The 244,962-nt window shown below is 39.2% G+C and overlaps 1 protein-coding gene, 2 non-coding genes and 2 pseudogenes across 8 annotated transcripts; 3 read left to right on the forward strand and 2 right to left on the reverse strand.

Annotated features, from left to right (window-relative positions):
- The first annotated feature begins 1,845 nt into the window (after window positions 1–1,845).
- Window positions 1,846–237,132, forward strand: SULF1 (sulfatase 1). Of its 6 annotated transcripts, none has more exons than XM_037803038.1 (22): window positions 1,846–2,129; window positions 9,854–9,932; window positions 41,159–41,253; window positions 103,524–103,596; window positions 103,885–104,108; window positions 112,941–113,180; window positions 122,725–122,876; window positions 125,266–125,435; window positions 137,837–137,987; window positions 138,886–139,061; window positions 140,321–140,449; window positions 140,718–140,774; window positions 141,566–141,695; window positions 159,309–159,525; window positions 172,038–172,290; window positions 174,169–174,265; window positions 174,729–174,823; window positions 175,129–175,194; window positions 176,128–176,300; window positions 179,337–179,479; window positions 179,572–179,695; window positions 234,930–237,132. In XM_037803038.1, the coding sequence occupies exons 5-22, from the start codon at window positions 103,937–103,939 to the stop codon at window positions 235,751–235,753; spliced, it is 3,369 nt and encodes a 1,122-aa protein (XP_037658966.1). In that variant the 5' UTR covers window positions 1,846–2,129; window positions 9,854–9,932; window positions 41,159–41,253; window positions 103,524–103,596; window positions 103,885–103,936; the 3' UTR covers window positions 235,754–237,132. The 6 variants fall into 6 exon arrangements, with proteins under 6 accessions (XP_037658966.1, XP_037658967.1, XP_037658970.1 ...); XM_037803039.1 differs by lacking the exon at window positions 9,854–9,932 and adding an exon at window positions 29,165–29,227; XM_037803042.1 differs by lacking the exon at window positions 9,854–9,932 and adding an exon at window positions 181,349–181,382 and having other exon boundaries at window positions 234,930–235,101.
- Window positions 2,725–11,138, forward strand: LOC119508800 (annotated as a pseudogene).
- On the forward strand, window positions 34,388–34,491 carry LOC119509704. Its single transcript, XR_005211765.1, has one exon. It is a non-coding gene; the product is annotated as a U6 spliceosomal RNA (small nuclear RNA).
- Window positions 191,135–193,486, reverse strand: LOC119509506 (annotated as a pseudogene).
- LOC119509688 lies at window positions 191,851–191,957 on the reverse strand. Its single transcript, XR_005211753.1, has one exon. It is a non-coding gene; the product is annotated as a U6 spliceosomal RNA (small nuclear RNA).
- Window positions 237,133–244,962: the final 7,830 nt, after the last annotated feature.

The following is a 244,962-nucleotide window of genomic DNA, read 5'->3' on the forward strand; positions in this document are numbered from 1 at the left end:
AAAGCACTTTAAACAACAAAATAGGTCGGAGCCAGAATCATTTGGGAAGAATAGAAGGTGTGTTAGAAGCACGGGGTTGATAAAACATATTGATTACACACCTTTGCAGTTTCTTAGGTTTTACTTTTGTAACTCAATTTACAGTTTAAGAGAATGCAAACTACCTTAATAATGTCTTCAGGGTCTTCAAAATCTGTGCAGTTAAGGTAATCCAGATGTCCAGACATGGGTCTGGCTGTATTAAGAAAAAAAAGGGGGGAGGAGGGGAATTGCCCTGCAATAATTGGCACTATTAAAAATTTTATGTTTACATTGCCCAAGGGAAGTTTTAGCTGTGCCACTTGCCATTGTTACGAATGTTTCTGTTATAGTTATTTATTTGGATTTAACTGATTGCAAGTAGTGGTTTAGTGAATAGACTATATATTCTGAAACAGACACCTCATAATCACTTCTGGGGAGAAATGAGCAAATGAGTCAGGATTCCAATCTCTGATTCTTCTTTTTTCCTCCTTCCCTACAGCCCAGTTCAAGGAAAAATTTACTCTACAAAAATTACAGTTTTCTCATCCTGTGCTTCAGAAAATTGCACCAGGAGTAATTTTTAAGTATTTTGATGTAATAGCACACACAAATTACTGAAAAAAACAAGTAAGTCAAGTCAGTATTGCTAGACATTGAAATAATTCTTTTAAGATACTGGTACTCCAAGTATTAGACATCTATTTATAGTCTGGATTTTAATACTTTAGGCAAGATAAAAAAAAAATTTTTTTTTCAGTGATCCCACTTCCATTTCAAAGAAATTCAAAAGGTTCAATATTTAAAATGTAGGCTTCTCATAGATGCTGTAAGGGGTTTGGATAATATTTTAAATTCCTATTTTCTCTAACAGATTATAAAAATTCTTTAGAAGTTTGATGGAATTTTTAAACAGTGGGATTTGTAGCAATTAATTTCTGTCCAGATATCTTCTTAAAGTACTGTAACAAGTATAGCCATTTTATGGTTCAAACTGCTATCAAAGTAATTAGTTCTATAAAACAGTTCAGAGAACTTAAAAAAAGAAGCATGTAAGAAAGAAGTATTGAAATGACCAAAAATTGAAGACATTTCAAAGCAAAATTGTTAATGAGCTGTTTGAGCTATATGGACAGTATAAGTGCAGTTAACTAGAAGCCAATAAAAATAATCAATGACAGAGTGCAGCCCTCTGGTACCAAGTGCTTTTACAAAGAGATGTCTGTGAAAGCAGCAAGTGATTAAAAAAGCCACCTTTATCTATGGGAGCATGTGCTATTTTACAGGAATAGAAACAAAAACAATTTTCACTATTTCTGACGTTCAGCCTATGGTAAACAGTCTGTGGGAATAAAGAAGTTGATGCCCTTAGCTGTGCCCCCACCCCTTCCTCCCAGGAATGTTGAAGGCAGCCACAATTTAATCAAAGGAAGGTAGGAGTTGAGATTTCAAAATGTAGATGTTACATTTCAGTGCAAAGGACTCCTACATTAACACTTTATCAGCATGTCAAGTTGAATCTTTTATGTCCTAAGGCAGGGTGGAGGGGGTGGGGTTGCCCCACGCTGAGAGGATTGCCCTCAATAGATTGGCAGTAAAGATTTTTAGTGTTTCTGTTGTGCCTCTGTGCATCTTACTGAGGGTCCCAAACGCCCCCGGGGAACACAAGGAGTTGTGAAAAGTAACGCACAAGTGGCCGCTAGAATAATTCATTCCCTCCACCTTCCCTGTAGCACCTCCCACTTCTCCTCTTTTTATAGCCGTCCTTTCTCTGTGAAAATCTCAGGTTACTTGACTGGGAGTTCTCAGACCTCTAGTTTCTATCCTGCCCTCAGCCTCCGATCTTTAGGAGACACCCAGCCCCAGCAATTGGATTGGGCAGCCTGTCTTGACACACCACTGTGCTGAGTGCTTGAGGACGTGTTTCAACAGATGGTTGGGGTTAGTGTGTGTCATCACGTTCGAGTGGGGATTAAGAGAAGGAAGGCTGCCTTGCTGGAGCTGTGTGGTCTTCTCCAAGTGAGGGTTGCAGGCAACAGAACTACTTCACTTTTGGAAGAAGAGGAGAGATTCATTTCCAGCAGCCACAAGAAAAGCAGTTTTTTCAGGTAAAGGAAAAGACATTCAATGCTTCTCTCTCTCCCTCTCTTTACCATAGTTTTGAATGGAATGCTAGCACAGCACACTTGTCAAAGCCAGTTGTTGCTGTTCTATCAATGCTTCTATTGTACGGCTGACAGATAACAGCGAACATTGCTTGCTGCTTGGCTGTCTTTATCGAACGAACACTCCTCTTGTCCGGCTTTTGAAGGTGTAGCTAAGAAAATGTCTTTCGGAGCGGTGTTTGTGCTCTTTAATAACCCTGTTACATACTCAAAACAGGAGCTATAAACGGCTCATAAAGGATGAATAAGGCTGAGAAAACATTATTTATTTTAGCTTTTAAAATTGGAATTCACTTTCAAACTGTTGCATTTCACTATTTAATTTATAAAGATTCTTGTAAGAGTCTATTACCAGTTGCTGGCAGAGATGAAAACGCTTTCTTAACTGGTTTTTGCAATGTAAATTATGTCTGACTTAGGGTAGAGCAAAGTGCTTTTAAAATTTTTTGGAGATTGACTCTAAAGTTGAAAAACTCCTTCAGAGAAGGGGCTACCCTCTGAGCTGGCTGGGAGTGGAGAGATCGGCTTTAAAACAAAAATGCTTAGAGCTACAAGAAAAGCAGAAAAGGAGGAAGTAGGAAAAAAGCTCTTTAACATAGCCCTGTTGCAGCTGCAGGGGGAGCAGATGGAGGTAATTCATTTGCAGGGCTGTTTGTGAAAGTTTTACAAGTCATTGAAAACTAAAGTAGCATCCCTGAAATGGATCATTAAAGTCACTACATTTATAGGTTTTAAACAGACTATCTGAAGTGTTAATTAAATGTAAATAGATTTTTCAGGCTTGGTTATAAACAAAAAAAGGGTTTTAAATGTAAATTAGTCATTGGAAATTAATGGTCATCCGGTACTTAAACAATATAAAATGAGTTGTCAGCATATATGTTTGTAGCCATTAACTTAACCATTCTGCTAGAAGGACCCACAGAAATAAAATGAAACTGAATATAGCAATAATGTTTATATATTTCATGTATGGTACAAAACAGGATTTTAAATTGATGCCATATTTTCACAGGGATCAAAAAATAGAATTTTCATTTTTCACAATTTTGATCAAGCTATAGGTGGGTCAGTGAGTTCTTTCTTTTGCAACTCAAGCAGACTTGTGATCCTGCGGCAGGGTTTATGTACCTGTGGCGCTCAGGAATTCTAGATCTTACTGCACTTTTTCATTTTATAGAGAAACCCAACACTGTCTTCACCCTCTGCAGGTGAGAGAGATTGGATGATTAATACTGTGTATAAGCTATTCTGAAATAAGATCTCTTTAATAGGTTGAATAACAGGATTTATGGCTAGTGCTCTGTGATTTTAGTATTCAACTGCATAAAGATGCCTATAAATTTAATGTTTCAAGTTGCAGGTTGCATTATATATATATATATATAATGCAGCCAGACAGTTGTATTTTTTATCTTCTTTTTAAAAAAGTTATGATAAAACAATTTTTTAGTATGGCATGCAGTTGTTCGGAATGTTCTCAAAAATCTTCAATGGGGAAATAGCCTCATAAATACACAGGCACTTATTCCGATTACGTATTATCCCATATTACATAACCAAAATAGGAGTAAGGTCATAAGCTGAAGTCTTTTGGAATTCCAGTCATTCCATTTTGGCTTTACAATGGAACTGGGGTTTAAAAAGGCGGAAAGACAAACTACCATCTCATGCTGCCTCCGGATTAGAACTGCACGGACAGTGTTAGCAGATATGGTGCTTAACTGCCAATGTCATCTTTCACTATCACAGAAATATTTCAGGAGAAAGTCAAGTTCCTTCTCACAAATTTTCCTTTATGAGATGTGGCTGGATGACATTCTAACCAAAACAAGGTGCTTTTTAAGAAACAGGAGCCATGCAAGTATATGTTGCTAATGTTATAGACTCATCACCAATTTGCCTCTACAGGACTCTGAAAACATGGGAGAATTCACAGAAAAAATCAATAGTGGACAGGATTAGGCAGGATGGATAGAAGGAAGGAAGTGCTGAGAAATCATAAATGCACACTTTGAATAGACAATGCTGCCTCCCCCCCCCACACACACACACACAAGACCAAGATAATGTGAAGTTATTAGTGGAAGAAAAGTGCCTGTTTAAAAAGAGAGGGCCCACCGGGCAATCCCCGTTTCTTGTCAAAATCTAAATCTACTGTCCCAGATGGTAAACATTCAGAGACATATTTATGGTGACTTTTACATATCTCCTTTTGACATCTGGTTTCTTCCTGACAGTACTTGTGCTGGTAACACACATGAAGTTCCCATCAGGATTGGAACAGCTATAAAAGTGAGCACATAGGATATCCCCCCCCAGTGAAGTTAAAAATAATTGGGGTTGGGGGTTGGGGGGAAGAGATCTCAATTTGCACTGTTGATACATGCTGCTATCTAGGCACCCATTTAGGTGACACATCTTGGAGGCAAAAAAAAGTCGTCTGAAAGCTTGATCCATGAAAGTTACAATATTCGTTTTTTAAGTTTTTCTTTATTAGAGATGTGGATTAACAGAACAATCATGTATAAAATACAGGTTTCCCATATAACACCCTATTATTAACACCATGCATTGGTGTGGAACATTTGTTATGATTGATGATAGCACACTTTTATAATTGTATTATTAACTATAATCCATATTTGAACTTGCTGTTCACTGTGTAATGTATTTCCATGGATTTATTAAAAAATTTTTATTGTTACCATATATACCAACCTAACATCCCCCCTTTTAACCACATTCAGATATTTATTTCAGTGGTGTTAATTACATTCACAGTGTTGTGCTACCATCACGACCATCAATTACCAAAACATTTCAATCACCCCAAATAGAAATTCTGTACATTTTAAGCCTAAACTTCCCATTCCCTATCCCCTGGTAACTTTATCTATCTATCTGTCTATCTATCTATCTATCTATCTATCTGTCTATCTATCTATTTATTTTTAACCTATTTATTTTTATGGTGGAGTGGAATATTAAAATACACTGATCCTGGTATTGTTTATTTGTCCACTGAACTTGTGGTGGATTATGAGTGAGGACCTTCATCAAGTAACTAAAAAGTAAAAAGGATTTACCCTGATTCCTTCAAAGGAAAATGTGTGATTTCAGGCAGATCATCATGGGCATTTCCGTTACAGAGACAAGTGGGAAGTGTGCAGAAACCTGAGATATTTTCTATTTCTTTCCTTGATTATGTATCCATACAGGAATGAATAGGGGCGTGGTTCTTCTGTGTTTTGGAATTACTTTAAAAAAATCCATAAAGCAGAATTTCTGATAGTGAGCCTATAGTATTGAGATTTCCCCAACCGTTGCCATGTGGATGAGGGAAACCAATGGATCAGTTCAGGACATCTGGTTCTTTTTTCCCTGGGCAATATTTTTGTGGGGAAAGCATGGAGTAGATATAAGGGGATTAAAATTTTTAAGGAATTGACTCGAAATAGATTTTCATTATTTTTATCATCATTGACTTTGGGGAAAAAGAAGCTCTTGCGTGAAATTAATTCTATGGTCATATAGTAATTCACCTTTACTTTTGGTTAGATTTGTGAAGGAAAATAATTGATATTTTAAAGATATAGACAATATTGTTGGAGAAAGTTTGTTCTGAAATATGTTTCCTATTTAGAATATTTTCAATTCTCTCTCAGTATGCTGGGGAGGAGAGGATTTAGCCTGTTAATGTTTTTTCTCTCTTATATCCTTCTCTCCCCCATAGCCAATCTGTCATCAAATTCTGTCAGTCTTTCCTTTAAAACGTCTCCCACATCTGGCTTTCAACTACCACCCCAATACAATTATCCCCTCCACACTTAGGTCATTACAACAGCCTTCTCTCTTCTCCACTTGCCTTCATTCCCCTCTCTGCCCACTACTTGCAAATTGAGCTTCTTAAAGTACTGCTTCCATCACAGCATTCCTAAACTGATAACTACCAAATGAACCCTCATTATCCACAGGATGAAGTTGGGGTTTCTCAGTCTGACTTGCTGGCCCTCTGTTATCTGCTCCAAACTTACTTTTCCAACTACATTTCCCACAACATGAGAAGTCCACCCTTCCATTCAGCCACAGTAGCCAGCTCAATGTCCCCTCCTCCTGGTCTCTTCTCTTACCCCTCACCACTTTAGTTTTCCATCTTGTTGTCTGTAATATGAAAGTAGTAATCATGCATGAGGTTCCTTCTGGTGCTACACTTACAAGCCTGTGTGTATCAATCCTTATCACCTCCATTCCTCATTCTCCAAGTTTCAGCCTAAGTTCCCCCTCCTTCATGAAGACTTCCCTGCCTACCACATCTCCAGTGATGTTTTTCTTCCCTTGCTGCTGACCGTTGGTCATCAGTAGATTGCGTTTGGCACAACTGCCGTATCTTTTATCCTGTTCTATGATTTGCCTTTTTACCCCTTGACTCCTCAGGCAGGCAAAGTGCTTTAAGGCAGAAGATACGCTTGTTGAATAAATCATTGGTACATTCAACCATCCAAGGCACTTTTCTCTCTATCAATACCCCAACTCTAAAGCCAATAAAGGCTCTAGCAGTGTCCCCATTCCCCATTCATGGGAAGGAAGGAAGAAATGATGATATTCAATTGGTTTTATTTTGAGGAATTTTAGGAAAAATGCCGGTTACACAGACTGTGAAATTATTGCCCCAAATTAGGTTTAAGTATTGCATAAAAATCCCCATCTATTTCAGCTTTCTATAACTATATAGAAATTACATCTATTGGCTGTCCCTCTATCATATAAGATTCTATATATGATTTGGGAAGCAGGAGAGTATGGTCTTTGGATTCACATAGACCTGTATTCTCATCCAGAAGCTACCTCTTAATAGCTGTGTTGCCTTGGACATATACAGATACAGATCTAGAATATGTGATTGGGTGAATCTCAATTATGTCAGTTAATAATTCTATCTACTTGTAGTGTAACTTCTTTTAGTCTTTTCCTCTGCCACTAAAGAAAGCAGGGAGAAGGGAGAGGCAGAGATGGGGTAGGGGTGAGGTGGGGTGGGAGGGATGAGAGAACAAGCTGCTGGTTGGAATTTAGGGATTTGGAGCAACTGAGTTAATGGATCTGTAGGGACAATGGTGACGCATATAAGTTCCAGGAGGAGCTAAGTCCAGGCTCCTGCATTTAAGGTTAATAAAGAGCAATGCTGGGGAGGAACAAAGGGCACTATCCATGGCCCCTGCAGCAGGGAGCTGAATTCACCAAAGGGTCATGTGTTTCTCTTCCTTCCTCACAGCACACTATTTAGAAAGAAATAATAACTTGGCAAAACATTGGGGAGAGTTAGGTCAAGCTTCCAAAAGTAATTGGTAAAGCAAGATACCATTTAGACAAAACAAGGGGCTGGACCTTTGCCATTCACCTCCAAACCCAATTTAACGAAGAGCTAAAAACAATCAGCTTGAATTCTTGCCTGTTCTCAAACTGTGCACCCACCATCAAACATTGAGCCTACTATGTGTGCCGTTTTCCCAGAAGGACAGCTGACTGAGAGACTTGTCTAACAAAGCAGTGAATGCCGCTTAGCAAATATGTCCTTGGACACTGGTCACTCCATTCCAGATTTTAAGATCTGGGGAGAGATCAAAGGATATTCTATCCAACTCTGCTCATCTGGTGTGCACCTGCCCCAGGCCAACAACAGAACAGAAACTGGAACTGCCTCTAGGATGAGGAGCAAGGCAATATTTCTGGCAATCCTTCCCTCCCTCTGGCAAACATGTTTATGGAACTTTCAAAGGGAAGCATGACAGTTATGTTGCTTGACCTCGTTTTCAGCTGTAACAGCTAAGCTAGTCCTCTTTGCCCTCAAAATATATGGTCCATGTATCACTGTATGATAGTGTATTAAAACTTTGTTAATTTAGAAAAATGCAGCTCTCCACAACACCATTGAAGACAAAACCTTTTTTTATACCATATACCTTTTTACTGTACAGGTGCAAACCTGTAGGAAACTATTTCTACATTTTCTAAATATGAAACTAAAGGATTGGACTTGACACTTTTTAGTGCTGATATTTGAGGTTGATATTAAATTGCTATTGTGAATAAATGAAGAGACACATTGTGTTTCTGGATGAAAAGTCTTATTTGTAAAAAGTAGATTCTCCCAAAGTTAACCTACACATTTTAGGTAATATTAATCAAATTCTGACAGAAGGTTGAATGGCCAATGGGAAATGGCAAGAGACCAAATGGCACTTGTTGAACATAAAATAAAAAAAAAATTCTAAAGTTCATCTGGACAGTACACTCATGAGCAAGCTTAAACATTTTTGTAAGAGAAGAATGTCATAGTAAGATAGGGGCTTATGTTATCACGTAGTCAAACACATTATAAAACTACAAAATTGCATATTCTGTTCCTAAGCAATTGACTCTGATGTAGATTTTCATGTACTGTGTTTTTGCTTTTGTTTTATTTCTCCTCAGTTTTAATCTTTATTCTTTTGTTGGCATTTCCCATATCATCAAGTGTGCTAGAAATTGCTGTTGGTAAGTACTGGTTCTGTTGCTTCAGTTAACTGAGACCCTGAACTAGTTTTTATTCCTTAGTTCTATGGTTTTTCGCATCTCAAAATAGGGCTACAATATATGTAACTTTTCCAAATCATAGAATAAATACATATAAGAAGGCCTGAAACAAGTTAGTTTTGTGGACTCATGAAAATCCCTCCCCCACCACTTCCATGTTCCCATGATTATGAGGCAGTGGAAAGAGGTCCAGATATTATCCAGTCTAAACAACTTTCTAAGCAATAATATCACATTCCTCACAACCAAAATAGAAATCTGAATCACAGTGAGATTGCTCACTTTTGTAGTTTGATGTTATAACTCACAGGCACCACTGCCATATTTATGTAAAATAAAACTGAAGGTTCAACTAATGCAAGATATTAATTTTACTAGAGTCATGATGAGAAAAGGTTAATTGCACTCAGAGTGTGCATTTATTGATAAATTCATTTAGAAGGGTGTACCTGTGAATATTAATCTTTAAATTTCTATCCTTAATAAGGCTTAGCACCAAAATCACCTTTCCCAATAAAACATGTCCTCCGAAGAGACTTCCTGCCAGTTGAAAGCCTCCCCCTTAACCTTCACCTGCCAATAATCAATCTTCCCCTGAATAGAATGTCCTAATAAACAGATGTGCTTTGCATTGCATCCAGAAATTCTTGAAACATCAGCTTTTAACTTTTATGTTATGAGAAGGGAGTCCAGGATGTATGAGGCCCCTACAAATCAAGTTCTCCTTTCTTGTAAGTGCTTCCTGCTAGTAAGAGAAAGGACAGTGTTCTGAATATAGCTGATAAATAAAAGTATAGGATATATAATATTCTTTATTTGAGGTACCTAGAGGCTTTACACATGTTATTACATACATTTTTATGTAACAATAATCAGTAAAAGATTTGCTGGATATACTCAATTACAAATAGGTTACTTAATTTTTTTTGTTTACTTTTTAGCAGTTGAGTTGATCTTGTATAGATAAAATGCCTTCTAAATAGAATCTGAGCCAAAAGAAACAGGCATAATAAAGCTCTTGTTATCCCCATCAGTTTGTTAATTCATCTGTTCCACATGTTTTTGAGTACTTCCTGTGTATGTTTCTGTCCTAGATGCTGAGGAGAATATAAAATAAGTATAAGATACCATCCTTGCCCTAAAGAAATATCTAGTGTCGCTGCAAGAAAAGACGTGCGTACAAAAATTTTTTCAGTAGTTATGCAAAGAATTTTGTGGTTAAGTATCAATTATTAGTACTAATTAAATACAAGGGATGTCAACAGGTCCCCACATGGGAGGAGTTGGCACCTGAACTGGGCAGGACTTTGCTCAATGTTAGAATACTGATTCATTTCCATCATTCACAAGCTTTGTTGTCTTGGAAAATTTACATTCTCTTTCACTCAGTTTCCTTGCTGTGTGGTTTTGGAGAATTTACTTACTTTCTTTCACTCAGTTTCCTTGTCTGTAAAATGGGGATATAATTAGAAAGAGTTGTTATAAGGATTAAATGAGAAAATAAAAGTAAGATGCTTAACACAGAACCTAGAACATAGTAAGTTCTGGAACAGCTGGATGCCCCCCCCCCCAAGATGGGGAAAGGAATTGTGTATTAGTTAGGGTTCTCTAGGGAAACAGAACCAACAAGAGATATCTGTAAACATGAGATTTTATAAAAGTGTCTCACACAACTGTGGGGATACACGAGTCCAAATTCCATAGGGCAGGATGCATGTGTCCAAAATCCATAGGGCAGGCAGCAAGCTGGGAACACCGATGAAGGTCTGGGATGAACTCCCCAGCAGAGGCTGGCTGGATGAAGAAGTAGTTCTCTGTCTTCTCCCTTAAAAGTCTTCAACTCACTGCAACCCTCTGCACCCCTGCAAACTTGGCTCTGCGCTGCAGGGAGCTTGCAGATAGTCCTCTGCAGCCTGCGCATGGCCTCGGCACCCGCACTGTCCTGCCCACCGCTGCCCTAGGGCCTGGGGGAGGCCATGGTTCGGTCGCTGCACACCAGCCTGCTCTGTTCTCAGTGTGCAAATTCGCAGACAAACATGAATGGATAACAGAAAATAGTACTGTAACAGTGGGAATCAGCAATTTTGCCCAGAAAACTATGGGAGATGTCGTTCACTTCAGTCTTCCTGAGGTTGGGACAAAATTGAATAAACTAGGAGTTTGGGGCTTTGGAAAGTGTGAAAGCTGCTAGTGAACTTTATTCTTCTCTATCAGGAGAAGTAACAGAAATTAATGGAGCTCTTGCAGAAAATCCAGTACTTGTCAGCAGATCTTATGAAGATGATTGGCTGATCAAGATGACAGAGTAATCCTTCAGCGCTTGATGAACTAATGAGTGAAGAAGTATATGAGAAATATATAAAATCTATTAAAGAGTGAAAATAGAACCCCTAAACTAGTCTGAAACAGTATAATGCAGCAATATTTTAAATTACTGGTGGATAAAAATTTATAATAGCAACTTTTAGCAATACCATAGGAAAACAAAAACTACTTGTTCCAACTATGCTATTGAAAGAAAATACCCCTTAACTTTCTAATGATAGCAGATAAACACAGTTTGCATCTTTTTCATATCACCCAGTGATTTAGACCAGGATCTAGTTATTATATTCAGAATCCATGAAGTTGTCAGAAGTAAAAACTACCTGTAAAACTTATGTAATTCATGGGTAAGATTGTTATCTTAAGCCTTACATAACTTGCTTACTTCAATCCCTGGATTTGGGTCAAAATACTTAATGTTATTTTCACTGGAAATAACTGGGGAGTGGATATAAGTTTTTGTTAATTGTACAGTGTCAGGTAAAAAACAGTACTATCTTAATTTTGCAATATACCACATTTGCCGGTACTATTTTCATACAATGAAGCAACAGCCTTGCAACAAAATAAGAAACCCTTTAATAACAATAAAACATTCTTCTTCTCCATTAAAAACAAAAGGTCTTCAACTGATTGGATTAAATCCAGCTGATTGAATTCTCTCACTGTGGAAGACATGCCCTTCATTGATGTGATAAGCCAAAGATGCAGTCAACTGACTAATGATTTAATAAACCAGCCTTCCAGTTTATTAACCAGCCACAAATGTCCTTGCAGTAATGATTAGGCCAGTGCTTTTTGGTCAGACACCTGCACACCATCACCTGGCCAAGCTGACACATGAAACTGACCATCACAGAACTGCTTGAGCCAAGGCTTAGAATCAAAACTGAGTGGGTCATTTTGAAATAGACACAACATTTTTTAATCAAAGGAGGATTTACATAGATGCCTTTTGGGAATACAATGAAAAGGTCACAAGGCAAAGAGGAGAGGAAGGGCTGAAGGAGAAAAAAGTGATAGAGAAAGAAGAGAAGACAAGGGAAGGAGAGAGGAAGAGGAGGAGAAAGTATGCCGTTTCTGCTCCCTTTACTGTTTTAAGCTTGTCATGTCAAACTAAATTAGGCCAGATTCTAGAGAGATTTGGACTTTTAAATTTTTAAGTTTTCAGGAAATGGGGGGGGGGGGTGCAGTGGAGAGAGAGATACAAAAGCAGTGAAGACTTTTGGGAGGGTACCAAAAGTCGGAAAAAGAAATAAAATAGTGGTCTACTCCCAATGGTGACAGTGAGAATGATGAGGAGGAAATAATGGGTTTAAGAAACACTCTGAAGAAATAAATAACAGGACTTGGTATTGGTCGAATAAGGGACAAAGAGAAATGTGAAAAAAGAGAGAAAAACAACACTGAGGTATGAAGCCCCTGGGATGGGTGAATGGTGGTACCACCCAAGGAAAATGGGGATGCTGGAAATTACTTTCATTTTGCAATGCCATACATTTCTAAAAAGACAAAGGTCATTATGGAATGTGTGTTTATCTGTTATCTGTAAATTAATAGACTATAATTGAGAAAATATGCAAACACGGGTAAATATATGTGTGTTGGTATATATATAATACTATAATGTAAACATAGGTAAAATCTAATTTTCTGATATACTGTGTCATACTTCTCCCTAGATTAAAGGCTCTTTTCTTAGATTAAGAAAATCGTTAGCCAAGTAACGATTCCAGTGTTTTTAAACTTTGTGGGAAAGTAACGAATTTTCTGATACAGAGCAACAAACTACTTGTGCAAAACACCTATAATTCTCTTCTTTCGACTAAGAAAATGTTAGTGGAGAGAGACATAAAATTTAGAGAGTCTGGAGGACAGAAGAAATGAAATATTTAAGTTGCTTCTGCTCATAAACCTGATTCTACGTTGGAGGGGGCTGACAATCTTTTGTAGAATGTATGAATGACTTATTTTACAAATGATACGGACACTTCCTTCTTTACTCACTACAAAGACAAATCGTTCTTAATTTTAAGTTTGAGAATTATTTTCCCCATTCCCCTGCTTTTCTCTCTGTCCCCTTTTGCTTTGCCCTTTTATTCATTATTCATTCATTCATTCATTCATTCATTCATTCATTTTTGGTCACACTTCATTTTAGGATCCCTTTCACAATGATTCTCAATAGGAGAGCCATTCTTTAGTTATGACCTTATAGTAAACTCAATGTACAGTTTTCAGGATTAGGTATAATTTTTACTAGAAGTAGAAGATTGTGTTTGCCATTTCAAACTCTTGCACTAGATATGGGGGGGCAACATGATTGGTTGAAGGAATACAGAGCTTAGTCAGCAAAATTTGGAATTAAAATATAGTCCTGTTAAAAGAAATTTGTGGGAATAGCATTGACCAATGGAGACTTGATGACATTTCAGTTCCTCAAAAGAGACTTGGGTTCTGTTCAAGTTTTAATGAATACTCTGGCTTGTTTTTATTTTACCCAACTAAGCTTTCTGAACCAAGATCTCTGGTTCCTTTGTGGGAAATGCCAGCCTAAGTATCAGCACCTGTAATCTATTTCTCACTCAGGGTTGCCAGGCATGAGTGTCTAATTGGCATGAACTAGTTTATATTTGGAAAGCATTAATAGCTGGAGACTGAATTGTAATTCTTGAGACACCCAGTGCAATGAACCAAGGAAGTTGGGGGGGGAGATATAATATGCAAGTGCCTTAGTTAGATCAAGCAAAGTCGTCTGCAGCAAGCCCCCAAGGGTAGGCTTAGCTGTCAAGCTTAACACTAGGTCTCTTCATCTGATACCCACTTGGGTCAATCAGGTAGTGTCCTTATATGAAGATTAGAGCATGAAACAGAAATTGTTCTTGCTAAGTTTCCTAATTTCAGACTGTCTAAATTCAGATTGCAATTCAGGATTCTCCTCCTACATGTTCAGCTTCTAGATCTGTTTTACAGGTACAAAGATGCCTTGCATTGAAAAGCATGGCCCTTGTAAGAAAAGAAAAATGAATAAGTGGAGAGGAAGGGGAAAGTTAAGAGTGTAAGTTGAGTCAAATGTGATCTGTCATACGGATTCAAGTTTTTGGACATTAATATAAGGACAGAAAACAGAGGGAAAATAAGCCTTATGAACAACTTCATGTATAGCAATTGTTATTCTCATTAGTCTTTTTGATTCAAAATTAGCTGTCTACTGATCTACCCATACTTTAGTCTCAGAAGTAGAATTGGATGCATTCCTACAATTGCTTATGTCATTGATATAAACCCTTTGGAAACTTAGGCTATCCCATTTGACTGCTTCATTGCTTTGGGTAAATCATTTTATGCTGAGTAAATAATAACGTTAAAATGTATATTCTTTTACCCTTGAAAATTTTTCAAGACTTAAAATCACTTAACTAAGTACATATAACTAGCAATGAAATAGAATTTGCTGAATATGGCAGTAGAGGTATAGCTAGAGAAAAGGGACAGGGTGGTACAGTGGGATAAACACTGAAAACCTGGATTCTAGAACTTGGCTACCACTAATAAGTTTGACTTTAATGAAATTAGTTAACTTTTTGGAATATGTCACCAAGTATTCCATTCCTTGCCTTTATATTGTTGTTCCCTCCATCTGGGCTACCATTACTCTTCCTTAGCTGGCAAACTGGGGGCACAGGGTATTTTAATCCAGTTCTGCATCACCTCATGCTTCTAAACTGAGCTCTATACACAATCTCTTTTTCTTAATCCCATTCATTTTCCCTACTGTTAAATTAATCTTCCTTGGCAGTTTTCAACATGTCATTGCACTGCTCTAAAAAAGCTGTCTCCTAATTTTCTGCAGCATCTTGTCCACCATCTTGAAGAACCTCTGGTATAACAATCTTACTTTCCCCTACACTTCCTGCCCTTTACTAGCTGCTCTAACATCTCCCGGATTTACATCATTTACTAGTACCACCAAGCATTTACTCATACTGTCTTCTGGGCTGGAACTGCCACCCCATCATGATGCTGCATGTGCAAATCCAACTCATCCTTGAAAAAAAGAGACTCCAATCCCATTATCTCTGTGGAGCTTTTGTTTACTGACTTTCAAAAATCAATAGTTTTCTTCTCATGTGCTCCCTTCCCACTTATTATCTTGTCATCCAATTTTTGCTGTTAATTATGTCCAATTTTGCATTTATGGCTATTTGTTTTAGTTTGCTAAAGCTTACAAAATGCAATATACCAGAAATGGGTTAGCTTTTACGATGGGATTTATTAGTTTACAAGCTTAACAATTCTCAGGCTGTGAAGATGTCCGAGTCAAGGCATCAACAGGCAAACTGGTGATCCTGGACTCCTCTGTCACATGGCGAGGCACATGGTGGTGTCTACTGGTCCTTCCCTTCTGGGTTGCGTTGCTTTCAACTTCTGGCTGCTCTGTCTATGGCTTCCTTTCTGAGCTTCTGTATGTGTCCTTTCTCAGCTTCTGTATGTCTGTTGCTCATCCAATAAGAGGATTAAGACCCACCTGGGGCATGCCTCAACTGAAGTAACCGAATACACCCACAGGAACAGATTAGCTTTAAGAACATGATCTTTTCTGGAGTCCATAAAACCTCCAAACCATCACATTATTCTTCATAGATTTTTTTTTTTTTTACTTAAGTAAAATTTAACCTTTATTTTTATAATCCATGATACTTGAAAAGTTTTCTTAGTCCTTCATTTTTAATGCAATTTGATTGAGATATATTCACATATCATACAGTCCATCGAAAGTATACAATCATTGGCTCACAGTACTAGCACACAGTTGTGTATTCATCACCATGATCAATTTTTGAACATGTTCATTATGCCAAAAAAATAAAAATATTAAAGAAAACCTAAAACATCCCATACCCCTTTCCCCCGCTATTGTTGACCCCCAGTATTGGTGTGGTACATTTGTTACTGTTGATGAAAGAATATTAAGATATTACTATAAACTTCTTCAGATTTTTAATATTGCTTCCTCCTATATTGTTAGAAACTTTGAGGTAGAAGTTGACTTTTAAACCTCTGCATTTATTAAGCATAATTTATAGGTGTGTTTCCAGCACACGGTACAGGTCTTCATTATACAGTCACAGTTAGAATGGCCAAAGACAGCTGGGGATGGAAAATTACATTTTAGTAATTGAGAAATTTTATGAAATAAGTCAACAGCAAATCCGCAGCTACACACGGTGCTTATTTCATAACATGGGAAGGTGCTATCTCATGCACCAGTTCTCTGGTTCAAAATTTTTTTCCATCTTCTGCGCACATCCCTCTCCAGCACTGCATTTGGGTCAGTTGGATTTCTTCCAGAAACAGATTCAAATAGACAATAGGACAACTAGAATTCCCATCTTACTTGATTAGATGTGAAATTGTGTAGCTGGGTGTCACTCACATGCCAATCACACAGGGTTCTATGTTGTTAATTAATTTCTCTTATGAGCTGCTGAACTCAGGACCTGTAAAATTGTGACCTGTCCAGGATTTCAGGGGTAGGGTCAGTTATATAGACCTGTCCCATATGAATCAATATCTTCAATATCTGCTGCATAGCATAAATTAAAACACATTATAAACTCCACAGTAAACCCAATTGTTATTTTGTAGTGGGATTTTTTTTTTTAAATTCATTTTTATTGAGATGTATTCACATACCATACAAAACAAAGTCATACAAAACAAAGTGTACATTCAATTGTTTACAGTAGCATTATATTTATAGTGGGATTTGATTGTAAAAATTCTTTGGCCAGGAATCATATTCTCATTGGTAGAACAATTAGCAAGTGAGGTGAGAGGAAATTATCTCACATTCTATCAAAGCTACTGGATCTTATTTGTTGTTGTTTTGATAAATAATTTAGAATTTGGGATGGATTTTCTAGGAGGGGCATATACGATATCATAGAAACACAGTGTTAGTGGTAGGTCTTAAGAGATTATCTAAGCAAAATCCCTCATTTTCCATCTGAGGAACCTGACGCCTGTGGAAGTCAAGAGAACTGCCTGAAAACTATCAAACTCATTCCTAGTCAAGAGTTCTATTATAAAGGTTTTATCAAAAAAGTATAAGTCTGTGAAATTCTACAGGACTAAAGTGAGTTCATGCATCAGTTTTACATTAGGACCTGACAAGAACATGATGGTATTCAGCCCAAGTGTCTTTTTGACCATGGACCCTCATGCTTGGTTCTACAGCAAGTAATCAGGTGCTGTAAAGAATGATTGCAGCTGGAACAAATACAAGAGAAAGCATTTATTTTCAGATGTATTCCTTATGGAAAACGCTAATGGAAATAACTAAACACTACTGCCATAGATGAACTGAAAGTATGTAGCTTTATTATAAGAACCTTCTTTTAAAGACATTTTTTAATATATCCCAAAAGAATACTGAACAAATGATGACGATGTTAACCGTTACTCCTTCAAAGTGTTTTCACTTGAGTTATCTCATCGAAACTTGCAATATTTGGTAAGCAAAGCAGACAGGCCATTTCTGCACCCCAGAAACCTGAATCTGGGAGAGGACAAGCCACTGATTACTAGTAAGCCAAGTAATCAGTGTTAGAACTGTGTTTTCTATCTCCTGCATCATGGCTCTGTGCTTCAAGTGATTTGAATTTGAAATATATCCATTTTATCAATATTAGGGAAATCTACTGAGTTAGAATATTTGAGCTCTGTCCCTCAGTAATGTCAAAACTTGTTGAGAAATACATCTTAAGTTATTGGAATTTTCCCAAGAGAAGTATAAGAGCAACAGTATTAGTAGTTTAATAAATTATGTGAATGGGTAAGCAATTATATATATTTATTTGTAAAGGAAGTAAAATGAATCATTACTGGATTATAAATATACGTCATAGTCATTAACTTCCATTTTTCATTTTGCACTATAAGGAATAGCAATTTAGTAATTCAACATAAAAGATTATTTTAGAATACTGAAGTGTGGTTCTGAGTTTTTGAAAACAGCTTTGCTTTAAAACTTGCTCTAGAGCCTCTCTCTCTCTCTCTTTTTTTTTTTTTAGCCTAAAAGAAGCCATTATAGTTTTTCAGAGCAATGAAAGAAATATATCATAAGAAAAAGGATTTTCATTCATATTTTTAGGTCATTGGTCATGTTTCAGAACACTGGAAAATGTGATTGAAAATCTGGTTAGAATTATAAAGAAATCAGGCTTAACAGTATTACAACTTCTGATGAAAGGGAGAATTCTATTGAGAATGTGGAGATAATGTGGCAGAATAATTATCTATTTTCCTCATTGTCCAACCCTTATCACAGTTGATGCTGACAAAAGAGTCTATGAAAAGTTGTTTCCTTGGGCCATAAGAATCCTTTTTTCATACTATTTTCAACTGAGCCTGTACATTAAACATATGTCTAAAACAATGCTTTGCTATTTCTTATTTGTATCTCAGTTGTCTAATGAAAATAAAGTGTGCCATTTTCACTACTCAAAGGAACAACCAGATGAAATAAAACTGAATTCCTACTAAACTCTTCACAGCTCTATTGTTCTGCTATTGAGCAGCAACTGCCCTTCAATTTCTATGACCTTTTCTCAAACACAGCTCATAATCTCCACCAAAAAGACAAATAAAATGGCACATAAAAAAAGATTCCAATCTTTGCAGGAGGAGTAGAACTAAAAAAGCATGACACTGAGCTAGAGGGCATCTTTCCATTTTCTCTAGCTCCCCACGGAGATGCGTACGTGGCTCTAATTGTCTGCTTGTTATACAGTTAGACCATGGACTTTCTTAGTTTGTACTCTAAAATAGTTTTAAGTCATTTGAAGTTTTATGTAATTTGTTTTTTCTCAAAGTTTATGAAATGTATGTCCCTTAATTTTGTGACACAATTTATACTTTTCAAAGTGCTTTTAAAATATTTCATTTGATTTTGACAACCCTGCAGACCAAGTCACAACTAAGTACCTATGCCCATTTTAAATACTGAGAAACTGAGGCACATTCTTAGGCAATGCACACTTAAGTATTTAGGGGTAAAAGGCCATGATGTTTGCAAGTTACTGTCAGTGGGTTCAAGAAAAAAACAATGGGGGCGTTGCAGGGAGAGAGACAGACAGAGAGGAAGGGAGGACAGAGGGAAGGCAAGTGAGCCTAATTGGGGCAAACTGTTAACAACAAATGAATCAAGGTGAATGGCATACAGTGTTCTTTCTACTGTTCTTGCAACTTTTCGGTAAGTTTGAAATTACTTTCAAATTCATTTTTTTTTTTAAAGGCAAAAGACACAGGGTAGTTAAATAATTTGCATATATTAACAAAGCTGATTAGAGGTACAGTGAAGAACTAGAATCCGGGTCTTCTATTTCTCTACAAATCCTCCAAACCTGTAACAAACCTATGTCTGTATAAATTAAAATGTAATCTCCGCTTTTGCCAATCATTTACCAATAATCAGTACCATAGATCAGGGAAAAGTCACAATTATGATTTAATAATAACCTTTATTTATATATCATATTACACATTGCCAATCATTTTTACCAGCATTTTATTTGATCCTTATAACTCTTTACATGGGGTAGACAGGACAGGCTTTATCAGACGCATTTTACAGATTAAGAAACAGGCTGTGGGAGAACCTAAGATGGCAGCTAGGAGAGACAGGGCAAAAAACACCTCCATGAAAAATACTAGATAAAAGTCAGAGAGTGATCCAGAACACAGTTCCAGCAATGCAACAGCTGGACAAGGTCTGCTAAATCCACAGGGACCGTGCACTTGGTGAAACTGGGAGTCTGCATTCGGAAACGAGTGAATGAACCTGCTGAATGTCCGGCAGCCACACTGTGGTGTGGGGAAACAGTGGGTTGGCGTTTGGAGGCGCGCTAGTTCTTTCTTTAAAAAAAAAACAAAAGCGGCTGCAGATATGGCAGTGAGAACCACACAGTGAGGCGCAGCAGGAACAGGCTGTGCGAACTCCTCGTTATCTGGTGTGGAAGATAGCCTTTCTTGGACCCACTACTAATTGTCTAGGAGCAAGAAGGGCAGAGGAGAGCCAAAAGGAAAAAAAACCCACACCCCTTGCAGCCATCCCCCGGCAGGCTGGGAACACTCCTGCCCGGTGCTGGAGCCAGGGACCAAAGCCACACCAAGGGACCTGGTGTGACGGGAAGTGTTTCCTGCAACACCACGCACATGCCACAATATCGGGCATGGACAGTGGCCTTTCTCGCGCACCCACAGCTGGTTCCCGAGCTGGGAAGGCAGAGCTGTGCAAAAAGGGGGAGGTTAACACGCCCCATTCAGCCATCTTTACGGCAAGCTGAGACTGCCCCTGCACGGCCCGGCGGCCCAGGGCTTCCCTTAAGGGATGTCGCGCACTTGTGACATAGCACAGCCTTTTTTTAAAGGCAAAAGACACAGGCCTGGGCACAGCTGGGAAGAGGGACCCACTCGGAAATCCCAAGGACCCTACGCCAATACCAAGGACTTGTGGGTCAGCAGGAGAGACGATCTGTGGTGAGACTGAGATGAAGATTTAGACTCTTGCAACAGCCTTAAATCTACAAGAACACCTGGGAGATTTGATTATTAAAGCGGCCCTGCCTCCCTAACCGTTCAGACCCACACCCCCCATTCAGGGCAGACAGCACCAACAACACACCCAAACTTGGTGCACCAATTGGACCTCACAAGAACCAGACCCCCACACACCACAAAGACAAAGTTGGGGAGAACTGACTTGAGGGGAATAGGTGACTTGCAGACGCCATCTGCTGGTTAGTTAGAGAAAGTGTACGCCACCAAGCTGTAGATTTGACAAATTAGAGATCGGGTCTGAATAATCCTTCATATCCTAAAAGAACACTATCAAGTAAAGCAAATACCAAGAGCCTGAAAACAACAGAAAACTTAAAAGCATATGAAAAAAACCAGATGATATGGATAACCCAAACCCAAACACCCAAATCAGAAGATCAGAGGAGACACAGTAGTTGGAGCAATTAATCAAAGAACTAAAGACAAACAATGAGAGCATGGCACAGGATATAAAGGACATGAAGAAGACTCTAGAAGAGCATTAAGAAGAAATTGCAAAAGTGAATAAAAAAAAGATGATCTTATGGAAATAAAAGAAACTGTTGACCAAATTAAAAAGATTCTGGATACTCATAGTACAAGACTAGAGGAAGCTGAACAACGACTCAGTGACCTCGAGAACCACACAACGGAAAATGAAAGAACAAAAGAAAGAATGGGGGAAAAATAAAAAAAAAATGAAATGGATCTCAGGGATATGACAGATAAAATGAAACGTCCAAATATAAGACTCATTGGTGTCCCAGAAGGGGAAGAGAAGGGTAAAGGTCTAGAAAGAGTTTTCAAAGAAATTGTTGGGGAAAACTTCCCAAACCTTCTACACAATATAAATACACAAAGCATAAATGCCCAGCGAACTCCAAATAGAATAAATCCAAATAAACCCACTCCAAAACATATTCTGATCAGACTGTCAAATACTGAAGAGAAGGAGCAAGTTCTGAAAGCAGCAAGAGAAAAGCAATTCACCACATACAAAGGAAACAACATAACACTAAGTAGTGACTACTCAGCGGCCACCATGGAGGCGAGAAGGCAGTGTCATGACATTTAAAATTCTGAGAGAGACAAATTTCCAACCAAGAATATTTTATCCAGCAAAACTCTCCTTCAGATTTTAGGGAGAGCTTAAATTTTTCACAAATGCTGAGAGATTTTGCCAATAAAAGACCTGCCCTACTTCAGATACTAAAGGGAGCCCTACCAACAGAGAAACAAAGAAAGGAGAGAGAGATATAGAGAAATTTAACGGGCATATATAGAACATTACATCCCAAATCACCAGGACACACATTCTTCTCTAGTGATCATGGAACTTTCTCCAGAATAGACCATAGGCTGGGACATAAAACAAGCCTCAATAAATTTAAAAAAATTGGAATTATTCAAAGCACATTCTCTGATCACAATGGAATACAAATAGAGGTCAATAACCATCAGAGACTTAGAAAATTCACAAACACCTGGAGGTTAAAAATGAGGGGGAGATGAAAACATTCCCGGATAATCAAAAGCTGAAGGACTTCATCACCAGTAGATCAGTCCTATAAGAAATGCTGAAGGGAAATGAGCAGGCTGAAAGGAATGGACACTAAACAATTGACTGAAACCACATGAAGAAATAAAGATTTCCAGTAAAGATCACATGGTAAATACACCAATACTACTGTATTTTTGATTTGTAACTCCACTCTTTCCTTCCTACAGGATCTAAAATACATAAAGTGTCATGGTAAATCAGTGGTTTTGGACTCAATGTAAAATATGTAATTTTTGACAAGAACTACATAAAAGTGGGGGAATGGAGGAGTATAGGGACATAGTTTACATGTCCTATTGAAGTTAAGTTGGTATCAAAGAAAACAAGATTGTTATAGACTTAAGATGTTAAATTTAATCCCCACGGTAAACACAAGGAACGTATCATAGAATATGATCATAGAGATGAAAAGTGGAGTATGGGTTATGAGAAGTGAGGGCAGGGGCAATGGGGAGTTATTAAGAAATGAGTGTAGGGTTTCTGTTTGTGGTGAAGGGAAATTTCTAGTAATGGATGGTGGGAAGGTGATAGCATTGCAACATTGTGAATGTGATTAATCCCACTAAATGGAATGCTAGGGAGGGGTTGGAATGGGAAGATTTATGCTGTAGATATGTTTCCACAATTGAAAAAAAAGACTGTCTAAATAGATAATGACAATTAAATGCCATAGATGATCCTGGATGTGATCTAAGAATAGAGGAGAAAAGGCTCAAAAAGACACAATTGGGACATAAGGGAAGAAATATAGAATGTAAGCTTTATATCAATGTTAAATTTCTTGAACTTCTTAACTACACTTAATGTGATTCCATAAATGAATATTCTTGTTCATAGGAAATGTATATATGAATTATATTATTTGTTCAAGGATGTGTGCAGCTTGCTCTCATATGTTCAGCAACACATGAGATAAATAGGGAGGGAGAGAAAGAAAGAAATGGTAAAGTGACAAAATATTAAAGTTGGTAGATCGGGGTATTGGTGGAGGGGGTTGGGGTATGCTGGAGTTCTGTGTATGGGGTTTGTCTTCTTTTTGCAACTGTTCCTGTAAGTTTGAATTTATTTCAAAATAAAAAAAAAAAAGAAAGAAACAGGCTGTGAAGGTTACTTGTACCATTCATGTTCACAGCTACCAAGTGGCACAGTCTAGACAGATACCAAAGTCCTAAAATTCCAGAACCAGTGCTCTTCCTAAACATCTTGTTGACATTCCAATGCCTTTCAGTCTCCTAATGACCCAAAGAGTTCCAGGGCTCATGTTGCACTTGGCAATAGAAAAATAACATTCTTTTAAAGAGCAGAACAAAATGGCTGAGAAAGATGCCTATGTTTTACTTACAACATCATTTGTAATAACAGCTAAGAGTTATTTTAACAGCTAAGAGTTTAGTGCCTACCTCCTATGTGCAAGCAAGTGCTTTACCTAAGGTATCTAACTTAATCTTTCCAACATCCCTATGACATAGAACTCTTTCAGACCTCATGTTACAAAGAAACAAACAAAAATATAGGCTCTGAGGATTTCATTAACCTCGTGATTTATAGATCTGAAGAGGCCAAGCAGGGACTGAGTACCCAAGGCACTATGACCCCAGACACCATGCCCTTAACTAAAGAGTCCTTCCAGAGTTTCCCTGTTTCCCTTTAAGCTCAGTTGATATTCTAACCAATTTCTTTTCCATATATTCAGCAATTTTTATAGTTCTGCAGCCAGAGAAATCACTCCAGGAATGTAGTTTTTGTGAAAAAAATGATGCTGTGTAAGTAAGCTTCTTAAAAGCAGTTACTACATCTTATTTGCATCAACAGCAGCCCCTGGCATACATTAAGCATTCAATATGTGCTGTTCAATGAATGAATGAAAGATGTTTGGAGTTATATATTAAAACTCCTTTGACATGTCATGATTTACATATTTAAACTCAAGACCTAAAAAAAGTAAATTCACCAAATCTCAGCTTTATAGCTAAAGCACCCAGTTTCAAAGCCAGAGAAGAAGAAAGGGAAAAAATAAATTGTACTTTTCAGTTGATTTTAAATCAGTATTTGCAAAGTCAAACGGCTTTGTCCATAATCTGACAGATGTGGCCTTTGGCTTTCTAGATGACATCTTTTAGATTATAAATGCTCGTATGACAAAAAATGATGCCCTGTCTCATTGCTGGTTGGATTTCACGATTTTCCCCTTTGCTGTATCCTCTTAGTATAAAAAGAGGTGCTTGCTCTGGCAAAGACCATGGTCCCAGGTCAGGAGCAGAACCACTTGTAGGACACCCAGCTGGCTTTCTAGGGTGCCCCTCATAGCTGCCCACTGAGCAACAACTCAGGAGGGAACCAGAGATGAGCCAAGAAAAATGGCAGGAAATAAACTCTCCACTTCTCTTCTTCCAAGCCACCCTTCTGGCCAACCCTTTTGTGATTTATCCCCACTCCAAAGTTTCCCATAATGTTCACTTTGTACATTTTCCTAAAACAAGAATGATTAGGTGAGCTGAGAGGACCTCATTTGCTTACCTCCTCTCTATCTTCAGTAATACCGCTTTTGTCCTAGCCTGTCCATCTCAGTTCAGCTCACAGACACTGTAAGGACACAGCTTCCCTTGACTGCAACGTAAAGGAATTTCAGGGTAAAAACTGCATTCATTGAAGTAAATCACACATCAGGTCTCATGTTACTCAGTCTGGCACCAGTTTAAAGCATTAAAGCAATTCCTTTCAAGCACTCTCCCTTATCACTCCTTTTGCAGTCCATCACCCTGCTCTTAAGCTCTGACCCTTAGCCCTCTGGTTCTCACTAATCTACCTTCCAGTTCCAGACATGGGTCTCTTTGCAGATTCAGCTTTTTCCGTGTCTAGGTCTCAGGCACCTCCTCTGTCAGCATCTCCACCAGACAACAACTTCTGGAGTCAGCTCTGGTCCAGGGTTGTGTTCTCTATATCTCCTGCTTTCGTCTTACTGTCTCTGTTTTGTCTGTGCTCCTATGCCCTTCCCCATCCCCAGATCGTGCTTGCTGGTATATGTTTTTACATCTGCAATTTATTCCTCCACCTGCTGACCAAAAGATTGGAGGTGATAAACTGGATCCAGCACATACAAAATTTTGGATGATGTTCCCTCTGTTCATTTTTTCTGTCTCTAATCCACTGTTTTCTATCAAAAGCTTTCTTAGGACTTCTGATACCAATCCCAACACTTTGAGTTTACCTCATCCCCCTGAACAACTGAAGTCACAACAATAATCACTCGGATTATTATTGGTGGATTATTATTGGTGATGATCAGTCACCATTTTTCTTTAAGAGACCCCTATTGCTTTTCCATTATATCATTTAAATATTTATAGTTAAACACAGAAGCCTAGGCAACTGTTGTCAGGGTTATCCCTCAACTAGTGCTCACTGAAAAGGAAATAGATTTTTTGCTCACTCAGGCAAATGGCATTACGTGAGTGAGTGCCTTAGGACATGAACGTACTGAAAGAGTCTCAGAAAAGAAATGAATACCTACCACATGCCGGGCCCTGCTAGTCACTTTCAGACTTTGTTGTTCCTATACCAGTCATCCATACATGTAAAGAAACCTAGGATGAAAAAAAAAGTCATGCACCTGTAGAGCTTGGATTGGACCCAAGTCAGTTTGTCTCCCAAAATCCATGCTGTCTCTCAAAAGAAAGTTCTATATAAATGCTAAACAGTAAAACCCAGTCATTAATTTCATGAAGGCAGTTTACATTTTGCTGCCATTTACACCTTTTTTCCAGACTAATTAAATTTCCAACATGGGTAAAGTGCCTCTTCCCATAATTTACTAGGCCTTTTGGAAAAGAGCTAAATGTAGGTTTGCTGTGAAGCTGGTGGTGAAGAGAAGACTGAGATTCCAATAAAAACTTGTTAACTGGTGTGCAACACCCGGCCTATTAAGAGTGGAACAACTCCCCTACAGAATACAGAGACTGGTCTATACATTGTGTACTAAGTGCTGCCTAAGTGTTCACATAGTTTAGACTTGTCCTTTGGGCTGGTGTCCAAGGCAGCCCAAGGAGGTTGGAGCAATTTCCCTATGGAAAACGCTATTGGTTATTTAGATTATAGGTATTACAATGAATATGCTACATAGTGTTTTCAGTAGGTACGATTACTGTTATTGTTCTGAATAATAGATTTTCCCTTGATTTACACATCCTTTTTTCTTAAATCATTTCCAGAAATTCTTAATAAATAAACATGAAAGGAATTTTTCAGTCCATGCATTATCTTTTTGTTCCCAATTAAATCATATTGGTTTTTTTTTTTTTAATTTTAAATTCAGTTTTATTGAGATATATTTACATACCATACAATCATCCTTGGTGTACAATCAACTATTCACAGTACCATCTTATAGTTGTGCATTCATCACCCCAATCTGTTTTTGGACATTTTCCTATACCAGAGAGAATCAGAATAAGAATAAAAAATAAAAGTAAAAAAGAACACCCAAATCATCCCCCCCATCCCACCCTATTTTTCATTTAGTGTTTGTCCCCATTTATTTACTCATCCATCTACACACTGGATAAAGGGAGTGCAATCCACAAAGTTTTCACAATCACACTGTCACCCCTTGTAAGCTACATTTTATACAGTCGTCTTCAAGAGTCAAGGCTACTGGGTTGGAGTTTGGTAGTTTCAGGTATTTATTTTTAGCTATTCCAATACAATAAAACCTAAAAAGTGTTATCTATATAGTGCATAAGAATGTCTACCAGAGTGACCTCTCGACTCCATTTGAAATCTCTCAGCCACTGAAGCTTTATTTCGTTTCTCATTTTGCATCCCCCTTTTGGTCAAGAAGATGTTCTCAATCCCACAGTGCTGGATCCAGATTCATCCCCAGGCGTTGCCAGGGAGATCTACACCCTGGGAGTCAGGTCCCACATAGTGGGGAGGGCAGTGAGATCACCTGCCAAGGTGGCTGAGTTAGAGAGAGAGGGCCACATCCGAGCAACAAAGAGGCACTCGGGGAGACTCTCAGGGCAGTGATTTCACCTTTCAAGTTGGCTTAGCCAGAGAGAGAGGGCCACATCTGAGCAACAAAGAGGCATTCAGGAGGAGACTCTTAGGCACAAATACAGGGAGGCCTAGCCTCTCCTTTGCAGCAACCGTCTTCCCAAGGGTAAAACTTATGGTAGAGGGCTCAACCCATCAAACCACCAGTCCCCTATGTCTGTGGTCATGTTAGCAACCATGGAGGTGGGGTAGGCGAATACCCCTGCATTCTCCACAGGCTCCTCAAGGGGGCACTACATCGTTTTTTTTTTTTTTTTTTTTTTCCTTGTTTGTCTTTTTTCTTTTTTTTTTTTTTTTTAACTTTCCCTTCTTTTTTCAAATCAACTGTATGAAAAAAAAAATTAAAAAGAAAACAAAAAAAAAACAAACATACAATAAAAGAACATTTCAAAGAGACCATAGCAAGGGAGTAAGAAAAAGACAACTAACCTAAGATAACTGCTTAACTTCCAACATGTTCCTACTTTACCCCAAGAAAGTTACATACTATAGCAACATTTCAGTGAACTTGTTCCTACTACATCCATCAGTAGGTTTAGCCTCTCCTTTCATGCATTATCCTTTCCTCCAACAGAATGTCAGATTACTTTTTGGAAGATCCTTTCCAAATTCTTCTGTTCAAACTGATTTTAACAAACTTGAATCCACAAACCATAATTAGGAAGCTACAGTAAACCAATTTATTCAGTTAATTTGCATCAGTCTAAATAATTTTTCCTGATAGATTACTTCCGTTTTGAGTACCAAGTACTTTTTTATCCTGGTCAGCTTATTGCTGAGGATAAATGATTTCACATTTCTCATAAAGATGCTAGTCGTTAAGAATATTAACACAAATTCCTTCCCCTTGAAGAGAATGGAGCTGTCATTTTAGCAGTGTTGCTGTGTCAGCCATTCTATTGTCAAGCAAAACAATTGATGAGAAAATCAATTTACTCTTTAGAATTAGTCAAGTGAGGAATCCTTTGAAGTGGGGTGCGGAGTTTTGCCTGGGTTCTATAATCACATAAAAACAGGTACTATATATGTATGTTTGTAAGATGTGAAATTTAATGAGAGCTATTTGTTGCCATAAAAACTTACAGACAAAATCTATCTCCAAAAAGGAATTCCTCACTCCTAAAATAGAGGTTTGATGAGCAACAGATGTGGTTTAAATGAGTTCAACTGAGCTGATAATATATTTTGATCTGTTCAAGGCACAACACAGAAGAGAGAGGAGATTATAGAATAGCCTCTGTCTTCAGATTGGTTGTGGGGTTTACATATATTTATTTAATTCATACATCTCATAAGGCAGAATGTACATGAGCTTTTAATTAATACTTTTTAATGATGTCACATGCTGCTTATGAAATAATTTACATTTTTACTTTGTAGCCTGGAGACATGTAAAGGGAAGCATTTCAATAGGTAGCTACAGCCTTTAAAATGATCTGTGTGCTGGCAACCGTTTTCAAATTCCTCAATTCAGTTTCCCCACCCCAAAAGGGAAGATATGATCATTGTTCAAGAATGGCAAGTATTTAATATTTGGAAATGACTAAGTAATGAATTGCCTGGATTCCATAGAAATGCTGAAGAGAAAAGATTAATTTTAAACCAAAGTCTAGTACAAACATGACCTTCCTATTGCAAATCTCATGAATAGGAAAAGAAATTACATCTAAACTTTTGTTTCTAGGGTTGAGAATTCAAAACTATATTAATATTAGGAGTTTCAGATGGAAAAAAATCTGTTTATTATAATCTCTTATCTGCAGAGATGACAAAAATTCTTTCTGCTGCATTTTACTGAAAGAATGTACTTAGTAAAGCAAGTGACAAGGATAGAAGGGTCATCTTTCTGTTCTTTTGCCTTTAGGCAGGATTGCATTTAAGCCATCCCAGAAAAGAGGAAAATGCTGTTGCTCCGAAAAATCCCCAGGTGAGAAGGATAAAATTTAAAAAGCCAAGATGGGAAAGCTTAGGGGTCTTGAAATTAACAAAGGTTGGTTCCAGCTGATGTAAATCCAGTTAAAATTTGTATTTGCAGATAGCCTGACACTTAAGAAAATGCTGAAGAGAGGGATATTTTGCACTTGTTCTCTGTGAAAATTCCATTTTAGTGTTAGCATTAATGTTTGGTTGACCTGCACATACGCAGACCAGCTGCCACTCGTTTTCCCTCAGCCATACCTGACGTCTCTGACAGTAACGTCCTCCCCACACTTATTGGGTCTCATGGGGAAAAGAGAGTCACTTTTGGCTGGATTGACAAACACGGGGTTTAAGCAGTTTTCCTAGCCAGAAGACTTCCAGGTGAAGGCCATAGAATTAGCTAGATGATTCATGCAAAAACGTTCTTCATTGCTCACTTTGACTTAAATGAAAAGAGTAGGGCAGCCCTAAAGCATCCAGCCGGGTTACATATTCAACCCTCCACTTGATTTTGATTTGTCATGAGGTAAATGTTGACCAACTTTATACTTAATACTCAGAGGGCCAAAAGATGGTCCAACTTATCCAAGTGAAGGCATGATCACCTTCTGTTTTTCAAGAATACTCTTAGGAAATACCATCAGGTCAGAAAGCTCAATCTTGCTGCAGACTCTCTTGCTAACTTTGCCTGAGAATTAGCAAGAAAGGAGATAAAGAACATGAGGATCCCAGTGGTTTCAGGCAGAGCCTGGATATCTGGAATTAATCCTAGGTCTGCCATTGATGGTTATAAATTCTTGAGCAAGGCATTTAATCTCTCTGGACCCCAAGTTCTGTACTACTGTAATTAGAGAGTTAAAGCAGATCAGGAGTTTTAAAGTATTTTTTGTGAAACCCCGTTTCACAAAAAATCTAATGTCACTCTGTAAAACTGATAAAATGAAGTTTTTTCTTTCTAATCTAGCGAGTGAGTGGGACTGAAGCCCTGTTGGCCTGGTCTCCCCTTCACGTTTGCCCCTCCCCATGCCTCCAAAGGCTCCTGAAGCACTGCCTTGAAAGCCTAGGAATCCAGTTTGAAAAACAGGAGATGAGATAATATCTAAGGTTCTTTCTCACTTTGGGCAAAATGGGAAAATCATAGACTATGGAGTCAGACAGACTTAGGTTCATTCACTTCCTATGCTGTGTGACCAGACTCTTTTTCCCCTTCTGTAAAGTGGAGAAAAATGTAGCTCTATTTTAGGATGGTTGCTAGGTTAAGAATGCATGTAAAGCATGTAGCCCAGTGCCTAAGATGCAGTCGGTACTCATAAATGGTAGCTGTAATTAAAGTTATGGCCTGGACTTGAGCAGAAAAAAAAAAAAAAAAAAAAATGATGGAAGGTCTTAATACTTGCTGAAGCCAAAACCTCAAGAACTTGAGGCTAAAATCCTGCTTTGGAACCTGAATTGTTTTTTATTGTTCCAAATTTGTGGAGGTGGGAAAATTCTAATTTGCTGAACATTCTGCATGCACTGGGGAGCATGTCCCGTGCAGACGCACCCCAAGCCTGTTAAATGACACCACGGTTGATCCAACCACCACAGATGGAATTTAAAGTACGTTGCTTTTACCAAAGAATAACAGGAGAGATGTCATTAAGAACACTCTAATACAAAGCCGCAAGAAATTCAGCACCTGACAGCATCTGTGTTATAATTCACCCCATATCATAAAACAATGCACCAGAGAGCAGCTGTTGTGATAGCCTGCATTAATTCAATAGTGGGGGAGTTTCCTCATAAAATGCATGCCAGAACTGTGATTTCTAAAAATCTCACCTTTGGAGAATTTTCCTGGCATTCTGAAAAGTAAGCTCAACTTTCTGTGTCCTTTAATATGCAGTAGCAGAGGTTCCACAGGTGCACCAGCTTTGCTTTTTCCACAAACCATAAAGGAAACAGTCTTAAGTGAAGTTTAGATGCTCCTCTCCATGTTTCGTAAAAACTTTTCTTTTTTTTTTTTTTTTAAAGTTAGGAAAATTTCCAAACATGCACAAAAGCAGGAAGTACTACAAACCCTCATGAACCTACTGCACTGCTTCAACAACCGTCAGTCCGTCACCACACTTGTGGCCCCTTTTAGTTTATCACACCTTTTGCTCATCACTGATGCATCACGTAAGGTCAGGGCTGTGTCAGTTAAATTCAATAAATTCTAAGCACCTGTTTCATGCAGGGCCCACGTGGAGAACAAGCCAGACAGCACAACAAAGAGTTGCAAGAGAGAAGCAGAGTCAAGAGGGGAGGAAAGGAGAGATTGGGGAGGACTTGAGAGAGACAGAATTTGAGCAGGGCCTTGAGGGAAATGTGCATGAGGACATTCCTTGCTGAGGAGGGGATACATGATTAAGGATAGGAAATGAAGGGACTGAAAGGCCATCTTGAGTGATTCATATTCTAATGTGCTGGGGGTAGGTGAGGAGGGAGGATGGGAAGTGGGAAATTAGTCTGGAGACAAATACAAGCATACCTCCTTGTATTGTGCTTTGCTTTATTGCACTTCCTGGATACTGAATTTCTGACAAATTGAAGGGTCACCACAAACCTTCAATTGTGCCAATTTCCCTACAGCATGCACTCACTTCGTGTTTCTGCATCATCTTTTAATTAAGGTAGGTACATTGATGTGGTTTTTTTTTTTTTTTGACATAATACTATTGCAGACTTTCATAGACCACAGTATAGCGTGAACCTAACTTTTATATGCATTGAGAAACCAAAAAATTGTGACTCTCTTTATTGCGGCAGTTTGGAACCGAGCCCACAGGCTCTCGCAGGTATGCCTGTAGAGGGCTTTGCATGCCAGGATAGGGAAATTTCTTCACCTGTTGAGAGAGCAGAGCTGAGTACAGGGCAGGATAGGCAGAATCTAAAGAAAATTTGAGGCAAGTTGATGAGAGGCTTCTGGTGCCGGCGTTAAACCATAACTTTCTTGACTGACCCAAGCTCTAGTGCCAAGAACCCTCGAGCTAGCTGTATTGCTCCCACAAAGAGCGAAGACAAATAGAGGTTGAAAATAACAGGATTCAAAGAAGAGTACTTGGCCCTGGCACAGGGAACTCGCTGCAATCCAACAGGAAGAAAATGAGAGACCAGGAATGAAGAGCAGCAGCCGGCGCACCTGGTACGAATCTAAGAAGCAGCAGTGTTGACTAAGCACTCGGTGGCTGGCACGCCTGCTTCCCAAATACCACACCTCCCTCCTGCGCTCCATCCCGCCGCTGGCAGCCACCGTGCCGGCTGCGCCCTGGAGCGGGAGCGGGAAGCGCACGCCTGGAAACCCTGCCTCGCCTTCGCCCCAGCCTCTGCGGCCTGGCCTGGCCGCCCGCCGGCTCCGCCAGCGGCAGCGCGCTCACTGTTTGCCGAGGGCTACTTGCACATATTGAGTTGCCTTTTTTTTTTCCCCTGTCAGTTCAGCAGTGTCCCGAAATTCACCCCCAGTGTAACTTCTGCTTCTGCTCCTCCTCTGCTTGGAACTGCCTTTTGTTTGTCTGGCAGCGTTGGTTCTGTGGGGGTGTGCGATGATAATAAAAACGCGGGCTTATATAACCCTCCGCATCTCGCAAGCTCTTCACACGGTCCCTAATGAGTCTTCCGTCCCTGGTGTTGGGCCCGGAGGCTCCATTCGCAAATAGGAAGCCCGGGGCCGAGAGGCCAGAGGGCGGGCAGCGAGGATCAGAGGCGCCCCTCGGAGGTCAGAGGAGATAAGAAACAATGATTCGACCCCCTGGGAGGAGGAAGGAAATCCAGCTGCCACCTTATCTCTGCTCCTCTGCATATTCCTTGTTCCCAGAGCTTTTTCTCTAGAGAAGATTTTGAAGGCGGATTTTGTAAGTGTGATGCTCTGCTTTTTTCTTTATTAAAAAAAAAAAAAAAAAGGTGGGGTGGGCTCTCCTTACCAGCTTGGTACATTTTATATGAGTTATTTATCAGAATCGGTTTCCTCATTCAGAGTCTTAGATGATGAGAAGGGTGTTTCTGGCCCAGTCGGGTGTCTCCTGACAATCACAGGAGGGGAAAGAGGTTTCCGTTAGTGATTTCCCTCAGCCAGGTGGCACCCTGCTGCGATTGGCCACTTTCAAGAATCCCGGTCGTGTCTGCAGTGTTTTGTACTGTTTACACAAGCCAGTGCAAGTTTCAAAGCTACTCTGAAAGATGGGATTTGTTTCATAGTGTGAAAAGAAACTTTCTACAACATATCTGACTGAAATGGTGAGCACTGAAGGCAGCAAAACTAAAGAGCGAAGGTTTTGCATTGTTTCTGGTTGCCTAACCACTCAGGTGAATAACTAGGGGCTCCTCTCCAGGGTGAGGAGTGTGTGTCTGTGTGTGTGTGTGTGGTGTGTGTGTGTGTGTGTGTGTGTGGTGTGTGTGTGTGTGTGTGCGCGCGCGCCAGTTACCCTGAACTCTCACATTTGTTGAATCTCTTTACTACTTAGTATTTTCCAGGACCGAAAATGGACCAAAAGGAGAAATTGCATATCAAATTTCAGAATGCTATACACCTGTTTCTTCATTTATTCAAACACAGGAAACATAAAATCATGTCTATTTTTATGATTCTCCTTAAATGACATTTCCACTTAGAATTCTCTGTGGCCTCCAAGAAATTCTAAGGCACAATTACGGTGGAAAATGAGGCTGCATTCTAGTTGCCTTTACCCCTACATTTAAAAATGATCTGTCAATACTAGATTCTATACCCTCGTTAAATAGATTATAAAGACCAGCCAGAGTATCTCAACATTAGTCTCAAAGGCATATCCAGCCATAGTAGGAAGAACACAAACTTTGATAAGTTCTGGGTTTGAGGCTCGCCTTTACCATTACTTAGCTATGTGAGCAAGGGTAAGATCTTTAAGATTTTGAGCCTCAGGCTTCACATCAAACAAGACTGATGCTACTTACCCCAGGGAGAATTGTTGAAAAGCTAAAAGGAAGTAAGATATGCACAATATCTGCAAGCTTCTGGAAAATAGTAGTGCTTTGATCAGTTTTAGGGCCTTTCTACTTAATCTTTTCATCTTTCATTCAACTCATTCATTTATTGAGCATCTACTATGAATTGCATACTTTGCCAAGCCCTAGTAATACAAAGATTAATAAGATCAATATCCTGCCCTGGGTGCTTGCTTCGGCAGCACATATACTAAAATTGGAACTGTATAGAGATTAGCACAGCACCTGCGTAAGGATGACATGCAAGTTTGTGAACTGTTCCTTGTTTTTGTGAATGCAGTTTATCAGCATTTAATTATGTATCTGAATGTGGTTAGAAAGGGAAATGTTTGAGTGTACTTATGGTAACAGAATAAATTTTTTAAAAATCCATGGAACTATACTAAACAGTGAACCCTAAGTTAAATCATGGACTTCAATACTGCAATTATAAAAATGTGCTATCATCAACTGTAACAAATTTTGAACGCAAGGTGTTGATAGTGGGGTGGAATATGGGAAACCTCTATTTTATCCATGATTGTTCTGTAAACCCACAGTTTCTCTAATAATCAATGTGTGTATGCCCTGGAAGGGTTTATAGTTTGAGGAGACAGCCAAAACAACAGATAATTTTCATAACAGTATAATACATTAAAAAATAGAAGTGTGTTCAAAAGTAAGTGGCAGAACTGAGGCCAAAGTGATTGCCTGGTGAAAGTCAAAGGAGGTTTCACAAAGATGGTTACTGTCTGAGTTTTAAAGGATAAGCAGGAGGTTGCTCTTGGAAGAAGTGTAGGACAGTCCAGGTGAAGATGAGAAGCATTGGAGAGTGGGTGGGGTGAGGGAGCATGGGTGGCTTCAAATGGTGCTGGAGTGCTGAGTGTAGGGGGCCCAGTCATGAATATTCAGATGCCTCATGCTGAGATAATTGGACCTGTTACTCTAGTGGCACTCGGACTGCTGTCCAGGGACTGCCCATGGTCTACAAATCAGTTCTACCGGTTTACATCGAGATAAGGGGTTTGTGCCCAAATGTGAACAACTACATCACTAAGACGATGTTTGGGTCAGGGGTCTTTTATTTGTTTGTAGCAGGCCCCTGTCAATGATGGAAGCCTTTGGACCAGCTCTGTGACTCGCCCAGGTTAGACCCTTTCAGGAGCTTTCTTTCATCAATGGGGAGTCACAGGTATATTTTGAGTGGGGAGAGTAGATGTGATTAGATTTGTGTGCTTCCAGGGTGGCGAGACTGTCAACTAGGAGACCAGTTAAGAGACCAGGTAAGAGTGTTTAAGTGAGAAATGACTAGAGCCTGATCCCTGGAGGTGGGCATTAGGGGGCAGAGTCTAGAGATGTTTAGGAGGTAGAAGATGCTTGGGATCTGGATGAAGGGAAAGAAGGAAAAGGAAATGTCTGTAATATTAATCTTGGGCAAGTGGTTAGCTATAATGGAGTATAATAAAGTAAGAGGTAGTACAGGTTTATAGAAGAAAATTGAGTTAGTTGGGGTAATGTTGGAAGTTGAGGTGTCGGTAAGAGATTAGATTGTAACATTGAGTAAAAATAAAAAGTAGTTGTAAATATATATATAAAACTGCCAGATTTTTCCCATTGAATTTTGAGGAGAAAATTTCAAAGGGAAAAATAATAGCCCCCCCCCCCAAGAAGCTCCAGTTATCTGGGCTTACCGGACCCTGAGTTTTAATTGTCTTGTATAGTTGCTGTTGAATAGATTGTTTTCCCATTAACTTTTCAACAGGAAGGCCGTGTCTAGGGCAGTCTTGTCCATAGCTGTGTAGACCCTGAAATAGAATAATTTTTACTTCTTCTGAGCCTTCAGAAATGAGCAAAGACTAGAAAAAATATCTGTGGGCTAGTAGAATACTTATTCATAAAGTACACATGTCCATAAAGACTGAACACTTAGTCATCAAGAAGCAGCCCTTTCCTTAGCACGGATTTTTCACTTCCCTTGTGTTAAGGGACCCACTCAGAGACCAAAGTAAAGGATGGAACTGGCCATTACTTACCCTGTGACCAGTTCATCCTTCATTAGTAGGATCAGTAAGTTTTTCCCCTACCTTTGAATGGTGGTGCTTCCTGGGAAAGGAATAGCATTTGCTAATTTTTAATGTTTAGAATGAATAGAAAACAATCTGAGTAGTAGACAGGAAGCCGAGACTTTGTAAATATTTGAGGTCTGATTACTTGATAACCTTAGTTTTCTCACACCCTTTTTAAGCTTAGCACTTAATCTCTATGAGATTTCCTGGATTTCAGAGCTCTTACTCCACCTGAACACTATGGAGCAAATGCCATTTATTATGAAAGGGGCTTAGCTCCAGACTCTTGCTGGTCTTGCAAAGTCATATAGTATTTCATTCTGGTAGGTGAACTGTATCAACACATTTAATGAAGCTATTTCCACCTCTGAATATAAAGAGTATTTACTGCTCATTAGAAAGATAGTTTTTGGTTGTAATCAGGATTGCATCTAGCTTCTGATGGCTCACCTCAAGATTCAGCAAACTTCATAAATTATGTTTTGCTTTTGAAATAGTAAAAAGGGTTTCTAGTTTTGCTAAAATGCTTTTGCCATAAAATAATGAAGAGTCCCAAAAAGGAACTGTTAACATCTCAGCTATGTGCAATAATCACCAAATATATACTTTAGACTAAGATGAGTTTGCATTATGGGAAAACTTGTTATTTAAAAAAGGAGTAAGATATATTTGGGGAAATTCCCATTAGCACAACTGAAAATATGAGGCATAGATTGAGTGCCCATATATAGTGTTTGCCATTCTGCATTTGGATTACTCAAACCACTTAAAGTCCTGGCCCCATAAGTGCTACAGTACTCAGTCTTTTTGGGTTTGCTGACACAATGATTTACTCCAGGCTGGGTGCTGCCTGTTTGAAGAGCAGATAGTTCATAGCTGTGCAGTCCACCAGACACCTGAGTCCAGAATATTGCTGGATTTGGGTTCGTTTCTGTGCTCCACAGAAAGCTGGAAGCTTCCCAACCCTCTCTTGGGTTTGGCTTCCTGTTCCCATGTTTTCTGGTCTCATGTCATTGTGCATGAAGTAATAATCCCACATGCATGCACCATCCACAATGGCAAGATTTGTGTGGTTCAGCGCAAGTTTTCTAATGAGGACATTTTTGACCTTCCAACAACTCCTTGGGGAAAGCAGTTTGGCACGAATTATTACTTTCCGAGGTGAAGGGAGCACAGACAGAATACACTTCATCAACATGGCAAAGCCACTTTTGGGGTGCAATTAAGGGACAACTGGGTAAGAAAAATAAACATTAACTTACACATCTATTTAAAGGTGTGTATGTGTACAGTATAGAAAAGTGCCTTCAGTCCACAGTTTTAAAATATCAGTTACTGTTTCAGCATTTCACCAACTATGAATGGTGCTAGTGTTTTCCACCTAGGACTGTTATTTTAATGACATTTCTCTGCAGCAACATCTGATGAGTTTACGAAGTTTGAGAGCCAGGAAATGCAGCTCAGTTTTTGAACAACTGAGAAACCGAGAGAGTTAAGTTCAAATATCTACTTGCTTCATAGCGTGAATTTATAAGCACTAAGTGCAATAATACAGGAATAGAGAGAGACGCCAAACCAAACTTTTAAAGTGCAGCTCTTAAAAACTATCAAGCTTAGCTTCCCGACGTAGTATCAGCAGGTGAAATTCTGGCACATGCACCTATTTATGGATGTTAATGTGAAATTAATGGGTGTACATTCTGACATTTTGTAGAACTTTAGAGCAGGAAGGGATTTGGGAGATTTTCTGATCTTACCCTTTCATTTTGCAAAGGAAGAATCTGAGACTTAATGATCTCTCCTTCTCTCTATACATGTATGTGTATGTATGTGCATGTCATGTGCTGACTCATTGCTTACAGAAAATATCATAGGTCTGGCTTAAAAATGACCCAGATCCAAGCCAGTGATTTCCCTCCCCATGCAAGTTTGTGTGGCCCAGCTTCAAGGGTGTTGTCCGACAATTCCTTCTTGCTTGAGGAAGGATCTGGAGTCTTGGATTAGGTAATTTGGAACAAGATGTGAATAAACTCCAAAACAAACAAGGGAATGACACATGATTCAGCTCCTGACAGTATATTATAGCGATGTTTAATCAGTGAATGGTAGTTACTGGGGCCACTTCGTGCTGTTTAGAGGATAGGATGTAGACAAAAGCCAAGGTAGAACCCTTGCTCTTGGGAAACTTAAAACCTGGCTGGAGAGACGAGACCACCAACCGAGCAGGCAACAACCACAATAGAGGATAGTCTTTAACTAAGTGCCACATTGTGTGGCACCGGTTTGAAGTGTTGTAGGATTTCTGGGGAGAGAGATTAATGAGAATGGAGGTTGTCGGGGAAATGGGATTTCTGCTGATCCTAGAGGGGTGCTTAGAATTTTAATAAGTGGAAGGGAGAAAGGCAGAGTTTCCAAGTAAGAATGAACAGCAAAAATGAAAGCATGGAGTGTCTTTGTCTGTAGGACCCTAAGGAAGCCGGGCTAACGGGAGATTTTCAGCCTCATTTCTCAAACCTGAGCAGTTGACAGTGGCCCAGCATTGACTTACATTATTATCTATTACAATGTTACATAAGTACAAACAAAACTAGGTAAAATTTCTTTAATATTTCTAGAACTATAAATACAATTAATATAATTAAATCTACACAATTGAAACCCCCCCAATTGCTAATTACATTTCAGCAAAACCATGAACCAAAAATATTCTAATTGATAATTTTATTTGCCAGGTGATGCTGTTTTGTTGAAAATAAAGAATAAACTTGTTTTAACTAAACATTCATTAATGGAATTAGAAAAAAATTTTAATAAAAATTTTTACTGTATATTTGCTATTAATCCTATTTATAGTGAACCGTTACAAGTTGGCACATATAAAGAAGGAAAGGATCCATGCAATACACCTGCTTGGATTCAGATTATGGGGCAGGAAAGTTTTTTGTATTCTTGCAAATAAACCTTCATACAGCACAGTGGGAAATGACTCTCAAGTGTATACACTTATCAGGCAGGTATTTAGGCTGCCTCTGTTCTTTCTTCAATAGCCTATAACGATTACAATGTTACATTATTCTACCCCACATTATCATGACAAATTACAATGTTACATTATTCTACCCCACATTATCATGATGACAAATCAGTCTCCATTTATAAAATTTATGAAAACTGGCATCATTCTATGAAAATGTCTTCTGATTGCAAATTAGCACTTCAAGGAAAGTTCTGTCTGGTTAAAAAAATAATTTCAATTCAAGTAATAATGCTCACCAATGTTTATTCTTATTAGAATGCTTCCAGTATTTTCACATGGATTTTCTTATGTAATCTTCATATCAATGCTAAGAGATAGATACCAGTTTTAATCCCCATTTGTCAGAGGAGGATACAGGTTTGGAGAAATCAAGTAACCAGGTCAAGGTCCGCGTTCATTGGCTACCAGGTCAAGGTAGCCAATGAATGCTGTAACTGGGAATTCCAGAGTCTGCTGCCCCTGGTAACATACTCAGAACAACTCAGAACAGTTGCAGAGAGGATGCTGTAGTTTTGACATTCGGTTATGCCAGCATGACCATTGCCAGATACTTCTAGTATCACATTCACATTTAAACTTTTACTTCATAAGATCTTGGGCTGCCATGCGTAATTATAAACATAAACGTTAATATGTCTTCCCAGACCGTATTTAGAAAGTGGGCATTGACATGTCGCTTATTATAATTAATCAGAGGCATGGAAATAGAGCATGTGAAAGTTCTGGTAGCCTCACCACTTCCTGGGATGAGACATACAGAGGTGGGGTCAGAGGTTTAATGTTTTGGGTGTGCGAGATTACAGAGGATGATATAAAAAGGGCAGAGAGGTTTAGCTGCTGTCCAGAATGGAAAGAGGCACGATAGGGGTGTCCTTGGAGGAAGATGAGTATTTTAGCAATAAGCCTGCTCTAGGAAGGCACTGCTGCAGCAGTCTCACTGTGAGAGTGAAGCTTCCAGAACAGAGAAGGACCTGGGACAGGCCAAATTTAACCTGAACCAGCAGGGCTGGTTCAGAACAAGAAGAAATTCCAAGTCTATTGGGGAAATGTTCTGACCCCCTTAGCTCTGAGATTTTCCTCTATGTATACCAGCATTCAATTGTATTCTCTAGTGAAGAGGTAAGAAAACTAATGAAATGCTTTATTAGACACTAATACTTATATGGGTAAGAGAAATATTTTTTAAAACATACAGGAGATTATGAGTTTTAAGTAGGATGTGTTATTCTCCTATCTTATGCTACATATGTATGTTAAAATATGTTATTCATGGCAGCAAGATCTCTTCATTACTCGATGCATTAAAATGGATGTTTCTCCCTACTCAGAATATCTACATTTATTTTAGTAGCTTATTTTGTAACTAACTTAAAGGCAGAATAGGAACAAATTTAACCATTTGTAAATGCTTGGTTTGCTATTCATCACATAATGGCTTGCGGCGATTTTAGAAGATTTTATGATTCAATGCCTTTTCTTTTTAAAATATCTCTCCTAACCTGAAATTAGACATACTTGACCTTTATACTTGAAATACTTTGTAAACTTTTAAAAAGAAATTTTTCTTTATTGGTTCTATGAAATCCAGGCAAAGAATAATATGAAATGAATCTAATAGAAAAGTGTATCCCTTGATGAAGAGAGGGTCAAATGAGAACTTCTACAAAAGGACTGAATCACCCACAATGCTTCAGAGACTCTTGAGAGTAATTGTAAGGAACTCAGTCTGGATGGAATTTGGAGACTATTGTTCTTAATGATGTCCCGTTTGAAGCTCTGCAAGGACAGCATCTGAAAGATGGGAGAAATGGCCGATAAATGCAACTGATAGCACTTCTGCTTCCCTTCCCTGTAGGTGCTGACAGACCTCCACCATCTTCTGAAGAAGGTGAATTTGGTAAATGACATGCAGATTCCCCAGGGCAGAATAATTGCAGAAAATCTTCAAAGGTACTCCTATCAAATATTTATTATCTTCTGATTACGTGAAGCGAGGACCACCTGAGCACTCTATGTAACTTGAAGAGGGAACGTTTCACTGTGAGGAGTTGTAAGAACTAGCAGAAATGGAGGAATGGATGTCTTGCACCTTCCTGTGGCATTCTCCTGCTTGACTGAGAAAACCAAAAAGGACACTACACGTGGCAGTCATTTCATGAAGTTAGTCGTTAGGAATGGCAGAAAAAACATCTAAAAAGTGGGACTTGAGAGAATCGTGTGCCTTTATTAACCTGAACAGGTCTAGGAGGTGCAATGAATAGCAGGCAGCCGTGCCCAGGGTTAGGAGTGAAAACTTATAGATGTCACCCATTTTGTTCATAGCTTTTCTTCACAGTTTTTCTGCTCCAGCCAGATAAACACGAGTGTGTATGTTGAGGGGCCAGGGAGAGTTATGGAGGTCCAAACACCTCAACAATGTGAACTTGGTTGCAAAAACACTCTTAAGGGTGTCCATTCATACGAGTTTACACCTTCTTGAATCTCTTTTCAAATTTCAACATTGGAAGTTGTTCCCCTCCAACTCCAAGCAAAAGTAATGAAATGGAGGCTGTTGAGTTGTTCCTGGTTTCAAATTACAATCTTTGAAAATCATTGCTGATTTTCATTCCGGGCCTTGTGACGGCCTAGGTTGGTTTGATATAAGTCCTCTAATCACCAAAAAGTCCATGAACCTCTTTGTGTGTGTTTCTATCTCCCTCTCCCACACTCGCACACTCGCACACTCAGACATACGCACATCCCAAAGAAAACAAGGTCTTCAACAAGTCTGGCCTGAATTTCAGGTTTGTCTTTTGAGAGCTGTTTTATCCAACTTCTTTTTTACTTCTTATGGAATTAAACTTTTTTTCTTCATACTGGGGCCAGTTCCTTGACATAAAATTATGAGCATCAGTGGTTTTTCTATAATTCTCAGCAAATACTGTAGTACCACCAGTAATGGCTGACTAACACTGTGTATTGGATGCTTGTTATACACAAGCAAAATCAGTAGTAAGAGAAGACAAGTTGAAATTTAGGTCTCCTTAATTCAAAATTCCACAGAGGAGAGGATGTGAGAAAATATACCAAAACAGAAACTTAAAAAACAGATAATCTGTTTGGGAAATAGCTCAATAAGCAGAACTGTGACTTCTTAAGAGTTCTTTATCTTCTTGAGTCAGTTTGCCAGACCTTTTCTTTGTGAACTTGCATTCTTTTCCTGTGGAAAAGAATGAGTTTGATCTTCAACATCGTAACCTTCAAAATTAACTGTAGAAGAGGATGGTAAAGCCGGTAATCTTTCATTTCATGCTTTTCTCTCTTTAATGGGCAATTTCACAACTTGAAGCATTATGTTTTTTTCATTTCTCAGCATGGCCTTATTATGGGAAAATAGAAATGAGTGTGTCTTAAATACTGGATCAAGTTAGAATCACTTGCTCAAATTTAACACATAGGACACTTCTTTAAAATCTGTGGACCCCTTGTGAGAGCTGGCTCCAGTCCACTCTTTCCTTCTTTGGCCTGAAAACGCACAAGTAGTATCTGACCAGCTGCCAGCTTCAGAGAGTCCTGTCCCTCATCTTCCTACTCCCTCATTAGAGCTGAGTTACATAAGCAGCTGAGTCACTTCCCACTGCCACATCTGTATTCACACATCCACAATCCTCCCATCTCTAGTAAATTCTGTAGAAAGAGATGGGTCCTCTTTTTGTATACATGGACGGTCAGGTTTATAAAATGCAGGCCCACTTTATTGGGCCTTAGAGTTTCAAAATTCCTCTCCTGCCTTTTACATTTTTGACTGCCTCTTTGCTCAGTGTCATCTGAGTATAAACTTTCATTTAATATTTTTCCAGCTTTAAGGACTGTTCATGGAACTTGGCAACTCCTCCAAAATACATAACCCAAGAAATAGAGACTGGAGATGTTATTAGCAAATATCACAAGTTGCTCACGAATCTTCCTCTTTGTCAGATAGTCAAAAGATTCTCTTTTGCCAAAGAGAGAAAGGTTGTATTCTCATATAAGACACCCAAAGGATAGTTAAATTTCACAGAGGGGGCGGGCAGTAAGGGTTCTCATCAGAAATGTTCACACCTATGGAATAACTGTTATTTTTATGAAGCCTAGTTGTCAGCTTGAAATACACCTGCCAGATTATGAATGGCCACTATTGTACCTTCTGGACTTGAATATTGCACTCTCAGACAAGGCTTGATGCACACAGATTGGGTAACAGAACAGTGGCTATGTTGTGTGTAAGGAAATTAAGACCTTTCTTAGTTCTGTTGATGCCTATTTGGGATGGAAAATTTTAACTTAAGTGAGCCTTAGTTGCGCCTCCGTGGCATTTTCTAAAACATTATTTAAATTAAGTTTAAGTGATTTTTAAAAAAAATTGACCAGAGACTATAATAGTAAACTACATCTTTTCCAGGAATCAGTATAGACCCCAAAACCCACAAAAATTATCCTTGTCTTGGTATCCTATAAACATTTAAAGCTTGCTGCAGTGTATAAAGAGCTGAAGTTAGGGTGTTCAGAAGCAGATTGTTTTCCTTTATGATCACCCTTACCTTTAAATAGTTATTCTCTCATTACTTAAAGAAGGCAATTTTTTTTTGCATAAAACACCAATATCCATTAAAATTATACCTTTATTATAAAAACAATATAATCGTTATCTTATATGACATTTTGTAAAGAGTTAAAAAAAAAAACAAAACACACACACTTGGACCCAAGCCCATCAGTCTTTTTGGAAAAAGTATATTTGGTGGAATCATAGGAAATTGCTGTCTTTGACTATTATTGATGTACAAATGCAGCAATTTCATGTATGATGTAACCTAATATTTTACATAAGTGGAAACATGTAGAATGTAAAATTTTATTCTGATTTTTCACTTACCCTTATATAAAAACAGTTTACAGTTTGTGCATTGTCAGAATTCCTTTTAATTCCCTGCATCACCTTGCATTACATGGATGTGAAACACATAAGCTTTTGCTATTTCCCTATAAGATACAATACTCCAGTAGTACAATCCAATCCTTACCTTCCTTCAGGTAGCCATTCTATTCAGTTGCATTCTAATGCCAGTTTTTAAACTAGTGTCTTCTGTGTCATCCTTTTATGCCTTCGAAATGAAAGACTTGTACATGTGGGTCTTCAAGACAAACTCAACTGATAAGCAAGCATTAGTCTTTACAAGAACGTAGATTTGCACACGTGTATGCACATAGGTAAATGGATCTATTTGTACAAAGCCAATGATTTTGTGTTTAAAGAAAATACCAAACTCCGATGGGATGGGAAACATCATGCACAGCAGGCTGGCTTCTCTATATTGTCATCTGACTGAGACCTGTCCCAGCAGATGGCCCTCACAGTATGCTTTGGGGACCAGCACCTACACCAGTAGTGCTTTGTCTGATGTGATGAGGAAGCAAACTCCAGAGATGTCGATTGACCAGAGGAAAACCTGCTTGGCTCTTCCCCTAGAGAGCTGGCTACTATAGTGATAGTTTCAGGCAGGACGTTAAAAGGAAAATAGCTATTCTGGTGAGGGTACGGGGAGGAGGCAGTTTAATTATGATGGGGGTGGGGGCTGGGGAATATTCATAAGAGATCAAGAAGAAAGAATGGGATGATGTCATTCTTTACTGGGACAGTCACTGGGATGAAATCAGGCCACACAACAATGGTCGTCTTCTATGCCCAGAACTGCAGCACATTACGAGGGATTGCTTTGCAGTGATGCTTCTCAGGAAGGGTTTCTGGGCATCTGCTCACATTAAAATAGTCTGTCAGGATACCTTTAGGACAGGTAAAAGGTGCAGGGATCGTTCCATTCAGTGTCGAAATGGTCTACCCTAGGTTCACAGTATTCTTTTAAAATCATTATGCCACAGCTTAGGATAGAAAAAGTGTCTAGATTGATACAGCACAGCTAACTTAAAGAAGCAGAATGCAACTGTCCAACTTGTTGTCAGGCAGGATTTTTAAATTGGTGCTCTTTTTTATGGGATAATTTTGAGTAGTGTACTGAAGTTAAGACTGAATATACTGCTCAGTAGAAAGTTGACACTTCCTGAAAAGAAATACTGCCTTGAATCATGTTAGAGCACTTGTAGGGCTGATTAATTCTGCTCACTGAGGAAGCGTTTGATCTGTGTCAATCTTGAGTTCCTAGCTCCAGTGGCACTTCTATTCAATTTTAGGTTCCGTCTCTCAGTGGGATTCTAATTTGACCTCATTCATCTGCTTGGATTTCACAAGAGCGCATCACAATTATAAATGAAGGTTAGAATTTCTAAGAAGTCATCCCTGGAATAATTAGGTTGGAGGGTCAAAGCCTGTTGTTATTGCATTAATCGGGCTTAAAACAAAGAAACCATTGACTGAGGCCTAGAAATATTTTTGCTGCAGGAATCTTTGTAATAATGCAATTGAAACATTATGGGCTTTTTACCTTGGTGTCTGACATTTAGAGAATTTGCAAACCTTAATGTTCATTTTGGTCAGCTATTGTCTAGAGATGTATATATGTGCATGTATGTTTTATGGGACAAGATCCTTCCCTCTCTCATAGGCCATAAGGGAATTAAAAAATACATATTACAAATGAGAAGTCATAACTTGTTCTTTGGTTTTGCTCTCAAACTACTAGGGAGTCTTGTAACATAATTTAGGGTGTAGGGGAAGTGGTGATGTGTATGTGAGAAATATGTTTGAAAACAACTTTGGATTGTGATTATAAAATGGAAAAAGGCACATTTTGAGGAGTCCTTTTTTTGGCAGATTCTAAAGTGAATTTCAGTATTGCTGATTTTATTTTTAAATGGAAGATACTTAGACTGAGTCTTTGAGAAAGGATAATTTTTAAAAATATACATATAGTTTAAAATATATTTCTAACAAAGGTCCGCAGCCAAATGGTCCTCAACAAAAAGGTCGCAGGGTTTCAATACTATGCTTAATTTCTTTTCTATTGTTTAGTAGCCTTTAAAAAGATCTAACTTCATTATCCATAGTCAATTGATAGTGGCACCCGAAGTACAGGTATTACTTTTAAGCAAATCAATTATCTGGAAATCAAATAAGTTAAGCATTGCTTCCTACCAGGAGAATCACCATAAAATTAATTTTTAAATGATTTGCTTTTACATTTTTACCCCCAAAAAAGATTTAATGCATTTTATGCATAAACAGAGTATTTATTTATTACAGAAATTAAGGATACCCAGCAGATCAAATCCATCCTACAACAGTGGGAGACTGACCCAGCCAGGGTTATGAGCATAATGATGCTCAGCAGTCCACACTGGCTGCGGGAAAAGGGCCAGTAGCTTTGCAGTTATGTCAGTGCCCAAGCTGTAAGGGTTATAGATACTTTGCATAGCTCTCCTAATGAAAGTGATGATCTAACTAGGCGCAAGATTCTGCTATCTAAAGAACACTGGGCTGAGAGTCAGGAGATGTGAGTTCTTGTTTTAGGCATTTTGATTACTGTGTAACTTTCTACAAAATTAGGAGGTACTTACTCCCACTTCCCTACTGGGATGTAAATATAAGATAAAGAATGTGCAAGCACTTTAGAGGGTAGTGGATGTTACAGAGCTTCTCCAACACAACCCATTGTTATTGTTGTAATATTAAAAGGGTAAGGTATTGTATGATGATCATAAGCTACCATCTTTCTGGGCTATTCCCAGCACCTAATGTCTCCCTCATTATTCTTTTTAGTTTTATGTCTCTGCCGGTAAACTAATCCCAATGTGTATTTTTGATTGTTGGCAAAGATTCAAGAATGCTTTGTAAAAGGAGGGCTATAGACTCACTAGGATTATAACCATGTACTTAGTCTATTTAAAAAAAAAAACAACAACTCCATAATGAAATGCCTTTACTGGCTTCTAAGCACTGAAAATCAAGTGAAAAAAAAAAATCAACATGTATTATATTATACACTTGTAGTTGTTGGAATTTGGCTAACAATTCATTCCAAATAATCTTTACTGTTAGGGAAAAAGATGTATAAGATTAATTTACCAGACATATATGCTACTACTTTTAATATTTTGTTAATTGGCTCCAATCATGCACTTAAACAGATTGAAAAACTGCCATCATCTTGATCCCCCAGATGGAGGCCAGAGGCAAAAAGTGACGTTCCTCTCCTTGTTGTCAGTGCATGTCATGAGACTGTCTTTCTCTTAGGGAAATACTCGATTTTCTTGTTGATTTTTCCACCCCAACCATTGACTTAATAGAGGAATTTCTTCAAATGTCAGATACAGTATCGCCTTACTAATTTGTAAGTACTGATACGTGCCTTCTGGGTGAGAGGAGAGGAATTTAATTTACATTTCTCCTGTGGAAGTCTACCTTAGCTTAAAGAGCATTCTCTCTGGCTGTGGAAATATTAAAACAGAATTTGTATGATAGGACTTGTGTATATATGTGTGAACAACTGTGCTAGCGACAGCCAAGCCCCAAATGTGACAGCCAATAATTCTGACTATGAAAACATCAACTTTTTTCCCCCCAACTCATGCAGGCAGCAGGACCATGCATCTACCTGGTAATAAGGAGGCTGGGCTATTGGCCTTTGTGAGTGTCTGAAAACATGCACAGCGATGTGTGTTATGGTGACATAAACAAAGAGCCTTTCCTGCCATACGGAGCCTTTGGGAGGAGTTCAGAAGTTATCAGCAACAAAGGGCAATGTTGTCTTCTTAAATTGGAAATCTCTTTCTTTCTAATTTACAGTGCTGCATAAGAAGTGTAGTGTAGTGGTTAGGAGCTCGGATTTGGGAATCAGACTGCCTGGGTTTGAATCCTTGCTGTGCCATTTGCTAACTGTGTACTTGTTTTCTTTGTGTCTCAGTCTCCTCATCTGAAAATTGGGGAAGTAATAGTACCAACTTTATTTGGTTGTTTTGAGGATTAGATGAGTTTACCTGTATGAAGGGCTTGAAACAATGCCTAGTAATTACTAAGTGCTATTAAATGTGTTTGCTATTTATTATTACTTGAGGAAATTCAAAAAAACCCCAAATGCACAAAAGAGATAATAAGGAAGTTCCCAAACGATAGTCTGTCCATAATTCCATACACTTAAACCCACACGTGCTCACTCACACACACACCCACACTTCATCGATGTCCCAGGCAGGAATTTCCCCTCCACCTTGTGGGTACTGCTGCTGGATAGCTGTAGGATTTAAGCATGCTCTTCATAAGATAAGGGCAATGACAATACCTGGCACTTGCACACTTAAAATATACATTTGCACAATTGTAACAGTTGTTGAGAGAGTCAGATGACACATATGGGAGTGTACTTGGGGTGTATATTATCAGCATACATACACTTGGAAAACTTTCTTAAAGCCAGTTTTAAATTTTCTACTTTCTGATCTCTCTTTAGATTTGTTTGGCATTAGGTTCAGCTTTTTCCCCCCATCCAAAAATGATTTGGCATATGTTAACAAATAAAGCTAATAATTACTAAAATCCAGTAAAAAGAGTTCTCCCTATGGAGGTTTATGATTCAGTGTCCTGATTCTAGTCCCCAAATAGGCTGGATATTTATTCTCTAGTCTATTCTCTCCCTTTTTGCAGCTTCACAGAGCTGGGTGCTGATTCATAAAAGTATGAATGGGTTTGCATTGTCAGAACAATTTTTAATCCTTAGTTTGCAAATTATATACAGTTGACAATGTTTTTACAGCTAGAACTAATTGCCATGCTATTTATATGATGAGGTAATCTCAAAGCTACAGGTTGATGACATACAGCATCCTGCTCTCCTATTTGTATCAAGATGAAAATAGAGGAAAAAATATTGTCAGAAAAGAATGAAAAGAGAAGTCTCATGAAGTGATGTTTCCTAAATAGTTTGGAAATTTTTCACATCATGGAGAGCACTAGTTCTGCCTGTATTGTATATTTCTGGAAAAGGCGTTTTATATATAAAGTTCAAACTTGTGATTCCATGTCAAATACTGCCGTAGGATTTTTTAAAAATATTTTTTTTTATTGTAGGATATAACATATATACATAGAAGTGATAACTTTCCAAGTGCAGTTTAACGAGTAGTTAACAAATTTCAAAGAATATTATAGGTTACAGTTCCACAGTTTCACTTATTCCTTATTGTGAAATAACATATATTCAAAAAGGTAGTATATATATATTTTTAAATTTATATGTATATATATTTTTTGAGATTGTTCACATACCATGCAACTATCCAAAGTTCCAAAGTATACAATCAATTGCCCATGGTACCATCATGCAGCTGTGCATCCATCAACAAAGTTAATTTTTTTTTCAATTTTTTAGAACATTTTCATTACTCCAGAAAAGAAAAACAAAAAAAAAGGAAACCCAGATCCTCCCATACCCCTAACCATGCCCCCCTCCATTATTGATTCATGGTTTTGATATAGTACATTTGTTACTGTTGATGAAAGGATGTTAAAATACTACTAACTGTAGTATATAGTTTGCAATAGGTATATATTTTCTCCCTGTATGTCTCTCTATTATTAACTTCTAGTTATAGTGTCATACATTTGTTCTAGTTCATGGGCGAGATTTGTAATATTTGTATAGTTAATCACGGACATTGTCCACCACAAGATTCACTGTTTTATACATTCCCATCTTTTAACCTCCAACTTTCCTTCTGGTGACATGCATAACTGTGAGCTTACCCTTTCCACCACCTTCACACACCTTTCAGCACTGTTGTTATTCTCACAACATGCTACCATCACCCCTGTCCATTTCCAAACATTTATTAAGTTCACCCTAGTTGAACATTCTGCTCATAATAAGCAACTGCTCCCCATTCTTTAACCTCATTCTATATCCTGGTAACTTACATTTCATGTCTTTGAGTTTACATATTATAACTAGTTCATATCAGTGAGACCCTGCCATATTTGCCTTTATGTGTCTATCTTATTTCACTCAATATAATGCCCTCAAGGTTTCTTCATCAACCCATTTCTTTTAAGATGGTTTTGTTCACACGCCGTACATTCTGTCCTAAGTAAGCAATTGTTGGTTCCCTGTATAGTTACATATTTATGTATTCAGCACCATCGCCACTATCTATACAAGGACATCTCCATTTCTTCCACAAATATGGAGGAATAGTCAAAGAAGGCAGAGGCGAAAGAAAAGAGAGAAAAACAAACAACACACACACACACACACACACACACACACACACACACACACACACAGAACTTGATAGCTAGAAAGTGACAAAAGGAAAGATAGCATTAACCTAAAGTAGAATGAAGAGTCAGACAACATACCAATGCCAGGAGTCCCATACCCTTCGCCTATTCCCCACCATCCATATGTATTTAGCTTTGGTATTTTGCCTTTGTTATACTAAAGGAAGCATACTACAATGTTTCTGTTAATTATAGTCTCTAGTTTTCATTGATTGTATTTCCCCCCCGTCCCACCCTATTTTTTAACATCTTGCAATGTTGACATTCGTTTGTTCTACCTCATGTAGAAACATTTGTACCTTTTATTACAATTGCTGAGCACCCAAGGTTTCACTGAGTTACACAGTCCTAGTTTTTATCATTCGTCTTTCGTTCTGGTGTCCCACATGGTTCCAGCCGCCTTCTTTCAACCATATTCACAGTCATCTTTGTTCAGTGTACTTATATTGCTGTGCTACTATCTCCCAAAATTGTTTTCCATACCTCTCACTCCTGTCTTTTCCTTTCTGTCTGCAGTGCTTCCTTTAGTGTTTCCTGTAGAGCAAGTGTCTTGTTCACAAACTCTATCATTGTCTGTTTGTCAGACAATACTTTAAGATCTCCCTCATATTTGAAGGATAGTTTTGCTGGATATAGGATTCTTGGTTGGTGGTTTTTCTCTTTCAGTATCTTAAATATATCACTCCACTTCCTTCTTGCCTCCACGATTTCTATTGAGAAATCTGTACATAGTTTTATGACGCTTCCTTTGTATGTGATAGATTGCTTTTCTCTTGCTGCTTTCAGAATTCTCTATCTTTGATGTCTGATAATCTGATTATTAAATGTCTTGGCATAGGCCTATTCAGATCTATTCTGTTTGGGGTACGCTGCGCTTCTTGGATCCGTAATTTTATGTCTTTCATAAGAGAAGGGAAATTTTCATTGATTATTTCCTCTGTTATTGTTTCTGTCCCTTTTCCCTTCTCTCCTTCTGGGACACCAATGATATGTACATTCTTTTCATTTTGTCCTTAAGTTCCTAGAGACATTGCTCGTATTTTTCCATTCTTTTCTCTATCCATTCTTTTGTGTGTAGGCTTTCAGGTGTCTTGTTCTCCAGTTCCTGAGTGTTTTCTTCTGCCTCTTGAGATCTGCTGTTCTATGTTTCCATTGTGTCTTTCATCTCTTGTGTTGTGCCTTTCATTTCCATAGATTCTGCCAGTTGTTTTTTCAAACTTTCAATTTCTGCCTTATGTACGCCCAGTGTTTTCATTATACGGTTCATCTCTTTTACCATATCTTCCCTAAACTTTTTGAATTGACTTATTATTAGTTGTTTAAATTCCTGTATCTCAGTTGAAGTGTACGTTTGTTCCATTGACTGGGCCATAACTTCATTTTTCTTAGTGTAGGTGGTAGTTTTCTGTTGTCTAGGCATGCTTTCCTTGGTTACCCCAATCGAGTTTTCCCAGACAAGAATGGGCTCAGGTCCCAGAAGGAAGAAATACTCAGTATCTGATTTCCCTGAGGGTGTGTCTTAGAAAATTGGTACACCCTGTGATGCCTCAGGACACTTTTCTGCCCAGCAGTTGATGCCTGTCAGCCTGTAATTCCACACTAGTGTAAGGAGGTGTGGCCTGTGGCTGTTTTCCCTCAGGCTCTGGGGTCTGGTTCTGAATGGAAGGCAGGTAGTAGAGCTGGACCCTACCCCTTTCCTCTTAGAGAAGATAGATCCCCTAGGGAAAGGTCATTAGCATTTTAATGGTCTCTCTGCCTATGCTATCTCCACCCTTGTCTGGTTCAGAGCACTGGGAACTGAAAATGGCTGAGTCTTTCTCCACTGAGCTGAAACAGGGACCGAAAGCCCCCTTCAGGGCCAGTCCACGGCCACCCTCCAGCTCTCCAAGTTCAGTCATCACCCAAAGCCTCTGTCTGCTTGTTGGGGATTTGTAGCTCATAGTGAGCAGTCCACGCTTGTTAATTAAAACCCCAGTTGGAGCTCAGCTTAGCTCTGTTTACCTGCTGGGAGAGAGCTGCTGTCTTGTACCATGAGGCTTTGCAGCTCAGGCCGCGGGAAGAGGGGTCTCCCAGCTTGGATCTGCGGTTTTTACTTATAGATTTTATGCTGTGATCTCAGGCATTCCTCCCAATTCAGGCTGCTGTATGATGAATGAATGGTCTGTTTGTCCCCCCACAGTTATTCTGGGTTATTTACTAGTTGTTCCTGGTTTTTTATTGGTTGTTCCAGGAGGACTAACTAGCTTCCACTCCTCTCTATGCTGCCATCTTAGATGATAATCTCCATAGGATTTTTAAGCTGACGAACTTGAGGTTCTCTTTCTTCATCTTTAAGAATGGAGAAGTGCCAAGAGCTGACAAGTCCCTGCTACCCTGAATAAAAAGTAGAAAAAGTGTTTCAGTGAGCAAGTATTGTACATCCCATGGCTCCTCCCTGCCCCCGTATCTCCCCAGTGAAAATTAAAGGTGATCATTAGCATGGTGTGCCAGTTTGGATATACTGTGTTCCCCAGAAAAGCCATATTCTTTAATGCAATCTTGTGGGGGCAGACGGTTTAGTCTGTTGATTAGGGTGGTATCTTTGACTGAAATATTTCCATTCAATGGAAGTGTGAACCCCGCCAGTTCAGGGTGGGTCTTGATTAGTTCACTGGGCTACGTAGAGCTCCAGAGTCAACCCTGATGTTTGCTGATGCTTGGAGACATTTGGAGATGCTAGCCCAGAGTTTGCTGTAGAGAAGCTAAGAGAAGATCCCCAGATGCTTAGAGAAAAATGCCCTGGAATAACAAGCAAGAATGTACAGGAGCTGAGAGAGAGAGAAGCTAAAAGAAGACCCCCAGAGGCTTCGATGCATGGGAGCTAAAGAAGCTAAGAGAGACAAGCCCAGAGACATTTTGGAGAACACCATTTTGAAACCAGAACCCAGGAACAAAAGACTAGCAGAGGCCAGCCAAGTGCCTTCCCAGCTGACAGACGTGTTCTAGTTGTCTTCTTCAGTGAAGGTATCTACTTGTTGATGCCTTACTTTGGACATTTCTATGGCCTTAGAACTGTAAATTTGTAACCTAATATTCCATTTTTGTAAAAGCCAATCCATTTCTGGTATTTTGCATAATGCAGCATTAGCAAACAGGAACACGTGGCAAACATGAGCCACAATCAGTGCCACCCATTGTGTAAAAAATCAAGTCTGAACCTTTTTAATGTCATCCAAGGACCATCTGTATGATGGAAGAAATATGGTGTTGTGAAAAGACAGTGAAGATACTCCATCATTAACTAGTTTGTGGATTTGGGCAAGCTACATAGGCTTTTGAGCTTCAGATGACCTGAAATGCAAAATGTGGATAATAGTATTTATCTAATAATATTCTTATGAGGGGCTCAGTGAGAAGGTGTTTGCCAAGCACCAAACCCAGGTTCGGGCACATAGCATGTGTGTGATAAGCCTTCGTTTCTGTCCTCCCCTTGTCTTGGCACAGAGCAGTCCCCTTCCACCCTCCCCACTCAGGACCTGGCCCCACCTACTCGCAGCCTTATCTCTGCTAGCATCTCTGTGCTCCCCGCCCTCCACTCCAGACTCCTCACTCTTCCTCAACTGCCCCTTTCATTCATGGGCACATTTGGCCAGAATGCCCTTGCACCACTTTCTGTCAGAAGCTAAGATCCCATAGTCCTTGTAAAATATCCCTTGCTTTCCTGTCAACCAGAATTGGATTGTTTCTTGCTTGGATTGTTTCTTTCCACTTTACAGAAATCTCTTTAGTACCATACTGAGTAATTTACATGTCTCTGCCTTGTTTTAGGTTGAGTGCTTTTCCAGGTTAGGGTGTCATCTTTCTGTCTCTTGCTGCATTTAGCACAGTGCGGTGCAGATAGTTGAGTTCATAATAAATGATCAGTTTTAACTTACCACAGTTGCCAACTTCTACTTTAACAGTAATGAGCTTTGTGAATTTCCAAAAAAAAAGACATTCTTCTTTAGCTCTGGCCAGTTTCCCAGTGATAATTTTTGAAACTCACTTTTACAGTTTTTCTGTTTGTTTAAGTGTTTGAAAGGCTCAGGTGGAAATAAAACCAGAGTTAAAAATTGAAGAGGACCTGTGGTCTGGCATCTGCCTTGTAGAATTGATCCAGAGAAGTGTGGGTACATAGAGAGTTGTTATAAAAGGCAAGCGCCCAAGGGAATAATGAATGCATAATCCCAGAAGCTCTTGGCTGGATGTCAGTGTCTCTGAAAGGTAGCCTCTTACAAAGAATCACTTGAGAGACCAGCACCCTTTGGACAGAGGGACACTACAAAGACAACTTGAAGCCTCATGGTGCAACCATTCATTCATGACTGAGAAATAAGACTGAGGGAACAAAAAAGCGACGGTGGTGGTGAGGTGCTTGAAATGAGGTGATTTAACTCAAATATAGCTGTCATGAATCCCATGAGGCAAAAAAGCAGACCCAAAGAAAACACTAATGGTGTTTTACCACAGCTAAAGGTGGACCAGAAGACAGCCTCCCCTTGCATTTGGTGTGGCAGGGGCTTTCTACTTGACTCCATCATTTCAGCCATATTTACAATAAAAGAAGGAAAGGATGCTAGCAAATGCTTCTCTCCAGACCAAAACAAACAGAAACATATACTCCTAATAAATCTTCTAGAGAGGAGCTCCAAAAACTATTTTTGTTGTTGTGTATAAGGATGATGAAAGGATGATGGTAAAAGAAGTTTCAGGAGGCCTGGCAGTTGTCCCTGCTGCATTACTAAGAGTCTGTGTGACATTGGGTAAGTCTCTAATCTTTCTGAACCTCCATTTTCTCACCTGTGATATGAGGTGTTCAGTGGCCTTTGGAACACTTCCAGCTTAGTGCATAACCAAATTCTATAAGGTTATGCTCTTACTGTATTGTAGCGGAAATGAGAATTGTACCTCTCATCTGAGTTTCATCGTGGAATGGTGCAATGAGAACAAAGGATGAAAACACAGGCGATTTTTACTTTATTTTCCCAAACCCAAACTGACCCTAGATCTTCTCAACAACTGAGACAAAATGTTTGTTGGTGTGGAAGTATGTAAATATAGGCAGATCCCTAGTTACAAATAGGCAGTGTTGAAGATCATAATTTATAAACCAGTCTACTGGTAGTTAGATCTAAGTTATATTATATCGTAATATCATACTATTAAGGCTACATTTTTTACAGACACATTAAAGGATAAACACCTTAGCTGGCCTTTTAAGTATGGGTTTCAAGTTGTGGTGGGGAAGGCATTTCATGTGACTGCATACAATATCAGAAACCTGTCTTCTCATCTTGCTTCCCCATCCCTTGTAAGAGCCAATGTTCATGGTTCCCTCGTAAGCCAACGGCTGATGACATACTCAGGACTGAAATTCTAATGAGAAATAAATTAAGGAACTAGGGGAAAATAATTTTACAAAAGATGAAAAGACTTGAGGGTAGGAAAGGAGTAGGGATTTTACCAGGAGGCTTTTAAAAGGCAGGCAAAATCATCACATTCTGTTTAACCATTAAGAGGCACTTATAACAAAATGCCTTGCAGTAGGAGATGTGTCATAACTATCTACGAAGTGAAATGAATATATGGCAAAAAGTGCTTTTAAATCTCTTCTTAAAATACCCACATATATGCGCTCCCCTCCCCCTGCCAACTAACCCAGTCTGTACAACCTCACCCTGCTTCCTTGTAGATATAGACTGTAGGCAGAGCCCATTAGATATATGAAAGAATTGGGAGGGAAGGGGGGGACAATCAGAAACATCAGGATAAACTCCAAACTAAAGAGGAAGGGGAGTAAAACCATAATGTATAACCTAGTTTTGCAAAACTAAACAATATAAATTCATGATAATCACTATGTCTTGATTCAGCTAAAAATAACAGTATAGTAGGAGAATGGAGATGAGGGTGATATATAAAAGCTAAGCCCTTATCTATTAAAATGGGAAGTTCAATAGATAATGCCTAAAACTAATACATCAAAAAATAAAATTATGAATTTATTATGCAGAAATATGGAGGAAAATAACAGGTAAAAAAAATTAGAGAATTAAAGTGGTGACCTCCTGGGAATAGGGATGGGAAATGAGAAGATAGGGTGAAAGAGTTTTTTTTTCCTATAAGCCCTTCAGTACTATCTAACTTTTTCAGCACTGTAGGTGATGAAAAAATTTAGCTGAATTTAAGAAAAAGAAAAATTAAACCAATTAACTAAAAAAAAACAGGCAAAATCAGCCTGAGGATCTTTGCTGGAAGAGAGAGTTGAGGATATGAAAGTTGAGACTATGGGGGCCGGTGGCTTCTCCCTCTTGCCCTTCTCAACAACGCAGACCCCAAGCATGCTGACACTGGTGAGAAAGGAAGGTGAGAAGCTGATGGGTATTCCAGGTGGTGTGAATAAGTGTTTTGGTTTCCTGTCTGCTAAAACAAATTCCACATAATGGGCTGGCTTAAACAAAAAGAATTTATTGGCTCTCAGTTTCAGAAGCTAGAAGGCTTCTTGAGGTTAGTATCTTCCGGCTGGCTGGCAGTCTTGTGTTCCTTGGTTTTGTGTCACATGGGAATGCACATAGCAGTGTCTTCTTTTTCTTCCAGGTTCCATTGACTTCCAGCTTCTGGCTAGTCCCCATGGTTTCCTTTGCTGTTTCCAATTTCCTTTGCTCATAAGGACCTCAGCCATATTGGATTACGGCCCACCCTCATTCAGTTTGGGCACACCCTAACTAATAACATCTTCAGAGGTCTTATTTACAGATCAGTTCACACCCACAGGACCAGGGGTTGGGACCTGACATGACTTATGTAGGGAATATGATTCAGTCTCCAACATAAAGAAGGAGAAAAACAAATGCTCAAATTATAGTCAAGCAAAATGAGTAATTTAAATTTATCATAGCTACTCAGGGTGTATATTTCTGTTGCAACATTCATTACATTGTATTTCTCATGCTTTTGATTGGTTGAGTTTCTTGGATCTGTGTTTTTGGTTTTTTTTTTTAACACATTTGGAAATTTTCAGCCATCATTTTCTTCAAATATTTCTGTTACCAGCACTCCTTCTCAGGATTCCTGTTACATGTATTTTGGACCACACTTTACATTGAAATTGTTCTACAGGCCACTGAGACCTCATTCACTATTTTGAAACCTTTCATTTCAGATATTGTAATTTCAGCCTTAGAAATTCTATTTGTGTTTTTTTGTAATCATTTTCCATTTATCTCTTCATATGTTCACGTTTTCCTTTAAAGCCTTGCACATATTTATAATAGCTCTTTTAAAGTCCTCAGCTGCTGATTCCATCATCTCTGTAATTTCTGCGTCTCTTTAATTTGACTGATTTTTCTCCCGTTAAGGGTCACACTTTCTGGCTTCTTCACCTGTCTAGTAATTGATTGGCTGATGGATATTGTGGCTATGACATTGTTGTATATCTGGAGTCTGCTCTCTTCTAAATAATATTGGATGTTATTCTGGAAGCCAGTTAATTGAGGATCAATTGGATCTTGTAAGGCTTATTTTTAAGTTGTGTAGGTCAGGTCTAGAGTAATTGAAACTCTAGGGCTAGATATGACCTACTCCTAAAGTTTGGACTCTCTGAGGTCACTACTGAATGCCCCATTTATGTTCAGTGTGTTCCTTTTGCCCTGGCTGGTGGGAGCCTGAATGTCTCCCAGCTCTGTGGGCACTGTTAAGCTTACAGCCCCCTTGCTAATTGTTCTGTGCCTGGTAGTTGTTCTTTTCCCAACCTTGTGGAATTTTACCCTACACGTCTATGGTATAGTATTCAGCCAAAGACTCAAGGGGACCCCTATGCAGATTTTTGAAATTCTTTCTCCGTGTTGCTCTCTCATCTCATACTCTACCCCACAAATCCATCTCATTTCCCCAAACTGCACTTTCTGACTCATCATCTCAGAGAGACTGCTGGGCCCTCCTTGGCTTCCTCTCTTTGTGCTGTAGTCCAGGAAGCATGTCTAGTGGGACCTACCTCACTTATGACCCTTTCCTCAGGAATCACAGCCTATTGTCTTAGATCAATTGCTTGAAATACTCTGTCCAGTTTTCTGGTTGTTTATGGCAGATGAACTAACTAGTCTGGTATTAGTTCCTCCTTCACAACTGGAAATAGAAGTCTACCACACTGTATTCCATCTTTGTTTCTATTTTTTTGTTTGTTTGTTTGTTTTTCCTTACTAGCCAGTGAGATGCTTCAAAGCAGTGCAGGGTCCCCTCGTCTCTGTATTCTTAATGCCTAACACGGAGTTTAGCACATAACAAGCATAATAAATATCGTTGAATGAAAGAATGAATGACTGTTATTAAACTGATCCACAATATTTAGGGCATCTATAGCTAGTTGAGACATTGGTGTAAATATCTAAAGACTTCTGTAATGTGCTTTTTTAAGCAAAAAACAGTGATCTATTAATCCATAGAATCCAGATAAACTGGAGATCAATGCTAGTTCTATGCCAGGCTTAACATTCCTCATAGCTATAAGATGCCAGTATCCAGAAGCAAAGAGCATATGCTTTCAAGTCACTAAATGACAGGTGATGACAAGTTCCAAATTTTAAAGTTTTGGGGGATGTTTTTAGCATTCAGCCCATGAAACTGGCAAACGCAATATCTGCCTTCAAGGATCTCTGCCTCTAGGCATATAGCAAGATTATATGCTTCCAGACTGTACTTTTAAACCTTAGTCTTTTGAAGGAACCATAGTGGCTTTTCATTTAAATAGAAAGATGCATTAAGTTGGTCTTTTAAAAGCGTATGTAGCTGTTTTCCTATGATCAAAAACTAGACTTGCAAAAGAGCAGAAATGGGAAGGAAAGAGGTCCTGCATTTCCATGTTGAAGGTTTCTCTCTGAAACCTGTATGTAACACATCTTTAGGAGGTGCTGTATAAGAAATATTTGTTTTGAAAGAATGTCGAATTTGTGGAAGTTTCTTAGATATCTATAATGCTTAAAATCCCTGGATATGAGTAAACATCTCTTATAAATAGAATATCTTCACTCATTATTTAAAGGATTCTAAAAGTCAGAAATATTCTAGGCCTACACACACATATCACATTACTGATAAATCATTCCAACTCTAGGTCAATCAGGGTTCATATAATATCATTATTATCAATAATAGCCCTTTCAGATCCCATTTGCATTGTAAGAGTCTTAAAATTCCCTTTTGTTCTTTTTTGACTGTGTTTCTGGTTTCTTTTGAAGAAAAGCAGAGATTTTTTAGGTTGAGGAACTCAGCTGTGAATTAGATGTCAACTCTGTTGGTTCCTTCTCCTAGTTACCTTTGGCAAATCACCTTTTCATCTTTCTTCTTTGATTACACAACCCACCGAGTGGAAAGCTCTCCACATGGGTGTTAAGGGCCCCTGAAATTCTAATTTAGGATTAACAATATATCAATTCATTATTGAGGGCAGTTTTTTCAAAGTAGTGATTGTAATTGTTTAAAGTCTGAATGAAATGATGTTAAAAGAACGGTGATTTAGGTTTGTGTTTCAGAACTGTTCACAGCTAAGGGTTTTATTTCCTTTTGTTTTTTCCTAACATTTCCCTCCCTTGGTTTACATTCCCCAGTTAAGAATTTAAGGTGAAGCTTGCCAAAGCCTCAGGTTCCACCTGGTGTGGGGTTGAAACCACAAGAAGCCACTGCATTTTGCATAGTTTCCATTTGAAATGATATATCAGCTTAGGCTCTCTTTCAGTGTGAGCCAGTTTTACATGAAACTTGGCCAAGCTTTAGGTGAACCTGCTCTGAGTTTTTATTTTATGTGAGACCTAAAAGAAGGCCCCTCACCTAGTTCTATCTTTCAAAAAGTTCTCGTTACAATGACCCCAGAATGTGCGTAATAGTTACTTGAGGGTGAGGCATGACAACACCTTGCTTGAGTGTAATGTGGGAGAGAAAGTCTCTGTGAGTTGGAACCCATTCTAATTGGGAAACCAGATGGACTCAATAATAGAGGCTCTAGTGTGTTAGGCATACCACTCTGGGGAAAGAATTTCTTTTGCGATTTCAACAAAAGAGTTTTTAAGGAAATGGTTCAGAGAGACCAGGTAAATTCATTCATTCCTTTGTTCTTTCCCTCACCTATGCATTAATTATTTCAACAAATATTCATTGAACACCTACTAGATCCCAAGCCCTTTTCTAGATACACTGGTGAACAAAATATTCAGAGGTGCTGGTCTTTTTGAGTCTTTCGTTCTAGCAGCAGGAGATAGATAATAAAAAGTAGGCATAATATATAGATGAATTATATATAGTATATCAGAAGGTAGTAAGTACCATGAAATTTTTAAATGTAGAGCACGCTTAGGGATTAGGGTAAGTTTCATTGTTAAAGGGGATTCACAAGGGATATCTCATTGAGAAGGTGAGATTTGAACAAAGGCTTGGAAGAAGTGAGGAATTTGCAAACAGATCTTGAGGAAGAAGATTCCAGACAGAAAGAATAGCCAGAACAAAAAGTCTGCTCACATATTAGAGGAACCACAGAGAGACCATTATGACAGACATGGAGTGAGCAAACAGGAGAGTGGTAGGAAACAAGGCCAAGCAAGTAACAGTTGGCTAGAAAAACACCTTTAGGCCATGGTAACTATTTTGGCTTTTAGTCTGGATGAAAAGGGCAGCCATTGCTGGATTTTGTACAGAGGAATGGCACATTCTGATTTATATTTTAAGACGTTCTGTCTGCCACGTTGAGAGTAGACTGTAGATGGGCAGGGATAAAATGAGGAGACTTATTACAAGGCTTATTGAAAGAGATGACTGCTTCCACTTTGGCAGTAATAGAGAAAGGTAGTAAAAAAGTAGTCAGATGCTTACTATTTTTGAAGGTGAGCCAGCCATATTTGCTGATTGATTGGTTGTGGTGTATGAGAAGAATGGAAAGAATTGTTTGGGTTTGGTAAAGCTGATGAAATGCAATATACCAGAAATGGGTTGGCTTTTATGATGGGGATTTATTAAATTACAATTTACAGTTCCTAGGCTGTGAAAAATATCCAAATTAAGACATCAGTTGGACGATACCTTCTCTGAAGACTGACTGGTGAGCTTGGGCTCCTCTGTTAGATAAGAGGCACATGGTGTCATCTGCTGGTTCTTTTCTCCCAGGTTTTGTTGCTTCCAGCTTTTGGCACCAGTGGCTTCCTCTCAGCTTCTCTGGGGCTTTTTCTGTGAGTTCCTTTTAATTTCATCTGTATCTGTTGTATCTTCTTATAAAGGATTCCAGTAAAAGGATTAAGACCCACTTTGAATGGGGTAGGTCACATCTCAGTTGAAATAACCTAATCAGAAGGTCCCACCCAAAATAGGTCTGTACCGACAGAAATGGATTAACTTAACACACTTTGCTGGGGTAAAATACAGCTTCGAACTACCACAAGAATCAAGGACGATTCCAAGGCTTTGGCCTAAGCCACTGGAAGGATGGAGTTGCCTTCAACTGAGATAGCATAGGCCATGGAATAGAAGAGTTCTGGGAAGGAAGATCAGGAGTCCAGCTTTGGAAATTGAGTTTGAGATGTGTATTACATCTCTAAGTGGAGATATCATTGAGTAAGCAGTTAATTTATGAATCTGGATTTGGGATTAAAGCTTTACATTTGGAAATTATTAGCATGAGTTCACCAACGGTGTAAGTATAGACAGAGAAAAAACTGAAGAGTAACTGAGGTACTCCAACATTATGAAGTCAACGAGAAGAGGATAGTCCAGCAGAAGATACTGAGAAAGAGCTCCAGTGAAGTAGGAAGAAAACAAAGTGGGAGGTGGTCCTGGTTGCCTGGCAGCTAATGAAGACGGTGTTTAAAGAAGGAGGGGGAATGATCAACTGTGTCTGCTAGGTCTAATTTAATAAGGTTGAGAATTGGCCACTGGTTTTGTTTTATTTTGTTTTGTTTTGGCCATTGGCTTTATCTACTTGGAGGTCACTGGTGACATGTATGAGAGCAACTTTGATGAAGTGGAAGGAGAGAAGGCCTGATCATAGTGGGCAGAAGAGAGAATGGAAGAAGAGAAAGTAAGATAGAAATTTGGCAAGTCGTTCAAGGAGATTATTGCAAAGGAAGCAGAGAAATGGGCAGTGGCTTTTGAGAGACGTAGGGTCAAGAATGTTTTTAAAAGATGAGTGAAATAATAGTATGTTTATAAATTGATGGGCATTATAAAATTTTGATGTGGCAAATGAGGATCTAGGCAAAAGAAGAATTGCTGGAGTTATATTTTTGAGTGGGTGAAAAGAGATGGAATCTAGTACACAGTGGAAGAAAGAACATGGATAATTCATCTACTCAAATAGATGAGGAGGCAGAATATGGGGGAGAAGAGGGTGGTATAGGCAAACCAATGTGAGGGATCCTGGGAAAGTTCTCCTCTGATTGACAAAGTTTCCTCAGTGATGCCTGAACCAAGGTTATTTGGTAAGAGTGAGAGGCAGGCAGGGCTGTGAGGGTGTGAGCAGAGAAGAGGTGGTATGAAATGGACGTAATTGGAAGAGTAATTGGACTTGGAAAATAAAGTATGATTGCCTGGGTAGTATTAAGGGACTACTTTAGGTTCATGTTACTAATTGCAATGTGAGACCATTCAGGGTGATTTTGTGGTTTTCTCCAGCCATGTTCAGCTGCACAGATGCAGATGCAGCAGGCAGGGAGCTGGATTTAACCAGGGTTGTGGAGTTCCAAGCAAGGATGACAGTGCAAAGGAGGAGCAGATTGCGTGTTTCCCAGGGACTGATAATAGACTATGTTTTTTTAGGTAAGCATTTATACCCTTTCATCTTCCTGAAAATATATGAAGGAATGAATCTTCTTGTGGCCGACTTGCTCAAACACAAGTGGGTAATACCTGAAAAGAATGCACTGAATGGTCAAATTTAGCCCTTCTCTATGTGTTTGTCTTAGTTTGTGAGGCAGCTAAAACAAATGCCAACCAAGTGGCTGGTGTAAACAACGGGAATTTCTCATCTCCTGGTTTCAGAGAATGGAGAGGCCAGAAGAGGCTGCCATGTGCATTGAGGAGCCAAGGACCAAGGATTGCTGGCAGCCAGCACCAGAAAGCCAGTCTTCTGGAAGAATGCATTGCCTCAGTAACACCTTGATTTGAATTTCCTTTTAGCCTCAAAACCACGAGCTAATAAATTCCTGTTGTTTAAGCCAGCACATCGCATGGTATTTGCATGAGCAGCAAGGAAATTAAAACAACACCCTAATTTTCTTTCATTTTACTGGAGTTATATAATTCAAAATTAGTATAGCTATGCACAAACCTGGATAAATCATTACAGTTTATATAAAGCAACATTTTGCCAAAACTAGATTCTGAATTAGATTCGTTCTTCTTTCCCCATCAGAAAGTATCAAGGTGCCCAATAATTTGCTGCTTGTTTTACACTGAAATAAACAGGAAAATCCTTAGAAAATTGTGGAACAATAAGATAGAAGAAGGAGTCCAATTTAAACAGAGTGGCCTAGGCTTGCTTTCTGGCAATACTAAACCAATATCTTCACATAGAAATCTCTGAAGGATGGTAGATAATGCTGCTGCTTCTTTTTAACTTTTTATTTTGTAATTATTTCAAACTTACAGGACAGTTGCAAAAATAATACAAACCCCATACAGAGAACTCCAACATACCCCAATCCAGATCCACCAGTTTAAACATCATCCCCCCTTTGTCATATCGTTTTATTTATCAATCATCCATCTTTCCATCCATCTATAGACAGAAAGAAAGATAGGTAGATAGTGTTTTCTATATAGCAGTGGATTTATTGCTCCTTTTTATGGCTTTGCACTTCTCCTTACTGTGACAGATGACCATTAAGAAGTGAACTTATTTTAATGACACCTATACAGATTTAGAGCCTGCAAAAGCAATTCATAGTAATTAAACTGGTGGCAGCTTAGAGAAGATGACCAAATTTTTATATGTTCATAATTAGGCCATATTTATTCTTGATGCCAGATAAATATGTGAAGAAATTTCCTGGAAGTCAGGGATGGCACCTTGGACAGGTTCTATAGCAATTTTCAGACCACAAATACTAAGAAAGTGCTCAGTGGGACTAAGGCATTTGACTGTGAATCATGTTGTAAGTTCAGTTTGTAGTAGAAATTAATCCTATTTTCTTTGGGGGTGAAATGGAGAAATGTGGCCAGGTAGAATCTCCCTGGAGTAATTTTCCTCTCTGGTTTATGAGTTATGTCTGCCTGTGGTGAGGGGGTGGTGATATGACAGCAGGTGGCTTGTTTTAAAAATCAGTAAATCAAAGGAAACCTTCTTCCTTGTATTTTTCTAGGAAGTGAGATAGGGAGAAAGAAATATTCAGATGGGAAAAGAACATTAAATAGTGGATCTTAATAAATCTGGCTCTCACTTATACTTTACTAGAAGTAGCAACAGTATTATAAGTTACAGTAAGCTTCTCGTGCAGCCAACACTATGTAAAGTGGCTTTTATGGACTTAATCTGAAACAGCATATCTCAATCATTCATTCATTTAGCAAATAGCAATGCCAGCTGTATATGTGCAGGGTTTTGTTCTAAACACTGAAATGTAGGTTGTGACAGACAAAACTCTGGTCCCATGGGCTTACATCCTATGATAACCACATTGTATTCATGACATGAGCTGAATTTATCACAAGTATCACCCACTGAAGCTTCCCTAGCAGAACGATTACTAGAGACTATGTATCTTTAAAGGAGGCAATAAATAGTCTTCAGCAGCTTGGTACAGATTTCTTCAAACTCTCGATAATCTTATGTTTGATTTACGTGTATGATAATTCTTTTTGTTAAAATATATTTCTGAAAAGTGATGAATAATGAAAAATAATAAACGGTAAAGTCTGTGTACAAATTGCTACGTGAACAGATGCCTGGCTTTTGCCTGCCCTTGACAGCTTGGGGATGCGTAGGACTGTGGCAATAAGTGTTTCCCACGATCTTCCTCATAACAAGGTCCCTCTTCATGGCCATATTCAGAAGTGCAAATGATATCCAGACAGGGAGCTCTCCTTCAAGTCCCTCCAAACATAAAGGGCTTATTTCCAAGTCTGTTGGCCATGTTAAGTGCAAAAGAGAATTTAAATTTATGAAACATTTTTCGCAAAGATCAATCTAGTTTTCTGAAATTTTATATTAGTAGATAATCTGTTAAAAGGATTGGCTTTTAAATTTTATTAGTCAATCTTTAAACATATTTCTATTTTTAAATATATTATTTCCTGAAGCTCGTTGAGAAAGACTACCTGAGTTCCACTCAAGTCAGGGGAAAGGTAGCAAGTAAATAAGTTAGTCAGTCAGTAAATAAATAAATAAATCAGTCTCTTGTATCTAAAAAAGAGGAGTAATCCAAAATTTCTTTAAACACTCTAGAAACACAAATAATAAAATGTTGATGCAAGTATTTCTTGTTTAGCATCAACTGAGAACCTGATGTTCTTGTAAATGCACTAGGATTTACTAACTTGTTCTGTTTCCCAAGGATGGCATCTCACGCAAGCAGGATGATAAGCGCTCTTTGATACAGATGCCGCAAATGCAAACAGAGCTTGTGTTCAAAGCCTTTTTTTTTAAACAGTTGACAACCATATTATGAATCTGTAAATTGTCTATAATCAGAAAATATGTAAAGAGAAAATAAGCAAAAAACTCTAACTAGCAGATTGTTCTTTCGAAAGCCTTGAAGTAGAAAACAAAATAATACAAAAACCCTACAATAGCCATGTCATTGGGGGCAAGTGAAAAGATAAGGTGAATGAGCATGAGAGCAAGGGGAAAGAACTGGAGGTCAGAAAGGACAAAGGGCTCTGCAGAGAGGACGAAAGACTTCATTCCAGATGCCCCAAGACAGGATGGCTGGTGTCAGTGGGGGAGGGGGGTGGGGTGGGGATCTTTGGATCATGGGACTAAGCAGCCACATGGCTTTGGTTTACTTAAAATACCAGCTACACAAGACCAAAATTGTAGGTATCTCTAACAGATACGTTTCTTCACATGTTCCTAAGTAAATAAGAGATGGATAGAAGGATAAATAGGTTACATAAAAAACACAGCCATTATCTATATAGACTTAAAGGCTTAAAAATGAATGAGAGTCTCATTGTGTGGCTTCTATGCATTTGGTATGGGAGCACTTGTGTGTGTGTGTGTGTGTGTGTGTGTGTGATTCTTTAGAGTTGCAGGGAAAATGCATGACTAAAAATAATGCTTGAATAACAAAACCCATATGTGTATCACTGGGGTGGGGGTGGGGTGGGGAGCAAGCAGAGACAAGGATGGGGAAAATGAGAAAGAAGGAGTTTGAACATCATTTGATAATCCACCCCCCCTCCCCAGTATAATGCAGGCTACTTTTAAGAGGATGAAATTTTTATGTTAAATAATAAAAATGTGCTATATCCAGCTAGTTTCTTACTTTCTCAGTAGTTCTTTTATGTTCATCTGCATGGTCTCTATCTTCCTCTAATCCTTTCAGTCTGCTTGCACTTTGCCCCCACATGACCTTTGGCACATTGCCTCCTGACCTTAAAAATGATCAGTCCAGAGTCTCAGGGTTATTTTGATGGAGCTACCTACAGTTCTGTTCAACCCTTTCTCTCATTCCTGAATGGCAGAGCATATAAATATGCTAATAGTTTGAACCCTACTAAATCCCCAACCCAGCAGTTCCTGGACTGGTTTGATGTGCCAGACTCCTCTACCACTGTCCAAATAAGAACAGAAATGGAAGAGCTTGTAGACAGTAGTGGATTCTGATTCTCTCTCTATAAGGAAAAAAAGTGAAAAAGTCAGACCAAATTCTCAAGATTAGCCATTGTGCTTTAAAATTGAGATGAATCTTGATTTTATCGTATAATGCTTGGTTTTCTTTCCTTACCACACTAGTGGACTCTGACTAGAAAACTGGAATTTTTGGTTATCTGAAATTTTGCTTTTAAAATCTGACTTTCTGACATACAACTGTTAGAAAACAGGGTCATATCAATGGATCCTGAGATTGGATGCCATTTAATTATGGGAATGAAATAAGGCAACCACAGCACAGCTTTTTGAGCTATCTGTAGTAAAAAGACTTAATTCACAGTTGGTTTACAGAGGAAAGAAAGCAGGCATGATATCTGAAGAACTACAGCAGTACTCTTAGCACTTCATTTGTTTCAGGTTCAGAATTCAATTTGGAAAAATGTTTTAATTGACTAAATGAAGGGCACATGAATTCATGGATCATGGGAAAAAGAAAAAGCAGCCGTGACAGGGTTAAAATGTTTAGGTAATGAAAATAAGTTAGTAATAAAAATAATAATATTTATTGGGAGCTTTCTATGTACCAGCTACTCTCCTGAGCACTTTATATATATTAGGTTATTTAAACCTCACAAAATCCATGATGTGGATACTGTTATCCCAACTTTACTAATGAGGAAACAAGTACAGGAAGTTTAACTTGTCCCTGGTTTCAAAGCTAGCAAGTAGCTGAGCCCAAAGAGGACCCCAGTTTGGCCCCAAAGCCCACAGTTACTCTAAAACACTATGCTAGGTGCTAAAAGAGTGCTTGTATATACAAAAGGGAAAAGAGATGAAACCCTTCTGAAAAAGCTGTTAGAATATTCCATTGGACTGTTGCTAACATAGCTGCTAAAGTTTTAAGACACCTCTTCTCTGTTCTTATGAAATATCAGCAGTTACCACCATAACTCTAATTACAAAACTGAAAGGTGACTTTAAGTCATTCATGATACCAGTCTTTTTTAGAAGCTTATTATATTTGTTACCCACTGCTACATACAAAATTACCCCCAAGTGTAAGTGGTTTAAAATAATCATAAACATTTATTATCTTACCCAGTTTCTGTGTGTCAGGAATTTGGGAGTGGTTTAGCTAGGTAATTCTGGTTCAGAGTCTTTCATGAGGCTGGGTCCAAGATGTTGACCAGGCTTGCCGTCATCCAGTGGTCATCTAAGGGACTGACTGAGGCTGAGGATCCTCTTTCAAAAGGGCTCACTCACATGGCTGCAGGTTGGTGCTGCCTATTAATAAGAGGCCTCGGTTTCTTGACATGCTGACCTTTCCATTGATCTGATTGAGTGCCCTCAGAACACGGCAGCTGCCTTCTCCCAGAGCAGGTGATCGACGAGAGCAATGCAGAAGCCACAATGTTTTTTATGACTTAACCTCAGATGTCCCACTCTGTCATTTCTGCAATATCCCATTGGTTACTCAGGTCAGCCCTATTCAATGTAGCAGAGCTACATGAAAGCCTGAATACAAGGACATGAGAATTATTTTTGGCAGCTATCTTAGAGGCTGGGTACCACACTTACAATACTGACTGTTAATTTGGGCCATTTTTCTGCTTCCAGGCAAGCCCAGTAGGCAAATGAAATGTAATAAATAAATTCAAGCAATTGTAATTGCAGCAGGAAATCTGCCCCTGCATGGCCCAGGAGAGCTAGTATGACTACACATCTAGTCTTTCCCTTGCCCTACTGTGGACATCAGGTGAATACTCGTCCCTGAGTGTCAGGCTCATGAAGATGCCCAGCCATCAGCTACTTTGAGGAAACAGAAAAGTTAGGCATATTTAGGACTACTCTGCATATTTTTTCATTTATTTGACAAGTATTTAAATCCCTATTCATGCTCAGAACCCCTGTGTAGAATGTTGGATAAAATGGACCATTGGGTGGGTTCAGTCTGTTATTCTTACAGATTTTATTGCTAAAATGAGCCTTAGAGATAGTTAAATATCACCAACCCCCAGTAGCCATCACCCCTTATTACATATGAGAAAATCAAAGTCCCCAGAAGGCTAAAACCTGCTTATTATCACACGCTTATGCCTGTCCTGCTTTAACATCTCAGTAATAAAATTGAAATAAAAGAACAACCACTTAAAATATCTCCAGAGATAGATATCATTGGTTTTCCCTTCCAGAAGTAACCAGATATACCATTTGAGTTCCAGAGTTCAGTCCAGAGTCACAGATTGTGTTTGAACCAATCAGTTGGTCCCCTTGTCTTAGAAAGAGGACATGCTAGCCAACTCGCAACACCGGCATTGACCCTCAACTAAGTTATCACTTTCTGTCCATTTAACCAAGACATTGAAGTAAATAACTGGACTTTCCAAGGGGGTTGGGGGCTGTTGGCATCCTGCACAAGAAGGTTCTAAGAGGGGTGAAGTGGGATTAGAAAAGGAGAAGGTACTTACTGAGGTCCTATTATGTGCCAGGAAGATTGCTGTGCTTTCACACCCGTGCCAACACATGTAATTCCTGCAAGAGTGCTATGAAGAAGTAGGCACGATTAGTACCACTACTTTACAAGAGAGGAAACCGAGAAGGTGGCTTGCTCAAGGATGCTCAGGCTCATCTGCCCGATCTTGGTTCTTAGTCACCAAGCTTCAAAATACCACTCAAAACTGACTCCTGCCTGTACTCTGTCTCCTCAGATTGCCCCAGGTTGCTTTGTAAGTGTCGAGCTTTAAAAGTTATCTTGTGTTTATGTTTTTATATATATGTATTAATGATGAGTTTCCAAATCTATTATCTTCTTAATAACAGTATTCTTTAACTTTTCTTTTCCCACCAATAGTGTGGGGTACCATGTTCTGGCAAATATTTGCTTTGTTCCTATGGCAAAGATTTACCCATGCCACCACCTGCCTCTCCTCCACCTCCACCCTGCCCCTAACCTTTCATTGCAGAGAAAAATGATTCCCCATTTTTAAAGATCATATTATTTTTCCTCCAAACTTGAACATACTGTGCCTAAAACAAGTCCTTCTTAGCCAATACATTTGTGTACTTCAGGGTATGATTGCAGCAGCTAATATGGAAGGTGAAAAGTCAGTTTTTATTGTGACTGACAGAATTTGTCTACCAGGACCTTACATTCTTAATTTATTTTAAAAGTATTTCTTGTTCTAGAATCATATTTTAAATGGAGGCACATTATAAGCAATAACTTTTCTTTTTCTTTCTCTGTAATCACCAAGACCTTTTCCTCTTCTGTTTCTGTTTGTGTGATAGCTCCACAGCTGGGTTGCACCATGGAAAGTTCTTAGTTCTCCTAACCTGATAAATGCACCACCACCCCTCTAAGGAAGCAAAGCTTTGTTGATGAGCTTGGTAATTCACATCCTTAGCAACGGGTGCAGCTCTTCAGCTGAAAATCTAAGACTTATTTGCCATCTGGTGATCTTGGATGGGATGATTTCTAGCTTTGGTAAGATTCCCAAGAGGAAAAAGTTACAGGTTAGGAAGCAAGAATGTTAATGAATTCAGCACTTCTCCATTCAAGAACATGGCAAAACCCTTAATGCTGTGCTTCATTAAAGTAGCTTATCCATTTAAATTACAATAGTGCCCTTCAAGTCACTCATATAACCTCAAACTTTGAATCCTTTCAGTTAAAAAGTCATTTTTTTAAAACAAGGGGTTTGTAAAGAAATGAGTCATTCTATGCCTGAAAATGATTGCTTCAAAACAAACAAGATATGTGAGCGCTTCACTGAACCTTAAAATTTTTTTTTCAATATTTAGGGAAAAAAAAAAACCCTTCAATTCTTAAAAGCAAAACAAAAAAACTGGCCAGCAATATGAATACAATAAATCCATTAGCATTGTGGACAACAGGTTGCTCACTCTTTTCTTTCTAAAACAGCAAAACATACTTTGCTGCTTTCGATAACTGAAGAGTCTGCTCATAAGCAGAGAGGAGTTAGTGCTTTCATTACTTCTTTTTTTTTTTTTTTTTTTTTTTACTATTTTTAAACGTTTTTAGTGTTTTTTACTATTATTTATCATTATTCCTCAGAGATTGAAAGGTTATTTTCTGTTTTGTATAAAAATGTCTATTAAAAAACACTAAGCCTTTTGAGGGTAGAGTTCAGGGTCTTATATCTTATTTATCTCTGTCCACACGGTATCTTGTTGTCATGTATAACATGAACTAAGTTGTAAAGAGAAGTTCTATCATGGTGTCAGAATTAGGGAACTTTATATCTTCCATGCTGACTTAGATCTCATTGTTGAGTGACTCATTACTTAATAATTGAAGTCATATTTCATAGAAGTCTAAGAGGGGAAGCTGTTAAATAAGTTTTAAAAAATTCAAAATTGATGGAGTGTCTTCCGCCTTCTGCTCATTCATTTGAATTAAACCCAGCTTGGTAGTGACAGGCAGGGCATAACTGTCTAGCCGTGTGACCAGAACTTGTAAGTCTAGCCCACTTAATACTGAGCAGGAGCAGGCAGTAAATCTCAGGATGCAAGTTTGGAAAAATATCTGCTCTTGTTTGGTGTTTCACTGCTCTAATTTTCATTTTATTTTTATCAACTCATATAATGATTTTTTTTTATCATCATTTTATTGAGATATATTCACATACCACGCAGTCATACAAAACAAATTGTACTTTCGATTGTTTACAGTACCATTACATAGTTGTACATTCATCACCTAAATCAATCCCTGACACCTTCATTAGCACACACACAAAAATAACAAGAATAATAATTAGAGTGAAAAAGAGCAATTGAAGTAAAAAAGAACACTGGGTACCTTTGTCTGTTTGTTTGCTTCCCCTACTTTTCTACACATCCATCCATAAACTAGACAAAGTGGAGTATGGTCCTTATGGCATTTCCAATCCCACTGTCACCCCTCATAAGCTACATTTTTATACAACTGTCTTCGAGATTCATGGGTTCTGGGTTGTAGTTTAATAGTTTCAGGTATCCACCACCAGCTACCCCAATTCTTTAGAACCTAAAAAGGGTTGTCTAAAGTGTGCGTAAGAGTGCCCACCAGAGTGATCTCTCAGCTCGTTTTGGAATCTCTCTGCCACTGAAGCTTATTTCATTTCCTTTCACATCCCCCTTTTGGTCAAGAAGATGTTCTCCATCCCACGATGCCGGGTCTACATTCCTCCCCGGGAGTCATATTCCACGTTGCCAGGGAGATTCACTTCCCTGGGTGTCTGATCCCACGTCGGGGGGAGGGCAGTGATTTCACCTTTCAAGTTGGCTTAGCCAGAGAGAGAGGGCTCATTACTTCTTAGAAGGGAATACATTGTATGATCTTTAAGTGTAAAACTACCCATTTGACCTATGGGTATCATAGTTTTACTACTACTTAGAAGAATTTTTAGTGCAAATAGTTTTAAATTGGTAAATTGATTCATCTGGAGATGCTAATATTAAGGAAATCACAATTTAGAACCAAGTTGCCAAGTGACTTAGAAACTTAAGGACTTTTTTTTTGACACTTTGTGTTTCTAACACGGTCTTCTCTATGCTTGGTTTTGTGCAAAAGCTGCTGAAAAACCTGATCACTGAAACATTTAATCCCTGCAAGGTGGGGGTTGGGTTAGGCTGAGGAGAGGAGTGAAATCTAGCTAAGAAGGGCCTAGGGTCATTTATTCCCAAACCAAACAAATTGGAAAGAATGTGGTTATTTTTTTACCTCTGTCCCTATTGTGATATTGAAATCAAAGGCTTTTTTTTGTTGTTGTTCTGAATAGCCTAAAACACCATAAACAAAGTTAAAAGGCAAACAACAAACTAGGAGAAAATATTTGCAAGGTTCAGTTGTGGAGTCAACTATTTTTCCTGGCTTAAGGGAGTTTTATTCTCAGCAGTGATGGTAATGACCCAAACCGTGGCATGGAAAGGAAATGAGAAGAAATCAATGCTTTAGGAAAATCTTCTGTTAATGACTTTAGTAAGAGCTACATGATCGAAGTTAATGTTGCCGGCTGAGTATACTTGGTAATGTAGATTTCACATTATGGAACTCTTAGGTGTTCTTACTTGCAGTTCTTACAGAAAGTAGCTCCTAATTAAATGGGCAGTCTCCAAGGACCAAATGAAAATTGAAAAGTTCAGGAAGCATTTACAAATGATTTTTTAAAATGTCTTTAATATGATATTAGTTCTTGAGGGTCAAAGAATTCTTCAAGAAACTCCCTAATTCAAAGGCATATAATAGTTATTTTCACCAAATCGTCCATGGTCAATTTTGGGGTGATTTAATTTCAATGCAGTCTTTAATGGAGTTACTTGTATGCCATAGGAAGCACAAATTTAGTGCACTTGAAGATGCCAACTCGGAATAGAGAAGTATATCTAGTAACATCACCAGGCATTTGAAATGATACGCTATTTACAAACAAGACCCAGGAAAACAGGAATATTACATTCCCTTGTATCTTTTTAATCACCAATTCAGACTTCAACATTGGTGAAGTCAGCTTGATCTTCCTTATGTCATGGAGTGCATTTCCTTGACAAATGAATGAACTGTCAGACTTTATTCCATTACTCCTTTGAGATTAAGAGAAATGAGCCAAGAGAGCAGTATCCTTAAGACAATTGTAAGAGTTTGAGAAGATGACAAGATTACAAATTTCCCAGGCCTATGAAATGAATGTGTTACATTTGATACAATTGAGGTCATACATTTTTAACAACTGTATTTTTAGGTTGTCCTAAACATAAAAGTCATCATTCATAATTAATTATTACTTAAGTGAAAATTTTTAAATAATTTAGATGGTGTGGGGATAGGAAATGAAAAAACATTAGACTTCATAAGGATTGTTTCTATCAAAAAAAAATTGTTGTTTTAGAAATTAAAGTTTTACCTGGTACATTTTTCGATTAGAAAGCTTTGCATTGAAATGGAAAGGCCAAAATTGGCTTAGACGAAAAGGGAAGGTTTGGGCTCATGCCCTAGATAATTCCAGGGAGTAGGGCTTGCTGCAGCTGTGGCTGCCTAAAGCTCAATTAAAGTCACTCGCTCAGTTTCCTTTCCTACATCTCTTGGCTCTGCCTGCTGTGAGGGCTTCACATGTAGGCAGGCTCTCCCTTCGCCTTTGCAAAGTGGCTGCTGCAGCTCCAGCTTCACATCCTCACCATCTTAAATCAGTGAGAAACACAGCCCTGGCTTCCTTCACAGCTTGAACAACAAAACCTTCTGCAGTGAGTCCCAGCACCTCTGATTACCTGATGTTGGTCATTTATCAGTCTCTGAAACAATCAGTGTTTGTGGATTATATGGATAATGTGCTCCATGGGGAGAGGGAGTTGTTAATATTCCTGGAAATACATGGGATACCAGAGAGGGAGAAGTGATTCCCCCAAAGCAAAATCAGGGACAGTTATAAGAATATGATGTGGCTCCTTAATAGGAAAAAAGGCAAATATCTAGTGCTATGATATATAATAAGACTGTAGCCTTACTTACCTATGAATATAAAACTTGTGAAATTGGCTTAGGTAAGATGAGGGTCCCTTTTAAAGAGAGCCGATGGGGAGAAGGTGCTAGAAAATGCATGCCTCCTCTCGGGGAACACCACAGCCACACTCAGTTCACCCCAGGGGAAACCACGAGATCCCTGCAGAAGATCCCAGCACCTCCTTCTTCTTGATGATGAAAATGACTTAAAGTCTAGAAACCTTGGTCAATTTGATTTCATTTCATTTCCTATTTTTTTAATGGTATTTTGCCCAAGTGTTTTACAAGCATCATCTCACTAGTCCTGTTTGTTGCCTATTTGTTGTAAAGAGTAGAAGAAGCTGTCCATGTGTGCCATACATACAGGCAAAAATTTATCTTGCAATTCATAGGAAGTGACCACCTAGTTCTTATTCTAACAATGTTTAGAGGAACAGGAAGGGAATTTCCCATCAAGTATGCCACAGGAATTATTTATTTATACTTTATATAAACCAACTGATACTGAGCATCATCTGCAGTTTAAAAATAGCTGATGTTTTACCATTCATACTACACATCAGAGGACATTCAGATGCATGGTATAAGTTATTTTCCTAATGCACACACTGTTTTCAGCCTCCTGGCCATATTTATTAAGCACCTATTATTAGCAAGACACATTGCTACTAGGTACTTGGTAGTAGTCAGGGGCAGGGGATGGGGGAAATGGCAGAGTGTCATCCATTAGACACATTTCCCAGGCTAAAGTGGTTTGTACTTTAATTCAATCATTTGACAAGCATAAAATTTTGGAGCCCTAGAACACAGACACCTGAGGATATTTTCTTTTTCTGGGGCTATTTGGTATTTTAATAGACTCATTTTGCATTCATTTAGAGCAGTGTGCCAGATGTATCTTCCGTCTTCTTAATGGAGACCAGAAACTGTATCAAAAAATATCAAACATGTTAGTGTATCATGTTCCTAAGCCACAGAAGCAAAAACATCGAGTTGTAACTGCCAGGAAGTCTGGCAAAATAATAGGAAGCCGTGTTTCTGTCTGGTGTGGCGCCCAGGGAGGCAGTGTCGTGAACTGGTGAAGGGTCCAGGTGCTTGACTGCCTGCATTTAAAGTTAGTCTGGCCACCTAGTAGCATCGTAAAGGTGTTTAACCTTTGGAAAATGTGTTTAACCCCTTTGAGCCTTAGCTTCTTCAGCTGACAAATTGGGAAAACTAGTTTCTGCCTCCTCAGGTTTTGTAGTGAGTTAATGTACTATTCCCAGCACCTACTATGTGCTCATTGAAGCCTTCATAATTAGCAGTTCTGACTCTCACTATGTACATCTTTACCAGCATCCGAGCCCTTGGAAGATGGCAAAGATAATATGGGATGGGCCCTCTGTTTCTCTCTATAGGCTGAGGGAGATTAGCTAGTGAACTGGGTGCAAATACCCAGATTGCTGGGCTGCCCTGATAGCACCTGGTTAGCACCCAGTAGGGCTTCTTAAAAGTTTATTGAATGAATGCCAGTTCCCTGGCTGAAAACTGCTTTGCCTACACCAGATAATCAGGAGTTTGATGTTTCATTCGTTTCTTCTTAATAGCTTCAACCCAGGGTCCTAGAAAATAGATGTCTGTTGCACGCAATTATCATTAAATACATATAATTCACTTAAAATGTTGTTGGGTTTTTTTGAAATAGCTTCTGTTCTCCAAGAGTATACTATATTAAATAGATATAAAAATCCGTAGCTTTACTGCCAGGTTGGATGTCTGCATTTTAGGGGTACATCAAGAATGTGAATCATTCAAGAAGATTCTCCCTCATGACAGAGTTATTATATTAAAATTCTGGTGCTTCCCATTTTTACGATGAAGGGTGACACGGTCTGCAGAAGTATTTAATATCCTTCCAGAATATCAGGGGACATTGAGGCTAATGCTTGCACGTTTGAGATGAGGTCCTGACAAGTCGCACTTTATACACTACAAGATGACAATTTTGACTTTAGACTTCCTGCTTCCTTGTCTGATTTTCAGATTCCTCAAGCTGTGTCTTTTCAGAGACCTTTTAATTGTACATCTGGAATTGAAATGTTATACCACCTGAGAAAATGATGTTTTTTCTTCAGGTTAAAAGTAATCATCTCGTTCTTTGTTTTGTTTGTTTGTTCATTTTTTTGGCCTGTTCTGCCTTTTTCAAGCCAGTGAGCTCTTTTCCAGGAACGGGCTTCTTACCACTGGTCTCCTGGACAATTCCACGTAGGCTAAACCGTCTGGCAGCCAAGTTCATTTGCCTCTAGTTGGCTACTGTAAATTTGGTTTGAGGTGTCTAGGTTAAGTGTGGTGATGCACAAAGGCCAGAACCCCTTCCTAGAAGAAGTCACATTCAGGAGTTCTGTCCCCTATAGACAGTAAGTTTAGTGAGTTCTGCAAGCACTTCTCTAGAAGGTGGTGGAGGGGCAGTTAGTCATGGTTTCCATGGAGAGGAGCTTGGGAACAAAGATACTGAGCAAAGATGAGACAAAGAGAGAAAGCAGCAAATCCTGTTGTGACTAAACCTTCCAGCATTATAGTCTTCCTTCTTTCTACAAGCTTTAATTTATTTCCAAAACAAAGCGTGATAAGCCTGGATCGTGCCCTGCAGCTGGACACCTTCTAGCTTCTGGGACTGTTTTTTAAAAGACAATGAGCACATCTGTCAGTGAATTCTTTCTGCCACCCACTCACTCACCTCTCTGTCCTCCAGACTTGCTGGAAGGCTTAAGGGGGCTGCATCAGAACCTAAATACCTCAGCCTTTGATCTGGAAAAGGATAACTTAAGAGCTAAGAAATGGCTTTCAAACTGAGTGGGAATAAAGTCAGACTTTCACAACTCTTCGTTTTGGGGGGAGTCTACTCTGAAAATGATCTTCTAGAGAAATTGAGGCTCAGAATAAATAGGAAAAGCTTTTAAAGAAGAACGATCTCATTATGTGATAACAATATTAAATGTCATAGTTTTCTCATATTCTAGGATAGGCAAGTATGAAAAGATCTTGTCCTTGGCAATTGCTAATTGTAAATTTAGATATAGATGAAAATACCAAAGGGTGACGTAGCCAATCAATTTTTCAAAATAGTTTATATTTATATGGAATGAATACCCCTAGTAGAGTTTATTACTATCTAGATATCCCTCACTTATTCCACAAACATTTGTTAAGCTCTGTGGTGTGCCAAACTCCAGCAGGCTCTCGTACAAAGGTGGAAATATGTATAAGGAATCACTGGAGTCCAGAGGAAGAGAGAACATGGAATACTTGGATAAGGGAAGTAGGTGTGTGAGTGGCAGTGGGGAGGCCAAAGGAAGGAAGACTTCTTTGATGATGTGCTTTCTTGGGAAATAAAGAGGATCAGCCATTTTGTTGGGAGCAGAAATGGGGCAGAAAGGAGGATAACAAAAGAGCAGCAGGAGCAAAGCATAGAGATTAAGGGAAACATCCTGGCTGTGAAGGGAGAGGAAAGCTGCTCTGTGTCGTCAAAGGATAAAGTCCTAGGAAGTTGGGTAGGTCTCATGCTAGACAAGCAGCAGGTGCTTGAACCTCACAGTTGGTTCTTCTTGTTTTGATGTGTTTTGCTTTTTCGTATTGCCTATTGAACAGCCGACTACCATATACTTAGAATCATTAAGTCCAGGTAGCAATGAAAATTTCAATGCATTAATCTGATGGCATCCTGTGCACATGTTCATGTAACACCACTCATAATTATCCCGAAACGTAGGCAAAGGTAGATGGAGGAATCTCCCTACAGAGCAAGTTTCCAGAATTAAATGTCATCCGCATGATCACCACTGAGGACAAAGTTGCTGCTTGTGGACAGGGATCCTTCTTTAACATTTCTGACACTATGTATAACCCCCTTTTCATTAGGCTCATGAAACAACTTCTTATCTCAATTGTTTTTCATATGAGGGAGATATTGAGAAGGCGTTGGGTTTTGACAGGGAAAAGGCATGGTCCAGTTGTTACTTAGGAAGATTTCTTGGGTGCCTGTGTATTTGAAGAGGAATTTCAGTGGAAGGAGACAGGAGGCAGAAAAACCATCACAGCCTGTTACAGCAACCTGGGGAAGAGAGGATGAAAGCATGAACTGTGGTACTGAAGGAAGGAATGGAGAAAGGGGGACAGATTTGAGAAGCATTTAGATGAAAACAGTCAGCAGGATAGGTGGTGGATCAGATCTGGCTGGTGAGGAAGGTGGTAGAATAGGAAAGAAGGGGTAAATATGGCCTCCCTTTCTTCTGCTTCTTCAAATCTGCTTTGTATGTCTCCACTGTGGTTTTCATCTCTTCTATTTTGCCTTTCATTGCCATAATTTCTTCCATTTGGTTTTTGAAGCTTAAGAAAACTTCATCTTTCTGTTCACAGGATGACAGTTGTGCTACCCACTGAAATAGAGACACTAATAAGACCTTTGTTTCCTTAATAAGTCACTGTTCCGTAGGACAATGACATGGATTATTTTTGTGACTAAAATTCTAGAGTGCCTGGCATTTATAAGGCATTTTTGTGTTTATCAAGTATGCCATTAATATTAAGTCATTTGATAACAACAGCCCTATAAGATAGGCAAGCGTGATACACTTTAGAAATGAGAAACTACAATTCAGAGATGATGTCTCCAAAATCACACAGCCGGTAAGTGGGAGAGCAGAAATGCAGGTGCAGAACTTCCTTTCCAACCCACCCTTCACCAGTGACGTCTGACAGAGAGCTGCCTACCTGCCAGGCTGCTTCTGTCTTGGTCCTGGAGTTTCCTGCCCTTCTCGCCCAGTTTCTGGAGCTAACCATGTATATTGCTCACTCTTGGGTTTGGAGTTCTTGGTATTGGATGTCATTTGAGGGCCCCACTCAACAATATGCCGCCTTCTCCTTTGCCGGATGAAGTCTGCAAATGAAAGACCAGTAGTGAGTTCTGCAGTAAATGGACTCCTTGTAACTTTCACAGGGCTTGTCACATAGTAGGCGTTTGGCAAGCATTTCATAAATGAAATCAGTAGGGACTTACTAATGCCTCTGATAGGATCATCTAAACGTATCCAAATTAACCTGAAAAAAAAAATCATTGGTTTCTCTATGAATCTATAACCTGTAGATTTCATAGCCTTTTCTGTTTGGCACAGCTCAAGGATTCTTGGAAAGGGGAATTGAGGAAAAGAGAAGGGAAGAAACAGGAAATAAGTGTGTTTGGGGCAGTGCAAGAAAGGAGAATGATGGGGCAGGAGAGAGGAGGCAGGATTTACAGGGAAGGACAGATAAAGCCTCCAGGTCTGTACATGAATGTCCCTCTGAATTTAGTCAAATGTCAGTAGAAATGGCATCCACATTTACAGAAATATCACAGCAAGACCTGTTAACTTGGATTGACTGCCACGTGGGAGGCCAGGGCATACCCTAACTAGTCTCAAAAAGGGCGATGTGTGGCATTTCCTTGGAAAAGGGTGATGTTTGGTTGGCCTGACCCACATTGCTGGGGCATTGTGAAAAAAATCTCTAACCTTATCTGTGTCTTTACTCAGAATACGCTGGGCAGTGGTGGTGAGGGAAGTGCATTCTCACGTGTTCCCCCGACATACTATTTGAGGATTCTCTATTACATATTTATTCTTACAAATAAGGAGAGAAATGGACTTGGCTCTAGTGAGGAAACATAGCAATTTTTTTCCATTGAAGTCAATGTAAGACATCATATGGAATGATGACAAAGAAAAAGTAGAAAGCAAAGATACCCCACTTCTAACTGGTACAGTTCTGAAGCAAGCACAGTGATAACTGAACATGCATTTGAAAGCGCAGATGGCGGGTTTAATCAGGGCCTCACAAAACTCCAAAATTCTCAGAGGGAAGAAAACTCCTAAAGAAGATCTTTTCTTCTAAAAACAAGAGGGAGAGCGAGGAATTTGATAAAATGTGTATTGTGAATATCAGCATGTGTGGGTAAACGTAATGAAATTTTGTTTTCCAGAGTGGAGGAGCCAATACTTACTTTTTAATTGAAAAAAAAATAAAACATTTCCCTCTCTACTCTTATTATTAAGTTCAACATAGTGGATCCTCCAACTTGTGGATCCCTGAGAACATTTGATTTTCCATTCATCTTTCTCAGGGCTTCTGGAAGAGGTGTAGAGGGGAGCAAGAGTATGAGGAGGTGTGGTTTACTGACCTGGGTGGGTGCTGCCAACTCTCCATGTATTTAAAGCATGTGTTATATGGAAGATACAACTGTATCTTACGGGATTTGAAATACAGGAAACCACCTGAGCATGTGAAAAGTCTGGTTCACTAGTTAAGTTATTACCAGGCTTTCAGAGGATAACTTAATATGTATTAAGGGAAAATGCTAGCTAAGAAATTGCTGTCCACTAGCCAAGTTGGAAACATTTGAGTTTGATCTATCTTGACTGACTAATATGGTTGTTTGGGGTTTATTTCCATTTGAAAAAGATGAACATCAGACTTCACTCTGGCTTTCAAGGTAGAATCAAGCCAAAGTGAATATCGTGTGCTTTCTAAAAAGTACTGGGGCCTTTCAAAGTATGCTGTCCATTCTATCTTTTGGAATAGATTATTCCTAGCGTTGTATAAAACTGTCCATTTGAAGGCAAGGCTCTTTTCTTTTTCATCTGGTACCTCTTACAGTGCCCAAGAAAGTGCTTTATACAGCTGCTCAACAAAATGTTGCTGAATTAAAATATTTATGGCAATTAAATTAAATGCAGTCAAACAAGAAATGGCAGGTGGTTTTGGTGCTTAGTCACATAGCCTAGGAAAGAACTCCTGTTAAATATGGAAAATAGTAAAACAGGAGCGTTCATGTGGCACTTAATCCAAATCCTCCCCAACTTCATTTATCTAACACCCTCAACCAGCTGGAACACAGGCAAAAATAAGAAGGAACCTAACAAACCTATGAACCACCCACACCCAAACATTTGCCGCTAAGTCCATGCACTAAGCCTACTTGAGAGAGTGATCCTCACATCTTCACTCTTAGTCGAAACACAGATCTAACATCAATCTAACATCCCCAGCAGACTAGAAGAGAATAGGTGGAGTTACAAGCGGTGGGTGTGCTGATAATAATTACAAGTGACAATTGATAGCAAATAGTCAAAACAATTCCATGAAAAACGTCCATAAGGATGTCCCTTATGTGTTGGAAAACAACTTCCCACCTCCCAGCATGCTTGAGGGAAACACAGCGAAAGGATGTATTTAATGTTAACAGTGAATACCCAGAGCCACAAACCAACCAAAAAAAACAGTTACATCATCTTCAATATTCTATGAAAACAATTAAGTATGATGTTGATTTTTGAAGCTGTGTGTGGTAGGTTATATCACAATCCCCAATTATTGCCGCCCGCTCTCCATATCAGAGAATGGAACTGGGTTATGGGTTCCCTCTCACCTGCAGCAACTCGCAGAGCCCCCCATGGAGGAGTACAAGCCATCCCCTTCCCCCCCGCCCAGGCTTGACCACATGACTTGCTTTGGGCAATGCCATGTGAGCAGATGCTCTGTGTGCTGCATCCAAGAAGCTTTTGAGCAGAGTTACAAGTCTGCACCACCTTTCCTGCTCCTGGCCTCTGCCTGGAGGATGGCCCACCTCCCACTGGGGATGCTCCCTCAGCCCAAGTCCTGGAGTGAGAAGGAGCGGGGAGCAGAACCACAGCGTGGACCAGAGCGTTGCCCCCGCGGCCCTGCGACCTACTGAAGGAGGGCGAGAAATAGCCCTTTGGTGTTGTTAGCCACTGAGCTTTGGAGGGTTGTTTTAGCAAATTCAGTTTACTTTAAAATGGTTCCTTTTTGTTTATTTGTTCGTTTTAAGCTTAGGCCTTTACATAGTTAATGTAGGGTTAATTCACATATTTGGAAACCTTCCTTTCCCCTACTGTGTTAGATAATTGAGGTATTACTGTGAATCATCTCAGTTAAATTTGCTCTTGAGGAGACAGTGGAAAAACAGCTACAGGCTGCCAAGTGCAATATATTAATCAGATTGTGTCTTCTCCATCCAGCAAGCCAGGAAGCCAAGCCTCTGGGAGCGCCCTTTGGGTGTGCCTTGGCGGGGCTGGGGAAACGGGTCCTGGTGGGGAGGGGTGGGTCTCAGCGGATTGAGTTTCCATGGACTGGTGACATTCTAGATGATGTCATTAGGATGGGTCAAGGACAGCTGGCCCCCACCTGCCCTCCTTTTAGAAAATTTCAGGGGCAGGGGTGGATCTCTGAGATCACAAGGCACAAAGGGGAAAGTCAAGTCCGATCTTGATGTCTTTAGAAAATGAAGCACTTCAGAACTAACTCGGAGCCTGAGAATAACCCATTGCGTGACTATGCACAAATTATCTCACCTTCTGCCTCGGCACCCACAGTTAATTAACCAACCATACAATACTAAATACAAATATGAGAGACCCTCGAATTCATGGAGTTTTGACTCTTGAATATTCATGCTCAGCCATGCCGATCTACTCTCTTGCCCAGCAAGGACTCTTTGTTTTACTGAGCTGGGGGTGGGGGTGGGTGAGGTGCCCTTCTGTCTGTAAGGTGAAAGGGGAGCTGTCCCGGGTGTGTGGTGGCAACACTGATGCCCTGTTTTGTTCCCCTGGGTACATGCTCCAAGGGGCAGTGGCAGATGTCTGGAAATGCCAGCAGCACCTGAATCACGTTTTGTTTAAAAAAAAAAAAAATTCTCCTCATTAATTTTGCCAATTAGAAATTCTTTAGGCATACAAGTGCTTTTAAAATGAAAATGCACTTCGTGAGCAAATACAAAAGCAGAACAGTTAAAAACAAAGACAGTGATGTTGGGTATTCTCAGATCTTCAATTTTTGCAATGTAACCTTGGACAGATTCCTTAACTCCCCTGCATCTTGGTTTCCTCATAAAAAAGATGAGAAGTAACAGTGCCTATTTCACAGGTTTGTGGTTAAGGTGAAAAGAACTAATGAATATAAAAGGTTTAATATCTGGTACATGCTCAGTGAATGTTATTGAGAATTGTTACTTCTTGTTAAAGGGTCAAGCCTTATCCACATCTTGGATATTATGGGAATTTTAAAATCCAGGAGAGGACAAGGAATGATGGAGAGTGAGAGGCCTTTAGGTAGTTTAGGGGCAGAAAGAGGTCAGTAATATCTGAGAAACAAAGAAAGATGAGCAGAAGGTAGAATGGGACTGGAATGAGGGGACAAGGGACAGGAAGGTCAGAAGGCAAAGAAGATAAGATGTTCCACATCTCAGCATTGCTCAGATCCTTGGCAGCAGTTGGCCAACTGGGAAACCCAGACTCCAGAATTCTGTGCCCTGGTCACTAGGTATCAGACTAAGTGTCCCAATTTGGGGTTCTGAGAAGAAGTTGCTGCTACAAGAATTAAGATACACAAAGTAGTTGGAATGTGCAAACGTGACCTTGACTCTGTCTCAGCCTGCTGACCTACTCCCAGTTCTGCCAACTTTTCCAGTTGGATTTTGTGTGGCCCCATCTCTTTCCCTACTCTCCCACAGCACAAGGAGCTTTCAGCTTCGGGTTCCTCAGACCATCTAGGAGTATCTTTCACATCCCAGGGGGTTGATATTTTTTTGGATCGTACTGTTTAATAGGTTGAGTTTAATTTCTACTGCAACTTTCTTTGTCTGCCAGAGTCTAAAGATGAGGTGATACATAAAGGTGAAGGACCCAGAGGGGCTGGTTGCAGAGACATCTGGATAGACTCAGAAACTGAGGAGAGGCTTTGTTAAAACAAAATCAAGTAATTCACTCTGCCTCCTTATTCTCTAGTAATAATTTACCTTGATAAAATTTGGTAGTGGTAAACCTGTTTGCACATGACAACGTGTTTAATAACTGAAACAAACTGAAACATTGTTCTGGGGCCACAGATTCCATTGGTTCATGTAATATGGTAAGTATTTGAGAAATATAGATTCTTCAGCCATTGAAAGAGAATGTGTAGAGGGAGAGATTAGAGGATCATTTGAAAGCTGCTGAAAAGAACACTTCTGGGTATTGCTGAGATTATACAAATGCTCTCCAACAGAAAATTTCTTCAGTTGTCCATGCCTAGTAAAGACCAAATGTGTTGGAATTTTTGCTTCCTCAGCAATTCTGTAAAAGATGATCGTACAAAACAGTCCTGTCTGCTATGAAATAATTAGCAAAGTTGATAGTCCTGTCTGCCTCAAGCCAATGCAGAGATCTCGAGATCTACCTTCATAGTAGAGACGTGAAGCCTCTGCTGGGTCATGACTCAATCCTTTACCTTTCTATTTGCTTGTGCTAGTGGGTTGATCGCTCTACCAAAACCAATAGTATCTTCATCAGCTTCACCTAGGAACTTGTTAGAAATGCACATTGTTGGGCCCCATGGCTAGCTACTGAAGTAGGAACCCTGGTGGTCTTTTAAGAAGACTTCCTGGTGGTTGTGATAAGTCCCTGTGGGTTCTCTACTTGAGCTCTGATCCCTGGTTTAATGGTTGTTCCCTAGCATAGTTCTTGTAAAGTATCCAGTATTCTGAAATTGGGAATAAAGTGTGGTAAGAAAGAAATCTTTTCTTAGAAAGAAATCTTCAGAATCTAATTGCTAGAGGGAAATCGATGACTACATTGTCAGGGAATGAAAAAAATCTCCAGTACTTGAATTATGACTCTTAGCCTGGATCTTCAAAGTCTGTTTTGCTCACCTGACCTTACTTTCCAATAAAACTAATTAATTAACGGTATAATTATGCAAGTTTTGGAGGATTTCTGAGTTGAATTTAGTCCAAGCGCAAAAACAGTAGCACATAGAAATTTTTCTTAGTGATATATGAAAACCACTAGTAATTGATTAGTAATCTTCTTCAAATTCCTTTGAGCCGGAGGGGTTTTGAATATATTGATGTAGGATTCCTACTTGTATACTACAGTTTTATAGGATTTATTTAAACATGTCCAAAATCAGTAGGTGACCTGGGGAGTTCCTTGTCACTAGACAGGAACGTTTATTCGTTGGCTAAAGGTGATCTAAAAGTACTTTAGGATCCCTTTTAAACTTGCCGATTTTTTAATGTAATATCTCCTCTTTAACTCTCTAAGATGTATGTCGCTAACCTCCTTTCTCATATATGATCTGCTTGGTAGAGCCATGTTGCAATGAGGACAAGCACATTGCCTGCGTGCCAGGGTGTTGCTCTTTGCTGATTTTGCAAAACAGTTCACCATCATTTACATGTTTTCTTTTATGTGCATTTCAAGAGTATGTAAGCAGGATGCAGGAGATCCTGAAAGAGAGGACCAGAAACCATAGGTTTCCAATCCTTTGTACTTTCAGCCATGAGTAAAACTAAATAGAACCAGGAACTAGAAAAAGTTTCAGGAAAGAAAACAAAACAAAGCTTCCAGGAGTCCACCAGAACGAGAGGTCTGGTAAATCTGGGGTCACAGTAAACTTCTTGGGCAGCCAGACTTATTTAGTGGCTGAAGAATCCATGACAGAATGATGACAACTAATATTTTGAAGGTCCAAAATGTGGTTATAGGAGCCATTTCCATAAGGTTTTACAATAACAAGCCAAGAGAAAGATATGCTTGAGGTCAAAACTTTGTGAGGAATTTTCTAAACAATTCTAAGTCCCTCACTCTTTTTAGTTAAAAAATAGTTGCAGTGCTTGGCTAATCCTTCCATCAGTGAAAACTTTTATTTAGTCTGCCCCCATTTTTAAATGCAAATTTTATATGTAAACTCAATGCAGGTAACTGGAGAGAATTCTTTACTTAAGTTTTTCCTTAATTAATGAATAAACACCTTTGTACACATAGTGTTTTCATAAGCTTACAAAAATAATTGAAAATTCCTTTCCTTTTTGAAGGTTCAGACACTAAAATCAGTCTAACCCTGCTGCATTATAATCTCTAATATCACATCAGGTTTTAATAAGCCTCCTTTTTGCAGCACACATGTGCTTAAGACTTCATGAAAACCAAATCAGTAGAGAGAAAGGATTACTTTAGATTACTTGGAAATATGCATTGTTTGAAATGGCCTATGGTGACCAGCTTTCATGAATGGCTGATTTTACTTGTGGGGCACATTATCTGGTTTAATTATATCAGCTGCCTTTGTGTCACAAGTGCCTTCTTGTGTGTGCTGAGAAACGAAGGTTTAAAACAAGACAGAGTAGTTAGTGAGAAAATAAATTCTGGAAGTGGAACACCCTCGGATGTTGGTAGTGCAGAAGTCTACATGAATTCTAAAGGCATGTTCAACTCAAAACATCTATTTATAGAGCTAGTCCCGCAACAATAAATATAAATTTGCCCCAAACTTTCATGGGCATAGGCCATAATCTGAGTCTTTTTAGGAAGATTTATTTTACAAATAAGATGAATAACAGTTTAGAGTGCTTCTACAGCAATTAAAGATTTCATTCTATAAATTCTCACGTGTAAAACCTTATAAGATATATTCTTGTAACAATAGAGTATAAGGTTAAGTTTCCTTAGCTAAAATGCTTCCTTACTTTTCCCCTGACAGCAAATTAAGAGAGAAATCCTGTTTTAGGTTTCAAGCAAAGATGCTGCAAGCAGCATCATTTAAGTTTGTAAATGTTAGTGAATTAATGGTTTAAAAAATCTCCACCTGTATCTCTTCAGGTGCTAATCTAGCTGAAGGCACTGATACATATCTTTATGTCCAGATAATTATTTGAGGGTAGAGAGATGATTTTGATTGGACAAGAATGTCATAAATCAGATGGCTGTCAATAAAAATAGATAGTTTGCATTCTTTGTATGCTTTCTGCCTGCTTTTGGCTAATATTAATAAATTAATTTTCCTATTGAGGCCTGCTAATTACTCAATTTGTTCTACTGTAATGATATTTTCCATGACTGCAGGCCTGAATTCCACTAGAAATTGAAGTAGAAATGCTCTTTCTACATGATAAATATAAAAGCTACATTTCTTAGTCTTTGGTAGATAAGCATACGCTAAAGGAAACCCGAAAATCTAAACACAGAACAGGAGTTTAGGTACATACAATAAAGCACATGTTGAAGATGACTTTTGTCATCAGAAGATTTACAATCATATATTTTACCAGTAGTACAAAATATCTCAAAACAGTAATTCCCAGTACAACTTGCAAAGAGAGAGGATTTGAAAAATATCAATACATTAATTAATCTAAGTTTTCTTGAAAACCTCTGTGAACTAAGGGGTTGACTTAAAAAAAAATTTTTTTTAAGTTTCTCCTGTAAGAAATAAATTTTGCAAAAACACAACTAGTCTCCATGATTTGCCCCTAAGTCTTGAGTTAGCAACCAGAATTCTCTCATTGTCTTCTGAGATGCTTATTCATCCTTCACACTCTATTTCCTAGACCTGCCTCTCTTTGTCATCACCCTTCATGAGGCCAACAGGCTCCCTCTGAAGGAACTTGTATCTCCACTCTGCTGTATTTAAACCCTTAGAAAATGTTAAATGGCATTATATTGGTGGCGAGCATGACAGCATAGAAATTAGGCCAGCAGCATTCTCTTGTCTGTGGCTTAATTTTTTTTTTTTTTAATCATCATTTTATTGAGATATATTCACATACCACACAGTCATACAAAACAAATTGTACTTTCGATTGTTTACAGTACCATTACATAGTTGTACATTCATCACCTAAATCAATCCCTGACACCTTCATTAGCACACACACAAAAATAACAAGAATAATAATTAGAGTGAAAAAGAGCAATTGAAGTAAAAAAGAACACTGGGTACCTTTGTCTGTTTGTTTGCTTCCCCTACTTTTCTACACATCCATCCATAAACTAGACAAAGTGGAGTTTGGTCCTTATGGCATTCCCAATCCCACTGTCACCCCTCATAAGCTACATTTTTATACAACTGTCTTCGAGATTCATGGGTTCTGGGTTGTAGTTTAATAGTTTCAGGTATCCACCACCAGCTACCCCCAATTCTTTAGAACCTAAAAAAGGTTGTCTAAAGTGTGCGTAAGAGTGCCCACCAGAGTGATCTCTCGGCTCGTTTTGGAATCTCTCTGCCACTGAAGCTTATTTCATTTCCTTTCACATCCCCCTTTTGGTCAAGAAGATGTTCTCCATCCCACGATGCCGGGTCTACATTCCTCCCCGGGAGTCATATTCCACGTTGCCAGGGAGATTCACTTCCCTGGGTGTCTGATCCCACGTAGGGGGGAGGGCAGTGATTTCACCTTTCAAGTTGGCTTAGCCAGAGAGAGAGGGCCACATCTGAGCAACAAAGAGGCATTCAGGAGGAGACTCTTAGGCACAAATACAGGGAGGCCTAGCCTCTCCTTTGCAGCAACCATCTTCCCAAGGGTAAAACTTATGGTAGAGGGCTCAACCCATCAAACCACCAGTCCCCTATGTCTGTGGTCATGTTAGCAACCATGAAGGTGGGGTAGGCAAATACCCCTGCATTCTCCACAGGCTCCTCAAGGGGGCACTACATCTTTTTTTTTTTTTTTCCTTGTTTGTCTTTTTTCTTTTTTTTTTTTTTTTTTTAACTTTCCCTTCTTTTTTAAATCAACTGTATGAAAAAAAAAGTTAAAAAGAAAACAAACATACAATAAAAGAACATTTCAAAGAGACCATAGCAAGGGAGTAAGAAAAAGACAACTAACCTAAGATAACTGCTTAACTTCCAACATGTTCCTACTTTACCCCAAGAAAGTTACATAATATAGCAACATTTCAGTGAACTTGTTCCTACTACATCCATCAGAAATTAACAGACCATAGTCATTTCTGGGCATCCCCAGAACGTTAAATAGCTTATCTGTTCTTCTTGGATTATTGTTCCCCCTTCCTTAATTGCTCTCTACTGCTAGTTCCCCTACATTCTACATTATAAACCGTTTGTTTTACATTTTTCAAAGTTCACATTAGTGGTAGCATATAATATTTCTCTTTTGTGCCTGGCTTATTTCGCTCAGCATTATGTCTTCAAGGTTCATCCATGTTGTCATATGTTTCACCAGATCGTTCCTTCTTACTGCCGCGTAGTATTCCATCGTGTGTATATACCACATTTTATTTATCCACTCATCTGTTGAAGGACATTTGGGTTGTTTCCATCTCTTGGCAATTGTGAATAATGCTGCTATGAACATTGGCGTGCAGATATCTGTTCGTGTCACTGCTTTCCGATCTTCCGGGTATATACCGAGAAGTGCAATCGCTGGATCGAATGGTAGCTCTATATCTAGTTTTCTAAGGAACTGCCAGACTGACTTCCAGAGTGGCTGAACCATTATACAGTCCCACCAACAATGAATAAGAGTTCCAATTTCTCCACATCCCCTCCAGCATTTGTAGTTTCCTGTTTGTTTAATGGCAGCCATTCTAACCGGTGTTAGATGGTATCTCATTGTGGTCTTAATTTGCATCTCTCTAATAGCTAGTGAAGCTGAACATTTTTTCATGTGTTTCTTGGCCATTTGTATTTCCTCTTCAGAGAACTGTCTTTTCATATCTTTTGCCCATTTTATAATTGGACTGTCTGTACTATTGTCATTGAGTTGTAGGATTTCTTTGTATATGCAAGATATCAGTCTTTTGTCAGATACATGGTTTCCAAAAATTTTTTCCCATTGAGTTGGCTGCCTCTTTACCTTTTTGAGAAATTCCTTTGAGGTGCAGAAACTTCTAAGCTTGAGGAGTTCCCATTTATCTATTTTCTCTTTTGTTGCTTGTGCTTTGGGTGTAAAGTCTAGGAAGTGGCCTCCTAATACAAGGTCTTGAAGATGTTTTCCTACATTATCTTCTAGGAGTTTTATGGTACTTTCTTTTATATTGAGATCTTTGGTCCATTTTGAGTTAATTTTTGTGTAGGGGGTGAGGTAGGGGTCCTCTTTCATTCTTTTGGATATGGATATCCAACTCTCCCAGCCCCATTTGTTGAAAAGACCATTATGGCTCAGTTCGGTGACTTTGGGGGCCTTATCAAAGATCAGTCGGCCATAGATCTGAGGGTCTATCTCTGAATTCTCAATTCGATTCCATTGATCTATATGTCTATCTTTGTGCCAGTACCATGCTGTTTTGGCAACTGTGGCTTTATACTAAGCTTCAAAGTCAGGGAGTGTAAGTCCTCCCACTTCGTTTTTCTTTTTTAGAGTGTCTTTAGCAATTCGAGGCATCTTCCCTTTCCAAATAAATTTGATAACTAGCTTTTCCAAGTCTGCAAAGTAGGTTGTTGGAATTTTGATTGGGATTGCATTGAATCTGTAGATGAGTTTGGGTAGAATTGACATCTTAATGACATTTAGCCTTCCTATCCATGAACATGGAATATTTTTCCATCTTTTAAGGTCCCCTTCTATTTCTTTTAGTAGAGTTATGTAGTTTTCTTTGTATAGGTCTTTTACATCTTTGGTTAAGTTTATTCCTAGGTACTTGATTTTTTTAGTTGCTATTGAAAATGGTATCTTTTTCTTGAGTGTCTCTTCAGTTTGTTCATTTCTAGCATATAGAAACATTACTGACTTATGTGCATTAATCTTGTATCCTGCTACTTTGCTAAATTTGTTTATTAGCTCTAGTAGGTGTATCGTCGATTTCTCAGGGTTTTCTAGATATAAGATCATATCATCTGCAAACAATGACAGTTTTACTTCTTCTTTTCCAATTTGGATGCCTTTTATTTCTTTGTCTTGCCGGATTGCCCTGGCTAGCACTTCCAGCACAATGTTGAATAACAGTGGTGACAGCGGGCATCCTTGTCTTGTTCCTGATCTTAGAGGGAAGGCTCTCAGTCTCTCACCATTGAGTACTATGCTGGCTGTGGGTTTTTCATATATGCTCTTTATCATGTTGAGGAAGTTTCCTTCAATTCCTACCTTTTGAAGTGTTTTTATCAAAAAGGGATGTTGGATTTTGTCAAATGCTTTTTCAGCATCTATTGAGATGATCAATTGATTTTTCCCTTTCGAGTTTTTAATGTGTTGTAATACATTGATTGTTTTTCTTATGTTGAACCATCCTTGCATGCCTGGAATGAACCCCACTTGGTCATGGTGTATGATTTTTTTAATGTGTCTTTGGATTCGATTTGCAAGTATTTTGTTGAGGATTTTTGCATCTATATTCATTAGGGAGATTGGCCGGTAGTTTTCCTTTTTTGTAGCATCTTTGCCTGGTTTTGGTATTAGATTGATGTTAGCTTCATAAAATGAGTTAGGTAGTGTTCCATTTTTTTCAATGTTTTGAAAGAGTTTGAGTAAGATTGGTGTCAGTTCTTTCTGGAAAGTTTGGTAGAATTCCCCTGTGAAGCCATCTGGCCCTGGGCATTTATTTGTGGGAAGATTTTTGATGACTGATTGGATCTCTTTGCTTGTGATGGGTTGGTTGAGGTCTTCTATTTCTTCTCTGGTCAGTCTAGGTTGTTCATATGTTTCCAGGAAATTGTCCATTTCTTCTACATTATCCAGTTTGTTGCCATACAGTTGTTCATACTATCCTCTTATAATTTTTTTAATTTCTTCAGGATCTGCAGTTATGTTACCTTTTTCATTCATTATTTTGTTTATATGGGTCTTCTCTCTTTTTGATTTTGTCAGTCTAGCTAGGGGCTTGTCAATCTTGTTGATCTTCTCAAAGAACCAACTTTTGGTGATATTTATCCTTTCTATTGTTTTTTTGTTCTCTATGTCATTTATTTCTGCTTTAATCCTTGTTATTTCTTTTCTTGTACTTGGTTTAGGATTGGTTTGCTGTTCATTTTCTAGCTTCTTCAGTTGATCCATTAGTTCTTTGATTTTGGCTCTTTCTTCCTTTTTAATATATGCGTTTAGTGCTATAAATTTCCCCCTTAGCACTGCTTTTGCTGCATCCCATAGGTTTTGGTATGTTGTGTTCTCATTTTCATTCGTCTCTATATATTTAGCAATTTCTCTTGCTATTTCTTCTTTAACCCACTGATTGTTTAGGAGTGTGTTGTTTAACCTCCAGGTATTTGTGAATTTTCTAAGTCTCTGATGGTTATTGACTTCTAATTGTATTCCATTGTGGTCAGAGAATGTGCTTTGAATAATTTCAATCTTTTTAAATTTATCGAGGCTTGTTTATGTCCCAGCATATGATCTATTCTGGAGAAAGTTCCATGAGCACTAGAAAAGTATGTGTATCCTGGTGATTTGGGATGTAATGTCCTGTAGATGTCTGTTAAATCTAATTCATTTATCAGATTGTTTAGGTTTTCAATTTCCTTATTGGTCTTCTGTCTGGTTGATCTATCTATAGGAGAGAGTGATGTGTTGAAGTCTCCCACAATTATTGTGGAAACATCAATTGCTTCCTTTAGTTTTGCCAGTGTTTCTCTCATGTATTTTGTGGCACCTTGATTGGGTGCATAGACATTTACGATTGTTATTTCTTCTTGCTGAATTGCCCCTTTTATTAGTATGTAGTGGCCTTCTTTGTCTCTCAAAACATCCCTGCATTTGAAGTCTATTTTTTCTGAGATTAATATTGGTACACCTGCTTTCTTTTGGCTGTAGATTGCATGAAATATTTTTTTCCATCCTTTCATTTTCAGTTTCTTTGTGTCCCTGTGTCTAAGATGAGTCTCTTGTATGCAACATATTGATGGTTCATTTTTTTTGATCCATTCTGCGAATCTATATCTTTTAATTGGGGAGTTTAATCCATTTACATTCAACGTTAAAACCGTGAAGGCATTTCTTGAATCGGCCATCTTATCCTTTGGATTATGTTTGCCATATTTTTCCCTCTTTCTATTAATATCCTTTATTGTACCCATACCGAATCTCTTTAGTACTGAACCTTTCTCCAGGTCTCTCTGTCCTGTCTTTGTTTCTCTGTCTGTAGGGCTCCCTTTAGTATCTCCAGTAGGGCAGGTCTCTTGTTAGCAAATTCTCTCAGCATTTGTTTGTCTGTGAAAAATTTAAGCTCTCCCTCAAATTTGAAGGAGAGCTTTGCTGGATAAAGTATTCTTGGCTGGAAATTCCTCTCACTCAGAATTTTAAATATATCATGCCACTGCCTTCTTGCCTCCATGGTGGCTGCTGAGTAGTCACTACTTAGTCTTATGCTGTTTCCTTTGTATGTGGTGAATTGCTTTTCTCTTGCTGCTTTCAGAACTTGCTCCTTCTGTTCTATGTTTGACAGTGTGATCAGTATATGTCTCGGAGTGGGTTTTTTTGGATTTATTCTATTTGGAGTTCGCTGAGCATTTATGATTTGTGTATTTATGTTGTTTAGAAGATTTGGGAAGTTTTCCCCAACAATTTCTTTGAATACTCTTCCTAGACCTTTACCCTTTTCTTCCCCTTCTGGGACACCAATGAGTCTTATATTCGGACGTTTCATATTATCTATCATATCCCTGAGGTCCATTTCGAGTTTTTCAATTTTTTTCCCCATTCTTTCTTTTATGCTTTCATTTTCCATTCTGTCATCTTCCAGGTCACTGATTCGTTGTTCAACTTCCTCTAGTCTTGTACTATGAGTGTCCAGAATCTTTTTAATTTGGTCAACAGTTTCTTTAATTTCCATAAGATCATCCATTTTTTTTATTTAGTCTTGCAATGTCTTCTTTATGCTCTTCTAGGGTCTTCTTGATTTCCTTCATATTCCGTACTAGGGTCTCATTGTTCATCTTTAGTTCTTTGAGTAGCTGCTCTAGGTGGTGTGTCTCTTCTGGTCTTTTGATTTGGGTGCTTGGGCTTGGGTTATCCATATCGTCTGGTTTTTTCATATGCTTTATAATTTTCTGTTGTTTTTGGCCTCGTGGCATTTGCTGAATTTGATAGGGTTCTTTTAGGGTTTGTAGACCAGTTGAAGTCCTTATCTCTAATTTATCAGATCTACAGCTTCGTGGAGTACACTTTCTCTAACTAACCAGCAGGTGGCGTCCACGAGCCACCTGTTCTCCACAAGCCAGATCTCCCCTGCTTAGCCTTTTTGGTGAGTGGGGGAGTGAGTCTTGTGGGGCCCAATTGGTGTACCAAGCTTGCGTGTGTAGTTGGTGTTGCCTGCCCTGTATGTGGGGCGTGTTTCTGGGCAGTCGGGGAGGGGGGGTGGCCCTAACAATCAAATCTCCCTGATGATCCTAGAGTTTTAAAGCTGCTGCAATAGTCTAATCCTTCAGTTCAGTCCTGCCACAGTTTGTCTCTGTCACTGACCCTCAAGTCTTTGGTATTGGCGTATGGCTCCTGAGACTTGCAAGTGGGCCCCTCTTCCAGGCCGTGCACCCCGGGTCCTCTGTTGAGGGATGACTGTGCTATGTCGCAGGTGAGTGCCGTCCCCCCAGGGCAGTTCTGGGCTGCTGGGCTGTGTTGGGAGGCTCCCAGTCTGCTCAAATGATGGCTGAATGGGGCTCTGTTAATTCACACTGCTCCCCCTTCCCAGCTCTGGGACATTCAGCTGAGGTTGCAGGGAAGGCTAATGTCCACGCCCAGTTTTGTGGTGTGTGCCTGTTATTTGAAGCACTTCCGTCACACTGGGTTGTCTGGGGCAGCTCTGGGCTATGGGGCTGGCGATGGGCAGGAGTGTTTCCTGTCCACCAGGATGGTGGCTGTGAGCGGACACCCCCCTTTTCTTGGGAAGTTGTGTTGTTTAGTGAATTTTCTCAGCCACTGGAATATTGCCTTTGTCTCAGAGCTCTCTTAGTTCTGCTCTTGACTTGACGTGCCCAAATTTCAATTCTTTGAAGCTTTCTGTATTGAGCTTCTTAGAGTAATTGTTTTAGAAAAAGCAAAAAGGATTTAAAAAAAAAAAAAAAAAAAAAATAACGGCCCTCCTCAGAGATCTAATGAGTTATTGAAATGCTAACAGACAAAGCAACCAGGGCCATTAAGGAAAGGTGCACAGGGCAGAGAGATCAGCTTTGCTTCAGGATTTGCATATGAGCCTCAAGGCCTGATCTCCGCCCTTCCCCTTTCTGTGTTCACCAGAACTCGAAAAATCCTCTGCTTTTATTTTGGAGTTTTTCGTGTTGTTTTTTTTCTATGTCTGTCTCCTCTCTGCTGGGCTGGCTGCTCTCAGAGTCTCTGGTGTCTGGTCTCAGTCTATCTATGGTTGGAGTTTGAATCAGTAGAATGAGTTTCCGATAAGAGCAGCCACTGGAATTCTCCCTTCTCCTTCCCGGAGCTGACAGCCCCTCCTCCCCCGGGACTGAGCCTGGCAGGGAGGGGCGCGGGTCCCCTGGCCGCAAAAACTTACAGATTTCGCTGATCTCAGCAGTTCCACGTTTTCATGAGTGTTGTATGAAGTATGCCCAAAGTCAGATTGCTCTGTGGTGTCCAGTCCACGCAGTTCCTGGCTTTTTACGTACTTTCCTGGAGGAGTAACTAAAACATACAGCTCACCAGTCTGCCATCTTGCCCCGCCCTCCTGTGGCTTAATTTTTATAGTAAAGGTCAGGTGTTCTTTGCTCACATAGATTTTGACTATGAGATAATATTTGGAGACATGCTTTTGAAATATAAATATAGCATGTAACTGTCTTTTAAAAAATAGTTTCTTTGATATCAGTGTAGTAAGAATTGTGGAATTTAGAAATAAATTTGTATTGTGCCAAGTTATGTACATTGGGGAAAGAAACAAACAAAACGTCAAGTGTACTCAAACCTCAAATTTACTCAGATCTTTAAAAGTAATTTGTAGTACATGTGTCTGTGTGTATGTAAATATATCTCCATATCTTAAGTATATGTATATGTGTGTGTACATAGAAAAATAAACGTATAAGGTCCTGATGAAACTTGATACTTGTGACACTACATGTGCTATAGTGCTCAGAAAACATTTCATCTGCTCCACCAAATTTCCCAGGCCTCCTGCAGGTGGATGTGGTCATGGGACTAGTTGCAGCAAATGAAATATAACTGATGAGGATCACTTCCAAGTAGAAGCCATAAATGCTCATGCGTAGTTCTCCAGCTTTTTCTTCCCCCACTTCATGGTCCAGTTATTGCTGTGATGAGACAGCAGCCCCCCATCAGCCTGCACCCATGCAGGACTGTGCAGAGCAGCTCCCCCTGCCACCCTGTGTGAGACTTGTAGTATGAGCAAGAAATACACTTTTATTGGGTCAAGGGCTTGACATTTAGAGTTTGTTACTGCAACAAACTACCTCTACTGGCTAATATAGTACCTCATAGACACTTCAATACAAATAAGCTATAAATCTGTCAAAGGCAAATTTAGTGGAATTTAATGTAATCATATTCTTTAAGACCTAGCTAAGACGTCTTTGTTGTTCTTTATATCAGTGTTGCTGTTCTTTAACCAGTGCCATTTTAGCTGATGTTCCCAACGCCCCTTTTCTTGGAAATCCTATAATCTCGTTGTTCTCATGCTGTTGAATCTCACTGCTGTCTTTGAAACTAGTAACCACTATCATGACCTTTAGACTTTTTGTAGCATTTGCTTCAGGGATATCAGGCTCTTCATGTTTCTTTTTGTAACTTTTAAATTACTCTGTTTTCCTTTGTTTTACTAAATCCTATTCTACAGAAACTGGACAAATCTTAGTCTAGGGCTTTGTGTATTTTCTAAAATGTTCTTGGTAAATGCAAGTTTTTATGTGTGTTTTTTTTTGTTTGTTTTTTGCAGTTTTATTGAGATATAGTCACATACTGTACAATCATGCAAAGTGTACAATTGTTCCCAATATTTATGTGGTTTTAGTAAAAAACAAAATATGTCTCTCCCTCACCATACCCAGGGATAATTGGCACTAATGGTTTTGTAAATAGATAACTTTTCAAGGTTCCTTCCAATTTCTGAATTTACAGTATTGGGAGGAGAATGATTAGAAAGGGAAGGAAAGCCAACATTGTTGAAGTTGGCTCATTTAGCCAAGTATTTCCCAAAAGATGCTCCAGTTCAGAGACATACACTTTTCAACTGTCATTGGTTGATGAAAGAGGATTTATTATTAGTGAGGTATAAAAATATTACAGCACCAGAAGGAGACTGTTGTCTATCTTCTTTGCTTGGAGTTGTAATAAATTAGATTGGGAATCGGGATTAACAGCAGATGAACTTTGCCAGGTATGGGGTTGTTAAAAGAAGAAATTAACTCCTTCTGGGTTTCACATTTATCTTAAAGAAGAAGCAAGCACGTCCTGAAGGCATCCTTGGGAGAAAAGATGATATTTGGGAACTTGAAAGCCAAAATTAAGGGGAAAGGGCCATGTAAGGTGACCCAAAGAAACGCTGAATATGTATATTTTGGGGGTGGGGTAGGCAGGAAACGTAGATACCAGCTTCTTGCTGATATAATCTGATTTTGCTTCACTATGATGCTGAGCTAAGGGTGTTCTGGCTAAGTGCACCCTCAAGCAGTTGCATGCTGCTGATCTAATGTCCCCTGCTGTTTGATTGGATGTGTGTTCCTTTTTGCTCTGGTCTCCCAATGGAGTGGTAAGCCTTGTGCTAGCAACTGTTCTTTTGCTCCATCCCTGAGAGGTTCATTTCTGTGGTGAGTGGGTGGTCTGACCCTGTCCCTCCCATACTTTGATGTGTGAACATTCATTTGTAAATTTTTGTTACCTTCAGATATAAAACACAAAATATCATCACCTATCAACCATACCAGGCATTTAGAACTGTGGCTTTAAGGGAAAGAAAAGTGAATGAGAAGTTGTGAGTAGGGCTAGGTCTACAACCCTAGAAATGAAAGTCTGGGCTGAACTATTGCACCAGGTACACTACAGGATAGCAATTCTCAAACCCTTTGTGCTCAGGGTCCTTTGTATAATTAAAATTTATTGTGGATTGTTAAGAGCTTTTGTTTTTGTGTGTTAGAGCTATTGATACTTAGAAATTACAAAAAAAAATGTATTTATTTAAAAACAACACTAAATCCATTATATGTTAACTTAAATTACATATTTTATGAAAAGTAACTATATTTTCCAAACCAAAAAATTTTGATTGCAGCAAGTGGCATGGCTTTACGTTTTTGTAAATCTCTTTAATGTTCGGCTGAGTGGGAAAGAGTTGGATTCTCCTATGTGCTTCTGCATTATTTTGGTTGAAGTAAAAGAATAAAACCTGACCTCACATAGACAAATTGTTGGAAAAGGAGAAGTATTTTAATAGCTTTTTCAAATACATGTAGATGTTCTCCTTTGGTACTACACCAAAACTTGACAAGTCACAGTTTCTTAAAAGTTGGTTGTAATAAGGAATCTGAAACATATCAATGAACTTCTCATACTCTGTGACATTGGCATCAATGACTAACTAGCACTTTGAATGGATTTGTTTTTTACTCATGTATGATTTTGTAACATTGTACATGGCCATTTGAAAAATATTGGTTCACTGAGATGTGCAGATATTCCAAATGTTGACGCATTTACGATATCAAAAAATAACATTTGTTAATATCACCAATGTCAACAGAAAAGGCTTTATGTTTACGAAGCAGCCAAGCTCATGGTGGTGGATACAAGTTTTCCAAACTTCTGATTTTAGCATGAAAGCTAGAATTCTAACATTGGCAACAAATGGAACAAATACTATCAGTTGTTTTCTTTGAAGTGACAGGTTCATTTCATTCATTTTTAAGAATGAATTCCAAGTCCAAATAATTCTTTCAAGTAAAAAATGGTGTCCGTGAAGAAAAATAAAAAGCTAGTTCAGGTGGCAACTCTGTCACGCAAGTGCTTTTCCTTGAGACCACCATCATGTCTTGGTATGCAGCAGAGTTGCTTTATTTACCTCCTAGCTCATAACACAGAAAACTAAAATGAAAAGATGTGTAATTGAGTTAAGATTTTAAAAAACTAATCATTTTTCTGCCTCATCTTAAGTGAAACTGGCATTTTTTTTTATCATGAGTATATGGTGCTCCCTTCATTCATATTTAGTTTTACTCACCGTTGGGTGTGCACCATTGCATTTGCACCATCAGTGCAAATGTCAACAAAGTGGAAAAAGCAAATAATGTCTTCGTATTGATATCTAAATAGTTTTTATCTTATGGGCATCCTCAAAAGGCCTCAGGGTCCTCCAAAAGTCCCAGACCACACTTTGAGAACTTGCTGCCTTGGACTAAAGCAGGATACTTTCGGCATATTGCCACTATCCCCTTTTAACTCATCACCAGCTGCCCAGCATATGAGGTCAAGCAAGCGCTCCCCTCAAATATGGGAGTTTGAGGTTTTGCTTGCTGAGCATATGTGAACTAAACTTTCTGTCCAATTGACTTGAAGCTTTCTAAGTCTTTTATTTTTTCTTTTTTATATGACTGAAACTTTTTAATGCCACATTTATATTTTGATTTGACTATCCTGAACAAAGTTCTGTAAGCTTTCCACACCAGTTGACCATAACTACAGTTGGTGTTTTCATTTTATGGTTTGGGGAAAAGGCAAGTTTCTCATCCTAATTCTTGAATTCCTCCTGATTCTTGAATACAGAACGTTCCTCACGCTCACTTTCCATGTGTCAGAAAAACCGTTTTTTACATTTCTCCCATTTTCTACTATCTCGTGAGATGAATTGTTAGTCTCCAAGGACACTAGTCTTCCAACAAAAAGTATCCAATTCAAACATCAAGTCTTTGTCTCCTCTGCCAAGTTCTGCATTTTGTCAGTTCCTCCCTCTCTCCCTCCCTCCCTTCCTTCCTTCCATCCTCCCTTCTCCATTTGAGGCTTGAAACCAGGCAGTGAGAGGATGACAGCTTTTTTTTTTTTTTTTTTTTTTGCCCCACAATGCTGTTTATTGCAACTTTTAAAATCTAGTAGAGAACTTAAAAAAATATATTTCCAAGAAGCATCTTCCAGATCTTTTTTAAATTCATTTTTGTTGAGATATATTCACATACCATGCAGTCATACAGAACAAAGAGTACATTCAATTGTTTACAGTACCATTATATAGTTGTGCATTCATCACCAAAATTAATTTTTGACATTTTCGTTACCACACACACAAAAATAGTAAGAATAAAAATTAAAGTGAAAAAGAATACTGGGTACCCCCCCTTTTTATTTTCCTCTCCCCATTCTTCTACTCATTCATCCATAAACTAGACAAAGGGGAGTGTGGTCCATATGGCTTTCCCAATCACATTGTCACCCCTCATAAGCTAAGCTACGTTTTTATACAATTGGATGACAGCTTTTTAAAGGTCATTTTTGAATAAAGAATGGTCTGTTGGTGTTTTTCTCTTCTCTTCTCTTCTCTTTTTCTTTTTTACAGTAGTGTGTTATGTTTGTTTTAGTGAAAGGAGGTGGGATAAGAGATGGAGATCCAACAGCCAGACCTGTTGAAAAGTTCAGTTTTCTTTCAATTTTCTTTCCCGCTCAATTCCGTACTTTTACATATGAATTAACTGAGTCAATAAGAAGATATGGCAGAAAAACAATAGGTCTCTTTACACCTCTAGCTCAGTAAAATGGAAGGTCACTTAATAGGCAAAACCAACATCTACTCCCTTTTCTTTATTAGGAAATGATTTTTGTGGCGTTTGCACAAGGTAACAATTCCAGCTAATTTTCTTTTTCCTAAAGGAAGAAGTAAAGTAAATAAGATATAGAAAAGAATAACTAGTAAAGCTGATTGGGTTCCAGGGAATGTTATCAACATTTTGTCAAGAATTTTCAGTTTCGTGTGTGGCTGCTTATTTAAACCCCAAGTGCCACTGTTTGCTTAACGCCCTAAGGCTGGCTGACTTGCCAGGTCACTGCTGTCTGCAGAGGTTGGTTTATAGGATAGCAGCTGCAAGAAACCCCTGTTCACTCTCCCTTCACACACCTTTGCAGGCTGTGGGGAGGGGAGCAAAGTTTCACTACTTAACGAACCTACCCTCTAAGAAATTTCTATATTTAACTGTTGAGCCTGATCCCCTTGTGGGAGAAAGCCATTGTTTGACATCTGATTTTTCCGTTTGCCTGTCCTTTCATGTTCATATCAAGTTTCTCATGTTTTGAAACAAATGCACAGTCAGTGCAGAAAAACTGCAGACTTTCAGTGTTCAGCATGCCCAGCAATCACTGAAATAGCCGTGAGGTATTTAAAGAAATTCACGGATTCTGACATACTGACTTTGGCAGAGCCGCAGGGTCAGTTGGAGCCGGCTTGTTTATTGCTCTGCAGATAATGTAGTCAGGATTGCCGTGCTGCAGACACTAGATTTTTGTTTAAAGAAACTTCTTCCTTTTGAGTCTCTCTCTCTCACTTTCTCTCTCTCTTCCCCGTTTTTCTCCTCCCCCTTTTCTCTGTTTCCTCTCCCCCGCCCCCACACACAGTAATTTATAAGCTACAGAGTGAAAAGCATTAGAACTGTTTATAAAACAGCTTATAAAGTTAACATAATGTGTGTGTGTGTATGTGTGTGTGTATAAAACAACACAATGTGTATGGCAGAAGAAAGCAGTGCACCTTCTTCCTTTCTTCTCTTACAGCCCCATGTCGCCCTCCAGAATTTAATCATGAGATGAACAAAAGAATGAGAAACCTGTCCTCCTGCTATGCAGTGCTTGTTCATACTCAGTTATGCTTATTTATCTGATGCCAGCTTATTGTTGCAGATGAAAACAGAAGTCCTCAGGTGCGTGAGGACAGAGTGGCAGATGAAACGGGCTTCTACTTAATTTTAGGGCAGCCTGAATTCCCACACAGATAGTTCCTTGTGACATCAGGAGAAAGATTTTTTATAATTTTTAAATGAGCCCATTGCCACCTTTCCAAAGTCTAGGAGGAAAGCTTTCAGCAGGTGAGAGTTCCAGAGGGTGGCATTTTTCCAGCCCTTTCGAAAGTCTCTTCCTGTGAAGCTTTGCAAAGATTTTGCAGCACTTTCCTCTGGATTGTATTTATTTATTTTTTAATGTGGATGTATAGGGGCTAACCTCCAGCCTCACAGCCAATCAATCATTTTGCTTTGCAGGTTTAGATCTGCTGCCGCAAAGCAAAACCTCTGAGCCGGCAGCAGCGCTGGGTCTTGACAATAGTGAGGCTGGTGACGGACAGGAGGACGACTTTCCGTCCCAGCGCCTGGCTGAGCGCTGAGGACGTGGGCTGGAAGGGGGTCGGGCCTTGCCTTGAGGAAGCACCCCCTCCCCTAGTGATTGATGGGGACTTTCAGGAGCTTTTCCGAGGCTGGGAAAGGGTGTCGTCCCAGTCACTTACTATGAAGTCTGTAAGCAGAAAGGACTCTCCTGCGTAGTGAGTGACATAATGCAGATGTCAAATGACAGCTTTGCCTCTCATTCTGCTTGATCAGTACTCAGTATCCTATGCAGGTGAGTTAATGTTCCCCCTTGCTCCAACCGCTCCCCAGATGCAAACACTCTTTTCCAAAAGCACTGTGGATTCCCAGGCGCTGCTGGCTCATTCTAATCAATCATTAGTTTTGTCAGGGATCTTTAAAGTCCTATTGCTGTGTGAGCAGTGATGTACCCTTCATACAGCTTTTAGGGAACTGATTATGAAATGAGGTATTACCTGACTTATTTGTTAGCAGTTTTGAATGTTTGTTTCTGCTTCTCCCTTTTGGAGTAAGGAAAAAAAGCTTATATGCACACATACACACACAAACATACATGTATAATATGGTATTTTAAGAAACTGCTTCAGGTCCAAAACCTGTTTAAAAAGTCTTGACTGATATTTCCTTTGTATTTTTTCTCCCCTTTCTAGGACCCCATCTGCAGATGTTCGGAACACCTCTGAGTATAGAAATTGATTAGTCAACCAGGATACCTAATTCAAGGTATTAGCTCTTGTCAAAGAACTTTAATACATGAGCTCTGGCTTGGAAATTATATTTTGGCAATGAAATGTTGGAATGAGAAAAAAGGACGAAAGTGGATTTGCAAAATAAGTGATTAAAAAAAAACTTGCCCAATCCGTGTGTGAGGGTTTGCTCCTTCTGACTTGTCCTTTTTCTGCCTGTTTATATGCCAGTTCTGACTTATTTGCAGCACTTTTTCTGAAACTGTGTTTTGGTGTTTGGATTTAATCTTTCTCTCTCCCTCTTGTTTTCTCTCTGACTGTCCAGAAACCAGGAGCCTGAGACGTTTTGTCTATTTGGCTACATTGGACCTGATAAAATGAAGTGTTCTTGCTGGGCTCTGGTTTTGGCTGTCGTGGGCACAGAGTTGCTGGGGAGCCTTGGTTCCACTGTCAGATCCCCAAGGTTTAGAGGACGCATTCAACAGGAGCGAAAAAACATCCGCCCTAACATCATTCTTGTACTCACCGACGATCAAGATGTGGAGCTGGGTGAGATGATGGATTTTTCAGTCCCTTTTGTTGTGATTTATTGTGCCTCAGCCTTGTAAGTAATAAAGAATGAGCATTTTGGGGTTTTGCACTTAATAGTAGTACCTTTTCCAACCTCCTAGTTTATACAAATGAACTTGTCTTGGTTATGAGGCATTTTGTTTGCATGTCAATGTTACTTTAGGGTCTTAAGCTTTTTAATCAGCCTGCAGAGGGGTCTATGAGAATAACAGGGTTGAGAAAGAGAGTAAATACATTACATGTCTATGAATGTAACAGATATTTAAGGAAGTTTCAATGATTATCATTACAGGCAATTAGTTATCCAGTTTCTTATAGTAATTGTTAAGTATTTGAAAATTAGTGTCCTACAAATCTTTTGGTAGTAACTCATCTATTGCCACTGCAGGTATGATGCCTTTCTGAAGAATTAGCTCACCTGGTGTTCTAGTTTGCTAATGCTGCAGGAATGCAAAACACCAGAAATGGATTGGCTTTTATAAAAGAGGGGTTATTTGGTTACAAAGTTACAGTCTTAAGGCCGTTAAGTGTCCATCAACAAAGGCATCTGGCTACCATCTGCTCCAAAGTTCTGGTTTCAAAATGACTTTCTTCCAGGACATTCCTCTCGAGGCTGCAATTCCTCAAAAATGTCACTTTGAGTTGCTCTTGGGGCATTTGTCCTCTCTTAGCTTCTCCAGAGCAAGAGTCTGCTTTCAACGGCCATCTTCAAACTGTCGCTCATCTGCAGCTACTCTCTCAGCTTCTGTGCATTCTTCAAAGTGTCGCTCTTGGCTATAACAAGTTTGCTTCTTCTGTCTGAGCTTATATAGTGCTCCAGTAAACTCATCAAGGCCCATGCTGAAGACATGGGTTAATTCTACAGCACTTAGAAAGCTGCAAAAATCTGGTGGCTCCAACTTAACTTGTATGTCATTTAACCGGAGCTCTCTTCTGCAGGCTTTCTAGAATAAATGAATGAATTGGTTATTAATTGGTCCATAAGCCTGGGGTCAGGTTCTTCTTGGGTACTCTCTCCAGCAGGACAGATAAAAAGCGAGTTGTCACCACCATTCCTTATTTCCATTCCTGGTGCCAAATTTCTCAGCTGTGTTTGCAGGCTTCATTCAGCTAGGCTTACCCGGCACCCTCAACTTGACCTTCATCAGCATCTTTTAGACTCAGTACTAGCCAGCAGAGCACCTTGGACTTCTCTCCAGAGCTCCTCTGGCTGGCATTCTTGAGGATAAAACCCTCCGTCCTGGAACTTGAGCAGCATGGAAGGGGACTTCGATTTCCAGTTTGAAAACAAACTATGGAATCCCAACCAAGATAACTTCCAGATAAACTAGAAGCAAATGAACTAAAAGTCAGCAGGGGTAATTATTATTGAAGTTGATTCACACACTCTGCTCTCACTTCACTTTTTAAACAAAAGTATTGATTTTCAGATAGCATGCCAAAATGAAAAGTCTTCATGGGTATGAGTTTAGTTTGTATGTGGCTAGTGGTTGAAATGTTTTTATTCACTTACAGAGCAAGTAGAATGAGGTAAACATGTTGAGTTTGCCTTCCTTAACATCTCTCATACCCACCCCTCTCACTGCAGTGGGGGCATGTCGACCTTTGTCACACCACAGTTTTCCCGTAACTGGTCACCTCTCCCACCCTTTCTTCCAGTCTTTGCCACTCCTACCTATTCTTCACTCTATTGCCAGAGTTATCCTTCAAGTATCTCATCAGGTCACTTCTGCCTAAAAGCTTTCTGTGGTATCCCTTTGCCAAAAGGATTAAGCCGTCTCCTCTGCAGGGAAATGAGATAGCACATGCCTGTCTCTATAAGGCTATTGTACTTCCCCCCATACTCTGTGCTTCATGGAAACTACTTATCCTTCCCTGAATGTCCCAGCTCACTCCGTTTCCCTCACCCCTATTCCAAGTCCTTGTGCATCTTGTCTCTGCCTGATATCCTACCTGCTCTTCATGACCCAGTTAGGCTGCCTCACCTTCAGGAATGTACCCTCACCAAATCCAACCTCCCATCCAGCAGGGTGGATGGAACTTCCCTTTGTACCACCAAACCTAGGCTCTGCCTCCATCTATGCCCTCATACTACCATGAGCTTTCACTTGGCAGAGAGCCACTAAAGGACAGAGGTGTGGTCTCCAGTCCCCAAAAATAGCACTGCTGGGAATATAGCACATGCTGAATACACTTCAAGTGGACCCATAAAGGCCTAAAAAAGCTCATACATTTCCCAGAAATGAATACAGAGCTCCGTCATGGTCTATCTCTTCAATATACAGCACTTGTCTTTAAAATAAGCTAGGTAATTGATAAATTTATTTTTAACAGAATACAAAATTGTACCCTTACTCCTATAGTTAATGCTTGATTCAAAAATGTATTTTGAGCAGTTATTGAGTACTAGCTTCTATTTGAGGTGTGAATAATTGTGTAGACAAGCTCAATGAATCCATGTTTTTCTTACATACTTGCCTTTATCACTTTCCTTGATATTTAAGCCAGATACTGTGCTAAGCATGAGCTCATTTAATCCTCACAGTAACTCTATGAAGTACTACTGTTACTCTCCTCATTTTATGCATGGGGAAAATGAGGCTTAGGAAGTTATGTAGTTTGTGGGGAGCTAGTAAATGTTGGAATTAGGACCTGTATGTGGTCTAGGTCTCTACAGCCTCACTGTTAACCACTGTGCCTTCTTCCAGTTGGTCTATCAAATATTCATCAAGCCCTTCCTAAAGTCAACCTGTAAATGTGTAATAAAGTTTTAGGTTCTGAGAGAGAGATGACAGAAGCATAAGACAAGATCCCTGCCCACATGGGCCTTATTATCTTGTTGGCAAAACAAGATGGTAGTGAACCAGTGAACTGTGGGGGGAAAGTTCAGAGAAAATCTCTATTCTTCTTGGTAATGGTTGCTACTAGATGGAGACTTTTGTCCATCCTATTGTAAAGACGTTCTCATAAACTTTCTTGAACATCACTGCTCTAGACTGGAGTTGGGCTTTGTTTTACTTTTTATATAAATTTTATTATGTTTGACAAAAACTTGAATAAATCTCTACCTATGCAAAACTTATAAGCTCTGGAACCTTTAATATTGCAGGCAGTTTTGGCTTCTGCACTTTCAGAAAGATACAATTGACTTAGAGAAGGCTTTGAAGGAGAATTATAAAAATTGTAATAGAATACTTTTCCTACTGGGAAAAAATAAAACAATCTTACCTCTTTGTCTAGAAAGACAAAGGCTATAAAGGGATGTGATCAAAGTTTATGAAATTGAGCTGGAGAGTAAAGGACTTGTTCAGCAAGAGTATAGGCTAATCCCTCAACCTTGAGAAAAAATAAGCTAGTACTTTGTGACGTGAATAATACACATAAGGAGTTCATTAATAAAAGTGCTAGCACCTTACATGTGTATAACATTTGTCTTTTTCCAAGGATCATTCATTCACGTTATTGCATTTTATTGTCATTACAGTCAAGCTGGGTGGATCCAGCAAAGATCATTATTCCATGAGGAAGCAGTCTGGGGAAATGTTAAATGACTCAACCATTGGTTGCCTTCTGGATTTGCTTTTTCCACAACTTTAGAAGTTGTTCAGGTTGTGCCTATACTTGTAAATAGTTCAAGTCTTTAGAGTAAGATAATGGGTGGAAGCATAACAATTTTTTTAAAGCTAGGAAAACGTGTGGAAATGATCAATATGAAATTTCAGGATAATGGGTTACTTCTGGGGAAGGAGCAGTAATAAGGAGCATCAATAATATAAAAAAAATATTTTTAAATTAAAAAATGTCTGAAGCAGCTATTAAATGCAAAGCTTTGTTAAAGCTAGGAGTTGAGCTGCTTATTATATTATTCTCTACATTTTAAGTATTTCATAAAACAAAAAGAGGAAGAAAATCAGAAATGCTTAGAGACTCTCCAGTTTTCTGAGGCTAGCGTTAAAGAGATTAGGCTCTAAATCTCTTCTAAAGGGTCACTTTGTGCCATTGTAAGAAACAAAATATTGAGCATATTGGACCATTGATCTGACTCAGTATAGAATTTCTTATATTAGGAAATAGTCCAATGCTAACATCTTGGTAATGCTGACCCACTGTTTCTTTTAGATCATAAGTGGAATTAAGGAACTGTATATAGGTGATGATACTTTGATTCTTTAATGCAGAAGTCACAAAAAGGGTCTACAGGTCAGAGCTAGCCAGAAGATGGGTTCTGCTTGACAGGCTTGCTTTTTAAAATTAAGCCAGCATTTTAGAATCAGGTAATTTCATGTTTTAAAAAAAAACCGTAATCCAGATTCTGACCATTTTCTGAAAATTCAGAACTCGGGTTTCTGTTCTCATGAAGCAGTTCATCAGTTAGATGCTCAAGGAGAAGATAAAGCTGCTCCCTTAGATGGGGCCTGCCCTCTCCAGGACACCCCAGACCCCTCCACACTCCATGGCTCCCAACACGTAGGCCACGGAGCAGCTGACATTTATCATCATGCCCACCCACTAAGTGTTCCCCTGCCTTTTCCGTCTCCCTCTCTGCGACCTGCATCTGAACTCCAAAAGCTGAGACAATAGTAGAGAAGGAAATTACCACTATGGGTTGAACTGCACCCCAAAAAAGATGTGTTGAAATCCTAACCCCATACCTGTGAATGTGACCTTATCGGAAATAGGGTCTTTGCAGAAGGAATGAAGTTAAAATGAAGTCAGACCTCAGTAGATTGGGCCCTTAATCCAACACGACTGGTGTCTTTTCAAGAAGAGGAAATGTGGACACAGATCTGGAGCCAGATATCGAAGAAGGCCATGTGACGATTGAGACAGAGATTCAAGCCCAAGGATTGCTGGCAAACCATGAGAAGCTAGGAAGAGCCAGGAAAGAGCCTCCCCTCCAGGTTTTGGACTTCTATCCTCCGGAACTGTGAGACAATAAATGCCCATTGTTTTCAGCCATCCAGTTCGTGATACCTCGTTATGGCAGCCCATGGAAACTCAGATGATTCCCTTTTCTATGCTTGAAGACTTAAAAGATAGGTGTTGGCTTAGAATTACAAATATCAATTCTCCCCCACTCCACACACACTGCCCCTCGCCTCCCAAGCAAGAAGCCTGACTTTGTAATCTTTCTTAATTGTCACATGAGATGGGAGGCTGGACAGGGGTGCTGGAGAACCGGCTGTAATTAGGACCAGTAACTGGTGCAGAACTCTGCTGGCTGGGTTGAGGTGAGCACAAAGCACAATCACAGCTACATTTATTTGCAAAGCTCCTTGCATGAAGCACTTTAACAACAAGGTGCAATTTGTTCAGCTACCCTGTGGACTAGTCAGGAGAGCTATTGTTATCTCTTCTACAGGCAAGAAATGCAAACCGAAAGAGTTGAAATCTAGGTTTCCTTCTATTCTTCTTAACCTCCTTGGCCCCATCTTGTGAATCTGCAGCCTTAAGCATCATATCATTTCTATGAAATAATTGTTCTGATAATTAAAAACCAACACTATTTGTATTTTAGGCACGAAAAGCCTGAAACCCAGAGAAATGAGGAGCTTCAGCTTAAAACAAAACTGAGCCCTTCCAGCTATAGAACAGAACATTGTCCCTCCCACTATTCTCAGCAGCCTTAAATGCATAATCATGGGTTTTATTACAGAATCGTTTTTGGTAGAGTTTCCCAGTGAAAAATCAATGCTGCAGTCACAGCAGCAATGGATTCAGTGTCAAGACAGTGTCATCATTATCCAGCCGTAAAACTTAAGAAGGTGCTTCGTGCTTTCCTTACTGGTGCGCACTAGCCCAGCATAGTGAAGAGGTATGGATCTCTGCACCCCATCTTCTGCATGTGCCCAGAGAATCCAGCAGAGATGAGAGGCAGCATATAACGCCAGCGTGGCAGTCAGCCACTAAAGACAAACAGATCTTCTGTCCATTCATCCTTCACCTGAGCTACTGAGATCATTTCAGCCCTAAGGAGGGGGTAGGCAGGCTTTACTTATCCATAGGTAACTCTTCTAAGATGCCAGATGAAGCAAAAAATTTAAGAGTCTATAAAGTGTACTGTCTTGACTGAGAGCCAATGCAGCTATTGAAAAGAATTAAATAAGTCTTCATTTGTCAATGGTTGGAAATAGAACTGTATCAAAAAGGTTGTGAGATTCCATAAAATAGCTGGAAAAAGGTTCCATAACAGGTTTATACCACAGTTTATTCAACCATTTCCCTACTGATGGACATTCAGGGTTTTCCAATTTGTTGTAGTAAATATCCTTATACACAGGCCATCACATCCTTGGCCCCAGTTTTTATATTATTTTGACCTTAGGTCCTATTTCCACTTGCCACCTCACATTTGTAGTCCAAAGGAGTCAGTAAACTGGAGATTCAGGACCATGGAGGGTGGCTTCCAGCTGCATTTTGTTTGTTTGTTTCTATTAAAATTCAGCTTGTAAAGGAAATTCCGAGAGCTCATTCAGTGAAATAAGTCTATTAGGCAATGAAAATAAGTCAAAAGTGTTTCTGAGTTACCACAAAATTCGCAAGATTACAACGAGTAACAGTTGCAGGTGTCTGAAGAGGAGAGAGAAATAAGTGAATAGATGTCAGCATCTATCTCTCACTCGCTGTTCCTATCCCTGTCTCTATCCATCTGTCTATCTCCAGGATGTTTTTCCTTGTAAGATTAGCCAATGCAAATATAAAACACAACATTTCTGAAATGGACCACTTTGATCTCCATGCCATGTTCCTTTTTTTACTTGTTGACCATCGGTTAAACAATTACATTTCCAGTTTCTTCCCATGTGAAGACTTGGAAACATTAGTAAGCACATAGCCTTCTGATGCTTTACCATGTTGCTTGGACCTGCTTGTTAGAGTCGCTCTACTTCAGAGGTGCAATCCTGGTTGGGTTCTTACAACCTTGTGTCTAGATGGCTTTGTTGACCTCTTGGTTTCACCCTTGATGGACCAACTTATTCTCTTCTCAATATGCATATCACTGTTGCCACAGCAACACCTCTCAAATACTTTTTTTTCTTATCATATCACTGTGCCTGACAAGGAACTTACTCTGCTTTCATTTTGCCTATTTTGTCAAATCTGAATCTCTTTGCCTGGCCTCCAAGCTATCTGCTAACTCTGCCTCCTGCATTTCACCATATTCCTTTTCCTTCTGGGAAATCAGTGTGCATCCCCAACATTGTTCTTCCCACCTCTGGAGTATCACCCTTGCTCTCCTCCCCATGCTCCCCAGCAACAGAGTCACCCATCTGGCACTTGTCTTCCTCCTCTCCCTCCACCCATGTTCACCTCTTGCTTCAGAGCCCTTTCTAAACATGCACCCCAAGTCCCTTCTGTATTTAAATGTAGTGCCACTGCAGTATTCGTGTTCTTATGTGTATGTTGCTTCTTCAGATATCCCCAAGGAATTTATATAGATGTTCTTATCTAGATAGCTTACTGCTGAAGACCAGAGGCAGAGAAGTTTCCATTTCTCTGACTAATGCTACAGCTTGAGCGATTGTCCAGGGTGCTGAGGTTAAACCAGTCGGCATCAAGTGGCCACTCACTACATGTTATTGACTGACTACAAAAGAAGTTGCCTGATCCCTTGAAGACAACCAAAAACAGCACTTAGGGGTACTCCTGAGTGAAGCCTGTTTTAGGGTGCTTTTGAGACCTAATTAGAAAAATTTCCTTCCGTTTGCATATGCCTCATACGAACAGTAAATGCCTACTGTATGAAAAAGTCAGCCATGTAGCTTGGTGGACCGTAGCATGGATCTCATCGGCTCTGAATGCTTGCCTTGTTTGCACTATGATTTTCTTCCTTGCTGGAAAACCATAGACTTTCTCCCTTTCTTTGGAAGGAGTGGGATCTGTTGGAAATCTGAGGCTCCAGGATTCAAATGCAATAGTCCTGGCTGTGATACTCTGTAATACGTTTCTTGACAGGTCCTGAAAAGACGATTGAATTCTGTCCTGTGCTTTCCTGCCTATTTGGATGTATTTCAGCTACAGTGTTTGGCTGGAAAAAGTAATCAAAATGGAATTTTTTTTCTCTTCAGCAATCTTCTGTTACAATTACATCCTTATAGTTAAAATGGAACTTCTTACTGCTTGCAAATATTTTTCAGTGCAATAGACTCATAGACCTTTCACCAGAAACAAACTGTCTTTAAACATTACATGTGAACAGGTCAAAATATAAACTGATGGTTCTGTACTGACAGAAAAACTGGCAGGCATTTGGTGTCCTAGCTAGAGGATACTAAGTTATATTCATTATCAATTTTTTAATTAAATACAGGCATTTTGGAGGACTTTTGCCCACAGAGGAAATCATTTTTTTCTTTTTTACTTTCTTTCAATTAAAACAGTGTGTCTAGTAATCTCTGCAATGTCATTAGCTTTTTACATGTCATGGGCTGGGAGATTTTGATGCTCTGTGTAACAAGCAGTTGTTCTCGGGTAAATCTTCAAAGGGCTGCTGGCCTTTGAATCTGCTCCATATATAAAATTCTTACTTTAAATTATCAGATTAGCCTGCATTTTTTTCTTTGTAATTAAGGAAGGGAGAAGCTAAAGAAATGTGCTTATTATTCTGCAAAATACTTGAGATGGTTGGATCCTAAATGTTTAATTTTGTTCTGAAAATGAAAGCTGATCAAAATTACAGACTCCTTCAAGCCAGGGTGGGGGTGTGAGGGTGGTAAATCAACAAATCAGGGGGGCAGAGTCACTGAGTGACACGATTTAAAGGGTTTTCATGTTCTGTGCTTTGCTAAACGCTGGAATTGTGCCTTTCAGGGTCCCTGCAAGTCATGAACAAAACCAGAAAGATCATGGAACATGGGGGGGCAACCTTCACCAACGCCTTCGTGACCACTCCCATGTGCTGCCCCTCACGGTCTTCCATGCTCACCGGGAAGTACGTGCACAACCACAACGTCTACACCAACAACGAGAACTGCTCTTCCCCCTCGTGGCAGGCGATGCACGAACCGCGGACATTTGCTGTGTATCTGAACAACACTGGCTACAGAACAGGTAAAGGATTGCATTCCTAGCTTATGGGTCTCTGGGAATACCACTTAGCGTAGGAAATATACACAATACAAAATTGTGTATATTTCCTTATGCAATTTGCCCACCTGCATTGTGTAATGAAATGCATGAATGAAGTTCCAAGAAGTCCCTAAATGGAAGTAGTCTAGGTTTTTCTCTTTTCTGTTAGTATCCTCCCTACCCCTTACTTTTAATTTTTAAGTTTTATTCTGGTAAAAAAAATATATATATAACATAAAATTTGACATTTTAACCACTTTTAAATTCAGTAGCAGTGATTACATTGACAACGTGTAGCCATCACCATGATTAATTCTAAAGTTTTTTCATTACCCCAAACAGATCTCTTTACCTATTAAGCAATATCTTCCCAATCCAGTTCCCTCCAGTTCCTTATAAACACTAATTTACTTTCTATCTCTATAAATTTTTTTATTATAGATATTTCATATAGGAGAAATTATACATTTGTCCTTTTGTGTCTGGTTTATTTCACTTAGCATAATGTTTTCAAGGTTCATCCATGTTGTAGCATGCATCAGAACTTCATTCCTTTTTATGGATGAGTAATCATCCATTGTATGGATATACCACATTTTATTTATCCTTTCATCTGTTGTTGGGCTCTTGTGAATAATGCTGCTGTGGACATTGGTATACAGGTATCTGTTTGAGTCCCTGTTTTTAATTCCTTTTGGTATATACCTAGGAGTGGAATTGCTGGGTCATATGGTAAGTCCATGTATAACTTTTTGAGGAACCACCAAACTGTTTTCCACAATGGCTGCACTGTTTTACATTCCCTCCAGTAATGCTTCAAGTTTCCAATTTCTCCACACCCACCCCTTACTTTTTACTCTGAAGAATGTACCAATGAGACATCCCTTAGAGAGACGTCAGAATGACTCTCAGTGGATGCATTATGAAAGTAGATACCTATTGAGTACCCAGTGGTTGGAATTTTCCAGGAGAACCTGCAACAGAAGAGTTTTCACCCATTTACCTGCTTACCTCAACCCTCCAAATCTCAAGGGATCATGGCACAACTTGAGGTTTCTCTTAGAAGTTGATAAATCCCTGTTTGTTCCGATGAGAAATCGTCAAGTGTTTTCAAATTGCTTAGTACGTTCCCCAGGATATGGGACAACAATAGATGATCAAAATTATTTTTTTAGTTACTGAATAACTGAATGAATATATCAGTTATGTGTATAGTAGGATCATATATTCATTCATAACTGATAGGATTTTGAAAATTTCTTTAAATTAAGTTGTGATCATTTTAAGGCCTCAGGGGTTCCCCTCCATCTTCCAGGAAAGGAAGACATCCCAACTGCTATGCCTAATGTCATGGTTTAATCTACACAGGACAAAAAGAGGTCTTGGTTAGTTGGTCCTTGGAAAATTGGAGACCCCTTTCAAAAGGAGTTGCAAGTATTATGCCAGTCTTTAAGAGAAAGAAACAAGACTCCTTCTGGTAATTTTGTGCCCAAAGCCCTTATTCTCCCAGCATGTAAATACTGTCCTTACGTTTTCTAAGTATTTCTTCATGGAAACTAAGGATGTTGATACAGGGGTGCTACAGTGCAATTCATAAGAATTAAATTAATTGAATGATGACATCTTTAATTCATAAGAATTAAAGATGTAATCATTAAAGCTTGTTGGAAATGGTTTTCAAATCTACAGATTCTCTATACTGAAGGATTAAAAGGATTTCAGATAAATGTATTTTCTTAAATCCTTTTCTTGAAAAAGTGAAATTAATCTTTTCCCACTAGACTTGGGAAATATGTGACCATTTGCTTCTTTGCAGAGCATCCAGTGGCCACTTGCTACTTGTTTATGTGAATTTGATAGCATTGTAATCCTCAGGCATTTCAAGATCTCTACTCACAGAGGAAGCTCCTCTTGTGAATATCAAGTGTGTTCACTCATGTTTAAGATTGAAACTAAGTTCCACACAGTGCCTTATCATGAGTATGTTTTCTGCCATTAGTGATTTAAATTTATAACACCTTTCATTTGAAGACTCTAAAGGAGTTTGCAAGCATTGCTGTAGGGTTCATAGATGGCAAATGTACTTGGCTGTGTTTTAGAACAGAGGTGGAGATTTCAAATATTATATGACCTGCTCAGAAACAGAATCAATTATGGGCCCCTTGATGCATGGCTCCTGATTTTAATCACCAAAATGTATATTGCTCATGGGAAGATTGTGTGAAATTAGTGCCTTTCAACTCTGAGGCCCCCTATAATTTAAATCCCTAGGAGCACACACACAGCACACACTCCTGACCAGAGTGATATGGACATTGTTAGTCCTAAGAAATGGAGACATGAGGGTGATGCAGATTCCTGCCAGGAATTAAGGCAGTTAGAGTTTGCTAATTTGTTTCAGGACTAAATCAGGAAAGGAGATAAAGAAAGGAGTTGATTTTTGTTGCTTACCTACTCTGTGTCAGAGACTTTACCTAAGTTATCTCACCTAATCCTTAGGGCAAACTTGAAAGAAAGGTAGGATGGCCCTGTGTTATCAACAACTAAACTTAGACTTCAGAAGATTAATTGTCTAAGGCCACATGCTGGTTAGTGATAGAATGAACCCTTCCTATCTGACTCCAAAGCCTTTCTTCTTTCTATCATCGTATTTATGCACGTGTTTCCATCCTGCTTTCATTCCACAGTGCCTTATAGATACAAATAAAATATAATGGGATACAGAACACTAAGGAAGGATGCTGGCCAATGAAACCAAAGAGTAGAACTAGTTAAACCCCAGGGGGAGGTTGGTGTCCAAACTGCCTGTCATGGAGCTGTAGGGAAGGGCACCTATTTGGAACTAAGCTTCCTGATGACAAAAACAAAAATAGAAACACCATCCATTAGGAAGTTCTCTGTGTCACCAAGATAAAAAATCAATCCAATGCTTCTAAGAAGCATAGTATTCTCTGGTATTTGTTTAAATTATGCTGTGCTGTATCTATCCTACAATGGATTACAGAACTTGAATAAAATTTAGAGATAATTTATTCAATTCCCTTATTTTCAGATGAGCAAATGTAGACTCAAAAGATTAAAGTGGCTTGCTGATGTGACAAGCTGATGCTCTAATGGGACGTGCAGGCATCTGGACCTTGGTCTTCAGGGTTCTGTCCAGTTTGCTACCCTAACCTTAAAGGTTGTATCTCAGCTGAAACCCTGTGCATACACACCAGGAGCCTCTCCTGATTAAGAGTGCCGTCCTTTTGTGCAGCCCTGCTTTAGTCTTTTGTCTTCTCCAGGGAGAGTAGATTTGCTCCTGAAACTAAGTTTGATTCTGAAACTAATCTTCCCAGGGGTGTAGACACTTAGGTAATATTGGAATTTATAGTGAGTCATCCTGCAAAGTAAAAGGAATTCTTTAAGGGAAACAAGGACTTTTCCAAATACTCGAGACAGTGAGGGATAGAAAAAGGATGATATATACTCAGCAAAATAATAGTTTGATGTGTAAATCAGAAAGGTTAAAAATTAGAAGGCAAAATGACAGTGACAGAAAGCTATATAATTTAAACTTCTCTCTGGGAAAATATTGATGTGCCTCAGACAATTAGGAAGTAAAGATGTCTTTGTGACAATAATTATCGATCCAACCAAGGACAAAGACCCATTTGAAAATACACGAATAAGCACAACAAGATGACCAGCATCTTAGGAAATTAAGAGAATTGGCAAGTAGGTATTGAACCAGTAATAATTATTTATGAGACACTGAACTAGTGGGGGGTGGGGTGGGGGGAGGAACAGATGTATAAATATTTTATTGTTTTCCTAATAATATATTATTTAGAACATGTAGCTCAGAACCTAAGAAAAATAATGAAGGAAACTGAAATATGCATTATACATACATATCCATCTAGAGAAAAGCACAAAGCAGCAGGAAGTTTTGTGAATAACAACTCAGAGAAGACAAATTACTAAGAGGCCTATTTTGGGAGGCACCCAGAATACATGGATTTAAATGAATCGAATTGATCCCATATTATATTTACCATTGTATGACCTGATTTTTCTTTTTAGAGCTGAGGCATGTTTTTGGACTGGCTGTAGCCTAAATTTTTCTAACTTTACTCATGGAAAATATGACTTGACAATAGCTTAAACATTTAAGAAGGGGAAAATACAGTAATATCTATTGCACTCTGTATTCTGACCTAAGTGATATTAGACTGTCTGTCACAAAAATGAATATTCTGCCCAAAGAGTCTGTTCAAAATTTTTAGTTTGTATTTCTTGAGAGGGTGTAGTCATTAATAAAATCTTACTTAAATTTTGAGGTAAAACTAATGATCTGTGTTTGGGAAGGAGCAAGTGTTAGAAAAACCCTTGAACTAAGACTGAGAAGAGCTCGAGTTTCCTCATACTAGTTCTGCCCTTAATTTGTTTTGAGAACTTGGGCAGACCAGTTTTCCAACTTACACAGTGGGGAGACTGGACCAGAGTGATTCCTAAGTTTTCCTCCCTGTCCAAAATATATATAATAATTCTATTATAATTGCTATAAATATCATATTGATTAATTTTTAAATTGTAGGTAAGATAGTTTCAATCATAACTCATGACACATAAAATCACATGAATTAAATTTTAGTCCTATTTAGTCATACTAATTCTAATTCGTATCACTGAAGTGGAAGAGGCAATATTTAAAAGATATCTACAGTCTTTTTTTTCCTAAAGGATTTTTTGTAACAAATTTAGACAAATTAGTCAATTTCTAATTTCATGTTCTTTTATGTTACAAAATTTATTTATAGTACTTATAGTGGGTCATATTTATTTTCTAATATGACTTTTTCAAATGTAGAGTTCACTACAAGTAAGACATACTAATATTCTTACTTTTATGAGAGTATTAGATCTTCGGTACGTACAGATACTAAATATTGTGTGCATTTGTTGAACCACAATGTGGTTAAAACTACACTAGCCACTGGGATATGAAGAGATAGAAAGTAGGATCTCATCCTCACTAGACTTACAACCTGGTTGGGGAGACCAGACCCAATGTACAAACTGACATGAAGAGCAACCCATAATTTTAACTTGGCTCAAAATTACGTACATTTATTTATAGATAACTACAAGTGAAATCTTATCACCCCAAGTCGAAGAAATACATACAGTAAAAGCTTGGTTAATATATCATTTGTAATAAGTAAGATTTGACTTCACAGTCTCAGAAATCTTTTGTATAGTTATAATTGCTGACTTACAAATAAATGCCTTTGTTTCAAATAGTTCAAGGAAATTTTTCGAAGCTTTATGTAACCAGTAAAGTCCTGGACAGAAGTGGCATAGCCTGCAGCAACAGTAATTATAACCAGGTGTTTCTGATCTCTCTCCTGTCACCCAAGCCCCCATTACCTTCTCAGACAACTGTGAAGAGGGCTGTTTAATGGTGTCCCTACGCAAAGGTAATGATGTAGAGGGATGGTAAATGGCGTGTTAGTGCTGTATTCACCTGGTAACAAGCCGAGTTGAATTGCCAATGCTTAAGATAGAAAAATTTCAAACCAGACTTACACTATATATAGGCATACTGGCAACATGAGCATGAAAATGCAGTTCACTTTAAGGAGGGAGAAATAGGTTTAATACATCTGGAGGAAAATAATTAGAAGCCCAGATAATCAATTGCAGAGCGCTGCCAGGAAACATAATGTTGAAAGGGGCCAGGGGTGATTACAAATGAGTCTCAATGTCACGAGACAAACAAGAAAGGCTAGAGTAACTTAAGGCTGGAAACAGTGAGGTGTCACGTCACGGTGCAGGAGGCAGTGGCCTCTCCTGGACCAAGTTTGGTGGATGCAAACACATCTAGAATGCTGAGTGCATTTTTTGCACTCCATTAACACAGAGATACTGAAGACCTGGAGGGAGTTCTGAAGTAAATAATAAGGATGATTAAGAGCCTTCAAGTAATAATTTATCAGGGAAGGCTTAAGGCAAAGGGCAATAGCCATGGCAATGGGTAGGAAACAGTATAAAATAATCTAAAACAATAAAACAATGAGGAAAGGACACGACTGACTTGGCATAGTCAAGTAGATTATTTGCCATAGATTGACCAAAACAAAACCACACTTCAAAGAAGCCTGAAGAGTTTAGCAAAGGAACATGTAAGCCAAATGGAGGAAATTTGTTGCCACAAAAAATAAGTTGGGTTGGGGAAAACATTTAAAGTGCACACTTACAGGAGTCTAGGTCAAGCTCTCCATGCATCTCTACCGCAGCTGGAGTAGTTTTTAAAACTGGAACACAGGGTGGAGAGGAGAAGGCTGATGACTACGATGCTAATGATATAATGGTAGTAGCACTTCTTAGCAAACCCTTGTTCCATGCCGGGTACTGTTTTAAGCTCTTTGCATATGAGAAATCGAGGAAATTGAGGCAGAGAGAGGTTAGTGACTTGTCCTTGGACATATCACTAGCAAGGAGCAGGGCCAGAATTTGGATCCAAGCAGGCAGCTCCAGATTTGTCTTCTTAACTACCATGCTGTTTTACCTCTTTGAGGACCAGAAGAGAGAAAAGTGAAAATAAACCCCTGGGGATGAGGAGGAGGCCCGAGGAAAGAGCAGGGCTCAAGGTTGTTAAGTGGAAATAACCCATTCTAACTAATTTTTGATATTGGCTGCCCATGACTTCCAGTCCTATTGTAATTTGCCAGGAAAGGAAAATCATCTTATGGTTCTTTGTGAAGAGATGGGTCTCATCTTTAGAGACTAACCACTTACTGGAAGAATTCCTATTGCTTATACGTAGTCAGCTGGGAGGGAATCCCAAGTCGTTATCTGATAGACAAACCTCTGATACTTTGTCCTACGTCTCTGTGCTCAGGAGCCCAGTGGAATCCTGAGCATTCATCATTCGGCTGATGTACCACTTCCTAGTTTGATTCACTCATTCAGATTCATCTGATAAACAAGAACTTACTCAACGAATAGACAAGCATTACTGTCCTGTCCCCCAGAATCAAACAGGACAGCTTCTAAAACTTGAGTCCAAACTCTTTTCAAAGAAGATAAAACTAATGAGAAAAACGTCAGCTTCAGAAACTCTGAGGCTCTCTTCTCTGAAAATATTTTGGAGAACCAAATCTGTTTTAAAAATGGGTATTATTCCAATGAAAACACAAATTTTAAAAATGTAGAGCTTGTAGAATCCCCAGAATATACTGGATCTATGCGTACCAGATCAAGAAACAAATTATGGTGCCTGTCCTATGTGCAAGGATGCATACGGGGTGGCAGACATGGAGATGAGGCAAAGGTGATGTTTGCCCTCAAAAAGCTTACAGTTTAAGGGGGATTAGCCTTATATATGAGCTTGGCAATACCACAAGGGAGAAAGGGGAAGATGGCATTAGAGTCATGGGATCCAGTGCGATGGGAGCAAGCACTGTCCACTGCTGGACAAAGATGGTGGGTTCAATAGGTTTTGATCCAGCTTTGATACATGCAGAGGGAAATGGAGAGAACAGTGCAAGCAAAGATATCGAGAGGTGAGAAGTCACAGAGCAATGAGAGGAAGCAGATTAGCTGGAGAGAGGGAAGATTGAGAAATGTTAGGTAAGGTTGAAAAGAGAGATATTTTGTCTAGACCCAAGGTAGACCTCAGATGGTGAGTGAGTGAGTTAACCTTGATTCTGTATCAACGAGATTCCATCTGGGATGGGGGGCCATGATTGTGAGGGTGAAGCGGCTGGCACTGGTCCTCAGGAAGAGTCACTGTTGGCAGTGAGAGTACAAGGAGCCTGTGCCCTGAGCTGGGAAAGCCAGGCACAAGACCGTGAGCAAACCCCTGAGGGGTGACTGAGGTCTGGCCTCTGGGAGGTGCCATGTAATGGGAGAAAGAGGGACAGGGTGGAGAGCTAGTGGTGAGGTAAAACCTGCAGGGTACGGCAGCTGCTCAGAGGAGAACAAAGGAGCAGGTGGACGCCACAGGCTCCAGGTTGCCAAGTCTGGGGGACAGGAGGAGGATGATACCATTAAGGTAAATGAAGGCCATCTGAGGGGAGAGGTAAATTTGGGAGGGAAAATGATGTATACTCTGGACAGTTGAGTTAAGGAGCAAGTAAAACATTCAGATGGAGATGTCCTACAGGGAGTTGTTTAGCAAAGATGACAGCACAGAAATATTGAACCTTGAATAAGATCCAGAAATGTATGCTTTAAGAGCAATACCAATAAAATGCCTTGAATCTGGGATCAGTTTTCTTCATAGTACATCCCAAGCCAATCTTCCTGGAACTACCTTTCTCCATGTATTCAAATGCAGGCATCTGCCAAACCTGCTTGATGAGCCTGGAAGTGACTGTCCACAGGTCATGCTCTTTACCTAAAACAAAAGGTTGCAGTCTTAAAAATCAGAGGAAGTAAAACATTATATAACACACACACACACACACACACACACACACACACACACACACACACCCATACCTATATATACAGACATAAAAGAAAATTTCTCTAGTCCCTTCAAATTTGAGGGGAAGGCGATGTATAAGGCTAATAGTGTGAACCCTGGCAGTCCTTATTTATACCTGCTTTCCTAGTAAAATTATAGTAATTACGAATAGAGCCCTCTTTCTCTCTTAAAAGTGTCCCAGCAATACATTTCATGGTTATCCTTCTGACAGTTACTGAAATCCCAACCTCCCTTACGTCCCTCTCTTGTTATCTTGTAGCAGAGGACTGAATATGTAGTTTCCCTTCTCAAAAAGAATCAATAAGCCCCGTTCTATTGCACAGTGGCCTTTCTTTGGATGTGAGATGCCAGAATTATAAATGTGATGTCTTTCTATTGGCCTTTGAATGAGCAGGTGGTGTTTCTTGGCACATATACTTCTACTACACTGTAATGTACTGTAATATCTATAGTACATTATACTAATGGCTGTGTAGTAACTGTGTTTCCAGAATTTTTGATTCTCAATAATAGATGCAGCATAAAATATATATAATAGAAAAACCCATGACATGAAATGTGTGTGACAAAAAAACCCTAACCCTATCCCATAAAAATGGATCTAACTTTGTTCCTTTGTTTGGAAAATCTGTACTCTATAGATATGCAAAAAAAAACAAAGAAGCTTTTCAATGATGCTTTTAGAACTCACCTGTCTCAAACAGCAAATTAGAAAACTTATTGTATTACAGTGACTGAACTTTCAGTTCCCTAATACTTGCCAAGTGGTAGTATTCCAAATCTCACACTGGTTATAATCTCTGTTTGTTACATCAGTTTAACAAAAGGGCACATTTTGCTCTTATCCCCAGAGAACCACAAGAAATAGATGCAACCAGAGTACTATGATCTTTAGGGTGATTGTGTTGAATCATAACCTACATCTGCTGTTACCTAGGTTAACTTTTGTTTTTCTGAGTCTTTTTCAAGTTGTAATTTCATGTTTGTTTATGCATTTATTTATGATTAATTATTTCATATGAAATAATCCTTTTTTTCCTATTGCAGCCTTTTTTGGAAAATACCTCAATGAATATAATGGCAGCTATATTCCTCCTGGTTGGCGAGAGTGGCTTGGATTAATCAAGAATTCTCGTTTCTATAATTACACTGTTTGTCGCAATGGCATCAAAGAAAAGCATGGATTTGATTATGCAAAGGTGATTTTCAGGCACTTTTACACTGCATCCATTTACTTGGTGCATAATGGGAAAGCCACTTTCAGTGAGTTAACCTATCCACAAGATTGGCTTTCTATGTTCTCACAATATTAGAATGAGAAATTTTAAGGTAATTCAAAGCTACAGGCAAGGAAAAGAGTCTCAAAGAACACTGGCTTTGTCTAATAATTTTTCTTTTCTTGTTAGCATGAAAGGCAATCAGCCTCTGATGAAAGTATCATCAAGAAAATCATGGATGTCTCAGCTCTCCTTTGTTATAATTTTTTTTGTCCCCCTCTGAAGGACTTTTCCGCATAATCTGAGGCTCTTCCTTGTACTGTTTTACTTTCCATTGAGGCGAAAGTATGTTTTGTCTGAGACTTAAGATACAGGCATAAGGATAAGACTGGACAAGCGCGATAATCAAAGGTTGGAAAACCATGTTCCTTGTTTCCACTCCTCTCTGACCAAGCATAATATCTGTAACCGGGACACCAGCCCATTGGCAGAGAGAATCCACTAAAGTCTTTAGGGCTCTGGGTCCTAGGATTTCCAAATCATTTCAGAGAAACTGAAATGAAGCCAAAATCTGTTGTCTCAAAGGTGGTTGAACTCTGGTGAATGAATTCTCAGTTTGACTTAAAAATTTACAAAGTTTTGTGATTGTTAACTTAAGATGAAATTTTCAGATCACAGGAATGAAGGGGAAAATGCCTTTGAATTTTGCCTGCTAATCAGGCCTCAAATGTCCCCTTCTCTTCTAGCCATACCCATCTCTTCCTCATTTGTCTCAAAGAAGCCCAGAATCTGCTCTATCTAGCAACCCTTCCCATTAGGCTCTGCACTTCTAAGGAGCAATAGGTAGAAACTGGAGCACAAGATAACAGTGTAAGTTCTGCTCTTTCCTAAGCCTGCAGAAAACCGTGAATGCAAATATGAATGCAGATGAATTCATGAACACTGTTAATGGTCCTCTGGGCTCATCAAAGCTGAGAGCTGGTGGGACCTGGGAGGCCAGCTTGAGTGGCATCCTCATTTTAAGAGGCGAGGAGAGTGCCTAGGGTAGCGCACCCATTCGCTCATCCAACATCAGAGCTCCAGTTGTTGATCCAACCATGGCAGGCTCACAATGTGTGCTATGTGCGTTAATTGTCTCCACCAGCATGACTTTGTCTGGGGTTGCTCCACATGCTCCTTGTTCAAGCTAGTAACCTTTCTTTCCCTGCCATCACAATGGCCTCCAAATACTAAATCAGCGTAACTCTCCCATTATCACAGGTAATTAAGTGTCAAAGACAAACTGTGTCCAAAAAAATCTTTTATTAGTGCAGAAAGGAATGAAACAGACACCCCCATGGAAGAAAAAAGGCGATAGCTAGCCTGTGGGCTTGTCCTAACAGTGACATGTGACACGGATTCCATCCCTTGGGCACTGCTTTTGCAGCTGTTGAGGTTCTCAAGCCACAACATGTGATTAGTCATGCCTGGAAGCCCTTGAAATTGTCAACATTGCTTGGGCCCCTTCTGAATGAAGTTTATATTGGAGCTTCAGGCCAATGAGATACACTTAGAGGAAGCAGGTGGTTTAATTTAAGTTCTCATTTTTTCTTTGCTTTTCATTCCATTTCCTCTCCTTCCCTTGCAGACTTTCATCAGCCCCCGCCTTGACTGTGGGTTAGGTCATTTTATTAACAAATCAGGCTCTAATCCCAGCAGCTGTATCACTTTAGTTGTACAATTAACAGAAAGTAATCTGCAGGAAATCAACTGCTCCCCTTACTTAAGTGTTTCAAAGTAAATTAATTGGTAAAATGTTACAGCTTTTCCTTGTGCACCCTGAGTTTGGCCTTAGCTTTGATAAGCAATTATTATGTAAATCCCACAGGGGAATTTTTAATTTGAAGAAAAGATGGTTCCTTTTGCATGTGCATTTGTGTATGCACACACACGTGTGTGTATTTGTGAATTTGTAGTGGGTGTGAGTGTTTCCTGCCCTTGAAGTAATTACATTTTTGGTTAAGACATTGCATCAAAGAAACTTAAGAATAAAACATGTGTCTGGGGTTTCAAATGTTCTAGCGTTCATATTGCCAAATCTGATAATTATCGTGAACAAACATGACGTGCCTTTTTTCTTTTCTAATTGTGAAGTTGTGTGTTAGTTAAAATAAATGTTTTGCATGTTACCAAGTTAGCGAGCCTAGGGAGTAACTGGCAACTGATTTCCTCTATTCTTGGCAATCTTTTGCTGCCTTGGAAGGTACAGTTTTCCTTCCTCTTTTAGACCATAGCTTTATTCAGTGAGTTGCTTCTGAGGAAAGCAGTATTCAAATTATCTGATGAATATCACCGTTTGTAATTTTTGTTTTGTGTCAAATGTATGTTTCAGGACTACTTCACAGACTTAATCACTAACGAGAGCATTAATTACTTCAAAATGTCTAAGAGAATGTATCCCCATAGGCCCATTATGATGGTGATCAGCCATGCTGCGCCCCACGGCCCCGAGGACTCGGCCCCACAGTTTTCAAAACTGTATCCTAATGCTTCCCAGCACATGTGAGTAACTTTGGCTCTGCGGCACGGGCCTTTCCTTCCTTTCCACCCTTCTCCCCACCCCCACCCCATTTTCTCCCACACTGCACACCCACGAGGTAGGAACTCCAGCTTCTGCAGAGAGAGGACAATTTTACTGCAGACCACCCTGGGCTGAAATGAAGAGCCTTCCTTGCCTAGTGGTTTGGTTATGAATCATGTTTGCAACATTTTTAAGTATTTGAATAGAAAGGAACAGACACACCCAGGCGAATGGGACAATTTTTTACCAGGAGTTCTCTTTAGTTGTCATAAATAATATTAACGGGTATTATTTAATGATGATGCTGAAAACCTATGCTTTTCATGGTGGCAGAGTCGTGGACCTGTGATCTGTTGTAGGAACATGGGTTTATTTTGAAGGTGGATTCTGCGACAGCTTTGCTGCAGATGTGCATTTGTGACTGCTGCAGAAAGCACCTTGAGTGGGCTTGCCTGGGGCCTTTTCAGGTCACAGCTTTAAAATAACTTGATGTTAGTTTTTAGAGAGAGGAGCTTTGGTTGGGGGTGTGGGGAAACACAGAGGAGAAGGCTATTGGAGTGGAGGGATGTGGCAGAGAGTTATACTATGCCAATAATTCTCACTAGACAAGGGTAGAAAAGTCTGGATGCATCAGCAGCAAAGAACATGATTTTGTTTCTTACTCTGTTGACACATTTTCTTCCCAACCATTGCAATGTTCCACCCAGAGCATGCCTGTTTGTCTGTTGAAATCTCAGCAATTAGAGAGGCAGGGGAACAGGGGTTTGATCATCTGTTTCCTTTATCACTGAACTTCCAAACTTGGTTATTAATCTATTTGGGCTACACCATCCATTTGCATCCCCACTGATTTTCTAATCAAAATCCCAGACATAAAGAACCTTATGAAATTAGAAACTGCCAAAGGCATTCTAGTTGCTGGTCATTGCATATCTCTGGGGAATTTATCCTTTATATTCTTATTTTGTCTCTTGTTATAACTGATTGATGACTCCTTGTCAGTGGTATTAGGTCATCTCTATTATAGCAGTAGTTCAGGCTTTTGAAGGAGACCAGAGCTGACTTAGGACAACACCAAATGGTAAATACAAAGCCAGTTTGGATAAATTCCTGAGCATGCCCAGGAACTTTTGGAGGATGGAGATGTTTTAATTCATGAAGTATCATAAACAAATAAAGAAGGTTGCTCCAGCATCTAGGCAATGTGGTCTGGATGTCCCATTGTGTTTTGGAATCAACCCTGTGGGCAGATGTACTGGTCTCTGATGATTTTGATCCTACATATAACTGTCTTACCAAGTTCATGAATTGAGTCCATGAGTGGTTCATGGCTTTCATTACAGATCACTTACAAATTGAGTAATTTGCTCATTAAATGAAAGCAAAATGTCTTTGTGGGCTCCTTCAGTCTCCTGCAACCCCTTCCCCTTTTCTTTTGGATCAGAGATCACTTTGTGTAGCTTCCTTTGTTACATACACAGAATTCAAGCCTAAGGTGACTTTTTACAACTGTACACCTTGCAGGTGCCTCCTTGGGTTTGGAGAGGAAGAGTTGACAAAATATGGTGTTTTATGGCTCCTTAGAAGTCTGCTTGCCTTTGAAGCTTCAAGGCAAGTGTTCTGAGCCTACACAAAAAGCAGCCGCAGGTCAAGAGGTGCTCACAGCACAGTAACATGTACAGAAAACAGTTGTGTTAGGAGTGAGGTCTGCTGTACTCTCAGGGCCTTAATAATAGCCAATTTTTTTTTAAAGCATAAGATCTCTGATTCTGCCAATTAAAAATTCTATTTAGTCCACAAATATGTGAGCACTGCCTGTGGCACTGTACAGCACAGCAGGAGGTAGGCATGAGGAAGACACAATTCCTAGCATTTAGGAATCACTAAGCCAGGACAGGGGTTGGCAGACTAGGGCCTGTGGTCCAACTCCTGCTCTCCACCAGATTTTATAAAGTTTCATTGAAATACAGCCATCCTCACTTGTTATGTATTATGTATGGTTGCTTTCTCGTTGATGGCAAAATTGAGTAGTTGTGGCAGATACCATGTGACTTACAGAGTCTAAAATATTGGCTCTCTGATCCTTCACAGAATAAGTTTGCTCTAACCATTGCTCTACGGGGAGGACAGGCAAGTATCTAAATAGCTGTATCATCAGAAGTATAAGAAGTGCTAAGTACTGGGGTGGATATTGTCAGGTCTGTGAAGGCTTGGAGGAAGAAGCTTTCACATCTTCAGGGATACCAGGAAGACTTCATGGACCAGGTAGCATCAAAGTGGGCCTCAAAGAATGACTGGAATTTCTGCAGCTGAGTCTTCAGAGATTGAGGAGATGGTTTTAGGACGAGAATATGGTATAGGCAAGTGGTTACCATAGAAGAGAGACAAGATGGGGCCTAGGAACTGGGGAGTGGGGTGCAAGAAAAGCCATAGAGGATAAAGCTATAAAGGGAAATTGCAGCCAAATAGGAGGACTTTGGTGAGTTTGTGCATAATTGTCAGCAGTCACTGACAGGCATGAAGGAGGGTCATTACGTAATATGGGGAACTCTTTCATCTTCAAAAGCAAATAGTTTTTTTTTCTTTTTAGTTCATATGGAGCACTTAATTCTTTTACTAGTGATACTATAAGGTGAAATCTCCAAGTGGCAGAGTGGAAAGAAGCCAGGCCTTATAGAGTCAAACAAGCCTGACTCCTTTCCCAGCGATGCTCACTAGCTCTGTGGGCAGTCACTTTAACCTATCTGAACCCTCACTGCCTCATCTGTAAAACCAGGGTAATGCCAATCCCCTGGACATGATGCCATGAACAAAAATAACGGAGGGCAGCATAGGTAAAGTCCCAAGCCCAAGGCCTGGAACGTAGAAGGACATTTTTGATGATCCTTTTTATTAAGATGAACCATGTGAAATAGCCAATAATCAATCTTTTTTGACCTCTAAAAATGCAATTTCATATGGTTCAACTTAATGTTTGAGAAGAACAGCTAGAGAAATGACAAGTTGACACTTGTCCATTGTTACATGATGGATCTCTTGAAAAGCTAAGACCCACAGCATGCTGAGGTTCTTGCACCTGGCTATTTTTTAAAAAAAATAGGAGAAGCACCAATCTGAGTGGGTGCATTTTCCATGTGCAAAATGTGCTTTGCTTAAGTTTGGAGAACACCTTTAGCCACAGAAAGTGAAAATGCCTGTGGTTGGGTGAGCGATTCAGCTCCTACTTGTTGCTGAGCCTTGGGCTTTGCGCACCCAGGATGTAGAGATGGGCTGTGTCTCCCTGCAGGCTGTAGAAGCCTTGAATTCTTGGCATCTCAGTTGTAAAGGTTCCCTGGCTGCCATGGGGAGAGGGGCTGGAGAGAGTCAGTGTGCACCTCTGTGCCGGTTTGAATGCATTTTGTCCCCCAAACGCCATTATCTTTGATGTAGTCTTGTGGGACAGACTTTTGGTGCTGATTAGATTTGCTTGGAATGTGCCCCACCCAGCTGTGGGTGGTGACTGGTGGGATACTCCCATGGAGGCGTGGCCCTGTCCATTCAGGGTGGGCCTTGATCTGTGGAGCCATATAAACGTGCTGACTCAAAGAGACTAAACGGAGTGCAGCTGTGAGTGATGTTATTTGAAGAGGAGCAAGCTTGCTAGAGAGGAATGTCCTGGGAGAAGCCATTTTGAAACCAGAACTTTGGAGCAGACACCAGCCATGTGCCTTCCCAGCTGACAGAGGTTTTCCGGACGTTATTTGCCATCCTCCAGTGAAGGTACCCGATTATTGATGTGTTACCTTGGACACTTTATGGCCTTAAGACTGTAACTGTATAGCCAAATAAACCCCCTTTTTATAAAAGCCAATCCATCTCTGGTGTTTTGCATTCTGCAGCATTAGCAAACTAGAACAGATTTTGGTACCAGAGAAGTGGGTTGCTTTTACTGCTGAGTTTGCAAATACCAAACATGTTGGAACAGCTTTTTAAATGGATAAGGGGAATATTCTGGAAGAATTGTGAGGAGCTTGATAGAAAAGGCCAAAACTGCTTTAAAGAGACTGTTTGTGGAAATATGGACTCTAAAGATACTTCTGACGAGGCCTTGAACAGAGATGATCAATGTGTTGTTGTGAACAGGAAGAAAGGCGATCTTTGTTTTAAAGCGGCAGAGAATTTGGCAAAATTGAGTCCTGGTGTCAGATGGAAGGAAGAATCTGGAAGTAACAACCTGGAATATTTAGCTGAGGAGATCTCCAGACTACGTGTGGAGGATGTATCGTGGCTTCTCCTTGCAGCTTATAGTAAAATGAGAGCAGAGAGAGATAAGCTTAGAACTGAACTCTTTGGTTCAAAGAAACCAGAAGTTGATGGCTTGGAAAATTACAGGCTTCCAGTGGGTGGAATCCCAGAAACTACAGCCCAACATGAGGATGTAACCAAACATGGATCCAGCCGCCATTTCAGTACAAGCCAAGATTGGAGATGGAATTATCCAGAAAGGATTTGTGGAAACTCCTATTGTCTGATGGCTTTGACCCCTGTGTGCTTCATGCAAAGCCAACAGAATTTTTGTGAGAACTTTATAGACAGAGCCGCTACCAGTCTGGACTGGAGGGGACAGACAAAGAACAAATTGCAAGAAAAATTTCTTCAAAGACAGAGCCATGGAGGTTGAGGTCTGGAGTCAAGAGGCCTTGGGCTGGGAGAGTGGAGCAGCCCACACGCATGGAAAGGGTGAGTTTGCCCCGGAGGTCGAGGGTGGGCATTCCACCTCGATGCTCTGGAAGAGTTTTGCCACCCGAGGTCCCAAAGAGGGTGGGGCACATTCCCAGGGAATTGGGGAGAGCCTGGCTGCCACCACACTGTTCTGAAGGGGTTGAGCGTGTGTCCCAGAGATGGCAGGGAATCCGGGAGCAGCCCCGATGTTTGAGGAGGGTGGGGCCGAGAAGGTGGTCTCCCCAATGTGTGGGTATGTTGGAGCACTCACCTAAGCGTTTGGAGAGGAAAGGGCTGCCGAAAAGGCCCTTAGGAAGGGTTAGGCTCCCACTCTCTCAAGCCCCAAGGATGCAACGTTGTTCTGTTAATGACTCTCAGACTTTGAAATCTAATGGAGTTTGTCCTGCAGGTTTTAGGAACTGTTTTGGTCCTCTTAACCCTGTTTTCCTTACTCTTTCTCCTTATGGCAATGAGAATGTTCATCCTATGAATGTCCCTCCTTTGTATATTGGAAGCATATAACTTGTTCTAAGTCCGCAGATCCAAGCTAAAGGAAAAGTATGCCTTAGGACTGACCACGCCTATATTTGATTTTGATGGGATTTTGTACTTAACTTTTGTTACTGAAATGGTTTAAGTTTTTGTGATATTGTGATGAAATGAATGTATTTTGTATTTGGAAAGATAATGTCATTTTGGGGTCCAGGGGGTGGAATGTGCCGGTTTGAATGTATTGTGTCCCCCAAATGCCATTATCTCTGTGGTCTTGTGAGACAGAGGTTTTGGTGCTGGTTAGATTTGCTTGGAATGTGCCCCACCCAGCTGTGGGTGGTGACTTTGGTGGGATACTCCCATGGAGGTGTGACCCCACCCATTTAGGGTGGGCCTTGATCAGTGGAGCCATATAAAACATGCTGACTCAAAGAGACTGAATGGAGTGCAGCTATGAGTGACGTTTTTAAGAGGAGCAAGCTTGCTAGAGAGGAACATCCCAGGAGAAAGCCATTTTGAAACCAGAACTTTGGAGCAGACGCCAGCCATGTGCCTTCCCAGCTAACAGAGGTTTTCCGGACGCCATTGGCCATCTCCAGTGAAGGTACCCGATTACTGATGTGTTACCTTGGACGTTTTGTGGCCTTAAGACTGTAACTGTGTAGTGAAATAAACCCCCATTTTATAAAAGCCTATCCATCTCTGGTGTTTTGCATTCTGCAGCATTAGCAAACTAGAACAGACCCAACCTGGTGAGTGACCTCACGGGTTCAGAGATAGTCCACAGACAAAAGGAGTAAGACAAATTAAAAGACAAACTACTGATTGGGGTGCATGGAGCTACTGAATGCCTGGTTTCTTTAGCAAAAATGTTAGCAACACATGAAAGCAAAGGGATGCAAGAAGTTAAATCAGAGCAAGACTCTACAGACTCGCCCCTTTTGGGGTGGTTAAAAGTAATGTGAACATTTTCTTTTAGGCCTCCTTCCTTGATGGTCAAGCATTATGTGAATCCCTTTCATCTGGCCTTGGATTATAGGTATCTGGCCCTCTCAGACTAGAGCAAATGTATCATGTTTCCATGGTGTTTACCATTCCCCACAAAGAAAGGAATCCCATTCAATATTGGCTTGTTGGCTTTGCAAACTGAGGGTAGAGGTTATGCCTATTAACTAGGGATGAGAGCAGATTATCACCCATTCAAGATAGGAAGTGCTGTTTAATCACGCAGTAGATAGCCACTAGGAATGGCTCCTAGGAATCTGAGAAACCTCCCTTGGTAAAAATGAACATAATAGCCTTATCATAAGGTGGTTTACTGTGGTTCAGCCACTACCCTGCTTTTCAGTAAATTATCTCTCTTCCCAGTATCCCCATAGTGATGCTCTGTCCTCACTGTCACTATGACAGAGCTTACTTACCTTTCCTGGCTTCAGTGACATAATATGCATCTATGGACAAAACTAGTGACAGGAAAGAGGTATCCATTGACTTGCCTGGTGATTCTGTGGAAGCCATGAAACTCCCTGATCACCTTCCTAGGAAGTGTGCCCCCCCCCATCAACTTCCCCCAAAAATTCTTTTTATCCCAGTTCAAAAATTCTTTCCTCCCATACCTGGAAATATGCATGACCATGCGCATATATGTACACACGCATAGCACGCACAGGTTCAAGTGAAATCTGAAATCTCAATAGAACAATCTGTGTCTTCTAATTTGCAAAAATTGTTCTGAGAGGGGTGCTTTTGAATGCACAGAGGTAAATGTGGCTACCTTTGTATAAGCCACAGGACAAAATTTTTGAAATACCTTTGTTACCTAAAATTGGAAAGAAATGTCTTGCCTTAAAAATTCATTCTTCCCTCTTTTCTTCCAAAAACAAATGAAAGGGCATGTTTTTGAAGATGAGAAAATTTTAAATTCTCCTTAAAGTTTTCTGATTTAGGCAGAATGGATTGCTCTCTTCTGTTTTCCCACTTTTTTCTCCTCTCTAGTCTTTACTGTATATTCCATCACTTAAGGTGTTTTCCAGATCCCTGAAGTTGAATCGCACAACTCCAGGGGCAGCACTCACACGAAATACCATGTGAATGGTGCCCTGGAGTTATGCAGTACGTCTTGAGGGGAAGGGCAAAGTCTTTCAGGAGTCAGCCTGGTGAGCCTGGCTCCTGAAGCAGGAGTTGCACAGTACATTTTTGTGCAACAAATGAATGAATATGTGCACCTCAGCAACTAGCTGACCCAAAAAGCATTTTTGAAATAGTATCAAAATATCGTAACAGTAGGTTTTACAAATCAAAATGACACCTAGAAATAATTTAGTCTAATTCCATTATTTAAGTTAAAAATAAAGACCCAAATGGCTTTGCCAGGTCAGATTAAGTCAGGGACAAAACTGGAATCAAAACTCAGTTCTCTTGGTCTTCTTCCCACTGTGTAAGGCTTTCTCAATTCCCATCAGTCACAATTAATATTAGAGGTGGTTCCTCTGTATCTATTTGCACAATTCTAATTGGTGTTTGCAGCATCATTAGGAGGCTCTTTAAATTAGTTTTATAATATGCCTGTAATCAAGGTTGTCTGGTATTATTCTGCATGTATTCCAATGTTAACTAAAGACTTTGGGGGGTGGGGTGGGGGCAGATATGTCCAAAAGTCAATTAAATAACTTCAACTGCATGAAAGCTGAGATGGTATAGCTTGGGCGATTAAGTATAGAATTTACAATTTAATGTGCTGTAAGTGTGTGTCTTCAATCTGGATTACTGGTTTATTCTGGGAATTGAGACCTATTTCATTTCTCAGAGAAAGATGGTCCTGCCACCAGTGCCTTTAACAGTTAGATAGTTGTATTTTTGTTGTCGTTTGAGACTAAATAACAGATGACTAAAACACGTGTTAAAATAGAAACCACTAAAAATATATTTATAGTTACTGAAGTGACAGCAGAGGCCATCACTGATAGAAATGAACTGCCAAGTTCTTGGCAATTCCCTAAGGGTGGATTTAATACGTAACACATGCATTTCTTAAAATTATTTCTTCACTAGTAAGAATTATTCTCCTAAAATACCCACCTGTCAAGGAAGATAGGTGACGTTATTGATTTTCAAAATTCTTGTTCCTATTATGTCAATAAGTGATACTGGAAAGAAAATCAAACCACAAAGAAAGTTGACACTGATAGTGAAGGTTAAAGGTTAAGTTTTAAATTGCAGTGATCTAACGTATCTGTGATCCAGTGTGCTGGGTAATAAATCCAAACAAGCAATGAGTAGAGAAAAGCAATCTCTACAGAAGCCTTGCTGAGAAAGCTAAAATATTTAAATTTGAGAAATAGTCTATTGGAGGTCGCAGGTTTGTTTCCTTGAGCTCCCTAAGGTCCAGAGCACACAGTCCTGGATGAGACCCTTGTCTGAGCAGTCAACAGAAAGTCTCACCAGACCAGGCAAGGCACATGTGGCTGTGCCTCCAACACAGATTTTTTTTTTTTTTTTTGGTAAAGAAAAAAGCAGCAGAAACTCCAAAATGACAATCTGGTCCTTTGCCTGCTAAATTTTAAAGCAAACAGCTGGTGTTATCCACCTTTTCACTGATGCATGCAATGTGCCTTGGAGGGCAGGCTTTATTCTATGTTCACAACAAAAGTCAACACGCAGCAACAAGTGGGAGGCATCGTTGGGAAACAAAACCAGCTAATATTTTAAGTCAGGATGATGCCTAAGGACTTCAGAACCTATTTTTAATGGAAAGAAATGGCATGTATCAATTCTCCTTTTAATCACTGTGGTTAACGACTCAGGATGAGCAGGAGGAGTCCGGGCTACAAGCTGCCCTAGCACGTTCTTTCTGAGCCACCTCTGTGCACTTGACTTTTCTCATTTGTAAAATAAGGATAATATTCCCTGCCAACTCCTCAGAGTTGCAACAATCAAATGAGTGATTAGATAAGATTTTTTTCCATCTATCTATAAGTTTGGGTATGAGGTAGACCCAGAATTTGCTCAGTACAGTCACGGGAAACTCGACCCTCACAAGAACGCTTCAGAGTTGTTATTCACCTTATCTAGATGAGGAAACTGAGGCTTAGAGAAAACACTTGCTCGAGATTACACACTGGTAAGTGACATTGCTGGGATGAGAATTCAAGTCTGATTCCAAAATATCTGATTCCAAAATATGGCATAATTGAATATGTGATTTTCTGCTTTTCCCTAAAATCATTACCTGCCTCTTTCAGTGGCTGACAACTCCCGAGCCCTGTTTGTATCATTTTAAGTCAATTCCTAAGTTAGGGAAGGAACCTTAATTATCACTGGAGAACAGAAGGCTGCATCTTGCAGGAATTTGGCAGACCCCAGAACGAGACAGCCACAGGTCTTTGGCAAAAGCTGTCTTTTCAGCAACACTGTCAATTCCAGCCACCCGACCTTTCACCTGCAGGTCCCCAGAACAGCTGCCAGGTCCCCAGAACAGCTGCCCATCTGGGAGAAGCAGCAGCCCTCTCTTTCTTTAAAACGCAAATGCATCCCCCCCTCCCTCCCCTGTCCCCTGCTGAGAACCCACCTGGGATTTCCTCTCTAGAGTAGGAGGCCATCTTTCATATCAAAAAAATTAGGAAAAAAGGGTGGTTGGGATCAGACAGCTTTGACAACAGGCTCTGAACTCTGCCTTTTAATAGAAGCCAGATTTAACATATGTCATTCTGTAAATCCGGGAGTTCAGTTTGAGGCCTGTAATTTTCTGCAACCTTCCCTGTTCCTCAAAGTGAGGTGGAGCGAAGCCAAGCACATCAAGGTAACTGGTGGAAGATATAATTTGCCTATTGTGAGCCTGCATTTCACTTCCCAATTGCAATTTTTATTTGTGTTGAGGTTTTGTGGTTTTAGAAAGAGTCAACTAGATTTATTTTTAAATTAAGCTGGCCGAACATCAAAGGCACTAAGAGGAGGATGTTTAGGTATTATAAGGAAACCCTGTGCAGTTAATCTTTTATAGCTGTATTCTTTTTCAGGGCATGTATCAGTAAGTGGTTAGGGGGCCCTTCACGAGAAACTTGTTATATTGCTCTGGCCTCAAACCACGCCCATGGGTGAAAGCCCTTCTCAGTGGGACTTAGAAGTCCCTCTCTCCTCCTCAACCTCTTAACCTAATCCCGTTTGTTACGTGACCTACTTGCATGAAGGATAAGAATTGCAGACTTGAGTCTTGTATTACTTCACAAGCTCCTGGGATGTAAGGACTCTGATTCTGCCCATGTTCCACGTTTAGATACGAGGAACACTTTCAGCCACAAAAGTGGGACCTTTTGGTTCGTGAGTCATTTATTTTTGTAGGCAAAAGAAAGTTTATATTGAAAGTTTCTCTGAAAGAGGAAGTCAAACGATACCTGAAGAGCTTGTTTTTTAATACTACCGGATTTTTCACAACCCAGATACTTCTATAAAAGGGTTTCAGTTATTGGCCCATGTGGGAAACTCGTGCCCATTCCAGTCACTTCTGCCATTTAACCAACACCCACACTGATCATCAGGGTAGCCGTGTGCTGCCAAAAAGGTCAGCGGTACCACAGTAGCACTTTCCACTGTCAAAAGAAAGGTTCTGCAAGTCCACTGGCAGAAGAAAATGTATAGTAAAGTTGGCACTTATATGGCCCCATGTACATCAAAATATCCCATTATACTGTCGTGTCATCAGAAATTCCAAGTTTACTCCATGGGAAAGTCATACCAGAGTTGAGTCATGAACTACACAGGCAAGACTCCCAAAATCACAGGGTTTACAGTGAGTGACTGTTTCTTGAGCTTTATAAGATATATGATGGCACTGGGTCACCTTCAGTCATTATTATCCTCAATCTTTCACCAATTAGCTCCTCCCCAGAGCAGACTGGCTGTTATATTTTTCAGTCAACATAGGCTGCTGCTTGTTTTGTGAACCTGGGAACATTGTGTTTCATGTTAAAAATTATCTCAGATATAGGAAGCACTCCTCACTTCACTTCTCTTTCATTTTGTTAAAGCAGATGGGTTTGGGAATTGAGTCCTGATTCTATCACCTACCAACTGTGAATAGCGGGAAATTATTTAACTTTGCTAAGCCTCAATTTTTCTCACCTTCCAAGTGGGGATAATAAAGCTACTTCTCAGAACAGCTGAGATAATTAAATGAGTTAATGTATATAAAACACCCAGCATAGAATCTACCATATTGTAAATACTAACCTTTTAATTTAAACAACTTTTATATTCTTAATAACATCTAAGAAGAAGATGCAAGGAGATTATAGTTGAGTGGGGTTAAGACATGTAAACAGTTCTCAATGTGAAAATTGCTTTGACATAGATATGTACCTTTGGGAGTGTGATCTGAGGGAGTCAGATAAGATTTCAAAGAGGAGGTGGCATATTTTGTGGGTCCCCAATGGAATGGATGCGATGCCACTTGGATCTCTGGAATAGATGAAACATAGGCTTGGACCAACTTATCCTAAAAAAAATAGGACCCATGTCTCTGTGGTTAACAGAAATTGTGCCCTGTGCCCGTGCCAATTTGTCTATAAAAGGAATAGATTTTGGTAAACTATGTATTGTAGAAGTAGACTTTGTTGTAATTTCAGCACATCAATGGTGTCTATAAGATTAAGAATGAGAAAAACAGAGGCTAGATGTATAAGTAATTGATAAAATATTCTAATAAACTCAAAAAAAATGTGTTGAAATTATGATTCATCATTCCACATAACATATTTGTAATTATATGTAATATCCTAATTAGCAATAAAATTGTTTGAGTTAACACCACAAGAGCATTCCCTTCTATATTACTGAGTTTTAACTTTAGGTTTGAACAGAACCATGATCATCTTGATGTGTTTATTGCACATTTTATTCAATGAACCCAAGTCAACTTTTGCTAATTACATTTTAAAGAAAGATTGCCTATCAGCTTCCAGGCTTGGTTTAGAAGTTTAAATTCATATACCTTCAGAGAAGTTATGCTGTTTGGGGTGTTGACGATTTTAGATCTTCTTACAAACACAAAAGAGGATACGGGGGAGAGATAAATACTTTAGCAGTGTCTTAATTATCTTTCCTCAGTGATTATCTCACAGCCTTTAACTTAAGACATGTCCCTAAATGACTAAGTAAAAAACAGATGTTAAGATTCCTTTCTGGGTATTTTCAGAACTCCTAGTTATAACTACGCACCAAATATGGACAAACACTGGATTATGCAGTACACGGGCCCCATGCTACCCATCCACATGGAATTCACAAATATTCTGCAGCGCAAAAGGCTCCAGACTCTGATGTCCGTGGATGATTCTGTAGAAAAGGTAAGCATATGAAGTCGCCTCGGTGATAGGTTTAGGTTCAGCTTCTTTTGTGCCGATGCGCTCTTGCCGAACCTGTGTGTGTGTGTATGTGTGTCCAATGACTTTATTGTTGTGCCCACTCCCACCGCCTTTTCCCTGTTCTGTCTACCTCTTCTGGCTTGGCTCTTGTGGAGCAAAAGGTAGAGAAACAGCAGAACATCTGAATTAAGGGGCCACACCCTAAAATGCCTTTGGGAATTAAGCAAATAATGGGTAAGCTGGCCCAGGATAAGGCAATAGGGAATGGTGGGAATTGTGGTGAACTTGAAATTAAGTACCCACTCAGCTCATGCTAATTTTTGCTGTGTTGAAATGTGGGTCCAATATTTGCCAGATCTTCTGACTTTTTAAAGAAAAGCCAGAAATAGAAAACTTTTATGCAAAATTTCCTGAATTTTAAAACATAGCATAAGCCAAACAAAACATGCCTGAAGTCTGGATTTAGCTGGGTCAGGCTCAGAGGCAGCCTGTTTTCAACCCTTGTTAACTGGATACAAGAGTGAAGATACAGAAATTTGCTTCAAGCATAGATTTTCAAACTGAACCCTATAAATTTGGTGGTGGAAGTTATTTTGTAGTTTGGGGATTTTTTTTTCCCCCAAGTAGGCAAACCAAACCTATAACTAGAATATGCCAGATAAAAAAAGTTATGTTTCAACTGTATTCTTGGCCTTTTTCCCTCAAGGACTGTAAACAGCTAGAAAATGTGGATAATGTTCATGTTTGTCAGTCTTATTAAAGCAACCCTAGCCTTTTAAAAATAATGGAAAAAACATTTGGGGGAAATTGTGGCAACACAATTTGGTGTCATCTAATGTCATCACAATGGATTCTGCCTTGTCCCTGTGCTGTGTTTCAGCTGTATAATATGCTAGTGGAAACGGGGGAGCTGGAGAACACTTACATCATTTACACAGCCGACCACGGTTACCATATCGGGCAGTTTGGACTGGTCAAGGGGAAATCCATGCCATACGACTTTGATATTCGAGTGCCTTTCTTTATTCGTGGTCCAAGTGTGGAACCGGGATCCATGTATGTATTTCTCTTTTCGCAACATTCAGCTGTTCTAGTTCATGTACATCTAAAATAATTTGATTACCGATCTTGGTGTCTGATTTCTTTCCCTCCAAAACAAAAAAGGATGTGTAGGTTGGTAATTTAGAAGATGAAAACTATTTTCCCCCTATATCATGTTGAATTAACTGAAATAGACTATTGAAAGAAAAAGGAAAAATAACTTTTATCAGTTATTAATTCTGTCAAGTCGGGACAATAGGAATATAATGCTTAACTTTTTCAAATCAGAAACACCATCATTTTTTTTGAAACAACCAATGCTGTCCTCTAATTCTTTTTTTTTTTTTTTTTTAAATTTAAAGAAATTGTTACAAAGAAAATTTTAAAAACAGCATGGTTTTCTGCAGAAGTGAGGCCTAAAGGGCTGGAGGTCTGCTGCTGGCACCTGGCTTTCGACCTCAAGCAAGTCACTGCATCCTGTAGCGTCTCTGTTTTCCCAGCATAAAATGGACTTTAGTGCCCTGCCAATCACATCAGAATGTTTTATAAAATGAGGTCATGTATATGAAAAAATTATGGAAAAAGTAAAAGAAAAGAAAGGAAGTAGAATTCAAAAGCTGAAACGGCTGTTAAAGATCTAAGTCTGCTCCCCAACTTATCAGTGAAGTCTCGCTCAGAGCCCCCCCCCACTCTGGAAGTGGCAGTTTTGGGCCCCAAAACACAAATATTCTGGGTCTTATCCATATGCCTCTTCTGCTACTGAGTTACACTGTATCTTGGGGAGAGGGCAATGGAAATGAGAAGGGTTTTTATGTCTCTCTAAGATCATTAGAAATACCCTGGGAATTACTAAATCTATAGTTGGAGGGTTTTATACTTGAAGAGCTGGGTGACAAGAATTGGATTCAACTATAAAAACATGACCTTTTTTAGAATATTGATTTTTTTTCAAGCTCTATTCAACAGAGAAGTTACCAGCTATTGGGTTTTAGAAGCAGATATACATCCCACAAACACCATACTAAACCACATCTAGTCTGGCAGTGCCGCCAGAGCCCAGGGTGATGGGCCATGCTCTCAGGCAGGTTAATCTTGTGCATCGTTGCTGCCGACCACGCACGCACCCTGGCCAAATGCAGCTGTTGTCCCTAGGGAGACCAGTGGAGAGGGGGAGAGGAGCTGAAGGGAGATGAGTCCCTGAAGGGTAAAAGCCACACCAGGTGCCCCCTTCCACTGGTGTGGGATCTGGAGTATAACCATCGATTCCTTTGCAGAGTCCCACACATTGTGCTGAACATTGACCTGGCCCCTACTATCCTGGACATCGCTGGGCTCGATGCCCCTCCTGACGTGGATGGCAAGTCTGTCCTCAAACTTCTGGATCTGGAAAAGCCAGGTAACAGGTGTGTCAAGAATCTTACCCTTGTCCCGCCTCAGGCCCTGGGGCACCTAGAGCCAGCCAGCAGCTGAGAAAGTGGAGGCAAAAGATACTTTGCCCATGAGCATAGCCCGGAGCTGGGAATTTCTAGGCTTTTTGTGAATAGCACATTGATGAAGATGCAGTCATGGTCTGTGGGAAGTGAGAGGTGTTTCTTTAAATAAACTGTTAGCACAAATCTGTTTGGAAAAATGTCCAGATGCCAACAGTAAATATTATTATTTTGCTTTCAGGTTTCGAACAAACAAGAAGGCCAAAATTTGGCGTGATACATTCCTGGTGGAAAGAGGGTAATTATTGGTTCCTGGGGTGCTTCTGGGAACCAGTCCTAGTGGGCAGATCTCCCTGCTGGGTATTTTTTTCCCCTTATTTTGCTCTACTAAGCATGCAGATTTTGTAAGCCCCGTCACAAGATTGAATGGTTTGCTACTCCTTCTCCTCTAGCCAGCAGAGTGATTATTGTTGCATCAGAACTTTAGATTCTCATAACATGGGGCCAAAGCCTTTAAACGGGTATGAATTTACTGTTACATTGCTCGGCTTTGGTTCCTGTCGGAGCAGTTGATTGGTTTTCTCAAACATCCTTCTCAAGTCCTTCTCTTAAGTCCCTCAAGGTTTGCCTGGCACCCTACTTTCGCTTCTACATATAAGCCTCTTATAGTTTAATAAATTATATGCAATTGTAATTATTTCAATAACCACAAATGGGTTTCCCCTTTTGATTCATAATGCTCACTGTCCTGTTTTTCTTGGTACACAAATTGGGAGAACAATTAGATAATTTTATGTAATTGCCTTCTTTTAAAAAGGAATTTGAGCGTGTAAAATTTGAGCATGGCCCAAATTTTGAAATTTTGCTTTTGGAAGGGGGATGACTCTGCCTCTCTTTGACTCTCATCTAGTACCCAGCTTCTGTTTTTCACAAAGGACTCATCACATGTTCAGCTCCTCTGGAGAGAGCCTTAGCATCTACTTTGCACTGTCTGAACAATGTGGAGTCATGTGATAGGAAAGAAAAAGAGAATAGGGAAGGTAATTGAAAACACTTCTCAAATAAGAAGCTTTTCCCTTTTTGTCAAAGCAAATTTCTGCGTAAGAAGGAAGAATCCAGCAAGAATATCCAACAGTCAAATCACTTGCCCAAATATGAGAGGGTCAAAGAGCTCTGCCAGCAGGCGAGGTACCAGACGGCCTGTGAACAGCCTGGCCAGGTGAGTGACGCAGCCTCTCCCCCGCCACTCACATGCGTCTCCGTTTCTAATATAGATGACTTTTAACATAGAGAATAACGTGCATTTGAATGTTGGTAAGCTTTTCACGGTGGTCATGGGGGCTATCTCACTGTGACACCTCTCAGCTGACCATTTCCTGGAATTGTCTAACTGGTCCAAGCTGGGCTTCTGAGAGAGTTCTGTGTTAGAAAGATCAGAGACTGGTTCCCTCCCAAGAGAAGCCCGTGTCCCCCGGGATCCTGTTAATTGATCCTCAAGGAGTACTCCAGGAGCTACTTGACTAGGGTGGGTGCTGAGCTTCCGGGCAGAGAACCACAGTAAGAAATATGACAAGTTCTTTCCACCCTAGGCTAAGGTCAGATGTCATCTAGCCCAGGGCAGAGGACAGATTCTATGACCCCGGTTGGGAATTGAAAAGAGAAACCATATTCTGTTTGTTTATTGTTTCTGCCTCTGGTCACAAAGTTTCTGGCATCCAGTATTTCATTAGAATGAATCCTCTTCATTAGGAGAACTATTACTGTAGAATCCAGGGCTACCCAGGACACCAGCTTATCAATAAGAACTAAAGAAATACCATACAATGAATTAACACAGACCTGCTTCAAAGGAAAGTGAGTATATATGAGTACAATTTTAAACGTTCTTGATTGAAATTTATACTAACTAAAAGAAAATTCCATGTCAAGATGAGAGAGGAACTGAATTTCTGCCTAAATCATTACACTTTAGAATGAAATCAGAGGAAAGTGAAAAGCGCTGACGTTTATCGAGCATTTGTCTATTAAGGCACACTGTGCACGGCATTTTATGTGAATTATCTCAATTTAATCCTCACATCCCTCAAGTGAAGTGGGCATTATCATCCCCATCTTACAAAAGGGAAGTGGCAAAGCTGGGATCCAAACAAGAGTTGCCTGATTCAAAAACTCAGGCCACTTGCTGCCTTCCAGGATAGGTTAAGTGAACTAGGTGAAAAGAAGTCCAAATCTTCTGTGAGTCTCATTTATCTGACCTCTAGATATCCACACATTGAGCCAATTCTAATTCAAGATATAAGACGTGAAATGAGTAGCCTGGATATTAATAAAATGGCTTCATTGCTTTTCTACTTGTTACATGGTGCCTAGCTTATTGAACAGGTACTAATAATAAACACAATTTGATCCTTGCAGTCTGTGTTTCCTCATGCCTCTTTGTACACAGGGATCTCTTTGAAGTAGAAGAGAGGGGAGGAAATGGCTGTTGTAGGAAGGGATAAAACCAGGGCATTCTAGCAGGTCTTAATTTTCAAGTGTTTAGTGGAGAAGCTTAGACCTATTCATTATATTTTAATTTGAAGTCTTCAAATCCTGCTTACGGAAGCTCTAAGTATTAGTACACATAAAATGTCAGAATTGTCTTGAAGCTCTAAATAGGCTAATTTATTTTATTTAGGAGTTGGAAATGCTTGCTGTTAAATGGATCTCATGCAAATTGGTGATCTTGTTACTATTTTAGCCCTCTAAGTAGTGAGCATTTTACCCTTTGGGGAAAAGGTACACTGCTTACCTTTCTGTATGCAATTTTGCAAACCTCTCCATATGGCTTGTGCTGAAATTTTAATATATGCCCTAAAGGGCAAATGTGGAAGGGCAAATGTAGCGTAAACTAGATAATGGTACTTTGACACGAGCTCTTTACCCGTGTGCTGAATACTAACTGTTTAGAATTTCATTCTTGCTTTTTCATAGTTTTCTAAACTTGTTCTGACCTATGAAATGCTTTGATATGTGGCTTCTTGGAATTTTTCTCTGCTGCTTTATTTCTATGTGGATCAGTTTGAATTTAGATTCAATCTTGTGAACAATATGAAACCATTGGCAACAGTCTATTTTAGAGTGCTGAATTAGTGGAAGAATGAGATTATGGCCCTGATGATGATTTCTTTCTATAGGATTTCTTTAAATTGGCAGAAGTGGGATCTAGGAAAACAAGGGTGTCCCCAAGAGGTGAAGACTTGGAGGGTATTTCAGGAAGTCTCAAGCGTCAGGTGTTTCCAAGACATTAGTGAGTTGTTACTTAAATCTAGTGGTTCTCAAAGTGGGGTTCCCTGACCAGCAATGTCAGCATCATCTGGGAGCTCATCAAAAATGAAAATTCTCCAGCCACCCCAGACCTACTGAATCAGAACATCTGGAGTTGAAGCCTCTCTATCTGTGTTTTAACAAGTCTTCCTGGTGATTCTGATGCTGGCTGATGTTTGAGAACTGCTATTAACTTATGGCTGTGTTTATTGGTCTTTAAACCATAGCTTAAAAATCTGAGAATTTCCAAGAAAAAATTTTAAGCATCTCTAAGACTATTATTGAATCTGTGAGTCAAACCTTATAGTTCTGTTATATTTTATAGACTCTTTGTATTTTGGACCATTGCTCTATCTGGCTACTTTGAAGATAATCTTTTTAGTTACAGTATCGCTGATTTACAAAGAGAAAGAAAAAGTCCAGAGTAATGAGATTGAATTATTCAGGATCAAGGTGACAGTTAAGGCTAGAACTGACTTGCTTGGGGCCTGTTCTCTTGGCATTGCTTTCACACCTGGCTTGTGTCCTCTTATCAAGGTTAAATGCCTTCAGTCAGAGCAACACAGTCTTCTTGTGGCTCTGACCCTTCATGAGGTAGAGAGGAAAAAGCAGCAGAATTAGCCCCAATCACTTCACTCCTAATCCTTAAACATGTAGTGTATCTTCCCTGCCCCCTCTTTCCCCCCATGTTTAGTGGAGTTGATGTGGAAAGAGGAGTTTGGTGTCAGAGGTTTGAGTTAGGTTATTGGCATCCACCACTCTCTAGTTGTATGTTCTTGGACAAGTCACTTAATTTTTCCTGAGTCTCAAGTAGCTCTGAAATGGAGAAAATTAATTTCAGTCTTGTGAGGATTAAATAGTGTCATATATATAAAGTGGCAGGTAAACTGTAAAGCAGCATGCAAATGTTGAGTATTGTTATTGTGCCATGCCATCTTACCTGTTGTTTTCATTCTGGTAGAGCCAACAGGAAATTAAAATGGGCTAGAATCCCAGACACTTGGCATCACTTCTCAACGATGTGAACACAGCTACCAGCAGGGACTAATTAAGACAACATAGACATATGTGTTTGCATTATTTCCATTTTCTCAAATCAGTACAAGAATGATTGTGACTCCCATCTCTTTCTCAGCTGGGCATCACACCCCCTGCACATTGATGTTTTGACACTTCCATGCACACACGTGTCCTTGCCCCACAAATTCCAAATTCTGTCTTAAAAGTCTTTTGTTCAACAGAGAATATAGATTGGAGATGCTCAATTCTAGCTGCATGTTGGAATCACCTGAGGAGCTTTTTAAAAATGCTGACGCACAGCCTCAACTGTAGACCAATTAAATTAAAAACCTCTGGGAGTGAAGCCAAGTCAACTGTATTCTTAACAGGGGTTAGAAACCACAGGCCTCGGATCATAGCATGCCAAAGTTGGAAGGGGTCTTAGAAATGTTCCAGCTCAGTGGTATCAGGTTACTGATAAGGAAAGTTAGGTTCAGAAAACTTAAGCTCCAAATGTAAAACCAGAACCTACATCTCTTCATTTTGTGTTTGGTCCTTTCCTCTCCACATGCTGCTGCCTCTGCAAAAATCTAAGATAGCAGTTTTACCCTTTGGAATTACGAATGGCATTTGCCTGGCTGGAGCCATAGGATCCACCCACAGCATCTGTGGCTGTGCTTCTCACAGTTGGCTGCACATTAGAAACGCATGGGCAGCTTTAGAAACACGGAGACCCAGGGCCCACCCTAGACAAATCAAATCAGAATCTCTGGGGCTGGGACCCAGGCATTAGGTTTTTGGTTTGTTTGTTTGTTTTATTTCCAACTCTGCGGTGATTCCTATGTGCAGCAAGATTAAGAAACACTGTTGTTGACCGAACAGTATTGTTTTTTCTTCTAGGTATAGATATTGACTCTAGAAATAGGAGTTACATAAAAGCGAAATTCCCTGGGTGTCCGATTTTGAAGCACATTTTATTACTCTCTGGGAGTTAAGAAATAATCAGCTTGCTTTTATAGAACAAATATCACGTCCTTTTGTTGAGTTGTTGAATTCCAGAATCTTTGTAATTTAGTTTCCCTTCTACTATTGTAACACTATCAAATCAAAGATTTGTTTAAAATTCTGAAAGGACTCCAGCCTCAAGCAAGCTGATAATATTATAAAGGAAATTAGAATGGAGCTTGTTGAGTGTAAACTCGTTTAGCTCCAGGATCTATGTCCTTATCCAAAAATGATCCCTCTGACCTTTGTGACCAGATGCAGAGCCTGAAGAAAAAAGATGTTTATCAGTAAGATCTGGCTAGAATTGTTGGTTTGCCAGAAATTGACAGTTTCCAGAAAGTCATTGAGCCCTAGTTAAAGATACAGCCTGGCTCATGGACATTCCCCTTGGCTCTCTTGATTCCAGAGGGTCCTGGGCAGAGGGTACAGTCGGAGGATGGCTGTCCTCTGACTGTACTCTCATTGCACATGGGCCCCTGTATGCTCAGCCCTGGACCCTTGCTTCTTCCACCTGTATCAAAGGATGCGTCACAACAATTACTCATCTGCCTAAATGTTTCGGCCTCTGCACATTTTTAAAAATACAAACAGCAGAGTTAAAAGTCAAACCATATTAAGTGATGCTCTAAACAAGTCAGAAACAGACAAATTTAAGGACACACTACTCATAAACTACATAAGGTGGCTCCTACCCTGTTTAATTTACAGCATCTTATTTTGCATACTCCCTAACCCTGCCCACTCTGGTCAGGTTCCCCTCCTCCCTGTCTGCTAAACATAACACATTCATTCCCACTTTCTCCTCTGCATGTAAACTGTTGCCTTGGTCTTCCCAAATGCTTACCCCCTACCCCAAGCCCATCAAAATCTCACACCATGCCCCAAACCATCCTTCTTGTCATTGGCATCCTTGTTAAGAGCCTTGGAATTGTATCCAAGCTCCATCATTTTCTTGGTTTGTGACCACAGGCAAGTTACTTAACCTAACTCTGCCTCAGCTTCTTCATCTGTAAAATGGGGACGCTGTTAGCAGCTGCCTCAGGGGGTTGCTGCAGAGATTATAGGATTAAACTATATAAAGGACCTGCACAACACCTGGCTTTGGATTGTTGGCCACTGACAGTTAACCACTTCTGTTTTCCCTGAGCTGAAATAACCATACTTCCAATGTTCTAGTGTTGACTTTCCCAAGTGATTTTCCAGGTTAAGATCTAAAAGAGGAAATATTTTCTCTCCTGCTCTTTCTGCTCTTTCCACTTTCCTTTCTGCCCTAGCCAATCTTGCCTCTCCTCAGAGACAGCAGGAAATCAATCTTCTTGGCCCAAGTAACTCTATTTCATGTTGGTGATAAAATTTGACAGTGGTTTGAGTTAAATAGCAGTTGAGACAAAAATGTATATATTTTTATATTACCTAAGTGTTGAGATAGAAATTTTATTCCTGTGTTAACATGTAGGTTTTCATGATAATAGTACTGGCATTAGGATAATCAGGATATCAGAAAATTGCTGTATAGTTGGTACATTTCAGAGAACGTATATTATAATGGATAATTAATCTGTGTGTGTGAAATTAATTATTACATTGATTGCTAAATGCATTAATTATACTTCTAAAAAGGCATAGCCAAAAATTTTGTTGCTCACTCATGAAAATAGGCATAATAGTCATAAATAAGAATATAGAAGATCCCTAACCAACCTGGGATATGCATACAATTCAAAATGTAAAAACCATAATGATTACCTAGTGGTTGCTTCAGGAAGGGGAAGTAACCAGAGTTCTATCATCATCTAATATAGCGCTAGGCATTTTACATGGAATATTTTAACCTGAAAACTGTTCCATAAGATAGATATTGTGCCCATTTTAAATGTGAAGAAACTGAAGCTCAGAAGGGAAAAGTAATTTGACCAAAGTCACCAGAGATCAAACCAAGGTCTATATGATTCAAAAACCAAGGTCTCCCCACTAAATAATAGTTACTATATTATATACAATTTATATCCAGAAAACAGGAATTTTCCTAGGGATTAGATGACATTTTAAAAAGCCAATTATAAGAGTACTGCTCTGGATTCATACAGTGTATCTTTTCCTCGGGACTCTGAAAACACTCAACAATTTATCCTCATGACGTATCCTTGAGGCCAGGAGGAGCAAGTATTATTTTACCAGATGTGGAATCTGGAAGAACAAAGGGATTCTGCAATTTGCTCAAGGCCATAGAGTCAGCAGAGAGAGAAAATTAAAATTGAGGTCTTCAGATCCACAACCCAATGGTTATCTCCAATGAACATGGCTACCTCTCATCAAGTTTACATTAGATCGGATTCTTTAAGTAATAATCAGCGTGTGTGTATTTAAGGAATAAAATTATTAATAATATAATAATAAAATTGCCTTTGTTGAGCATCTCCCTGTGCTGCATTCTTGCCATGGGTTATCTCTAATCCTCAAGACCCTGCAAAGGCTTCAGCTGTGTATCTGAGTGGCTCAGGGCCACATAGCCACATGATGAAGCTGGTATTCAAATCCAGGCACTTCGAGCTTGAAAGTTCAGGCCTTTTGCACTCTACCACACCAACATAGGCTATAAAATACCATTCCCAAGTCCCAGGAAGAATATAGGTAATACTAGTACAAAATCCTATTTCAAAAAACTAGTTGTGGCAGCACCAATTCAGTTTGTTGTGAGAGTAAATTCATAGAAAGTGCTCATCAAATAAGATTTCAATAGATGATGGTGATGGTGTTGAAGATGATGAATAAGGGAATTTTTCAAAAGGCGTTTGGCCCATTCTTCTCATTAGGCTTGATTCCACCACACCAGCTGCATGCATGTATCCGTGTACGAAAATAGCCAACTTTTCTTCATCAAGTGTGATTTACATACTGGTAGGTTAATTAATCAAAAACACTGTTGCCCAGCTTGTTACTTCTGTGCTGAGCTAATTTGTGGGCAGGATTCAGGAGGAGGAGATACGGTCCTCACCCTTAATTCCAAGGTCTGGTATGGTAGGAAAAGCTAGAATGAAATAATAGCTTAAATTACATTTAGGTTATTATTTAAATGACAGCATTATCTAGCACCTAGCTCACAGTAGATGTAAGGAAATATCTGTGGGATAAATGTGTGCTAAATTCTTGGTACAGACTAATGAGTCAGAGAGGTCTGTGGAGAATTGAGAGACTGTGGTTCCAGAAAGCAGAAAAGGGATTAGCAGAAGGAGTGAGTGGTAGAAGACTGGAGACAATTGGATTTGGCAATTAACTGATGTACTGATAAGCTTCAAGGGAGCAGCTAAAAGGGAGGCAGTGGGGCAGCTGCCTTTCGGCAAGGGCACTTGATTGGCCAGCCCATTTCTGTGGCTGGACTCCTCAGCCCACTTCCCCTTAGGAGGAGCCTCACCTGAGCTCAGACTTTCTGGTCATTCCTGAAACCCTTCTCTTCTCATTATTCTGCCCACTTAAATGGCTTGAGGCATGAGTTTCAGAGCAATCCTTTTAAAATTTCTCATCTCCTTTCTCTATAAATTCTGATGACCATTTTAGTTGCAGCTATTTCAAGGTTTTATTGCTCAGCGATAAAAATTGTCATGATATTGAATACTAAAATGACTGTGGCAAATGTGTGGTAATTACATTTCATTAAAATTCCTAGTGTGCCTGCAACTAAAATTTTCAATGCCTCTAGATAATTATTCATATGTATGTATATGATATACATATGTATGTAAAATATAGTAACTTTCATAATCTCTATGGTATAGAAAGTAACTGCCATTTTTGTCACTGGCTCTTGCTTTATCCAAGTATGTATGTAGGAATGTGTATATATTCCTACATGGGTTTATAAGTGTGTATTACATTTGTATGTATTCATGCATATATGGATATACATATATTTGATTTTGACATGTGGTAGTTTGAAGCTGAATGGACCCCATTCCTGTGGGTGTGGACCTGTTGTGGGTGGGACCTTTTGGTTAGGTTATTTCAGTTGAGGATGCCACCTACCCAACCCCTCCCATGGGTCTTAACCTCTTACTGGAGTCTTTTATAAATGGGATGAATACAGAGAGACAAAGCCACTGAAGCCAGAAGCCAGAGTCTGGAAGCAGAAAAACCCAGAAGAGAAGAGGGAGACCTGGAGATGCCACCATGTGCCTTGCCAACTAGCAGAGGAGTCCAGGATCACCAGCAAACAGTCTTCAGGAAGATGATTTTGATGTTTTCAAGTCCTCAGAACTGGGGGATTAAACTTGTAAATTAATACATTCTCATTATTAAAAGCCAGCCCATATCTGGTATATTGTATTTCAGCAATCCAGCTGATTAAAGCAGATTCTGATATAAGAGTGGGGTGCTGTTGCTAATACCAGAAATGCTAGAGCAGCTTTATAAGTGGGTAAGGGGGTAATTCTGGAAGAATTGTGAGGTGTTTGATAGAAAAGGCCTAGATTGCTTTGAAGAGATGGTTGGTAGGAATATGGATGCTAAGGGTACTTCCAAAGGAAATGATGAATGTGTTATAGAAACTGGAATAATGGCGATCCTTATTTTAAGGTGGCAGAGAACTTGGTGAAATTGTGTTCTGCTGTTGAATCGAAGACAAAATTTGAAAGTGATGAACTTGGATATTTAACTGATGAGATTTCTAAGTGAAGTGTGGAAAGTGAAGCCTGATTTCTCCTTGCAGCTTATAGTAAAATGCAAGAGGAAAGGGATAAGCTGAGAACTGAACCCCTGGGTACAAACAAACCAGAAATTGATGGTTTGGGAAAACTCTGAACTTCCAGAAAATGAATCCTGAGAAAATAGTGCTCCATGTGAGGATTTACCTGACTATGAATCCAACCAGCCATTTCAGTTCAAGTCAGGATTGGATCTGTGGATAGTTCTTTTGTTTGATGGTTGGGACCCCTATGTACTGCATGTGAAACCAAGTTTTTTGAGAGATCTTTATGAATGGAACCACTGCCAGCCATAACGAAAAGGGATAGGTTGAAGGAAAAATGACTTCAAAGGCAGAACTATGAAAACTGAGATCTGGAATAAAGACACCTCAGGCCGAGAGAAACTAAGATGGTGGCTAGCTGAGACAGGGTGAAAAAAACGCCTCCGTGAAAAACACTAGCTAAAAACCAGAAAGTGACCTAGAATACCGCTTACAGCAATGCGCCAGCTGGACGAGGGCTCGTAGCTCCAGAGGGGCCGTATACTTGGTGAAACTGGGCGTCAGCATTCTGAAACAAGTGAGTAATCTGGCTGGAAGACCCGCAGCCGTGCGGCAGGCTGGGGAAGCCAGGGTTCAGCATTTGGAGACCGGCTGGCTCTTTAAAAAAAAGGTGGGGGGGGGGAACCCAGGAGCGGCTCCAGCTGCAATTGTGGGAACCATGCAGTAAAACACAGCAAGAGGGGGCTGGGCTGGCCTCTCGGTGTCTGGCCGGGAAGATAGCCCACAGCAGATACCCTTGGGTCTGGGGGAACAGAGGGGAGAGCCAGAAGCAGAAAGAAACCCCACGGCTAGCAGCTGGCCCCCCGGAGGGCTGGATAAACTCCTGCCTGGGGCTGTGCCCACAGCCCAGAGCCCTGCCAGTTGTCCCAGAGCTGGGAAGGAGGAACTGTGCAAGGAGGACGGGGCTGAGACGCCCCGTTCGGCCATTTTTGCCTCAGGCTGAGAGCGTGCCGCCACACGGCCCGGCAGCCTGGGGCTTCCCTTCAGGGATGGCGCGCACTGGTGATGTAGCACTGCATTCCCTCGGCTGAGCTCCTGGAGGAGTGCAGCTGGGAGGGGGATCCACTCGGAGAACCCAGGGATGCTACACCAAGTCTGGTGGTTTATGGATCAGCGAAAGAGAGAGGGTCTGGGGCTGAACTGAAATGAAGGCTTAGACTCTTGTGGCGGCCTTGAGTCTCTGGGATCCTGGGGGATTTGAGCATTAAAACTGCCCTTCCTCCCTGGCCACCCGTACACACGCCCCACATTCAGGGTGGACGGCTCCAACAATACACTCAAACTGAGTTTTCCAACTGAACCCACAAGAATCATTTCCCCACACACCGCGGGAACAAGGTTGAGAACTGACTTGAGGGATATAGGTGATTCACAGACACCATCTGCTGGTTAGTTAGAGAAAGTGTATGTCACCAAACTGTGTTCCTGAAAAATTAGATTGATATCCCTTTTTCTTTACAACTTGAAAGAACCCTAGCAAGCAAAACAAATGCCAAGAGGTCAAAAGCAACAGATAATATTAATGCATATGATAAAACCAGAAGATATGGAGAATCCAACTCCAAACACACAAATCAAAATATCGGAAGATACACTGTACCTCACAAAATTAATCAAAGAACTACAATCAAGGAACGAAAACATGGCAAAGGATTTAAAGGACATCAAGAAGACCCTGGCCCGGGATATAAGTGACATAAAGAAGACCCTCGAAGAGCATAAAGAAGACATTGCAAGAGTAAATAAAAAAATAGAAGATCTTATGGAAATAAAAGAAACTGTTGGCCAGATTAAAAAGACTCTGGATATTCACAATACAAGACTAGAGGAAGCTGAACAACATCTCAGTGTCCTAGAAGCCCACAGAACAGAAAATGAAAGAACAAAAGAAAGAATGGAGAAAAAAATCGAAAAAATTGAAATGGATCTCAGGGATACAAAAGATAAAATAAAACGTCCAAACTTAAGACTCATTGGTGTCCCAGAAAGGGAAGAGAAGGGTAAAGGTCTAGAAAGAGTATTCAAAGAAATTGTTGAGGAAAACTTCCCCAACCTTCTACACAGTATAAATACACAAAGCATAAATGCCCAGTGAACTCCAAATAGAATAAATCCAAATAAACCCACCCCAAGACATATTCTGATCAGACTCTCAAGTACTGAAGAGAAGGTGCAAGTTCTGAAAGCAGCAAGAGAAAAGCAATTCACCACATACAAAGGAAACAACATAAGACTAAGTAGTGACTACTCAGTGGCCACCATGGAGGCGAGATGGCAGTGGCGTGACATATTTAAAATTCTGAGAGAGAAAAATTTCCAACCAAGAATACTTTATCCAGCAAAACTCGCCTTCAAATTTGAGGGAGAGCTTCAATTTTTCACAGACAAACAAATGCTGAGAGACTTTGCCGATGAAAGACCTGCCCTACTTCAGATTCTGAGGGGAGCCCTGCCAGCGGAGAGACAAAGAAAGGAGAAAGAGATATAGAGAATTTTAACAGACATATACAGTATCTTACATCCCAAAGCACCAGGACACTCATTTTTCTCTAGTGATCACGGATCTTTCTCCAGAAGGGACCATAAGCTGGGACATAAAACAAGCCTCAAGAAATTAAAAAAAAAAAAAAAGGAATATACTCCAACCACAATGGGATACAAATAGAAGTCAATAATTTTTTAACTGTAATTCCACTATTTTCTTCCTACATAATATAAAATACACAAACTCTAAGGACAAATCAGTGGTTTTGAACTCAATGTAAAAGATGTAATTTTAGACAACTATATAAAGGTGGGGGAATGAAGGAGTATAGGAACATAGTTTATGTGTCCTATTGAAGTGAAGATGGTATCAAAGAAAAACAAAATTGATATGGATTTAAGAGGTTAATTTTAAGAGCCACAGTAAACACAAAGAAATTATCAGAGAATATAACCATAGAGATGAAAAGTAGAGTATGGGTTAAGAGAAATGAGGGAAGGAGCAATGGGGAGTTAAGACATGAGTGTAGGGTTGCTGTTTGAGGTGAAGGGAAATCTCTAGTAATGGATGGTGGGAAAGAGCATTACAACATTCTAAATGTGATTAATCCCACTAATGGAAGGCTAGGGAGGGGGTGGAATGGGAAGATTTAGGCAGTATATATGTTTCCACAACTGAAAAAAAAAAAAAAAAGACAGTCTAACTAGACGACAATTGAATGCTAAGGATGAACTTGGATGGGACTGGAGGATAGAGGACAGGTGGCTCAAAGGGACACAGTTGAGACATAAGGAAAAGGAAATATAGAATGTAAGCTTTGTATCATTGTTGAATCTCTTGTACTTCTTAGCTGTGCTTAATGGGATTGCATAAAAGAATGTTCTTGTTCATGGAAAGTGTATACGTGAATTATAGTGTATGTTCAAGGATGTGTGCAGCTAGCTCTCATATGTTCAGAAGACAGAGCAATAGATGATGGATGATAGGGAGGGAAAGAAATAGTGATGTGACAACATGTTAAAGTTGGTGGATTGAGCTATCGGGGGAGGGGGGTCAGGGTATGATGGAATTCTGTGTATGGGGCTAATATTGTTTTTGCAACTGTTCATATAACCCTGAATTTATTTCAAAATTAAAAAAAAAAAAAAAAAAAAACACCTCAGGCCAAGAAGTGAACCCACCCACATATGTGGAAAAGGTGAGTATGCCCTGGAGCTTGCAGGGGGTGAGCCTTCCACCCTGTTGTTCATGAAGAGTATTACCACCCAGGGCTCTCAGGTGCCTGGGGGATTGTGGAGAGCTTGGCTGAACCTGAAGCTTGAGGATAGTAAAGCCAAGAGCATGGACTGTGCAAGCTCTTGCAAAGGTCAGGGCTGCTGCTCCACCAGGCCCGAGGACAAGGCATCTGTTCTCTAGATGACTCCCAGACCTTGAAATCTAATGGAGTGAGCCCTGCAGGGTTTTGGAAATGTTGGAACCCGTGACCTCTGTTTTCCTTCCAATTTCTCCCTATGGGAATGGGAATGTTTATCCTATGACTGTCCCTCCTTTGTATATTGGAAGCAGATAACTTGTTCTAAGTTTCACAGGTCCACAGCCAGAGGGGAATTGTACACTAGGACAGACCACATCTGTAACTGACTTTAATGAGACTTTGTACTTAATATTGTTACTGAAGTTATTTAAGGCTTTTGAGATTTGGAAGGAATGTATTTTGCATATGGAAAGAACCTGTCTTTTAGGGGTCCAGAGGGTGGAGTGTGGTAGTTTGAACTTAAATGGACCCCAGAAAACCATGTTCTTAAAGTTAATCCATTCCTATGGGTGTAAATCTGTTTGGGGGGGGACCTTCTGATTAGGTTAGATCAGTTGAGGTTCCTGGTGGGTCTTATCCTCTTACTGGAGTCCTTTATAAATGGGATAGAGAGCGGAGGGTGGGGGAGGGGAGGAGCCACTGCAGTGAAACCCAGAAAAGAAGGGCGAGACCAGCAGACACCGCCATTTGCCTTACTGTATGTAACAAAGGAGTTCTGAGATCGCCAGTAGCCTGTCTTCAGGAAGAAGCTATCATCAAAATGATAAGCTTGTAGGCTAATAAATCCCCACTGTTAAAAGCCAGCCCATTTCTGGTGTATTGCATTTTGGTAGACCTGCTGAGTAAAACAGTATGGTACAATTCATCAGTGCCAAGGGCAGTGCCAGAACTTGGGTGTAGTTGAATTCAGCTCTTCAGAAAGGAAACACCCTTTCCCTTTTTCATTTCCCATAGGAAATCAGCAAGGAATTTGGCTATTGGGAAAATGTAGGTTGGGTTCCAAATAGGCTAAGTTTCTAAAAAGTCTTCATATACCTGTGTGCTCTATAGAAATCTACTTGTATCTCAGCTCTTCCAGGTCAAAAAAACAGACAGAATTTCTTTTTATGCCTTGTTAAAATTAAGGAAAGTTTTCACTACAGTTGCATGATTTAAAGATCAGTATTTGTATAAAAGTGTATATAGAATGTAATTGTATAAAGACATAAGGCCTTTATTTTTCAAGAGTACAGTTAGCCAGATTTTTCTGTCTGATAGAAAAGGGAACATTTCTTAAGCTTCCACTTGGTTGTGAATTTTGTAGGGCCTTCTTTTGCTACGTATCAGCATTATGTGGCCAATGCTTAGTTTTTAAGTGCTAGAGGTAGAGACTCCCCAAACCATTTGGATTTAAGATAGACACTCAAGCACTACTGATAACCAAATATTTTGGAGCTATGAAAAGTTATTTTGGTGATAATTTTCACTAGCAAGAATTCTATGTGGCTTAATTGTTTCTTAGTGGATTTACATAAGGTTTTTTTGTATGTCATCTTTGAGAGCTATTTCATGGACCCTCCTCAAACTAATTTGATGTATCTGTGGATGCTGCAAACCCAGGCCTGGGAATCGCTGGTCTCCACCTTTAAGTGCAGAACCATGGGACAGGCCATGGGTAGTTTGCAGCTAAGACTAAGTTCTATCACTTGTAAACTAACTGTGGAAAGAGAGCAAGGAGATTTGGTTTTTCTTAAGTATAGCACATAGTTCTGCAAGTGTTCATCTGTTCAACTGGAGTTGTTTTCCAGCCTCTTTAGATCAGTAACTTAATAGACACAGCTGCCTTTTCACACTCACTCACACAAATACATACATTTCTCTCAAAGGCTCATCTGTCTGAGCTAAGTAGACCTAAATATATATCCCTTCTGCTCTCCACATGGGATCCAGCTGCAAAGAGGTCCAATAACCAGTTGCTAATCTAAAGCAAGGGGTCTTAACTCCAACTGCACATTAGAATCACCTCAGGAGCTTTAAAAATAAAAAATAAAAAAAAAAAAATCCCACGCTCCAGCCAACTTTGAGAACCACTGATCTGACAACTCCTGAGTGCCTATTCAAGTTGACTTCAGGTTTTTTTGTTGTTGTTTTTTGTTTTGTTTTGTTTTTAGTTAAATTACTTCTAACTTAGTGTTGAGACTACTCTTGTTTGTGTTGCCTTTTCATGACTTTGTAAACAGGTAGTTGGTTGCCTGGTCTCTGGGGTTCCTACTTCTCTGGATAGAGATGGTGAACATTCAAGACAGTCTGGCCAGGCCACTAAAGAAGGCTGTACCTTCAGGTGGCTTGCAGCACCCAGAGTCAGTAGCACAAAGAGTGTGGAGGTGCTAAAGTAAGATCATAGAACAAGCCCTACGTATCCAGGATTGGGTGACTATAGGTAGAAGTTTAACAGCAATTCTGATAATTCAGCACTTCTTGAAGGTATTCAACTCCCTTAAGAGAGAATGAACCATCCCTCCACTTCTTGGTTCGTTGTTAGTGGTGCATCCCATGTTGTACTGTAGTGTCATTTGTCTGCTGGCAAAGCCAACTGGGACCTGTGGCCAGACTTGCATTAGGACACTTTGCAACCAAGATGCTACCCCAGAGCACCATTGGGGATTTGTGGGGTAATTGTAAGAGGTACATGAAAGAACAACTTTTATTTAATTTTTAATATATATTTGAAAACATGTAACTGGCACAACAAACACATGAAAATATGGATTTCTTTGGCCACAGTTTAAAAATGAATCACAATAATGAAAAGTACTAAGTGAAAGTCCACAGGTGACACTCAGATATGGAAGTAAAAATTGACCCAAGTTTGATAATGTTGCATTACAGCAGGTTGAACTACCATGGTTTGCTAAAGCTGTTGTTATGCAAAATACCAGAAATGGATTGGCTTTTATAAAGGTGATTTATTAAGTTACAAATGTACAGTTCTAAGGCCATAAGTGTCCAAACTAAGGCATCAACAAGAGGATACCTTCACTAATGAATGGCCAATGGCATCCAGAACATGTTGCAGGCGTCTGCTGGTCCTTTGCTCCCAAGTTGTGGTTTCAAAATGGCTTTCTCCAAAATGTCTCTGTGCTTCTGTCTCTCTTAGCTTGTCTCTTAGCTCCTGTACATCCTTGCTTGTTCTCCCAGGGCGTTTCTCTCTAAGCATCTGGGGGTCCTCTCTTAGCTTTTCTGGGGCAAACTGGGGGCTTCCTCTCTTAGTTTAGCATCTCCCAATGTCTTTTTGTTTGCATCTCCAAGTGTGTGGGTCTGTGTCGGCTCTAAGCTCTCTTAAGGACTCTAGTAAACTAATCAAGACCCACCCTGAATGGTTGAGGTCACATCTTCACGGAAATAATCTAAAAAGTTCTCACCCACAGGTGCGTCACATCTCCATGGAAACAACCTAATCAAAATGTCCCACCCATAATAAGTCAGCACCCACAAGATTGGATTAAAGAACATGGCTTTTCCTCCTTGATGAGAAGGGGGAAGAGAAACAAAACAAGTTTCAGTGACTGAGAGATTTCAAATGGAGTCAAAAGGTCATTCTGGAGGTTGTTCTTATACATTTTATAGATACCCCTTGTTAGTTATTAGTGTATTAGAATAACTAGAAGGAAATACCTGGAACTGTTGAACTGCAATCCAGTATCCTTGATTCTTGAAGATGGTTATATAGCTATATAGCTTATACAGGGTGACTGTGTGATTGTGAAAACCTTGTGGCTAATGCTCCCTTTATCCAGTGTATGGACAGATGAGTAGAAAAAAGGGGGACAAAAAGTAAATGAATAATGGGGGTGGGGTGGGAAGGAGTATGAGATGTTTTTGGTGTTCTTTCATATTTTTATTCTTATTTTCATTTTTATTTCCTGGAGTAATGAAAATGTTCAAAAAATTGATTGTGGTGATGAATGCACAACTATATGACACTGTGAATAATCGATTGTACACTTTGAATGATTCTATGGTGTGCAACTATATCTAAATAAAATTGCATTAAGAAGTAAAGAACATGGCTTTTGTGGGGGACATAATAGATTCAGACCTGCACAGTGGTCAACTTAAAACTCAGGCGAATATTCTTCCTTCCTCCCAATTTCACAGTTTAGGGAGGGAGAAAGGGGAAAATAACAAGTGAAAGGTTATTAGGTCTTTGTGTATGGCATGGAGGATCCCATAAAATGACCCTGAGGGTGAAAAGGCATGACTTCAGCCAGAATGAGATTCAAGAAGCATTGTGAAACACACCTGATTCTGTGCCATAATTTACTCAGACTTGAGACAGAAGTAACTGCAACAGGTTTGATAAAAGGCTCAAGCTAGAAAGCCATGCCAGCTACCCATGTGGCTCTGTCGGGAAGGTGAAGTATGCCTCTCACAGGTTCTGGAGGACACAGAGTTTGTAGGTGAGTAAGAAAAGGCAAGAAGGAAAACCTGGTAAGTTTTGTAAAGTCTGGGGTCTATGCAAGTTGGCTCTCCTTGTGAAGGGCTCCGATTTCCCACTTCCTCATGTGCCACTCTTCCCTGGCTTGCATTAGAAATTCACAGGCAGAGAACAAAGCAGCCAAGTTTGTTTTTCTAGAAAGAGGGGTCTGGTGAAAACAGCGCTGACAGCTGTGTTCTGTGGTTTAGTGAATTAAGGGCTTTTACATGTTTCATTCAAGACTCTGTTTAGTCTGGGTGGTGAGGATTTAGATATCATTTTTTGGCTCTCAGGTCACCAAGGTAGTTTTGGTTTCCAATGATTTCATTGTCATCTGCCTTGGCCTACAGTGAAAGGAATAATCAAGAGAATTGGGAGCTGAATTATTGCAGGGTCACTTGAAAGCTCGCGTTTCTCCTTCACTCTCTAATGGTGTTGCCAGCATTTGAAAGACTAAAGCAACAGTCCTTAATAAATAACACCTGGATCAGAATCAGTAAACTGCTTTCACATTGGCTTTTGCAGAAATGGCAGTGTATTGAGGATACATCTGGCAAGCTTCGAATTCACAAGTGTAAAGGATCCAGTGACCTGCTCACCGCCAGGCAGAGCACGCGGAACCTCTACTCTCACGGCTTCCATGGCAAAAACAAAGACTGCAATTGTGCGGAAGCTGGTTATCGCAGCAGCAGGAGCCAGCGGAAAAGTCAAAGGCAGTTCCTGAGAAACCAGGGTACTCCAAGTAAGCCATTCCCTTGGGACCGTCGTGTTGGCAGGCCGAGGCCTGTAGGAATGGACAAAAGGGTTGCTCCTGCATTTTAGATATTATCAAAATACAGTTTTAGGTTGTTTGCCTGCCAGCAGGTCAAAAGCAAGCGTTTCTTTTGTTCAAAATAAGAAAGTAGAGATCAGTTTGAAATTTTGGTTTATAAACATCTTTCACTTAATCATGGAATGAAAACGTATTCAGTAAAAGCACCAGGCACAAAACATACCCACACATGAAAGAGCTGTAACGTGGTTATTCTGAGGGCTACAGGGTATGGTTTAGGTGAGTTTTAGTTTACCTTCATACTAACATACTGTTTTGTCTGCCTTAAGTTGCTAAAAACGAATTCCAATGGTTCAGTACTTACACATTTAATTTAATAGGAAAAGCATAAACTTTTTTTTAAGGCACATATTTTAATCTGTTTTAGTACTTTTTTTTTTTTCCAATTAAAAAAAGCCTCTTGGCTGACAGGGTCAGACTAGTTGAATCCAGTATGAAAAGCACTGCCCATCATTTTTCTCATAAAATAAGCAGCTCTGAGAGACTTAGGATTATAGAAATATGAAAACCTGCAGTCTAGCACCTTCCATTAAAAGAAAGAGGGTCTGGTGCCATCTAGTGGAATAATATGCAAAATGACTCACTTTTGTGCTGATTCTACATTGGCTTGGAAATAAGAAACATGCATAAATTAAGTCCATGTCCAAAATTTGGAAATTAAATCATTCACAAGAATTATGGAAGCCCTTAGGACAGGTATTTTTATCCGACTTCAGTCGAATTTTCAGGGTCATGAACCCCGACATTTTATCTAAAATTTTACCAAATATTTTCTATGTATGTGCACTTTTTCTTGGATGTCCCTAACTTTCAACAAATTCTTTTCTTAAAAAACATAATTGTAAAATTTTAACCACAATTTTTTACCTTATATGGCTATATACGTATATGCATTTTAAGCTTTTAATTTTGACATGAGTGCAGGCTTACGAAAAAGTTGCAAGAATAGTACAAAAGAGCTCCTGTATACCTTCCACCTAAATTCTTAAAATTTTGCCAACATTTTACCAAATTTGCTTTATCTTCTCTCTCTGTATTATGTAAATGTATAACTTTTTTTCTGTGACATTTGAAAGTTGCACATTTGAAAGTGTGGTGCTCCTTTAACCTCTAAGTACTTCCATTGAGTATTTCTTTAAAACAAGAATATTTCCTTAATATGACCACAGTACAATGATAAAAATCAGGATGTGAACATTGTACAATGCTATTATGTAACTTACAGACCTTACTGAGATTTTGCCAATTGCCCCTAGATATATACATTAGAGTTTATTTTTTAAAAGTATTATATAATATTTGATGTGTTAGAATGCTTGAAAATTATGAAGCATAAAAAATGGTCTTCTGTCAACCAATGACTCAACCTAAGATTTAGAACAGGGATGGACAAATGACGGCTTGCAGGCAAAATCTGGCCCCCTGCCTTTGTTTGTAAGTAAAGATTTATTGGAACACTGTCCTGTCCATTCATTAATATATGGCCTATGGCTGCCTTTGAGGTACAATAGTACCTATCTGGCCCATTATGGGAAAAGTTTGCTTGATCCCTGTTCTAGCACAGAGCTGTCCAATAGAACTAGAAATGTTCTTTAAATCTATTCTGTTTAATATAGTAGCCATCGGCCACGTGTGGCTGTTTGGCTCTTTTGGCTAGCATGACTGAGGAACTAAATTTTTAATCTTATTCAATGTTAATTAATTTAAATTTAAATCACCATAGCTATGTGTGGCTAAGGGCTACTGCATTAGAACACATCTAGAATATCACCCATATCTTTTCATCTTCTTATAAACTCCTTCCTATCCTACTTCTGTTTCTTTAGATCCTAGAGAAAACTACTTTGACTTCTGGGTTTAATATTCCCTTCCTATTTGAAGATATGGTTATGAGATATATGTTTCTGTAAACAATATATTGTTTGGTTAACTGTTTTTGAATTTAACAGCTCTTTCATAATTTATGTAGTCTTTTACAACTTTATTTTTTCACCCATATTTCTGCCAAGTTGCTAAGGGTGATTGAAGGTTATTCATTTTTACTGCTGTATAATATTTCATTGTGTCATTATACCAAAATTAGTTGGACCCTTTTCTTATTAATAGATAGTGGGAAGGTTTGGATTTTCTTGTTACTAAGAAAAAAGCTTCTAGGAACAGTCTTGTGTATCCTTCTTGGTGCATATGTTTGTGAGGTTTTTTTTAGAAGAATTACTGGGCAGGTAGGATCTGCAAAAGTTCAAATTTACAGATGGTCCCATCTTGTTTTCCAAAGTGCTAGTACCAATTTACATTCATACCTGCTGAATGTAAAAGTTCCCATTGGTCCAAATTCTCACCAATGCTTAGGGATGTCAGACTTCTTCATTTTTTGCTATCTTGTTGGGAAGATTTGCATCTTCCTGGTTATTAAGGAAGCTTATTCTTCTTTTCATAAGTTGATTGGTTTTTCATGTTTCTGCTTCTGAAAAATGTCCATTCATGTCTTTTTTTCAAAGCAATTTTATTCATACACCATACAATCCATCCATTGTGTACAATTAATGGCTGTCAGTATAATCACCACCACAATAAATTTTTATTACATTCTTATTGCTCCAAAAAGAAACTCAATACTCCTTATACCTGCTATTGACACTTAGCATTCATCTGGTACCTTTGTTACAATTGATGAAAGAATATTACAATATTGCTGTAACTATAGTCCATAGTTTGCATTAGGTGTACTTTCCCCCATTTCACCCCATTATTAATATATTTTAATAGTGACATACATTTGTTCTAGTTCATGGAAGAGCATTCTTACATTTGTACTATTAATGACCTTCGTCCACAACAGGTTCACTATGTTACACAGTCCCGTTTTCCTTCCCCTAGCTTTCCTTCTAGTGGTATACATGACCCTAAACTTCCCCTTTCAACCACAATCACATGCATAATTCAGTGCTGTTAATTTATACACTCACCATAAATAGCTACCATCACCTCTATCCATTTCCAAACATTTACAATCAAACTTATTACAAATTCTACACAAATTAAGCATCTCTACCCATTCTCTACCCTCACTCTATCTTCTGGTAACCTATATTCTAGATATTGACTTCATGAATTTGCTTATTATATTTAGTTCATATTGGTGAGATCACATAATAGTTGCACTTTATGTCTGGCTTATTTCTCTCAAAATGTTGTCCCCAGGGTTAGTCCATTTTCTAGCACACATCCGGACTTCATTCCTTCTTACTGCTCAGTAATATTCCATCATATGTATACACCACATTTTGTTTATCTTTTCATCAGTTGATGGACACTTGGGTTGTTTCCATCTTTTGGCAATTGTGAATAATGCAGCCATGAACATTGGTGTGCAAATCTCTGTTCACATCCCTGCTTTCAGTTCTTCCCATATGCCAGATCATATGGGAGCCCTATAATTAGCTTCCTGAGAAACTGCCTAATTGTCTTCCACAGTGGCTGTACTATTTTACATTCCCACCAGCAGTGAATAAGTGTTCCTATTTCTTCAGCTCCTCTCCAACACTTGGAGATTTGTTTGTTTAATAGTGACCCTTCTAGTAATTGTGAAATGATAATCTCACTGTCGTTTTTATTTGCATTTCCCTAATAGCTAGTGACATTGAGCATTTTTTCATATACTTTTTAGCCATTTGTATTTCTGCTCTGGAAAAATGTCTGTCTGTGTGTTTTACCCGTTTTTAAATTGCATTGTCTTTTTATTGTTGAGTTGTAGGATTTCTTTATATTCTGGATATCAAACCCTTATCAGATATATGGTTTCCAAATATTTTCTCCCATTGAGTAGGTGCCTTTTCCCCTTTTTTGACAGTCTTTGAAGCACAAAAGTCCCCAGTTTTGAGGAGATCCCAATTATCTATATTTTTCTTTGGTCCTTGTACTTTGGTTGTAAAGTCCAAGAAACTACTGCCTATCACTTAGATCTTGAAGGTGCTTCCCTACACTTTATTGTAGGAGTTTTATGGCACTTGTGGTACTAGCTCTTATATTTAGGTCTTTGATCTATATTGAGTTAATTTTTTATAGGGTATGAGATAGCAGCCTTCAATCTTTTTCATAAGGATATCCAGTTCTCCCAGCACCATTTCTTTAAGAGACTTTCTGTCCCAATGGAGTGGACTTGGAAGCTTTGTCAAAAGTCAATTGATCAAATTTAGAACATTTTCATTACTCCAGAAGAGAACTAAAAATAAAAATCCTAATCCCTCTATACTCCTTATTCCCCCCTATTATTAACCCATAGTATTGGTATAGTACATTCATTACTGTTGATGAAAGAGTATTAAAATATTACTGTTAACTATAGTCCATAGTTTGCAGTAGGTACATCTTTTCCCATATAACGCCCCATTATTAACTCCTTTTAATAGTGTCATACATTTGCTCTAGTTCATGAAAGAACTTTTTTATATTTGTACAGTTAATCCTGGACATTGTCCACCACAAGATTCATTGTGTTACACGGTCCCATATTTTAGCCTTTAGCTTTCCTTATGGTCACATACATGACTATCAACAACCCCTTTCAACTACATTCACAAACAGTTCACAACTGTTACCTCTACTCCTGAAAATGTGCTACCATTACCTCCATTTCCAAATGTAAGTTCAACGTGGTTAAAAAAGTCTGTACATCTTAAGCAACCACTCCCCATTCTAGCCTCATTCTATCTCTTGGTAACCTATAGTTGACATTTTATGACTGAGTTTACTTTTCGTAGTTTGTTCATATCAGTGAAATCATACAATATTTGTCCTGTTTGTCTGACTTATTTCACTCAACATTACGTGCTCAAGGTTCATTCATGTTCCATGCTTTGGGACCTCATTTCCTTCTTACTGCTGAGTAATATTCCATTGTATGTATATGCCACAATTTGTTTATCCATTCATTGGTTGATGGACACTTGGGTTGTTCACATTTTTTGAGGGAGGTTTTTATTTATTTATTAAAAAAAATTTTTTTTTGCCTTAACAGGAATTTATTGGCTCGCAGTTTCAGAGACTAGAAAGCTTGCTTCCTTTGGGAGATTTTTGATGACCGTTTCAATCTTTTTTACTTAAGATTGCTGTGTTGAGGTCTTCTATTTCTTCTAGATGCAGTGGATTTGTTGGTGTGTTTCTAGGAAATCTTCCATTTTGTCTAAGTTGTCTAGTGTGATGACATACAGTTGTTCATAGTACCCTCTTATGATCTTTTTTATTTCTATGGGGTTCGTGGTAATGACCCCCCCTCTCATTTCTGATATTCTTTATTTGCATCTTCCTTCTTTTTGTCTTTGTCAGTCTAGCTAAGGGTTTGCCAGTTTTATTGATCTTCTCAAAGAACTGATTTTCAGTATTGGTTTTACTGATCCTGATATTACCGATTTTTTTGTTGTCCATTTATTTTTGCTCTAATCTTTATTTCTTTCCTTCTGCCTTTTTGGGATTCATTTGCTGTTGATTTTCTAGTTTCTCAATGTGTGCAGTTAGGTCTTTGATTTTAGCTCTTTCTTCCTTTTTAATGTCAGTGTTTAGGGCTATAAATTTCCTTCTCGGCACTGCTTTTGCTGCATCCCCTAAGTTTTGATATATTATGTTCTCGTTTTCATTTGTTTCAAGATATTTACTGATTTCTCCTGCAATTTCTTCTTTGACCCACTGATTGTTTAAAAGTATGTTGTTTATCCTCCATATATTTGTGAATTTTCCAGTCCTCTACCTGTTACTGATTTCCAGCTTCATTCCATTATGATCAGAGAAAGTACTTTGTATAATTTCAATCTTTTTAAATTTATTAAGACCTGTTTTGTGCCTCAGTATATGGTCTATCCTGGACAGTGTTCCATGAGCACTTAAGAAAAATGTATATCCTGCTGTTTGAGGTGCATTGTTCTGTAAATGTCTGTTAGGTCTAGTTCATTTATTATATTATTGACTTCTCTGTTTCCTTATTGATCTTCTGTCTGGATGTTGTATCTGTTGAAGAGACTGGTAGTCCCCCATTATTGTAGAGATGTCTATTACTCTCTTCAGTTTTGCCAGTGTTTGCCTTGTGTATTTTGGGGCACCCTTGTTAGATGCTTAAATATTTATGCGTCTTCTTGGTGGATTACCCCTTCTATTAGTATATTGTCCTTTTTTGGTCTTTTTTTTTTTTTTAACAGTTTTGCGCTTAAAGTCTATTTTGTCCAGCATGAGTATTGCTACTCCAGCTCTTTTCTGGTTACTCTTTCCATGGACTATCTTTTCCTAGCCTTTCAGTTTCAATATATTTGTATCCTTGTGTCTAAGGTGAGTTTCAGACTGTATATAGATGGATCATATATATATATGTATTTTTTAAATTCACTTTTATTGAGATATATTCACATACCATACCGTCTTCCATGGTGTACAATCAGCTATTCCCAGTACCATTATATAGTTGTGCATTTATCACCCCAGTCTAGTTTTGAACATTTTCCTTACACCAGAAAGAAACAGAATAAGAATGAAAAATAAAAGTAAAAAAGAACACCCAAATCATCCCCCCCATCCCACCCTATTTTTCATTTAGTTTTTGTCCCCATTTTTCTACTCATCTATCCATACACTGGATAAAGGGAGTGCGATACACAAGGTTTTCACAATCACACTGTCACCCTCTATAATCTACATTATTATACAATCATCTTCAAGAGTCAAGGCCACTGGGTTGCAGTTTGATAGTTTCAGGTATTTACTTCTAGCTATTCCAGTACATTAAAACCTAAAAAGTATCATCTATATAGCGTGTAAGAATGTCCACTAGAGTGACCTCTTGACTCCATTTGAAATCTCTCAGCCACTGAAGCTTTATTTTGTTTCATTTCGCACCCCCCTTTTGGTCAAGAAGATGTTCTCAATCCCACGATGCCGGGTCCAGATTCATACCCGGGAGTCATATCCTATGTTGCCCGGGAGATTTACACCCCTGGGAGTCAGGTCCCACATAGGGGGGAGGGCAGTGAGATCACCTGCCAAGGTGGCTTAGTTAGAGAGAGAGGGCCACATCTGAGCAACAAAGAGGCACTCAGGGGGAGACTCTTGTAAGCAGGTTTAGCCTCTCTTTTACTAGTAACGAGCTTCATAGGGGCAAGTCCCAAGACAGAGGGCTCAGCATATCAAGCTATCAGTCCCCAGTGTTTGTGAGAACATCAGCAGCAATCCAGGTGAGGAAGTCCAACACCTCTGCATCTTTCCCCAGCTCTTCAGGGGGGGCCCCGAATATGTATTTTTATTCTCCGCCCATATTACTTTGGGATGTGTTGCTATTTCACTCTAACCTATTCAGATCTACCATTGCTCACTTCCTGTTTAAAGTTCCACATAATTATGGTGTTTGAACAAACTGACTGTAGAAGTTCTATTGTTTAGAAAATATAGATCCTACACCAAATAAACATCTCTTCCCTTGGTTTCACATGGAAGTTGAAGTTTTAACACATAGTTTCAACCTTTACCCTTTGGCCCTATTTGCCCTAGTCTTAACCGGATCTACTTCAGTCATAACACTAATTGAAGTCTGGGCTCTTTTTCACCTTTTTTTTTTTTTTTAAACAGTTGCTGTATGCGTTAATACTGACATTCATATCTGCCAAGCTCTAGCTCTTGAGTTCAGGTGTCACACAGATACCCAATGTTCCAGAGACCAATCAGGTTATACACAAAGGGATCAACATCTCAGAGTTTGGAGATAGCCATTACAATTCAGGATTATATTTGACTGCTGTAAGAACTTACAATCTAGGTACCATTACAATAATCATTTCCCTATTAGGCTGTGCTCTAACATTGATTTCTGAGTTTACACATTGTAGCTAGTCCATATTGGTGAGGCATTATAGTGTTTGCCTTTGTTTCTGGTGTACTTCACTAAAATGCTGTCTACAGGATCCATTCACCTTGTTGTGTGTCTCACAGCTTCACTCTGTCTCGTAATTGCTCAGTATTCCATTGTATGCATATGCCACAGTTCAGCATTCTGTTCCTCAGTCAGTGTACCCTTAGGCAACCTCCTCCCACTGCAAATCATGAATACTGCCTCCATAAACACCAATGTGCAAATGTCCATTCATGTCCCTGCTCTCAGATCTTCCAAGTACACACCTCATGATGAGGTTGCAGGACCTTATGGCCCCCACATACTTAGCTACACCATTCTGCCTCCTCATCAACAGTAAATAGGTACATCCCTCTCTCCATGTTTTCTCCAGCACTTTTACTCCTATTTGTATTTTTTCCTACAATTTTATAGAGATATAGTCACACAACATACAATTATCCACAGTGTACAATCAGTTGTTCATGGTATCATTATATAGTTGTACATTTATCACCACAGGCAACACTTGAACATATTAATTATTATGAAAAAAAAAATTTTTGGTGAATAATAAAAAGAAATATAAAATGTCATCCAAAACAATATAACAGTAAGGACAGAAAACAACACCACTACCAAGAATCCCATATCCCTCCCTTATATCCCCCTCATACACATTTAACTTTCTTACATTTAATGGAAGCATTTTATGATTTTACTGTTGACCATAGACTCTAGTTTGCCTTGATTATGTTTTTTCCAAAATACAATCCCTTTTTCAGCACTCTGCATGGTTGACATTCATTTGTTCTCCCACATGTGAGAAGATTTTTATATTTACATATTTAGTAACAGTCATTGGCCACTCCAGTTTTTGCCAAGTTATACAGTCCCAGTCTTTATCATCTATCTTTACTTCTGGTATCATACATTCTCCTATCCCACCTCTTTCAGCTTTACTCACAGACATCTTTGTTCTGTGTACTTACAATATTGTGCTATCTATTTCTGGATTGATACTATCAATCCTGCTGAACATTCTGTAGTCCTTCAGCATCAAATGCCTGATCTCTACCCTCTTTCTATCTCCTGGTAGCCTGTGTTATCAGCTTTTAACTCTCAAAATTTGCTCATTAATGTTAGTTCATATTAGTGAGACCATATATGTTTTTTTTTTTAATCCATTCTGCCAATCTGTGTCTTGGAGAGTTTAATCCATGAACATTCAAAGTTATTACTGTAAAAGCAGTCTTTCAAACATTATATCCTTTGACTTCTATTTGCCAGATCTATTTTTCTCTTTCTTTTTATCCTTTAAGTTACCCTTATTGATAAACTTCATTTCTGTACTCTTCCTCTAAGCCTCTTTTTCCTCTCTTTTCAGCCAGCAGAACTTCCTTTAGTGTTTCTTGTAGGGCGGGTCTCTTATTAACAAACTCAGTTTTTGTTTATCTGTGCATATTTTAAACCTTCCCTCATGTTTGGATGACAGCTTTGCTGGATAAAGAATTCTTGGATGGCAATTTTTCTCTATCAGTACCTTAAATATATCATTCCACTGCCTTCTTGCCTCCACGGTTTCTGATTAGAAGTCAGCATTTAGTCTTATTTGGCTTCTCCTGTGTATGGTGAATTGCATTTCTCTTGCTGCTTTCAGAATTCCTTCTCTTTGGCATTTGACAGGCTGGTTAGAATAGTGGGTCTATTTAGATTTATTCTGTTAGTAGTACGTTGAGCTTCCTGGATATGTAAATTTATGTCTTTCATAAAAGTTCGGAAGTTTTTGGCCATTATTTCCCCAAATACTTTTTCTTCCCCTATTCCCTTCTCTTCTTCTGGGACACCCATGATGTGTATTTGTGTGCACTTCATGATATCATTCAATTCCTGGAGAACCTGCTCAAATTTTTCCATTCCTTTTCTGTCTTTTTCTGTTCTTCTTTTCTCTGTTCTGTTTTTCCTGTTCTTTTGTGTCTTTAGTTTTGGATGTCCTGTCTTATAGGTCACTGATCCTTTTTTCTGCCTATTTATAATATGTGCTATTATATGCCTGTAACGTATTTTGAATCTCATCTATTGTGCCTTTCATTACCGTAAGTTTCTGTTATTTTTCTTTGCATGCTTTCAAATTCTTTGGGCTTACCCTATGTCTTTGTAATATCCTTTATCTTATATTTTCCTTCCTCTTCTTGAATTGGTTTAGGGGATTTATTTGAATATCTTTGACTAGTTCCCAATTCTGTATCTCTTCTGACTTTTTAATTTGTTCCTTTGACTTGTCATATCTTCTTGTTTCTTAGTAGGACTTGTGATTTTTCTGCTGCTATCTGATTATCTGAATGAGATTATTCTGAAAATCGGTTTCTCTGTCTTGTTTTGATTTTGTTGTTGATTTGATCTGTATTAAAACTCTTCTTTGGCCTTGGTTCATCAGTATTTCCCAACCAAAACGTGGCCAGGGACCCACACTGGAGGTGCAGACCAGTTCCAAAGGGCCCTACTGAGAAGGTCAGGAAGGATGCCAAAAAGCATTTATTTCACCTCCCCAGGGGTGCACTTTCCTGGCTGGCCCAGCAGATGGTGCTCTTTAGCAACCTATTCCCCTCAGCACTAAGAAGACAGGGTATTTTTGGCCCTCTGATGTGGTCAAACAATGGTGCAGGTAGTGCCCATCAGGGACCAGCTAAAGCATTGGGACCCAGTAGTCTAAATTCACTGGCTGATAGCTAGCTTAGTACTGGGCTGTGTCCCCCTCTGTTCTCGGGGAGGAGGACTTCCACAGCCCTCCCAAGCTGCAGCAGCCCACCAGGCAGGGTCCAGGCAGTCCTGAAACTGCTTGCCTTGAGGGTAGGGGCTGGGCGCCAGGAGCCTCAGTCACATGAGTTACAGTTTCTCACCATACTTTCTCGGTCTCTTAGTCCTCCTCTTCCTGGATGCTGTACAGTACTACCCTAGTCTCCAGAGCCGCAGAGCAGTTATTCTGCACAGTTTCTGCCAGTCCATTAGCTGTCTTTTTGGAGAGGAGTGAGCCCTGCCTGTAACTCCCTGTTTCATCGTCTTCCTGTCAACAAATTCCTAAAAGACTCCTTAACCCAAAAGGTTAAGAATTATGATTTGGGAGATATTTTAAATGCCAGATTTAATAATTCATACAAATTTTAATTTTCAAATAGAACATTGATAAGGACTTCTGGCACTCTCCAGTTTCTGATGTCTGGCTGAAAGGCAGGGACACCCTCTTCTTTCCCACAGAGTGAGCCGTTGCTCCCCTAGGCCTGACTGCAAAGAACATTGATCTTAAAGTGCTGGGCACAAATGGAGAAGTTGACAGGTTTTTCAAGCTGCATGGAAGCTTGTGTGTGATACTGCAGAGGTCGGTTTTCTTCTTTCCCACAGTGAGGGAACTCACGAGTACTCTCCAGTGACTGCTGACTGTCCTGAGGCTCATCCCTCACCTGGGATCTGCCAAAGGAGCCAGACCATGAAGAAAGCTGTAGCAGACGCGTGGCAATTCTGATTCCACTGCTGATGCGCTTCCCTTCTTCCTCTTTTAACAGCAGGCTGGAGAGCCAAGGCCATATGAGTACAGCCAAAAGAAGTGCAAGTGTGTCTGATAAACAGGGGCCAATATCTGTTCTTACTTTTACAGGTATTGCTTGACAATGTTTGAGAGAGACCAGAAAAGGTGCTGGCTCCCCCACAGCATTATTCCCAGTTGCCAGTTTTTAGAAGTCTACTAGGTGATGAAAGCCTTTGCAACATTTAATTTTTTCTTATGGAGCAGTCCTCTGTTTGTGCAAATAGAACGTGGCCAAAGCATTTTCCTCTTTGAAGGAGCAGCCCAATGTAGGTCTTCCTGCTACTTTGGAGTCTGGCAGATTGCGTGTAGTTCTAGCTCCCACAGCTATATGCTGCGTAACCTTGTAAAATGTGTTTAATAGTAAAGCTTCAGTTTTCTCATCTGTAAGACAAAGATATAGCACCAAATTCATACATCTGTTTTGGCAATCAGATAAGTTTATTTTTGTAAGCATTTTTTATAATAATACCTGTCTTTCAAGATTGTGGATTAGAGGTGAGTATAAAGTAGAAAATGCATAGCAAAACTCAGTAAATGTTAGTCATTATAATTCCATATTTGGGAGTATAGTTTTATTCCAATTAACTGCCCTAGCATTTGACTTTGAAAAGTCACAACCTGCCATAAGTGGAAAGGATCTTAGAAATAACCCAGACCCACGCCCTCACTGGCAGAAGAACGGCCCGGGGCTCAGTAAAGCATCCTAATGCTATCACACCGCCATGTGGCAGCAGAGCCAGCGCAAGAGCCCAGCTCTCCCCGACACGCATTCCAGTGAGCCATCCACAGCACCACGATGCCTCTCCGCAATGCAGCAGGGTTTCCCTGTGCTGTGTAGTTTTTAAAGTTATACACGAAGAGAGTTAGACGAGGATTTTGTCCCTCTCCAAGATGCTCACCATACCACCTAATCATTTTCCTCCCTATGAAACTACATCTAGACATCCATATTATTGTATCTTCCCTTATTTCCAGAGTACAAGCCCCGATTTGTCCATACTCGGCAGACACGTTCCTTGTCAGTTGAATTTGAAGGCGAAGTATATGACATAAACCTGGAAGAAGAAGAATTGCAAGTGTTGAGACCAAGAAACATTGCCAAGCGTCATGACGATGGCCACCAGAGGCCAGGAGGTCGCCAGGCCGCCAGCGGTGGGGATGGAGACGGGATGCTGGCAGACAGTGGCAATGCAGTGGGCCTGCCCACCACTGTTCGAGTGACACACAAGTAGGTGTCGGTGTACATTACTAGGGTTGAGTTCAAAGTTCCTCTTCCCCCATGTTGGCACCATTTTGCCCCTTTACAAAAAGTCATACCCCTCAGCAATATGGTGCCCAAGTTGCTGGCCCACATAACAGTTGGTGGTTACGAAGCAATAAGGTACCCAAACAGTCATAGATTTGGACATATGCTTTGGGCTCGATTTCACATGAAGGCTGATTGAGCTGGGACTTGAGCCAGAGTAGTTCCGTCACATCTTTACTTAGCAGGCACCAAGCCCATGCCCTTAAGCATGACCTTTGTAGGAGTCTGGAAGACAGATGGAAACAATTACTAGGACTAGCAGAGGTTCTTCTATGTTCAAGGCCACTGTTGCTCAGAGTGGTTGCCCAATCACAGTCTCAGAAATGAAACACAGCCCAAGGGAGGATGGTGGGTCCTGGATAAGAGATGGCAGGCATGGATTGGGAAGGATGTCAGATGCAGAAAAATCTAACCTATCTGGATCACAGATTGCAGAGTGTCTCGGAAGTTATGGAGACAAGGAACGAAGTGATTCTAGCATAGCTTTAGTGAACTCACTTAGTTTTTTGGTTCATTCTAAAATCTACTTACATTCCTGGAAGAGAAATACTTTCTGAATTTTTTAGCCAACATGTTTGTTTTCTCTTGAATTTCATTACTTTGCTGGGCATGGGTCAAGGGATACCATGAGCTCTGCTAGGATTTTTATCTTTGGGTCTGGTTTCCCTGTGCTGTGTGGTTTTTAAAGTTACACACAAAGAGAGTTAGACCAGCATTTGTTTCTCTTACATTCTTGATTGACCCCATATCCCTTCTGCTCTCCTTCTCTGGTACTGTTTCTTTGCTTCAAAACTTAATGGGGATGTTAAGGCAAGCTCTTTTTAACAAAATGAATGGGATGAATAGCCCCCTTCTGGCTGCATTGCTTCAAACAAGCCATTTCCATTATGACTGTGGAGACCTCATTTTTTCCCCCTACACATATTTGAGAGTGCTTTCAAAACTGCAGTTTGTGGGGATGGGGGTGGGGGTGTATGCCTGTTTATGGGGATATGAAGGAGAGCTGCCTTTAAAGGTGATTTGGTGGTGATCTCTGGGTGACACCATCCTTGGCCCACATCAGTAGCCAGGCAACATTCCCACATCCTTGTCTCTCAGTTAGCTCCCTGCTTACTGCTCATATCCAATCCAAGAGTTTAGAAGATAGTTAAGTTCTTGTTCTAGTTTGCTAATGCTGCCTTTTCGCAAAACACAGAAATGGATCGGCTTTTTATAAAGGGGGCTTATTCGATTACAAAGGTACAATCTTAAGGCCATAAAGTGTCCAAGGTAAGGGGGTATCTTCACTGAAGGATGTCCATTGGTGTCCCAAAAATCTCCATTAGCTTGGAAGGCTCATGGCTGGCATCTGCTTGCTCCCAGGTTGCGTTGCAAAACTGTGTTCCCCAAAATGTTGCTCTTGGGGCGTTTTGTCCTCTTAGCTATAGCTCCTCTTCCAAGTGTCACTCTCAGTTGCTCTCAGCTCTCTGTGTGTTCTTTAGAGTGTCCCTCTTGGCTGTAGCAAGCTCGCTCCTTCTGTCTGAGCTTATATAATGCTCTAGTAAACTAATCAAGGCCCATGCCAAATGGGCAGGGCCATGCCTCCATGGAAACTATCCAATCAGAGTCATCACCTACAGTTGGGTGGGTCACATCTCCATGGAAGCATTCAATCAAAGAATTACAATCTAATCAACACTAATTCGTCTGCCCACACAAGATTGCACCAAAGATAATGGCGTTTCAGGGGACATAATGCATTCAAACTGGCACAGTTCTCGTCACTATTTTTAATATTTTTTTGTTTATTTGTTTCTTCAGGTGCTTTATTCTTCCAAATGACACAATCCATTGTGAGAGAGAGCTGTACCAATCTTCTAGAGCATGGAAGGATCACAAGGCATACATTGATAAGGAGGTGAGCTGTGGCTGTGAGGTGGGAATATATATTCTAAACTCTCACTTGGCGTACCAGCCCTGCCATGACTGGTAGAACATACTCAGTGTACACCTCATCTTTTTTATAATTATGTGAAAAATAGGAAAAAAATCAAGGTATTTATCTTTTTCCAGTGATTCAGTGATAATCCTGAACTGAAAACAAAATAGACTATGAGAAGAGAATGATGATTGACTAGTGACCTTTTGAAATCTCTGTGATAAAATAATTTAATAGTAAAAGAGACACCTGTTAATGTTTATTTATAACACATTGGGTGGAAAATAGAAGTAGCAATATTTTATGCCCAGTTTGTTTCCAAACTAATTATCATCTCAAAAGAACTTTGTAATTATGGAACATAGAAAATAAGGTGAAAAGAAAGATACTTTGCAAGGAGAATTCTGATCCTAAGAGGTAGTTGTTCAAATATGTTTTCCAGATTGAAGCTCTGCAAGACAAAATAAAGAATTTAAGAGAAGTTAGAGGACACCTAAAGAGAAGAAAGCCTGAAGAATGTGTCTGTAGTAAACAGAAGTAAGCTTCTATCCATCCCAATATCTACTTTCCAAATGCAGTACCATTTCCGTAAGCTAAAGTGGCCAGCACTAGGCCTATTTCTTTCTTTTACAATTAAAAGCTTAATAAATTAAATGCATTAGAATGTATCATGATGATCTAATATTTAGATCAGATTAAGTATGGTATAAACCTAAGCAGAAGGTAAGAAGAAAAAGCCCCATTAAGCTAAAAGTTACAATAAAATGTTTTTTTCTTTATATAAAATGAATTAATTGAATGAAAGGGTATGAAGATATACTTTTAAATCCTTTTGCCTGCAGCTATTACAATAAAGAGAGAGGTGTTAAAAAGCCAGAGAAATTAAAGAGCCATCTTCACCCATTCAAGTAAGTAACTTCCCCACGTTTGCTGGGTCGAGACGTCCGTAGACACGTCTGAAAGCCTGAGGGACTCCTGTGTTCTGAGCGGTGCCTCTTTGGAAGCAGTGCTTTCACCTAGGAGGGCACATAGTTCAAGAAATTGAAAACCAAGCCCACACCCTGCCAAGGGACCACGGCAATGCTTTTGGATTCCTTAGAGAGAGAGCCGGGTGGCGTTCACTCTGATTCTGTGTGCACTCTTGATCTCATTTAAGGGGATAGGTAGACAGTTTTTCACTCAAGGCACTATTTTTTGGCAGAAAGTGACTGAGAGATGTGGACTCTAGGGATTAGGTCAGCGTGTTCTATAGAGCAGCCTGCAAGAGTGTTGAATTCTGCAAGTTGGAAGAAATATACATATTTTTAAAATATTAGTAAAATTTGCAAATGAAGGAGATTCAGTATTTGAACCTCAACAATGTTTGGGCCCTTTATGGAAAAACCAAGGATAAAGAAGAAAAATGAAAAAAATTCTTTTAAGCATGTTTTGTAGCATTTTTTTTTTTTTTTCAAAATATTGGACATCATCTAATTCAAGCCATTTAATTCAACCAGCTGTTGACATTATAGCTGATAGATACTGAGCCATGAGAAATTTAAGTGCCCTCTACAAAATGAATCCCACTGATTTGCCTAGATATTTATTTCCATCAGTGTTTGAATTAAAGAAGGAAGAAAATGTTGACCCTGTTAAGGCTCCGTAAAGTTCCAAGAGAGCTGCCACTTGAATTTCCCTTCACTGTTGCTGATTATATTTTGAGGCCCTCTGTGAAAAATATTGGTCATCTTTTATTGTGTATCTGTTACCATGCATGCAAGTATCTGTGTGTGATTCATAACAGCAATCCTATTTCTAATCAAGAAAGTCTGATCACTGAAAAACCCCTTCTATTGGAATAGGGAGGCTGCTCAAGAAGTAGACAGCAAACTCCAACTTTTTAAAGAGAACCGCAGGAGGAGGAAGGAGAGGAAGGAAAAGAAGCGCCAGCGGAAGGGAGATGAGTGCAGCCTTCCTGGCCTCACCTGCTTCACACATGACAACAACCACTGGCAGACAGCCCCGTTCTGGAATTGTAAGTTGTTCATCCCAAATGCCACTTAGCTGCCACCATGCAGAGAAACAGTGACTCCTGCTGCCGTTACTTAGACTAGGAGTATAGACGGATTCCAGAGAGGGAAGCATCGTATTATTTTCTAGAGTGTCAACTCACATCATTTTGATGAAGATTATTTTGTTATTGGTAGTGGTGGTATTTTGTTTCAAAATGCCAAGCTTCTCCCTGGGTTTTGTCCTTACAATGTTGTTTTACAAAATGCCCAGCATCTGGCAGAGCTCCTACTCAGAAAGATGACTCAACAACTAAATGAATGGAGAAACAGTGGTACCCTACATATGTTTCATTTCTGTTTTATTTGAAGTGCTTACTCTAAATACGGGAAAAGGAAGTTAAAACAGAAATGGTGGGAATTATATCCTACTTAATCTCCCGCTCCACTTTAGCACCTAGCACTGGGCTTACAGAATAATAGGGACTCAACAAAATATTTGGTTTTTACGTTGAGTTGCCGAGGAGATGCAGTAATAACAATTGTGCAGTTTTAAAATTAATGCTTTTATGTGCTTCACTTGTCTGTGCACAATATTCCCTAAAGCCATGTAGAAACAGTACCCTACGTTCTTGTGGGACGCCATCTGGTTGAAGGCTTTACTATCCCATGGAATTGACAAAACAGAATCAAAGGATCATTGGAGACCACCCAGGTCTGTGTTTCTCAAACTGGAATTTGGAGACTCCCAGGAATCCAAATACCATTCTTAGGGGGCATCTAAGACCTACCCCTGAGACTTTTTTAATGTTATGTTTAAAGTCATATTGAGCCCAAGTGAACACTTAAAGCCACAGTGTTTAACTTTTGATGTAGTTCCGTAAGCTGTGGTGTGGGGATCTCTGATGGTCATTCATTCATTCATTCATTCATTGCCAGGCACTGGGCAATGGGGCAGATCGATGGGCAAGATGCACCTCATCTCTGTCCTCATAACTCTTACTTGATAATGAGGGGGAGGGTACATAAAAAAGGGAAGTAAATAATGTAAAGTTGTACTAAATGCTGTAAAGGAGGCCTTTTAGAGAGGATGACCATGATGGGCCTTTTTGAAGAGGTGAAATTTAAGCTGAAACCTAGAGGGTTGAGACACCAATCCATATGGAAAGGGGCATAGGTGGAGAGGGGCATCCCAGGCAGAGGGGATAGCATGAGTAAGGCTCCTGAGAATGCAGCAGTTATGTGGTATTCAGGACTGGTTAATCCCTTTAAAGATGAAGTTACAATTTTCTCATGGCAGATAGAGATCCTACAAACCTTTACCTGCTTCTCTCCATCTGAACTGTGATCATCCTTCCCAAGTCACTATCATTTCTTACCTCAACCACTGCAAAAATTCCTGTGTTGCCTCCTAGACTCTTTTTTTGCTCTTTCCAATCCATACTGCTCAGAGGAGTCTGTGAGCTTTTAATGACATCCTGTTTTTCTAAGGGTAGAGAGCAATTTGTCCTTAATCTCTCTAACAAAGTTCTGTGTTCTAATCCTAGCCCTGGGACCACTTCCTCCCACTCTCGCCCACTTTGACCACTTGGTTTCTGTCCCTCAAGCATCCCCAGCTCCCCCCCTACTTCTGTGCCTTTGCACATGCTGTTCCCGCTATCTGGAAAGCAAGAGCCAGCTTTCTCATCTCAACTGTGAGGCCACTTCTTCACAGAGACCTTCCCTGTGCCCTCAGGCTAGGTCAAACCCCTCTTGTATTCTTTCAGCAAGCTCTACCTTTTCTCCATAGGACTTACCACATTTATAACGATACTGGGTTTTTTTACTTTTGTTTTTGCTTAATATTTGTCTTCCCTACTAGACTATAATCTTAAGATGAGAGAAAGCACACATGTCTGTGTGGTGCCATATCCCCTGGCACACAGGAGATGCTCCATCAATGTTAGGTGAATAAACTAACAAAGAAGTGAACAAACAGGTGGTCACCTCATCCCAAGTCAAATCAACTTGTTTCAATTTAACTAATCTTTGAGTGCCTGCCACTAAGTGAAAAACATGAAAGTGAGCAAAATACAGTTTCCTATCTTCAAGGACCTTAACTTTAGGGAGTCACTAGTTATTTTAGGAGCCAAGAGACTTATTCTCATTCAATACCAAATTCGATGCTCTTTTTAGTATATAACATAATGTTGGTATTTATTGTACTTATATTTTAGGTGGGGGCTTTCAGATTTTTTCACAAGATGCAGTAGAAAAAAGATGAGTTTTACATCAGGATCATGGACATTTGTGTACCATGCACAAATACATACATGTGTTTATATGTGTGTATATATATATATACACACACACATACACACACATATATACACACATACATACTGAATAAAAATTTGAAGAAGTAATAATCCTTACTATGTGTTGATACACTTTGATATTTTTATTTTATATCAAGTAGATCATAAAAATTCTATTTCATTTTCTCCTGGGGGAAAAAAAAGTGTTGTAGAAAGCCTACAGTGATAACAAATTACATTATCCCTAAATCCACATGGCTGGACTCCAGCCTTCTTGAAACCCCACATTGTGGAACCCCTTGACTTACTATGTACCATTTGTCACTGTGACTGTCTAACAAACAAGAGAAAGCACCAGTTCCACTTCAATATTAAATAACCATTTTTTTTTCCTTTTTTTTAAAAGATAAAAATAACCATAAATAGAAGTTCTGATATTTTTCTTCCCATACTCCAATCACTCACCCCACTTTGGAGTCTGCTGCCTGACTGAGCTAACAGGAGGGCAAACTTCATCTTAGCCTTCAGTCTATGATCACCATCAAAGAGCACCATCTTTTTTTTCCATTTTCACTTAGTCAAATAGCAAATTTGTATGGGGGGTGGGGGTGGGGGGAAGTATAGTTATCTTTAACATCTACCCATAGTGTTTACATAAAAGAAAATGTGAACCTTAAATGTACAGATCATGAAATATTGACATGGATAGCCTGCTTAAGTTTTTTCACTCTCTTTTTCGTTGTGTTTTTCTTTTTTATCCAATAGTGGGATCTTTCTGTGCTTGCACAAGCTCTAACAATAACACTTACTGGTGTTTGCGTACAGTTAATGAAACACATAACTTTCTCTTCTGTGAATTTGCTACTGGTTTTTTGGAGTATTTTGATATGAATACAGATCCTTATCAGGTAAGACTATGATTTCATTTTATGAAGGCTGTTGAAAATAGGATAACTGGGAAATGAACTTAATTATATTTTCCTGACCTCTTCATCTGCAGCTCACAAATACAGTTCACACAGTAGAACGGGGCATTTTGAATCAGCTACATGTACAACTGATGGAGCTCAGAAGCTGTCAAGGTTATAAGCAGTGTAACCCAAGACCCAAGGGCCTTGAAGTTGGTAAGGAGAAAAAAATTCATTCTATATTACCTGGAAAATTCTTTGTATTACCAGTATTTTTGCCACTGAAAGTCTTACATGTATAGAAAAATATAGTTTTGGATACTTGGTGGCAACTCCCCAAGAAATCTGAAACATCTTTTTCATCTTTAATTTAGTTTTGGATATCTTAATGAAAAAAATTAATGCATGGAAAGATTTGGTGAGCATTTCATTCCAATCCCTCCCACAGGTCTTTTCGATTAGTAAACTTGGATTCTTGATAGAAACATTTATTAGAAGATGAGATGAAAGGGGATTTATTTGTTATTGCTACAGTTTTGAGCTGCTTGTTAACTTGGTATCTGAAAGTGTAAGGGGATCTGTATGGAATGAATCAGACGTCCCCTCCTTGATCTATCTGCAGTGTTAAACTAACCAACTTATTTCTGCTTCGGCTCATGGGGGAGGCATTTCTTTTTGTGTCAATCCCAACTCTTTCCCAGTGAATGAGAATATTCATTCTCTTCTCATAATTCCTGTAGAAATGTAAATAGCAAAATGTCCACAGAAGGAAAGAGAAGCAGCTGAAGCTGGTCAGGGCATTGGCATCTGTATCGGTGAAGAGCTGGCCTCAAAGGCTCAGGGCAGGAACCTACAGGAGCCCTTTGTTCCAGGGCTGTTTTCTGGTCACCTCCAGAGCCCACATCACCAGCAATTGCAGTTGACAGCTCTCTGGGTCATGTGACTTGAAGGGTGGGGGTTTCCCATCCCAAAGTGATCCTACATCACCACCTGCCATTTCCACCAATATAGGGTGCTAAAGCCTTTCAATCTATGGCAGCCCCATAATATAAGGTATATCCTGTGAGAGAGGGCACATCCCAGTCATCAGACAGCAGCTCTCTGTTAATACTTTAGTGGAGTAAGTTGCTAGCCAGGAGAGGATAGATCTTTTGACCACTGACCCTACTCAGCTCAAATCTTTTCAGATATCCTGCTTATCCATTGACATTTTCCTCCAATCTTACAAAAAAAGAAAGAAAACAAGCAAACAAAAAAAAAAACCTGTCTGCTAATGCCTGGAATCTAAACCAACTATTAAAGACACTAGAAATATTCCCAGATATTTTTCCCCAAAAGAACATAGCAGGCTTATTTCTTGGTAATGACATACCAACTCTATGTAGTGAAATCTGAAATTCTCTTAATGGTGAAATGACACACCAGGTGGAGCTGGTTACTACTGTTTATGCTTCAAGTAGCCCTCTCTACATCTAGACTGTTCCTACGCGATAGGATTACTGGATGATTTTTCTGAGTGTTTTGTCTAAAAATAACCAAAATTTAACTTTTACTGAGAATTATTTGGACTTCTGGAGGTACTTTTCTACTGCTTTTAAATTGGCTTTTCTCCTTTCCTCACTCCCCACCCATGTTTCTTGTAAACTTTTTTTTTTTTTTTTTTTGCATCGTAAACCTTTTTATTTATAGCTTTCAATCCTCTTTTTGAACCTGTCTATTAGAAAAGCTCTGTTGGACTTCAGCACTTTCTGTATTTAACACAATATATTTCTTTCTAGGATTTAGATGTTGTGCATGGAAAACTACATTGTGAATGGTTTTATGATTCCTAAAGCTAACATAAGTTACTCTTGTATTTTCCTATATCAGGAAATAAAGATGGAGGAAGCTATGACCTACACAGGTATTCACACTTTTTTATTCTCCTCGGCAGCATTTTTCCCAATAATTGCATGATCCAGACATTTCAACTAATTTCTGTTTCTTACTCTGTTGCACAGAACATAGCTTGGGGTGCATGCATGTTCTAACAGTTTTCTCAACCATATTTTGTCATTGGTTACAGATTGGCCATTTTGCTTTTTAAATCAGTTCACTATCACAGTAAGATATCTTTCGGAGCATTTCCTCCCTCCCATGCTTCTTTGCTTGTTGGATGATGCTTTTAAGCATGGATGATGTGAATGTGAAAAAAAAAAGAAATGGTGTCTTGGGAGTTCTCTGGAGGGGAGGGATTATTTCTTGTGATGCTTACACATTAATTTAGCGTGGTGGGGGCATCATGGAAACTAGTTAGAGGTTTTTATTAAATGTAATGTCAAAGGCACAAAAGGAGAAATGGGAATTTTAAGGGACTGTAAAGCAGAGGTAGGAGGAAACAGAAGGCACTTCTTTGTTAGCGTTTTTAATTAACATTGGTGGTGCCAAATAGTGGTGATGTGATTCTGAAGACCCCGCAGAGGGGTGCCGACTGCAAAGAGTGTGCTGATTGTTGGGGAGGGCATGTCATGTCCACTCAGAAAGGTCTTGACATAGCACATGGGCAATGCTGCTGGAATATTACCTAGGCAATAGTGCCTGACGCTCAAAAACTTCATAAAACTTCACCCCAGTCATTTTATCCCCTCCCCCTTTATCTCACTGTGCTCTGGAGGGGGCCCCAGACACCTGGGGACCATGTCATTTGGTATCTCAACAATGTCAGCCCTTACTAGTTTTCTACTCCAAGCGTAGACCTCAGGTGAGTCTGTTAGAAATGTGCCTTGTGCAGCAATTGGGAACTGCAGGAAGCCTGAGGGCAGGGATGTTTCAGTGCCCTAGTTAATGAATCTTGGGAGAAAAGCTTCTGCTAGTGAAATGTGGACTGAGTTGGCGCCATCCATATCAATATCTTCTCAAAGAAACCAAAGAATAGTGCTGCTCCAGGTCCCCTGTGCTCCCCACTGCCACCCCTCCAGCCTCCTGAGTCATGGTCTCTGGGCCCTTCTTTCAGGTGCCAGCTCATTGTTCTGGCTAGAAGCTAAGTGACAGTAGGAAAGGTGCTGGGGAAGAGGCAAACAAAGAAAAATGAAGGAAGCACGACTTTGGAGGATGTTTTATAATCAATTATATATCTCTCCTTTTTCTTCCCTCTCTTGCCTTTCTTCTTCATTCCTTACCTCACTTTGCCCCCGTGCCAACCCCGGGTCACTCCATACACACACAAGACAGAGCAGAAGAACTGGCTCTGGAGCTGGTCTCACCCCAAAAACGGGCTGACGAGTTAGTATTTCATACTCAAGGGTGATTTTGTGCTGGATTGCATTAAGAAATCTCTGAAATGTGACATTTTTAAGTAGACTTAACACCAAGTACTGACTTTTTTGATGCTCTCCATTTTATAGCTAAAGGATTTTCAATCTGTCCCCCTTTTATGTCTGCCATGAAAAGATAAAAGGGTATTAATGGGTTACTTAAGACAAGCCTGGTCAGAACAGACTGAGGGTCATTCACCATGAAGTCATCCCTGGACAACCTTGAGATTAAGTATATTTAACTGTACCTCAGGTGTATCAGTTAAATGGCAAACATCTAGGACTCTCCTCCACCCCTGTTCCTGCCAGCAACAGTAAATGGGCCAGATCAATTGTTTCTGAGGTCATTTAAAACAGAGCCTTGGCAACTCAAAAATAATTCTTAATAGAATCTTCCTTTTTTGTGAGGTGGCCACTGAAAGCATGCAAGGATGACATGGTGTTTCTATTGATTTTTTTCCTGTAAATTCCTTGTCAAATGACAAATCTAAGGATAGTTTATAACTTAAAATTACTATCCACCATTGCATAATCCATGAAGCAAGCCATCTTTCATTTGATATCTATTTTGCAGGCAGGAAATCATGAGATGGGGTTATTAAAAGATCTTTGCCTAGTCCCGCTTGGTGACTTGCTGGACTCAAATACAGTCTTTGATGTGGCCTTGCTTAATTGTTGTATCATGTTGGATTGAAATGAAGCAGATTCAGAAATATCCGCTATGCTTTGAACTGCTGGAAAGAACTGCCATCTCCCTATGGTATTTACCAGAACACACTCCTCCATTGCTGTAACCACTCAGACTTGAAGAAGCCTTAAGTCTTTAAAAAATTTTTTTAAAGTAAATGTATTTTAATCAAGAAATTTAATTACAAAAAAAGCTTGAGAGAAATAACCAAATTGATGAATTTAAAATTTGAAAATTAAACAGAGTACTATAGAAAATTATCCTGTATAAGATTGACTAACTTGATATTTTTAAAACTGCCTTCTTTTTTTGGCTTTTCAAAAATCAGTCTTTAGACTTCCCCAGGTCTTCAAAGAGCAAATTTGTTCCCCACTCATTTCAGTGTCCTTTTTCCTGCTGTGGCATAAGCATAAGGCAGGGTCAGCTATCAAGCTAGCACTTACCCACAGTGGTCATTTTCCAGTTAGGACAAGCTCAGAGTAAAGGCACAGCTCAGAAAGTGTCATTGACGACTCAGGACTGACTTTTTGGCTTGAGTTGAAGGCAGTAGTTTCTGACTATGTTGCAAGAGAGAGGAGGATCAACAGGATGAGGGAGAGTTTATTTCCCTGTTGTCTGTGAAAGTTGATGCTGCTGCCCTTTGCTGTCCAAGAAGAGCTCCTGGTACCCAGTGGCTGTGCGGAGCCAACAGTCGGTTCCTGGCAGCCTTAAACCACCAGGGCTACTTCCTGGCTTTCACCCCAAGCCTTAACCAGCCAGCAGACCACACCATGCTCCCCCCGCAGCCACCATGCTGCTGTCCCCATGGCTTTTGCTTGTGTTGGTTCTCCTCCCTCTAGAGTGGCAGTCCATGCACTTACAGCTGTGTGTTAGAGGTTGTACAGCACTTGAGTTGCAAGCATGAGCACTGGAACCAGACTATGTTGAGTTCAAATCCCAGACTTGTTCCTAAACATTCGTAGAACAGAGTCTGGCATGTACCAAGCCCCAATAAATGATGGATATTATTAAGTGTAATAATAGCATGCAAAACATTTACACTAATGAAATGGTATGTGAAAGGAAATGAGTGATACCATAATTCCAAAGAATGATACTGTATATATTAATCCAATTTATTTTATATAATTTTACATATTTGTATATATTATATAAACTATACAGATTTTAAAATCATATATTTATGAGTACTTATACTTTCATATATAGGATATATTTATATTAGATTTTTTAAAAAGAGATTCCTTGGCACCTTAACCATATCTGTCATCGGTAACCACGAGTTAAGATACAAGTCCATTTTCTGATCTGCCTAAGCCTTTTGAATGGGAAGAAAAAAATCAAACCTTCATTGTCCTGCTTTGTGTTGCTTTTATGAAGTTTCCCCTTGTTCTCTTCTCTCGTTACTCTTCAGGGACTCAACTGTTTTTCAGCTGACTTGCTATCCCTGTTGGATTCTTCTGTTTAATGTTGTCAAGTCTGAAGTTCACATAGGGCTCTACCAGGAGATGGGTCAGGGTCAGGGTTTGGGCTTAAAGGGTTGGAGGTGAGGTTGGCCTCCAAAGGTGATGAGGGGCCGAGGCTCTGGGTCATGAATCACTCAGGACTACTGTGTGCGATTGTGCGGTTTGCACCCTGCCCAGAGGTGTGCTGTTGAACGGGCATATTTGGCACTGAAATCCAGCTGAAACTCCGCGAGACAAGCCATGTGTCCTCTTGGGGACACGTTTTTCTTCACACAACAAAGGCCAGCCTGCTCAGGGTGAGGGTTTGGGTTAGTCTAAGCTCTGAGAGAATGTTCTTCACTTTTTCCTACTTTCCCACGGATTCCACTCCAGCTGCTGCATTCCTTGTTCCACAGAAGAATCTAAAGTGTAGCACTGGCAGAACTCTTAAGATCCCCCTCAAACTGAAGGTGAAATTTACCTTTAATCTGTTTCTATAGAGAAAGAGAAGAATGAAAGAAAAAATTTGTCCTCATTCATTCATTCAACAAATATTTATTGTACTAAGTGACTTTCTCTATGTAACGTATGGCCTTTAAAGGGATCCAGGCAAGTGTTATAACTGTGTACAAAGCACTTTGGCAGGGGGACAACATGGTGTTAGACAAGCACATGGAAAGCCCCCTAACTCAAGGAGCCAGGGAAAGCTTCCCAAAGAGGTGGCACAAATATTGCATCCTGAAAGAAATATGAGTGACCCAGATACAGGATAGAGTGAAGGGAAGAAGTCAGGCCACCTGGAAGGGACAGCTTGTGCAAAGAAAGTCACAGGGAAGGGAGGAGAGAGAAATGAAGTTCAGAGGTAAGCAGAGCCTGTTTCATGGAGAGTGTGATATATAAGATACCATATAATTTGTCTTCCAAACAGATGGTTTTCATCATGGAAGAAAGTGCTAAAAATTTTAATTTATACAAATTTCTTTTACATACAAAGTAGATCTAAGTAAATGGAGAATCATTCCTTGCTCTTGGATGCAACGAAAACTGTGTAAATATGCCATTTCTCCCCCAGTTGTACTATAAAGTCAGTGCAACCCAGTAAAAAATCTACCTGAATTTAAAGAACTCAAGAAACATCATTCTAAACTTTTTATGGAAGGATATATATTCACAAATAGGTAACAGTCTTATAATTTGAAATATGTAATTCATTGGTCAGTAGATCTATTAAATATTTATAATCAAAAACTGTTCTCTAAACTAAAATTCCAAAAATCTTCAACAATTGCCAAACTGGACAGGATGTTAGTGCAATGAACAGAAACTGGGATGGCCCCAGGCAAACTAGAAAGTGTGATCACCCTCATTTGCCAAATCAAAGGCTCAATCTCTATCCTGGGAGTACTAGGGAGATGCTGAAGAGCTTTAAACTGGGAGAAACAATATGATAGAATTTGGATTGATCAGATTGGGTGATGTGAATAGTTAGAGCTTTTGGGGTCAGAGTGGGTCAGACCTGGCTCTGTCACTTCCCAGTTTTGAGACCATTTGCTAACTGGATTACAGGGCTCAATACGTTCCAGCACTCCTCTGTTTTACATATGTTAAGTTATGTAACCCTCACAATAAATTTTGAAGTCACCTCTAATCCCCATTTTACAAATGAGAAGATTGAGTGACAGAGATTAAGTAACTTTGCAAAGATTATACGTGGTTACGTGGTGGAACCAAAGATTCAAACCCAGGCAATCTGATTTTACCATGTGATTGTTTTGTTTTATTTTAAGCTGATATATTCACACACCATTCAAGCCATCCAAAGTATACAATCAATGGCTCACATTGTAATCACATAGTTGTACATTCATCACCAATTTTAAAACATTTTCAATACTAAAAAAAAAATCTCATACCTTTATCCCATGTACCCCCATTATTGACCCTTACCATTGGTATGGTATGTTTGGTACTGTTTGTGAAAAAATATTAAAACATTATTGTTAACTATGGTCCATAGTTTGCCTTAGGTGCATTTTTCGCCATATACCATTCTATTATTAACTCCTGGTAATAGTGATGTAAATTTTTGTAGTCCATGAAAACACTGTTATATTTGTACTGTTAATCACAATCATTGTCCACCACAGGTTCACTGTGTTATACAGTCCCCTGTTTTATCTTCTAGTTTTCCTTCTAGGGACATACATGACTCTAAACTGCCCCTTTCAACCACAGTCATCATAATGTGCTACCATCACCTCTATCCATTTCCAAACATTTAAATTCAACCTAGTTAAAAATTCTGCATATAAGCATGCAGTACCCATTCTCTACCCTCAAGCTATCTCCCTATAACCTGTATTTTAGATCTTAATTTTATGAGTTTGCTTATTATATTTAGTTGATATTAGTGAGATCATACAATATTTGTCCTTCTGTGTCTAATTTCTCTCAACATAATGTCTTCAAGGTTCATCCATGTAGTTGCATGCATCAATATTTCATTCCTTCTTGCAGCTGAATAATATTCCATTGTATGTTTATACCACATTTTGTTTATTCATTTGTTGATGGACACTTGGATTGTTTCCATATTTTGGAAATTGTGAATAATGCTGCTATGAACATCAGCGTGTAAGTGCCTATTCACATTCTTGGCTTTGATTCCTTCTGACTATATATCTAGTAGTGGGATTGCCAGGTCATAGGGCTGTTCTAGACTTACCTTCCTGAGGAACTATCAGACTGCCTTCCACTACCCTTCCACACCACCAATAATAAGTGTTCCTATTTCTCCACATCTCCAACAAATAAAGTTTTCTGTTTATTCAATAGTGGACACTGTATTCGGCATGCTTTTTCGCCATTTGTATTTCCTCTTTGGAAAAATATCTATTCATGCCTTTGCCCATCCTTTAATTTGGTTGTTTGTCTTTTTATTGTTGAGTTGTAGAATCTCTGTATGCATCCTAGCTATTAAACCTTTATCAGATATGTGGTTTCCAAATATTTTCGCCCATTGTGTAGGCTGCCTTTTCACTTTTTTGACAAAGTCCTTTTTTGCACAGAAATATTCAATTTTGAGGAGGTCCTTTTTATCTATTTTTTTCTTCAGTTGCTTGTGTTTTGGGTGTCAAGTAGAAAAAGCATCTGCCTACCATAAGATAATTGAAAATGCTTCCCTACATTTTCATCTAGGAGTTTTGTGGCCAGGGCTCTTATACTTATGTTTTTGATCCATTTTGAGTTCATTTTTGTATAGGGTGTGAGATAGGCATCCTCTTTCATTTTTTTGAATATGGATATTCAGTTCTCCCAATACCATTTGTTGAAGAGACTATTTTCTCCCAGTTCTGTGGACTTGGAAGACTTGTAAAAAATCAATTGACCATAGATGTAAGTGTCCATTTCTGAACTCTCTGTTTGATTCCATTGATCAGTATGCCTAGCTTTATGCCAGTACCATGCTGTTTTGACACTTTAGCTTTGTAATATGCTTTAAAGTCAGGAAGCATGAGTTCTCCCACTTCACTCTTCTTTTTCAAGATGTTTTTGGCTATTTGAGGTCCCTTACCCTTCCAAATAAATCTGATGTTTGACTTTTCCCTGTCTTCAAAGTAGGCCATTGGAATTTTGATTGGGATTGCATTGATTCTATAAATCAATGTGGGTAGAAATGACTTCTTAACTATGTTTAATCTTCTGATCCAGAAACATGGAATATCCTTCCATTTATTTAGGTTGTCTGATTTCTTTTAGCATTGTTTTGCAGTTTTCTGAATACAGGGCCTTTACATCCTTGGTTAAATTTCTTCTAGATATTTGATTCTTTCAGTTGCCATTGTAAAGTTTTTTTCCTTGATTTCCACCTGAGATTGCTCATTACTAGTGTACATCGATCTTGTATCCTGCCACTTTGCTGAACTCCTTTATTAGCTCTATAGCTTTGTTGTAGATTTTTGGGGACTTTCTAAATAGAGGATCATGTCATCTGCAAATAGTAGGGTTTTACTTCTTTCTTTCTGATTTGGAGGACTTTTATTTCTTTTTCTTGCCTAATTATTCTTGCTATAACTTCTAGCACAATAGTGGATAAGAGTAGTGAGAGAAGGCATCCCTGTCTTGTTCCTGATCTTAAATTTAAATAGAAAGCTTTCAGTCTTTCACTATTGAATACAATGTTAGCCATGGGTTTTTCACATATGCCCTTTACCACAATGAGGAAAGTTCCTTCTATTCCTATCTTTTGAAGTGTTTTTATTAAGAAAGGATGCTGGATTTTGTCAAATGCTTTTTCTGCATCAGTCGAGAGGATCATGTGGTTTTTTTCCCTTCAATTTGTTAATGTGGTATATTACATTAATTGATTTTCTTGTGTTGCATCACCATTCCACTTGATCATGCTGTATAATTCTTTTAATGTGCTGTTGGATTCAATTTGGGAGTTTTTTGTTTTTGTTTTGTTTTTGAGGTTTTTTTTTTTTTGCATCTATATTCATTAGAGAGATTGGTCTATAATTTTCTTGCAGTATCTTCACCTAGCTTTGGTTTTAGGGTGATGTTAAATTCATAGAATGAGTTGGGTATTGTTCACTTCTCTTCAACTTTTTGGAAGAGTTTGCACAGGATTGGTGTTAATTGTTCGTGGAATGATTGGTAGAATTCACCTGTGAAGCAGTTTGGTCCCGGGCTTTTCTTTGTTGAGAGGTTTCTGATGACTAATTCAATCCTTTACTTGTGATTGGTTTGCTGAGGTCCTCTGTTTCTTCCATAGATAGTGTAGGTGGTTTATGTGTTTCTAGGAAGTTGTTCATTTCATCTAAGTTGTCTGATGTATTGGCATACAGACGTTCATAATATCCTCTTATGAATCGTTCTTATTTCTGTGTGGTTAGTAGTAATGTCCTCCCTCTCATTTCTGATGTGATTTACATCTTCTCTCTTTTTGTCTTTGTCAGTCTAGTTAAGAGTTTGTCAATTTTATTGATCTTCCCCAAGAATCAACTTTTGCTTTTATTGAGTCTCTCTCTTTTTTTAATTCTCAATTTCATTTAGTTCTGATCTAATCTTTGTTATTTCTTTCCTTCTGCTTGCTTTGGGGTTAGTTTGCTGTTATTTCTCTAGTTTCTCCAGGTATGCAGTTAGGTCCTTGATTTTAGTCCTTTCTTCCTTTTTAATGTAGGCATTTAGGGCTATAAATTTCCCTCTCAGCAGTGCCTTTGCTGCGTCGCATTAGTTTTGAAATGTTGTGTTCTGCTTTTTATTATCTCTAGATACTGCTAATTTCTCTAAAATTAAGAATGTGTTAGTTAACCTCCATATATCTGTGAATAATCCCATTTTCTGCTTGTTATTGTTTCCCAGCTTCATTCCAGTATGATCAGAGGAAGTGCTTTGTATAATTTAAATCTTTTAAATTATATTTATATATTTTATTGAAACTTGTTTTGTGATCCAATATGTGGTCTGTCCTGGAGAATGATCCCTGTGTACTTGAAAAGAATATATATCTTGCTGTTTTGGGGTACGTGTTCTGTAAATGTCTGTTATATCTAGTTCATTTATCACTTTATTCAAGTTCTCTGTTTCCTTATTGATCCTTTATATGTTCTATCTATGGATGAGTTTGGTGTATTGAAGTTTCAACTGTTATTGTAGAGATGTCTATGTTCCCTTCAGTTTTGCCAGTGTTTGCCTCATGTATTTTGGGGCATCCTGGTTTGGTGCATAAATATTTGTTATTTCTTCTTGGTGGTTTGCCCCTTTTATTAATATATATTGCCCTTGGACTCATAACATTTTTGCATTTAAAGTCTGCATTTTGTCTGATAGATTCTTTTTTTTGTTATTGTTTGCATGAATATCTTTTCCCAGCCTTTCACTTTCAACTTATTTGTGTCCTTGGATCTAAGGTGAGTCTCGTGTAGACTTCGTATAGATAGATCATATTTTTAGTACATTCTGCTAGTCTCTGTCTTTTTTTTATTATTATATAAAAAATAGAAGTTTTTACTGCGTTCTTTAAATAACTAGTCCATGTTTTTCTTCTCATTGAAAAAGTTTTTAATCACGTATATAATTAATTAGACCAAAATGAAAAACAGATATTTTGTAAATGTGTCATGAGTGACAGAACCTTACTTTTTTGTAGAGGACCTTCATCCGAATAAAGTCATGAGTTTTTCAATAAAGCTCCACTGAGTTTTCTGGCAATTTCCATGGGAATGGGTTAGATAGAAAGATGGTCTTTGAGTTTGTCCATGATTTCAATCATCTTGTTGGCTGGAGTCACCATTCACAGTTTGCAGGGGCCTCATGGGTACATCATCAAAAGACCATCTGCCTCCCAGGCATGTGTTGCTCTACTCCTGCACCGAGTAGTGAAATCTCAAGATAACCTTCTCATATTGAAATTCTTCCTCTGCACTTGCAAATATTAGCTTATCTTTGTTTTGGTTGCTCTATTTCTTTTTGGAATTGCTTTTTCCTGTTTCCACAAATGTCTTACTAATCAGAAGGTAGAATTTTTCTGAATTTCCACATTGCTTGTTCATTTTGCGTGCCTCGGTCAGTTCTTTCTGAAGTTGCTGGTGCACGGGCAGGGCAATCTGCGGAGGAACATCAATGAAACTTTCACTCAGCAGTAAGCCCACAAGCTTGGTGGGGTCATTTAAAAAAACTTGTCCAGTTGTTCAACCGCGTTCCTTTACAGCTCTTCTCACAGAAGCTTAGAATCAACTCTTTAATTTGTTCAGCATACTGGGTACCCTTTCGTTCAGTTAAATTTCAAAGGCTTATGAAACCAAAAATCTCATCTTCATCAACATCCACATCATTGTCACTGTCTTCTGAAACATTACACTCCCAGTGTGGCTCTGCTGTATTAAGAGATCTGTTAGTTCTGCCGTGTTCACAGATGCCTTTAGGAAAAGCTGGTGCAGTAATAAAAAAAAAGAACACTTCCCGAATTTGTGTGTTATCCTTGTGCAGGGGCCGTGCTAATCCTCTCTGTATCATTCCAATTTTAGTATATGTGCTGCCGAAGCTAGCTCTAGTCTCTGTCTTTTGATTGGAGAGTTTAATGAATTAACATACAATGTTATTGCTGTAAAGGCAGTACTTAATTCAACCATTTTATCCTTTGGCTTTTATGCAATTTTTCCAGTTTGCTAAAGCTGCCAGAATGCAAAATACCACAAATGGATTGGCTTTTACAATGGGGGTTTATTAGTTCACAGATTTACAGTTCTGAGGCCATGAAAATGTCCCAATTAAGGCATCAACAAGACGATAACTTCTCTGAAGAAAGGCCAATGGCATCTGGGGTTCCTCTATCATATGTGAAGGCACATGGCCAGAGTCTGCTGATCCTCTCCTATGTTTAGCTTCTCGTTTCCATGGCTTTCTCCAAAATGTCTCTGGGCTTCTGTCATAGCTTCTCACAGCTTCTCCTAAGAAGCAAACTCTGGATTACATATCTTAGCTTCTCTGAACTTCTTCAAAATGTCTCTGCCTTTTATCCTCTCACAAAGGCCTCCAACAAGGGAACCAAGACCCATCCTGAATAGGCAGTGTCACATCTCTATGGAAACAATCTAATCAAAAGGTCCCACCCGCAGTAGGTCCATCCCCACAAGACTGGATTAAACGAACATTGTTTTCTGGCGTACATAACAGATCCAAACCACCGTCATATATTATTTTTGTCTCTTTTTGTAGTTACCCTTACTGATAATCTTCATGTCTGAACTCCATTCCAAGCCTCTCATATCTTTTCCTTTCAGCCTGCAGAACTCCCTTTAGTATTTCTTGTAGGCCAGGTCTCTTGCTGATGAACTCTCTGTTTCTGTTTTATCTGTGAATGTTTTAAACTCTCCCTCATTTTCGAAGGACAGTTTTGCCAGATAAAGTATTCTGGGTTCCAGTTTTCTCTTTCAGTACCTTAAATATATTTATCATACCACTGCGTTTTCACCTCTATGGTTTCTGATAAGTAGATGGGGACTTATTCTTTTTGAGCATCCCATATGTCTGATGAATTGCTTTTCTCTTGCTGCTTTCAGAATTCTTTCATCTTTGGCAGTTGACGTATTTATTAATATGTGTTTTGGAGTAGGTCTATTAGGATTTATTGTGTTTGGAGTATGTTGCGCTTCTTGGACTTGTATCCTTCTGTCTTTCATAAGTGTTGGGAAATTTGGGGCCATTATTTCCTTAAATATTCTTTCTGACTCTTTTTCCTTCTCTTCTACTTCTGGGACATCCATGATGTGTATGTTCATACACTTGATGTTGTCATTCAGTTCCCTGAGACCCTGATCAAATTTTTCCATTATTTTCTCTATCTGCTCTTTTGTCGATTTTATTTCAGATGTCCTATCTTCTAGGTTGCTGATTCTTTCTGCCTGTTCAAATCTGCTGTTGTATGCCCCTAGGATATTTTTAATCTCATCTCATTTAATCTTATGCCTTTCATTCACATAAAATCTGTTATTTTTCTTTGCATGCTTCCAAATTCTTCTTTATGCTCACTCAGTGTCTTCATAATATCCCTTACCTCTTTAGCCATATTTTCCTTCATCTCCTTAAATTGGTTTAGGAAATTTGTTTAAACATCTTTCATTTGTTTTTTCAAATTCTGTATTTCCTCCAAGTTTTTAATTCATTCCTTTTAATGGGCCAATATCCTCTTGTTTCTTAGTATGACTTGTAATGTTTGGCTGGTATCTGGGCATTTGAAGATCCCTTTCTTGTCTAGGATTTTGTTTTGATTGGGTTCATACTGAAGCTCTTCCTTGGCCCTTGGTTCATCAGTAGTTCACAGCCGAAACTGAGCCAGGGACCCACACACGGAGCACAGGTCAATTCCAAATGTCCCTAGGGAGAAGGGCAGGAAAGCAGCTTCCAAAGGATGCACATTTCCTGCCTGCCCAGCAGATGGTGCTTTTTGGCAATCTATTCCCCATGCCCTACAGAAGCAGAGTATTTTCAGCTCTATGTCCAGTCAGCTTTAACACTGGGACTTATTCTTTTTGAGCATCCCATGTGCAGCTGCCCAGAAAGGGCCAAGGCTGGAGGACCCAGAGGTCCAATTTTGCTGGCCAACAGTTGAATCAGAACTCTGCTGTGTCCCCCTCTCTTCTTAGGGCTGGGGTTTTCTCTGCTCTCTCAAGCAGTAGCAGACCACTGACCAGGAGCTGGGTAGACCAGAAGCCTTATGTCCTGAAGGTGGGGGGTAGGTACCAGGAGCTGAAGCCAAGTGAGTCATTCACCATAGTCTCTCCATCTCTTTGTCCCACACTTCTGTGAATGTTGCATGGTACTCCCCTCATCTGAGCCCCAGAGCAGCTGCTTTGCACATTTTCTGCCTGTCCTCGAGGTGTTTTTGGTGGTGGAGTGAGCTTTGCCACTCCTTATTCTTCTGTATTCCCAGAAGTCCATAGCATGTGCTTCTAATTTGTATAATGATTCTCTTGAACAAATAATTCATTTAAACTCTATGACTTAACTTTCTCATCTATAAAAAAGGCAATAGTAATACATTGAAAGGATTACAGATTATACCTGAAAAGTTCTTAGCACATAGGAAGCCCTGGACAAATTTGATTCTATGATTGGTGTTTGATAATCAATTTGGATAGAGAGAGAGAAATTATATCAAGAGCCCAGGAATTTTGAAGGACATTTGCCTTTAAGTTAATGGATAATAAAATTAGCAGTTTTACCACTAGTTAAGTATTAAGTAAGAGACATGGTTGTGTGCATTTACCATTAAGGGGGGTATGTCGTTTTACGCAGCCATTGACTTTACAAAACTATTGATCTATAGTTGTGATATATTTTAGAGGCACTGTATTTACATACTACCTTCTTAGTTGAACCTTCATTACCTTTTATTTATAGAGTAAGTAGTTGTTTCTGCAATTCATCAATAAAATTATTTAGGTTAGAAATTTACAATCATCTACACATAGCAAATGCCTATAAATAGGCATTTATGATTGGCTTTTGGTCACTATGCATGCTACTAAATTCAGGGTCTTTGATATTCCAAACCCCAAACTCAATTCCATTTCAAGATAAAGCATGCTTTGTTTCAATCAGCATGAAAATCACCCAAAATATACACTGGTTTGGGCCCAAATATTGGAATCCATGTGTCTTCAGAGAAACACTCAGAGAGCAGTGGAAAACAAGGAGGGGCTTAGGAGAAAGAAGCAGATGTATTAATGCAGAAACTCTGTTCTGGCTTTCCCCATTTGAAAATCAAGTTACTGTCCATGTGAACTCAAATTTGAGAGAGAATATCTACATTAAATAAAATATACAAAATAGCAGTGATCAACAACAAAACTATAATGCTGTATGATTTTCTGGTGGACCTATAATTTGCATCTTGAAATTGCAGGCATCTGCCCAGGTTACATTCAAAGTTAGCTGTTGAACACAGGTACCCAGAATCTTCTGCAGATGAACACTGTGATGGTTGCACTGAAGCAGTGCTGAAGAAAACCAGAGAAGGGAAGGTGGGGTCAGAAAAGGCTCTGACAACACTTCAATGTAATCTTGAAGGCTTAGAGCTGACGAGGAAGATTTGTTAGGGAAACGTATTTGAACAAATGTAGCACGAAGGTCAGAGATAGCCTGGTGCTTTCAGGAAATTGTACACGGTTCCATGAAACTAGGGCAGCAGCATGTGGGAAGGGAAGAAGTGAGACTGGAGAAGTGGGTAAGAGTTGTGCTATCTCAGTAGAAACAATCGTTTCTCCTTACTACACCGTTCATTGTTGTTGCTTCTAACACTGCTCCAGGAAGAGTTAAGTTCCATGTATACAAACTATCTCACTTATCCATCTGTAGACTGTGGTGTGAGGTAATTATTTGGTCATGGTTTGAAAAGCATGTGTCACCTAGAGAGAAAGGTGGCTGCGCTTTACGCCTGGGCATGTTCTTGAATTTCCCTTGGTGGTTTCACTGCCTTTCTACTGGGATTGAGATGAGAGTTACCAGTCATGTGACATCAACTACCTTTATTCCGAGAACTCACTTTTCAGAAGTTAGATATCCATACCCTTCCTCTCTGAACAAAGAACTTCATAAAGGCCCAAGAAAAAGGTTTCATTTTGTGGGATGCAGATTGGTAGGAGGACACACACATGGAAAATTTGTTCTAATGTCTGATAAAATTTTTAGCTTTATGTTTTGATATAATCTAACATCTACAACAAGGTTGCAAATATAGTACCAAGAACTTACGCCACATTTACATTTTCATTTTCTCTTGTTCTTTCTTTTTCTACACACATAGTGTACACATAAACACCTACACACACATTTAAAAACAATAACTTGAATAATTTGGAAACATACTCCTTTATATATAAATACATAGATAAGTATTTCCCTAGAACAAGAACTTTGTTACATAACTGTGGTATATTTATTAAAATCAGGCTTTTTAACAGCTACAATACAGTTATCTCAATCACAATCCTTATTTAAATTTGCCAATTGTCCCAGTAATGTCATATTTACTTTTTTGTGTCATTTTATTTTCTCATCTGGGATGCAATCAAGGATCACACATTGCAGTGAACTATCGTATCTTTTAATTCTCCTTTAATCTTGGATAGTTCCTCAACTTTTCATTGTCTTTTGTGATATTGTGAAGAGTACAGGCCAGTTATATTTTGTAAAATGTCCCTCATTTGGTATTTCTCTGATGTTTCCTCATGATTGGACAGAGATTGTGCATTTTGGACAGGAATCCCTGAAAAGTACTGCTGTACCCTCAGGCCATCTAATCAGGAAGTGCATGACCTCTATTTGGTAGTATTGACTTTGCTTATTTGGTTAAGGTCTTATTTGCTAGGTTAATCCATTATAAAATTATTTTTCCTTTTCTAATTAATAAGTAGATTATGGGGGAGTGTTTTTAGAACATGTAATACTCTGTTCCTCATCAAACTTTCATCCATTGATTTTGCATGCATTCAAGATTCTTCCCAGAATTATGAAGGCTGCAAAACGGTGATTTTTCCCACTGTCATTTCCTCTACATTTCTTGTAAGTGGTATCCCATAAGAAAGAGATTTCCTTCTTCCTTTCTTTCTTTCTTTCACTCTGGATTTATAGATACTTATTTTATTCCATTGATATTCTTTTTCTGTCATAATTTGTTTTGATACTCAAAATGTCCCAAAAATGGCCAGAGGGTGCCCCTGCTGTATCCTTTTGACATGTCCCTATCACTTTTTGGAGCACTTCATCGCTTTTTGACCTAACAATATGCTCCAGGTTCATCTTGTATTTTTCCTGCCCCATATCTGGAATCAGCCATTTCTCCAAAGGGCCCCAGTTCCTTTTTTTTTTCCCCATTTAGAGAGGTTTTAGGTTTACAGAACAACCATGCATAAAATACAGGATTCCCATGTAGCACCCCACCATCAACACCCTGCATTGGTGTGGATCATTTGTTACAATTTATAACACATTGTTATACTTGTGCTATTAAAGTCCATGGTTTAATTTAGGACACACTGTTTGTGTACTGTAGTTCCATGGATTTTTAAAAAATTTTTATTCTGTTACCATATATACCACCTAACATTCCCCTTTTAACCACATTCAAATTTATATTTCAGTTCTGTTAATTATGTTCACAATGTTCTGCTGCCATCACCACTATCCATTACAAAAACATTTTCATCATTCCAAATAGGAACCCTGTACATTTGAAGCATTAATTTCTCATTCCCTATACCTACCCCATCCCTGGTAACCCATGTTCTAGATTCTGACTCTATAAGTTTTTTTATTTTAGTTGTTTCAAATCTGTGAGGTCATACAATATTTGTCCTTTTGTGTCTGGCTTATTTCATTCAACTGGATGTCTTCAAGATTCATCCATGTTGTTGCCTGTACCAGCACTTCATTTTTCTTTACTGCTGAATAGTATTCCATTGTGTGTCTATAACTTCATTTTGAATCGGCCATCTTATCCTTTGGTTTATGTTTGCCATATTTTTCCCTCTCTCTATTAATATCCTTTATTGTACCCATACTGAATCTCTTTAGTACTGAACCTTTCTCCAAGTCTCTCTGTCCTGTCTTTGTTTCTCTGTAGGGCTCCCTTTAGTATCTCCAGTAGGGCAGGTCTCTTGTTAGCAAATCCTCTCAGCATTTGTTTGTCTGTGAAAAATTTAAGCTCTCCCTCAAATTTGAAGGAGAGCTTTGCTGGATAAAGTATTCTTGGCTGGAAATTTTTCTCACTCAGAATTTTAAATATATCGTGCCACTGCCTTCTTGCCTCCATGGTGGCTGCTGAGTAGTCACTACTTAGTCTTATGCTGTTTCCTTTGTATGTGGTGAATTGCTTTTCTCTTGCTGCTTTCAGAACTTGCTCCTTCTCTTCTGTGTTTGACAGTGTGATCAGTATATGTCTCAGAGTGGGTTTATTTGGATTTATTCTATTTGGAGTTCGCTGAGCATTTATGATTTGTGTATTTATGTTGTTTAGAAGATTTCGGAAGTTTTCCCCAACAATTTCTTTGAATACTCTTCCTAGACCTTTACCTTTTTCTTCCCCTTCTGGGACACCAATGAGTCTTATATTTGGATGTTTCATATTATCTATCATATCCCTGAGGTCCATTTCGATTTTTTCAGTTTTTTTCCCCATTCTTTCTTTTATGCTTTCATTTTCCATTCTGTCGTCTTCCAGGTCACTGATTCGTTGTTCAACTTCCTCTAGTCTTGTACTATGAGTGTCCAGAATCTTTTTAATTTGGTCAACAGTTTCTTTAATTTCCATAAGATCATCCATTTTTTTTATTTAGTCTTGCAATGTCTTCTTTATGCTCTTCTAAAGTCTTCTTGATTTCCTTTATATCCCGTACTATGGTCTCATTGTTCATCTTTAGTTCTTTGAGTAGCTGCTCTAGGTGCTGTGTCTCTTCTGGTCTTTTGATTTGGGTGCTTGGGCTTGGGTTATCCATATCGTCTGGTTTTTTCATATGCTTTATAATTTTCTGTTGTTTTTGGCCTCGTGGCATTTGCTGAACTTGATAGGGTTCTTTTAGGGTTTGTAGACCTATTGAAGTCCTTATCTCTAAATTATCAGATCTACAGCTTTGTGGAGTACACTTTATCTAACTAACCAGCAGGTGGCGTCCACGAGCCACCGGTTCTCCACAAGCCAGTTCTTCCCTGCTTAGCCTTTTTGGTGAGTGGGGGAGTGAGTCTTGTGGGGCCCAATTGGTGTACCAAGCTTGCGTGTGTAGTTGGTGTTGCCTGCCCTGTATGTGGGGCGTGTTTCTGGGCAGTCGGGGAGGGGGGTGGCCCTAACAATCAAATCTCCCTGGTGATCCTAGAGTTTTAAAGCTGCTGCAATAGTCTAATCCTTCAGTTCAGTCCTGCCACAGTTTGTCTCTGCCACTGACCCACTAGTCCTTGGTATTGGCATATGGCTCCTGAGACTTGCAAGTGGGCCCCTCTTCCAGGCTGTGCACCCCGGGTCCTCTGTTGAGGGATGACTGTGCTATGTCACAGGTGAGTGCCGTCCCCCCAGGGCAGTTCTGGGCTGCTGGGCTGTGTAGGGAGGCTCCCAGTCTGCTCAAATGATGGCTGAATGGGGCTTTGTTAATTCACACTGCTCCACCTTCCCAACTCTGGGACAATCAGCTGAGGTTGCAGGGAAGGCTAATGTCCACGCCCAGTTTTGTGGTGTGTGCCTGTTATTTGAAGCACTTCCGTCACACTGGGTTGTCTGGGGCAGTTCTGGGCTATGGGGCTGGCGATGGGCAGGAGTGTTTCCTGTCCACCAGGATGGTGGCTGTGAGCGGACACCCCCCTTTTCTTGGGAAGTTGTGGTGTTTAGTGAATTTTCTCAGCCACTGGATTATTGCCTTTTGTCTCAGAGCTCTCTTAGTTCTGCTCTTGACTTGACGTGCCCAAATTGCAATTCTTTGAAGCTTTCTGTATTGGGCTTAGATTTCGCTGATCTCAGCAGTTCGACATTTTCATGAGTGTTGTATGAAGTATGCCCAAAGACAGATTGCTCTGTGGTGTCCAGTCCACGCAGTTCCTGGCTTTCTACCTACTTTCCTGGAGGAGTAACTAAAACATACAGCTCACCAGTCTGCCATCTTGCCCCGCCTCCCTCCTATAACTTCATTTTGTTTATCCATTCATCACTTGATGGACATTTGGGTTGTTTCTATTGTTTGGCAGTTGTCAATAATGCCGCTGTGAACATCAGCATGCAAATATCTGTTCAAGTCCCTGCTTTCAATTCTTTTGTGTAGACCTAGGAGAGAGATTCTAGGTCATATGGTACTTCTATACTTAGCTTTCTCAGGAACCACAAAACTGTCTTCCACAGGGGCTGCACCATTTTACATTCCTACCAGCAATGAATGAGTGTTCCTATTTGTCTGCATCTTCTCCATCACTTGTTATTTTTGGTCTTTTAATAGCAGCCATTTTAATGGGTGTGAAATGGTATTTCATTGTGGTTTTGATTTGCATTTCCTTGATGGCTAATGATGTTGAGCATCTTTTCAGGTGCTTTCTGGCCATGTGTATATCTACTTTGGAGAGATATCTGTTCACGTCTTTTTCCCATTTTTTAATTGTGTTGTTTATGTTTTTCTTGTTAAGTTGAAGAATTTCTTTAATTTTTTAATTTTGCTAAGTCCTCATTTATCTATTTTTTTTATTTTGTTACTTGTGTTTTAGGTGTGAAGTCTAAGAAACCATTGCCTAATACAAGGTCCTAAAGATGTTTCCCTATAGTTTCTTCTAGAAGTTTTATAATTTTGGCTCTCATATTTAGCTTATTGGCCCATTTTGAGTTAATTTTTATATGTGGGTTTAGGGTAGGGGTCCTCCTCCTATTTTTGCAAATGGAGATCCAGTTTTCCCAGCACCATTTGTTGAAGAGTCTATACTTTCCCAATTGAGTGTTTTTTTGCCACCTTGTCAAAAATCAGTTAGCTGTAAATGTGAATATTGATTTCTGAGTTGTCAGTTCTATACCCTTAGTCTATATGTCTGTCCTTGTGCCAGTATCATGCTGTTTTGATTACTGTGAATTTGTAATAAGTTTTAAGATCAGGAAGTGCAAATCCTCCAACTTCATTCTTTTTCAAGGTGGTTTTAGCTTTTCAGGTCCCCTTGCCCTTCCATATAAATTTGATGATTGGTTTTTCCATGTCTGTAAAGAAGGTTGATGTAATTTTGATTGAGATTCCCCTGAATCTATAAATGGTTTTGGGTAATATTGACATCTGAACAATATTTAGTCTGTCTATCCATGAACACAGAATGTCCTTCCATTTAGTTAGGTCTTCTTTCATTTCTTTTAGCAATGTTTTGTAGTTTTTTATGTGTACAAATCCTTTACATCCTTGGTTGTATTTATTCCAAAATGTTTTACTCTTTTAGTTGCTACTGTGAAATGGAATTTTTCTTTGATTTCTTCTGATTGTTCATTGCTTGTGTATAGAAACACAACTGAGTTTTGGGTGTTGATCTTGTACCTTGCCACTTTACTGAATTCATTTATTAGCTTTGTTGTAGATTTTTCATGATTTTCTGTATGGTGGACCATATCGTCTGCAAATAGGGAAAGTTTTACTTCTCTCTTTCCAATCTAAATGCCTTTTATTTCTTTTTCTTGCCTAAGTGCTCTGGCAAGAACTTCAGTACAATAACTAAATAACAGTGGTGACAGTGGGTGTCTTTATCTTGTTCCTGATGTTAGAGGGGAAGCTTTCAGTCTTTCACCATTAAGGTAGGAAGTTAAGCTGAAGGCTTTTCATATATGCTTTTTATCATGCTGAGGAAGTATCCTCATATTCCTACTGTTGTAATTGTTTTTATCAAGAAAGGATGCTGTAGTTTGTCAGTGCCTTTTCTGCATCAGTTGAGATGATCATGTGTTTTTATCCTTCACTCTATTAATTTCATTACATTAATGTATTACATAAAGTGGTGTATTAATTTATTTTTTTATGTTGAACCAACCTTGCATTACCAGGGATAAATTCCACTTGATCCTGGTGTATAATTCTTTTAATATGCTGTTGGATTCCAGTTGTTAGTATTTTATTGAGGATTTTTGCATCTCTATTCATAAGAAATATTAGTCTGTAATTTTCTTGTAGAATCTATCTGGCTTTGGTGTGAGGGTGGGGTTGGCCTCATAGAATGAGTTAGGGAGTGTTCCCTCCTCTTCACATGTTTGGAGGAGTTTGAGAAATAAGTCTTCTTGGAATGTTTGATAGAATTCCCTTGTGAAGCCATCTGGTCTGGAATTTTCTTAGGAAGTTTTTGATTACTAATTCAGTCTCTACTCGCAATTGGTTTTTTGAGATCTTTTTCTTCTTGAGGCACTGTAGGTAGTTTGTGTGTTTCTATGAATTTGTCCATTTCATCTACGTTATCTAATTTATTGGCAGCTAGTTGTTCATAGTATCCTCTTACAGTCCTTTTTATTTCAGCAGGGTTAGTAGTAATGTCCCCTTTTTCATTACTGATTTTATTTGTATCCTCTCTTTTTTTCTTTGTCAGACTGAAGACTTGTTGATCTTTTCAAAGAAAACTTTTGGTTTTGTTGATTCTCTTTTTTTCTTTCTGTTTGTTTGTTTCTTTTTCATTTATCTCCACTCTGGTTTTTTTTTATTATTTCCTTTCTTCTGCTCACTTTGGGTTTAGTTTGCTAAAGTAAATACTTGTTCTATTTCTTCCAGTTTTGAGGCTACATCTCTATTTGAAGTCTTGTCTTCTTTTTTTAATGTTAGCATGTAGAGCTATAAACTTTCCTTTCAGCTGTGCCTTTGCTGCTTCACATAAGTTTTGGGATGGTGTATTTTCATTTTCATCCACCTCAATATATCTCCTAATTTTGCTTCCGATTTCCTCTTTAACCCATTTGTTGTTTAAGAATACACTGTTTAATTTCCATATAGTTGTGGATTTTCCATTCTCCCTCTGTTATTGATTTCTAGCTTCTTTCCATTGTGGTTGGAGAATATGCATTGTATGATTTCAGTAGTTTTAAATTTGAGATGTGTTTTGTGGCCCAACATATTTTATCCTGGAGAATGATCCATTGCACTCAAGAAAAATGTGTATTCTGTTTTCATTGGGTGCAGTGTTCAATATATGTCTATTAAGTGTACTTGGTTTAGTGTGTCATTCAAGTCCTGTACTTCCTTATCAGTCTTCTGACTAGATGTTCTATCCATTATTGGGAGTGGTATGTGAAAGTCTCCTACTATTAATGTAGAACTATCAAATTCTCCCTTAAAATCTGTCAGTATTTACTTCTTATATTTTGGGACTCCGCTGTTAGGTGCATATGTATTTATAATTGTTATATCTTCCCATTAAATTGTCCGTTATCTTTATTTTAATGACCATTTTTGTCCCTTATAACTGGTTTTGACTTAAAGTATATTTTATCTGATAGTAGTATAGCCACCTCAGCTCTCTTTTGGTTACTACTTGCATGGTATATTTTTTTCCATCCTTTCACCCTTAACCTATTTGTATCTTTGGCATTAAGGTGAGTCTCTTACAGACAGCATATACTTGGGTCATGCTTTCTTTATCTAGTCTGCCAGTCTCTGCATTTTGACTAGAGGGTTTAATCCATTTACATGTAATATCACTACTGATAACAAAGGACTTTCCTCTCCCATTTTTTATTTAGCCTTTGTTAGTCCTATACCTTTTTTTCCCCTCTCTTCCATTAAAGATTACTTTTATATTTATTTGCTTTTTTGTGTTGCATCATATTGAGCGCCTTCTCATTTCTATCTCGATATATTTTATGTCTGTTTTCCTTGTGGTTACCATGTAGTTAAAAATAAAAATCCTAAATATATAATAATCAGTTTTTGTTTGATACCAACTTAATTTCAGTAGGATGCACATATACTTTTTCTATTCCCATCTGTCCCCTTACCATCTTTTTGTACTTGTTACCACTTATATCTTCATATATTTTATGTCCAAAAACCTAGATTTATCATTGCTTTTTATGCATTTGCATTTTAGCACCTGTAGGAAGTAAGAAGTTGACTTACATAACAAACAATATGATACAATAATTCATAGTTACCCAAATGGTTACCTTTTCCACAGGTCTTGCTTTCCTTATGCTGCTTTGAACCACTGTGTAGTCTCTTGGGCAGGTTTAGTGGTGATGTACTCCCTCAGTTTTTGTTTATCTGAGAATGTCTTAATTTCTCCCTCATTTTTGAAAGAGAGCTCTACTGGGTAAAAAAATCTTAGCTGGCAGTTGTTTTCCTTAAGCACTTTAAGTATTTTAATCCACTGCCTTCTTGCTACCATGGTCTCTGATGAGAAATCAGCATTCTATCTAGTTAGTACTCCCTTGTACATAACACATTGCTTTTCTCTTGCAGCTTTCAGAACTCTCTCCTTGTTCACTGCATTGCATTTAATAGTGTAATCAGTAAATGATGGGATGTATTTTTCTTCATTTTTATCCTATTTGATGATCTTTGGGCTTCTTAGATGTGCATATTCTCATCTTTTGCTAAATTTGGGAAGTTTCTTCCTTCTGCCTCTCTCTCTCGCTTTTCCTTCTGGGACTCCCATAATGTTTATATTGGTGCACTTGATGTCCCATGGCTGTGTTAGTCTATTTTTGCTTTTGATGTTTCTTTTTCTTTCTCTCCTTCAACCTAATTTCAATTGTCTTGTCTTCAAACTCACTGATTTTTTCTTCTGCCAGCTCCAATCTACTCTTGAAACCCTCCAGGGCATTTTTCATTTCTGTTATTGTAGTTGTCAACTCAAGTAGTTCTGTTTCATTCCTTTTTAAAATTTCTGTCTCTTTACTAAGTTTCTCATATTGTTCATTAATTGTTTCCCTGATTTTAGTTCTCTGTACTTTCCTTCATTTTCTTGAGCATTTTTGAGTTTTTTTTTAATATATATGTGTATGTATGTGTGTATATATATATATATATATATATTGCGATTGTTCAGATACCATGCAACTATCCAAAGATCCAATGTGTACAATCAATTACCCACAGCACCACCATACAGCTGTGTATCCATCAACACTATCACTTTTTTTTTCAATTTTTAGAACATATTCACCACTCCAGAAAAGAAATAAAGAGAAAAAAAAGGAAACTCAGATCCTCCCATACCTCTAACCACGCCTCTCCCTCCATTATTGATTCATAGTTTTGGTATAGTACATTTGTTACTGTTGATGAAAGAATCTTAAAATACTACTAACTATAGTATATAGTTTGCAAAAGGTATATATTTTTTCCCCTATGCCTATTATGAACTTTTTTTTTAATCTTCATTTTATTGAGATATATTCACATACCACGCAGTCATACAAAACAAATCATACATTCGATTGTTCACAGTACCATTACACAGTTGTACATTCATCACCTAAATCAATCCCTGACACCTTCATTAGCACACACACAAAAATAACAAGAATAGTAATTAAAGTGAAAAAGAGCAATTGAAGTAAAAAAGAACACTGGGTACCTTTGTTTGTTTGTTTGTTTCCTTCCCCTATTTTTCTACTCATCCATCCATAAACTAGACAAAGTGGAGTGTGGTCCTTATGGCTTTCCCAATCCCATTGTCACCCCTCATAAGCTACATTTTTATACACTTGTCTTCAAGATTCATGGGTTCTGGGTTGTAGTTTGATAGTTTCAGGTATCTACTACCAGCTACCCCAATTTTTTAGAACCTAAAAAGGGTTGTCTAAATTGTGCATAAGAGTGCCCACCAGAGTGACACCTCGGCTCCTTTTGGAATCTCTCTGCCACTGAAGCTTATTTCATTTCCTTTCACATCCCCCTTTTGGTCAAGAAGATGTTCTCCGTCCCACGATGCCGGGTCTACATTCCTCCCCGGGAGTCGTATTCCACGTTGCCAGGGAGATTCACTCCCCTGGGTGTCTGATCCCATGTAGCGGGGAGGGAAGTGATTTCACCTGCCAAGCTGGCTTAGCTAGAGAGAGACGGCCACATCTGAGCAACAAAGAGGCATTCAGGAGGAGGCTCTTAGGCACAATTGTACGGAGGACTAGCCTCTCCTTTGCAGCAACAGTCTTCCCAAGGGTAATCCCATGGTAGAGGGCTCAACCCGTCAAACCACCAGTCCCCTATGTGGTCATGTTAGCAACCATCGAGGTGGGGTGGGCCCTCTCCACAGGCTCCTCAAGGGGGAGCTACATATTTTTTCCTTGTTTTTTTTTTTAAATCAACTGTATGAAAAATAAAAAAATTAAAAAATTAAAAAAAAAACATACAATAAAAGAACATTTCAAAGAGACCATAACAAGGGAGTAAGAAAAAGACAACTAACCTACGATAACTGCTTTACTTCCAACATGTTCCTACTCTACCCCAAGAAAGTTACCTAATATAGCAACATTTCTGTGAACTTATTCCTACTATACCCATCAGAAATTAACAGACCATAATCATTTCTGGGCATTCCAAGAACGTAAATAGCTTATCTGTTCTTCTTGGATTATTGTTCCCCCTTCCTTAATTGCTCTCTATTGCTAGTTCCCCTACATTCTACATTATAAACCAATTGTTTTACATTTTTCAAAGTTCACATTAGTGGTAGCATATAATATTTCTCTTTCTGTGCCTGGCTTATTTCGCTCAACATTATGTCTTCAAGGTTCATCCATGTTGTCATATGTTTCACGAGATCGTTCCTTCTTACTGCCGTGTAGTATTCCATCGTGTGTATATACCACATTTTATTAATCCACTCATCTGTTGAAGGACATTTGGGTTGTTTCCGTCTCTTGGCAATTGTGAATGATGCTGCTACGAACATTGGCGTGCAGATATCTGTTCGTGTCACTGCTTTCCGATCTTCCGGGTATATACCGAGAAGTACAATCGCTGGATCGAAGGGTAACTCTATATCTAGTTTTCTAAGGAACTGACAATTATACAGTCCCACCAACAATGAATAAGAGTTCCAATTTCTCCACATCCCCTCCAGCATTTGTAGTTTCCTGTTTGTTCAATGGCAGCCATTCTAATCGGTGTGAGATTGTATCTCATTGTGGTCTTAATTTGCATCTCTCTAATAGCTAGTGAAGCTGAACATTTTTTCATGTGTTTCTTGGCCATTTGTATTTCCTCTTCAGAGAACTGTCTTTTCATATCTTTTGCCCGTTTTATAATTGGGCTGTCTGTACTATTGTCATTGAGTTGTAGGATTTCTTTATACATGCAAGATATCAGTCTTTTGTCAGATACATGGTTTCCAAAAATTTTTTCCCATTGAGTTGGCTGCCTCTTTACCTTTTTGAGAAATTCCTTTGAGGTGCAGAAACTTCTAAGCTTGAGGAGTTCCCATTTATCTATTTTCTCTTTTGTTGCTTGTGCTTTGGGTGTAAAGTCTAGGAAATGGCCACCTAATACAAGGTCTTGAAGATGTTTTCCTACATTATCTTCTAGGAGTTTTATGGTACTTTCTTTTATATTGAGATCTTTGGTCTATTTTGAGTTAATTTTTGTGTAGGTTGTGAGGTAGGGGTCCTCTTTCATTCTTTTGGATATGGATATCCAACTCTCCCAGCCCCATTTGTTGGAAAGTCCATTACGACCCACTTCAGTGACTTTGGGGGCCTTATCAAAGATCAGTCGGCCATAGATCTAAGGGTCTCTCTCCGAATTCTCAATTCGATTCCATTGATCTGTATGTCTATCTTTGTGCCAGTACCATGCTGTTTGATAACTGTGACTTTATAATAAGCTTCAAAATCAGGGAGTGTAAGTCCTCCCACTTCGTTTTTCTTTTTTAGAGTGTCTTTAGCAATTCAAGGCATCTTCCCTTTCCAAATAAAATTGATAACTAGCTTTTCCAAGTCTGCAAAGTAGGTTGTTGGAATTTTGATGGGGATTGCATTGAATCTGTAGATGAGTTTGGGTAGAATTGACATCTTAATGACATTTAGCCTTCCTATCCATGAACATGGAATATTTTTCCATCTTTTAAGGTCCCCTTCTATTTCTTTCAGTAGAGTTATGTAGTTTTCTTTGTATAGGTCTTTTACATCTTTGGTTAAGTTTATTCCTAGGTACTTGATTTTTTTAGTTGCTATTGAAAATGGTATCTTTTTCTTGAGTGTCTCTTCAGTTTGTTCATTTCTAGCATATAGAAACATTACTGACTTATGTGCATTAATCTTGCATCCCTCTACTTTCCTAAATTTGTTTATTAGCTCTAGTAGCTGTATCGTCGATTTCTCAGGGTTTTCCAGATACAAGATCATATCATCTGCAAACAATGACAGTTTTACTTCTTCTTTTCCAATTTGGATGCCTTTTATTTCTTTGTCTTGCCGGATTGCCCTGGCTAGCACTTCCAGCACAATGTTGAATAACAGTGGTGACAGCGGGCATCCTTGTCTTGTTCCTGATCTTAGAGGGAAGGCTTTCAGTTTCTCATCATTGAGTACTATGCTGGCTGTGGGTTTTTCATATATGCTCTTTATCATATTGAGGAAGTTTCCTTCAATTCCTACCTTTTGAAGTGTTTTTATCAAATACGGATGTTGAATTTTGTCAAATGCTTTTTCAGCATCTATTGAGATGATCATTTGATTTTTCCCTTTTAAATTTTCAATGTGTTGTAATACATTGATTGATTTTCTTATGTTGAACCATCCTTGCATGCCTGGAATGAACCCCTCTTGGTCATGGTGTATGATTTTTTTAATGTGTCTTTGGATTCGATTTTCAAGTATTTTGTTGAGGATTTTTTGCATCTACATTCATTAGGGAGATTGGCTGGTAGTTTTCCCTTTTTGTAGCTTCTTTGCCTGGTTTTGGTATTAGATTGATGTTAGCTTCATAAAATGAGTTAGGTAGTGTTCCATTTTCTTTAATGTTTTGAAAGAGTGTAAGTAAGAGTGGTGTCAGTTCTTTCTGGAAAGTTTGGTAGAATTCCCCTGTGAAGCCATCTGGCCCTGGGCATTTATTTGTGGGAAGCTTTTTGATGACTGATTGGATCTCTTTGCTTGTGATGGGTTGGTTGAGGTCTTCTATTTCTTCTCTGGTCAGTTTAGGTTGTTCCTATGTTTCTAGGAAATTGTCCATTTTCTCTACATTATCCAGTTTGTAGCCATACAGTTGTTCATAGTATCTTCTTATAATTTTTTTAATTTCTTCAGGATCTGCAGTTATGTCACCTTTTTCATTCATTATTTTGTTTATATGGGTCTTCTCTCTTTTTGATTTTGTCAGTCTAGCTAGGGGCTTGTCAATCTTGTTGATCTTCGCAAAGAACCAACTTTTGGTGATATTTATCCTCTATTGTTTTTTTGTTCTCTGTCATTTATTTCTGCTTTAATCCTTGCTATTTCTTTTCTTCTACTTGGTTTAGGATTGGTTTGCTGTTCATTTTCTACCTTCTTCAGTTGATCCATTAGTTCTTTGATTTTGGCTCTTTCTTCCTTTTTAATATATGTGTTTAGTGCTATAAATTTCCCCCTCAGCACTGCTTTTGCTGCATCCCATAGGTTTTGGTATTTTGTGTTCTCATTTTCATTCATCTTTATATACTTAGCAATTTCTCTTGCTATTTCTTCTTTAACCCACTGATTGTTTAGGAGTGTGTTGTTTAACCTCCAGGTATTTGTGAATTTTCTAAGTCTCTGATGGTTATTGACTTCTAATTGTATTCCATTGTGGTCAGAGAATGTGCTTTGAATAATTTCAATCTTTTTAAATTTATTGAGGCTTGTTTTATGTCCCAGCATATGATCTATTCTGGAGAAAGTTCCGTGAGCACTAGAGAAGTATGTGTATCCTGGTGATTTGGGATGTAATGTTCTATATATGTCTGTTAAATCTAATTCATTTATCAGATTGTTTAGGTTTTCAATTTCCTTATTGGTGTTCTGTCTGGTTGATCTATCTATAGGAGAGAGTGATGTGTTGAAGTCTCCCACAATTATTGTGGAAACATCAATTGCTTCCTTTAGTTTTGCCAGTGTTTCTCTCATGTATTTTGTGGCACCTTGATGGGGTGCATAAACATTTATGATTGTTATTTCTTCTTGTTGAATTGCCCCTTTTATTAGTATGTCGTGGCCTTCTTAGTCTCTCAAAACATCCCTGCATTTAAAGTCTATTTTATCTGAGATTAATTTGCTACACCTGCTTTCTTTTGGCTGTAGCTTGCATGAAATATTTTTTTCCATCCTTTCACTTTCAATTTCTTTGTGTCCCTGTGTCTAAGATGAGTCTCTTGTATGCAACATATTGATGGTTCATTTTTTTTGATCCATTCTGCAAATCTATATCTTTTAATTGGGGAGTTTAATCCATTTACATTCAACGTTATAACGGTGAAGGCATTTCTTGAATCAGCCATCTTATCCTTTGGTTTATGTTTGTCATATATATTTTTTCCCTCTTTCCATTAATATCCTTTAATGTACCCATACCGAATCTCTTTAGTACTGAACCTTTGTCCAAGTCTCTCTCTCCTTTCTTTGTTTCTCTGTCTGTAGCGCTCCCTTTAGTATCTCCAGTAGGGCAGGTCTCCTGTTAGCAAATTCTCTCAGCATTTGTTTGTCTGTGAGAAATTTAAGCTCTTCCTCAAATTTGAAGGAGAGCTTTGCTGGATAAAGTATTCTTGGTTGGAAACTTTTCTCACTCATAATTTTAAATATATCGTGCCACTGCCTTCTCACCTCCATGGTGGCTGCTGAGTTGTCGTTTCCTTTGTACATTGTGAATTGTTTTTCTCTTGCTGCTTTCAGAACTTGCTCGTTCTCTTCCATGTTTTACAGTGTGATCAGAATATGTCTTGGAGTGGGTTTATTTGGATTTATTCTATTTGGAGTTCGCTGAGCATTTATGATTTGTGTATTTATGTTTAGAAGGTTTGGGAAGTTTTCCCCAACAATTTCTTTGAATACTCTTCCTAGACCTTTACCCTTTTCTTGCCCTCTGGAACACCAATGAGTCTTATATTCGGACGTTTTATATTATCTATCATATCCCTGAGGTCCGTTTCGATTTTTTTCCCCATTCTTTCTTTTGTGCTTTCATTTTCCATTCTGTCATCTTCCAGGTCACTGATTCGTTGTTCAGCTTCCTCTAGTCTTGTACTATGAATATCCAGAATCTTTTTAATTTGGTCAACAGTTTCTTTAATTTCCATAAAATCATCTATTTTTTTATTTAGTCTTGCAGTGTCTTCTTTATGCTCTTCTAGGGTCTTCTTGATATCCTTTGTATCCTGTACTATGGTCTCATTGTTCATCTTTAGTTCTTTGAGTAGTTGCTCTAGGTGCTGTGTCTCTTCTGATCTTTTGATTTGGGTGCTTGGGCTTGGGTTATCCATATCGTCTGGTTTTCTCATATGCTTTATAATTTTCTGTTGTTTTTGGCCTCTTGGCATTTGCTGAACTTGATAGGGTTCTTTTAGGGTTTGTAGACCAATTGAAGTCCTTATCTCTAATTTATCAGATCTACAGCTTCGTGGAGTACACTTTCTCTAACTAACCAGCAGGTGGCATCCATGAGCCACCTGTTCTCCACAAGCCCATTCTTCCATGCTTTGCCTTTGTGGTGAGTGGGGGAGTGAGTCTTGTGGGGTCCAATTGGTGTTCCAAGCTTGCGTGTGTAGTTGGTGTTGCCCACCCTGTATATGGGGCGTGTGTCTCGGCAGTCAGGGATGAGGGGTGGCTCTAACAATCAAATCTCCCTGGTGATCCTGGAGTTTTAAAGCTGCTGCAATAGTCTAATCCTTCAGGTCAGTCCTGCCACAGTTTGTCTCTGCCACTGACCCACAAGTCCTTGGTATTGGCATATGGCTCCTGAGACTTGCAAGTGGGTCCCTCTTCCAGGCCGTGCGCCCCTTGGTCCTCTGTTGAGGGATGACTGTGCTATGTCACAGGTGAGTGCCGTCCCCACAGGGCGGTTCTGGGCCGCTGGGCTGTGTAGGGAGGCTCCCAGTCTGCTGAAATGATGGCTGAATGGGGCTTTGTTAATTCACACTGCTCCACCTTCCCAACTCTCGAACAACCAGCTGAGGGTGCAGGGAAGGCTAATGTCCACGCCCAGTTTTGTGGTGTGTGCCTGTTATTTGAAGGACTTCTGTCACACTGGGTTGTCTGGGGCAGCTCTGGGCTATGGGGCTGGCGATGGGCAGGAGTGTTTCCTGTCCACCAGGATGACGGCTGTGAGCGGACACCCCCCTTTTCTTGGGAAGTTGTGGTGTTTAATGAATTTTCTCAGCCACTGGATTATTGCCTTTTGTCTCAGAGCTCTCTTAGTTCTGCTCTTGTCTTGACCTGCCCAAATTGCAAGTCTTTGAGGCTTTCTGTATTGGGCTTCTTAGAGTAATTGTTTTAGAAACAGCAAAAAAAATTAAAAAAAAAAAAAAAAGGGCCCTCCTCAGAGATCTAATGGGTTATTGAAATGCTAAGAGACAAAGCAATTAGGGCCATTAAGGGAAGGTCCACAGGGCAGAGAGATCAGTTTTTCTTCGGGATTTGCATATGAGCCTCAGGGCCTGAGCTCTGCCCTTCCCCTTTCTATGTTCACCAGAACTCCAAAAATCCTCCGCTTTTATTTTGGAGTTTTTCTTGCTGTTTTTTGCTATGCCTGTCTCCTCTCTGCTGGGCTGGCTGCTCTCAGATTCTCTGGTGTGTGGTCTCAGTCTATCTATGGTTGGAGTTTGGATCAGTAGAATGAGTTTGCGATAAGAGCTGCCACTGCAGTTCTCCCTTCTCCTTCCCAGCGCTGACAGCCCTTCCTCCCACGGGACTGAGCCTGGCAGGGAGGGGTGCGGGTCCCCTGGCCACAAAAACTTACAGATTTTGCTGATCTCAGCAGTTCGACGTGTTCATGAGTGTTGTATGAAGTATGCCCAAAGTCAGATTGCTCTGTGGTGTCCAGTCCACGCAGTTCCTGGCTTTCCTTAGTTATAATGCCATACATTTGTTCTAGTTCATGAGAGAGATTTCTAATATTTGTATAGTTAATCACGGACATTGTTCACCACAAGATTCACTGGTTTATACATTCCCATCTTTTAACCTCCAACTTTCCTTCTGGTGACATGCGTGACTCTGAGCTTACCCTTTCCACCACTTTCACACACCTTTTAGCACTGTTAAGTTATTCTCATTACATGCTACCATTATGTCCTGTCCATTTCCCAATATTTAAGTTGATCCTAGTTGAACATTCTGCTCATAATAAGCAACCGCTCCCCATTCTTTAGCCTCATTCTATATCCTGGTAACTTGTATTTCAGGTCTATGAGTTTACATATCATAATTAGTTCACATCAGTGAGACCCTGCAATATTTGCCCTTACGTATCTCTTATTTCACCCAACATAGTGCCCCCAGGATTCCTTCATCAACCCATTTCTTTTAAGATGGTTTTGTTCAAACACTATACATTCCATCCCAAGTAAACAATCGTTGATTCCCCCCCACAGTCACGCACTTATGTATTGAGCACCACCGCCACTCTCTACATAAGGACATTTCTTCCACAAAGATGGAGGAAGAGTCAAAGGTGGCAGAGAGGCAAAAGAAAAAGGCAAGAGAAGGAGAGGAAAACAAACAAACAAAAAAACTTGATAGCTAGAAGGTGACAAAAGGAAAGATAGCATTAACCTAAAGTAGAATAAAGAGTCAGACTACATCACCAATGCCAGGAGTACCATACCCTTCCCTCATTCCCCACCCCCCCATATGCATTCAGCTTTGGCACATCACCCCTGCCACACCAAAGGAAGCACAATATAGTGCCCCTGCCAATCCTGGCCTCCAGCTTGCATCGACTGTATCTTCCCCCCCAATCCCACCCTACCTTTAACACCTTGCAGTGCCAACTCTCATCCATTCTACCTCCTGCAAAAACATACTTGCACCCTTTATCACAATCGTCTAGCACCCCAGGCCTCCCTAAACCACACAGTCCCAGTCCCCGTCCCCATCATTCATCCTCTGTTCTGGTGTCCCACATGATCCCAGCCACTCCCCCCCCAACCACACCCACAGTCATCTTTGTTCAGTGTACTTACATTGCGGTGCTACTATCTCCCAAAATTGTTTTCCAAACCTCTCAATCCTGTCTTTTCCCTTCTGTTTGCAGTGCTTCCTTTAATGTTTCCTGTAGAGCAGGTATTTTGTTCACAAATTGGTCATTGTCTGTTTGTCGGAGAATATTTTAAGCTTTCCCTCATATCTGAAGGATAGTTTTGCCAGATATAGGATTCTTGGTTGGTGGTTTTTCTTTCAGTATCTTAACTATATCACCCCATTTCCTTCTTGCCTCCATGGTTTCTATTGAGAAATCCACACAGTCTTATCAAGCTTCCTTTGTATGTGATAGATTGCTTCTCTCTTGCTGCTTTCAGGATTTTCTCTTTATCTTTGGTGTTTGATAATGTGATTTTTAAGTGTCTTGGCATAGGCCTATTCAGATCTATTCTGTTTGGGGTATGCTGTGCTTCTTGGATCTGTAATTTTATGTCTTTTATAAGAGATGGGAAATTTTCATTGATTATTTCCTCTATTATTGCTTCTGTCCCTTTTCCCCCCTCCCCTCCCCCTGGGACACCAATGACATGTAAATTCTTGCTTTTCATTTTGTCTTTAAGTTCCTGGAGACATTGCACACATTTCTCCACTCCCCCCTCCATCCGTTGTCCTATGTATAGGCCTCCAGGTGCCCTGTTCTCCAGTTTCTGAGTGTTTTCTTCTGCCTCTTGAGATCTGCTGTTGTATGTCTCCACTGTGTCCTCCATCTCCTGTGCTGTGCCTTTCATTTCCATAGATTCAGCCAGTTGGTTTTTTGAACTTTCAATTTCTACCTTATATATGTCCTGTGTTTTCATTATACAGTTTAGCTCTTTTGCCATATCTTCCCTAAACTTTTTGAATTGACTTATTATTAGTTGTTTCAATTCCTGCATCACAGTTGAAGTGCAAGTTTGCTCCCCTGACCAGGCCATAACCTTTCCTTTCTTGGTGTAGATTGCAGTCTTCTGCTGTCCAGGCATGGCTTCCTTGGTTACCCCAATCAGGCCTCCCCAGACCAGAATGGGCTCAGGTCCCAGAAGGAAGAAATACTCAGCATCCAGTCTCCCTGAGGGTGTGTCTTAGAGAATTGGTACACCCTGTGATGCCTCTGGTCACTGTGCTTTTCTGCCCAGCAGGTGGCACCTGTTAGCCTATAATTTTTGACTGGTGTAAGGAGATGTGGCTCTTTTTCCCCAAGTTCTGAATGAAAGGCAAGTAGTAGAGCTGGGCCCCACCCCTTTCCTCTTAGAGAAGATAGACCCCCTACACGGAAGTCATTAGAAATTCAGTGGTCTCTCTCTGCCTGTGGTATACCCTTGCCTGGGCCACAGAACTGGGAACTGAAAATGGCTGAGGCTTTCTCCACTGAGTCAAAAAAGGACAGAGCTAGTCCGAGGCGACCCTCCGGCTCTCCAAGGTCAGTCGTCACCCAAAGCCTCTGTCAGTTTTTTGGGGATTCGTACCTGTAGTGAGCAGTTCACACTCACTACTTAAAACCCCAGTTGGAGCTCAGCTGAGCTATATTCACTTGCTGGGAGAGAGCTTCTCTCTGGCACCAGGCGGCTTTGCAGCTCGGGCTGTGGGGGAGGGGTCTCCCGATTCAGATCTGCAGCTTTTACTTGCTGATTTTATGCTGTGTTCTCGGGCATTCCTCCCAATTCAGGTTAGTGTATGATGAGTGGACAGTCACGTTTGTTCCCCTGCAGTTATTCTGGATTATTTACTAGTTGTTTCTGGTTTTTTTCAGTTGTTCCAGTTGGAATACTTAGATTCTACTCCTCTCTATGCCGCCATCTTAGATCCTCCTGAGATTATTTTTTAAAAGACTGTTCAGTATGTCCACATTCTCATCTTCGTCATTTGTGTTTTTTATATCATTATCCTCTTTCTTTGGATAGGCCATCATTTCTTTTCTCTCTCTCTTTTACTTATTGCACACTGTACATTTTAATATTTTAAAATGGTAACTCTGGAATTTATTCCCTGGGATGACTGTTTCTTCATTTTGTAAAATGCTGTTGATGAGACAGATTTTCTTCAGCTTCAGCCCTCCTATGAGGAAGATCTGTCCCAGGCAACTGCAGTGTACAGGGTTTTCCCTGTCTTACGGGGCCTCTATCTTGTCTTGGTCTTTTGCTTGTTAATTGTTTTGGAGTCTTTCTGTTTTACGGGGGTTTGGTTGTCTTCCCAGGAGACAGACTGTCCTTTCCCAGTTATTTGATGGCTGGCAGGCCTTTGTCCCAGACTGTCTGCCTCTATAGTTTTGTACACACCATTTGTTGCCTCACGCTGCTTTTGCCTGGAAGGCAAATTCTGGGAGGAGGGTCACAGTGGAGAGGAGCTTCCCAAAGTTGCCTTTTCCAGCCAACCCAGGGCCAAGGACCCACAAAGGGGGCACAGACTGACTCCAGAGTGCCCTGGGGAGGGGATTAGGAAGGGCACGGAAATCTTCTCCGATGGTTCTCCAAAGCTGGGTTTACCTAGTCTGCCCAGCAAGTTCAGCCCTTGTGCTAACTGTCCCCTGCCGTCCTGAGGAAACGCTATGTCTTTAAATCTCCACTGCCTCATCCCTGTCTGGGGAGAGATGAAATACTGGCTACTTTCAGAGTCAGGACCCAGTGACCTGGATTCACAGATCAAAAGCTGTGGTCAGCAATTGGCAACTCCCACCCATGGTCTTGAGTAAGGATTTTTATGTTCCTTTCTGTCACCTGCAGCTAGGCAGGGACTGGACCCCATGGCACCTTGCTGGGAGGGTGGGGGATGGGCGCTGGTAGCTGCCTTGCAGAGAGAGTGATTCACTATTTTGTACTATGGTTTATCAGCCTCTTCCTCCCACCCTTCCCTGGGTGCTATTCAGTGTTCTTTCAGCCTCTGGGGTTTCAGGCAGTTCTTGCCTATTTAATATTTGCTTTCACTGAAGGACTGAGTCCTGGAGCTCCCTACTCCTCATCATTCCTTTTAATGGGGAATGATATCTGGAAACCAAGATCTGAGTTGGATGTGTGTAGAATTTTTACTGAGGTGTTTTTGCATCTAGACCCTTTTGGTGGGCAGAGCAAGAACTGTACATGCATATATATCTGTCAATTGTAGTATTTATAGATATTTATAGAGAGATTTATAGAGATGTGGATGTTGCTATGTAGCTATATTAAAAACCATGAGTTCTTACTGATACCTCCTTTTAAATTTAACACCACAGGTTCATTCTAGTTTTTCTCCTTTCTATACTATAGCTTAAACAGCTTCTCCAACAGTGTAGTTTCCATTACTCTCAGTGTATTAACTCATTTGTTAAATGCTACAATACATAGCAGCTTCAAAATTGCTAACTCATTATTGCAAAAAAAGAAAAATACTGCTACCTAGGGTTCAATATATTTTTACAGTTCTTTCTGTCTTTAGAGTGAGAGAATATATTCAGAGAACTCCGTTCAAAGTTACTTGACCTAGTTCCCCCAACCTCTTCTTTATTATGGTTATTGGTTATATTATTTATGTGACTAGATTAAGATTCATTTATTTCTGTTTTGTATTCCATTTTAGGTTCTTTTTAATTCATCCTTGTGGATTTGATTTAGTTTTTCAGTAATATGTGTTAACATGCTTCCAAAAGTCAATACTATACAAAAAGAAGTATACTTAGAGCAGTGTTACCCCTTCCCACAATCTCTTGCCACCCATGTCCTGTAGCTACCCAGTCTCATCAGTTGCTGCTTTACCTCCCTGTGTTTCTTGTTGCAGTAATAAGCTGATGGCATTTTTTTAACACAAAAAGTAGTATATTATATATATGTATACACACACACACACTACATTAATTTGGTTATTTGTTTTCCACTTAAAAATATATCCTAGAGCTGTCCTCTAGAACAAAATCTCCAACGCTTCATGGCACAGTAAGGACGGACACACTTAAATCATGTCTAGGAGTGAGCAGTAGAGTAGGCACATGGCTTTTTCTTAAACTGTGGTGGTATAACCTCTGAGACTTTCTAATCTTCATCTGGTTGAGTCATTTAGAGATTTAGAGGCGTGGTCGAGTTTCAGGGTAAATTTCATATTGACCAGGGTCCCTCAAAGAGCTGTGTCTTCTTTAGGTAAATCCCGACCACTAGTTTTCCTTACCTGGGAAAGGCTGAGGGTCACTGGGGCAGAGTGGCCTTGGTAATGCAGCCCTGGGAACAGGACTTCAGTCACAGCTGTAATGAATTAATCACGGTGACCTTCAAATAGGATCACATCATGAGGACTGTTCTTGGAAGCTTCCTTTTCAAACAGGGAGATGAACACAGGATTTCCAGCATTCAATGGTGTGTTGTATCCTCATATTGCTTGTTATGAACTGTCTCACACTTCCAGATGCAGATAAACAGAACACACTAATTTCAGGAGCATGTGCACAGCTTGCCAAGCTTCCTTTTGTTACTAAGTTATTTTCCCAAAATACCCTTGAGTTAAAAATCTAGTTTAAGTACTGTGAAATTCAGCAGAAAAATTGCAGTGCCGTGTTTGTTACCCCAAGAAACATTCTCAACCTGTGTCACTGAAAGATGTACTTTTATTTTGTTAAAAGAACAATAAATCAAAAGACATCAGTAAGTATATGTGTGTGTGTGTGTGTATGTGTGTGTATGTATATATATATATATATATATATATATATATATATATATCCTGGAAATCAAATCAATTCACATAGATTTTCCCATACTCTTTTAGCCACTTTACAATACTCCAATGTGTGGATGTACTATACTTTATTTGGCCAATCTTTTATGTCTAGGCATTCAGTTGCTCTCATACTTTGCAATTACAAATAAAGCAGCAAGAAAGAACTTTGTGAAAATATATTTTCATATCATCAATGGTCTCTTTAGGGTAAATTCCTGGATGTGGGATTATTGGGATCAGTAAGTAAGTGCATAGATGTGTTAAATATGCCAAATTCCCTTCCATACAGGTTGTACCATTTTGCATTCCCACTGTCAGTGTATGAGAGTAAGTGCTTTCTACCACTGCCAAGCTTTATTAGTTTTTCCAGTCAAAAAGGAAAAAAGTGTTTTAAGTTGTGGTTCTCATTATGAGTCAAGTTGGACATGTTTTTTTAAGTTTAAGGGCCATTTTACATATTGTTTATGTCTTCAGCCCATTTTTCTATCCAGTGTTTTTAAAGAATTGTCAGGAATAATTGATATTGTTATGATGTTGAGTTTTCTATCCAAGAACAAGGGATCACTTTCCATTTGATATTTTATGTCTTTTTGGTTTCGTAAGCATTTTTCACATAGGTAAATATTTACCTATATTTTCATATAGGTAAATACTTACAAATATTTAAGTTTATTTGTAAGTATTTTATCTTGGCTCTTTTTCTTTTATGTAAATAAGGTTTTTCTCTAGCTCTAAAACTTTTGCCTGATTATGTGTATATTAATTGTATATACTGCTAATTTTTTGAAATTGTTTGACTTAATTTTGTCATTGGTTGTTTCATATTTTCCAGATAGACAATAATACATTTGCAAATAGATTATTTTGCTTCTTTTCCAATATGTGTGGCTGTGACTTATCTTGACTAATTGAATGAGCTAATACTTCCAAGTACAATATTACCTTTTTCCTCATCTTAGTGGAAATGCTTTTAGGATTTCCCCTTTAAGTGAGAGGCAAACTTCAAGACTGTTATATATATATATTTATCATGCTAAGAAATATCCTTTTTTTTTTTTTTTTTTTAGTGTTTTATCACTAATGGATATTGACTTTCATCAAAGGCTTTTTCAGCCTCTATTCCCATGATTGTATAATTTTTCCCTTTTACCCTATGGTGTATCATATTAATGGTGAATCAGCCTTTCATTCCTGGAATAAATCCCACTAGGTCATGGTGTGTTATTTTCTTAACATATTATCAGATTCTGTTCCCTAATACTTTATTTGATTGTTCTATCCTATTCACAAATGATATTGAGTTGCAATTTTGTTTTTTTATTTTTTAGTCACTTACTAGTTCTGGATCTCAGGAGTCTAAACTGGATCTCACAGGGTTAAAATCAACATGTCAGCAGGGCTGCATTTCTTCTGGAAGCTTCCAACAAGAATCTGTTTCGTTGCCTTTTCCAGCTTGTAGACTGTCCACCTGCCTTGGCTCATGGCCCTTTCCTCCATCTCCAAAGCCAGCAGTGTAGTGTCTTATAATTTCTCTGTCGCTTTCTAACCTCTGCTTTCATGGTCACATCTCTTCTGACTCTCCTGCTTCCCTGCTTTCCTTTATTTAGGACACTTGTGAGTTCCTTGGGCCCACCTGAATACTCCAGGATAATCATCCCATCTCAAGAGCTTTAATGCAGTGACATTCCTTTGCCATGTAGGGTGGCCTATTCACCATTTCCAGGGATTATTAGGACATGGTCATGGTTAAGGGTCCATTCTTCTGCCTGCCACACATGTTATTTTTGCTCCATAAAAAACTTCTTTTACTGTCTATGCTCTAGAACAATTTAGATAGCATTGAGTGTCTCCTTACCATGAAGGTTTGTTAAATTCTCCTGTGAAACCCTATGGGCCTGGTACATCTTTGTCTATTAGTTCTTTGACAACCTTTTCTATTTCTTTTATGAAAATTATTTAAGCTTTCTAATTGGGGTGAATTTCAGTAAACTGTATTTACCTGGGCAATTAACCATTTCATCTGGGTTTTCAAATTTGTGTTGAGGTCTACAAATTAATCTCTCGTGATTTTTTTTTTTTTTTTTTAAATTTTGTATTTTTCAATGATTATTTCTCCCTTGTCATTTTTATTTTGTATATTTTAACTTTCTCCCCCTTTCTTAATTTGGTTACCTATTTTATTACACTTTACAGAGAACTAGGGTTTTGATTTATTAGATATATCATTTTTCTGTTCTCTGCCTTATAACTTCTGCTTTTACTTTTTTTTTTTTTCCATGTGCTTTCTTTTGGTTTACATTGTTCTCTTTCCAGTTTTTTGAGTTTGGAATTCAGTTCATTTGTTTTAAATGAAAAAGGTGTTTGAGGCTACAATTTTTTTTTTCATTATTGCTTTAAATGTATCACGTAAGTTCTGATATGCAGTCTTTTCATTTTAACTATTTTTAGAAAATTCTGTAATTTTAGGTTTGTATTTCCTTCTTCATCCAGGAGATGTTTATTTCCAGGTAAAAGGGTTTTTTCTTGTTTCTTGTTATTTCTAGTTTTGTTGTGTCAGGGAGGATTGTTTATAGTATTTCTACTTTATGCAACTTGTTGCTTTCTTTGTGGTTTAATACATATTCAAATTATGTGAGTGCTCCTTGTGTGTTTCAGAAGGTATAGTCTCTGTTCTCAGACTATAATGTTCAATATATACCCAATATATATCTATAACCTTATTGATTGTTGTGTTTGGGTCTTTTGGTTCTTCTATATATTTACTTACTTTTAGTCCATTTGACCTATCTTTGGGTGTCTCCCATTGTATTTCTACATTTATCATAGTATTCTATAGTTTCTTCTTTATAAAGATGCTTGCTCTTTTTTTTTTTTATTACTTCCTTAGGAACTTAGGAAAGTATGTATTTTTGTCCTAGTGGTTGCCTTAGTACTTCTGCCTTTTTCAAGTTCCTAGTCCCTGTTTTCTTATTCAACTTTTTATTATTGTGTTGGCCAGATTTGATGCCCTACTGTTGCCTATACTATATTCAATCAGCTTATTCTCTTTCAGCTCTTCTACTTCTTCCAATTTATAGTGGCATTATTTCTACTATAGTATGATATGATTTATATAATCATGCACGCACATGTGTTCATGTGTGTTGTTACTTCTACTCTTGTTCATGCCTTTGTTTCACTCATGAATATTTTACACTTGGATGTAATAAGTATATTAAATGCTCACCATCAATCCTTTGGCTGAAGTTTGCCTAGTCATTTCTCAGATGAATGAAGCCCATCCTCCATAAGACTTCTCAAAAAGAGCTGGAATGTCTACAATATTCTCTGTATTCCTACATGTCTGTACTCTTTTTCTGTTGCTTTAATATTTTAGGAAAGCTTGAATGGATAAATTGTCTCCTTGGTTTATACTTAATTTCTGATTTTAAATGGTTTTCACATCCTCACATGCCTGATTGAGGACATTTAATTTCGTTAGGAGTGTCATGTTGCAATTTTCTTCACTTCATGGTTTATTTTGGCAGGGACATTTTCATAAGGTGATAGGTTCTGATTCTCATCTTCTATTTTGTTTTAATAAAAGCAGTCAAAATCTTTGCAAAATTATAATTTTTTGGAGTTGGAGAATTTATCAGATTTGATATTTAAGAACATCCCCTTCTGTTATTTATCTACATATCTTTTTATATATATATTTATTTGTGGTAGGAAAGGTTGTATGTCCTTCAACATTTTTCTCTCTTTTGTTCTTACAGGATCTGTAATTTCCCCCTTTTGCTTCCTCTTCCTTTCCTTTGTGCCCATCTCTCTCCCTGAAGCAGTGAGTGGCGAAGACGGCCCTGTGGAGTCAAGCACACTTAGAAGTCCCTTCCTCATTGTCACTGTTATGATTTACCAGGCCCCTTGTCAGTGTTTTTAAAGCAGTTTTATTGAGATACATTTCTTTCAATCCATCCAAAGTATACAATCAGTGTTTCACAGTATCATCATGGTTATGCATTCATCACCACAATCAATTTTAGAACATTTTCAAAATATCAACATACCTAGTATTGACCCTTAGCATTGGCGTGGTACATTTTTATTACCGTTGATGAAAGAATATTATGATATTACTGTTAACTATAGTCCATAGTTTACAGTAGGTGCATTATTCCCATATGCCACCTTTACTAACTCCTTGTAATAGTGACCCACATTTATTGTACTTAAGAATATTTCTTATATTTGTACTCTTATAGTAATCACCCACCACAGATTTCACTGTTATAGAGTCCCATGTTTTATCCCCTAGCTTTCCTTCTAGTGACATACTTTACTCTAAGCTTCCCCTTTCAACCACAATCATACAGATAATTCAGTGCTGTTAATTGCACTCACCATAATGTGCTACCATCACCTTTATCCATTTCCTATCAATTAAATTCAACCTAGTTAAAAATTCTGCATCCATTTCCATTCTCTACCCTCATTCTATCTTGTGGTAACATATAATCTAGATTTTAACTTTGAGTTGGTTCATTATATTTTAGTTCATGTTAGTGAGATCACATTGTATTTGTCCTTTTGTGACTGACTTATTTCACCCAATGTAATGTCCTCAGGTTCATCCATGTTGTTGCAAGCTTCAGGACTTCATTCCTTTAAAGGAATATTCATTTAAATATTTATTACTCTACATGGCAAAATATTCCATTGTATGTATATGCCACATTTTATTTATTCATTCATCAGTTGATGGACACTTTGGTTGTTTCCATATTTTGGCAATTGTGAATAATGCCGCTATTAACATCGTGTGCAAATGTCTGTCTGCACCCCCGGTTTCATTTTTTCTGAATATATACCTAGAAATGGGATTGCTAGATCATACGGCAATTCTGTACTTAGCTTCCTGAGGAACTGCCTTCCAAAGCAGCTGCACCATTCTACATTCCCACCAGCAGTAAGTGTTCCTCTTTCTCCACATCCTCTTTAACACTTGTAGCTTTCTGTTTAAGAGCAGCCATACTAGCAGGAGTGAAATGATCTCATTGTGGTTTTGATTTGCATTTTCCTGACGACTAATGATGTTGAGCATCTTTATGTGCTGTTTAGAAATATCTATGCGTGTCTTCTGCCCATTTTTTAATTGGGTTTGTCTTTTTATTGTTGAATAGTAAGGTTTCTTTATATATTCAGGATATCAAACCCTTCTCAGATGATATGTGGTTTCCAAACATTTTTTCACAAAGTCTTCTGCTGCTCAAAAGTTTTCAATTTTGAGGGGGTCCCATTTGTCTATTTTTTCTTTCACTGCTTGTTCTTTGGGTGTCAGAGCAACCACTGCCTATTACAAGATCTTGAAGATGCTTCCCTATATTTCTTCTAGGAGTTTTATAGTCCTGGCTCTTACATTTAGGTCTTTTATTGATTTTGAGTCAAATTTTGTATAAGGTGTGAGTAAAGGGACTGTATATCAATTTGGGCAAAACTGACATGTTAACATTTGGCTTTCTAGTCTGTGAACACAAACTCTCTTTAAGTTTTCTTTCTTTCAGCAATGTCTTGCAGTTTTTGTATACAGGTCCTTTACAACCCTGGTTAAGTTTATTCATAAATATTTGATTCTTTTAGTTGCTACTATAAATGGAATTTTTTTCTTGACTACCCTGAGAGGGCTCAATACTAGTGTATAGAAACACTACTGATATTTGCGCATTGATCTTATATCCCACCACTTTGCTGAACTTGTTTACTAGCTCTAGCAGCTTTGTGGTACATTCCTCAGGACTTTCTAAATATAGGATCATGTAATCTGCAAATAGTAAAAGTTTTACTTCTTCGTTTCCAATTTGGATGCCTTACACTTCTTTTTCTAATTGCTCTAGGTAGAACTTCCAGCATGATGTTGAATAACACTGGTGACAGTGGGAATCCTTGTCTTGTTTCAGAACTTAGAGGGGGAGCTTTTAGTCTTTCACTGTTAAAAGCAGGATATTACCTGTGGGCTTTATCATGTTGAGGACATTTCCTTCTATTCCTATATTTTGAAGTGTTTTTATCAAGAAAGGATGCTGTGCTTGTCAAATGCTTTTCCTGTGTCAATCGGTGATGATCATGTGGTTTTTTCCTTTCAACTTGTTAATGTGGTGTATTACATTAATTGGTTTTCTTGTGTTGATCCAACCATACCTAGGATAAAATCCACCTGGTCATGGTGTATAATTCTTTTAATGTGCTGTTGGATTTGATTTGCAAGTATTTTGTTGAGGATTTTTGCAGTTACATTCATTAGCGACATTGGTTTGTAGTTTTCTTGTATCATCTGGCTTTGGTAATAGAGTGATGTTGGTTTCGTAGAGTAAGGTAGTGTTCTCTGCTCTGCAATGTGTTCGAAAGTGTTTGCACAGAATTGGTAGTAATTCTTAGAATGCTTGGTGATATTCACCTGTGAATATTACCATCTAGTCCTCAGATTTTCTTTACTTCTGATTGTTTTATTAAGGTCATGTGTTTCTAGGAAGTTGTCTAATTTGCTGGAATACACTTGTTTATAGTATCCTCTTATGATCTTTTTTTTAATGTCTGTGGGGTCAGTAGTAATGCCCCCCCCACTGCTGATTTCTGATTTTATATATTTACATCATCTTTTTTTGTGGTCTAGCTAAGGGTTTGCCAATTTTATTGGTTTACTCAAAGAACCAACTTTTTGTTTTACTGATTTTCTCTTTTTTTTGTTCTCCATTTCATTTATTTCTGCACTAATCTTTGTTATTTTTTTCTCCCGTTGGTATTGGGATTAGTTTATTGTTCTTTTTCTAGTTTCTCCAGTTAGGTCCTTGATTTTAGCTCTTTCTTACTTTTTAATGTAGGTGCGTAGGGCTATATAAATTTCCTCCTCAGCACTACCTTTGCTGTATCCTATATGTTTTCTCATTTTTCATTCATCTGAAGATATTTGATTTCTGGTTCCATTCCATTATGGGAGAGAGTATTTTGTATAATTTCAATCTTTTAAAATTTATTGTGTCTCAGCATATGGTCTATTCTGGAGAATGTTCCAGGAGCACTTGAAAAGAATATATATCCTATACTGGATAGCAAAGTTTTGTATATGTCTGTTAGGTCCAGTTCGTTTAGCATGTTATTTAGGTTATCTTTCCTTATTGATCCTTTCTCTACATATTTTCTCTACCGATGAAAGTGGTGTATTGAAGTCTCCAACTATTATTGTAGCAGTTTCTATCTCCTCCTTCAGTTTTACCTGTGTTTGCCTCGTGTATTTTGGGGCACCCTGGTTATGATTATTTTTTCTTCTTGGTGGATGGCCCTTTTTTTAATATGTAATGTCCTTCTTTGTCTCTTATAACATTTTTGCATTTAAATTTTGCATTTTGTCTGATAGACTCCTTTTTGGGTACTGTTTACAGGAATATCTTTTTCCAGCCTTCCACTTTCAACTTATTTGGGTCCTTGAGTGTCTAAGGGGAGTCTCTGATGGATAATATTTTTAAGTCTCTGTCTTTTCTTTGGAGAGTTTGATGAATTAACATTCAATGTTGTTACTGTTAAGGTAGCAGTTGCTTCAATCATTTTATTCTTGCACTTGTATATGTCTCTTCTGTCTCTTTTTATCCTTTCAGTTACCCTTACTGAAAATCTTCATTTATACCCTCCTCTCCAAGCCTCTCTCTCCTGTCTTTTCTTTTCAGCCAGCAGAACTCCCTTTAGTATTTCCTTTAGGACAGGATTATCCGTTTTGCTGGATAAAGAATTCTTGTCTTATAGTTATTCTCTTTAAGTATCTTAATTATATCATACCACTGCCTTCTTGCCTCCTTGGTGTCTGAGGAGAAGTCGGCATGCTCTTAGCCTTATGTATTATGTGGTTTTCCTTGTATATGATGAATTGCTTTCCTCTTGCTGCTTTCAGGCTTCTTGCCTTCTCTTTGGCATTTGACAATCTGATTAGTATGTGTCTTGGAGAGGGTCTATTAGCGTTTCACCTGTTTGGAGTGCATTAGGCTTCCTTAATTTGTATATTATGTCTTTTATAAGGTTTGGGAAATTGTCAGCCATTATTTCCTCAGATATTCTTCCTGGTCTGTTTCCCTTCCATTTTCCTTCTGGGACACTATAATGTGTATATCTGTGCACTGTTCATTGTCAATCATTTCCCTGAGCCTCTGCTCATATTTTTCCATTTTTTCTTCTCCACTTTTTTTTAATTTAATAAATTTTATTTTGAAATAAATTCAGTCTTACAGGAACAGCTGCAAAAACAGTACAAACCCCATACATAGAACTCCATCATACCCAGACCCCCCTCCCCCGATACCCCATTCCACCACCTTTAACATCCTGTCACACCACTGTTTCTTTCTTTCCCTCCCTTCCTATCATCTGTCATCTACTGCTGTGTCCTCTGAACATATGAGAACAAGCTGCACATATCTTTGAACAAACAATATAATTCACATATACAATTCCCATGGACAAGAACATTCTTCGCAGCTAAGAATTTCAAGAAATTCAATGTTGATATCAAGCTTACATTCTACATTTCCTTTTTTTTTCTTGTGTCCCACCTGTGTCCCTTGGAGCCTCCTCTCCTCCATCCTCAGATCCCATCCAGGAGCATCCTTGGCATTTAATTGTCATCTATTTAGACTGTCTTTTTTTTTTTTCAATTGTGGAAACATATATACAGCCTAAATCTTCCCATTCCATCCCCTCCCTAGCCTTCCATTAGTGGGATTAATCACATTTAGAATGTTGCAATGCTATCACCTTCCCACCATCCATTTCTAGAAGTTTCCCTTCACCCCAAACAGAAACCCTACTCTCATTTCTTAACTCCCCATTGTCCCTTCCCCCACTTCTCCGAACCCCTACTCTACTTTTCCTCTCTATGGTCATATTCTCTGCTACTTTCTTTGTGTTTGGGGCTTAAATTTAACATCTTAAATCTATAACAAACTTGTTTTTCTTTGATACCAACTTAACTTCAATATGACACATAAACTATGTTCCTATACTCCATCATTCCCCCACCTTTATGTAGTTCTTGTAAAAAAATTACATATTTTACATTGAGTCCAAAACCACTGATTTATCATTACAGTTTATGTATTTTAGGTCCTGTAGGAAGTAAATAGTGGAGTTATAAATCAAAACTACAGTAATATTGGTATTTATATTTACAACGTGATCTTTACTGGAAATCTTTATTTCTTCATGTAGTTTCAGTCAATTGTTTAGTGTCCCTTCCTTTCAGCCTGCTCAGCTCCCTTTAGCATTTCTTATAGGACTGATTACTGATGATGAAGTCCCTCAGCTTTTGATTATCCAGGAATGTTTTCATCTCCCCCTCATTTTTATCCTCCAGGTATTTGTGAATTCTCCAAGTCTCTGATGGTTATTGATTCTATTTGTATTCCATTGTGGTCATAGAATGTGCTTTGAACAAATTCTTTTTTTTTTTTTTTAATTTTATTGAGGCTTGTTTTTATGTCCCAGTATACGGTCCATTCTGGAGAAAGATCCATGATCACTAGAGAAGAATGTGTGTCCCGGTGACCTGGGATGCAATATTCCATATATGTCTGTTAAAATTCTCTATATCTCTCTCTCTCCTTTCTTTGTCGGTATGGCTCCCTTCAGTATCTGAAGTAGGGCAAGTCTTTTATTGGCAAAATCTCTCAGCATTTGTTTGTCTGTGAAAAAATTAAGCTCTCCCTCAAATTTGAAGGAGAGTTTTGCTGGATAAAGTATTCTTGGTTGGAAATTTATCTCTCTCAGAATTTTAAATATGTCATGCCACTGCCTTCTTGCCTCCATGGTGGCCGCTGAGTAGTCATAACTTAGTCTTATGTTGTTTCCTTTGTATGTGGCGAATTGCTTTTCTCTTGCTGCTTTCAGAACTTGCTCCTTCTCTTCAATATTTGACAGTCTGATCAGAATATGTCTCGGAGTGGGTTTATTTGGATTTATTCTATTTGGAGTTCGCTGGGCATTTATGCTTTGTGTATTTATGTTGTATAGAAGGTTTGGGAAATTTTCCCTAACAATTTCTTTGAAAACTCTTTCTAGACCTTTACCCTTCTCTTCCCCTTCTGGGACATCAATGAGTCTTAAATTTGGACGTTTTATTTTATCTATAATATCCCTGAGATCCATTTCGATTTTTTCGATCTTTTTCTCTATTCTTTTGTTCTTTCATTTTCTGTTCTGTGGTCCTCAAGGAGGCTGAGTTGTTGTTCAACTTCCTCTAATTCTGTATTATGAGTATCCAGAGTCTTTTTAATTTGGCCAACAATTTATTTCCATAAGATCTATTTTTTTATTTACTCTTGCAATATCTTCTTTATGCTCTTCTAGGGTCTTCTTTATGTCTTTTATATCCTGTGCTGTGCTCTCATTGCCTGTCTGTAGTTCTTTGATTAATTGGGCCAAGTACTGTGTGTCTTCTGATCTTTTGATTTGGGTTTTTGGGTTTGGGTTCTTCATATCATCTGGTTTTATCATGTGCTTTAAGATTTTCTGTTGTTTTTGGCCTCTTGGCATTTGCTTTACTTGATCCCTAATTTGACAGAATTGCAGCTTGGTGGTATACACTTTCTCTAACCAGCAGATGGCGTCCACGAGTCACCTATTCCCCTCAAGTCAGTTCTCCCCAACTTTGTCTTTGTGGCGTGTTGGGATCTGATTCTTGTGGGGTCCAATTGGTGCACTTAATTTGGCGGATATTGTGGCATGTGCGCGGTGCTGCGGGAAAGACTCCGTCACACTGGGTTTCTTGGCGCAGCTCTGTACTGTGGGTTCAGCCCCAGGCAGGAGTGCCCCCGCCCGGTGGGGAGATGGCTGCAAGTTGTGTGTTTTTTCCTCCTTTTGGCTCCCCCTTGCTCCCCTGGGGCCGAGACAATCAGCAGTGGGTGTGGGAAGGGGTGTCCTCCATGCAAGACACCAAGGCATTAGTCCAGCCCACTCCTGTCATATCTGCAGCTGCTCCCAGGCCTTTTTTTTTTTTTTTTTTTAAAGAACTAGTCTGTCTCCAAACGCCAACCCACCATTTCCCCACACCGCAGTGTGGCCAAGGGACTTTCAGCCAACTCACTCACTCGTTTCAGAATGCAGGCTCCTGGTTTCACAAAATGCACGGTCCCTGTAGATTTAGCAGACCTTGTCTGGCTAGTGCTACTCTGGAAGTGGTGTTCTGGGTGACTTTCTGGTTTTTATCTAGTATTTTTCACGGTGTTTTTTTGCCCTGTCTCACCTAGCTGCCATCTTAGGTTCCCTCCATTTGTTCTTTTGAGTGTTTTAATTCAGTTGCTTTGTCTTCTAGCTCACTGATCCTTTCTTTCTGCATCATCAGATCGTCTGTTGAGTGCATCTAGTGTACTTTTAATTTATTTTGAGTTTCAGTCCCATAATATGTGATACTTTCAAATTCTTCTTATGCTCTCCCAGTGTTTTCTTAATACCCTTTATCTCTTTAGCCATCTCCTTGAATTGAGACTTGTTGGAACATCTTTGGTTAGTTGTTCCAAATTCTGTAACTCCTCTGACTTTTAAATTTGTTCCTTTGTCTTGGCCATATCTTCTTGTTTCTTAGTATTGCTTGGTATCTGATTATCTTAATGATAAATCTGATAGTTTCCATCTCTTGTCTAAGATTTTGTTGTTGACTGCATTCATGTTAAAGCTCTTCTTTGGCACTTTTACTGGAAAATACTGACAAATCAAGCAGGGTCCCATGAGGTGGGTGCAGACAAGTTCTAGGGAACTGGTAAGGAAAGCAGCTTCCAAGAATGCACTCTCCCAATTTGTCCAGTAGATGGCAATCTTCGGCAACCTATGCCCCACAGCCCTACAAAGGTAAATTACTATTATGATTACTTTTTTGCTCTCTGTATCCTCTGTTTCTGAGGTAGGTGGAAATAATGGCACCATGTCTACTACAGGAACATGTCAAGAAAAGGCCAAGGTTGTGGGACCCCATGGGCCAATTCCACATTTCAAGAGCATCCCCATCTTTTTCCTGGGTGGGGGCGGGGGGGAGGGCTTCCCCAACTCTTGCTGTCCACATCAGTCAGCCATGTGAGTACCCTCCAGTCTTGAGGGTGGGGGGATGGGCATCAGGAACTGCAGTTGAGCAAGTTGCCACAGTTTCTCCATCACAGTTTTTCTTCTTCTTTGTCCAGCTCTTCCATGTATGTAACAAGGTCTTACTTCCTTGGTCTCCCAAGCCCCAAAATAGCTGCTTTTAGACAGTGTCTGCCTGTTCTCTAGGTGTTTTTTGGTGGAGTAAGTTTTGCTGTTCCTTATTCCACCATATTCCCAGCAGTCTCTTTTCAGCATGTTATACTCAAACTGACAGTCTTTACAGCAGTGGCTTTAGATGGATCTTTGGCTCCATCCTCATGTCCCTTTTTTCGCTCTCATTTTTTTTAAATTGGGATTATTCACATACCGTACAATTATCCTAAGATCCAAAGTGTACAATCAGTTGCCCCCAGTACCATCATACAGCTGTGCATACCTCACCACAATTTTTATTTTCAATTTTTAGAACATTTTCATTACTTCAGAAAAGAGAGACAAAAAAAGGAAACTCAAATCCTCCCATTCTAACCACTGCCCCCCTCCATTATTAACTTCTAGTTATAGTGTCATGCAGTTCATGAAAGAGATTTCTAATATTTGTACAGTTAATCATGGACAGTGCCCACCACAAGGTTCACTGTTTTATACATTCCCATGTTTTAACCTCCAGCTTTCCTTCTGGTGACATACATGATTCTGAGCTTACCCTTCCCACCCCATTCACCCACCATTCAGCACTGTTAGTCATTCTTACAGTAACGTGCTACCGTCACATCAGTCCATTTCCAAACATTTAACTTCACCCTAGTTGAACATTCCACTGATAATAAGCAACTGCCCCCATTCTTTAGCCTCGTTCTATATTGTGGTAACTTTTATTTCATGTCTATGAGTTTACATATTATAATTAGTTCATATGAGTGAGACCCTGCAATATTTGTCCTTATGTGTCTGACTTATTTCACTCAATATAGTGCCCTCAAGGTTTCTTCATCAACCTGTTTTTTTAGGACAGTTCTGTTCACACACCATACACTCCATCCTAAGTAAACAATTGATGGTTCCCTGTATAGTCATGTATTTATGTATTCACCACTATCTATACCCACAAAGCAGGAGGAAGAGTTAAAGAAGGTAGCAGAAACAAAAGGAAAGATAGCATTAACCTAACGTAGAATGAAGAGTCAGACAACATCTCCAATGCCAGGAGTCCCATACCCCTCCCTTATGTCCCCCTCTTATATGTATTAGCCTTGGTATATTGCCTTTGTTACATTAAAGGAAGCAGAATACGATGGTTCTGTTACCTATAGTCTCTGGTTTGTATTTTTCCCCCAATACCTCCCTATTTTTAACACCTTGTAAAGCTGACATTTGTTCTCCCTCAAGAAAAAAAAACATATTTGTACATTTTACCACAATCATTGAACACTCTAGGTTTCACTGAGTTATACAGTCCCAATCTTGATCTTTCCTCTTTTCTTCTGGTGTCCCACATGCTCATAACCTTCCTCTTTCAACCATACTCACATTGTTGTGCTACCACATGCAAAGTTGTGTTCCAAACCTCTCACTCCTGCCTTTTCTTGTCTGTTTGTAGTGCTCCCTTTTAGTGTTTCCTGTAAAACAGGTATTTTGTTCACAAACTATGTCATTGTCTGTTTGTCAGAATATTTTAAACTCTCCCTCCTATTTGAAGGAGAGTTTTGCCAGATGTAGGATTCTTGGGTGGCAGTGTTTTCTTAAATGTACTGCCTTCTTGCCTTCATGGCTTCTGCTGAGAAATCCACACATAGTCTTATCCTTTGTATGTGATGGATCACTTTTCTCTTGCTGCTTTCAGCAGTCTCTCTTTGTCTTTAACGTTTGATAATCTGATTATTAAGTGTCTTGGCATAGGCCTATTCAGCTCTCTTCTGTTTGGGGTATGCTGCACTTCTTAGATCCGTAATTTTATGTCTTTCATAAGAGATAGGAAAGTTTCATTGATTATTTCCTCCATTATTGCTTCTGCCCCTTTTCTCTTCTCCTTCTGGGACACCCATGACACATACATTCATGCACTTCATGTTGTCATTCAGTTCCCTGAGGCATTGCTCATATTTTTGCATGCTTTTCTCTATCTGTTCTTTTGTGTGTAGGCATTCAGGTACCTTGTTCTCCAGTTCCTGAGTGTTTTCTTCTGCCTCTTGAGATCTGCTGTTGTGTCTCCATTGTGTTTTTCATCTCTTGTGCCTTTCACTTCCATAAATTCTGTCAGTTGTTTTTTTTTCAAACTTTTGATTTCTACCTTATGTACGCCCAGTGTTTTCATTATATGCTTCATCTCTTTTGCCATATGTTCTCTACATGTTTTGTATTGATTTAGCATTAGTTGTTTCAATTCCTGTATCTCAGTTGAAGTATAAGTTTGTTCCTTTAGGCCATAACTTCATTTTTCTTAGTGTAGGTTGTAGTTTTCTGTTGTCTAGGCATTGAGTTTCCTTGGTTACCCTAATCAGGTTTTCCCAGACCAGAACAGACTCAGGTCCCAGAAGGGAGCAATATTCAGTATCAACTTTTCCTGAGGATGTGTCTTAGCCACTGTGCTTTTCCTAACCAGCCCAGCACGTGGCACTTGTCAGCCTGTAGCTCCTGACTGGTGTAAGGTGTGGCCTCCTTAGTTTCTGTTTTGGCTGTTTTCTCCCAGGCTCTGGGGTCTGGTTCTGAATGGAAGGTGGCTAGTAGACCTGGGCACCACCTCCTTCCACTTAGGGAAGTTACATGCCCTAGGGGACTCTATCTCTACCTGTGTCAGAGCACTGCAAACTGAAAATCGCTGAAGCTTTCTCCACTGAGCAGCTCAGTTTGAGTGAAAGAAAAAGGGACAGAAAGCCCCCTTTCAGGGCCAGTCCACAGCCCCCAGTTTCACCCGTCAGCCAGAGATAGCACCCAGTCCTCTGAGCTCCCCGTCCTGGGACAGAGAAGTCCCCTGGCTCTTCAAGGTCAGTTGTTACTAAAAGCCCGTCTGCTTGTTGGGGATTTGCAGCTTGCATTGAGCAGTCCACGTTTACCATTTAAAACCCCAGTTGGAGCTGGACTGAGGTATATTTGCTTGCTCAGAGAGTGCTGCTCTCTATCACAGCGAGACTTTGCAGTCCAGGTTGCCGTGGAGGGACGGGGCTCCTGGCTTGTGTCCATAGTTTCTATTCACAGATTCCATGCTACAATCTTGGGCATTCCTCCCAGTTCAGGTTAGTGTATGATGAGTGGACAGTCACAGTTGTCCCCCAGCAGTTATTCCAGATCATTTACTAGTTGTTCCTGGTTGTTTATGAATTACTCCAGGGCGACTAACTAGCTTTCTCTCCATTCTATGCTGCCATCTTCTTCTGTCTCCTCTCCATTTTTCCCAGAGCTGTAACTGAAGTGTGAGATCTAGTTCTACTGAGATTTGGTATTAACTTTTTCTACATACAGGTGATTTGAAGATTGGAGCATTTTCAGATCTTGCTTATCTGTATTGTTTGGTGGATGGTTGGATGGTTCTGGTATTAATCTACACCATACCTTTCTAAATGTCACTTGGGTGCAACTACAGAAGTGTTGTTTTATGCAGGACTTTAGTCTCCTTGGTGAAATACACAGTGATATGGAATATCCTTAGGGAGAGAAAGCTGGTGCATTCTTTACATACTGTGAAACTCTCCCAGATTGATTTCATTAGGGCCTAGAACTTTTAGGGCAAAAACAACCCCCAAAGAAACAGATTCCAGCATTTGACTGAAGATGGAATGCCAGTAGGGAATGTAGAATAAAAATATCTTGTTACCCACTGCCTACTACATTAAAATACTTTCAAATCCTATCAGCTCTAGAAGTAGTCTATCTCCCCATTTGACTGCTGGGGGACCGAGACTCAGGAGAGCATAGGAGTAGGTCTTTATTTGCAGAGTTGAATAAAATGCAAATATCCTGACTGACAGTACAGAGCCATTTCCGACAACTCTGTTAGTCACAGAAGTTTTCATCATTTGTTCCTTTTCCCAAATTTTCCCTTGTAACCTAAGGTTACTTCTTGATAACAAAATATTTGGGGAAAGTCACTTTTAATATTATAGATTTGATGTCCTCACTAATGATCCACCTTCCCTCTGTCTTTCCACAGAGGCCAGCTATGGGAAGGATGGGAAGGTTAATCTGCCCAGTCTTAACACAAACATCAACTGGCAAGGCCTGGAGGATTTATACAGTGTGAATGAGAGCATCTATACGTACAGACAAAACTACAGACTTAGTCTGGTTGACTGGGCTGATTACTTGAAGGATGTAGATAGAGTATTTGCACTGCTGAACAGTCAACATGAACAAAATAAAACAAGCAAGACTAACCCCACTCCAGATGATGGGTTCCCAGCTCCATCTCCTGCACACTCTGTACCAGTGGAGATGCCCTCTGCTGAGGCAGGTGACGACCCAAGTCGTGTGGCCGGGGAGTCACCTCATTTGCCCATGCCAGCCAACTCCAGAACCCTGCGTTTGCACCAACCAACATTAAGTCCAGAGAATAAACTTGAATGGAATAATGACATTCCAGAAGCAAGTCATTTGAATTCTGAACACTGGAGAAATTGTAAAACTGAAAAACAAATGGGACAGGAAGAGATCAATCATCTTGACACCGATTTCAGTGGCAACGGCATGACAGAGCCCGCGGTCGAATACGGCCCCTTGCTGCAGCCCGTTCGCGGGCATCAGAAAGAATTTTACCAGGCCAGCCGTCCAGGCGAAGGTGTTTTGGAAGATCAGCTGTATCTTCCTGTGTGTTTTGATGGGACCTCTGGCCATCCCATGAGCAGCCTGTCCACCGTGGGGCAGCCTGAGAACCCCAGCGTGGTGGACAGGATGTCAGACACAGTGGAGAAGAATCACAAAAGGGAGAGGGTTCAGAGCCCAGCAGGCAGTGCCTCCTCTCCACTCTCCCCTGATTAGATGACCTTGTTACCTTATACACAGTATTTTTTTTAACTTTTTACTAGTAAACGTATAAAGGCAATCATGGCTACCAACATTCCAAGCTATTCTAGATAGATTCGTGCAGTAGAAATTTCTGTGCATATGAGCAACATGAACACAGGGACTCGTTATTTTAATTCACTCTTTTTCACAACTAGAAAGCAAGTATTTCTGTCCTTTTCCTTTTTTATACTACAACAGTATTACCTTTCCAGAGTTGTGGGGACATGAACATATAAATGTTATCCAACCAAAGTGGCAAGAAATGTGACTTTTTTAAGTTTCTAGATCATCAGTGAATTCTTTAGCACACTTCCACTGCCTGCATAGTGGAATTTTGATTCACTTTAAACCACTGGAATTTTCGAATCCATGTTAAGTGATTTTGCACTTTGATATCTGAATGCCGTATCTATTTGGTGAGTCTCATTGCTCCCAGTGTGACAGTAAAATAAACTCCCATGGACAACAAACAGTAGGGCTCACATATTGTGTAACATCAGTCTTTTGCCAGAAACTATTGCATGTGTTTTACCTCGACTTGCTAAACTCGATTAGCAGAAAGGCCTGGATAAGAATGTTGGCAGTAAAAATAAATAAACAAAACATCACCTGCTTTCTCTGTATCTAGCCTCCAGGTGCTCATCATATCCTTGTGATTGCAAAACTTTAATTTCTTGGCCTTGTTTATAAGCTTAAGTGTTGAGAAAATGTATAGTTTTGAATTTACATAAAAGGAATGTTTTCCAATAAAATAAACTCACAAATGTCTCATAACTGAAACATACCATATGCAAGGTTAATTTCACAACATTGCATTGTTTGATTAAGGCCTTCACCAAGTTCTGATTTTTGAAGGCAGAGTTAAAAATTGCTGTTGAAAATCTGTATTCTTGAAAATACTCTTGGTTTGGTATCAGATTTTTACATACCAGCAAAAGGATTACCTCATTGAGAGTTATCAGAACCCTATTTAACTTTTTTTTGTTTTGTTCTGTTGTTTTGCTTAAGTGATTTTATTTTTAGATAATTCAAACATAGGTAAATTATGTTTAAGTGTCTAAACTCTTTTAAAGAAAATTTGTAATTGTTGAAATCTTTGATAACGTTACGAAAGTCTTTATCATAGACTGTACATATGTTAAAATTAACTAGCTGTTTATCAGATATGTCTTCACCTGAATGGCAAACTAAACATATTTATGATCATGAATGATGTTCTTTGTAAAAAGATTTCCAGTTATTAGGCAGCATACTGTGTTTTTTAATCTTGTATAATATTCTATGATACTTTTATAGAACAATTCTGGCTTCAGGAAAGTCTAGAAGCAATATTTCTTCAAATAAAAGGTGTTTAAACTTGACTTGTTTCAGAGATATTAACTTAAACAAGTTTTTGTGGTCTGTCCATTCCTTGCAAACAAAATTGCATCCTGATTTCATTTTACATTTGAATTCTTAGCCATTTTTATAAAAAATGGATCCAAGTCAGTGTATTTCAGGACAAAGATTAACAATCTCAAAATGGGTTTGCCCGATTGCTGTCAGCAAGGACGTGGGAGAAGCAGCCCCAGGCCCTGCTCCCTGGGCGTGTAATGTGTGCGGTCACACACAGCCCCAGCCACAGAGTAATCTTGAGACTTGATTTTTGAACACAGAGCCTTGATTTCCATTTTCCACGAGGCCCTACAAATTAGTTCTGAAGAGCACAAAGACCAGGCCCACCAAAGGCAGTTTGGGTTCTTTGAGGACCCTGGGCTGGTAGAGAACCAGCAACCCTCAAAGAGCTCAAGTTTTCTGGTTGACAAATTCCATATGCTACCTTCTGGTCGAAATCTTTTGGGGTTCCAGGAAAGCTTTCCCCCTTCAGTTAGAGAGGCTAACAATCAGTGAAAAGTCCAGAAATAGGACAAACAATGCAAAGGACCTGGGGACCTGCCAAATCACTCCTTGTATAACTGCGGAAACCATAATTTCATCAAGGGCGCAGAGTCCAAGATAGCAGTGTTGCCCAAAGGCATATCTTTGTGCCTCGCTCCTTGCCTGTATGAAGTAGCTAGGTTGAATGTTGCTAACCTGGAAGAAATTCCATTTCAGTTCGATTCAATAAATATTTGAGTACTTACTGCATGTAAGGGGTCTGAGAGACATTTCAGATCTCGATGCTCCCTTAGAAATTGTCTGGCCAACTGGCCTCTTTTTGTATGTGAGGGAGCTGATGCTCCCGAACGGCTGACCTGATTCTGGACTTCCCATTCCCCACAGTAGAGATTTACAAGGGAACAAAATTTAGCAGAGGTAAGGGCCAGCCCCTGTCCACTTTCTCCATTTAAACACACGTGCGCACACACATGCATGCAAACATACACTAAATTGGGGAATAAAGGGGCAACAGTGGGAACCCATTTGACGAAGAGCAGTGGAAACAACAATGGACATCAATCAAGTTAGAAGAGACCTAAATTAATGTCAACTCCAATTATTACTATGTGGGTACCCTTGAAAAAGTCAAACCTCTCTGAAACAGCTTCCTCAACTGTAAAATAAGGTTTGAATCCAGGATGATAAATGCATAGCCTGTGTGCTTTCCGTTAGCAAAATATGCCCAGGGCAGACACTTTTTTCATCAAGACACTTCCATTAAGCCTTTTGTGGCCTTAGAATCCTCAACCCAGCTCTCTGACCAGCTACTACTAATGCTATTTTCATTGGTGTTGGAGGAACAGATACAAACCTATTGATCAAGCCCTAACTACCATCTCAGAAGCCCCTCCCAGCCTTCTTAAAAAAAAAAAAAAATCTAAGCTCATCAGTATTTCCAGGGTATTTTGGTTAACAGAGAAGAAATGAATATTTAATACCCCCTCCTCTTCCCCTAGATTAGCCCCACTTTCCCAGGATTGACTTTTCCTCTAATTTTCCATCATCCCTTCTGTCTATAATACGCTCCAATGCCCCATGTCAACCTATAGAAATCTCACCCATCTTTCAAGTCTCCTGTCATTTCACATTTTACCATTTCCATGTAAACTTTCTATGAATCCCTTACTCCTGCACACAATATCTCCCCCATTTTCCACCCTCCCCCCAAGTAAGAAAGCACTGATATGTACCAAGTCTGGGGCCAAAGGGTTGAGAATAACTGGCCACACCCAAGACTGCTCCTTCCCCATTTCTAACCCGAATGTGACAATTTTTCGATGCGTCTGGTGAACTCACCTTTTTCTAGGTTGTGTTGCTGGCATTGAAGACTTCCCCGCACAGGACCTCGTGCCTCATAGCAGCCCCTGCTGCGTGAGGTAATTAGAGAGAATGAGTTTAAATGTCAGATTTTTCCTGTTGGGACTAGAGTCCCTGGCCCCTGAAGTTCAGGAAAGCAGTGCAGAGGGATGAGTAGTGTCAGGGTCTTCTTTGCCAGTGCTCTTGCTTTTCTGCTGACAAATGGAAGTGCGAGCACAGGCATTTCCCCTCGGGTGAATCTCACCAGTGGGCCAGAACCTATTATTATCTCCCCCATCCCATGTTTCCTACACCCTAACCCAACTCCCCCACTGGAACAGGTAACCAGAGCTAGAGTGGAACCTCTTAACAGGTTTCAGTAGAAGATCAGTCATCAACCTTGCCACATTCTAATATATTTCTGATCACAGAGAACCCCACAAAACCCTCAAGCCCAGGAACCGGGAGGTCTAAGAAACGGAGGAGAGCCTCCTACAGCCATTAGGTGTCGCTCTAGTGCAGCTAAAGACAGCTCGGCCCGGGCCCTGGCCAAGTCACCACTACTATTGATTTCTAAAGTAGCAGCTCTTCTCTCGGTGCAACCATTATGACAAAAACAAATCCAAAACAACTTGGATCCATGGCAGGCTCGCTCTCTCTTCACTGCTAGGATTTTAGCCATCCCAGCAGACCAAAGAACAGCTTTAGCTTTCTACTGATTTATGCTGGTATTAAGAGTTGGAACTGCATCAAACATTGACATTTAAATTTAAAAGTGAGCACCGAATATTGATCTCCTTGCTTTCCAATAACTTTGTACAATTAAAAATGTTTTTTGGCTCCTGTATACTGAAGCCACAGAGGCCATCTCTGCCCATCTGGCAGTTTTAAAAAGAAAGAACTGGAGGCTTTTTAACAGCTCTTAAAACACCAAGGTCGTACCAAGTCTGGGCCTAAAGCAAGGCAGCTAAGTGGCTACATTCATAACCTCTTCTCTCTCCACATTTCTTAGACACAATTTCTCATATATCTATTTCAAGAAGCATAATACCCAACATGGCTTTGCTTGTTCTCTGAAAATTTAGAAAATACAAGGCATTTAAGAGAAAATCCTTTTGCCTAAAAATGCACAAGTAATTGAGGGGTTGCTAGTAGATTTGCACAGGGGTCACTCTTTGCATCAATGGCGCCCTTGATGAATGCACACAGCCATGGTGGGGGGAAACAAGGGTAAAGGGTTTACTCAGAAGTCAACACACCCCCGACCCTCAACAACAGTTTCTGTATCTTGGGCCACTCTGACCCTCTAGTGGGTGTGCAGTGGGTGAGGCCGTGAGAAATGGAAATCAGTTGCCTGCTTTCCACCTATAGAGTGCTGGAGACAGGGGTCTAAATATAACCACTTTCTGCTTTAGTCTGTGAGTCATGCTGTTATTTCCATAACACCTTTACCTCCTTCCACCTCTCATCTCACCCGAAAGTTCTAGATGCCAGTATGTTTAGAAAACTCTATCATCAATCAGGAGAGACCTTGAATTCCAGTGTCTTCCCCCACCATTGCTGGCTCCCTACCACTTAAGCATTCAGTAGAGATTGGGGGGAAGGGGCTTTTAACTGCTTTGTTGACCAAGTGTAGACATCCACTCCAGGGAAATTATTCTTTTTATGCTTGAGACTTTCCCTTTACTTAACAATTTTCAGAACGAACTGGACCTTCTTTGGAAATCATTCATGACCTAGCACAGTCAACTGTGTGGCAAAGATTAATACTCACCGAATACTCACCACTTGCTCCCTGACATTTTCAGCAGTTAGGCAGGGCCATGTGACTAGTTTGGACCAATAAAATATAAGCAGACACATGTATCATTTCTAGATTGAGGCAGAGAAAGCCCCTTTGCTATTCTCTAGGCACTTCCTTTCCCCACGCAGCAGCCGAGACCATCCTGAACGTTCCAGATGATGTCGCTCTAAGATGGTGGTGCCTCTGCCAGTTTTGGTCACTGAAAGACTACGTGGAACAGACCCATAATAGACATCTGCTATCAATGAGAAATAAACCTTTGTGCTATGAAGCCAATGTGATTGGCAGGTTAGTATGTTACTGAGGTATAATGTAGCCTATCCTGCCTAATACAAACCTTATTCAAGGCACATAGCTCGGCAGTCTGCAAATGCTATTTTGAATTAAAATAAGTGATTACTTAAATTTATTCTCTCTGGTTTCTTTGATGACTCCATGAAAAATGTGCTACATAAGGCACTTAAAACTATAGTCCAGAAGTTTACACTTCAATATGCTTCAAGGCAGAATTGTCAATTTGGTAAGGAATTCCTTACTGCCACTTTTCAGAGTAAGTGGGGAGCATTTAATCCTATCAAACCTCTTGTGGCTTCATTGTGGGGACTGGGAATTCACATTGGCATCACGGTTCCATCTTTTCAAACAACAAAATTTCTAAAAGACAAACCAATTTCAATCCAACACACATTATTTGTTTTCTTTAAGTTTTTTTTTTTTTAATTTTCAGTGATCAAGTATTCAAGATGTTGTAAACCAAGGTTTACTAGTACATTAACAACAGGTTTCATTAAACACAATTAAATTATACATATTTTAAATTATCCTAGGAGGTCTTCAAATAAACATTCATTTAAAAAAATCACAAAATCAAACTCCTTTATGGAACAATTCAGTCTTTCATCACAAGCACAGTCTACACACACACTGTAACACACACACCCCAAGGGATCCTAATGCCAGTTTATTTGACACAGTACTGCATTTGCTGAAACGAAGGAGTTCGAGGCTGATATGCCTATTTCATGCTTCTAGAGTAACATTTGGGGTTTGGGGTAGAGGTATGTCTTTTAAGAAAAATGCCCACTATAAAATCTTACCAAGTATTTTTTTTATTTTTCATTTCTAACTACAAACTTGGACTCAGACTTCTTTTGTGCACCTTTTTGGTTTAATACATCCCTGCCAATCACATTAGTTTTCAATAATATTTTCTCCTTAGATGTTAACATATAACAGTAGAATACCAGAAAAAGACACCACCTTCAAAACCCCAATGTTAAAAACACCTTACAAGGGTGTAAGCTTTTTTTGGAGAAGAAATAAAAAAGATTATCTGAAATCTTTTTTTGTTTTTACCTTTCTCTGAAATTATTTTTAGCATCTGATTCATCTCACTCAAATAAATATCAAAAGCACTGAGTTTTCCGTAGAAAAAGTATTCTACAACACTTCAATTTTTGCAGATTAGAGTCCATAGGTCAACCATAGTTACAAGAGTAATAAGAGCTTGAGTGAGAAATTCTCCAGATTCCCAAAAGCAAAGCACGTTGCAGTCCTTTAGTAGTGAAATACTGTGCATTCAGTGGTACTCTTTCCTGCTAAACATGCAACATCAGATACTTTTAGCACCAAGGCCTTTGTTTTTTTTTTTTAATGTTGCAAAAGCAAACGTCCAAGGCGAGGTTTCATCCTATTTGACCCTTCCTAGGACAGAAGAAATCTGATTTCCAATGTAGCAAAAGTCTAGGACTGATACAACTAGCAGCATCCTGGAATACGGTGAAAAAAAAAGAGAAGGCAGAAAAGATAAAGTGCCAGGGCAACCCATGTTTCCTATTAGCCATCGCAATCTCCTCTTCGCTATGTAAAAGGAACACAAATATATGTAAAGACTCCCTACCGGTCTGTGTAACAATGAGCAAACCCACAGTCAGCCATTCTGGGTTTATTCTGGTATCTATCAAAATGGTATCTTGATATCTATCTGCTACTTACAATACTCAGAATGCAGCCATGTACCAATGGTTTTCTTTCCGAGCCAGCTAAGATGTTTTAAACACACACAAAATCACCAAATAGACTTCACTACTGCCCCAGGCCTGGGCTCGCCTACTACTGCTCCTGAACACAATAATTCTCACAAATGTTTCAGGTTCATCCAAACTTTCATGCTTCTCTTTGGCGCATGTATGGATGCTATGAAATAGGCTCCAAAAAGAAACTTTCTGGCTCCGAACCCGCTGAAGAAAGCAAGCTGTAACTGCAGACCTGAGGATTTTCTTGGTGGTTGGTGAGAATGTCAAACTCCCATCACCTCCCCTCCCAGGCACCGAGGCCAGGAGACCCTCAACCCAGGGCCGGCCTCTCCGACTGCGTGCAGCAGTCTGCTACCGCACTACCGACGGTATACGTCTGGGGGCCGTGATTTGGTATGCACTTGGTATATGTTCATTTAAAATCTTTATTAGGAACCTTAAAAACTCATATTCACCAAAGAACTAATAGAAATATTAACATTTTGAAGGGAAACAAAGAAAAATGCATCCACCTGAAATCTCTAAAGCTCAGCTTCAATAAATTTGAACTTTTTCTCCTAATGTTTCATTTCAAAAAGTATACTGAGACTTGATGTTAACACCTAAATTGGATTGTTTCTGCATTAAATATGAATTATAAGTAAATATTTGAGGTATGATGTCACAATTTTTAATATAACACTTAGCTAAATAAATGTAAATCTACCTTTAAAATCTAGTTCAACATTAAACTTTGATGTTTTCCAGATTTTTTCCTTTCTATTTTACACAAAGAAATAATAACTTCTCTACTCTTCAGAAACATTATCCAAGCCATGTCGAAAGATGAAATGCTTTAACCTCCCAAAGTAGTCACATGTCATGTTAACAGCTATGCATCATGTAGTGTAAAGAAGTGGGCCCTGAGGCCCCTGATACTGCGGCCCCTGATACTGCCACTCCGTACAATCCTAATAAGTTATTTAACCTCTCTGAGTCACTGTTTAATACCTGTTAAAAAAAAAAAAAAGAGAGAGAGAGGAGGAGGAGGAGGAGGAGGTAGAGGAGGATGGGAGGGGGAGGAAGAGAATGAGAAGAATTAGAAGAAAAATTATCTTGCAAGATTACCAGGAGGATTAAAACGAATGATGTTTATTGCTTTGCAAAATACTCTGCAAATAGTTAACACTCAACCAATGCTAATTTGTTTCTTCTCTTGTGCCTCCTTTACCCCACCTCTCCCCCTGATTCTGAATGATATTGACTGTTTTCAAGAATTAAAATCACCAGCAAAGGATAAGAATTTCATGCTAATGAAGATAAATCAAAGGAACGTGTCCCCCCACCCCTTACCCCCAAGGAGTTTCTAAATTAACAGGCTCAACTCAAGGCATATTAAAACCTAATAATACATTACTGTGCAGAGTTTATAAAGGAACAAGGTGACCTTTTCCAAAACAGGTAATAAGAAATGTAAACTCATGGAGAATGCCAATTAAAACTTATAATAGGAGTTATGACCATAAAGCAATGTGACCAATTTACTAACAAACCTATAAAACTGTATATATATGTGTGTGTGTGTGTGTGTGTGTGTGTGTATACACATACACACATATACAATTAAATGGCATCATCTACAAAATAGTTGCTTTACTTGGCTATATACTATTCCAATGATGCCACCAGAGCCCAAAGTATTTTTGGAACAACTCTTAATTGGGACCTATTCCAAAACTTCAGTCCCCAATAATTTTACCACTTATTCTACATTTACCACCAATACATTAATGATATACCCGCTATTTCTAAGTATCAGGTACTTGAGTAGGTACAATATTAACACCGTGGAGCACAATCCTGACCAATTTCTTTTATTCCTGTTCTAACCATCCCCCAAAAGATCCACAGGGTGTCAGATGGTCATCAAGTAAAGTGCCTGACACTTCACAGGCACACAGCCAATGACTCTTGAACTAGATCACTGTTCAGCTAGAGAAAGGGAGCCTCTAATTACACACAGTGAGTCCCTCATTTTCCTGTCCTGGAGTTCTGAGAAAGGCTTGTTTTCAGAATGTACTATGAAGAGAGAAATTCTAAGGGTGTTGGAACACACAATCTTAGCTACCAAAAAAAGTGCCAATCCC

The sequence above is a fragment of the Choloepus didactylus genome, chromosome 14 (genome assembly GCF_015220235.1).
Source record: "Choloepus didactylus isolate mChoDid1 chromosome 14, mChoDid1.pri, whole genome shotgun sequence".
Taxonomy (NCBI): Eukaryota; Metazoa; Chordata; class Mammalia; order Pilosa; family Megalonychidae; genus Choloepus; species Choloepus didactylus.

Bases quoted from the DNA above. Each gene is read 5' to 3' on its own strand.
- SULF1 (XM_037803038.1), top strand. From the start codon at position 103,937: ATGAAGTGTTCTTGCTGGGCTCTGGTTTTGGCTGTCGTGGGCACAGAG. The intron at 113,181-122,724 runs GTAAAGGATTGC...TTCCTATTGCAG, and splicing joins CAACACTGGCTACAGAACAG to CCTTTTTTGGAAAATACCTC. The intron at 137,988-138,885 runs GTAAGCATATGA...GCTGTGTTTCAG, and splicing joins TGGATGATTCTGTAGAAAAG to CTGTATAATATGCTAGTGGA.